General features: G+C 43.7%; 1 protein-coding gene and 2 pseudogenes across 8 annotated transcripts; 2 read left to right on the top strand and 1 right to left on the bottom strand.

Annotated features, from left to right (window-relative positions):
- The first annotated feature begins 110,951 nt into the window (after positions 1–110,951).
- Positions 110,952–237,429, top strand: LOC148036708 (molybdenum cofactor sulfurase-like). Of its 8 annotated transcripts, none has more exons than XM_087678771.1 (23): positions 110,960–111,369; positions 111,519–111,617; positions 112,089–112,147; positions 136,985–137,145; positions 137,233–137,363; positions 137,475–137,589; positions 137,936–138,038; positions 138,124–138,169; positions 138,270–138,308; positions 139,061–139,217; positions 145,871–145,973; positions 146,789–146,833; positions 146,920–147,045; positions 147,204–147,281; positions 147,365–147,466; positions 147,899–147,992; positions 168,017–168,106; positions 168,254–168,321; positions 168,468–168,613; positions 177,950–178,215; positions 236,144–236,256; positions 236,414–236,524; positions 236,796–237,429. In XM_087678771.1, exons 1-23 carry the CDS (start codon positions 111,108–111,110, stop codon positions 236,850–236,852), a joined length of 2,571 nt encoding a protein of 856 aa, XP_087534897.1. In that variant the 5' UTR covers positions 110,960–111,107; the 3' UTR covers positions 236,853–237,429. The 8 variants fall into 8 exon arrangements, 7 of the variants coding, with proteins under 7 accessions (XP_087534899.1, XP_087534900.1, XP_087534898.1 ...); XM_087678768.1 differs by having other exon boundaries at positions 110,963–111,369; positions 236,650–237,427; XM_087678769.1 differs by having other exon boundaries at positions 110,965–111,369; positions 168,257–168,321; positions 236,650–237,426.
- On the top strand, positions 141,859–144,280 carry LOC148036710 (alpha-L-fucosidase 3 pseudogene; annotated as a pseudogene).
- On the bottom strand, positions 213,770–218,174 carry LOC148036709 (uncharacterized; annotated as a pseudogene).
- Positions 237,430–288,358: the final 50,929 nt, after the last annotated feature.

Below are 288,358 nucleotides of genomic sequence, written 5' to 3'. Positions count from 1 at the left end.
TCGAGATATTCACCAAATTTTTTATATTCTTTTTACTTTTGTTTTTGGAGTTAGCATTTCTGCCTCCATGTTGGGGGCTTTCTTCCCTTTGGTTAGCGTTATGGCACTACTTGTTTTGAGCATGAGTTTGGTCTTGGCTCCTTTATTTTTCTTCTTTTAGTTCTTTTTATCTATGGATGATGCATCAAGATTACTAGGCGCAAGTAGTGGGCTGGTGGCCTCTATTTGTTAGGTACTAGCAATGCTAGTTGTTAACCCCAATACGAAGAAAGCAAAAGAAAGTGGAAAAGACGCAGGGCAAAAGCGGAAAAAAGGTAGCCCGACTGAAGAAAGAAGAGGAAAAAAGACCAAAAGCGCAAGGGCAACCTTAAAAGTCCAAGGCAAATGCAAAAGGGGAAAGGCGCATTTTAAAATAAAAAGGCGCATCCTGAAATCTTGTAAAAGAGCGTCGGGCTCTCACCCGTGCAATTTGTAAATGTAGACAGGTGGTGGAAAGGAAGCTAGGAGGATAGAAGGACAATGAGAAAAGGGGCCTGCGGCCATGTAAAAAAAAAAGGGGATGACCGCCCATGGAAATTAGGGCATGTATATAAAGTTGAAAAGTGAATGAGAGCTCATTCTCGTGTGTGGCAAAGAGCTTCTTCTTCTTCTTGTCTTGTTTCTTGCCTTCTTGCTTGTGCTTGAGAGAGGAATTGAGAGAGTGTGAGGGAGTGAGGGAGTGAGTGTGTGAGAGTGAGGGATCTTGGAGAAGAAGCTCTCCATCTTCTCTCTTCATCTTCTCCTCCTCTCTTCTCTTCTCTTGTCTCGCACGTGGCTATGGAGGATGAAGCTCATGGGAGAGGGATTGAGGTTGCTTGAGCTTGCCTCGAGGATCGTGGAGCTGCCAGTGTGCAAGAGAGAGGAGGGTACTCAATCGAGCATCAAGGTAAGCTCACTACACCCGTAAGGTAGGCATTGCGCGTCGGCTATGTGAGAGGTAGCCATGGCTGCTCGGTTCGAAACACTTGAGCAATAAGTGGTCCGTCGGTCTCGGGGTAGAGCTTGAAGAGCTCCCACATTTTGGTTCCATTGCCGGGACCGACGGAATCGAGCCTTAAGTGTAGCGTGCATCAGATCGAGCATGGAAGTAGGGTTTGCAGCCTGAACCAGTGCTCGAGATAACTAGGAGATTTAGGAGGTTTTAATTCGTGGAACAGGTAAGTATCTGGGTTTGTTGGAAGCATTAGATTAGGACTACTGTTCTGCATTTCTATTTTCATATTGCCTGCACTAAATTAAGGTTAGATTAGGGTAAGAAAAGAGAAAACAGGGGTTCTGGTCACTGCTGGAAACAGGAAAATAGGGGCCCAGATTCAAGTTTTTGGGTGAAACAAGGACAGGGAACTGGCTATAAGGTTCTGCAGTGCTGGGAAAGGACCTTAAGAGGATTAGGAAGCCAGGACAGACCTCATTTCTTTAGTTGGCCCTATGAGAGAGAGGGAGAGAGAGAGTTTCTGGTTCACAGGACGAGGAAATGCGACCCCGATTCTAGGTGCATTCGATTCATGCTGCTTCAGGTGAGTCTAGTGTGTTCCATTGGTGCTCTAATTGGTTATGGAAAGTTTGTGGTGATTGAGTGCAGCAGGCATTAGGAAGGATTCAAACGTGCCGGAATCGCACCCGCCGCCGACGTAGTCGAACCAACCCGCAGTGGTCCGATCCCCAGAATCGGACCACCCGAGTGCTGGAGTCGAACGTCCGATTCCCAGAATCAGACCGTCCGACCGAGAGAGAGTCGGACCAGATTGGTCCGATTACCAGAATCGGACCAACCCGATCGGACGTGCCACATGGCACTCGGACTGCCCTTAGAATCGGACCACTCAGACCACTCGGACTCAGACCAACCTGTCCGATCGGACACCTCGTCCGATCAAGGAAATCGGACCCACCCCTGTCAGAATCGGACCTGTCCAGGATCGCGGACTACTAGAATCAGACCACTTTTTTTATCGGACTCCTAGGATCAAGGTGATAGGTCTAACCATAGGCAAGACAAGCTCCCTAGGTATGTCCTGCCCTTGATGTGCCCTGAAAAATTGTGGGGGATGTGTAGAGGGCTAGGGGACTAGGGACGGAGCCAGCCAACCAAGGTCACTAGGTGTACCTAATTTGAGGGCCCCTAGGTGTCGCGTTGTGATTGTGATTGCCCTCTCTTTTTTTCTCATTTTTCTTTTTTTCTTTTTCTTTCCCTTTTTTAAAAAAAATAGAGAATAACATGAGTATAACCATTGCAATACATTGAGGCTATCAGTCTTTCAATTAGAGTGGGAAATGCTGAGATTCAAAGACTACGAAACTAGATATTACAGCGACGATTATGTCCTAGCCTCATTGCTAGAAGAACAGTTCCTGAGATGGGGAGATACACTGGAGATTTTGCAAAACCTCTTTGTCACGTGAGATGTTGGTACAATTGAGGTAACAACTGCCGTGAGTGCCAGGTGTAGAGTTTGACCTAGAAAGAGAGAGTGGCCACTGATCATGCTTTGGGCCATGCAATGTGGGCGATCGGCAAGGGTGATTTTTGCTTTTGGCGGTGAGGCTTCGTCATGGATCCTTGTGAGATTGTTGGTCTTGCGGTGACTTGGGCATTGAACACTTTCGTACAAAGACCTATGTCGTCCTACATCCACTTGACAATTTATGAGAGTATATGTAAGTCACATGCATCAATTATAATGATAGATACAACACAAAAAGATATTACTTTATCAAAATCCTATGGTGCTGACTATGACGCATATCACCGGTGCTTGTTAGAGACATGGCATGTATTAGTAGTAGGTAAGGGAGGTTTGTATAGTTAGGGAGTCTACCCCTTTAACCACTTAAGGACAAAAAGTTATGGCAAGATGCCATTTGATAAGTATATTATACACATAGGGTGTATTCTATTTGTATGAGGCATGGTGAATTTGGGTGATCAGACGACTAGGGCTGTGCCGATGGTGGGCTCCTGTCAGGTTGGGCGGGGAAGATATCGGCCGGGACCTGAATGTAGCCCCTGGCTGTAGCTATTTCAAGAATGCTTTTAAAAAATTCATCAAATTCCCGCTTGTCTCTAGCTGCCTTCTCCTCTTTCGAGCACCTGGTGCCCGAGCGTCTGGTGGGGTCCTTTCCGACTGGTGTTGCTACACCCCGGGTGCTCCCTTGAGCCTTCGTCCTCTTGGCTTGGGGATTTTTTGGCCTACATCTTGGGCAGTATATCTTGGGGCCTCTTTTCGGTGCGTACCTCTTTAGAGTAGGCACGTAGCGTTCTGGTGGAGGCACTTGTGCCTTATGCTCACTTCCACGAACAAGGAGAGCTTCCTTGCATGCCAACTGCATTGTGTGCTCCATGATGGCTACTATGGGAAAATTTGCAAAATGTGAACCAAGGTTAGGCTTTGAAACAGGATAGAGTTATTTGCATGAAAGGGATTAAATAGTGGATTATCAAGTACATATGACGAGGAGGGGTGAGGTGAGGCATGCAGTGTTTGTCATAGAGGGACGGCCCTCATGATGATATTTGTCATGCTTCGACTGTGGGCGTATTCCAGCCATTAGTAGATCTTAGCTTATGCTAAGTTGCGCGGACTGGTTGTGATGGAGTGGAGTAAGGCTCATCCTCGGAAGGATGGACTTGAGGAGCTCAACCTATCAAACCCAAACTCTCCTCCTTGTGTGCTTGACTATCATTGCTTGTGTGGGTTGGTATTATCTATACACAGTCACAAGACTCATTGTTTATTTATGTACATATTCACGAATCCATGTCACTTTGTGAGGATAAAAATCAATTGTAGAACTCATGATTGTACTAGATTGTGGCACATGCATCCAATACTCGTGGTAGCTTACTCAATAACAATAGATATTCTGCAACATCGAGTAACATGGTACCTTATTCAAGCCTACTCGCAACATGTAGCTTCTCCTCAATGAGAACCTTATCAATTAGAGAGTTTTCTTAGCTAGTTTTGACTAAGTCCATACCCTGAATGTCAGTCAGCACTCAAAAGGAAGTTGGTGCCTCTTTTTGAGACTGCCATTTGGCCAATCGCTCCTCTAAGACTGTCATAATCTGGGCTCCCATTTCGGCCATTGTAACGCAGTTTTCAAACCAACGCTTTTCAAATTGAATTTGACCCTCTGATTGTCACTTTGGTTGCTCTATCTCTAAGAGATTTGGTTGGTAGAGCACATCATTGAATGTCATAGTTAAGCGTAGTTCATCGGCTTCCTCATCAGAAATGAGTCGCATGCGTTCATGCAGGAGCCTGCCATAGTGCTCATCAAGATGTTCTTGCTCTTCCCAGGATAGGGGAAACGACAAGTATTCTTCAAGCTGCTCCTAGGAAATGCGCCCATGTCTACAAGGAAGTAGACACGTACAAACAACTAAAGTTGACAGAATGCCAAGCCAGCTTCTTCATTCCACTGGTATACAAATTTGGCCACATGTGCCAATTTTTTCAAGGGAATAGCCAAGTGTTCCAAAAGTCGCAGGTGGCAACCATGCTACCAAATTGGGCCCAAGAATCTGAGTAGCACGAATGATGAACTCGATCTACTGAAGTGATTAATCCAACTTGTAGTAGTTGATCTAACTCCTCTTTAACATGTTTGGCCATGTGAGGGTTCATTCTATAGTGTTGCATCTGAACTGGGACAACATCCAATTTCAAAGGAATGTGGTGTTGATAGAAGCGATGATCCAATCCTTTCATCTCAAAGTACTCCCAACTAAAAATATAAGTCAGCAAACTAATGAGTTGCTAATGAAAGCCTGCAATTTGACACTAATCTTGATTGGTTTGGTCATTTTAATGCCAAGATATACTATGTTGAATTCATCTTCCTTAGCCCTTGTGACTTTCTATATTAAACTCACACTGTTGATTTAGGATTTATGTGACGTCATAATCACCAATATGATCAACATTAGCGTTATCTTTTATGTAGTCTAGATTCTGAGTTTCGGAACTATTTGGTGGACTCTTGTCCAATTCCTACTCCTCTGAGACTTGATATTGCAAACTTTGTGGTTGCATGTGTTGCTCCACTAATCTATAGAACATTAATGAGACATCAAGGTTGTAAATTGTCATTAGTCTTCAAGAACTTCTCTTCTTCATCATCACTTAAGCCCTTGATTATATTGACCATTTAAGCTACAGTTGGTTGGCAATGCAGGGCAAGTGGGGTAACATTGGTCAAGAAAACAATTGCATTGTGTTGATTCTTGTGGATTGTAAGTTTTTCCTTATCTTAATTATGACTGACTCTTGCTAGCATAGCTCAAGGTCTTCCCAATAGTAGATGTTAATCTTTGCCAACATGCTCCATATTCAATACAACTAAGGAAACCAAAATTTGAATTGTGGCAATTTCTAGAAGTATAGAGTGGATGATACCTTAAGCTCTTACCCATTATTGATTGGCCATCCATACTAGGAATGGAGCTGGTTCCCAATCCATCAATCCCAATCCTTGGTAAATAGTCAATGTGATGATGTTGACATGTGATCCACTATCAAGAAGGACATTCTAGATTATCTGCTCCTTGCACCGAACAAGAATCACCAAAGTGGTCAGATCAGAACTTTTCTAGCATTGATATCTGGGGATTGGCTCTTTTGCTTGCCAAGATGAGCTTTTGGTTGTTTCCCCTTTTGAATGTCAAGGCAACTACTCAAATTCTTTACTCCACTTGGTTGTGGATCTTCTCGTGCAACTTGCTTGTTTTTCTCCTATTTCAAGTTTTTTTCTCCCCACTCACATTCCTCTTACAGTTTTCTGCTCTCCACTCACATTCCTCTTACGGTTTGGACTTCACAAACTCCAAGCTTATTACCAAGTTGGGGTTTAAGTAACTCCATGTTGGTGTGGTTATGTCCTCACACTATGTTGCATTCCTTGAGTGGGTAACCTATGCTAATTAAGCTGTCGGTTTATTTGAGTCATCCGTCTAATTTTTGGGTTTAATCTCTATATTAGAACTCAAGACTGAAGATTTCATTGCAGCAACCGCTCCATGCGATCCATCCTGCCACCTAGTAGTAGACCTTCTCCTACTTGGACCACAAAGTTATGAGGGGTTCAACACAACATCCTTGTAGGTTTTGCATGATCAAGTAATCACATGCACCTTGGATTTTGGCAATTCCTCCACTGTGTTAGCACCAGGCATATGTGTCGAGCCTAGTCTTCATCTTTTTTTAGCATCATAGGCTTGGGTATCTAGACATTTGGATCTCCAATGTCCTTCCTACATATAAAAGAAGCAATGTTTAGCAAAGGGCTAGAAATTTCCTTGGCCTCTTCCATCTCTAACATGCACACCATGGCCACCACCAGGTTGCTAATACTCCCCATTAGTATAAGCCACAATCAGGGTAGGAAGTGGATTGGCCTAGAGAGTTGTCCATTGGCCGAAAGTGTTTGCTCCAGTATCTTGCCATCCTCTAAGACGAGCCATCTAGTACATGTTGAGAATAGCAAATGATGCTTGCCCATAGAGGCTAGATGTATGCCCCAAAGAGGCTAGAAGATAGACAAATGATGTATGCTCTAGGAAGAGTGTCATGAATTCCATATGCACAATGAGGAGAGTGGTACTATTCAAAAGGTTATAAAGGCATGTACTTGACACGCATTGTATGGAACTATCAGTTTGAGTTACTCAAGACTGTCTTTATGAGTCCAAGCTAATCTATCTTGGAACCTAATGCACTTGAGTTACAATCTCTCATTCTGATAATGTATCGTGTGTTTGATTTGCATCCACCATAGTTAACTAGCTCTAGATCCATGTTTTCCAACATGGTATCAGAGCCAACTGAGCTAGTTGGTTGGTGTGTGCACTTTCTCAATCTTCTTCTTTATCATTTTCCTTATCCATCACAGCTATCCACTATAGCATAAGAGGAGAAGGAGCTTAAGAGGTTCAAGATTGTGGAGCTCAAGAGAAGAGATGACAGAGAAGAGAAGAGCTTGTAGCTGAGTGCATTTAACTTCTTTCAATTTAGCATTTAACTTTGCAAGGTTTCTGATTTTGTGGTAGAGGAGGTGTACTTTCTGAACAGATTTCTGGAGAGTGGGAGAGCTCGTAGTGATATCTTTACCCATAATTCATCTAAGAGGCCGGAGAGAGAACGATGGTGGGTATCTACTACTAAGGCTACTTACTACCTAAGGCTATGTAATTGTTGTCTTGCAATATAAGAAGAAGAAAGAGAAGATGGATGTTGTCAAAGGCTATGTAGTTATAGAAGAAGAAGAAGGAGAAGACGAGTGTCATCAAAGAAGAAAGAAGAGAAGACTGCATCTTCATTCAGCTTGCTTTCATCTCGCTGCGAAGAATCTCTAAGGCGGTGCCTCGCAATCACCAGATCTGACCAACTCCCACCGCATCCCAATCTCGCACCCAATCTTTGCACTTGACGGTACGCATGAGGCCTGCCTCTTCGTCGATGACCATAGGGTCCCCCCACCGTAAGGCCAAAGCCAAGCAGCAGCTCGATGTCGTGAACATCCCCATTGCCAAGGTCATTGGCCTATCTCGGCTCTGCATGGACTACAAGCCCTTCGAGGCCCAGCGCAAGTTCTATGGGTCATACAACATCTTCCTTGCTGACAAGAACATGCTCCCATCGACAAGCTCAATGCCATAGCTGTAAGCACTAGGGAGGAGAATGAAGATGCCTTGATTGACCTGAAAGCAAAACTTGGTCAAGGATTGCCCACTTGCAACATTCAGCATCGCAAAGACTCCATCATTGTAAGAGATCTGCAGGACCAGAATGATGGAAAGGAAGCTACCTAAGAGGCCGGCGCAGAAGCAAACGCCATACTCTCTGCGACACTTCTATGTCAGATGAGGGCTTGCTAAGTTGCTATCTTATGCAAGGTTCTAGGAGTTTCCCTAGGCTTTAGCATAGCTGGGAAAGATTGGTCAATGCTAGGATTGCTTATGCTCTCGAGGTTTCCATGTTTCTCCTTAGGCTTTGTTGTTATTGTGCCATGGTTCTCCTTGGATGTGACCGGTATAGTCTTGTCAACTTGTTGTGATAGTGTTGTATCCACTCTTGATTGCTCAATGTGAGTTCTATTGTCAGTGGATTGAGTGTTGCAAGCAACTGTTGATGGTAATGGTTGCTTTGATTTTTTAGAGCACACAGATGTGTCTGAGGTTTCACTGCTATTAGGAGAGATGGCAATGGGTTCATTCATGGGTGGACTCGATGCTTTATTCCTTAGCTCTTCGGCACTCTTGATCTCAATCTTCTTGAGGTCTACAACCACTAGCAACTGCCATTGTTTTCTCCTCTTTTTCTTGAGTAATTGTGGTGCATCCTTTAAGGACTCATGACCGTGAACCACGTCAACTGTTGATGTGTTTGGTTGGGCCTCAACATTCACTTTCTCTAGTGTGTCCTTATGGGGCATGGATGCGGCCTGCTGAAGAGCCTTGCTAGGTTGATTGGTTAGATGCGCCCTCTCTTTGGCCACCTCTTCGAGGAATCTCTCCTCAAGCCTAGGCTTCAGGTGCTTTGGCATTACCAAGGGTGTCAAAGATGTTAGTTGCGACACCTCTTTCACAGGTAATTAGCCAAGGACACCTTCCACCAAAGGTGTCTTCACAACCAAAGGCTATGACTACTCTGATTCCTGATTGGAAGTAGTAATGGCTAGTTTAGTGGACTGGCTACTATTAATAGATTGCAGTGTCAAGTCCTCAGGCATATTGGAAGTGTTTGTGTCTTTTTTTGCCCTTTGAGCATTCACTTGTGTAGATCGAGCCTCAGGTGATCTAGTCACAATAGATTGCACAAGCATATCCTTGGGCCGAGAGCTATAGGTGGTGTCATGTCCCACCTTTTGGACATTTGGATAGCAAGCATCATATGCACCTAAGGCAAGACTAGTGGCTTTGCATACCCTCAACGATTACATCTGATATCTGCTTGTCAAGCACACTAGACTGAGGATCTACATTTCGAATAGTCCCGTTTGGTTTCTTGATTTCAATCGTGAGGGGCTCGGCCACTCCAATGTTTTTTACTAGAGACTTGTTTTTTCGTTTAGACTTCCTCCTGCGCTTCTTCGCTCTTGATACGTCCTGGCCTTCAGCTGACAGAGGTGGTTTAGCAGGGGGTTTTGGCACCCAAATCCATCGGTTACTTGCATAATATCCTTGAGCACATAGCAATGCTTTGGATATCCATCTTAGCATTGTGATGGCTCTCCATCGATGCCTTCGTCTATAAGGCCTAGGCTTCTCTCTTGGTCTTCTACGATATTTGTAAGTCCAAAGCCTATCCTTGGCATTGCCTCTTGACGGTCTTGTTTCAAAGCCTGGCCTCGCTCACTAGTTCTTTATGTTCAACCTGTGCTTCTATCAACTCTTTCAACAAGTCCTTACTCTCATCACTAGACTTGCCTAGTGTGTCAGAATGTTCCTTGTCCTTCCTTCGAGGTTTGATGAGGTCACCTTTGCTTTAGGTTGTGATTATCCTCACACCTGGTAGTGTCAAGTGTATCCTCTGTGCTACATAGTTGGCCTCACACTTGGTCGCTCTTTTGACAACTAGCACTATTTGGAGGGACATGGAATAGAATAGGCAAGCTTTCTGTTTCAATGGTTATAAGGATTTTGCACTTTCCCATAAGTGCTTGGGAGTGTCCCCCGTAAGGACTAAGAGTTGCATTAGTCAGTGTGAGCTCTGGTTGGCCTAGTAGAGTCCATGCTTTATAGGTCAAGATATTAAAATTAGCTCCTTCGTCAATGAGAGTGTCGATACAGTGCTCCCTTTTTGTGATGAGTTTGACCCTAAGATAAGCAGGTGGTACTATGTCTTCGTCTTCTGGGTCTTGGCTTGTAAATTCAACCCTTTTGATACATGCCTTTGAGTCCCCAATTGCACGACTAGATGTGGATTCTCCATTGATGTCTTGGGTTGTTTGTGCAGTGCCATTCAAGGTGCATCTATCATCAAGATTGTCATGTCTAGTCATCCTCACAGTTGTAGCTTGATGTTGTTCCATTCCGCTTTGACTCGATACACTCCGAATGTAGCATATATATATTTTTGTGGTGTGGCCTTTTTGCCCTTATTGGCTAGATTGTCCATTTGAGGTTCTAGGGTCTCTGTTTGTCTTTGCTCGGGTATGGGCTTTTTGTTGTTGTTTTGCAAGTGAGAATTTATGCTTGTGTAGAGCCACTACCCCACTAGGATCTAATTTGGAAGACATGTCACGGTGCGCATTTTCTCTCCAACCTACTTGGGGGAGGTGCGGAGGGGGTAGAGTCCCCTCTGCGGGGGCCGAGGGGGCAGTCCCCCCCGGCCCGCAAGGCCGTTACGGTAAATGCCATGCGCGATTTGAAGGACCATTTATAGCCAAGTTTTGAACTACTTGCTCTAGATTTCAACCTTGTGATAGATCTATGATGTGGTTTTGGCTCTACACGGTCTCTCAGTTCTATGGTCTGCTACTAGAGGTTGACTCTAGGCTGTCCATGTGTGGTTTCTCCAATTTCTGGCTTCTGAGAGCCGGGTCAGGTACTCAGGGATGTTTGGGGATGTGTTCGGAGTGGCCTTGTGGGCCTTCAAATCGCGCATGGCATTTACCGTAACGGCCTTGCGGGCTCACTTACCAATTTAAAAAGTTATGCCCTAGTGGTCTGATTCCCAAGATCGGACCATCCAATTCTAAGTGGTCTGACTGTCCAAGTCAAATTGTCCGATCGGACCGGGTGGTCCAATCCTAGTCTTGGTCCTGGTCCGGATTAAACCGAGTGGTCTGACTCTAAGGTGATGCGTCTGATCCGACGAGTGGGTCTGACTGGTAGAGTCGGATGGTCCAAGTCTCCGATTCTGAGACTCGGATCGCCATCACTCGGACGGCAGACCGAACATGGTGTGATTTTGGCTAGCACAATGATAAATTGCTCGAATCACACGATTCAGGTCACGACCTATCGCAAGCACCTCTAGATCAAAGCTATGGATGGAGAGGAATTGTTGTATATACCTAGAATAGCCAATAAACTCCAAAATGCAAATAAGCAAATGAATCAAACGCTCATGCCCTGTTGTGACAGCAGAAACCATGATGCTTATTTTTCCTATTTTTCTTTGTTTTTTCCTACCCTAATGTATCCAAATCACAAAGCAAATACCTACACTACTCCAACATGCTTTTCCAATCGGATGATGATGAATCTGAAGAAGGAGACTTTGAAAGTGAGACAGAAGAAATCACTCCACCCACAGAAGGCATAGATGAGGAGGGAGTTCTAGAAGCTCCAGAAGCAGAAGACTCCATGCTATGGGACAGAATGGCAATGGTACCCTTTGGATTGGTAAATGGATCTTTCCATAGGCAAAGCCTATACAAGAAGTGGATCAAGCAAAATAAGCCGTCTTTTATCAGTGGTTCTTGTCGCACCCATCCACACTTGTCAAGAAAGGATGATGATGATGCTCCTTGTCAACAAGTACCAGTCCCAAGGCCACAACAGAATTCCGAGAGCCCCTGTTATGTAACATTCTTGGATGCATCCTCTGAAGAGGAGTCCTCAAGCTCTAAGGTAATTAACATTCAAACCAAAATCGAGACAACCCTGATCCCATTTCAGCATTTTAAGGAGCAACCTAAGCCCTTACTGAAAGAAGACGTTGGGTCTGGTGGGACATCAGAAGAGGACACCACCCCTTGAAGGAGTCGGATCTGTACCTAGAAGCAATCCGTGGGACCTTCATCTGTGAAGTAGAAGGTGAAAGGCAGTTAACCTTTGTGGATGCAGTTGGCACTGAACGCCACTTGAAGGTGGGTAGCAGCCTACTAGAAGAGGAGTTGTCAACCTTGTACAACTTGTTGAAAGAGAATTTGGATGTGTTTGCATGGTCCTACAAAGACCTAAAGGGGATTGATCCTACAATATGTCAGCATCATATTGACTTGGAGCCTGATGCCAAGCCAGTACGGCAACGATAGAGGCGAAAGAACCCGAATTATTCCATACTGGTGAAAGCAGAGCTGCTGAAGCTTTTGGAAGTGGAGTTCATCTATCCAGTGGCCAATAGTGAATGGGTCTCACCCATCGTGGTTGTACCCAAGAAGAATGGCAAGCTTCGTATATCTGTGGATTTCCGCAAGTTGAATTCCAAGACGAAGAAGGATCACTTCCCTATCCCTTTTACAAACCAGCTGTTAGACACAGTGGCAAGACATGAGCTTTACTCCTTGTTAGATGGCTTCAATGGATACAACCAAGTGCAAATAGCAGAAGAAGATCAGTCCAAAACAACCTTCACCACAGAATGGGGGACCTACGCTTACCGAGTGATGCCGTTTGGGCTCTGCAATGCCCCTGCTACCTTCTAGCGAGTCATGATGGCCGCATTCCAAAATCATCTGCACGACTTTATTGAGGTTTATTTGGATGACTTTTGTGTTTACATACTGATTCTTGAACACTGGGGACATTTGGAACAATGCTTTGACCGATGCCAAGAGTATGGGTCTCCCTCAACCCTGACAAATGCATCTTTGGAGTCTCTTCTGGAGTTCTGTTGGGCCACATTGTCTCTGCACAAGGGATATCAACAGACCCTGCAAAGATCGAGAAGATCGCAGCTCTGACAGCACCCACCAACCTCAAACAATTGAGGGGATTCCTAGGCCATGTGGGTTACTACAGAAGATTCATAGCCCATTTTGCAACAAAGGCAACCCCCTTGCACAAGCTTCTGAGGAAAGATGCAGAGTTTATTTGGACGGAAGAATGTGACAAAGCCTTCAACACTCTGAAGCAGTGCCTGATTGAGGCACCCATCTTGCAACCTCCTGATTGGACGAAGGAGTTTCATGTACACACCGATGCATCAGTTGAAGGGCTAGGTGCTGTCCTATGTCAAAAGGGCCCTTCTAAATTAGATCAACCGATATATTACACAAGCCGAAAAGTCACTGATAGAGAGCGGAACTATACAGTGACCGAGTTGGAGTGCTTGGTAATGGTGTTTGCCCTAGAGAAGTTTTGCCACTATCTACTGTCTACCCACTTTAAATTTTATGTAGATCATGAAGCCCTGTCCTTCCTGATGAACAAAGCAGACGTGAAAGGACGAATGATGAGATGGCTCCTTCTATTCCAGGAGTTCGACTTTGAGGTAATTACCAAACCTGGTCATTCCCATGTTCTGGCTGATCATCTGTCGCGTATCCCGTAGACTGCAGACAAGGAGCAGGATGATCCAGACCTCCCTGATGCTTCCCTATTCCTGGTAGAAACTGTAACCCCCTGGTATGCAAACATTGCCAATTTGTTGGCAACCCAACAGTACCCTCCTGTCATTTCTAGTCGGGAAAGGAAGAAGCTTATGTCAGAATCAGCCCCCTACACCCTGTTAGGCGGTGCACTATACAAGAAAGGCAAAGATGCTTAGAAGATGCAGGAGATAAGATTGGGACTGAAGGCTTGCCATGATGAGCCATGTGGAGGCCACTTTGCAGGAGAAGCTACAGCCAGGAAGGCTCTGCTAACAGGTTACTGGTGGCCGACCATTCATAAGGATGCCTATGACTACTGCAAGCGATGTGACACCTGTCAGAGGATGGGGAAACCCACCACGACCAGTGCTATGCCACTTCAACCCATTCTTCCCCTAAAGTCGTTCGAGAAGTGGGGGATTGATTTTGTGGGTCCCATTGATCCTCCCACCAGAAGAAAACAGAATAGATACATCCTAGTATGTATGGATTATGTTACTAAGTGGTGTGAAGCCAAAGCTCTGAAGCCAGATGATGGCAACAGCGTAGCCCTGTTCCTGTATGAGAATATCATCACCTATTTTGGTAGTCCCCTAGAGCTGGTAAGTGACAGAGGCACTCATTTCATTAATAAAGTCATGGAAGAGTTGGCAGAGTTGTATAAGATCCGCCATCGCAAGTCCACTCCTTACTACCCCAAAGCCAATGGCCAAGTCGAAGTCACCAATTGCATCCTCTGCTCGATCCTGACAAGGACGATTGCCGCACATCGTCGTGATTGGGATGATTGGCTTACAGAGGCCCTCTGGGCATACAGAACCTCCCATAAAGCAGCAACAAGACAGACACCCTTCCAGCTGGTGTATGGTACAGAAGCTGTTTTTCCTGTTGAACTGGAATTGCCCTCTTTGCGAGTGGCTATCAAAGAATGCTTGGGGGATGATGATTCACTGCAACGTCATCTCCTGCACCTGGAATGTTTGGACGAAACTCGCAGGATGGCTTTACAATGCATGGAAGCCACTCAAGCTCAACGCAAGGCCTACCATGACAGCTTCATCAAGCACAAGGAGTTCAAAGAAGGTGATTTGGTCCTAGCCTATGATTGGAGATTTGGCAAGTTTCCTGGCAAGCTTCAACAGTGGTGGATGGGCCCATATAAGGTACTAGCTGTCAACCCTAATGGCTCTGTCCAAGTGCAGACCATTGATGCCTCTGATGATCCCTTCCTGATCAATGGATATCGCCTGAAGAAGTACTTCCCTCCTTGGGGACCTTGACAATCACAGTCACCTGATCCTTTCCCCCATTGGCGTGGCACTATAACTCTTATGATGCTACTTCTGATAGCCGTTCTTCAGTCACTCCTAATGAGGTGGACGCAACCCTCTGTCCCCTCAACCCAACCTCCCACCCTGATCTCTTATCCTCTATTTTCCACCAGCGGCAATGGCGAGGATGGTCCTGACAAATGGTATTTCTACCATTCCCTTACTTAATTCGAAAAAAATATATATATACATATCGGTCATGGGAGAAAAGGACTTCGGTCCCTATCATGCCGACCTATTCTTCGAGAAAAGGTGGAGACACCCTCGAGAATAGGAGAGAAAAAGAAAAAAAAACAAGAAAGAGAAAGAAAAGTAAAAAAACAAGAAAAGCAAAAAAAAAACTGTTATGGGAGAAAAGGAAGCAATTCCCTGTCATAGCAGGCCTCGTTCTAAGAAAAGGTGGTCAACACCCTTAGGCGGGAAGCTGGCTGTGGAAAAGGTGGCAACACCCAGCAGTCCAGAAAGTGGATTCATCAGTTGGCATCCCCAGGATCCAGTTCCAAAGCTACCTCCCTTGGTACGTTGTGTCCTGTGCCTTTCTGCAGAGCGTTTGACAGTCCTCTAGCAGACGCCATGTTCCTATCTAACACAACGTTCGATCTGATGGCTACCTCCCTGGGTACGCCTCTTCAACAACTGACAACGCGATCTTCATCGACAAACAATCGAGTGACGCGAGCTTTCATCCTAACCGGATGGGGAAGTGAGTATGATTGCCCTCTGTAACTATCAAACGAGTGTGAGACAAAGGGTAGGGCAAGTGACTAGTTTTTTCCCTTCAAATCAAATGAGAGGTGAGATGTGGGAATGGAGTGTTGCACGCACGGGATGGGCCTCTCAATGCACAAAGCACGATCTGTTCTTGTACACTGCACTATAAGGCTCCCTGGCCTTCCTTCTTGCACTGTATGCCAGCACTGGGCGGGATGCACAGTTGCACCATCAAATGCGCACAAGGCATACAACCTTTGCACAAGTGACCGTGAGGATTACATCAATGGGTTTCAGGACATGGCTACCCTCTGTATCTTTCAACAGAGTGTGAGACAGAGGGTGGGCTGAGTGTGACTGGTGTTTCTTCAATCGATTTACCGAGAGGTGAGGATTGAGGGACATTACGACCTTTGGAGTAAGGTATGTTCTCTTTTCCCTATGCACCCACGGGGTGGGTCTCTGCCGTCATCACATGACACATCACCCTATTCTGTACACTGCACTGTAAGGCTCCCTTGCCTTCCTACTTGCACCTATGCAAGACGGGGTGGACGCACTAATTCACCATCAATTGTGCACCCTGGCATACTCCCTCTCCACCATTCCTTTGTCGATTCCTAAACCGGATGTGAGCTATGGATTTTCATCCTAGTTTCCTTAAGTGATATTAGTCATGGGATGAGTGACTGCTCTTTCATTCCATATGAGTGATTGTGAGTTGAGTGTAATATTCCTCGCCATCAACGAATTTATTGCGATTCCTTCAACCAGCTATCTCCCTGGGTGCTGCCGCGTGGTCCCTGCCACGAAGGATGTATGCTGTGAAGATACCTTGGTACCTCCTGCAGTAGCCGACAACGACAGTGGACGTGCCATCAACAGTCAACCTTGATTCTCGACAACATGGGCCAAGTTTTTCTAACCCTACACCTTGTGTTGTCAGTGGGGGTCATGTTTTAAGTGTGGGGACGTTAGCGGTTGGTCTATTGTGTGGTATTAGGTCCCTGTTGCTCGGTCAACCCTATCCGTTAAGGTTTTAAGTGTTGGGATGCATCCCTGCGCATCTACATTGCATAACCCCCTGTATATGCCTCACTTTGATTATGCATGTATGCCATGACTTTCTTTTACCCGCCTGGGGTCCCTTCCCCACCCACCCATCCACTGTCACCCCTCCCTTGGGGCTATTCCTCCTCCATTTCTCTTTCTCCCTTATTTTGATGTGTTTCCTTTGAACGCACCCTACGTTCACTAAACTTCCAATCCACCTTTATCGCCATGTTTGTCCCTTCAAACTGACCACTTCTCCTTTTTAACCACCCCTGTTCCGATGCACGATTTTTGAGTTATTAATTTTTGACGGATTTTACGTACGTTAGACAGTTTTCCATGTGAACGTGTCTTGCTTGCTTCAAAACGGTGATCTGATGTCATAACCCTATCCTCCCCTTCTTCCCTGACATTTTTCCTTTCTACTCCGTGTCATTCCGATGCACGGTTTGTCCAATATTAATTTTTGCGGTTTTTCAGGACCTTTTCGTGTGTCTTTTTGACATTTTTCCATGTGAACCTGCCTTGTTTGCATCGGAATTCTAGTTTGACTTGACAGCTGTGTCCATCGCAGCTTTCCCTAGATTTTTCCTTTTTTCTCCCCCCTATTCCGACTTCTAGATTTTTAATTATTAATTTTTAAAAGTGTTTTTGAGTGTCTTTTTGGTGTTTTTTGCATGTGAACACCTCCTAACCCTATCGGAATTGCATTTTAACGTGACATCCCTATGCAACCACTTCCCCCACACATTTTTTTTTTCTACCCCCTGTTTCGGTGAACCGATCTTTTGTTATTAATTTCCGACCATATGTGCGTGTGTCCTTTTTACGTTTTTTCCATGTGAATGCATCCTACCTCAGTCGAAACTATGTTTTGACATGATAGAGTTGTTGGGCGTGTTCTTCTGCACATTTTTCCTTCTTTCCGCCCTGCATTCCAACGAGCGCATTTCCCGAAATTAATCCCCGTATGTGTTTTTTGGGCCGTTTTTTATGTTTTTTGCATGTGCATGCCCTTTATTCCCCCCAGAACCCCCGTTGACCTTTTCCCCTATCTTCCCCCTGCCGTTTTGTGCATTTTTCATTTTTATGCCATTTCGTTTCGACGATCGGATTGTGAGATATTAATTTTTCTTTATTTTGACGTGTTTCGCGCTCGTGCGTGAACATACACGCATTTGCGGTTTTACGCGTCTTCCCACGCCCCGTCGCGTAAGCGCACCCCGTGCCAACGTCCTCGCGCCGTTCCGATCCCGCCACTGCAATTTTTTTTACCCCGTCCCGCACACGCGTGCGGGACGGGGGCACGCCTTTCCTTTCTTTTAATTTATTTATTCATTCCTTTTTTTAATTCCTTTTTTTAATTCCTTAATTAAAAAAATTTTCTTTCCCCACGGGCACCCTCCCCTCTCCCAACCACCCACCCTTTCTCTCTCCCTGACACTCTCCTCCCTAACCACCTTCTCCTCCCCTACTCCCCCCACCTATGCCTCCATCCCCTCCCCTGCAACCCTGCCTCCTCCCTCCACCTTCCTCTTCGCCCCTTCTCCACGGCTCTAACGCCCACCTCTCCCTTCTCCTCCTTGGCACCTCCCGCCGCCCACCTATCGACTCGCCCCCGTGGCGCCTTTTCCACAGCGGCCACCCTCTGCCACCCGCCTGCCTTCCTTCGCCCACTGCCTGGAGCCTCCCACCTGGCGCCCTGCCTCCCTTCCAGTGCCGCCCGCCGCCTGGAGCCTCCCCACCTGGCCCCCTACCTCCCTTCTAGTTGCTGCCCGCCGCCCTGCATTCCTCCTCGCCACCCTGGCCTGGCCGTGAGCTGCCTTCCTGGCGCTGTCCGCCCGCCTTGGCCTTGGAGTTGGCCGCGCCCGCCCATCTGGAACTGCCGCCTGGTCATCCGCCCACCTCTCACCTCCTTCCTCCCCCCACCTCCTTCCCCTCCATCCCATTGGCGGCCACCACCCACCCATCACCCCCCATTCACACGCATTCCCCAATCCCCCCAACACACACCCCAACACCCCCATTCACACCCTCATTACCCCCATTCCCACACCATTTACACACACACCCCTTCCCTACACACCATTCACACACTCCTACCCCCATACCTACCACAAACACACCCCCTGCCCCCATTGGCTTCACCCCACCCTCCCCCGACTGTTGTTCGCATGCATGGATTTGCATGTGCGTTGTTCATGCGGGAGTCTCTTACTGGCTGTTCACGTGCATGTACGCGGGAGTGTGTCTTTTTGCGCCTGTTCACGCGCGGGACGCGCGTTTCGATTTGTCCGTGAGGTGGTGCGTGTTGGTTCGTTCACGCGTAGCTGTTCACGTGTGTCCGGGTATTCCTTTTTGAAATCCCGAAAATCATTTTTTAATCACAAACTCCATTATATACATTTAAAATTTGAAAAAAATCATAAACAATTCAAATTAAATTCTGAAAAATTACCAAAAATTGCTGAAACCTTTTTGCACAATTTTATATTTTTTTTCCTGAAAAATTCTATTAAAAATTTCCTGAAAATTCCAAATTGGCTGAAAATCTTTTTAAATTGATGGAAATTGCTTTTAAAAATACATAAAAATACATAGAAATCATAAAATAATTTAGAAAAATAATTAAAACAATTTCAAAAAATCCCATTTACTCTTTTTCCTATTTTGAACATTTTCTTGGAATATAAAAATATTCACATCATGTTGGGATTTTTTTTTTTTTGAAACATCTCATGACAATGTATTTATTATAAATCGAATTTTTTTGAAACTCCCCAACATTAAATGGACATTTCCATCACATTTAAACAATATGGGTTTCTGTCCTCGTAGTGGGAAAATTTGGATTCTTGGTTAAATTTAAACTTTACAATTTTTTATTAAAAAATAAAAATTTAAAAAAAAACAAAATAAAAACACAAACCAACTACAAACACCACAAACTAAAACTATAAAAACCCTACAAATCAACCCATTCAAATAAACTCTAGACATACATTTTCTTCTTCTTTTCTTTTAATCATCCGTTTCATTGTTCTTTGTCGTGGTCATGGTGTTAGCTCGTTTTTGTTTTTCTATCCAACAAGACGACTCTTGGCAATCGACTGTTTGACAGTTTTCTGGATTTTTGTGGACTGGGCATTCCACTTTTGGAGGTTGTGATTTCAAACTTTGCAGACAGACCCACACATTACCAGGTTCTTTCCTTTTTCCCTCTCTCACTTGCACAATAACACACATTAATTGTAAATAAAATCAATTGAATGCTGCACACACATAATTAACAGACTGCACCTCATAAATTGTAAATAAAATGAACCGGACATTAATTGTAAAAAGAACCCCCGCCTTTGCACAAGCACCTTTGCACCCTAACCCACATAAGTTGTAAATTAAAATCAATTCACAAATGCACACGCACACGCGTTTCAGACAGATTAATTTGTAATTAAAATCAACCCCCAAAGTCACGCATGCATGCATGCAAGTGCCACACATCATCGAATTATAACAAGGAACTGCATTAGTAGAGACCCATTCAGTCAGTCAGTCATGTCAAAATCTGAGTGGGGCTGGGTTACGATGTCGACTCACCATGCATTAACGGGTTAATTTAATAATGAATGATGCTTAATTATTTATATAATAAAAAATGAGTCGTTAGTTTCACTCACACACTCCACCGCACTATAGGACGTGAACGCTACGTGGGAGTGGGAGTAGTAATGTGACATTGGTCAACATGGTATTTATGATTGTGTCATGATTTCTTTTTTGAGTCTTTGTCTGGGCTACGGAATGTACTTTTATTTTATTTTCTGCCTAATATGAGGTTACAGGGTGCATGTATGTGTGCATAGCATGAAGCTTTCGGTCGCACATGTGTAGAGGTCATGCTGTTTTTTTAAGGATGTGGTTTGCCTGGGGGTTGTTATGGTCCAGTCAATCGTGTCAATTAATTGGTTTCCTGTCGATGGTCTCAGTCTTGGTTTTGTTTTCGGGTTTTGCAGGTTTTCTTTTTGTTTTCCTGGCTATGTGTGTGGGTTTTTTTACCATAGTCTGAATGGCACCTCTTTCTACACCTCCAATTGTGGTCCAGCATGTTTCTCTTGCGGTCCATGATTATTCTCTTCTGTAAGAGGCAGATTGTATTCGATGAGCTGGCCTTCACTCATTTGTGGGTCTCACTTTACCACCTGTGGATGAGAAGCTGTGTTATTCTTTCCTTGCTTCTTACAAAAACCAGTCTGGCTTGGCTTACAACCAGACATTTTGTTTATCAGTAGCCAATATCAGTGAAGGATTATGTTTGCCCTTATCTGCTTCCTTTGTGCCCAGTGGTAACCAACTACTACTGACGACTGAGGAGATAGTCACACTAATGAAGAAGGAAACTTCCACCCCCTTGCTCCTTAACCAGCTCATTAATAGCTCAGGGGTGTCTGTTGCCCACATTTCTTCTCCAGTCTGGAAGCAGTTATGCCAGTTCCTACAGGACCGATTCATGTCAGGAAAGAACACATCCAAATACCTGTCAAAAGAATTATTCACAGCTTCTGTGAAGATTCTGGAGGGAGCTAAATTCAACTGGGCAAGTTTCCTGTTATCTCAAATGGATCAGCATTTCCAGCGTGTAAGGAAAGGTCAAAATAGTATCGTTTCTTATGGTGCCTTCCTACAAACGATCCTTACTTTTACACCTCCTCCCGGTGGTGTTCCAGTGCCAAATCCAGCTCCTTTACCAGTGCAGCCTACAGTATCAGTTTCTTCTCCTAGGCCCATGCAGCTTAATTCAGAAGATGAGGAGTCGCTTGTTATTTTTTCTAGGAAGAAACGCCTTCGCACAAAGGGACCGTCCAATCCTTCTATCCAAGATCCATTGGTGAAAACATCCATTCCTGTTGTGTCTGGCAGTGCTCTTCCTTAATTCCTTTCCTGTACCAATTTATTTGCCGCTCAAAAGGAAGGAAAATTAGATTCACAGATCCCTTCATCATTACAAACCATTTTAGCTGGACCCATGCTTCCACAGATGGTTTCCAATGTCCAGTCTACTCTGGAAACTTCCCTTACTTCCTGTCTTCAGACACTATACACCAGTGTTTACACTTCCATACAAGACAAAGTGGATTCCCTCACTAGTCAATTGAGTAAGGCACTGGAGGATCTGTCTTCAGAAACGGCTACCCTCAAATCTTATCATTTACGCCTTCAGGATTTCCTCACATTCTAGTGTTTACTACATGTCCTTTCATTGCTGATCCTACAGTATCTCCTACTCCTTCTGACATTCCACCTACTGTTCCTCCTATTCCTTCAATTTTTCAACAGAATCCCTTCATACATTTTTTATGTATTCTCCATCTTTTCCACCTTCTTTATCCCTTTAATTACCCTCTTTTTATGATCTGTCCTATCCTCCATTACAATGCTCTCCTTTCATTCCATTACCCTCTCCGACAGATTACATTAACCTTCCTCCCCAAACAGTGTTGGACAGCCCAGGGTATGATGGTGACATCCTTCGTAGAAGACAGTGGACATTACATGATTCAGTGACAGGTCCAGTGTTTAATTGGCCTCTCATTCCAAGGTCCTGGGATACTTCTGCAGCGTGTTCTAATTCTTACCTTCACTTTGCTAGAGTACATGGTACTTCTGGAGATACCACAATTCGTCTTACTGCTCATTTTTGCTGGTATCTTGCGTTCATGCATCATCAATCACATTTGAATACTCGCAAGGGTATCCCCCAGATGCTGATTAATCCAAATGAGGATGTAGCAGTTGCTCAAATGGATCTCTTATATTATTTTTCACATGTCTTCCCTACCAGATTCATCATTTTATTGGAAAGGATGTGTTGCCTACAATTCCTCCAAAATGTTCCTCAGTACTTTGTGGATGAAAACAAAGCCTTGGACCGTCTTAAAATTAGTCTACAGTTTAAGAAGAAATATCTTCATCCTACTTAGTAGGAGGGTTTTCTTGATTGTATCTACTCTCTTCTTTTTAATGAAAATTTCTTCTTTCTCTTCAGCATTTTTGAGGAGATGTGCCATTCAGATTATATTTGTGTATGGGTATTTTTTGTATTGGGTATTGTTGTTTTTCTTTGTGGCTGAGGAGCTGATCAAGATGGAGCTGTGAAGATTGATGATGTTGCTTATTAGCTGGATGAAGTTGTAGTTGAAGATTTGGAAGCTAAAACATATTATATAGGTTTTACGAAGCTAATGATGGGGTCGTGATTGTAGCTGGTACATTGTGCTGATTGAAGATTTTTTAGCAAAGAGATTAGAGCTTTTATTCATTTTTTCCTGAGGTCGCGAGGACGCTTCCTTTCTAAGTGTGGGGATATGTTGAGTGTGAAATATGTTGGTTTTTGGGCTGACTTTTTTGTTGTTTTTTTATGATAAATGGTTGTTTATTTTGAAGTGTTTGGAAAGGTTTGGATAAGTTTGAAGGGTTTTTTATGGTTTTTTATGAGGATGTTTGGTTTTGTAAAGTCTGATTTTCTTCTGTTTTCTTCTGTTTTGGTAGTAGAGATGGTTGAATGAATGTTTTGAGAGATGATTGAAGTTGTGTGAAGAGGTTTATGAAAGATTGAATTGGTTTTGTTTTGGTTTTTATGATTTTCATGGGTTCTGTTGATCTTCTATGAAGTTCTGTAAGCTTCTGTAGTTCTGTTGTTCTGTACTTCTGTTGCTCTGTCGTTCTGTTCTGTTGTTTCTGTTGAGTGTTATGATGGATGTGTGGATATTTTGGGAAGTGTTTTTGTCTTAGGAAAGGATGAATGGAAGCTCTATCTAAGCTAATTGAAGTGAAGAAGTAACTACTGAAGATTTACAGAAGGTTACAGAAGACAGTGCAGAAGACAGATCTCATAGGACACTATGAAGTCTCTGGTGACTCTTCGTACCAGACATACCTTTTGGAAGGTTTATCCACGACCTAAGAAGGAGTATTGAGAGTGATTATTGAGTATTCTAGTGAGGATATGATGTACTATTGATGGAGAGAGAGAGAGAGAGAGAGAGAGAGAGAGAGTCAGAGATAGTCAAATCTATCAAAACAGTGTAATTGTATATGAGAGATTGAGAAAGAGAACTATGAAGACATTGAAGATGAATAATATGTGATTGATTTTCATTCAAAGATGGTGTATTCTTTTGTGTTCTTTGTTCTTTTGATGGAGATTATGAAGATTATGAAGAATATGGTTGATTTTATCAAATCCGTGGGAGATCTATATGATGCTGCATGAAAATTTATTGTGCCTGGTGTTCTTTTCTTCATTGTGATCATATAAAACCTAATAAAAAAGCTTGTTGATGATGACAAGATAGATTTTCTTGCAGTAGAAACCCTATTTCCTTGGTGTTTCTCTTGGGGCTCCAATTGCAAATATACTTATATAGAAGGATATCAAGTTATGTTTGTAGAGAAGTCTCCATGCTTGTAACTTGCATGACTTTTGAGACTCAATATCATCATCTGGTTTGAAATTCTCTTTATCTCCTATGTGAATGAGAAGAACAAATCTTTGTCAAGTTGAATGTTGTAATAGTTTCCTCATTAAAAATGTGTGTGTGTGTGTGTGTGTGTGTGACAGAAACAAAGATAGAGACAGAGATTATGTGACTTTATCATCATCTCTCTAAGGGGATGTGACTTTTTTTTGCCGAACAGGGGTTGCCGACAACCCCTACTCAACAATAGAGAGACACACAGAGAGAGAGAGAGAGAGAGAGAGAGAGATAGACAGACACACAGAGAGAGAGAGAGAGAGCACACGGTTTGAATCACACCTCCCCTCCATCATCTCTAAGGGGACGTGAATTTTTTTGTTGCTAGATAGGGGTTGCCGAAAACCCCTTCTCAGCAAACAAAATTCACAAGTTGCCTCTATCTCTCTGTGAGGACTTATGGAATTTTTTTTGTTGGGAAGGGGTTGTTGATAGCTCTATGTTTAGTGATTTTTTTTTAGAAATGACTTGTTTAAAAAAAATCGTCGAGAAGGGATTGTCGGCAACCCCCTGTTCGAGAAGAAAAAATTTCACAAGTCCCCTAAAAGAAATGATGGATGAGACTTGTGAAAAAAAAAATCATCTCAAGAAGTTGTTAGCAACCCCCTTCTTGACCAAAAAAAAGTCAAAGTAACTCTCTCTCTCTCTCTCTCTCTCTCTCTCTCTCTCTCTCTCTCTCTCTCTCTCTCTCTCTCTCTCTCTCTCTCTCTCTCTCTCTCTCTCTCTCTCTCTCTCTCTCTCTCTCTCTCTCTCTCTCTCTCACATTTATCTCACTTTCTCATTCTCTTATTCGTCTCTATCTCTCTTTCCCTTATCTTTATATTTTTATTTAGTAATTAACTAAAAAATAATTAATAAATAAGTTATTAACTAAGTAATAAATTAAGTAGTGCATGTGTGTATGCATCTCTCACTCTATGTGTATGTGTGTGTATATATATGTGTTTGTACATGGCCCTTATCTTCATTTCTCACTATGTGTATCTCTTGCAACTCTCTCTCTCTCTCTCTCTCTCTCTCTCTCTCTCTCTCTCTCTCTCTCTCTCTCTCTCTCTCTCTCTCTCTCTCTCTCTCTCTCTCATCATTAGGACTCAATAGAGAAAGACAGAATATATATATATATATATATATGTATGTATGTATGTATGTATGTATGTATGTATGTATGTATGTATGTAGAATAGGATAGGAAAGTTTTACAATAATGTTTGATGAGAGAGAAGAGATAAAAACTAATTACTAGCTACGAAGATCAAATTATGTATATATTTATGATATGTTTTAATATGAGACATAGTAAATTGAGACTTTTTTAATGAACTATATTGAAATGTTTGAACTTTATGAATAAAAAATAGTCCTCTCTTTTGAGACATTTTTTAATCCTAACATAGAAAACTAATCATTAACATAATATATAATGGCTATTGTCTTTTGCATTGTGTGTTTAGAAAAATAAAGACCTTATCAAAGATTTTATAAAGTTTTATACTATTAAAATTATAATCAAAATGTGAATTTTTCGTCTAATTGTACTTAGACCAAAAGATTTTAAATAGAGCAAGTTGATCTCAAGTTGGAGAGAGAGAGAGAGAGAGAGATTGTGTGTGTGTTTTGATAAAAATTCAAAGCTATTAATGTGTAAGAAAGGCCCAAAATTAATATTATAGTATTGAGAGAGAGAGTGTGTGTGAGTGAGTATGTGTGTATATGTGTGTATAAAGATCCAATGCTATTAATGTAGGAGAGGGTCTAAGGTAATATTATAGAAGAGAGTGTTAGAAATTTTTGAAAAAGGTACCTACCTCTCTATCCAAACTACTTTTCACATTTCTTTTTTTTCTTTCTTATCAATGATTTTTAAAAAGGCACATCTTTCTTGTCTCTCATCAATAATTGTTTCTCTCTCTCTCTCTCTCTCTCTCTCTCTCTCTCTCTCTCTCTCTCTCTCTCTCTCTCTCTCTCTCTCTCTCTCTCTCTCTCTCTCTCTCTCTCTCTCTCTCTCTCTCTCTCATCCAAAAGTCATTTTTATCTCTTTCTCCTCCCTCTCTTCTCCATTGAGTCCTAATACCCTTCCAATTGAAATTCCTTACATTCAAAGTATCTAGAATGTATTTTTGATTTTAAAGATTAGGCAAACCATTGATGAATTACTTAGTCAAGGTGGATTAGAGTTTGTATGAGCAATAATCTTTAAAGCTATGTCTTTAGTTTTGACATATGTAAAAATTATACTCATAAATACTAGATAAAATATAACAAATGAATCGGCACGTTCTTTGAATTTATTAGCCTTTTTCAATCCTAGAGATTTAGTAATAGCTTCAAACCACTTCTGCATGAAGAAGTTCAAGTGCTCAACCGGAATTGGATCATTCTTCCAATGATAACCTGGAGATCTCCTATCCCGAGGGAGGGTCTCAGGATTCACAACAACGAAGCTCTCGATATTATTATCCATCGTATAGACAACTATATCATCATTTACATCCAATGTATAATACATATAGTATGGACACTGGGGTTTTATAAGGTTTTTGAATACAAAATCATTTATTAAACCTATTGGATTATCTAGCGATTTAAACAGCACATCTTTATAGATATCTGCCATTTAATGGACATTTCATAGTCTGACACAAAACAATCATGTACCGTATAGATTGTTTATGTCTGTATTTATCAATATAATTTCGAACTGTAATAATGGATGCTAATGAATCCTTCTTATGAATGTAGCACACTTCAATTTAAGCACATTCCTTTCCGTAGTGGGCACGCTCATTGAGACACACACACACACACACAAAGAGAACAAGCTACTTACATGCACAAAGAGAGAGAGAGAGAGAGAGAGAGAGAGAGAGTGTGTGTGTGTGTGTGTGTGTGAGAAAGAGAGTGAAGTTGGTGGTGAAGGCAATGATGGTTGTGGTGGTAGTAGAGCTAGCGGTGACGGCCGACGGCAGCCATGGCAACAGCGGTGGTGGCGGTGGTGGTGGTGGTGGTGGAAGTGGAAGTGGAGATGGGTACATCTAAGATTGGAATAAGTGAACTATGTGGAATAAGAATAGAGAGGTTGCCAAAAAAAACTTGCTCAAAAAATATCGCTTAAAAAACTTGCTTCTTGCCCTTCCCCTATCTAATACTTCAAGTATCTTAGAAGCATATAATAAAATATATAATGCTTCAAGTGGGTGAATGTCAAGATTAATTATAGCTCTCCATTTAGCACTTCATGCTTTTCTTCATGTCCTTGATCTAAATATTTCTCACCAACATAAAACACATTAATCTTCCTAATGTCCACCTTCCACAAAGCGATCAGTGATACATGTTCTCACATATAACAAGTCACAGTTATGTGGTAAATCAATAGAAAATAAAAATCCACATCATTTATGAAAATCCAATCACTTTAAATCAATAACCAATCAAATAAAAGAATATGAATATTTATAACACAAACATTGCCAAAAATAATTTGCACTTGACTCGTCATTTCATTGAAATTTAGATGTTATGCTTTCCAATCATAAGACAAATAAATTGGGTGATTGTCAAATCCTAATCTTGTCAAGACTAGTGCAAATGACCCATATCAATGACAAACATTTTCTTAGAGCTGACACAAAATCCTTCAACCTTGATAATTTGATAGTTTTTGAGGGAAGTGAGCCCTCAAGTGAAAGCATGGAACAAAAGCAAGAGCTCTAGTGAAAGAAGCGAGAGAGAGAGAGAGAGAGAGAGAGAGAGAAGATGTGAAAACTCCAATGGTCGAAATGTGTGGCCGGCCTTCCCTTTATTCAAATGTCAATGAAAGAATAAAGAATAAAGTGATAGTGATGAGCATCTGCCACTTGCAGTGAACAAGTGTGCAGATAACTGATACATTATGGGAGTTTCTCGCTCAACTGCCATCAACTGCCAAGACCCACGGACCGCTTACATTTCAAGAGTTTCAAGCCAAGTGCAATGGCTACCTCTCACATAGTCGTACGCACTCTCACACCTACGAGTGTAGTGAGCTTACCTCCATGCTCAATCAAGTTGCCTCCTCCCTCAAGCACTCCGATAGGTCCACGATCCAAGGTGAAAGTTCAAGCCAAGCTCGATCATTAAGCTCCAAGCTCCATGCTCCATTGCCGTGCATAAGAGAAGAGAAGAGAAGAGAAGAAGAAAAAAGGAGAAGATGGAGAGCTTCTCCACCACAATCCCTCACCCTCACACTCCCTCTCTCAAGCACAAACTCAAGCAAGCAAGCAAGAAGAAGAAGAAGAAGAAGAAGAGGAGGAGGAGGAGGAGGAGGAGGAGGAGAGCTAATCTTGGCCACACACAAGAATGAGCTTCTTCATTCACTTTTTTGCCTTTTATACAAAATCCTAATCCCCTTTGGGCACCCATCCCTTTTTTACATGCTCACCAATTTTAGCCTAGGTCATCTTTTCCTATTCCCTTTCTATTTGCATTGTGCCTTCACTCATGCTTGTCTACATTTACAAATTACACAGGAGGGAGCCTGGAGCTCTTTTACAAAGATTCAAAGTGTGCTTTTATATTTAAAATGTATCTTTTCTCTTTTGCACTTGACCTGAACTTTTAAGATTATCCTTGTGCTTTTGGCCTTTTTCCCTCCCATTTCTTCAGCTGAGCTGCCTTTTTCCACTTTGCCTTGCATCTTTTAGTTTTATTTTTACTTTCTTTACACTAGGATTAGCATTACCCCCTCCTAGCCAAGTGCCAATCCCATGGCACTTGTTGGCGCTTGTTGATGAGGGCTTGGGTGTGGTTGTGATGGGGGCTTCATGGAGATTGGCTATGGAGAAGAAGCATCACAAAATTGGATGAGAGATTGTGAAGGTCAAGGGTAGATTTGAATGGGTAATGGGAGCCTCCAATGTCGGTGGTTGATCATAGTTGTTGAGTATACCTGAAAAAAAACAAAAAAAGTGCACTACTTGGGGGTGTGTCTACCTTATCATTCAGTGTGTGGGGTGTCCATGCTAGTGAAACTAGGAGTTGGGTCGACCGAACCTCCAGGAAGCCTATAGTATTGTCCCACACTTGAGGACCTAGTTTGTGTACAGGAGAGGTGTTGTGGGTATGACTTAGGGAGACAGGTCTAACCATAGGTGAGAACAAACTCCTTAGGTGTGTCCATCCCCTTATGTGCCCTAAGTGTGAAGTGGGGGGACAAGAAGGGCTAGGGGGTTAGTCACAAAGCTGGCCAATCGAGGCCACCGGATGCATCTAACTTGAGAACCCCTACGTGCAATGTTTGTGGCACTTTGATATTACATGAGAATACCATTTTGTCCTTTTCTTGTGCTTCTTCTCTGTCTTTTCTTGTCCTTTTCTCTTTTCTTTTCTTTTTTCTCCTTTTATTTCTTTCTTTCTTTTTCTTTTTCTTTTTTAACACTTAATACATGGTGAGAAAGTACATTAGGCATCATCCCAATGATTTTCAGGGGCTAGACTAGGAGGGGGCCTAAGGGACTTGGTAAGGAAGGATCTACTCTACAAGTAGCCTTTTATGTTAGCGCGTACATTTAGAGGTGTTGTTGATAAGAAGGGGTGGTTGTATTGCTTGGTGAAGCAGATATCATTCATATATTCTAGGATGGCCATGCAAAAAGAAGGCAAGAGCACAACCCTCATCATTAGATTGACCATCGTGCAGCTATTAATACCTGCATTTAGATAAAAAAAGAGTGGCAAGTATTAAGCCTCTTCCGTCGTGGGCTTTTGTTTGAGCAAAATCCTAAGTATCCTAAGATAATTACATGTGGTAATAAAGGCGAGGTCAGGGCAAGATGAGAACTGGTCGAGAAAGTGCATGATGGATGGGCAGATGTCTCACTCAGTGAAGATTAGACACTCCTCTGGGCTTTCTACATTCACATTGTAGATCCTTGGAAAGTCATATACCTACCATGCATTTCCAGGTTATAATCTACCCCTATTCTCCATGGATATCGAATGTAGGTAGGGTCGTTGTTGCACTCATATGGTATGGTGCCATAGAAGGCCATCCGCTAACATTGTGGTTGGTACCATTGTGGTTGGTACCATCCGCTAACTACCATTGTGGTTGGGCTTTGTATTCGCTAACAGTCTTTCAAATCTCCCAAACCTTGTCTTGCCAATAATGTACGGGCTCTCTTTGCCACCATGTGGGCTGTTTTTCTCTCTCCTCTGTCCACCTGTTCCCCAGTCATTGCACGAGCCTGATCACTTACTCCACCACCCTTAGAGAAAGAACTCTGTCTAAAGAATGAGGATGGAAAGAGAACTCAAAGGGTCAGCTTCTTTGATTTTCTCATTGCTCCCAAATAGTCACTTCCTAGGCCCAATTTATAGGGTGGCATTCCTCTTTTTGTGGGACCTAGACCTCAAGAACTTGCTATACCCTTGCTTAGAGTCTCCTTCGTGCCAACTCTACCTACTTTATCTACTTGTGCTTCCTTTCCACTATCCTCTCAAGGGCAGCTTCCTCACCCTACTCTTGCATGTGTGCTTGCACCTACTGTGTTGGGCTTGGCACTTATAGTCATTCTTCTTCCTCTTGGCCTTGTTCACAGTCTGGCACTTCTATTAATGGTTCCATTGGAGCTGTAATAGGTGGTTGAGCTAGTTGTTCTGACTCTTTAAACTCTAACTCCTCTAGCTCCTTCGTCGAGAGCCCAACCTACCTCAATTATTGTCATTGTTGCTCTATGCTTAGGCTGGTACTCTTTTTTACTAATCCTTCATGAAGGCCATATCTCACGGCTCGTCTTTTAATTTCTAGCTTCCTCTGTAGCCCTTCCATGGTATCTTCAACCTCAGCTTGAGTCACATGCAAGTCTATGTTTAGAAAGGCCTGTTGTTGGACCTCAAGACCTGCCTCTATTGCTTGCACCCTAGCTAGTTTCATGATTCATTCACTTTCCACCAAGGTGAGACATTCAGAAAGATCTCTGAGTCTTCCAGCGGTCTGTTCCTCCCACACCCTGGCCTTTTCGCTCATCCTCTCTACGCCTTGATTTTGGTATTGAGACAGTATCATGACCATCCATTCTTGCTCCTTTTGGATTTTGAGCATTTCCTCCTTCCACTGTTTGAGGCATTTCAGTTGCTTTGCCAGTCGTTCTTGTTTGAGGAGGGCCATCTAAAGTTGGTTTTCTATCTATGTTTTTTTTAAAACTACCCCTTCATCTCTTTGTGCCTTGGCCTCACACAGTTCCTTGAGCAGCTTTTCCTTTTGTTGTTTCTCCTTTCTACACTCTGTGTAGGCTTGGGTTCTAACCCTTTCTAGCTCCTCAATGAGCTCATCTCCCATTCTCTTTAGCTGGTCGAGTACTCTTGCATCAGCTCATTCTACTACAAGAGAACCGAAAAGTCCTCCTGCAACATCACATGTTCTCCGCTTCCCTTGCTATGAGGCTCTTTTGTGACTTTATCCTGTGTTTTCCCTTCTATTGCCTATTTGGCTTCCAACTCTTCCCTCAAGTCACTTATCTGCCTTTGCTAGATGGCTATTTGGCACTTTTTTTTGAGTTCGTAGGCTGAGAATTTTTCATTTTTAGTTTCCAACTCCGTGATTGTTGCCTTCCTCTCCTCTTTTATTCTTTCTAGCTGGCCTAGCAGTTTTTAGACATAATCATCATACTATGCTAACTTTGGCATGGCCAAGGATATGGACATGGTCGAGACTTCCACCCTGGCCTTCTTTGAGTTCTTTTCTTCGACTTAGCATCCACAATGGCAGGCCTCTTTGTTCCTGGATTGGGGACTCATCCATTGGGTGCTGGTCCAAGACGCTACACCTTGTTGACTAGGTATTACACCCAAGCCATCATGTTGCTTTGTTCCACTATGGCATCCACCATGGTTGGTAGTAGCGATGGCAACCATGGCGGGGATGGTTCCAATGGGGCCTTTCCTTTGCCTTCCACCAAAGGTTCTCTAGCCACTTATGTTGCTGTAGAGCTAGTTCTAGGTGCATCATCTAGGCTCCTTCTAGCTAGTTCTTCAGCACAAAAGGGTTGCTTGACTGACAGCCTGATGGTGAGAGCCATTTGCTCATCCTCTTCTCTCCTTAGCCTTTCCTCATTTTCTACCTTCTTTCTTCTTCATTTCTCTTCCTCCCTACTTGACTCCTCTTCCACCTTTCTTACTCGTTCCTCTTCCTCTTCTTGCTTCTTTCTCTGTTCATCTTCTGATTCCCTCAATTCCTTTTGTGCTGCTTCTACTTCCTAGTCTTCTTTTGCCACAGTTTTCTTCCTCTTCCATGGGGTGCTCAGCTTGTTTTTTCTTTTTGCACCTTGGCTCAATGGGATTGAGCCCTCCTTCCCTTCCCCCCACTGATAGTTCTCTCACTCGAAGTCTCTTGTTACTGCTATTGGGGTGGAGCTTCCCTCTTTTCGAGTGACTGCATTGGGGTGATCTGTGGGTTGGTGAGTGCTCAGGGGTTTATTCTACCACTTTCTGTCTCTCCAAGTCCCCAATGGCCTCCTGGATGATGCTGGCAAGCACACCTCCAAAACCTATGTTGGAGGTCTTAGTACCTACTGGCTTTTTCCTTTCCATCTCCGCTATGGAAGCCGAAGACTCCCCACCTACTACTGCTCTGGCTCCTATGGCTAGCGCTTTCACTGAGGATTCTACAATCTTATTCATGATGTAGCTGTTCCAATTGATCTCATCTAGAGACTTGGATGCGAGGCTCTTGAGCAATGGTACTCCAATCCTGCTGATCGAGGCATTGTACCTTTGACTAGAGAATGGAGCGCGGAGTGTCTTTGCCTGCAGCTTGATGTTTGGGTTGTGGATGCCAACTAGGCTAACTCCATCATTCATGTACACTTGGGCATTGTCCAACCCTAGCATACTGTAAACATCTCTTTGGGCCGCCTCTTGGGCTTATTGACCAGCCCTATAGCTCTTTAAACAATTTCAAGGCTCAACTCCACTTCTATTGTGCAAGTCTATCCTCTATGTCTCACTGTCACAATGCCACGATTCCTATTTGTATCGAAAGTTTGCAAGAATTCTATACACTTGCTATAGTCAATGGCTTGGCCGGCCTTCTCCATATATTTACCAAGGTTGCCCTGATCAACCATCTATTTCACCACTTGCTCTTTCATCACTACACTTTCTAAGTTTTGAATGCTTCTCAATTTAAGCTAATTAAAGGCCCTTATTTCTGTTATTAGGCCGTATTTGTCCTGCTCTTCTTCCATGAATGGGAGCTTGCTACCTTTGTCATGCCCAGCCATCTCTCGAGTTCCTATCATGATGCAATAGCTCACTATTAGTTCACTTCAAGTGACTTTTTGCGAAAAGATGAGGGGGTTATAAATATATGCTATGGAAAGATGAAGTGCTCAAGTACGAAATGAAAATCTTTGCTTCAATTAGTCCACATAGTTCCGCCCAATATTTCATGAAATTTTTCCTTAAGTACAAATTGACTTTTATCAATCCTTTTTACTTTTTTAAATTTCATCTTAATGTTTAAGTCATATCTTCTTTTCTGCCTTACCCCCTCCCCCTTGGGAGTGATGAAAATCCTTCCTAGGATTGGAGGATGAAGGGTGAAGGGCATGAAGCACATGCATGTTGTGTTTTAGCTCATCATGATTTAATCGTAGAAGTTTGGGTTATACTCCAAGTGTTGAGATATCGAGCTCCACTCGTGATACGCCAGGGTGACCGTTGTGTATTTATGTCACTTTAGCTCTCGCCGACCCTGTTTTTTTTATTTGAGGCCATTTCGGGGCCTGTTTTGGAGGCGGAAGTTTTCTGCACGCACTTAGGAAAAAGCCCTGTTTTATGCTGTGCGACCACTGTTCTACAGGTCGGTGAAAAGTAACCACAGATATTGCATCGTATGCTCGTGTGCAGAGACATTGGGAGTTACAGAATCATCCTTGGTTCCTGTTTATGCAAAATCGTCACTAGGAAGTGACTGTGTAGTCAAATACCACTTTCGCCAGTTTTGCAGATTTGCCCTTGTAAGGGTGAAGCTGTGTTTTTTGCAGTGACAGAATTTTTTGCAGTATTTTGTAATGGCGTCCGATTCTCTTTCACAGATTGTAACTCAAAAGCTTGACAAGAACAACTTCCAAGCATGGAAGTTTAGAATGACGAATTTCCTTATGGGAAAAGGATATTGGGAATTTGTTGCAGGAAATGAAGAACCAGTTCTTCCTGATGTTCCCAATCAACAGCAAATGCAGGCATTCAAAGCATGGCATGAGAGAGCCAGGAAAGTTATGTACTGGCTGTCTATCAGTATTTCAGACTCTATGATTGTGCATATTCAGGATGCAAGTACGCCAAAGGAGGCATGGGATACTTTGTCAAAAATGTATAGCACAAATACTCAAGCCAGGAAAATGCAGCTCAAGCAAGAGTTGCATAATGTGCAAAGAGAAAATATGAGCATCAACGACTACCACATGAAGGTGAAGAAGATTGCAGATGCACTTGCTTCCATTGGGTCGCTAGTGGAAGATGATGATTTAGTTTCTGTGACCTTGAATGGTCTAGGAAAGGATTATGCACAGTTTCGGACATCCATTTCAGTTCGTGAAAGATTTCCTGATTTTGAGGAGTTGATTGCTCTTCTAATTTCTGAGGAGCAGAGAAATGGTGGTGCATCTTCTTCAGGAGGAACTTCAAAAGAAGCTGTCTTCTACTCAAATGCTAGAAGAGGTAGAGGCAGAGGTAGAGGAGGCCGATTTGGAGGCCGTGGCAGAAATCAGAATATGCAGCAAACTCAAGAAAACCAGTCCTATGGAGGAGGACGTGGTAACTCTAGAGGCAGGGGGAGCCAAAGAGGTCGTGGTGGATGGCAAAGAGGCCAAAATGCAAACAGTAATGTTGAATGCTATTACTGTGGTAAAATGGGTCATATGGCTAAAGACTGCTATAAAAAGCAGAATGACATCATGAATGGAAAACTGCAACAAGGGAACTATGCATCTTCTAGTAGACAGGGTGATGACAGAAATGAGCATTTGTTTATGGTGCAGCACATGAACAATTCTGTGACAAGTGCAGAAGAAAGCAATGATGTATGGTATGTTGACTCAAGTGCATCAAACCACATGACAGGTCATGCAGAATGGATGGAGGATGCAAGGAAAATGGAAAAACCAGGATTTGTGGAGACTGGTGATGACACTGCACATCCTATTGTGCAGATTGGAAAAATTCCTTTGTCTATGCAGGATGGGAAAAAGAAATACATGTCCGATGTATTTCATGTCCCGAATATCACCAAGAATCTAGTTTCTGTTGGTCAAATGGTTGAACAGGGCTTGCAGGTCAGATTTAATCCTCATGGATGCTTTGTTGAGGATATGAAAAATAACGGTCGCTTGATAGCAAAAGGAAAGAAGAAGGGCAGAATGTTTACATTGGATGCAGACATGTCTGAATTGAGTGCAGCAATGTTTGCACATGGGACCGGTGTAGTTGCAGATATTGATATCTGGCATAAACGCATTGGTCATGTTAATATACAGTGACTTAAATCAATGCAAGCCCAAAATATTGTTGCAGGATTGCCTAAATTCAAGGTTGCAGAAATGCATAAGGTATGTGGAGCCTGTCAGTTTGGAAAACAAGCAAGGAAACCATTTCCTAGACATGTTCAAGAGAGTGAGAAGCCATTGGAATTAATCCACTCTGATGTGTGGACTACTAAAGCTGCATCTCTTGGAGGCTGTCATTATTTTGTCACTTTTATTGATGACTATAGCAGAAAAGTTTGGGTGTATTTTATGAAAAAGAAAAGTGAAGTTTTTGGACACTTCAAAACTCTTAAAGCTATGGTTGAAAAAGAAACAAGCATGCAGATAAAATGCCTAAGGTCAGATGGAGGGGGAGAGTACCTCTCAAATGAGTTTGCAAGGTTCCTGCAGGAGCATGGCATAAAGCAGCAATATTCATGCAGTCATACCCCACAACAAAATGGAATTGCAGAAAGGAAAAACAAGCATATTGGGGAGGTATCTCGTGCCATGCTCAACGAAAAAGACTTGCCAGATTTTTATTGGGCTAAAGCAGTTGCTACAGCAGTCTACATAATGAACAGGACTCCCACTGCAGCAATACATGGGATGACTCCAGAGGAGAGGTATACTGGTAGGAAACCAGATATTTCTCATTCGAAAATTTTTGGTTGCATTGCCTATGTACATGTGCCAGATGAGTTGAGATCCAAGTTGGATCCAAAAGCTGAGAAGTGCATCTTTATTGGTTACTCTCTACAGCAAAAAGGGTATAGATGCTATAACCCTTCTACTCGTAAGTTTACAGTGAGCAGAGATGTTTTTTTTGATGAGATGAGTAGCTGGTATAAACCAGTAAATGTGATTGATAATGTAGATGCACAAAATGGTAATGCTGCACAGAATTCACAGCAGCAGTCACAAAATATTAGTGGACCTAGAGCGTCCTCTAGCAGTGGTTCACATTCTTCGCCATGGACAGGCAGATTGAGATCAGGAGAATCTTCTCAAAGCAATGCAGATAGTGGTATGCAGGTATCACGAAAAGGAAAAGAGAAGGTTGATCAGCCCATGTTTGATGTGAATGCAGGTCACTCTTATGTGGATGGTGAATCCAGTGGCTCAGAACAGAGCATTGATGATGAGTTGGGTATTCCTTCTATTGTTACACCTGGAGTAAGGAAGACCAGGGATGTGTTGAGAGCACCTGGGAGTGAACCTACTTTGCGCAAGTCTACCAGAGCTAGGTATCCTGTGGATAGGCTGAAATATGATGGATTTACAGCCATTCATTATGCATATATGGTTAAAGTGATACAGGAACCAGAACCCACTTCTTTTGAGGAAGCCATGGGAAAAGAAAAATGGGAGAAAGTCATGGATGAAGAAATGGATGCCTTGGAAGCAAATGCTACATGGAAATTGGTACCTTTGCCTAAAGGTAAAAATGCAATTGGCTGTAAGTGGATTTATAAGGTGAAGCACAATGCAGATGGTTCTGTGAATAGATACAAGGCAAGATTAGTAGTCAAGGGGTATGCACAAACATATGGCATTGACTATGAAGAAACATTCAGTCCGGTTGCAAGGATGGCAACCGTAAGAGCAGTCATTGCTATGGCTGCATCAAAGGGATGGTCTTTACATCAGATGGATGTAAAGAATGCCTTCTTGCATGGTGATTTGCAAGAAGAGGTCTATATGGAGCAGCCACCAGGTTATGTGCATGATGTTCATCCTGAGTTTGTTTGCAGGTTGAAGAAAGCCTTGTATGGCTTGAAGCAAGCACCTAGAGCACGGTCTGACAAGATAGGACAGTATCTTGTCACTATTGGCTTTCAGATTTCCAAGGCAGATTTCTCACTTTATGTGAGAAAAACAGAGAAAGGTATTATGCTACTTGTCATTTATGTTGATGATTTGATTATGACAGGTGACAGTGATGAAGATATCCTTCATGTGAAAATGCTATTGAAGCAGAAGTTTGAGATGAAGGATTTGGAAGAGCTGCGTTATTTCTTGGGCATTGAGGTGATTAGATCACCAAGTGGGATACAGCTCTTGCAGAGGCAGTATGGATTGGACATGCTGTCCAAATATGGGATGACAGGCTGTAAGCCTATTTCAGTTCCTTTGGAGCAGAATGTGAAGCTGAGCACAGATGCAGGTGAGCTTCTGGAAGACCCTACTATGTACAGACGCATAGTAGGAAGTTTGATTTATATGACTATTACCAGGCCAGATTTGAGCTATGCTGTTGGATTGGTAAGTCAGTTTATGCAGGCTCCAAGGAAACCGCATTTGGATGCGGCTAGACGCATACTCAGGTATGTGAAGTCCACATTGCAGTATGGACTATTTTATGAGACTGGGGTTCAGATACAGTTGCATGGATACACTGATGCTGATTGGGCTGGTAGCATTTCTGATAGACGATCTACCAGTGGATATGTGTTCTCTTTTGGGAGTGCTGCAGTCACTTGGAGCAGCAAGAAACAGCCTACAGTTGCCTTGTCGAGCACAGAGGCTGAGTACAGGGGTGCAGCAATGGCTGCATGTGAGGTAGCTTGGTTACATAAGCTACTTTATGATATGCATCAGTCTACAGATGGGCCAGTTGTCATTTATTGTGACAACATGAGTAGTATACACTTGGCAAATAACCCAGTCTATCATGCTAGAACAAAGCACATTGAGGTGCATTATCACTATGTGCGAGAGAGGGTTTTACTAGGTCTTATTGATCTAGTTTATGTCAGCACAGAGGATCAGGTAGCTGACCTATTCACGAAGGCATTGGGCGCAGAGAAGCTGCGCAAGTTCAGAGACCTGCTTGGTGTGCAGGAATTGGGATTGAGCTCGAGGGGGAGTGTTGAGATATCGAGCTCCACTCGTGATACGCCAGGGTGACCGTTGCGTATTTATGTCACCGACTTGTCAGTTGCAGACGCGGTTGGTACACCGCCCATGAATAATAGCTACATGATAGCTATCCTTATCTACTCTAGTTCGTGGCTCAGTTAGTATGCCACCTTAGTTAGTTGAGTTTGGTTTGAGACCCATATATAGGGTTCTTCTATTTCTTTGTATGAGAGTTCTTTTTGGCTTACACAACTAAGAAGAGGAAAAACTGTTTTCAGCCTCCACCTCTGTGTGTATTCCCCCATTGTGCAAGCAAGAAAGCTACAAGTGAGACTCCTTCCTTCTCTCCCACAATCTTGACACCAAGTGGGTGTGATGGTCCATGTCATGAGATCTAATTCCTCTGTGTGTGATGTAGGTCAGGACATTAGTGAGGAAGTCACTGAATTTCATCTTGCTTGCAATTTGAAGTTCTTCCTCCGTTAGGATTTGATCGAAATAGGGCTAGGCCATGACGTATTCCTCTAAAGATAGTTTGCGCATGATGGCTAAGACTTTGAACAAGGTAGGAGCCACATAGGTAGGGTCGTACTCAGCTATTTTGATTGCCCATCTCTGTTTGGCATTGGTCATGATTTGGCAGCCCTCTTGTTCCCATTGGATATGTAGAGCATACCATTTTCACAGAAAAAAGAAAGAGTCAGAGTTGGCTAGCTTTGTCAACTCTTCTAGCTCCTGGCCTATTGTTGCAGAGACTTTGTTCCTGCGATAGGATGTGATCAACTGTTGTGTGCAAGCTTGCTCTTGAGAGATCTCATTGTCAATCAAGACTTTAGCCATTTTGGGAATCTTGACGTACACGAACTCATATTCCTCTCCAAGTGCATGGCAAGGAGCGCACTTCCATTACTAGCGTACGACGAGGAGGCCTAAGTCTAGATGTTCATAGCTCCTGGCTAGTGTGGTGAATGTGGTGTCTAAGCATCCGATACCAGTGATGAGGTCATCCCTTGTATTCCTAGCTAGGTTTGAGGCCAACATAAGGATGGATCTCCATGTCTAAGGCCTACAGGAGGTTGGGTTTTGGTTGGGTGGGTTGGATAACTCCACTACTGATACATGCCTCCTTGGCTGTTCCATGGGGTGTTTATTAGCCATTTGTGTGATGGATTGGTCTTGCAGCTCAAATGATGCCCTGTCTTCTGCTCGTGGACAATTGGGACACTAGAAGTGTTAGATTGAGTCGACCTAGGGCCAGGTGGCTGCGGCTTTGGCTGATAGACTCATTGAGGTTCTATGGTTTAGTGCTTTTGGAGTCCATGGATTTCTCATTCCTAGCTAGCTCATCTCTTTGTGGAGATGGGCTGAAGGGCCTGGATTGAGGGGCACACATGCTGCTCATAGTCTTGGACAACTAAATCTAGTTGTTGCCTTCATAGTAGTCTTGGGAGCGCAATAGGTCTTCGGATACCAATCGCGACTTGACCATTCATCTACTTCAATATAATGCCAGCTTTGCCTCCCTTAGGCTTGGGGCATGATGTTCTATGGTCACGGTTCGTATAGTTTGGCTTCTAGGCAACTACGATTGGCATTTGGGCACCCATTTGAGTTGTTGCTCAATGGTCTTGGATGTGTCACATTTGGGTTGTGAGCGGTTTGTCTGGGACAAGTTACGACCCCTCTCCTTACACCTTGCACTCGGTTCCTCTACTGGTGGCACTACATGAGGCTGCGATGGAGCCGTGCTACCCTTGTTGAAAGGCATCACTATCCAAACATTGCCAATGGCAAGGTGAATCCACTACGATTCATAGTCGACATTGCAATGTGCTTGTTTCTTGAATGCACATCCAAGCATATATTTCTTACATGGCGGCCTTGGTGTTAGGCATCACACACGAAATCATAAGTAGGCTTTCAGTCTCGAGATAGAGACTACTATTTTGCATTTTCCCAATAGTGAGTAGGACTATCCCCCAAATGGGTTGAGTTTAGCATTGGTAGGCTGCAGTTGGGGCTGACCAATGAGGGTACAATGATCATGTGTAAGAATATTACAATCAACTCCCTAACTGTGTCCAAGACATGTGTATTTTGGGCAGTCACTGATATGCATAGGTAGGCACGTTCTACCATTTTCTCATCCTCTTCCTCAATCTCGGTGGTAGTGGCATCTCTCATGTTTACAAGGGGTTCTAGCATTGGAGACTCATGCAATGGATGTGTTGGGGGGTAGTACTCCTTAAGGCAACTGCCACTGGAGAAGACTACACCCTCTCCTTCTAGGGTCTCAAGCTCTATGTTGCTAGTTCGACTAATGTTGTGGCCCCTAAAAGGCCCCAATCCTCTGAACTTCATCTTCTGATTATGGCCCCTTACAGAGTATAGTAGCACTAGGTCGTTGTGCTCAAAATTACATTGTTTGACATGTTTGTCAAACCATCTCTTGCATCTTGCCTTTTTGCAGATTAGTGTATGGGTAGCTAGGAGTCAGGTCTCAAAAAGGCATTCTAACTCTGCCAGCCATTCCGTCCATGCCCCCTTGCCATCCCATCTCTCTTGCACTGCTACTCTCAAGCTTGGAATGAAAAACTCCTCTGGCAGGTAGTGTCTCTACTGAAGTGCCCTCCAACAAATCCACCATGTGCTTCAACAAGCACCTCATGCATTTCGTGTTCACACACGCATCTTTGCAATAACCCATCTTGTCCTAGTCTATAAAGCTAGCGGCAATTAACTGATAGGGCTAAATCTTAAGGATAAGGTGCTTTAGCCTAGCCTTCTCTATAGGTCTCTTAGGCAATCTATGCTCTAGGACTTTGATTATGTCATCTTCCCAATCATACAATGTTAGATCGGCCCTAAAAATGTCTCTTTCACTAGACATGCTAAACAGGTGCGCATCGGACAAGTTGTCTACGATGCCCCATCGCCAACCACTTCTCCTATGGGTATGTGGGACATATGGTCTACCATGTAATACTACTTATCATTGCATACAACCACAGAGAAGTCAAATTATAGAAGCAAAAGCAACCATCTAGCTATGCATCCTATAGTGCAAGGTTTGTTCACTAGGCAAAGCAAGGCTTGATGGTCAACGAAGAAGACAAAGGGTGTAGCCAAAAGATAATGATGAAACTTCTTTATAGTGAATACCATGGCTAGGCCTTCCCTTTATGGAGTAATTCATCTCCACATCTGTGAGTTGTCTGCTAGCAAAGCTCACAGGACAATCGATATTATCTTCACTAGGTTGACACAAAATAGCTCCCATAGAGAACTTCGATGCATCAATTTGCACGTGGAATATTATATTACAATCTAGGGCTCATAGAATCAGTGCAGTCGTGAGAGCATTTTTTAGTTCCTCATAGGAGCGTTAGCATTCCTTCGTCCACTCGAATACGATCAACAATTTGTAAATGGGTCTAGCAATCAATGCATAGTCTTAAATGAATCGTTTGATAGTACCCCATGTGTCCCAGGAAGCATTGAACTCCCTTATAGTTCATGGGTGGTGGTAGATTGACAATGACTCTGACTTTAGAGAAGTCAATGGTGGCAATGCCATTCTTATACACCATGTACCCTAGGATACATCCATAGTTCACCCAGAATTGGCACTTCAATGGGTTCAAGGAGACGCCGTACAACCTACACTGCTCAAGTAATGTGTGAAGTTTATCTAGATGTTCCCTCTAAACTAGAGTGAATGCATAGATCATCCACAAACACCTCCAGTTCTTGTCCAAGCATATCTTTGAAGATGGTACACATGAGGCACTGAAAGGTAGATGGGGCATTCATCAACCCAAATGGCATGACTATGTAGGAAAACACATCCCATTCTGTTGCAAATGTTGTCTTATGCCTATCATCGGGGTGTACCTACACCTGGTTATAATTTGAGAAGCCATCCAAGAAACTGTAGGCCTCTTTTTCTACTACTCTTTTGAGCATGTCCTCCGTGTAGGGCAATGGATAGTTATCTCTCTTCATTTGCAAAATTTACCTTTTAATAGTTTATGCACACTCAAATCTTTCCATTCTTCTTTCAAGACAATCACTATGGGCGATACCGGTCCATGTGCTCAATTTCGTAGATGAATCTGGCACCCAACAACCAATATGTCTCTTCCTTGATGGCATATGCATGCTTTGGATTCATTGGGTATGGCCATTATTTGATTGGTGTGCTGCATCCGGAGTCATCACGATGTTATGGGTCATGACCCTCTGATCGAATCCTTTGAGTTCATCTAAGGACCATCATCTAAGGACCAAGCAAATACATTTATGAACCCTTGTAAGAGAACAATGAGATTAGCCTCCTCTTGCTCAGTCACATCGTCAGCTATGAATACGGGTCAAGGCTTTTCCCCTTCCCCTACCAAGTTGGCTTCCTTGACCTTAGCTAGTCCTTCTGTTGGTTCATTTGCTTATCCTTGCCTCTTAGCTCCTAATAACATCACTACCATATCGCCCTTTTTGAACTTCGTGAAGCACTTAGGTAGTCTTGGGGCTTCCATTGCTTTTTGACTTCTAATCATGCTGGCTTCTTCCTCTTGTCCTCCTTCAACTGCCTATGCCTTAGGCAGATTGGAAGGTCCCCTTTGGTATGTTTGGTCCTAGTTGGTCGAGGCATTTTTGAGTTGCTTTCAAAGCTCACTTCTGACTCGAAGTCCAACTCACAACCCTCGCTAGAAGGACTTCCCCCTAGTGGTTGCAACTCTGAGGTGGTCGATTCTATTCTAAGAGTAGTGCGGTACTTGGTTGAACTAATCCGGCTTGATCCCTAGGTGGTCCAACCGCACATCCTGTTCTGAAGACTCCTCTTTTGATCCTAAGGACCTTGGCTTTCCATGGCTTGGAGCCTACTCGTATTTGTTCGATCACTTGGCCGTCCGTGTCATACTCTATTGTCTCAGCCTCTTCCTCGCTTTCCTCATTTATAGAGTGGCAATCTTCATACTCATCATCCAAATCATTATCTTTTGCCTGCTCATCATCTCCTAGGTTTCTATTCTCAACCCTCTTCTCATCCGTGATCATTGCCCAATTGTATATCAAGTTTAAGTTGTGCACTTAGGTCCACTGCCACTTCGGCTCATCCATGAGATCCTTGAGCAGTTTGAGATTGGCAATTGTAATAGGGAGCTCGAGCTCAACTGCCAAGACCCATGGTCCGCTTATTCATTCAAGCATTTCAAGCAAGCACATATGGCTATCTCTCACCTATCCGACGCGCCTTCGACCCTACCAGTGTTTAGTAAGCTTACCTCAATGCCCGAATGAGTTGCCTCCTCCCTCAAGCACACCGATAGCTCCATGATCTTTTATACAAGCTCAAGCATCCTCAATCCTCCACCTCCAAGCTCCATCCTCCATAGCCATGCGCAAGAGAAGAGAAGAGAAGATAAGAGAAGAAGAATAGAGGAGATGGTGGAGAGCTTCACCTCCTTGATCCCTCACACTCACACACTCACTCCCTCACACTCTCACACTCCCTCTCTCAAGCACACACAAGCAAGCAAGAGGAGAGAAGAAGAGAAGAAAAAGAGTCTCTTGTTGTCACACACCAAAAAATGAGCTTGCATTCACTTTTTGAACTTTATATACATGCCCTAAAATCCCATGGGCGCTCATCCCCTTTTTTACATGACCGGTCATTGTGGCATGGCCCTCTTTTCCATTCCCTTCTACTTGGCCTATTTCTTTAGCCTGTGCCTACCTACCCTTTTACAATTTTCACAGAAGCGAGCCTGGCACTCCTTTACAAAAATTTTGAGACGCCTTTCACTTAAAAATGTGCTTTTGCCTTTAACTTAATTTTAGAGGCCGTCCTTGTGCCTTTTCTTGTTCTCCAACCTACTTCTTCCATCTCGAGCTGGGGTTAACATTACCCCCCTCCTAGTTTAGTGCCAGTGCCACAACACTGATGTGGAGTGGTTGGTAGGAGGGATTGGTGTAGCCAGGTGGCCTTTTTGAGTTGGTATACAAGCCCTTACAGAGGTTGGAGCTAAGTGGACCGGCCCTTGAAATTGGAGATGAAGTTGGGGTGGGTCCCTATTTGGTGCTAGTATTGAGGGGATTTGTCCTTTGAAATTGAATATCCTGTCAAACAGATCCCTACGTGGAGAGAGGCTGATGGGCGAATCCATTTTTGAAATTGAAGATGGTTTTAGACAAATCCATCTTTTGGTCCTCTGTGGTTGCTTTCTCCTGCACTATTTCAAATGAGCTTCTTCATTCACTTTTTGATTAGGGCTACCTCGATCTATTTCTATTCTATTTCACTTGCATGGTGACATCATTGCATAAGATGGTCACGTTCTTAAGCGGGTGCTAGTTCCAAGACACTTGCATTTTTGAGCTGGCAAAGGTTCGATGAGAAAGTGCAAACGTGTGAGTTGATGTTGATGGGGTCTCAGGGGAATTGGGCTTGGGAAGTATGGATCACCCAGTTAAGGTGGTGGAGGCTAGGATTGTATTGCATGGATGATGGAGCCTCCAAACCTGGTGGTGGGGGCCTTTATTTGTACTTGAAAAGAAAAGAAGGTGCACTACCTAGGGGTGTCCGTTGTGCTGTGTGGTGCATTGTGCTTCTGCTAGTGAAACTGGGAATTGGGTCGAATCCAAAGCCTGGGTGTTGTCCCCCACTTGAGAAACTGGGAGTTGGGTCGAATCCAAAGCTTGGGTGTTGTCCCCCACTTGAGAACCCAATGTGTGCATAAGGGCGTGCATTGCAGGTAGCTTATGTTGAGATGACAAGCTCAACACACGCGGACATTGATGATGGACTGCCTGGTTAGATGGGTCCACACGTCTACACTTAGCACGTTGGTGGTCATTATGACTCTCACATGGCCACTAACTCATTACTTATTATATTCAGGTTGTTACACCTAATTATAGCTGGCATAGTTATAGCGCCAGTAGACTAGTGTAGTCGGTTATGCATTGTTTGACTTAGTAGGCCACCTTCCTTTATGTTGTATTTTATCTATACTTTGTGTACATTGTAAAGTGTGTGGAAGAAGAAGAAGAAACAAGCAAGAAAACGTTTTGGCCTCCATCTCTCTTCTTGTCTCTTGAGTGAGCTTCTCCTTGTGCATTCTGTGTGTGTTCGGCACATCATCTCAAGCAAGTCCCCCCACCACGCAAATTCTTGACAGCTTAGGGTGACAGGTCTAACCATAGGTGAGTGTTACCTCCCTAGGTATGTCCTGCCCTTGAGGTTCCCTAAGCGTGGTAGTGGGGGGTCAAAAAGGGGCTAAGGGGTTGGATACAAAGCCGACCAACCGAGGCCAATGGATGTGCTTAACTTGAGAACCCCTAGGTGCAGTGACTGTGATTGACGTGCAGCTCGCAATGTCTTATGTGATATCTCTTTCCATTTCCATTTTCTTTATACCTTTTTTTCGTGTATCGAGTTACATAGTTAAACTTCATGTGTATTGACAAAAGCTAGTCTTCGTCATCAGAGTGAGACGAAGAAGGAGACTTGTTAGATTTGTTAAGGAATTGATGGCTTTGGAGATACCCTTGAGGTGTAGGCGAACTTGAAGGGTGCTGGTGGAGAGGAATGGATGATTATAGCGAGTGAAGCAGCTATCATTCATGTCCTCTAGAAAAGCTAAGCAAAACGAGGGTAGTAGAGCATCTTGCATCATTAATCGAGCCATCGCGCAACTATCTATAGCATTAGGATCAAAATGGAGGACTGGGAGGCCATGCTCTTGGGGAGTGGGTCTTTCATAAGGAGTATCCTAAGCAATCTAAGGTAATTACAGGTGGTAATAAAGGCGGGGTTAGGGCATGAAGAGAATTCATTTTGATGAAGTGGATTAAGGTATCATACAAATTTTTTGATGTGAAAACGAGGGCATCTTCATATGTAGTACAATGCAGATTATAAATTATTGGGAAGTCATACCGGGCATGGACACTAGAGTCAAAATCCACTCCTACCCTTCAAGGGTATGGCATGAAAGTTAGGTCATTCCGCTCGAAGGGTTGAGTGTTGCAAAAGGCCATCCAAGTGTCCATGTTGGTGTCGTAGATCCTCCTTCTCCATGTAGGTTGGCATTCATAACCAGGCACAAACCATGGCACCTTAAAAACTTTGTTTTGCCAAAATTCCACGTCTTCAATGTCCCATAATGTAGGGTTCTGCTCTCTCTCCTTCAGCCACTTCTCCCTGAGCCGCCTCCGATATTAATCACCTCCTCCACCACCTTGATGGGAAAAACTCTATGCAGGGTGGTGGGGAATTGGAAATGAAAGTTGAAGGGCTTCCTGGCTATTTTTTGCCTTTCCCAAATTACAAGGTCGGCATGGAAGCTTGCTAGGGAATCATCCTCTCATGGTGGGATAGGTGCCGGGGGTGCCCTTACTCCTTTGGCATTCAATTTTCTTCTTGTTTCCTCCACCTTTTGTTTTCTTCTTTCTCTTCTTAACAGCTTCTATGGATACTCCCTCCTTTGCTTGTGTGATATCCAACAAGGTATCCAAGAAGGCACGTTGATGCATTTGGAAACTCAACTAGGCGGGCTCTGCTTTGCTTTCAGCAACTAACTTGTCTTTCTCCACCTAAGCTAGATAGGGCGCTAGGGTTCTCACTCTCCCTTCATTGCGGGTTGCCCACTCTTCTGCTCCCTTCGTCATCTCCCCAGAGCTCTCCCTTTGCCTCAAAGACAATACCATGAGCCTCTATTCCCGGTCTTCAATTTCTCTTTTGATTCTTTGTTGTTCCTCCTATTCCCAAGCTGCCTCTTGTTTCAATTTTTCTATTTTTTTGTGCAATCTGAGGGTCTGCTCTTGTCTATATACTTCCAATGTTGTAGTAGCATCCTTGAGATTTGCCATTTCTGCCTATAGTTCTTTATATAGCTCTCCTAGATCCACAGCATTTTGTTGCATCTTCATGAAGCTTTGCTCTTGTTCGGCCATCTTTGCCTTCCATCATCCGTCGTCTCCTTCCTTTGTTTTGAGTGCTTCTCTCGGCTCGTGTATTTCCTTTTGGTGCATGGGCACCTATCTGATCTTTTCCAGCAAGAAGGTTGTCACCAACTCCTTCTCAGCTTCCAACTCAGTCCTCGCTATTCTTTTTTCCTCCTTGGCTTTCTCCAGTTGGGAGATTAGCTCTGTGACATACTCGTCGTAGTTATTAGCGGGTGGCGTCACAGTTGTGGGGATGGGAGTTGTGGAGGCTCCCACCTTTTGCCGCTTAGGGTCCTGCCTTGACTTGGCATCTGCTTTGTTGCTGCTGGTCTTTTTTCCCCACAGTCGAGGTTTCCATGCTCTTCTGCCTAAGCTAGTTCCTTGTTAACAAAATATTGCACCCAAGCCATAAGGTTAGTGGCATCGATCGTGGTCGGGGTGCTTTGAGTGGGCATTACTACTGCAGTGGTGGATATCAAGAGGGTTGGGATGGGATTTCAATAGGGGCTTTGCCCTTGCCTTCAGTCACACTACCGGTGGCGTCATGTCTGGCACCTATGCACTCGAGCTTGGGCCTTCATCTCTTCATGGGCTCAAGGTACCTAGGTCGCCTAACCTGCCCTATTGTTCGATGGACAAGCACATGGCTAGCACGATCTTCTCCTCTTCCTTCCTCTTCAATTCCTCCTTTCTCTTCCTCTCTTCTTGGGCTCTTTTTGACTCTGCCGCCAGCCTCTCAAACTCTTCTCTCTCTTTCTTCTTCTTTTTCTTCACCTCTTAGTTCGACTCTTCCTTGGCTTTCTGTGAATCTGCTTTCTCCTTTTACTCCCTTTCTTCCTCCTGCTTTGTCTACATCGTTTTTTTCTTAGTCATCTTGTTGAGATGACAAGCTCAACACATGCGGACATTAATGATGGACCACCTAGTTAGATGGGTCCACACGTCTACACTTAGCACATTGGTGGTCATTATAACTCTCACATGGCCACTGACTCATTACTTATTATATTCAAGTTGTTACACCTATTTAAAGCTAGCATAGTTATAGCGCCAGTCGACTAGTGTAGTCGGTTATGCATTGTTTGACTTAATAGGCCACTTTCCTTTATGTTGTATCTTATCTATACTTTGTGTACATTGTAAAGTGTGTGGAAGAAGAAGAAGAAACCAGCAAGAAAACGTTTTTGCCTCCATCTCTCTTCTTGTCTCAAGTGAGCTTCTTCTTGTGCATTCTGTGTGTTTTCAACGCAACATCTTGAGCAAATCCCCCCATCACGCGATTCGTGACACATCTTTGCTTTCCTTTTGTTGGATTGAGCTTCTTGCTCTCCCTCCTCTTCACTAATCATCCTCTCACTTGATTGTTCTTTGTCATGACGAGGAGGCGACCTGTTAGGCATTTCATCCACTCCTTCTTCTGCATCCTGTGCCTCTTTTATCACCTCTTGGATAAGAGCAGTTAAGATTCCTCCATACCCAATGAATGCGGCTTTGGCTAAGGGCTTCTTCTTCTTGGCTCTATTTGACATTGGGGATTCTCCACCCACCACGGTCTGCTTCCAAGGGCTACTGCTCTAATGGATTGGTCAATAGTTTTCCACATGTAGCCATTCCAATCCACCTCATCCAGCGAGTGAGCCGCCACACTCTCCAGCACACGAGCACGCTGATCCTATGCATGAGCGAGTTGTACCTTTGACTGGAGAAGAGGGAGTGGATCACCTTGGCTTGCAAATTGACTTTCGCGTCGAGGATGTCCTGGATGCTTATGCCATCGTTCGTCAAGACGCTTTCCTTTCTCATCCTCAGCATGGCATAAATGTCTCTTTTTTTCCTCTTTTCCACTTTGGTTCCAATCCCAGCACCTTCTCCACCAAGGCCTTACTTAGTGGGACCTACACCTGCTTGATTCCTTCTATACTTCCCACGATTACTGTCCCACTCTCCTTATTAGAGTCATATGTCCTTAGGAATTCCACACACTTAGTGTGGTCATGCTCTTGTCCAAAATTTTCAATGTACTTGGCAAGGTTGCACTAGTCTACAATCCTCCTAACAGTCTCCTCACTGGTATCACCTCTTCGATGTTGTAAATGCTCCTGAATTTGAGCTGGTTGTAAGCCCAGTTTTCAAGGGAGAGGCCATACTTTTCTCCTTCCTCTTCTGTGAAGGGAAGGAGATGGGCTCGGTCTTGCTGCAACATCTTCAGCTCCTGTCATAAGCCATGGTTTGTCATTAGTGTTTTTCAAAACAGTCGCTTGCTAGAAGAAAAACTTCATGCTTTCCAAGTTGAAATGTTTTTAGTATAGAAATAGACTTCCCTTCCAAGCTTTATTTCAAAGTTTGTGACATTTTCCTCAATCGCTATTTAATGTTTTCCTTTCTTTTCTGTTCTTAGATGTGGATTGAGGCTTTTCAAATGTGTTTTTCCTTTTCTCGTTTCCTTAGGTGTTTGATTTGATTTTGATTCACCTTGCCTCCTCCCCCTTCTGAAATAAGAAGAATCCTTCCTAGGATTAAAGGGGTAGAGGATTAAGGGCCTTCAGCACATAGTCTTAGTGTTTTACTTTTGCATGAGCCAAGCATAGAAGTTTGGATTATATTCCATATGATGGTACTGGTCCATGTCGAAAGGTTGGATGCCTACATGGGTGATGTAAGTAAGGACATCGAGCAAGAAGTCACTGCAGTCTATGCGACTAGCAATGTGCAGTTCCTCTTCCGTGAGGATGCGATCTAAGTAGGGGTGTCCCTGAATATGTTCTTCCATGGGTTGGTCACACGAACGGTCATTTTTAATACCATATAAGAGGTTGGAGCGACATAAGTTGGGTCATACTCTGATGTTTTGATTGCATGTCATTGCTCAGCATTTGTCATGATCCGACATCCCTCGAGCTCCCATTGAAGGCAAAGTGTGTACCATTTTTTCAAGAAAAGGGAGTTGTTGGCATCAAGTTGTTTCAAGTTTTCTATCTCTTGATCACTGTCATAAGCTGTGTGCTTGCATATGAGGTGATGAGGTGTTGTTTCTGTGCTTGATCGTGGGAAACATCAATGGCAATCAGCTCCTCAGCTACCTCAGAAGCCTTGACAAACACATATTCTGATTCTTTCCAAGAACAAGGGAGTGTCCGTACTTCTATCATTATAGGCTCGTCCAAGAGTCTCAAGTCCAAGCGGTCATAACTTTTACCAAGCGACATGAAGGTAGAATCTAAGCGTCTAAGACAGGCAACCAAGTCATCCCCGATGTTCTCTGCTAAGTCCAAGGCCACAGTCAGAATCAATCGTTGCTTATAAGAGGATGTAAGGTCGGCAGGTGGTTGGAGTTGGACTCAACTACAGGATTCAGCAGCTGATGGTGGCCACTTTCGTTGTTCCCAAGCTTGCAGTTGGGCCTTTTGTACAGTAGGATGGGTCTAGGCATTATCCATATCCAGGCATTACTCTCGTAATAGCCTTGCACTCGTAATAGGGTCTTGGGGACCCATCGCGGTTGACCGTACATCGATGTCTATAGTTGCATCTTGGCCTCCTAGGGTGCGAGGTGGGGTTCTTAGCCTTGCAGGGTTATGGGTGGTTGTTGCCGTTTAGGCATCTATTGAAGCTTTAGCTCATGGGCTTCAGCTTTGACTTCGGTGATTTGCTGGTCTTAAAGCTTGGTGGGTTATGACAAAGCACCACCCCCCTTCTTAGACTTGGCGGCAAGTTTCTCCACCGGTGGCTTTGTGGACTTGGAAGCAACCATGCAACCCTTGCTGAAAGCTGTAACTATGTGGAAGTTGCCCATGGCTAGGTGGATATGCTGCAACTCGTAGTCGACATTACAATGAGCTTGCTTCTTAAAGGTTCATCCTAGCGACTCCATGCCTGCATCTTTAGTGTTGGGCAATACATAAAAGATTATCGGCATGCTTTCAAACTCGATAGAAATTGCAGCCTTGCACTTTTCCAAGAGTGTGAATAATCGGCCCCCATACGGGTTGAGTTTAGCGTTGGTGGGCTGTAACTGTGGTTTGCCAATTTGGGTCCAATGATCATGAGTTAAGACATTAAAGTTAGCTCCCTCATCGATCAATGCATTGAGGGTGCATATGTACTTAGTAGTCACCGTTATGCTTAGGTAGGCTGGTTCTACAGCGTTCTCATCCTCATCATCCATGTTAGTGATGGTGGCTACTTGTATATTGACAGGGGACTCTAGCATTGGGGGCTCATGCAATGGGTGCGTGGGAGGGTAGTACTTCTTTATGCAACTACCATTGAAGAAGCCTATGCTCTCACCTTCTAGGGTTTTGAATTCCACGTTGTTAGTTCGGCTGACGGCCCGAACTCTGAAAGGTCATAACCCCTTAAACTTCATTTTTTTTAATGTCCCTTGACTAAGTGTAGCAGTACTAAGTCACCATGTTCAAAGTCTCATTGCTTGACATGCTTGTCAAACCATCTTTTGCATTGGGCCTTCTCGCATATTAGCGCATGGGTGGCTAGAAGTTGAGTTTTTGATAAGCGCTCGAGCTCAACTAGACATTCTGTCCATGCCTCCTTCCCATCCCATCTCTCTTGAAGGGCTATCCACAGGCTAGGAATGAAGAATTCTAAGGGTAGAATTGCCTCAGTTTCATAGGTCAACCTAAAGGGAGTCTGACCTATAGCCATTTTGTAAGCCATGTGGTAGGCCCACAAAGCCGCCATCAACTTGTTATCCCAATCATTGTGTGAAGCAGAGACTACCTTAGTCAAGACATTCACCAAGATTTTATTTGTGGATTCAGCTTGGCCATTTTCTTGAGGGTAATAAGGCGAAGACTTCCAATGGATGATCAGGAAGGTGGATAGGAGATGAACTATCACTTCGTTGATGAAGTGTGTGCCTTGGTCACTAACAAGTTCGATGGGGCAACCAAACCATGAGATCACTTGCTCCCATAAGAACTTGGCAATGGTCCTAGTGTCATTTCTTCTCGTAGCGACGCTTCTGCCAGTTTTGTTAGATAATCGGTTGCGACAATTATATATTTATCTTGTGAATACCATGCCATGGGACTAATGGGTCGTCAATCCCCCATTTCTCAAAGGATTGTCATGCGATGATCGGGGTTAGCTCCATGTAATCCTTACGAATAGGAACCTTAGTCTGTTGGCACTCGTCTCACAATGCTTTACGAATCATGCTACATCTTGGAAAAGAGTAAGCCACCACAACTAGGATTGCAGCACCTTCTTACAGGATGTCATATCTCCACTAAAGTATCCTCCTACTATTCCACTGTGTGACTCTATAAGTACATCATGCATTGCATGCTCACACATGCATCTGCACAGCAAGCCGTCGTCTTGCCCCAACCTGTAGAGTTGCCCTGCTACAACTAATAGGGTTGGATCTTTAGGATGAGCCACCTAAGTCAGTCTTTTCTATTGGTCGTTCAAGTAATCCATGCTCCAGTACTTGAACTATGTCATCTGCCCAATACGGCGTTATGTTGGCTCTAAACAAATCCCTTTCGCTGGACAAGATGAATACCGGCAGTTCATCCACAATGCCTTACCCTGTGGATTCTCTTGTGGGGATGCAAGATATATGATCAGTCATGTAGTGTTGCTTCCCTTTACATACCACCACGGAGAAGTCAAATTCCAACAACAAAAGTAGGCCTCGAGCGATGCGTCCTGTAGCACAAGGTTTATTAACAAGATATAACAAGGCCTGATGGTCAACAAAGAAGGTAAAAGTTGTAGCCAAAAGATAATGTCAAAATTTCTTTACAAAAAATACCATGGCCAAGCCCTCTCTCTCTCTGTTGTTGAGTAATTTATTTCGGTCTCAATGAGTTGTCTGCTACTAGCAAAGCTCACTGATAGATAATCTAGGTTGTGTTCACCAGCTGGTACAACACAACTCCTACGATGAATTTCGAAGTGTCAATGTGCACATGGAACATGAGTGTCCAATCTAGGGCTCATAGAATTGGTGCCATGGTCAGAGCCTTTTTCAGTTCCTCATATGCACATTGGCGTTCCTCGCTCCATTTGAATATGATCCACAACTTGTATAGAGGTCTAGCAATCAATGCATAGTTCAACACGAACCGTAGATAATACCCTGTATGGCCTAAGAAGCATTGAATGCCCTTGTAATTAGTTGGGGGTGGAAGATCGACAATGACCCTGATCTTTGAGAAGTCTGTGTGGCAATGCCGTTCTTTGACACTACATGCCCTAAGATGCATCTGTGCTTTACCCAAAACTGGCACTTCAAGGAGTTCAATGAGAGACGATATAGTTGACACCATTCAAAGACCGCTCAGAGTTTGTCTATGTGTTCCCTCCAAGTAGTGCACTACATTAGAGGTCTTTGTGGATTACTTGTGTGCTCACTCTACTTGCACTATATTAGAGGTCTTTGTGGATGACTTATGTGTTCACTCTACTTGGAGGGAATACGTAGACAAAGTCCTAGCGGTCTTTGAACAGTGTCAACTATATCGTCTCTCTCATTGAACCCCTTAAAGTGCTAGTTTTGGGTAAAGCACGGATGCATCTTAGGGCATGTAGTGTCGAAGAATGGCATTGCCACAGACTTCTCGAAGGTCATGGTCATTGTCGATCTTCCATCCCCAACTGATTACAAGGGTGTTCAATGCTTCTTAGGTCATACAGGGTATTATCTCGGTTCGTGTTGAACTATGCATTGATTGCTAGACCTCTATACAAGTTGATGATCATATTCAAATGGATTGAGGAATGCCAACGAGCATATGAGAAACTGAAAAAGGCTCTGACCATGGCACCAATTCTACGAGCCCTAGATTGGACACTCATGTTCTAACAGGCATCATGGGTATGTTGTGAGTCACTACACTCAGGTCTACCCCTTTGAGCTCCTCTAGGGACCAAGAAAAGACGTCTATATACTCTCACAAGAGAGCAGTGAGACTTGCTTCCTCTTCTTCAGTCAAGTCATTGGCTATAAAGATAGATCGAGGTGTCTCCCCTTCGCTAGCAAAATTGATCTCCTTGACCTTGGCGGGTCCTTCAATTGGTTCACTTTTGCTGGCCCCTGCCGTTCAGCTCCTTCCCAGCAAGATCACTACCCTACTATCTCCTTTTTTGAATTTCTTGAATCGCTTTGGTAGGTCTTGTGGTTTTCGCTGCTCCTCTACCTGTGTTTTCTTAGGCAGCTTTCATCATTCCTCCCTTAGTCGTTCTTGGCACCTTAGGTGGACGAGTAGGTTCCCCTTGGTGCGCCTAGTCTTAGAAGGTTGAGGAAACTTAGGATCACTATTTGAGCTGACTTCCAATTTAGAATCAAACTCTCCATTTTTGCTAGAAGAGGGAGTCTCTCCTGGTGGTCGTAGCTCAGAAGGTGAGTCCGTTCTTAGTAGTGGCGTGTCACTTGGTTGGGAGCTAGGCCTGCCTGTTGGTAGTCAATTGCGCCCATGTGCTCCAACCAAGTTCGATCACAATACATGCACATGACTCATTTATCTATCATCCTAAAGGCATTCTACTTGCATGGTTTGGAGTCATGGTCTAGAGTCAACTCGTATTTGCTCGATTTTACACCCCCTAGTGTCATATTCTATAGTGTCCACTTCCCTTTCACTCTCATCACTAAAGGAATAGCAGTCTTCATATTCATCCATTAGAGTTATCCATGTCCGATTGCTCATCATTTTGCAAGTTTTGATATGTCTCTTCTTGTTGGTCGAGGACTAGGGCCCAATTGTATATCAAGTTTAAATCATGCACCTTGGACCACCTCCATTTAGGCTCATCCAAGAGATCTTGGAGTGGCTTGAGATTCATTGTTGGATTGCTAGCCAACTTGTCGGTCAGATATCCTAGGATCTCCAGGAGCTCTCGTCTATTGTTTGAGACTTGGAATGCGATAGGATTGGGTTTTTCACGTAAGCTTCTAGCTATGATGCAGGCTAGTACTAAGGGTGTGTCCTTGGGTTGTGTCCTTGGGCTTGCCAATCATCTTGATGGCTTGTTCGTACTCCTCATTATTAGAGAACAGCAAGTCGATGGTAGCAAAAACATGCTTCCAGTCTAGCTCATCCTCAGGACAAGGGATATACTTGGTTAAGGGCCCATAGGATTTTCTAATCTGGCCATTGTCGCCCTTTAGCATGGTGGAGATGGCATCTAGGTCAACCGGCATGGTCTCCCAGGTATCCATCTCTACCCTTACAGGCTCCGTTTGATTACCTAGGAAGATGAGACTGTTTCCCCAGTCTTCTATGACTCTCGCGTTGCGTATCCAGGGTTGGTCTAGCAGGATGTCATAGTCCACTCCCTTCATGACTATAAAGTCAACAGAGAATTAGACTCCTATGATCTTCACTGGCCAATTCTTTAATATGCCAAATGGTTTCACCTTCAATCTGTTAGCCAGTGTGACGTTGAATCTCGCAGTCTCCGGTGGGTTACCCCAAGTTTGGAGTACCACATGGCTTAGAGCACTCACTTCCACCCCCATGTCTATTATTCCCTTTCTTATGACATCTCCAAGAGCTAAGACTGGCATGTCTGTATGCATCTCTATGCCTTTCTAAAAAGCATTACATGCAAGGTTTAGGCATAGAGTGCAATGTTAGGCTCAATATTTGCATTTTTGTATCGTGCTCATGCAAGTCTGTGGCTACTTGCTCATTTGATTATTCGACCCACTGCTTCTCTTGCCATAGCATTGGATGCTGCCTAAGCAGGTGTTAACCCCAAGCCGAGAAGGCGGAAGAATGAATGAAAAATCAAAAAGAAGATGGAGAAGGAGCAAAGTCACGCAGGCAACTTCTAAAGCCAAGCCGGGGCCAAAGGCATAGTTTTAAATAAAAGGCGCCTCAAAAACTCCAAAAACCCGAGCAACCGGGTTCATGTCCTAGCAACGGACCGCTTATTGCTTCAAGTGTTCCAAGGGAGCTCTAATGGCTACCTCTCACATAGCTGATGCGCCATCGATCCTACAAGTGTAGTGAGCTTACCTTGATGCCGATATGAGTTGCCTTCTCTCTCTCACACACAGGTAGCTCCACGATCTTAGATGCTAGCTCAAGCATCCTCAAGCCTCCTCCATCTCCAAGCTCCATCAGCCATAGCCGCATGCGCAAGAGAAGAGAAGGGCAAAGAAGAGAAGAAGAGAAGAGGAGATGGTGAAGAGCTTCACCCTCTTGATCCCTCACTCTCACTCACTCACTCCCTCACACCCTCACACTCCCTCTCTCAAGAGTACACACAAGCAAGAAGAGGAGAAGAAGAGAAGAGCTCTTGTTAGCCACACACCAAAGAATAAGCTTACATTCACTTTTTGAACTTTATATATACAAACCCTAAAACCCCATGGGCACCCATCCCTTTTTACATGACAGGCCATTGTGGCAAGGTCCCTTTTTCTAATTCCCTCTTTTTGCTTCATGCCCTAGGTCTATATTCAACTATTCTTTTACAACTGGCACAGGAGGGATCCTGGCGCTCTCTTACAAGGGTTTTTGGAGTTTTTGAGGCACCTTTTATTTAAAACTACGCTTTTGGCCCCGGCTTAGATTTACAGGCCGCCTGCGTGTCTTTGCTCCTTCTCCATCTTCTTTCCGCTTTTTCATTCATTCTTCCGCCTTCTCAACTTGGGGTTAACAATAGGTCTCCTAAGCTTAGAGTCGTAGGGGTGGTCACCAACGTATTAAGGAGGTTTGCCTCTCTCTTAGCCCCACTATTCCTAGCCAATGGCCTTGACTAATCTACTAGCCCATTGCATTTAGACTTTGTCTAAGCAGCACTGCATGTGGTGTGGTCACATCCCTTGATTTTAGTCGTGGGGGTAGGGCTGGCATGCTGATGCTTGAGAGATCATCAATATGATCTTCTAGTATGGGCTTAGCATCTTTTAGGTGCTCTTGGGCTTCTTTCACCCACTTCTTCACCTTCTCGATGGCTTCTAGTTGGTGCTTCAGGTTGGGGTACTCCCTGACCTTAGCACTTCCCTTTTCAACTGTCTTTGGAGTCAACGTTTCTGCCTCTACGTCGGTGACTTTCTTTCTAACATGCAGTGTTGTGGCACTTTCGGTTTTGAGTGTGACCTTATTGTCTAGCCTTTTCTTCCTCTGTCTCTGACTCTTCTTTTCGACTGAGGTTGTGTCGAGGTTGCTAGGCCCTGGTAATGATATGCCAACCTGCTTTGTCTGTGCACGGGTCATGACATGCAATGGGATAGGTGTGGCCTCCCCATCAAGTGTCTTGACACCAAACAACCCCAATGGAACCAATGGCTCATTTGCCGAACTAGAGGATGGCTTCGGTCTAGGGCAATCAACAAAGAGATGAGTGATTCTGTACACAACGCATCTTAAGTCAGCCTTGTCTCTATTTGCTTGCTCCCTCTCGAGGCAGCATGAAGAAATGTGTCCTGGGTGATTGCAAGTCTAACACACGATTGCTCTTGTGTCATGCCCTCCTAGGCCTCTACCTCTCCCTCTACCTAACTCCATCACCGGCACTGATCGATAGTCCATAAGGATTGCATTGCCTTCTTCGTCATACAATACATAAGGGTGTACATAAGGCTCGTCATCATTCAGCTCCTCCACATAGTGGACTAGAGTGTCACTTGGTGAATGGGTTACATAGGGTCCAGGTGGTTTGGAGATACCTATAAGATTTATCTCCATCCTAGGGATGGTTGGCTTAGCATCATTAAGTGCTAGGAGGGCCAAGCCAATGAGGCTTCCCTTCCAAAGAAGTTCAGTGGCCTATTCGCAAGGTAGGGTTGATCGTAAGGCTGCGAGTATGAGAGTCTCTGAGGTAAATGATAATGCATAGTGTCATGGTTGAACCTACCGCTGTTAGCACAAGGTTGTGACCTGGGGTCCTGACACTCGGTTGGCAGGTAGTTCCCGCCCAATACATGCATTAGACATGTGGGCACATTGGTTGTCTCATCATCTCCTATAATTTGGTTATTTCCATCTTCATCTCTGTTAGCTCTTATCTTGAATCAGTGCCCTTCCCTTTATCTTAAGCGCTTGGGCCCGATCTCTCACTCGGTGTTGAAGCCCACTCAGAGTTCCTAACACTAGACTCTTCTTGATTTGAGCTTCTGGAGCTTCTCTCCTTGAGTTGATCATCCACTCTAATAACTTCCTCAAAGACCCTTGCCAATGCATCTTGCTACAGGATCGAGGTGCCGACTAAGGCTTTGTAGAGCCCTTCACTTCGTATTCCGTTAATGAATACTGTGAACACCACTCTTTTGGTTAGTCTCTCGCCCATAGGGATTCTCCTGAAGAGGCTCCTCACATGGGTTATGTAATCTTGGATGTCATCTTTCTCTCTCTGCTTGATGTTCATAAGTTGCACTAAAAGGTGATTGGAGTATCCAGGTTTGGAAAATCTCTTAATGAAGATCTAGACTCATGTACCAGGTCTGTCCCTTATCACCTAAGCACAGATCGAAAGCTTGTGAGAGTTGAGTGGGATCAGTGAGGCCGTTGGCCTCGCAGACCTGCTCGAACTCCTCCACAAAGCTGTACGGGTTGTCATTCGCTTGGTATTTTTCCATAGCTAATTCACTACCACGGGAATTTTCGATTGGCTCTTAGAGCCTTGGTTGACTCCCAACCTTGCAATGTTGTTAACGCTACAGCACTCTGCTCTGTTGTCGTGTTATCTAGCAGTCGTTTCATCAAAAGCTTGCTCAACGTGAGGTCGCCTTCTAGCGTTCTCTCACTCTCCGTCTAATTTCTACCTGCTAGGGTTAGCACTCTCTAGATCTCTCACATTTCCATGCTCTAGTGTAAGCTCCTAGTCTCCTGATCTTGGTTGTACACGACTATGCCTTGCAGAGCTTTGCATGCTAGCTTTCTCTCCTCCTCAAGATCCACGCTATGATATGGTTCGCAGGTTTACCGCAGTGTTCTAACCAGGTTTGAGCATCATATCTACTCATTCACTGCTGGATCACCTCAGGGAAGTCTCCTAGGTCAAGTTCTTCATACGGCCTAAGCTGCCCACTTCCATATCTAAGATTTCTTGTTCTGCCAAGTTTTCAATCAGGTTGATGAGGTCAGGTAGATCCACTTCACCAATAGTATTGGTCCTTGCTGCATTAGGCTTTTCAATCATGTTCTTCGCTTGGTCCTACCTTTGGGGATTCGATCGCTCATCTATGTCTTGGGATCTTCTCTTATTGGTGGGTTCCTTCAAGTTTTTATGTCTAAGTGAGCTTCTTGTTAATTACAAATAGTCCTTAACTTGCCCTCACTCTGTCTGTGTGTGCGTACTCTTTTCTGTGCACTGTGTGCAATCAGGCTTTTAGTTTTTCTTAAGTGTGTTTCAAGCGCTAGAAATCAAAATGGGTGAGAAAACAAAGTGTCTAAGCGGCTCGTACACTCTCATGTATGGGTTTGGCCTGATAGGCTTGTCCTCGACGGTGTATAGGTTTTTTCTCTGCGCCTCCCACTCACTCAAGATTCGTTTGGGGTTTGTGGCTTTGCTTGATTGGGTCGCTATGTAATCGACTAGCGTCATCTTTACATCTACGTCTCATCGATTCTTCTATTCCTTGCGCCAAAAAGGCGTTTCAAGTGTTTGTATGGCCTTCGGAACTTTGTATAGCCAGTGTCTAGGTGGGTCTGATCTAGAAGTTAAAAATTTTGGGAAAAATCAGATTCGGCCCAACAGGTCCGAATTGCAGGGGCTGAGAGTACGACTCGAGCAGGTCAAATGGCCAAGGACGAGAGAATTGGGCCAAACTGGGACGGGCCGAGTGGGTGCAATGTCCGAGTCTGAGGGTCGAGTGGCCAGACAGGACTAGGCCGGGCAGCGAGGCAATTGGAAGGGCTGAGTACCTAATCTGGTCAAGTGTACAACTTGGACAAGCCGAGTCTAGATGGCTCAAGTGGCTACGTGTTCTAACGTGCCAAGATGACTCGACAGGTCAAATGGTGGAAGACGAGTGGCAAAGGGCCGATTGTGGAACTCAGTCCAAGATCGAGCCACTCAAACGGCCAAATATGGTGCGTTTTTAACCAAAATGATGTAAAATTCATTGCGTCGAGTGATTCAAAGCTTCATATTTGTCTAGTACTTCTAGGTCCCATCTATGCATGAAGGAGAAGGTGTGGGTATACCTGTAGTGGGAAACAAACTTGTCAGCGGAAAGATCGAAGTGAATCCATATAATGAAGCTCTCTCTCTCTCTCTCTCTCTCTCTCTCTCTCTCTCTCTCTCTCTCTCTCTCTCTCTCTCTCTCTCTCTCTCTCTCTCTCTCTCTCTCTCTCTCTCTCTCTCTCTCTCTCTCTCTCTCTCTCTCTCTCTCTCTCTCTCTCTCTCTCTCTCTCTCTCTCTCTCTCACACAACCAGGGTTTCAAATGAGCTCTCCCTTGTCCTCTTGGCTCTTAAACCCCCTTGCTAGCAAACGTCTTGCTACTCCTAATCCCTCACTTGTCGACCTTAATCCCCTTGAACACTCTTTCTTCCTTGTTTTTCTTAATTTGTGCCCTGTTTGGTTTTGTTTTACTACAGCAAACTCTACTCTTTTCCAATCGGATTTCTTAGTCCTAACCTTTTCTAAATGCAACAAGAATCAAAAGCAAAGCATTGAACTGATTTCTCCTACTCTCCTAATCATCAAACCATCAAAATAATCAAAATACTTACTTGTTGTGAAGATTTAAAAAACCAAAACTTCCTACCTATCTCAAGCTCCGGTTCTGACCCAAATTACGCAAAAGCGGCAACTTCACAGAAGATGAAACCCTTACTTTGTTGCTCGATTTGAATCGCGCAAGTGCTCAAGCTTGAATCCGTCAGTCCCAGCAATAGAACCAAATGTAATGAGCTCATGCTCAACCGCCAAGACCCATAGACTGCCTATTCATTCAAGCATTTCAAGTGAGCACCTATGGTTATCTCTCACCTAGCTGATGCACCTTCCACTACTGCGGTGTAGTAAGCTTGCCACCTCGATGCCCGAATGAGTTGCCTCCTCCCTCAAGCATACCGGTAGCTCCACGATTCTTGATGCAGCATCCTCAATCCTCCACCTCCAACTAGTGGAGCTCCCCTTCTGTAATGTGGTGGTCTATTCCCTAGGTAGTAAGGCTGATTGTATGGCTATGGGTATGGCAACAGCCTCAATAATTGGTAATGCATTTCATCAAGGTCAAACCTACTGCAATTGGCACAGGGTCTTTATCTAGGATCCATGCACTCAATCAGAAGGTGGTTTCCTCTATAATGTAGGCATTGCACGTGAAGTCGTGTGGACCTTCTCATCATCTCTTGAGGCCTAGCCAACTCTAGCTTCACGTCTACCAACACTTGGCTCTTGGCTCTGGTTGACACTATTTCCCTTGTCTTGAGTGCTCTGGTTGGAACTTTTGCTAACGTCATAGCTCTTTTTGAGATTTTAGAGGCAGTGTTGTCTCAAGTTGTGGATCTTGAGCTCCTCTCCTTGAGTAGGTCATCCACTCGTATGACTTTTTCAAAGACCCTAGATGGAACATCCCCTTGTAGCGTTTAGTTGCTTGTTGAGACTTCAAGCTCATTATCATGTGTGTGACCGAAAATATCTTAGGTGTGTCCAGTTGTACATGTGTGGGACATTTAATAAGTCGGGTTAGTTAGTGTGACATAACCAGAGTTAGTCATGGTTAGAGTCATGGTTAGTGAAACCTAGTGTATGACTTACTCTTGAGTAAGTGTAGAATAACAATGGAATGATGGAAGAAGAATGTGAGCATGATTTAGCTCTCAGTTACTCTCCTCTATCTGTGTCTCATTCTTCGAACATGGTATCAGAGCCATGAACCATGGAATTGGAGCCCCGAGAGGAACACCAAGGAAAAAGGAATTCTCTTGCAAGAAAATCTATCTTGTAACATCAACAAGCTTGTTTATCATGTTTCATATGATCACAATGAAGAAAAGAACACCAGGCACAACAAATCTTCATGCAGCATCATGTAGATCTCCCACGGTTTTAATAGAATCAACCATATTCTTCAATATCTTCACAAAATCCATCAATAGAACAAAGAAAGCAAAGGAATACACCATCTTTGAATGGAAATACATCACATAGTATTCGTTTTCAATATCTTCATAGTCTTCTCTCTCAATCTCTCATATACAATCACTTTGTTTGAGTAGAATTGGCTATCTCTGACTCTCTCTCTCTCTCTCTCCATCAATAATACATCATGTCCTCACTACAATCTCTCAAAAATCACTCTCAATAGTCACTCTTAGGTCGTGGATACCCCTCCCAAGAGGTATGTCTGATATGAAGAGTCACCAGAGCCACTACAGTGTCTTTTCATAGCTCACTACTGTCACTTCACTCTAGTCTTCACTTGAGTCTTTAGCAGCTACTTCTTCCACTTCTTTTAGCTCTTTTGCACTTGTATTCACCTCTTTCCAAGGCTAGAAAACTTTCCCAAAGTCACACATACATTCCACAGAACACTCACAGAAGCATACAGAACAGTCTACAGAACAGTACCAGAACAGAACAGAAGCAGAACAGAAGCAGAACAGAAGCAGAAGCTCTACAGAAGATCTACAGAAGGTCATCAAAACTACATAACTCATTCTCAAACCATTTCAAACTCTCACAAACCATTCAATAAACTTTCACAATATCTCATTCTTCATCAATCAATACTCCATCCCTCCTTACAGAAGACAATCAGAACAAAACAGACCAAAACAGAGCAAAACAGAAGGTATACAGAACCAATCAGAACCTATCAGAACATCACAGAACCACCAACAAACATCATGACCTTCCAAAACACCATCATTATCATCCAAAACACTCTCAAACCACTTCCAAATCAATCAATCATCTCATAAAATCAACCATTCAGCTCTCAAAAACAACAAAAATCAGCCAAAAAACAAGTCATTTCAACACTCAACATATCCCCACACTTAATAAGGAAGCGTCCTCGCAACCCAGGAAAAAGGGAATACAAGTTCAGGGAAAAGCTCAACTTTGATCTTCCATATCTTCTCACAAAGAATCCATCCACCACGACCCCAACTTATAACCTGTTTCTGATAGAAAAATACAAAGAAAGGAAAACTCTTTATGCATTAACACTTCTTATCAAACTAAAAATCATAACAAATTTGTAAAGGATATAAGAGTTTGCTTCTTCTTCATCTGCATCTTCTTCAATTCTCCAACCACGACCCCATCACCACAAATCTCCAAAACGTAGCTCGTACACGAAATTCCATAGGAAACCACCACGTTCGTTTGACATAAATAAACTCACAACACAAACACTAATACACAACACAACCATCTGAATGACTCCTTCAAAAAGAGAGTTGTTCATTAAAAGCTTCAACCATACATTGGAAAGATATCAATGAAGATGATCCCTCTTAAAAGATTGATGTTGTCGGAATCGATCCATAGATAAGGATTCATCTACAAAGTTTTTGGGAGGATTTTGAAAAAATTGGAGACAGCACATCCTTTCCAACAGGACCAAGTATCTGCTAGGCAAACAGAGGGCATGAAAATACAATATCTCCAGCTGTTGGGAATCAATGCTCGCATTGACATTCATACACAACTTTGGAATAGGCTTTGAATCAGTATGAGAGTGCCTATGCATATACGCCAGGTACCAAGCAAAGTGAGCAGTTAATCTCACTGAGGGATCTGCAGACTGTGAATACTGCTGGGCAAAATGAACATAGTTCTGATAAGCTTGACTAGAAGCTGTCCATTCTCCTGGAATTACTGGCCAATTGATCTGCGGTCCTGTAAGGCAATCATCCGAACTCCATCCCCTTCTTCTAGAAATCTGATTATCAAACCCGTCACAGTCACTAACCAACTGAGGTGGTTGAGATATGGAAGTGTTAGGAGAGGGTAGTGGAATAAGGGAAAGTGGATGAAGGGAAGGATAGGAAAAATCATAAAAGGAAGAAAAGGTAAAAGAAGGAGTGGCAGAAATTTGTAGGGAATCACTAAGGAACGGTGTTAACTGATAAATAGGAAATGTGGAGGGTACATTAATGGAGGGAGAAGGACAGGGTGGAGAAGGGGAAAATACCCTATCCTCAATAAAGGAACAGTAAGTGAAAATAGGAATTTGAGGGAAAGATGAAGGTTGGAAAAGAAGGGGTAAAATTATTGTGGAATTAGACTGACAAAGGGAAAGATATATAGCATAGCGGTGAGCCATTTGTTGGTAATAAAGGAGGGTAGGAACAGAAGGTCCCAGAAGAGATCGTCTATGATAGGCATCAAAGAAGGTAGCATCAAACGGATTATGTTTGGAAAGAAAGGTTAAGAGATCCATCCTCAGTTGGTTAGTACTCTGGGCAAAGGTAGGAGCTGTGTTTTGTCTTTGATTGAGGACCACTGAATCAATCATGGGATGCCACGAATTATCATGACAATCAGTCACTTTGGAGGAATAACTCTGGAACATGTCAGCTATGCGCAACTCCAAATGATTGACATACAAAACAGCCTGTAAGACCACATCCCCCACATACCATGCCATATCTACCTCATCTGGAATTAACAAGTCTCCTCGTAGATACATGTATGACATCAACATGGTGTCTGGTGTGACAGAATCTTCAAAGACCATTCTGACTACCTCTGTCAACAACTTAGCAGACCAAGCCCCACTCCAGCCATCCTCTGGAAAAGGTAAATCCATCGTGGAAAGCTTCATGTAGAAGACCAACTTCTGTAAGTGGTAGTGGACAAAGAAAGAATGGTCGAGTAAGACATATTCCTGAAACTGCTCAAAGGTAGACCATAACAAGTCCATTCTAGACTGTAATCTTTCCACTTTATCTTGGAATAGAGGGCACAAAGTAGCCTGTCTCTGAAGAGCAGCCAAGTCCTGCTGTGAAAGAGAAGGAATCAATGGAACATTAGGGCTTGGAGGAACAGAGCGGGACTTTGCAAGCTGATCTTGCAACTGCTGGATTTGGGAGGCTTGGTTGGCCATTGTGTCATTAGCAGTCTGTAAAGCTGAAAGCTTGTCATCTAAGATAGCTTGGAATTCCTTCGCTTCTCTGGACATCCTCTCCTTCTCGTTTGAAAGGCTAGTAACTTGTGATTGAGCCTCTAATAACTGGGTCTTCAATGAAGAAATCTCATCGCTTTGGGTGGCAACCAGTTGGGTTTGTTGTTCCATTTGCTTAAATAAATCTGCTATGGTATCCTTAGCAGAAGCTAACTCAGATGTTGCCTTATGCAACTGGTCCTTAGACTGCATGAGTTCTTCATAAAAGGACGCGTACAGCTGTTGAACACAGGCTGTCACTGACAACTCAATGGAACTTTGAATATCCTTGCAGAGGAAAGGAATGGCATCTCCTGAGACGAGACTGTTCAAGGAGGGAACTGATATGTCCAATGATCCTTCTCGATGTGCTCTGAATAGGTTATTACAAGTGAGATACCCAGGGAGTTCACTGCCAGAGGTAGCAGGGATAGGCACCTAGGGAAGTACAAAAGGAGCTTTATCCGCTACCCTCTTCAAGCGTTTGCACTGTATGACCAGGGGAGGCAGAGAATCATCATCCTCTATGTCAATGGGTTCTGACTCTTCTGAAGGTGGAGGAGGAGATACTGGATCTAAGGGAGGAGGTGGAGGCACAGTCTTCTGTAAACCTGAATAGGTCAAGAAGGCAGACAAATATGATCCATACGTAACATTGGTAACATTACCCCTAGTGACTTTAACGAAATGCTGATCCATTTTAGTGAGGAGGTATGTGCTCCAATCAATAGCAACTCCTTTCAACACCATCCTGGAAGCTGTGAAAAGCTCTTTGGACAAATAATGGGATGGCGTTTTGGCAGGCATAAACCTGTCCTGAAGGAACTGACAGAGCGTCTTCCATACGGGATCAGTGATCATAGAAAAGGAAACTCCTGAAGAGTTTATCACCTTCTTAACATCGAGGATTTCCCTTGTCTGCTTTTGCAACAGCTTCAGAATCTCTTCATTAGAGAAAAGCTGACGAGTGGTCACAAAAGGTCCACCTTTGAAGGGAAGAGACAGAGCCTTCCCTAAGCCTCGAGGTGTCAAAGTCATAGACATTCCTTGGACTAATCCTGTCTTCTTGCTGTAAGAGGCCAGGAACTCATCACATAACGACGGATCCTCTAGAAGCAATGGAAAAGGAGTGGTCACAAAAGCAGCAAGTCCCGCCTTTATGAGAGGCTCAAAAGTAAGTAGGGAAGAGTAATCCCTACTAACTAATGGGACGTACTGGATAGGGGGAGGAGCATGAGAAGGCGCCATTCAGATGGTTACACACACATCACAAACACAGACAATCAAGGAGAATGCCTGCAAAGCAACAGACAAAAAACCAAGGATAAGAGAATAACCAAACAAGAAAACGTGACTCGACCAACTAACCCCAAGCAAACCACATCCTAGGAGAAATTTGACATGACCTTGAGACAAATGCGACCGAAAGCTTCATGTGATGCATCAGACAAACACCCAAAACCCCGTATCAGGCAACAAAAGAAAAAAAAAACTGCATACCGTACCCTTAACCGGAACTAAGACAGTAAACCAAAACAATACCACATCCGACACATATCAAGACTATATCTGTGATAAACCAAGACTGGACCATGGAAAATAACACTAATGACTGCGCATACCCATCCCACGAAACGGTTCATTAAAAAGGGGAATTAAGTGCAGTGAGGGGGAATTAATTTAATGAAGGGTTGATTTTAATCAATTATTAAAAATGGGTGAATTTTTATTTGGTGATAAACCTTAGCAAGAAAACGGCGGTTCCTTATTATAAATGAAATTACCAATTATTAGGTTAAACCGGTGCATTAATTCGATTCCTGAACTTCGATACCCGACTGGGTCTCTAAATGCAATTCATTGATTACAAATTAAGGTGATGTGGAGCACTTTTTTGCCAGCGCGTGCTCATGTGACAGCTGGTTTATTTTAATTAAAATTTTAAAGTGCCTCTGTAGCGTACGTAGCATGTGCTAAGTGAACGGCTGGTTTATTGTAATTAAAAAGAATGTGTATGTTGAGCGCGAATGCGCGTGGAAACTGTGGGTGAATTAAAGGGTTCATTTTAACAATTAATTTGTGATTAAGGGGGAAAATGAAAATAAATAAAACACATAAAATAAATACCTGGAAGGGGTGTGTATGTAATGCAGAAATGCGCACGGAAGAGTCCCCCAAAAGAAGTGAATCCAGTAAGGAAAAAGTAAAGATCACTGATGAAACAAGAAACACAACACCTTAGCGGATGTGTGGATTTGGTTTGTGTTGGTTTTTTATTTTTATTTTTTATTATTTTTATTTTTTTATTTTTTTTGTGTTAAGTTGTGATTATTTATGGTTGAATAAATGGAAAATGATCAAGGGAGGTGAGGGGAATTTTTTAGAATTTTTTGAGAATTTCGTACTATTTTTAAATGAATTTTCTACATTTATTGGCAATTTGGGGGATGAATTAGGAAATATTTAATTTTCAGAAATTGTAGGGTAGGTAATGGCCAGCGGACAAACTCCCACAAATTGGCAAAAAGCAAAAGGAATTTTTAGAAATTGTTTTGAATTTTTTATTCAAAAATTAATTTAGAAATTAATGAAATCACATAAATCATATTAATCAAATAAGTCAGGTAAGAATAAGTCAGTTAAGTCTGGTTAGTGTGGGTAAGTCATGGTAGTCTAACTAAATCAAGTCAGGTTAGGTTAGTCAGGGTAGGTTAGTCAACTAGGGTTAGGGTTAGTAAATAGGGTTAGGGTTAGTAACTAGGGTTAGTAAATTAGTGGTTAACTAGAGTTAAGTTAGAGGGAACTAATGTTAAGTTAAATGGAATTAACTAAGGTTAGTGATTAACTAACCAAGGTTAGTGACTAACCTTAGTAGGGTTAGTGGAGGAGGTGGTTAGAGGAAGTAGTGGTGGTGGTGGGGGAGGAGAAGAGAGGTGGTGGCGAGCGTTTCGGCGGGCGACAGGCTAGCGCCCAGGCGGCGACAGACTCGGCAGGGCGGCGGCGGTGACGCAGGGCGACCAGGCGGCGACGACGTCGTCCGGCGGCAGCGGGCAGCTTCAACGGCCAGCGACGGCGGACTCTACAGGCGGGGCGGCGGCGGTGACTCCACGCGACGGCGACGGGCGTCCAGGCGGCGACAGCGGGTGGCCCACGGGGGAGGGGACGGTGCTGCGGGAGGGCACGGCGGCCAGGGACAGGAGGCGGGGGAGGGAGGGGAAGAGGAGGGAGGAGGAGCAGATGGTGGAGAGGGAGGAGGTGACGATGGAGGGGAGGGAGAAGAAGAGAAGGTGGGGGAAAATGGAGGAGGAGGGGAAATGGAGGAGGAGGGAGAAGGTGACGATGGAGGGGAGGGAGAAGATGACGATGGAGGGGAGGGAGAAGAAGGAGATGGAGGAGTACGCAGGGAGAAGAGGGAGATGGAGGAGAAGGTGGTTGGGGGGAAGGGGTGGGCGGGCAGGGTGGGGTGGGCAGGGTGGGGTGGGCAGGTTGGGGTGGGCTGGGGGTGTTGGGCAGGTTGGGGTGGGCTGGGGGTGTTGGGCAGGGTCAAAAAGGGGGTGGGTAGGGGGTGGACAGGGGGTGGGCAGGGTTAAAAAGGGGGGTGGGTAGGGTCAAAAAGGGCGTATCCCCGTCCCGCGCACGTGCGCGGGGCGGGGTAAAAAAAATTTTTGCCGTGACGAGATTGAAATGGCACTGGGATGACGGTACGGGTTATGCGGACACGACCGGGGCGCGTGGAGACGCGTAAAATCGAAAAAGGGCGCGTTCACGCGCAAAACGGGCGCGCGAATACACGTAAAAATAAAGAAAAATTAATAACTCCCAATCCGGACGTCAAAACGAAATAGCGTAAAAACAAAAAGTGGGCAGGACGACATGGGAAAAACAAGGAAAATACGGGACGGAGGTTCCGGGGGGGAAAGGACGGTCACGTGCAAAAAACACAAAAAACAAACCAAAAAACGCGATTAAAAATTAATATCGAAAAATCCGTGCATCGGAATGAGGTGCAGAAAAAAGGAAAACTGTGCAGAAAGATGTGCCCGACAATTCTATCACATCAAAACATAATTCTGACGGAGATAAGACGCGTTCACATGGGAAAAACCCAAAAAACAAACCCGAAAATGGGATCGGAAATTAATATCGGACGAAGCGTTCACCAGAATGACATGCAGTATGAAGGAAAAATGTTTGCAAAAAGGAGTGGCACAGGGGTATCATGTTAAACCGCAGTTCCGGTGGAAGTAGGAGGGGTTCACATGTGAAAAACACCAAAAATACGCCCAAAAATATATTTAAAAATTAATAATAATAAATCTGGAAGTCGAAAGAGGGGGGAGGAAAAAGGAAAAAGGTAGGGGAAGGCACAGGGGACACGGTTGTCAAATCAAATTGGAATTCCGATGCAAATAGGGCAGGTTCACATAGAAAAATATCAAAAATACACACGAAAAAATCGTGAAAACCCGGAAAATTAATAACGGACAAACCGTGTAGCGGAATGATGCGGAATAAAAAGGAAAAATGTCAGGGGAAAAGTGGTGGTCAGGGCTATGACATCAAAGCATGGTTCCGAAGCAAGAAAAGTGCGTTCACATGGAAAACCGGCTAAATTACGTAAAATGCTTCAAAAATTAATAACTCAAAAACCGTGCACCGGAACAGGGGTAGGTAAAAAGGAAAAATGGTCTGTTCAAAGGGAGGAATAGGGCTATAAGGTTGGATGTGGACTTCGGTGAACGTAGGGTGCATTCACATGGAAAGACCTCAAAATTAGGGAATGAAGGAAAACGGCAAGGGAAGAGCCCCAAGGGTAGGTGAAACATAAACGGGTGGGTGGAAAGGGAGCCCCGTAGGGTAAAAGCAAGTCAAGGCATTCATGCATGAGCAGGGTAAGGCAGATGCAGAAAGGTATGCACGGTAGACGCGCAGGGACGCGTCCCCACACTTAAGACCTTAACGGATAGGGTTAACCGAGCAACAGGGACCTAGGACCATGCCACAGACCATCCACTAACGTCCCCACACTTAAAACATGACCAGCACTGAGAAACAAAAGTTGTAGGGTTAGAAAAACTTGGCCCATTTTGTTGAGGATCAAAGTAAGAGTGAGTGTTGATGGCACGTCCAGTGTTGTTGTCGGCGTCTGGAGGTACCAAGGCATCTTCTCGGCACACGTCCGTCATGGAAGGGACCACGCGGCAACACCCAGGGAGGTAGCTGATGGAAGGAATCACAGGAAATTCATCGATGATGAGGGATACTACACTCAACTCACAATCACTCAATTGAAATGAAAGAACAGTCACTCGCCCCATGACTAATATCACTCGAGGAAGAATGATTAAAACCCATATCTCATACCCGGTTTAGAAATCGACAAGGGGGAATGGTGCAGAAAGAGTATGCCAGGGTGCATAGTTGATGGTGCATTAGTGCGTCCAACCCGTCTGGCATAAGTGCAAGGAGGAAGGCAAGGGAGCCTTATGGTGCAGTGTACAGAACAGGGTGAAGTGTCTTGTGATGACGGCAAAAACCCATCCCGTGGGTGCATAGGGAAACGGGAACATACCTGACTCCAAGTGTCGTAACGTCCCTCAATCTCACCTCTCGGTAATTGATTGAAGAAACTCCAGTCACACTCATCCCACCCTCTGTCTCACTCTCTATTGATAGATATAGGAGGGCAGCCTTTTCCTAAAACCCATTGATGTAATCCTCACAGTCACTTGTGCAAAGGTTGTATGCCTTGTGCGCATTTGATGGTGCAACAGTGCATCCCGCCTTGTGCCGGCATACGGTGCAAGAAGGAAGGCCAGGGAGCCTTATGGTGCAGTGCACAGAAAGAGGCCCATCCCGTGCGTGCAACACTTCATTCACACTACTCACCTCTCATTTGATTTGAAGGGAAAAGACTGGTCTCTCGCCCCACCCTCTGTCTCACGCTCTGTTGATAATTATAGAGGGCAACCATACTCACTTCCCCATCCGGTTAGGATGAAAACTCACATCACTCGATTGTTTGTCGATGAAGACCGCTTCGTCAATTGTTGAAGAGGCGTACCCAGGGAGGTAGCCATCAAATCGAACGTTGTGTTGAATAGGACATGTCATCTGCTAGAGGACAGATAGTCACTTTGCAAAGAGACCCAGGACACAGCGTACCAAGGGAGGCAGCTTCGGAATTGGATCCTGGGAATATCAATTAATGAATCCCTTTCTGAACTGCTGGGTGTTGCCACCTTTTCCACAGCCAGCTTCCCGCCCAAGGGTGTTTATCACCTTTTCTTGGAACGAGGCCTGCTATGACAGGGAATTGCTTCCTTTTCTCTCATAACAGATTTGTTTGTTTGTTGTGTTTTTTTTTTTCTTCTTTGTGTGTGTGTTTTTTTTTTCCCCTATTCCCGAGGGTGTTTCCACCTTTTCCCGAAGAATAGGTCGGCATGACAAGGACCTAAGTCCTTTTCTCCCATGACCGATATGTTTTGTTTTTTTTTTCTTCTTCTCTTTTTTTTTTCAATATTGAGCAAGGGCATGGTAGAAAGACCATTTGTCAGAACCCACCTCGCCACTATCGCTGGTGGAAAATAGAGGATAAGAGATCAAGGCTGAAAAGGGGTTTTGAGGGGACAGAGGATTGCGTCCACTTCATCAGGAGTGATTGAAGAACGGCTATCAGAAGTAACATCATAAGAAGTATAATGCCGTGCCAACGAGGGAAAGGATCAAGTGTCCGTAATTGTCAAGATCCCCAAGGAGGAAAGTACTTCTTCAGGCGATATCCATTAATCAGAAAGGGATCATCAGAGGCATCCAGGGTCTGCACTTGTACAGAGCCATTAGGGTTGACGGCAAGTACCTTATAGGGGCCCATCCACCGCTGTTGAAGCTTGCCAGGAAACTTGCCAAAGCGTGAATCATAGGCTAGGACCAAATCACCCTCTTTGAACTCCTTGTGCTTGATGAAGCTATCATGGTAAGCCTTGCGTCGAGCTTGCATGGCTTCCATGCACTGGAGAGCCATCCTGCGAATTTCGTCCAAACATTCCAAGTGCAGGAGACGGCGTTGCAGTGAATCATCATCCCCCAAACGCTCTTTGATAGCCACTCTCAAAGAGGGTAATTCCAATTCAACAGGAAAAACAGCTTCTGTTCCATACACCAACTGGAAAGGTGTCTGTCCCATTGCTGCTTTATGGGAGGTTCTGTACGCCCAGAGGGCCTCTGTAAGTCGATCGTCCCAATCACGACGATGTGCGGCGATTGTTCTTGTCAGGATTGAGCAGAGGATGCGATTGGTGACTTCGACTTGGCCGTTGGCTCTGGGGTAATAAGGAGTGAACTTGCGATGGCGGATCTTATACAACTCTGTCAACTCTTCCATGACTTTGTTGAGGAAATGAGTGCCTCTATCACTTACCAGCTCTAAGGGACTACCAAAACGGGTGATGATATTCTCGTACATGAACAGGGCCACGCTGTTACCATTGTCCCGCTTGAGGGCTTTAGCTTCACACCACTTTGTGGCATAATCTGTACATACGAGGATGTATCTGTTCTGTTTCCTCCTAGTGGGAGGGTCGATCGAACCTACGAAGTCAATACCCCACTTCTCAAACGGCTTCAAAGGAAGGATAGGTTGCAGTGGCATGGCACTTGTCTTCGTGGGTTTCCCCATTCTTTGACAAGCATCACATCTTTTACAGTAATCATAGGCATCCTTATGAATGGTAGGCCACCAATAACCTGCTAGCAGAGCCTTCCTGGCTGTAGCTTCTCCTGCAAAGTGACCTCCACATGGCTCATCGTGGCAAGCCTTCAGAACAATCCCAATCTCTTCTCCTGCAACACATCTTCTGAGCACTTCATCTTTGCCTTTCTTGTACAGTGCACCGCCTAGCAGGGTGTAGGGGGCTGATTCTAGCATGAGCTTCTTCCTTTCCCGACTAGAAATACCATGAGGGTACTATTGGGTTGCCAGCAGATTTGCAATGTCTGCATACTAGGGAGTTACAGTTTCTACCAAGAATAGGGAAGAATCAGGGAGGTCTGGATCATCCTGCTCCTCGTCTGCAGTTTGTGGGATACGCAACAGATGATCAGCCAGAACATGGGAACGACCAGGCTTAGTAATCACCTCAAAGTCGAACTCTTGGAATAGAAGGAGCCATCTCATCATTCGTCCTTTCACATCTACTTTGTTCATCAGGAAGGATAGGGCCTCATGATCCACATAAAATTTAAAGTGGGTAGATAGGAGGTAATGGCGAAACTTCTCTAGGGCAAACACCATTGCCAAGCACTCCAGCTCGGTCACTGTATAGTTCCGTTCCCTATCAGTGACTTTTCGGCTTGCATAATAGATCGGTTGATCCAGCTTCGAGGAGCCCTTCTGGCAGAGGACAACACCTAAACCTTCAATTGATGCATCAGTGTGTACATGGAACTCTTTCGTCCAATCAGGAGGTTGCAGAATGGGTGCTTCTATCAAACACTGCTTCAGAGTGTGGAAGGCTTTGTCACATTCTTCCGTCCAAGTAAACTCTACATCTTTCCTCAGAAGCTTGTGCAAGGAAGTTGCCTTTGTCGCAAAATGGGCTATAAACCTTCTGTAGTAACCCACATGGCCTAGGAATCCCCTCAACTGTTTGAGGTTGGTGGGTGCTGTTAGAGCTGCAATCTTTTCGATCTTTGCAGGGTCTGTTGATATCCCTTGTGCAGAGACAATGTGGCCCAACAGGACTCCAGAAGAGACCCCAAAGATGCATTTGTCGGGGTTGAGGGAAATCCCATACTCCCGGCATCGGTCAAAGCATTGTTCCAGGTGTTCCCAGTGTTCACGGATCGAACTATAGACACATAAGTCATCTAGATATACCTCAATAAAGTCGTGTAGATGATTTTGAAATGCGGCCATCATGACTCGTTGGAAAGTAGCAGGGGCATTGCAGAGCCCAAATGGCATCACTCGGTAAGCGTAGGTTCCCCATTCTGTGGTGAAGGTTGTCTTGGACTGGTCCTCTTCTGCGATTTGGACTTGGTTGTATCCACTGAATCCATCCAGAAGGGAATAAAGCTCATGTCCTGCCACTGTGTCCAACAGTTGGTCTGTGAAAGGAATAGGAAAATGATCCTTCTTCGTCTTGGAATTAAGCTTTCGGAAATCCACACATATTCGCAATTTGCCATTCTTCTTGGGTACAACCACGATGGGTGAAACCCATTCACTATTTGCCACTGGATAGATGAACTCCGCTTCCAGAAGCTTCAGCAGCTCCGCTTTCACCAATGTGGAATAATTCGGATTCATTCGCCTTTGTCGTTGCCGTACTGGCTTGGCATCAGGCTCCAAGTCAATATGATGTTGACATATTGTGGGATCAATCCCCTTTAGGTCTTTGTAGGACCACGCAAACACGTCCAAATTCTCTTTCAACAAGTTGTACAAGGTTGACAACTCCTCTTCTGGGAGGCTGCTACCCACCTTCAAGTGGCGTTCAGTGCCTTCTGCATCCACAAAGGTTAACTGCCTTTCACCTTCTACTTCACGGATGAAGGTCCCACGGACTACTTCTGGGTAGAGATCCGACTCCTTCAAGGGAGTGGTGTCCTCTTCTGATGTCCCACTAGAACCAATTTCTTCTTTTGGTGGAGACTTAGGTTGCTCCTTAAGATATTGAAATGGGATTAAGGCTGTTTCGGGTTTGGTTTCAAGATTAATTACCTCTTGGCTTGAAGACTCATCTTCTGATGATACATCCAGGAACGTCACATAACAGGGACCCTCTGATGCCGGTTGGGTTTGTGGGACTGGTGCTTGTTGGCACGGTGCATCATCATCATCTTTCTTCGGCAAGGATGGGTGAGGACGGCATGAGCCACTGTTAAAAGACGGCTTGTTCTTCTTAATCCATGTCTTATAAAGGTTTTGCATATGAGAAGATCCATTTACTAGACCAAATGGTACCATTACCATTCTGTCCCATAGCATGAGCTCATCGGCTTCTGATGCTTCTGGAACTTCTTCCTCAAATGTATCCTCTTCAGGTGGGATAGATTCTTCTGGCTCACTTTCATCACCTTCTTCGTCCATATCATATTCATCCTCTTCTGTTTCTGTCTCTGTCTCTGCTTCTGCTTCTGCTTCTGCTTCTGTTTCTGTTGGAGCTCTGTAATAGAAGAACAGATTCTATGTTTCCTCTCCTGTCTCTGTCTCTGCTTCTGCTATGGCCATGTAACAGGGAGAGCAGTACATCCATGCTTCTATCTCACTATCAGAAGTGATTTCATAAGTCATTCCCGGTTCAGGCAGGAAGTATTCACCCATTGATAATGGCTTTGCATCTTTTGGAAGTCGACTTACAGTATCCACTGTTAAGGAATGTGCCACTATTTTCTTGGGAAGGATCTGTTTGACAGCATCTTCGTCTGCTGATGTTCCATCTGTAGCCTCATTAGGGGAATCAGAAGATAATTCCAAGGAGGTGGATCCATGTCCTTTTTGAGAACCATACAGTTTCAGCACCACTTTGTTGGGTCCTCTACCCAAGGTCAAAGTTCCTTTGAACCAATCCGTCCTTGCTCGGGCTTCAAAAAGCCATGGTCTGCCCAGTAACAGAGGATAGGATGTGCCATAAGAGTTTGGCTTCACCACCAGATAGGTTAGCCAATAATCTTTTCCAGCCACTGTAGTCTTCACATATGGGAGAATGCCCAAAGGCTTGATTCTACTCTGATCCGCCAGTCTGATGAGCCATTGGGTGGGTTGCACACCTTGTAGGCCTGGATCCTTCATTGTCACATCCGTCATAATGTTTACTGATGAACCACCATTAATCAGTGCATTTGCAATGAAGCAACCTTCTATCCACGTGCCAGTCTCTGGGGTACCCGGATCTAGGAAAGCATTAGTCACATCCACTTCTTTTACAAGCTCTGGAGCCTTGTCACGTCGTCTTGTCAGTATACTTTTGAATCTTTTCCGGCAACTGGGAGACAACATCAATAATTGTCGGAATGTAAGGTTTGGTTTAAAGGTATCTAGATCTCTGACTAGATCGTATTCCTTAATAGGATCCACTGGCTTCTCTAACCGAGTAGGGAATGGGGCAACACCCATTTTCATTTTTCCTCTTTCTTCCAATAGAGGAATTACAGGAACTTCTTCTGCCACCTGTGGCACTTCCTCCTCTTCTGTCTCCTGGACCTCTGGTCCTGTCTCTGTAACTCTCTGTGATACTGTAGTGCTCTGTACGGCACTGTTAGTCTCTGTTCGGTTCTGTTCTTCTAGTGGAAGATTGAACTTCACTGTTCTGGCAGGAGGGTTATTTTCTTTCTGGACAGGTGGTTCCTTCTGATTTGCACGCGTGATGGCAGCAACTTCCAATTCCACTAAATTGGAGGTAGGCTCTTGGGCCTTGGACGGACTATCAGTAGCACTGTTTTTCACTGGGGCTGCACTTGGACAGTCTTTTGTAGTGTGGCCTTCTCCTTTGCATCGACTGCATAAGGGCTTGTAATCCACTGACTTTCGAGGATTTGGACAATTTGGTGAAATGTGTCCCTTTTCTCCGCATCTGTAACATTCCACTTCTGATCTCTGACCACCGCCAGACTGTCTTCCTCTGTAACTTTGAGAGGGAAATCTTCTGGGTCCGAAATTAGGACCAAACTCTCTAGGCTTGGGTCCAATATCCTGTGTTGTCATTTTGGATTCCAACAGGTTGAATCTTGCGTCTTCTTCCTTCCTTCTCCTATCATGCATCTCCTTCAGAGAGCAAATGTCCTCTGTATGATTCTTCCGCAAACAGTAGGAACAGAAGGCTCCAGGGATGGTTGGTTTTCGTGTACATTCAGTGGCTAAATGGCCTGCTTGATGACACTTACCACACCAAGTGTTTGACCGCATCACATCTCTTCCTGCTCCTGCAACATTGGATATGCTAGCGGTATTCACCTTCAACGTTTGTAGCTGCTCTGTAATCACATCCATCAACTCCTTTTTGATGTTCGCAACTGAGTTGGATAAGTAGTCCTTCAGGCTTTCTCCTCCTGAGGCACTGGCAGGAGGGTTTTGAGGAGTCTCTGTAATCACTGCATAAACTGGTTGGGCTGGTACAGAGGGGTCTCTGTTCTGGTTCTGATTCAGTGCTCCTGTTTGAACTGTTGGCTGTTGGCTCCAGTTGGTAGGATTCCACTGTTGCTGTTGATTTGGCATTGAGGAAATTGGTTGGGACCATTGTTGTTGTGGCTGAACCATCATTTGAGGCATGGATTGTGGCCACTGTGGATTTGGTGCACTGTACTGTGATACCGGGGACATCTGTTGGTAGGGGTAGGGAACAGTCCCTGGAACTGCATTTGGTGGATACATCATTCCTGGCATCAGAGGAGGTAGGACTCCTCTTCCTGTATTCATCGCTAATCGAGCTTCCACTTCATCGTACAGTCTTGCACCTTCTGTTGCAGCTTGCAAGGTGGCTGGTCTTTGCAGCTCCACAAACTTACGGACTTCTGGTTGTAATCCTCTGAGAAACACTCCCTTCTGAATGCCATCATCTAAATTATGATTAGTCCATCTCTTCAGGATGGATTCCATTCGTGAGACATAAGCTTCCACTCTTTCTCCAGAGGACTGACTTAGGTTCATGAATTCCTCTCACATCCGCTCTTCAAAACCTTCACGCCTGAATTTAGTGAGGAAGGCCAACTTCAGGTCGTCCCATGTGCCAAAAGTTCCTGCTGCTTGTCTCTCATACCACTGAAACGCCGTGCCCTTGAAAGTGGCAGGGAATATTGCTAACCAATGCTCAGGGGTTCTGGCATTGTTAGCCACACACGCTACCATAAACTCTGCTACATGAAGATCGGGGTCTTCATTGTACTCTCCCTTAAAAACTGGCAATGGGACTACATTCGCTGGTCTGTCATCAATATTTCCAGGACGGATCTGGCTTGGAAGTGGACCTCCAGTAGGAGGAGGAAGGGCTTGATGTGCCATTGGGACTTCTGTAAAGAGTTCCGCAAGGGTGTCAAAGGCGGCTTCTGCTGCGAGCTTGCCCTCGGCTCTGATTCTTGCTTTCTCTCTTCTCACGTACCTCTGGACTCGTTCTAATGCTTGCCTCTTTATTGCGTCATTCATCAGGGGGTTGGCTCCACTATGTTGTTAGTGCTTCACAGAGGGTTAACAAAAGACTTCAGTCTTTGGAGGACTCTCTTGCCAACATTTCTTCTACTTCTTTCTTTTCAACGTCCCTGAATTCGGCTTTCATGCCACTGCACAGAGGAAGGTATTCGGTTCTGAAGGTGTCAAAAAGCATACGTCTGAGCATTGTGGTGGTGCCATCATCATAGTAATGCCAGCTTCTGATGGTTTCAACAGTGTATGTTGTGAAAAACACTCTGTCTACCAACTTCCAATGGGTTGCTAATTGAACAAACAGAAGATTATCAGTACACCAAGCATCCCATGTATCTTGCTGTTGAGCATCCACGAACAAATTCCAACTTTTTTCCTTCTTGTCTTTGTGAACCTCTACAGACCAAGACTCCTGAAGCTTCTTCACAATCTCCCACTTGATGTTGTCTGGAAACTTCTCAATGAATGCCAAATCTTCCATGGATGGTCATTCTCTCTGTTTCTGCTCTTCAGTTTGTTCCCAAACAGTTTGCCACCAAGATGCAAGTTTCTGCTGCTTCAATAGAAAGAGGAAACTGTCCACCACATAAAGCATGCATCATGATGGTGATGTGTTTCCGCCATTGTGGGATGAACTTCTTATGGAAAGTGGCTTTGATTATGAGGAATTCCAACTCTTTAGTGGAAGAAGGAACTTTACAAACATCCATTGAATTCTTCTCTTCTTGGCAATGCCATTTCCTTCATTTTCAGCCTCTTTTGGTGCTTGTTGATGGCAAGTTTCCCCGGCTGCGCACCAAAAACATGGAGCCCCGAGAGGAACACCAAGGAAAAAAGAATTCTCTTGCAAGAAAATCTATCTTGTAACATCAACAAGCTTGTTTATCATGTTTCATATGATCACAATGAAGAAAAGAACACCATGCACAACAAATCTTCATGCAGCATCATGTAGATCTCCCACGGTTTTAATAGAATCAACCATATTCTTCAATATCTTCACAAAATCCATCAATAGAACAAAGAAAGCAAAGGAATACACCATCTTTGAATGGAAATACATCACATAGTATTCGTTTTCAATATCTTCATAGTCTTCTCTCTCAATCTCTCATATACAATCACTTTGTTTGAGTAGAATTGGCTATCTCTGACTCTCTCTCTCTCTCTCCATCAATAATACATCATGTCCTCACTACAATCTCTCAAAAATCACTCTCAATAGTCACTCTTAGGTCGTGGATACCCCTCCCAAGAGGTATGTCTGATATGAAGAGTCACCAGAGCCACTACAGTGTCTTTTCATAGCTCACTACTGTCACTTCACTCTAGTCTTCACTTGAGTCTTTAGCAGCTACTTCTTCCACTTCTTTCAGCTCTTTTGCACTTGTATTCACCTCTTTCCAAGGCTAGAAAACTTTCCCAAAGTCACACATATATTCCATAGAACACTTACAGAAGCATACAGAACAGTCTACAGAACAGTACCAGAACAGAACAGAAGCAGAAGCTCTACAGAAGATCTACAAAAGGTCATCAAAACTACATAACTCATTCTCAAACCATTCCAAACTCTCACAAACCATTCAGTAAACTTTCACAATATCTCATTCTTCATCAATCAATACTCCATCCCTCCTTACAGAAGACAATCAGAACAAAACAGACCAAAACAGAGCAAAACAGAAGGTATACAGAACCAATCAGAACCTATCAGAACATCACAGAACCACCAACAAACATCATGAACTTCCAAAACACCATCATTATCATCCAAAACACTCCCAAACCACTTTCAAATCAATCAATCATCTCATAAAATCAACCATTCAGCTCTCAAAAACAACAAAAATCAGCCAAAAAACAAGTCATTTCAACACTCAACAGGAATTCATGTGAGCTTGGCTATTGTGAACTATAAAGGAAGAAGAAAGTGCTAGCAGCCATAGTACAAGAAAAAATGGGCATCAGAGAATGTTGAGTTCTATGCTTGGTGGAGCTTATTGAGGTTGCTTACCTGGGTGAAATGCCACATGGAAGAGCTCAGTTTGGATGAGCATTGACAAAAAGAAGACAACAAGAAGGAGTTGCTTATATCTCCTAGAGTTCAGCATGAACTGGTAAGAGGTTGTGCCTACACTCAACAGGCAAGAATGGACAGATTTGATACTGACTATATACAATTTATGTGCTGCATATCAAGTGCCAATTGAAAAGATTAATAAAATCACTGTGCTATAGTCAAAAAAATGAAATCAGTGGACAGCATGATGGCAAAAATTCTGCGCATGTTTTTTCTTGCAACTCTATGCCTGTTTTTTCCTTCAATTCTGCGCCTGTTCTTTCAACATACTATGCTTCACAAAGGTCATGCTTAATGCCATGGATGCTTATTGATGGACTTGAACTTCTAAGTCATACATTTGGGCATGACAATGATGCAATAGAGTGCAGATCTGAATGAATTTATATCAATCATTGCTGCCCTGGAAATAATGACAGCTCATATTTGAAACTGTGCAACTCATGGAAGCTTGCTAATATCCAAGAGATACTCTTGCCACATGAAGTGTGGATGTTAACATGTTATGAGCATTGGACCATCAAACCTGGAGCTCTAATGCTTGCCTAGGAGCTTAGTTATAAATTGTGGGATAGTTACACAGAACTAAAATAAGGTCTGATTTGGTAATACTGATAGGGCAGCATGTATTTGGACATGCTTGAAGCATTGAAGGTATATGACACGCATTCTTGGCTCCATTAAAGCATACATAAATCTTGGAAGACATATGCATTAATTTTTCATGCTTTGAGCTGAGATTTTGTACTCCAAATACTCAGATTTGGAAGTTCTTAATATGCAGTAGTAGATGTATGAAGTGGTTTGAGGATCTAAGAGCTGGAATAAACCTTGGTTGAGCTATGCATTGGCTTATTGCAGCCTGCAAGTAGTAGGACATTTGACACTTGTACTTGTTGTACATGAACTGAACTGTTCTCATATGATTATGTATGGACTCTTGCATGTAATAACAGATGTCTTGGATGTTTTGGAGCATGTATGACATGTATACATCTATGTTTTGGCTATGAAAGAATTGTTGGTCATTTACAGCTTGCAGATTTCAGATTGCATGTATATCTATTGGCAATGAGGTTGAATGTCATAGAGTTTACATCAACTACATGATCTATGTATTGACTGATGCACCTACATCCTCTGTCACTTGTTTGTGGATGTCTTTGACAAGTTTATGGATTGAAATACACTAATTTGAATAGAGGGTTGTTCCTGAAAATTGTCATTGAATTGGAAGGCTGAAACTAATCAGTTAAGAGACCTTGGTTTGCAAGAAGTCAAGCAGTGTTTGCAACATGGCAAATGTAGAGAGAACAAATAACATAACCCAAATACTGGGTGAGAAACTTGATAGCAACAACTATGCCATATGGAAGTTCCACATGGAGAACTTCTTAATAGGAAAAGGATATTGGGATTTGGTAACAGGTGTTAAAGCTGAACCCAAGCTCCCAAAGAGGAATCCTACAATTGATCAAAGACATGCACACCGAGCTTGGATGGAAAGAGCTCGAAGGGTGTTACACTAGCTATCTTTGTGTATCTCAGATACAATGGTGATGCAGATAATGAACTGCAAGTCACCATCAGATGCTTGGAACATTTTGGTGCGCTATTATGGTACGACAGTTAGTGCTTGTAAAATACAACTGAAGCAAAAATTCAATAATATGGACAGAAAGGGAGGTTTATTCAGGACTATGTCACTGAAATCAAGACCGTTGCAGACCAGTTAGTGTCCATTGGCACATAGGTGGAGGATGAAGACATGATTGCAGTTGCATTAAATGGCTTGGGGCCTGAATATAAATCCTTTGATACTTCCATATCTATGTGGGATGACATGCCCGATTTTAATGAGCTGTGGCATTGCTCATTCATGAGAAAATCAAACCGGTATTGGCTATACCGGTTCTAGCAGCTCTAAGAGCAAGGATGTTGTTTTTTATTCGAATCAACGTGGATGTGGCAGTCATGATAGAGGTTATGGCTCTAGCAGAGGATCTCTATAGAATGTGTTTTATGGCAATAATAACTAGCAGGGTTCAAATGCAAGAGAAGGTGGAAATTTCAGAGGTAGGGGGAGATCTAGCCCTAGAGGCAAAGACTCCTAGCGACCACAAAGGACCTCTAACAATCCTAACAAGGATAAGAATTGTCACTACTGTGGTAAGTACGGTCACATTGCCAAGGACTATTGGAAGAAGTAGGGCAATCAAAAGGGCAAGTAGCATGGACATTATGCATCATCCAATGAGACAAAAGATGTGTCTGGGGATAGACTGTTTGCCATGACATAAGTGAAAGACAGGGATGCTGAGAAGTCTACTGAGGATGCAGTTTGGTATATTGATTTGGGAGCATCGAATCATATGACACCTCATGGTGATGACTGGTTTATTGACATGGTGCTTAATAGGAATGGCTATGTATACACACGAGATAACATGCAGTATAGAATTGAGCATAAAGGCAGATAACCTTTAGTCATTCAGAATGGCAGAAATAAGAATCTACATGATGTATTACATGTCCCATCTATTACTAAAAATTTGCTTATATGTGGGTCAGATGACTGAGCAGAATCTACAGGTTTGGTTTAATAAGCATGGATTCTTCATTGAAGAGTTTGATAATAGCTGCAAATTGATTGCTCGTGGTCATAGACAAGGCAGGATGTTCACTTTGGATTCCCCTTTACCATAACTGAAATCAGCCATGTTTGCTCATGGCTCAAACATAGTTAGAGACTTAGAAATATGGCATAAGAGAGTGGGGCATGTTAATCTTCAACTGCTGCAAATGATGCAAAAGAAACAAGTTGTGATATGTCTACCCAAGTTTGCATACACTGATATTGGTCATTTTTGCAATGCTTGTCGATTTGGTAAACAGTCAAGGTTGCCTTTTGTCAAGCATGTACGGAATAGTATGTGACCATTGCAATTGATTCACTCTTATGTGTGGGAGCTAGCCCATAATGCATCTATGGGAGGTTCCAAATACTATGTGACATTCATTGATGACTTTAGTTGCTATACTTGGGTGTATATAATGAAAACAAAAGATGAAGTGATGCTTGTTTTTAAGCAGTTTAAGAAGCAAGTTGAGAAAGAATTTGATTACTACATCTCTTATTTGAGATCGGACAACGGTGGGGAGTATGTTTCACATGAGTTTGACAAATTTTTGGCTGAAAATGGCACACGTAGGCAGCTTACATGCAGCTACACTCTACAACAGAATGGATTAGCTGGATGGAAGAACAGGGTATTGATGGAAGCTGCTCGTGCAATTATGAATGAGAAGAATATGCCGCTCTATTATTAGACTGAGGCTGTTATGACAGCAATGTATATCTTGAATAGGACTCCCACTACACGCATTCATGATGTGACACCCTTTCAGAGGTTGTATGGTTACAAACTTGATGTCAATCACATGAAAGTATTTGGGTGTATTGCTTATGTGCATATTCCTAATAAGAAACGAAAGAAACTGGATCCGAAAGCACATAACTGTGTATTTATTGGTTATGCATAGGAAAAGAAGGCATATAAATGTTATGATCCCTTTACTGGAGAGACACTTGTGAGCAAGGATGTTATATTAAATGAGATGGCTTCTTGGTATGCATCACCTACAATAGTACCATCTGACATACCTTTTGCACATGCCTCTACAGGTGGTTCACAAAAGTAGAGTAGTTCATTGCTAGGTCCTAGTACTACGACTGTCTCATCCCCTGTATCTCCATGGGTAGGGAGGTTGCGGAGCTGTGGCTCACCGTCCCCCACTAACACCACTATGTTAGTGAGGGGGAGATATGGCATGATGGACAGCAAAGGGAAAGAAAAAGTTTCTAATGATACACCTGGCATGACACCTTGCATGATGACTTCAAGCCTGATAGTCTTGATAGTGAACTTGGTATTCCTACTATGTATATGCCTAGTACTTGGCAGAGCAGGTACATCCCGCCTCATAAGAGAGGGGAATCTAGTATTGCATCATAGCTCAAACTCTTGCAAAGGGCTAGATATCCTATGGATAGATTGACTTACAATGGTTACTCTGTGAAGCATTATGCTTATATGACGAAGGTTATGGAAGTTAAGGAACCTACCACTTATGCTAAAGCAGTGATGGATAAGAATTGGTGCACAACCATGGATGAGTAGATGGTTGCCTTGGCTAAAAATACTACTTGAAATCTTGTTCCACTACCAGATGGGAAAAAGACCATTGGCTACAAATGGGTTTATAAGATTAAATGCAAGTCAGATGGCAGTGTAGAGAGGTACAAAGGTAGGCTAGTTGCCAAAGGATATGCTTAGCAGTATGGTCTAGACTATTGTTAACCCTCAAACGAACGAAGGTGGAAAATCTGAAAAAGCTAAGGCAGAAGACAAAGAGAAAGGCCAAGGCAAAGAGAAACGGAAGACAAAGACGCACAAGGAGAAGAGTCCTAAATAAGGAAGAAAGGCGCACAAGGAAAAGCGCAAGTCAAAGATTTGGAAAAGAGTGCAAGCACATCATGGTTTATTTCAAGGAGCGCCGGGCTCTCACCCGTGCAGTTTGTAAATGTAGACGGGCTGTGGAAAGGAAGCTAGGAAGATAGTAGGACAATGGGAAAAAGAGCCTAGGCTATGACTGGCCATGTAAAAAAGGGGAAAAGGGGATGACCGCCAAAAGGGATTTAGGGTTTTGTATATAAAGTTGAAAAGTAAATGAGAAGCTCATTCTTGTGTGTGGCCAAAAGTGGCTCTCCTCTTCTTCTTCTTCTTCTTCTTGTTCTTGCTTACTTGAGCTTGTGCTTGAGAGAGAGTGTGAGAGTGTGAGGGAGTGAGTGTGTGAGGGTGAGGGACCGGGGAGGAGAAGCTCTCCACCTTCTCTTCTTCTCTTCTCTTCTCTTCTCTTCTCTTCTCTTCTCTTCTCTTCTCTTCTCTTCTCTTGCTCGCGGCAATGGAGCTTGGAGTGTGGAGCTTGAGGATGGAGCATGTTTGAAGCTTGCACTTGGATCGTGGAGCTACCGGAGTGCACGGGAGAGAAGGTAACTCGATCGGCATGGAGGTAAGCTCACTACACTCATAGGATTGACGGCGTGTCGGCTAGGTAAGAGATAGCCATTAGAGCTTGCTTGAAACGCTTGAAGCAACAAGCGGTCCGTGGGTCTTGGCGGTTGAGCATGAGCTCCCACTACATCTTGGTTCCGTTGTGCCGGGACCAACGAATTCAAGCTTGAGCACTTGCGCGCCTCATATCGAGCATCGAAGTAAGGGATTCATCCCCGAAACAGAGCTTGAGATAGGTAGGAAGTTTGGGTGTTTTTTATCTTCAAAACAAGTAAGTATTTTGGGATATTTTATTTGTTTATTGATTGGGAAACATGGAGAAATTATTTCAGTTTTTTGCTTTCGATTCTTGTTGCATTTAGCATAGGTTAGGAGTAGGAAATCGCACCGGAGAAGGGTGGGGTTTACTGTTGCAAAACAGCAAAACAGGGCAAAAATCGTGCAAAAAATGGTAAAAAGCTCACTTGTGATGCCTAAGATAGGCAAGTGAGTAATTGGGGGCATCAACACCATACCCGGGAAGGGGTATAAGAGCCAAGAGACCAAGGGAGAGCTCATTTGTGAGCATTTTAGTGAGAGAGAGAGAGAGAGAGAGAGAGAGAGCCATCGTACGATTCGATCCGATCTCACCATTGAGACGAGCCTACCGCTCTATTCAGGTATATGAATCCCCTCCCCTACCCCCTAGATAGGATCTAGAGGTTTATGCTTGCTATGATTGATTAAATCACAAGAATCGAGCAAAATCAACCTCTCGTTGTCGTTGTCGCGCCGCGTTCGGCCCGTCCGAGCGGTCGCTTCTGGGCCAAGTCCCAGAATCGGCCCTCGGCCCTCTTTTGTTCGGCCCACTCGGCCCGAAACCCTAATCGGCCCTCGGTCTAGACCTACTTGGCCCATCTGAGTTGACCATTCGGACCAGTGACTAATTCGGCCCTCGGCCCGAGCCATCCGAGCCAAACCATCTGAGCCAATCTGTTCGAGCCATAGGATTTGGCCCTCGGCCACGTGTCATATTCGGCCCTCGGCCCGGCCCTCGGCCCGTCCAAGTGACCTCGTCTGAATTGACCACTCGGTCCAAGTGCCTCGGCCTGTCCAAGCGACTTTGTCCGAGTCTGCGCCTCAGCCCGTCCGAGTCTACCCTGTCCGAGTCACGAATTCGGCCCTCGGCCCATGTACCTCGGCCCGTCCGAGTGACCCACTCGGACCCTGCAATTCGGACCAACTAATCCGAGTGTAAATTTTTATTAAATTCTCATAAATTTGACCTAACCCGACTAGAGCTCAACAGCGCAAATTGTCGAAAGTCCTTCTGACGCTCAGAACTTGATTCTGGCACACGGAATAGACGAAATCGTAGGGAGCAGCCGCTTAATAGCTTGAAGTAGATAGTAGCGAGACCCAGAGACCTAGACGCAAGCGCTTAGTTAAAACTTGATTGGCCAAAAACAAACGAGGAAACATATTAGAAAAACCCTGAACCCTGTCAAGGTGGCCAAAAAATTGGCCAACAAGCCTATCAGGCCCGAAACAAAGCGATAGTGCATGAGACGCTTCGAGATTGTTTGCTGCACTCACCTTGAATTTCCGCACTTGAATCCACTTAAGGAAATTGAAAGCTTAATTGAGCACAAGTGCATGAGAAGCGACATGCACACTGAGTGACCATAAATTGAGGATTATATTCAATAACTGAAGGAACTCACTCAGACAAACCACTACAAGAATCAGACATGACCAAAATTGGACCATTGTGCAGATCAGACCAACCCAAAATTGGACGTCCAATTTTGATAATCGAACTCCTGAAAATCGAACATCTGAGAATCAGGCAGAAAACTATCAAAATCAGACAGGTATCTAGAACACAAATTTTAACGCATCTGAATCCCGAAATTGACCCTAAAGGCTACATAGAGCTAAAGGCACATCACAGATCCATCACTAGGCTGAAACTTAGAGCAAGTAGTTCAAAATTTGACTAAACGGTCCTGCAAATTGCGCATGATGTTTATCGTAATGGCCCTGCAGGCCAGGGGGACTATCCCCCCCCAGACCCTCACAGAGGGTGCCCCCTCCGCACCTCCCCCGGTAGGTTGGAGAGAAAACGCGCGCCGCAACAGGTCCTCCGGATTAGGCCCTAATGTAGTAATGGCTCTACACAAGCATAGATCTTCACTTGCAAAGCAGCAAACTGAAGTCCATACCCAAACAAAGACAAACAGAGATCCTAGAACCGCAATGGGCCCATCTAGCCAACAAGGGCAAAAAGGCCACACTGCAAAAACACATACGTGTTGCATTCGGACTGCATCTAGTCAAAGCAGAAAGTAACAACATCAAGCTACAATAGCAAGAATGACTAGATCCGACAGTCCTAACGATAGATGCTCCTTGAATAGCACTACACTGACGATCCAAGGCACCAGTGGAGAATCCACATCTGGTCGTGCAGTTGGGGACTCAAGGGCATTTGTTAGAAGGCTTAAACTTACAAGCCAAGACCCGGAAGATGAAGACATAGTACCACCTGTTCATCTTAGGGTCAAACTCACCGTGAAAAGAGAGCATACTATCGATGCTCTGATTGATGAAGGAGCAAATTTTAATATCTTGACCTATGAATCATGGACCCTACTAGGCCAACCAGAGCTCACATCAACTAATGCAACTCTTAGCCCTTACGGGGGACACCCACAAGCACTTATAGGGAAGTGCAAAGTCCTTGCGACAATTGAAACTGAAAGCTTGCATATCATATTTCATGTTCCTCCAGATAGTGCTAATTGTGAGAAGGGAACCCTCCTTGGAAGACCCTTCAAAAGGGTGACCAAGTGTGAGGCTGACTATGTAGCACAGAGGATACACCTGACACTACTGGGTATAAGGATAGTCACGACCTTTAGCAAGGGTGACCTCATCAAACCTCGAGGAAAAGGCAAGCAAGGTGCTGACATAACAGTCAAGCCTGCTGATGACGAGAGCAAGGACTTGTTGGAAGAGTTAATACAAGCACAGGTCGAACAACGAGAACTAGTGAGTGAGGCCATGCCTGAAACAAGAAGGTCAAGAGATAATGCCAAGGATGGCCTTTGGACTTACAAATATCATAGAAGACCCCAAAAGAAGCCCAAGCCTTATAGACAAAGGCATCGATGGAGAGTCAATACAACATCGCGATGGATATCCAAAGCGTTGCTACGTGTTCAAGGGTATTATGTAGGTAACCGATGGATTTGGGTACCAAAACCCCCTATTAAACCTCCTTTGTCGACTGAAGGCCAGATCGTATCAAGAGCAAAGAAGCGTAGGAGGAGATCTAAACGAAAAACCAAGTCTCAAGTCAAAAACAGTGGAGTGACCGAGCCCCTCATGGTCGAAATCAAGAAGCCCAATGGGACCAATTGGAGGGTAGATCCTCAGCCTAGTGTGCTTGACAAGCAGACATCAGATGTAATCGTTGAGGATACGCAAAAGCCACTAGTGCCCAAGGAGCCTTTGATTCCCCAAGAGGATAGCAGGCATCATAGGCACAACATTGCTCATGGCAAGGTTAAATGCTCAACAACGCAAATAGCAAAATCATCTAACAGCCACGAGTAAATCTCCCAGCCAGTGTCAAAGCCACTTAGGAGTCCCAAGTCTCCTACACCCTCTTCCCCTAAATGGACACAGGAAGCACAACACTCATCAAGTGCGGCTACTCAATCCCAATCTCTACCTACATCAGAGCTTCCAAATGTCCAAGAGGTAGGACACGACACCACCCTTAGCTCTCAACCTAAGGATATGCTTGTGTAATCTATCGTGGCTAGCTCAACTGATACTCGATCTATGCAAGTGAATGCTCTAAGGGCAACAAAAGGCACGACCACTTCCAATTGCCCTAAGGACTTAACACCGCAATCCACCAATAGTAGCAAGTCCACTGAACTAGCTGCTACTACTTCAAATCAGGGATCACACCAGTCACAGCCCTTGGCCGTGACAATGCCCCTTGCGGAACATGTCCTTAGTAGTTTACCTGTGGAGGAGGTGTCGCAACCAACTTCATTAACAACTCCAACACTTCCAAAGTGCCTAAAGCCTAGATGGAAGAGTTAAACAGAAGGGAAGAGCTAGACTCTCCCAAAAGGGAGACAGTTCTACCCTCACAACCGGGTGAGGCTATTCAGCAGGCCACCGCTATGTCCCATGAGGACACACTAGAGAAAGGAAATGTTGAGGCCCAACCAAGCACATCAATGGTTGACCTAGTCCAGGGTCCTGAGTCGTTGAGAGATGCACCTTCACTGACCAAGAAAAAGAGGACAAAACAACGAAAACAACAACAGTTGCAGGTGGTTGTGGACCCCAAGAACATTGAGATGAAGAGCGCTGGAGAGCTGATGAATAAAGCATCGAGTCCATCCACAATGAACCCATTGATGCCTCTCCTAATAGCGGTAAAACCTCAAACACATCCGTGTGCTCTGAAAAATCAAAGGAGTCGTTACTATCAATGGTTGCTTGCAACACTCAATCCGCCGACAATAGAACTTGCATTGACCAATCAAGAGTGGATATAACGCTGTCACAACAGGGTGACAGACCTATACCAGTCACATCCAAGGAGAACCATGACGCAATAACTAAGCCTCAGGAGAAACATGGAAACCCCAAGAGCATAAGAAATCCTAGCATTGGCCAAACTTGCGCATCTAGGCCTGAGCCCCCAGCTACGCTAAAGCCCAGGCAAACTCCTAGAACCTTGCATGAGATAGCAACCAAGCAAGCCCTCGTTGAACATAGAACTGTCACAGAGTGCTTGACTGAGTTGGATGCTAAGCTCAAAGTGTTTGCACGTGTCTATGTCCTGGCAGACATGCGCGCATTCCCTAAAGAGCAGCTCGAAGAATACTTGCCATTTCCCTTATCTTGGGAAGAGTAAGAACATCTTGACAAGCACTATAACAGGCTCCTGTATGAACGCATGCGACTCATCTCTGGCGAGGAAGCCGACGAACTGCACTTAACTATCACATTCAATGATGCGCTCTGCCAACCAAATCTCTTAGAGATAGAGCAACTAAAGCGACTATCAGAGGGCCAAAGTCAATTTGAACAATGTTGGTGTGAAAACCGCGTTGCAATGGCCGAACTAGGAGCCTAGATCATGACAGTCTCAGAGGAGTGATTGGCCAAATGGCGGTCTCAAAGAGACCCAACCTATGTGGCACAAACTTTCCTTCGAGTTGCTGACTGCCATTCGGGGTATGGACTTAGCTGAACCTAGCCAAGAGAACTCTCTGCTTGATAAGATTCTCACTGAGGAGGAGTTACATATTGCCAATAGACTCGGACAAGGTTCCATGCTACTCGATGTTGCAAAATATCTATCGGTATTGAGTAAGCTGCCACAAGTTCTGGATGTGTGTGCCACGCTCCAGTACAATCCAGAGTTCTACAATTGGCTTTTATCCTCATGAAGTGACATGGATTCATGGATATGTATGTAAATAAACAATGACTTTTGTGACCCTGTATAGACACTATCAACACACACAAGCAATAATAGTCAAGCGCAGGGAGAAGAGTTGGGATCAACAGGCTAAGCTTGTCAAGTCCTCCTCTCACCACATATTTAGAAGTTGTGTGACCATTTCCACCTCCGGGCAGAGGGCATGCACCCCTCATTACCGCCATAGGAAGCCCTGACCAACATCTCCGATGGTGTAGATAGGGTGCAGTCCCTTTCTATATACCTTTTTCCCTTTCTGGTCTATCCTTCCAAGGATGAGCCCTGCCCCAATCCATGACCACCAGTCCACGTAACTTAGCATGAGCCAAGATCTGCTAATGGCTAGAGACTAAATGAACATCATCAAGGGGCCATCCCTCTACAACAAGCACTGCATGCCTCACCCCTCCCCTTCTCGTCATATACGCTTGATAGCCCACACTATTATCCCTTACATGCGAATGATTTTATCCTGTATCAAGGCCTAATCCTTGGTTCACATCTTGTAGGTCCCCCTACGAGGAAGACATGGTGCATCTAGGGCAGCTGGCTTGCAAAGACGCTCTCCGCTGTCGACAGGAACATGCAGCACACGCCCCTCCGCCGGTGCACTACGTGCCTACCCTGAAAAGGTATGCAAAGAAACGAGGTCCCAAGCGACACCGCCCCGGACGTAGGCCGAAGAATCCCCAAGTCAGGGGAGTAGAAGCTCAAAGAAGCACACAAGGTGTGGCAACAACGGTTGTGCAAGCCCCCAACAGACGCTCGGGCACCAGGTGCTCAAAGGCTGGAAGGGCAGCTCGAGACAAGGAAGAATTCGATGCATTGTTCAAAAGCATCTTGGAAACGATCGCGGCCAGAGACTACACCATTCAGGTCTTAGCTGACATCTTTCCTGCCCAACCTCACAGGAGCCCCTCACCAGTAGTCGGGCCTTGTGCAGGCCTTGTGCAAATCGAGTAGCCCCTATGATATACAAGCAGCTTAACAAGCCATCCTGCCATAACTTTTTGTCTTTTGATGATTAAAGGGGCAAGCTCCCCACTTGTACACACTTCCTTTACCTATCGTTAATATATGCCACATCTTTAACAAGCACTGGAATAGGCATTGCAATCAGCATCATAGCATTTTAAAAAGTTATATCTTGACATGATTGCATTTCTTCGTTGTACTTGATGCATGCGACTTGCATATACTCTCATGAAGTGACAAGTGCATGTAGAATGACATAGGTCTTCATGCAAACATGTTCAATGCCCAAGTCACCACAAGACCACCAACTGCACAAAGAAGAGCAACAAAGCCACACTCCCGAACGCGAAAAATCGCCCTTGCGAGTGCCCACATCGCACGAACCAAAGCATAGTCATGGGCTAGGCTCTCTTCTTGGGTCAAGCTTTATAGAGCTCACGACGGTTGTTACCTCAATCGTACCAACATCGCAACAACGGCTTCTCTAACAACGAGGCTAGGGCACAATCATCACTGTCATATCCATTTCCTGAGCCTTCGAAGCTTGACATTTCCCAACCCATTGAAAGGCTGATAGCCTCAACATATTGCAATGGTTGTACTCAGTCAAATCCAAAAAAAAAAGAGGTATAAAGAAAGAAAAAGGCATAAGAAAAAGAAACAAAAAAGAAAACAGAAAAAAAAAACAAAAGAAAACAAAAGAACGAAAAGATAAGAAGCACCCACGATCACAGCACCGCACCTAGGGGTCCTCAAATTAGGAACATCCATTGACCTTGGTCGGCTGGCTCCATCCCTAGTCCCCTAGCCCCCTAGCATCACCCACAATAGTCCAGGGCACATCAAGGGCAAGATAGACCTAGGGAGCTTGTCTCGCCTATGGTTAGATCTGTCACCCTGACCCATTCACACAATTCCCTCTTGCACTCTGCCTTAATACCATTTCAATCAATTGTGGTAAGCACTGCACGAATGGCCATGAAAAGTACACTGTCCTCATCGCACACGCCCAATGTCTACCAGCTACCGATAGTGCAGTATCCATGTGTTCTATTATGTTACATCGTGCAATCACAACGCACAGGATGTCGCATACACCTTCACGTGTACTTCTTCCCACCATGGACGACTTTGCTTCATCCACACGTCGTTATGAGAAACCAGCCGCAGTCTTCTATTTACGTAATATCTAAGTATGCATGAGCACTCACATAATATCTGCACCGAAGTATATACACAGTTTGGGTCCTCAAGTGAGGACAATACTCTCAGCTTGCTTAGAGTTCGACCTGTCTCCAAAATTAATTAAACTATGTCTTGTGCACGATAAAGAAGACTAGCACTACCCCTAGGGAGAAACCACCTATGAGAGGTTTTCAATTGCAGGTATTGAAGACTCCAATGAAGGTGTCGTTTTCTCTTCATCAACACTCAACTTTGAATTCCTATCCTTATCACCCTATAAGCCTACCAAGAATCATCATGTATAGAATCCCCAACAAACCATCACTTGTACTCCATCAGTGCAACCCCCCCAAAGAACAGCCCTACCACCAACTCCCATTGCCCTACCACCTACCACTTAACCCACCAACGTGCCCCAATGACCTTCCTCCCCACCATTACCAACACTCCGCCATGGCAACCACAGACGTCCTTGGTAATGTTAACCCTCAAACGAACAAAGGTGAAAAATCAAGAAAAGCTAAAGCAGAAGACAAAGACAAAGGCCAAGGCAAAGAGAAATGGAAGACAAAGACGCACAAGGAGAAGAGTCCTAAATAAGGGAGAAAGGTGCACAAGGAAAAGCGCAAGTCAAAACTTTTGTAAAAGAGTGCAAGCGCATCATGGTTTAATTCAAGGAGCGTCGGGCTCTCACCCGTGCAATTTGTAAATGTAGACGGGTGGTGGAAAGGAAGCTAGAAAGATAGTAGGACAATGGGAAAAAGGGCCTAGGCTACAGCCGGCCATGTAAAAAAGGGGAAAAGGGGATGACCGCCCAAAAAGGATTTAGGGTTTTGTATATAAAGTTGAAAAGTAAATGAGAAGCTCATTCTTGTGTGCGGCCAAAAGTGGCTCTACTCCTCTTCTTCTTCTTCTTCTTCTTGCTTGCTTGAGCTTGTGCTTGAGAGAGTGTGTGAGAGTGTGAGGGAGTCAGTGTGTGAGGGTGAGGGACCGGGGAGGAGAAGCTCTCCACCTTCTCTTCTCTTCTTATCTTCTCTTCTCTTCTCTTCTCTTGCTCGTGGCAATGGAGCTTGGAGTGTGGAGCGTGCTTGAAGCTTGCACTTGGATCGTGGAGCTACCGGAGTGCGCGGGAGAGGAGGTAACTCGATCGGCTTGGAGGTAAGCTCACTACACTCATAAGATTGACGGCGCGTCGGCTAGGTGAGAGATAGACATTAGAGCTTGCTTGAAACGCTTGAAGCAATAAGTGGTCTGTGGGTCTTGGCGGTTGAGCATGAGCTCCCACTACAACTATGAAGAAACTTTCAGCCATGTTACCAAGATGGCAACCATACAAACAGTGATTGAATTGGCTGTTGCAAAAGGCTGGAAATTGCAACAGATGGATGCTAAGAATGCTTTCCTCAATGGTGACTTGGAAGAGGATGTTTACACGGATCAACCTGAAGGGTATGCACACGCTGAGTTTCTGCACTATGTCTGTAAGCTGAAGAAAGTTTTGTATGGGCTGAAACAGGCTCCTAGAGCATGGCATGCAAGGATTGGTAGTTACTTGTTATAGAGTTTGGGTTTTATGGTTGGTAGGGCTGATCATAGTTTGTTCATGAAAAAGACAGTTGGTAGTGCTGGTTATTTATGTGGATGACTTGATAATCACAAGTGATGATGACTTTGGGATACAAAATGTTATGAGAATGTTGAAATTTGAATTTGATATGAAGGACTTAGCTAAGCTATACTTCTTCTTGGGTATTGAGGTAATCAAGGCTAAAAATGGTTTATGGCTAATGCAGAAACACTATGCCATGGAAATGCTAAAGCAATATGACTAAATGTAAACTGCTTGATACACCTCTTGATTAGAATGTCAAGTTGGACATTAGCATTGGAGCTGAAATTGATGATGTGACTATATACAGGCATGTGGTTGGAAGCTTGATCTACTTAACAATCACCAGGCCTGATTTGAGTTATGTTGTTGGGCTCATAAGTCAGTTCATGCAGAAGCCCAGAAAGCCACATTTGGATGCTATTAGATGGATTATGAGATATGTAAAGTCCACTGTAGATTATGGGTTGTTCTATGAGAAAGATAAGGCCCTAAAACTGGTTGGATACACGGATGCAGATTGGGCAGGATGCTCATATGATCACAGGTCTACGAGTGGTTATGCCTTCAAGTTTGGAAGTGGGATGATTAGTTGGAGTAGCAAGAAGCAACAAACTACTGCATTGTCTAGTACTTAGGCAAAGGACATGGGTGTTGCTTTGGCAGCATGTGAAATTGCATGGTTGCTTAAGTTGATGGCTGATTTAGATATGCAGGTGGATGCCCCAGTGACTTTATTCTATGACAACCTTAGTAGTGTACTTCTAGTAACAAACCCATTTTACCATGCTAGAACGAAGCATATTGAGGTACACTACCATTTCATCCGTGAGATGGTTCTTGCAAACAGAGTGGATCTTATGCATGTGAAGACAGATGAGCATGTAGCAAATATCTTTACCAAGTCTCTAGGTAAGTTCTGTCGATTCCAACAGCTACTTGGTGTCCATGTTTTATCTTGAGCTTGAGGGGGAGTGTTGACACTTCAAGCTCATCATCTTGTGTGTGACCGACAGTATCTTAGTTGTGTCCAGCTGTACATGTGTGGGACATTTAATAAGTTGGGTTCGTCAATGTGACCTAACCAGAGTTAGTTATGGTTAGTCAGTGTGACCTAACCAGAGTTAGTTATGGTTAGTCGGTGTGACCTAACCAGAGTTAGTCATGGTTAGTGAAACCTAGTGTATGACTTACTCTTGAGTAAGTGTAGAATAACAATGGAATGATGGAAGAAGAATGTGAGCATGACTTAGCTCTCAGTTGCTCTCCTCTATCTGTGTCTCATTTTTCGAGCATTGCTCACCAAGGCCTTGTAAATCTCTTCGCTCCAAATCCCGCTTATAAACACAATGGAGACAACTTGTTCTCTAGGTCGCTCTATGGCTGGGATTCTCTTAAAGAGACTTTGCATGTGGGTGACATAGTCTTGGATATCCTCCTTGTCCTTTTGACTCACATTCATCAATCTAACAATGAGGTTGTTAGAGTATCCTACCTCAAATAATCTCTTGATGAAGAGACTCTTGAGGTTATTGAAATCATTGGGTTCATCATTGTCTACACTAGTGTACCACGTCGTCCTTTGTCTCCTCGGTAAAGTCCAAAAGCTTGTGCTTGTTGAGCAAAGTCTATGAGGCCGCTAGCCTCGTATAGTTGCTCAAACTGCTGCACAAAGCAATGCGGGTCATTGTCGAGTTAATACTTGTCGAATTGCTTAGCAACCACATGTATCTTGGTCTGGCTCCTAGAATTCGGGGTTATTCCTAGTCTTGCTAGAGCAATGTAGTCGCTAGAGCTGCTCTACTCTACTCTGCAACTGTGTCATCTAAGAGTCATTTTATGAGAAGCTTGCTTATAGTGTAAGATCAGCCCCTATAAGGCTCCCTCCCTCTCAGCATTTGGTCCTCTCTTAGTTCTATTGGCGATAGCTAAGACATGTTGGACCTCATGCATTTTTGAGCTTGTTGCTCTTGGTTTTAGGCGGCCATGCTTTGTAGCACTTTCCTTGCTAACCTTCTCTCCTCCTCTAGATCAGCTATTTGATGTCCTCAATTGGTCTACCATGATGCTCCATTTTGGTTTGTAGATCATACCAGGTCATCACTTGCTAGATGTTGACTAGGAATTCTCCCAAGTCAAGCTCGTCATTTTGCAAGTTGTTGGTGCTAGCTCCTAACATGTTGTTGATTTCTTGAGCCACTAGGGTGTCGATTAGATTGATCAACTCGCGTAGAGTTGCATCCCTAATTGTGTGTGTCATTGTTGCTCCTCCCTAAGCAGCTTGATGATTCAAATCTCTCAATGTTTGATGATTAGGATCCTTGTCCACTATTCAGTGTTTGGGGGTCTCCTTCTACTGGTGGGTTTGTTCAGCTTACCTTGTCTTGGGTGAGTTTCTTGTTATTTAAAATAATCCTCAGTGTTACTATGGGCACTCAAATGCTAGTGGTGTGCTCCTCAAAGTACGTGTGCAAAATCAAGCTATGAGCTTTTTTGTGCACGTCAAGTGTTTAATTGATGTAGTGTACAAATCCAATGAAAATAATATAGTGCATCATACACTTTTTCTGATTCTTTCGTGTGATTAGCAAGTACTCTAGTTAGTTCGTTTCGGTCTCTATAATATCTTGGATGTGTGGTTTGAGGGGTAGCAGATTTGGTCAATTAGCTCGGGTCTCTATCGGGACAAGGGGCTAAGGGTCAGTGCTGTGGTCATTTTCTAGATTGTTAGATCGCAATTCATGAGTCCAGTGGCCCTATGAGCCATTCTACATGTTTGGAGGCCTATGGGGTGTCATCTAGTATTTGCATGTCCTGGGGTGGGTTCAATTTGCGAGAATCTAGATTCTACACAACTCATTCGAGTGACTGTGTGTGAGTTGGAGCACCCAAGTTTCAAACTTGGACGTCTAAGTTGGGTACCCATCCGAGTTTGAGTCTGAATGGACTGTCCAAGTTTGAGTGGACTATCTAAGTGCTTGTATCTGAGTTGCCTAACTCATACCATCCGAGTCCGAGTAGTCCTAAATGAATGATCACTCAATTGTCTAAGGCTGAATATGTGAGTGTCTGAGTTGGGCAGTTTTGGGGCTTTTGAATTTGGTTGTTTGAGATCAATTTAGGTCTAGGGTCTGAGTTTGAGTTTAGGACTTGAATAGTTTTTGGTTGTTTCAGTGGACTTGTGACTCGAACTATCCGAGTGACAGTGGGACTCGGACGACTGTGGAGTCCGTCTGCGTGCGGCAATCAGGGCAGAACGATGAAAATGTTGTCGAATCTCACACCTCCCTTAATCGATCTCTCAATTATGATCCTGGAAGCAATCATCCAACACAAAGGCACACTCAGAGCTTATTTGCGGGGCTCAAAGGCATGGTGGTGAAGATTGCCAAGCACAAAATGGTTTCCAACCCTGTCGCTCTCTCTCTCTATCAAGCTCTCTCTTAATTGAATACACCCAAATGAGCTCTCTCTTTGCCCTCTTGGCTTCTTAAACCCTTTCTCTCTTACTCTGTTACTTCCCTCTTCTCTCTCTTTGCTTTCCTAATGCCTTGAAGTGCTCTTTTTCTTCATGTTCTGCCCTATTTACATCAATAACCCTATTGTTTGTTTTTCTGTTTTTTTCTGATTTTTCCTTACCTAAACGCATCCAAACCACAACCAACCACTTACACTAATCCAACCTACTTACTTAAATCCAAAAAACCAGAAAATTTAACTTGCAAAGGAGATTGAATACCTCTTCAACTCCCTTGCTTCCTACCTATCTCAAGCATTGGTTCTAAGCAAACCCTACTTCAATGCTCGATTCGGGGCGCTTGAATCCGTTTGTCTTGGCAACGAAACTGAAATGTGGCAGCTTCTTACTCAACGCCAAGACCCACGGACTGCTTATTGTTTCAAGCGTTTCAAGCCAAGTGCAATGCTACCTCTCACATAGCCATACGCACTCTCACACCTACAAGTATAGTGAGCTTACCTCTATACTCGATCAAGTTGCCTCCTTCCTCAAGCACTCTGGGAGCTCCACGATCCAAGGTGCAAGCTTGATCCTCAAGCTCCAAGCTCCATGCTCCACTACTGCGCACGAGACAAGAGAAAAAGAAGAAAGGAGAAGATGGAGATGATTATGCCCAACAACCTCCCATGTAAAGATGATTATGCCCCTGGTGAGGAGAGAACAAGAAAAAAGTGACAAAGTACAAATGTACATAAGTACAACATGATGAGGAAAGATGTCATCTCATTCAATGCCCACTAACTTCTTAAGGAAGGTAAAACACTGTGTTGAGAGACTTTTAATAAGAATATCTATAGGATTTTGGTCAATTAAGATCTTGACAATGTTGAATGGACTTGTCATCACAACAATCTCTCAAATAAAGTGGTAAACACACCTCAATGGCTTTGTCTTTGTATGAAATATTAGATTCTTGGCCAACTGAAAAGGACTCATAGAATTCAAATGCAGTGTAGGGACCTCATCAGTAACGCCAAGGCCTGCCACCAGATAGCCTAACTGGAGAGCCTCCTTACAAGCCTCAGTGGTTGTAGTATACTCGACCTCTATAGTAGATAGTGTTGTGCATTTCTTCACCCTGGACATCCAAGAAACACCTCTAGCAAAGGTGGACATAGATAGTGGTGGAATTTCTACTATCTGCATGTTTTATATCATTAGAGTCAGTGTAATCCCACAACTCCTATATCTTGGTCACCATAACAGAGGCACATAGTTGTTGTGCCCTTTAAGTACCTCATGATACCTTTGATGGCATCCCAATGCCATCTACCATGTGTAGCCATATAGCATGCAATAACTCCCACTACGTGTTATATCAGGGTGAATGGCTATCATGGCATATATTAGATTGCCCACTGTTGCAGATGCATAATGGATCTTGGCCATCTCAGCATTCTGCTCATCATCACTAGACTGCAAACAATTAGCCTGACTAACATTTGCATGAGAAGGTAAAGGACATCCAACAGGCTTAACATCCTACAAATAAACCACTCAAGAACCTTTTGGATGTACTCCTTCCATGATAAGTAAAGGAACCCCTTAGAGCAATCACACGTAATGTGCATCCCAAGAATATGTGAGGCCTATCCGATGTCCTTCATCTCAAAGTTCTTATTGAGCTAACCTTTCAAGGCATCTTGCTCATCATGAGTACTTCCAACCATTAGCATATCATCCACATAAAGGATTAAAATCATAAGGCTGCCATCACAAGCCTTCTTCATCTATAAACATGGATCCATATCACTACGGGAATATCCCTGTGAATGCATAAAAGCATCAAACTTATGGTACCATTCCCTAGGTGCGTGCTTAAGGCCATAAAGGCTCTTTCTCAATTTGCACACTAGGTAGTCTCTGCAAGGTTTTGCAAAGCCCTTAGGTTGCTTCATGTAAATCGCATCATGTAAGTCCCCACGAAGAAAAGCCACCTTGACATCCATCTGATAAAGATCCAAGTCAAGTTGACCAACCAAAGCCAATATCAAACAAAGGGTAGTCATCTTCCCAATAGGTGAAAAGACTTTATCAAAGTCTGCACCATGCTCTTGTTTGAAACCTTTAGCAACCAATTTGGCCTTGTATGTCGGCCTCAAGCATCCAAGGGTACTTTTCAACTTGTACACCCACTTGCATGGTAAAGCACGCTTTCCACTAGGCAAAGGAACCAAATCCCACGTATGATTTTTTCTACAATGAGTCATACTTTGACTAAATGGCCATCTCCTAAGAGTGACTATCACCTTTGTGCATAGCCTTATCTCATAGGTAAGAGGCTCACAAGCATCTATCACCATAACATCCATAGAGGGTTCAAACTGCGTAGGCTGTTATCTATCACTAGTAGACTGTTAGATATGCTCAATGCCCCACCCTCGTAAGGTGCAACCAATGATCCATGGTGCTCAAAGTTGTAAGGCCCCCATTATGAGGAGAAGCCAAATGTGAGCCTGGATATTGGTTGAGTCTTGACTTGTATATCAGCTAAAGAAATTTTCTAATTCTCCTCTTATCTGTTGTGTACTCTCTATCTCTATCTCTTTCTCAGATTCTGTTCAATGTGCCGTGTAATTTTTACATGGTATTAGAGCCCAAGGGGCTCTAGGGATCAAAGAGTGCGGAAGAGGCAAAGGCTTCAATAACAAAGAGGAATAATATCATCTTTCGGAAGCAGTTCTGGCCCATTAGAAAGCAGTGCAGGAGGTGATGCTGCTATACCAACTATTCAAACACTGAGGATTCATCCACCAACCTTCAGCGAAGGAAAGTTAAATGGCACAAACTATACCTTGTGGAAGTTCAAAATTACAACTATCCTTGATTCTTATGAGCTTTTGGAAACTGTGTTGGGGACTAAAGTAGAACCACAGGCTACTCCCGACCCATCAAATCCTAGTGTGATGATTCCTCCGAATGCAGATCTTCTATGAGCTTGGAAACGAAGGAATGCAGATGCATTGTGTGCCTTAGTTACAAGTTGTTCTGACAGTGTTATGACTTTGATTCAACATACAACCAAAGCATCAGAGGCTTGGAATGTACTAAGGAGTCAGTATGAAACGTGAAACCAAACAAGGATTCAAAACTTAGAGAATCAACTAGCAGTGGAGAAGTTTGCTGAAGGAGAGACAACTTAAGCATTCATCACTCGGATTAAGAACCTGCGCGACCAGATGACTGGTGGTGCTGGGATGCAAAAGACTAGCGAGGAGCTAGCGCGGAGATGTCTTCAGATTTGTCCACAAAAGTATGATGGACTAGTAACTGCCCTTAATACTCAGCTGAGACCTCAAGCTTTGAGTTTTTATTTGTGCATTATTGCTGGAGGAGGAGTTGAGGCTGAAAGCTCGAGAAGGAAGCAACAATGGAGATGTTGCATTCTCTGCAAATGCAAAAGGCAAACATGGTTCCTCCACCAAAAATGATGGTGACAAAAAGAAGAAGGGCGGTAAGAAGAAGTTTCAAGGAGAGTTCTTCTACTACAAGAAGAAAGGACATGCAATCGCAAATTGCCGTGTCAAGAAGACAGATGAAAAGAATGGTATCCTTAAAAGTAAAGGGAAAGAGACAGCCAATATGGCTGAAGCAAAGTTGGAGCTATTCATGGAGACCATTGAGGAGGTGTGCTCCTTGGCGCAAGAAGAATGTACCAGTGACTCATGGGTGTTGGATAGTGGGGCCTCCCTGTCGTCACATGACCAACAAGGAAGGTCTTTATAGTCCTATGCAGCCTCTACAAGAATCCATCACTGTGACGGTTGAAAATGATGCAAAATGCCCTACTGCGGGCACATGTACTATTTCATTTGTTGCTGCAAATGGTGATGTCAAAAAGCTTTCAAATGTGTTGTATGTTCCTGAAATTAGGAGAAATCTGTTATCAGTTTACTGCCATCGCTGATCTTGGTCATGAAGTGAGGTTCAAGAAGACATGTGCAGAAATTATTGACAGTGATGGCAAAGTTGTTGGCAAAGGAGAAAGAAGGAACAATCTATATGAGCTAAGTGCTCTTACAGCCACCGTTGGAGTGGGCACAGGTAAGCTTTGGCATGAAAGGTTTGGACACATCGGATTTGCAGTGTGTGAAGGAGTTGCACAAGCAAGGTATGGTTGCTCACCTACCTGCAATGACTGAATTGAAGGAACCATGTGAAGCTTGTATGATGGGCAAGCAACAGAGAAAGGCATTTCCACAAGAAAACAAGAATAGAGCACAGGCTTCTCTAGAGTTGGTGCATGCCAACTTATGCAGAAAGATGCCTACACGGGCCTTGGGGGGATCTTCTTATTTTATGTTGATTGTCAACAACTACAGTAGGAAGATGTGGGTGTACTTCCTTCGTGATAAGGCTCAAGCTTTTGGTAAGTTTAAAAAATGGCTAAAACTTGTTGAGAATGAAACAGGGAAAAGTGTGAAGAAATTTAGAACAGATGGTGGTGGTGAGTTCAACTCAAAGGAGTTTGAAGCCTTTTGCAAGAGCAAAGGGATCGAGCGCACGCCTCACACACCTCAGCAGAACGGTGTTGTGGAATGCAGGAGTCGCACCATTGTGGAGATGGCAAGATGCATGCTAAAGGGCAAGGGATTGCCTAACCAATTTTGGGCTGAAGCTGTTAATACTGCAGTCTACATTTTAAATCGGAGCTACACAAAGGCTCTCTCAAGGGAAAAACAACTCATGAGGCTTACACCGGTAAGAAACCATCTATCTCACACTTCAGAAATTTTGGATGTGAATCTTATGCACATATTCCAGATGAGAAGAGAAACAAGTTACAACTAAAAAGCATAAAATGTATCTTCTTGGGTTATAGTGATGAGCAGAAGGCTTATAAATTATATGGCCAAGAGGCAAAGAAGATCATCATGAGCCGTGATGTGGTGTACATACAGTGGAGGAGGAGAAGGCAAGTTCTTCCACTTTATCAAGCAAAGAAGTAGTCCACTACGAACCTGTCCTGAGAGCTGTCCCTATCCTTAACGAGGAGGAAGCATCATCTTCAAATGATGAGTAAAAAGTTCATCAACTTGACATCATTCCATCAGAAAAGCCATTGTCGTGTTGGGTGAAGTAGCTCTATGACCATAATAATCCTATGCCCACATCTGTTGAGGAGAAGGCATACGGACCAAGGAAGTCTCAAAGAATAGAGGAGCAAAGGAGGGCTTCTGATCACATAGTCAATATGGCCTTGATGGCTGAGATTATGAGAGAAGTAAAGGAGCCAACTGACTTAGAAGAAGCACTTGCAGATCTAGCATGGAAGTCAGCTATGCAAGCCGAGTATGATAGCATAATGAAGAATGACACTTGCAAGCTAGTGGATCGGCCAACAAAATGGAAGGTTATTGGCACCAAGTGGATCTGGAAGGTAAAGTACAAGGCTGATGGTACCTTAGAAAAGTACAAAGCTAGACTGGTTGCACAGGGTTTTTCACAAGGGTTTGTTTTTCAAGAGTCATTTGCCCCAATTGCCAGAATGACCACTATTCGCACAGTACTTGCAGTGGCCACCCATAAGCAGTGGCGAGTTTACCAAATGGATGTTAAGTCACAGCGTTCTTAAATGGTAACCTCAAGGAGGAGGTGTACGTGGCTCAGCCACCAAGGTTTGAGGTCCCCCATTCTGAGAATAAAGTGTGTAAGCTGAAGAAGGCATTGTATGGGTTGAAACAAGCTCCCAGAGCATGGTACCAGTGGATAGATAAGTTTTTTTTAAGCTTAAACTTCAAAAGATGTGCCACAGATGCTAACTTGTATATTTACAGGGATGGTGAAAAGTCTGTAGTGATTGTCCTATATGTGGACGACCTTCTTATTACAGGTGACTATGAAGATATGATCAACCAAACTCGAAAGGCTTTGAGTTCAGATTTTGAAATGACAGACTTGGACTTGCTGCACTATTGTTTGGGAATTGAAGTCTAGCAAGAGCCAGGAAATATCTTCATCTCTCAGAAGAAGTATGCACGGGAGATCTTGAAGGCATTTGGCATGACCGAGTGCAAGGAGATAGCTACACCTATGGAGGTGAATGCAGAGTTATCCATTGAGGATACATCATCACTGGCAGACATTGGGAGGTACAAGAGGATGGTCGTCAATCTGATCTACTTGTGTAACACCAGACCAGATATCAGTTTTGTTGTTGGTGTTTTGAGTAGGTTCTCAAACAAACCTCATGAGAGTCATTGGAAGGTTGGGATACGGGTGCTCAAATACTTGAAGGAAACTCTTGACTATGGTATCACATACAATTTTGAAACTTCTCTTGTGGGGAATTGTGACTCAGATTGGGCAAGAGACAGTGATTCCAGGAAGTCAGTTTCTGGTTATTGTTTCTCTTTGGGTTCAGAAATTTTCTCTTGGATTAGTAAGAAGCAACCGATAGTGGCATTGTCTTCTACCGAAGTATGGTTGAGAAGGATCCTATGGCATATGGGAGTGCAGGATGAAGAACCAACTGTGCTGAGATGTGACAATCAGAGTTGCATCACCATTGCCAAAAATCCAGTGTTTCATGCGCACACCAAACATATAGAGATCCAATATCACTATGTGCGTGATTTGATGGAGGACGGGATAGTGGAACTAGTCTACTGTCCAACAGAGGAGAATGGAGCGGATATCTTCACCAAGGCACTTACGAAGGATCTGCTTCAAGTTCATCTTCAGAGACTTGGCATTGGGCCGAGGAGATAGTTCACCTATGGGTGGACATTGAGGGGGGGTGTTAGATATGCTCAATGCCCCACCCTCATAAGGTGCGACCAATGATCCATGGTGCTCAAAGTTGTAATGCCCCCATTATGAGGAGAAGCCAAATGTGAGCCCGGATATTGGTTGAGTCATGACTTGTATATCAGATGAGGTCTATGTGACTGGATGGCAAAAAGGTGACCATTGTGGGTCTAATCTTTGGGTTGGACTGAGTAGTTGAGCTGGTAGCAACTCGAGGCACATTGCATCGAGTTGCGGGATAAGGGAGTTAAAAGGGGCCCCTATTTTGGGGTCCGAGGGCCGCAGAAGCGGCCCTTGGCCCGACGGTAAAGGGAATATTTTTTGGAATATTCCCTGGCCGACTAATGGAGGCTCATATGGTAGATCGGTCACGCCGACCTAACCGCCTTCGCGGGCTATAAAAGCTAAACCCCTTCACAGCCATCGATCATCTATCTTTCACCCAGTCAGAGTTGTTCCAACTAGCCTTAAGCTCTTCACCTATCTTTTCTCTAGATCGCCATCTAAACTTCACTGTGGAAGCGTACGGGTGGACAAAGCTATCTCTGTATCAATTGTTTGGAGCTAAATAAATTTTCTAATTCTCCTCTTATCTGTTGTGTACTCTCTATCTCTATCTCTGAGACTCAGATTCTGTTCGCTGCACCGTGTAATTTTTACATAGACCACCTCAAAATAGGCTAGGAGGCCTGGACATCCTGTGGAGCATCAAGGGCCTAGGCCACTAGGGCATCAGCTTACTATTGCATACTATTGCATTCTGCTTAGCCAGCTTTATAATAGCAAAAGGCTCCTCCTAATATATCACCATGCATACCTCAATAACATGCTCAAGCTACTTATATATTTTCTCCTCATGGAAGACAACATCACGGAGGCTGTGGATGAGGCTTTGGATAACCTTTTGAGCCAATGGATCCCATAGATGATAGCCCATCCCCCTTGCATCTCCATAATCAAGAAAGATACATTTCTTAGGCTTAGGATCTAGCTTATTGTGCTTGTTCTTGGGAACATGGCTGAAAGCCTCAAAACCAAAGATACAAAAATGAGCATACGAGGAAGGTTTTTCAACCATCCCTCCTCTGCAACCTAATAGTCAAGAGCAGTACATGGGATCAATTTATCAAGTGTACAATAGTAGTAGCTGCCTTTGCCTAAAAATGTTGTGGTAAGCCTACTTGGCTAAGCATATGTGAACTCGCTTCTGAATTATCCTATTCATGCACTCAACCATACTATTCTAGGATGGGGTGTATGGGGCGGTCAATTGACACTTAATACACATCTATTGTCACACAAAACTGCTCAAAGGCTTTAGAGATATACTCACCCCCATTATTTGACCTCCTGCATTTCAGCCTATACCCAAACTAATTCTCAACCAAAGCTGAAATGTAGCCAAGACTTCGGATTTCTACTTAATAGGATATGCCCAGACCTTATGCGTGTTATCATCAATGAAGGTAATGAAATACTTTGCGCTATCTAATGACTTGTAGGGCATGGGACCAATACATCCGAATGAGCAAAAGTCAATGCCATGCATGTCATACCATACTTATTATGCATATTGCGTGTCTGCCTGCCATATAAACAATGATCACAAGACTCAAAGCACTTATAGTCAAGGGGGGATGGAAAATACTCCAAACGGACAAGCATTTTCATTCCTTTCAAAGACATATGCCCAAGGCAACAATGCCAAAGAGATACATGTGGAACTGCATCCATTGTCAAAACATAATCAACTAACCTAGAAACAAGCAAGAGGTAGAGAGTATTGGACTTAGCACTACATGTAATGACAAGATTCCCACTAGTAATCTTCCATGAGGAATCACCAAAAGCAACTACATAATGTACATCATCCAAAGTGCCGGTAGAGATAAGGCTCTTCATGAGAGCCGGCATATGACGTACAGCATGAAGAGTAAACATGTAAGTTGAACTAAATTGTAATTTGGATATCACCAATACCAACTATCTCTAGTGCTAGAGGTCATTACCCAGACGAACAAATCTAGTCAAACTGTGATAGGAGTGGAACCACTCTCTATGAGGGGTCACATGAAAAGAAGACCCTAAATCTATTAAAGCCAACACTAACTACACCTTGACAAAGCATCAGTTAGCTGTGAAGTTTCAAGGGAAGGAGCTACAAGTATGAAATCATCATTAAAGTCAATCTGAGAATATTAATCTCTTCAATCTTAATGCATGACTTGCTAGGGACAATGATGCGATTATCATTTTTGTCTTGTACTTTACCCTTGCACTTGTCCTCATGCATTTTATGGCCCTGCTTTCCCACAACAATGACAAGTCAATGAGGACTTATGGGCACAAGACTTACTGCGAGACTGTCCACGTGATTGAGAATGAGATTGTTGAGAGTCTCTCCCACGACAATCATTACTGCTCTTACCATTATTGCCTCTAACTATCAAAACATGAGAGGTGTTGGAAGCATTGACATTCTTTGTGTTAAATTATTCATTCAAGAGTGCACCCTCTACACCTTGTAAGTCTAGCCCATCACTAGGCATGTTTACACACATAATAGTACAAAAGATGTCCCATGATTCAAGCAATGTAACCAAGAGAAACAAAGGGAGGAGATGGCTCTTGAATTCAATCCACTGTGAAGACAAATGGTTGAGAATAGAATGAAACTCATTTAAGTGGGTTGACATGGAAGTGCCCTCCTCCATGTGAAGATCTATGAGTTGCTTCAACCAATACATTTGAGAAGCGGGGTTCTGCTTGTCATAGACATTGAGAACCTTTTCCCATAAGTCCCATGTAGACTCGTCCATCAAAGATAACATTATAGAACACTTGCTTAGGGAGGGACAAAACGATGGTGGACTTACATAGCTCATCTAATTCAATCCAATCCTTTGTATCAATACATTTGGGCTTGACACCCTCATGTTTCAAATCTTAATCTGCATTTTCTGTATTAAAACTTGCTTGATTTGGGCCTTCTAATAGTTGTAGTTGGTACCATCCAACTTGTCAATGCACTATCATTGTAACCACTAGCCATACTAAGACTAAGTAAATGCACAAAAGGGCAAAAAAAAAGCTATAATAACTTGCAAATTAGCCCCAAAATCACTGCTAGATTAAGTTGAAGATAAAAGGAACATTTGAACAACCAAGAAGCTGTCCACCAAGTATGAACAAATGACTGTCAAACAGGAGTGACTACCCTCATGAAAAATGCCAAAATCTGCAGTTATAGTTTGCTATAACTAAGGTATAACAGTAAGAAAACCAAGTTAAAACTAAGCTATCATTGGAGACATGACAAAGTAGTAATGCCAAGTGAGATCATGCATCATGTAGGGTATGTAAGAAAGTCTAGCGACTAGCATACATAAGACAAGCACCTAAAGCTGTCAACTACAATTTGTTAGTGTGGTATAAATCAACTAGCATAATGGTCATGCATGTGGTAGGGCTCAAAGTAATGGAAGAAGCCAACCAAAGGCACAACTATTTGAACAAAATCTCAATGAAGAGCTAAGACAAGTGTGTGCACAATTGACAAGGGCTTGACAGAGATCAATGCTAGTCCAAGACAAGTGTCAACTCAGATCAGCCCTTAAGGCATAAACAACAAACATATAGCATGTACATAAAGTGAATATCCCACTGTAAAGAGGACATATACATAAAGTGAAAATCCCATTGTGTCAATAATCACGCTCAACTGCATAACCATGAGCTCTATGCAACATCAAAGTCAATGAGGTGAATCCCACTGGAACAAAGTTAGATGTAGAATGAGTAAGCAAAGCTCAAATACATCATGTACATAACATTAGATATCCAAGATCCAAGTGTATACATCCGGAGCATCCAAGTGAAAGTAGTCAGCAAAGCATCCATTGTAACATTCGAGTAGGTAACTGACAACTAATGTCAATGTCCAAAGCTCCGTAGTAACTCAAATGCAAGTCAAAAGGCAAAGCCCAATGTCCATCAAGCATAGCCAATACATGTAGCATCCATATCAGACATAAACATTGAAGAGGGTTCCCCAAGTATTATCCAAGGATAATAGGCATAAATAGTCTCAAAGAATGCTAGTTATAGGCAAATGACAAACAATGACAATCAAAATGAGCTTCAATCACTGCTCAAAGGCATTCTAGAACCATGGCATAGCATGTTACATCAACCATAAGCATCGATATATCAAATGCAAGTAATTAGTAAGCATCCGAGAAGCAATAGACATGTAGTTCACTAGCAAAATAGTGCTCAAATTAGTTCCAAAATGAGCTCAAAGCATAGGCATATCGTCCTTGAATATGGTGATATCATACGTAGCCATTCAGGCATCAAACGAGCACACCATTGATCATGAGATATTAAAGACAGGGGGCTGCCCTATTATACAGCCTGTAAACTATAATGCACAGTCAATAGCTAAAGGATAACACTCCAATGGAGTGCTCAAGTAGCATGATATCAGTTGAAGGGAGTGAGCCCTGAAGTGGAAGCATGGAGCTGAAGCAAGAGCTATGGTGGAGAGAGAGAGAGAAGATGTGGAAACTCCAACAATCACAATGTATGACCGACCTTCCCTTTATTCAAATGTCACTAAAAGAATAAAGAATAAAGTGACAATGATGGGCGCCTGCCACTTATAGAATTAGGTGTGCAGGTAATCGATACATGGTGTGAGTAATTAATGCATGGTGTGGTATTGCCAGTGTAACTAATACATGGGTGGCGAGGCATAGACGTCTTTACCCCCAACAAATTTTCCTTAGATTTTGCATGGGTTTTTAATCGTATTAGATGAATGGGAGATCCTTTCTCCCAAAATTTCAAAGTTTTATTTTTCCAAATTTGACAATCCATAGAGATCAAGTACAAGAGTCAAAGGAAAAAAGGAGCTAGTATTTTGTTTCTACATTCTCTTTATGCTATGAAGGATATATGCCACTCTAACAATTGCTTCATCTTGGTTCATCTAGATTCTAGGGATTGTCTAGATCTTCTAGGGAAATGGGGCTTTTCTTCCCTAGTTTTATGGTTTGTTTGATAATGCCTTGCTTCAAAAATGTTAATGTGACAGACAAGAGGCCACTTTAGAGCAAGTGTAGAAAATTTACCTTGAAACATAGTGTCATTTCTTCAAAGCCAGATTTGCCAGTAAGCGTATCCCTTGAGAACCTTTCAGATTTTTGTAAGGATACCATTAGCTACCCCAATGAGGAACTCTCACTAATTTCTCCTTCGCGATACAAATTTAACACTTTCAATACTAAATTCCAATGTAATTCAATTGATATTAACCCTCGTGCATGGACACTAATTCCTTCATAATTTGAGGTTGGTGGTATATATAAGGGCCCCATCGCATCCGGGGTTGGAGGGGTGATTAGAGTGCTACTCCCCCCACTAACCCTATGGTCACACTCTTGTGGCTAGGGGAAATGGGATTATGTTAACCCCCACCTCCCCCTCCTAGCATCTCAAAATGAGGTTCTAACTCAGTGCTAGCAAGGTTAAGACTCTCATTGTGCTCCTATTGGTTGCTCCTTTGTAGCGGTTGTTAGCTTTTTTATTAGTCATAGATATCGAACCAATGAGATTTTAGTTTTTCTTTCTACAAAACTGTCATTGACGACTTGAACCTCTATCCTCATGGCGCGACTATTCTTTTTGGGGGGGGAAGATAAACCTGCCAGCCACTGGTGTTACTGCTCTTAGCGTTGGTGCAACTTGGGCCCTAAAGAGGATATCCATTCAACTTTGGAAGTTGGTGGCCAAGACCGACTTAAATAACACGGCACACGAGCACGTTCATCGTTGTGCTTTCAAGTTGGCTACGAAAACTTTTGTGACATCCGTGCCAAGTAAGTCTGTGACGTGGAGCAACACGGCTCCGAATTTCGGCTCTAATAAAATTTGCATTGCACCATCATGGCGACAAATCATACATCAGGCGAGCTATGGCGGCTCCTTCCTGCAGCTCTTCGTCTTCTTCGAGCCTGCATAAGCTTCTTCTACTGTTGAAATCCATCCTGATTGTGAGATTTCTCCTTCGCCTTTACACGAGGCGATCATCATCCCGTGCTCCTGCTAGTCGTCCTCCCCAGCAAGAGGACCCGCGCAAAGCTGAGTTCCTCTCCCAGTACAGGGAGCAATATGGCTATCCTAAGGGTCCAATCTCCATCGACGAGCTTCGTACCAAGGAATTCTCCAGGCTAAAAGGTAATGAAGCTTTCCTTTACAGGCGCTCAAGATTCATCATATACTGCTTTGCGTTCTTATAGAAGAGGGAAAATGTATTCTTTGCCATTGATCCTTGAAACTTTCCTGCAAGGTTCTGATTACGAATGCTTCATGCGTTTGTCTTGCAGGAGAGGTGTACCTGGACCATGCAGGCGCTACTCTCTATGCGGAATCTCAAATTGTTTCCTCCTTGGAAGATTTGCGTACAAATGTCTACGGCAATCCCCGTATCCATGATTGTGACCTTAATATAATTCAGAGAGTCAATTTGCTTCCAGCCGAACCTGTGCTGATTTTGCTGAGACCGTCTTTTTTCTTTTCTAACAGTTTTTTGAAAAATCAAGTTAACCGAGATTGTACAATGCTGTTCAATATTTGAATCCCATAATAGGTTCACACATTCTTAACTTGGGGAGAATTGATTACAAGATTTTATGAGATGATGTGCTTAGCTTGCATCTATTTTGGAATGTGAGACAGGTGCATTTGTTGCCCGAGACAATTAATCTGGGCTTAGTAAATGACTACCTGCTATCTATTTTCTTTTCCTGATAGAGGTTGTTCATTTTTGATCGTTTCATAACTTATTTATTTCAATTTACAGCTGACTATTATGGTAGACTTTGATTTTATGCTCAAAATCCGTCACAAAGATTAGTTTCGTGTGCTTCTTTTGCATCATTCTTGACTGTTACAAGATAGCCAAAGTGCTTGCAGCACCACTTCATCTGATGTTATAACACAAACTCGTCAAGAGGTACTTGGTTTTATGGCTTGTCACCTACATATATTGTTATGAGGCTGCTGTTTTTGGGTTCTGAATTTTGCAATTTCATTCTTAAGCTTTTGATGTTTGGTGACCATTACAAGGGTAACAATGTGGATGCTAGAGCACTATTAGGAGACAGATTGAGAGAATCCTCTTGGTGGGAAGCCATCTTTGTCTCTAGTGGCTCGGTAGGTGAGACCGAGGTGCTTGCCATGTGTAACTGAATTGTAAGCTCCTCTCGACTGAGCACTAACAAAGGGGGATCTAGACTCTAGGCTATACTTAGAGTTGGGAGGTGATCCACATGTAGCTCATGTAACTGCAGCCATGTGCTTGTTTGAGCATATTAGGTCTTTGTATCACCTTTCAATGCCAGCTGTCTGGTTGACTCTACACCAAGTCTAGGAATCTTTACCTTTAGACACTTCAAGCCTCTCTTTAAAAGTCACAGTCTTGAAAAGGACATGAGCCACGAAAGGTGATACTTCCATCTCCTCTTTTTGTCTTACCAATGATTTATTCATGACCATTTGTAGCTCATCATTAGGGGCCACTCCATATGCTGCCACCCAACCTCCCTTCTATTGTGTGGTTCCTTTAGTAGTAGAGTCTAGACCCCTAGATAGAGGTCCATATAAGAATGCTAGTGTGAGTGGTGTATTAACGAGTCCAGAGCTCATGGAATATGTGTAATCTTAGGCCTACAAAAGTGTGTCAGAAGTGGTGCAACAATGGAAGCGTAAACATAAGCTGTAATAAACTGCTGAAACACAAGACGAGAGAAAGGGAAAGAAAAAACACAATATAGATGAGAACTCAGATGTATGCTAAATTAACCAATTGAAGAGGAGGAGTCCAGAATAAATAGTCATGAATAATGCCATAAAATATGTCAGGTCGGCTAGCAATAAGTGCCCAATATGACCATAAAATGACACAATAAAAAATACATAAATAGTCTAAATAATATGCCCAAGCCTCTGCAGCTCAGACTTGCACATGAGCTAACATATTTGCTAACACCCTCTCTCAGATCATGGGTGCTGATACAATACAATGGTACAATGAGAATGAATCAGAAACCATACAACATAGAACCATCGAGTAGAACCATGGATACCCAAGCAGTGGGTGATCAAGCCACCACCAAGGTATCTCGGAGAGAACCTGATGTTGATGTCGATCGTACCAGCTCCTGAAAATAGAGAAGATCATAGTAGCTCTCAATATCTGTCAACAATGCCTTTGAAGTAGCACACGTGACCATTCTATCACCAATGCCACGGTGCATAAATGACCATGGATCCCCCTCCTTTGGCCAAACTGCCAAAGTGTCCCCTCATGTGAGCTTAAGACGAAAGCCACCCGCTCTGTCAAGTTGCCAGCCCATCATGAATCTAGATGTCAATCCTAGCTCTAGGATTCGTACCTGCTAGACTTTGGTTGATGCGTCAGGGATGTCCCTCTTTGGATCTTGTGCATCCGTATAGAGATAAAGATGAGGCACGACTGCCCTATCTCACCACCCTCTCACACTCCCTCTCTGGCACTGGAGAGTCGTGAGGGATGACCGCATCATCACCACTAGAAAGTAGCTGAGGAAGGGGCCACTAACACCTTTTCACGATTCGAAGAAGAGGATCCCTTTCGCACCTTGGACTTCACCTTGGTTGGAGGATCTAAGGAATCTGAGGTAGATGATGACTCGTTGGAGAAGTCTGCATTCCGCTTTGTCTTCTACTCCTTTTTCTTCCTGGGAGCCACTAACGCTTTGCAGTCCTTCCGCAAATGACCTTTCTTGCCACAGTGGTAACATTGGGTCTTCGACTTTTTCGTCTTCGAACCCCTCTCTGAAGCTGCAAAAGCCTCACGGGAATCTCCATGTAGCATATCATCAGTGGATGTGTATGGAGGAGCCATCTGTAGAGGATTGAGAAGAGAAGTAGAGAAAAGAAGGTATTTGGAGAGGGAACATAGCCAAAACAGGAGCATAGATTGCAAAAAACATGAGTTCACATATAGTAGAACCCAAAAATCTGGCAAAAAAAAGTTGAGCTACTGCAAAAAATCAACAAATCAATCAAAAACTGCCAAAAATGACTTGAAAGTACAGTCGCCCAGCCAAGAAGGAGTCAAGAACACCAAAAAGCAGGCTGAGTATTGCCACAAATAGGCTGAAAAACTGTTGCAGCAGCCTGAAAACTGAAAATGCAGGCAATAGAGGGGTTGTAGATAGTAGGCGATGGCAAATCTGCAGAAAACGCAGGTAAAACAAGTCGCCTGTATGGAGCAGCAGTCACTTGATCAGAAAGGGTGAAAACAGTCCTGAAATCAACAAGGAAACATAGCCAGAGCACAAATCGTGAAATCTGATACCATGTTAGAAGTGGTGCAGCAATGGAAGTGTAAATAAGCTGTAATAAACTGCTGAAACACAAGACGAGAGAAAGGGAAAGAAAAAACACAATACAGATGAGAACTCGGATGTATGCTCATATATCAGACACGAGATTGTCGCATACAACAGTGAGTCACTGGCTACATGGGCATTAGCACCGGCTCCTCTCTCCATAGGACCTCTAGGTGGTGAACTGACCAACTGAGGAGGAGGAGCCCAAAATAAATAGGCAGGAATAATGCCATAAAATATATTAGGTTGGCCAGCAATAAATCCAATATGACCATAAAATGACACAATAAAAAATACTTAAATAGCCTAAATAATACGTCCAAGCCTCTATAGCTCAGACTCACACATGAGCTGACATATCTGCTAACGAAGTGACCCTCTAATAGACATATTCTAGATTAGCTTGACTATCATATGGTAAAGTGAAATATTGATTGTCAAATCCATTGGTGGAGGTGTGAAACACCATAAGCTTGGTCTTTCCTAGGTTCACTGTGAGGTCTTTGTCTTGGGAGAAGACATGCAATGCATGTAGGGGTCAATGCGATCCTTTGGAGTATTGAAGATGAACATAATATCACCAACATGTAGTGGTGAAGCTCTTGATATTCACACACCACCATTGCCTCCCCCCCCCCCTAAAAAAAAAAAAAAAAAAGAAGCCGATCCCACCAACAAAAAAAAACAAAGAAAAGTCAACTCCATGTACTCCTAGTTTTTTCAATATAATCTAATATCTTATCAATGCATAGCTCAAGGAGAGCAAGTTGGGGGGGGGAGCTTAGCAAACAACCATACTCTCCCCCATGGTATTGATGATCTCTTAGACTTTCCTCATGGAGCATGGATACCTTATGTGATGATTGACTCGTATAACACAAACACACCGTACTGCATCTCAACAAGGCTCCTATGATTTTATAGTTTATGTCAATTTGGCTCTGTAATGTTAGATGCTTAAGTTCATCGAGTAACAAAAGATCCATTTTTCATATGCTTTGCTCTCCTCTATGATGACTTAGAGTAGAATACCCTCTCTTGAATCTCACATGTTGCCAAAACGACATTCCTATATTCAACCTCTATATTGGACAAATCAACTATAGATTGCTTCTTAGTAATTGTTGCACTGCCAAGTGAAAACATGAAGCCATTGGTAGACTTTCTATCTAGTATGTTGCCATCATAGTCTACCTTTGTATACCTAACTACTCATAGATCCTTACTTGCCTCAAAGTCCATCCTGCAAAATGGACTTTACAAACCTAAGTATGCGTCTAACTATTCCAAATGAGGCTTTTTAAGTACCTATATAAACCGACTCAATCCTAACAACATAACTTAAGTGTGGCCTTATGATAGTCATGTAAATCCTAAACATAGTAGGGTCTTCTATTTCACCTCCAATATTAGTACTCAACTTTACATTTACATACAATGGCATTGAAATAGGTTTACGTGCTGTCATATTGCACTTGGATAATATATCCAAGCCATACTATCTTTGGGATAACCAATATTATCAATACACGTGATCACCTTAATTCCAAGAAAGTAGTGTGGAGGAGAGAGAATGCCTGGCGATAGCTGTAGGAGGCAAACTCAAATATTCTTGTGTGGGCGATAGGGTGTACAGTGTAGGCAACAATGTGGATGACCTCGTGGAGGAGAGAGAGGATGAAACATAGGTAGTCTAGTGTAGATGATAGCACTTGGATGACGGTGACAGCTCTAGAAGGCCCAGATGACAGCAAAGGCTGTTAGCCTGCTCTATTATCATTCTTAGTCTGTCATCTCCTGGTTGTGAGCTCCTGTCAGAGTCTGACAGGAGACAGAGGAGCTCTGTCAGCTTAGTAGCTGCTAATTTTGTCTGCATTCAGCTTCCGGGAGTCACACAGCCCACACTGGGCCTTTTGGTGTGCAGTCGGCCCAGATTTCTGGGTAGGTCGGCCAGATCTGGCCAAGTCGGCCAGATTTGGCAGGTCGGCCAGTTGTCTGGCCTGGGGCTATATATAGCAGCCCCCCAGTCATTTCCAGTATTGTCTTCTGCAGGTTCAGCACAATCTCCGTCCTCTCCCGCTCTGGCATTGGTGCTGCCATTGCTTTCAGTCTATTCTGGTGCCCTCACCGACGCTCCGGGCTGCGTGCAGGGACTGATCAGTCCATTTCAGTGTATTCAGCATTCATCTCAGTCAGTGCAGACTTTCTTCCTTCATTCCCTGCTTTCTCTCTCCCCTCCTCTGTGTTCGTGTTCTTCTTCCGTTGTGCACTCTCACAAAGGCAACCTAGATGATGACGCTAGCAGCTGGGAGTGAACACTCCGCAACAAATGCAAATCTGGGAGTGACAGGATCAGTAACCGATAGTTGGATGTGGGTGATGGAGGTTGGAATCAGGTGCTAGATTGTAGCAAACAGCAATGGGAAGCTCTAACCATGATGCCCTCCACGGATGAGATGTGGGAAGCAGAGATACAACTCTTGAAGCCTGCAAAACCAAGAGTGAGGCTGAATGGAGGGCAACTGGCCTATTTATAGAAAGTTTCGGAATCTCGTACTGTGCAATCTATAAAAACTCTCTCGAATTGCACTCCATTTTAGGGATAATTAATTGAGCATTTTTGGGGTTGTTTAAATGGCTAATTTAGCATGTAATGCTTATGTTAGCTCAACAACTGCATGTACATCTCTTCTTGCAAATCATCATGCAAGAAGGCAAACTTTACGTCCATCTCATGTAAAGTACAAATGTTGGTTGTTGCCAAAAGCAATTACATGTTAGTCATGATTCTAGCAATTGGATTGTACATCTCATAGCCTATGCTAGATGTATGAGCATAGCCTTTAGCATTTAACCTTACCTTATACGTGTTAATAGAAGCATAATCATTATGCTTAATGTTATAGATCCTACTTACAATCAATAGTTTCTTGCCTTGACACTATCCCATGTATTTTTTGTTTGTCTCTAATGGAACCATCTCCTCATCCATAGGTGCATCCCAATGCATGATCAATCACCTTCCCAAAATATATGGATGTGCTCAAGTTCCTAGTGTTGAGATATCGAGCTCCACTCGTGATATGCCAGGGTGACCGTTGTGCATTTATGTCACCGACTTGTCAGTTGCAGATGCGGTTGGTACACCGCCCATGAACAATAGCTACATGACAGTTATCCTTATCTACTCTAGTTCGTGGCTCAGTTAGTATGCTACCTTAGTTAGTTGAGTTTGGTTTGAGACCCATATATAGGGTTCTTCTATTTCTTTGTACTTGACATCCTTTTGGCTTACACAACTAAGAAGAGGAAAACTGTTTTTCAGCCTCCACCTTTGTGTGTATTCCCCCATTGTGCAAGCAAGAAAGCTACAAGTGAGACTCCTTCCTTCTCTCCCACAATCTTGACATGGTATCAGAGCCTTGTTCGTGGTAAGGAGCTCAAGAAAGCAAGCCAAGTTCGCGGTGTTCTGGTAAGAGGAGCAGTGTTGTTTTCATTTTCTGTTTTGGGAGCAGATCTCTGCAGGTAGCACAACCGGAAATTGCAAGAGTGCATTGTCTCAGGTTGAGACGCCCTTCGCGGTGAAGCAACAGGGTAGTATATGCTGCGGGGGAAGGCTTTAGCCCTAGGTGACCCTGTTTTTTTGATTTGAGGCCATTTCGGGGCCTGTTTTGGAGGCGGAAGTTTTCTGCACACACTCAGGAAAAGGCCCTGTTTTATGCTGTGCGACCACTGTTCTACAGGTCGGTGAAAAGTTACCACAGAAATTGCATCGTATGCTTGTGTGCAGAGACATTGGGAGTTACAGAATCATCCTTATTTCCTGTTTATGCAAAATCGTTACTAGGAAGTGACTGTGTGGTCAAATACCACTTTCGCCAGTTTTGCAGATTTGCCCTTGTGAGGGTGAAGCTGTGTTTTTTGCAGTGACAGAATTTTTTTGCAGTATTCTGTAATGGCGTCTGATTCTCTTTCACAGATTGTAACTGAAAAGCTTGACAAGAACAACTTCCAAGCATGGAAGTTTAGAATGACGAATTTTCTTATGGGAAAAGGATATTGGGAATTTGTTGCAGGAAATGAAGAAGAGCCAGTTCTTCCTGATGTTCCCAATCAACAGCAAATGCAGGCATTCAAAGCATGGCATGAGAGAGCCATGAAAGTTATGTACTGGCTGTCTATCAATATTTCAGACTCTATGATTGTGCATATTCAGGATGCAAGTACGCCAAAGGAGGTATGGGATACTTTGTAAAAAATGTATAGCACAAATACGCAAGCTAGGAAAATGCAGCTCAAGCAAGAGTTGCATAATGTGCAAAGAGAAAATATGAGCATCAATGACTACCACATGAAGGTGAAGAAGATTGCAGATGCACTTGCTTCCATTGGGTCGCCAGTGGAAGATGATGATTTAGTTTCTGTGACCTTGAATGGTCTAGGAAAGGATTATGCACAGTTTCGGACATCCGTTTCAGTTCGTGAAAGATTTCCTGATTTTGAGGAGTTGATTGCTCTTCTAATTTCTGAGGAGCAAAGAAATGGTGGTGCATCTTCTTCAGGAGGAACTTCAAAAGAAACTGTCTTCTACTCAAATGTTGGAAGAGGTAGAGGCAGAGGCAGAGGTAGAGGATGCCAATTTGGAGGCCGTGGTAGAAATTAGAATATGCAACAAACTCAAGAAAACCAGTCCTATGGAGGAGGACGTGGTAACTCTAGAGGTAGGGGGAGTCAAAGAGGTCGTGGTGGATGTCAAAGAGGCCAAAATGCAAACAACAATGTTGAATGCTACTACTGTGGTAAAATGGGTCATATGGCTAAAGACTGCTATAAAAAGCAGAATGACATCATGAATGGGAAATTGCAACAAGGGAATTATGCATATTCTAGTAGACAGGGTGATGACAGAAATGAGCATTTGTTTATGGTGCATCACATGAACAATTCTATGACAAGTGTAGAAGAAAGCAACGATGTGTGGTATGTTGACTCAGGTGCATCAAACCACATGATAGGTCATGCAGAATGGATGGAGGATACAAGGAAAATGGAAAAACCAGGATTTGTGGAGACTGGTGATGATACTGCACATCCTATTGTGCAGATTGGAAAAATTCCTTTGTCTATGCAAGATGGGAAAAAGAAATACCTGTCCGATGTATTTCATGTCTCGAAAATCACTAAGAATCTGGTTTCTGTTGGTCAAATGGTTGAGCAGGGCTTGCAGGTCAGATTTAATCCTCATGGATTCTTTGTTGAGGATATGAAAAATAAAGGTCACTTGATAGCAAAAGGAAAGAAGAAGGGCAGAATGTTTACATTGGATGCAGACATGCCTGAATTGAGTGCAGCAATGTTTGCACATGGGACTGGTGTAGTTGCAGATATTGATATCTGGCATAAACGCATTGGTCATGTTAATGTACAGCGACTTAAATCAATGCAGGCCCAAAATATTGTTGCAGGATTGCCTAAATTCAAGGTTGCAAAAATGCATAAGGTATGTGAAGCCTACCAATTTGGAAAACAGGCAAGGAAACCATTTCCTAGACATGTTCAAGAGAGTGAGAAGCCATTGGAATTAATCCACTCTGATGTGTGGACTACTAAAGCTGCATCTCTTGGAGGCTGTCATTATTTTGTCACTTTTATTGATGACTATAGCAGAAAAGTTTGGGTGTATTTTATGAAAAAGAAAAGTGAAGTTTTTGGGCATTTCAAAACTCTTAAAGCTATGGTTGAAAAAGAAACAGGCCTGCAAATAAAATGCCTAAGGTCAGATGGAGAGGGAGAGTACCTCTCAAATGAGTTTGCAAGGTTCTTGCAGGAGCATGGCATAAAGCAGCAATATTCATGTAGTCATACCCCATAACAAAATGGAATTGCAGAAAGGAAAAACATGCATATTGGAGATGTATCTGTTAGCAGTCATGTTTGTCATGCCTTGTCATCTCCTGCCTGTGAGCCTCAGTCTGAGTCAGATGAGGACATTAGGAGCTTTGACATGTCTGTCATGTGTTATGATGGGGGAGGCTAGTCACTCTCGACTGGCTGTCTCAGGATGTGTATTTTTTTTTGGCCTATTTTAGTGGGCAGCCATTGGCTGCCCGGCCACTTTTTGGTCACTCTTGTGGGGCGCCCATTTTAGGGCATTTTTAGGATTTGCGCCCATTTTAGGGTTAGGGTTAGGGTTTGTCCGTTGCCTATTTATAGGCAGCCCCCCTCCCCACTTGGTCACTTGTCTTCTTGCAGATTCCGACACTCCTCCCCCGTGGTGGTGCTGCCATCATCATCAGCCTGATCTGGTGCCCTCACTGACGCTGTGGGCTGCGTGCAGGGACTGATCAGTCTCCTTCCGCCTTCCCGTTTGTATTCAGCATTCATTTTAGTCAGTGCAGATTTCTCTTCCTTATTTTCTGCTTTCTCTCTTTCTCTCTCCCTCCGTGTTCGTATTTCCTCTTCCGCAGCGCACTCTCACATGGTATCAGAGCCGAAGGAGAGTATACGGAGTTGAGGTTTACGCGGGAGAACACCCACAACTTTGCGTTTGCTGGTCAAGACGTCTCCAACAGCTGAGGCGTCACCTTTTGCACCATCTCCTTGATCAAGGCGGCCTGTTTTGGTGTCACATATTTGCGTTTGCTGCTGGCGCCTTCTCCAGTGGCTGCCACGTCATCACCAACCTCTTCCTGCTTGCGTTTTCAGCCTGGGCGGCCCTCCTCCAGCTGGGCGACACTCCTCCAGCCTGCGCCTTGCTGTTCTGGCTGTTGTTCCATCTTCAGGCGGCTCTTTTCCTACTGGCGACCTATTCCCAGGCTGCGTTTTGAGGCAGGAGGCTGTTTTTCTGTAGTGATTGCATCGTTAGCATTTGCATTTGACATCATCCTTGCGTTCTGTGCAAGGCGGCCAGCTCAGGAGCTTCTGGTGTTTGTGTTTCGGCACCGGCAACCTTCCCTTGTTGTGTTTTGGTGTTTGCAGATATCGAAGATGTCTTCTCATCAGTTTACGGGCTTTGATGACTCAGATGATGAGCTTTTGTCTCGACACTCATCTGAACGGAGGCGTGATTTCAATCACGAGGACCGTCGTCCGGAGTCTATTCCTCTTTCCCGTCCCCCTTCTATTCATGTATCTCGGCGAGCCTCTTCCAGTGGGCCGAAGATGCAGCCTTTGGTACCCCCTGTACAGGTACCCGTACTTCCTCAGCTGCCCAAAGAGGACCGGTTGGATGGCTCCAACTTTTCTTTATGGTCCTGCAAGGCGGAGTGTATCTTGGACTCCTTCGATCTTTGGGAGCTTGTTTCTGTTCCTATTCCCCGGCCTCAGGTGGATCCCGCAGATGGGACATCTATGGATCGTGCAGCCTTATGGGATCGGCTCAATTCTAGAGCCCGATCTTTCCTCTTTCTGAGTTTGCAGGATTCTGTCCTTGTTCATGTTTACAGGTTGAAGACTGCAGCGGACGTGTGGAGAAAGCTTGCGTCTCTCTATCAACAGAAGACGTTTGCCCACCGGATATCTCTCGAAAAGAAGTTGCAGATGCTCGCTATTGATGATAGTCCTTCCATGAAGGACCACATCAACAGATTACAGGATATGAGGGATGAGCTTGCATCCCTCGGTCGGACGATATCTTCTGAAGACATGGCTATGATTCTTTTGACTCAGCTGCCATCGCCTCGGTTTGATGTCTTCTATACCAGCCTTCTTACATCGAGGACCCGTGAGAAGCTTCTATGGGAGGAACTATCCCCGCTTGTCTTGGAGCATGACGAGCGCCTCAGAGAGGTCAGTGCTAGTGGATTCGACTCCACTAGAGCCTTTGTTGCAGGTTCGGGAGGACAGAAGAAGAAGAAGACGAAGTCAAAGGCTAAGAAGAAGGACAATTCTTTAGGCTCTGACACAGATTCAGAGAGCCCGAAGTGCCCACACTGTGGGAAAGGGACACATCCCGAGGAGAAATGCTGGAAGAAGTACCCTCACCTTCGTCCAGGCGCGACGGATGGATCTACATCGGAGCCTTCTTCTACCTCTACACCAGCTGTTACCCATGAGTCAGTGTTCCTTCATATCCATGCTTTGGAGGAGGATTCTTCTTCCGTGGCTGCAGTGTCTTCTGCGCAGCCTTGGTTAGTGGACAGTGGTGCTTCGAGTCATATGACTCCCCGAGGTGATTTGTTACAGGATCTCCGTCCATCAGAGGGTTCAGTCACTGTTGGTGACCTTTTATCGGTGCCTATTAGTGGTGGTGGCACATTGCCTTTGTTTACCGAGACCGACCTTCGAGTTCCTTTTCACAGGCTCTACATGTTCCGGATTTGGGCCTTCCCCTCCTCTCAGTTTATGGCCTTACGAGGCTTGGCACACGAGTGATCTTCACCGAGCATGCCGTTGTTATTGAGGATTCTCTTATAGGAGCTGTTTTATCTACAGGTTGGCAGGAGAGCGGGCTTTACAGGCTCCATTCCCCTTCTTTGATGCAGGGTCCTCCGCGGTAGTCTATTGCTATACCCGTTCCCGCTTGTGCACCTTCTATTCCACAGGTTCCTTCCCATCTCCCACCTTCTTCTCCAATGGTTCCCTCGTACCCCCCATCCCTTTCAGAGGGGGACGATCTCGGTGATGCGGCTGTGGATTCCCTGGCTCCTAGTGTTTTGCAGAGGGATTCCCAGGATCGTGAGGAGCTCCTTCAGCGGCAGTCTACATCGACGGACTTCATTGACATTGGCATTCCTCTTGCCACCCCAGGATCTATTTCTTCTTTGGCCTTCAGCCACATCCAGGATCTGAGAGGGGGTGTTAGCAGTCATGTTTGTCATGCCTTGTCATCTCCTGCCTGTGAGCCTCAGTCTGAGTCAGATGAGGACATTAGGAGCTCTGACATGTCTGTCATGTGTTATGATGGGGGAGGCTAGTCACTCTCGACTGGCTGTCTTAGGATGTGTATTTCTTTTTGGCCTCTTTTAGTGGGCAGTCATTGGCTGCCCGGCCACTTTTTGGTCACTCTTGTGGGGCGCCCATTTTAGGGCATTTTTAGGGTTTGCGCCCATTTTAGGGTTAGGGTTAGGGTTTGTCCGTCGCCTATTTATAGGCAGCCCCCCTCCCCACTTGGTCACTTGTCTTCTTGCAGATTCCGACACTCCTTCCCCGTGGTGGTACTGCCATCATCATCAGCCTGATCTGGTGCCCTCACTGACGCTGTGGGCTGCGTGCAGGGTTTGTATTCAGCATTCATTTTAGTCGGTGCAGATTTCTCTTCCTTATTTTCTGCTTTCTCTCTTTCTCTCTCCCTCCGTGTTCGTATTTCCTTTTCCGCAGCGCACTCTCACAGTATCTCGTGCCATGCTCAACGAAAAAGACTTGCTAGATTTTTACTGGGCTGAAGCAGTTGCTACATCAGTCTACATAATGAACAGGACTCCCACTGCAGCAATACATGGGATGACTCCAGAGGAGAGGTATACTGGTAGGAAACCAGATATTTCTCATTTGAAGATTTTTGGTTGCATTGTCTATGTTCATGTGCCAGATGAGTTGAGATCCAAGTTGGATCCAAAAGCTGAGAAGTGCATCTTTATTGGTTACTCTCTGCAGCAGAAAGGGTATAGATGCTATAATCCTTCTACTCGTAAGTTTACAGTGAGCAAAGATGTTGTTTTTGATGAGATGAGTAGCTGGTATAAACCAGTAAATGTGATTGATGATGTAGATGCACAAAATGGTAATGCTGCACAGAATTCACAGCAACAGTCACAAAATATTAGTGAACCTGGAGTGTTCTCTAGCAGTGGTTCATATTCTTCGCCATGGATAGGCAGATTGAGATCAGGAGAATCTTCTCAAAACAATGCAGATAGTGGTATGCAGGTTTCACGAAAAGGAAAAGAGAAGGTAGATCAGCCCATGTTTGATGTGAATGCAGGTCACTCTTATGTGGATAGTGAATCCAGTGGCTCAGAACAGAGCATTGGTGATGAGTTGGGTATTCCTTCTATTGTTACATCTGGAGTAAGGAAGACCAAAGATGTTTTGAGAGCACCTGGGAGTGAATCTACTTTGCGCAGGTCTACCAGAGCTAGGTATCCTGTGGATAGGCTGAAATTTAATGGATTTACAGCCATTCACTATGCATATATGGTCAAAGTGATACAGGAACCAGAACCCACTTCTTTTGAGCAAGCCATGGGAAAAGAAAAATGGGAGAAAGCCATGGATGAAGAAATGGATGCCTTGGAAGCAAATGCTACATGGGAGTTGGTGTCTTTGCCTAAAGGTAAAAATGCAATTGGTTGTAAGTGGGTTTATAAGGTGAAGCACAATGCAGATGGTTCTGTGAACAGATACAAGGCAAGATTAGTAGTCAAGGGGTATGCACAAACATATGGCATTGACTATGAAGAAACATTCAGTCCGGTTGCAAGGATGGCAACCGTAAGAGCAGTCATTGCTATGGCTACATCAAAGGGATGGTCTTTACATCAGATGGATGTAAAGAATGCCTTCTTGCATGGTGATTTGCAAGAAGAGATCTATATGGAGCAGCCACCAGGTTATGTGCATGCTGTTCATCCTGAGTTTGTTTGTAGGTTGAAGAAAGCCTTGTATGACTTGAAGCAAGCACCTAGAGCATGGTCTGACAAGATAGGACAGTATCTTGTTACTATTGGCTTTCAGATTTCCAAGGTAGATTTCTCACTTTATGTGAGAAAAACAGAGAAAGGTATTATGCTACTTGTCATTTATGTTGATGATTTGATTATGACAGGTGACAGTGATGAAGATTTCCTTCATGTGAAAATGCTATTGAAGCAAAAGTTTGAGATGAAGGATTTGGGAGAGCTCCGTTATTTCTTGGGCATTGAGGTGATTAGATCACCAAGTGGGATACAGCTCTTGCAGAGGCAGTATCGATTGGACATGTCCAAATATGGGATGACAGGCTGTAAGCCTATTTCAGTTCCTTTGGAGCAGAATGTGAAGTTGAGCGCAAATGCAGGTGAGCTTCTGGAAGACCCTACTATGTACAGACGCATAGTAGGAAGTTTGATTTATATGACTATTACCAGGCCAGATTTGAGCTATGCTGTTGGATTGGTAAGTCAGTTTATGCAGGCTCCAAGGAAATCGCATTTGGATGCGGCTAGACGCATACTCAGGTATGTGAAGTCCACATTGCAGTATGGACTATTTTATGAGACTGGGGTTCAGATACAGTTGCATGGATACACTAATGCTAATTGGGCTGGTAGTATTTCTGATAGACGATCTAACAGTGGGTATGTGTTCTCTTTTGGGAGTGCTGCAGTCACTTGGAGCAGTAAGAAACAGCCTACAGTTGCCTTGTCGAGCACAGAGGCTGAGTACAGGGGTGCAGCAATGGCTGCATGTGAGGTAGCTTGGTTGCATAAGCTACTTTATGATATGCATCAGTCTACAGATGGGCCAATTGTCATTTATTGTGACAACATGAGTAGTATACACTTGGCAAATAACCCAGTCTATCATGCTAGAACAAAGCACATTGAGGTGCATTATCACTATGTGCGGGAGAGGGTTTTACTAGGTCTTATTAATCTAGTTTATGTCAACACAGAGGATCAGGTAGCTGACGTATTCACGAAGGCATTGGGCGCAGAGAAGCTGCGCAAGTTCAGAGATCTGCTTGGTGTGCAGGAATTGGGATTGAGCTCGAGGGGGAGTGTTGAGATATCGAGCTCCACTCGTGATATGCCAGGGTGACCGTTGTGCATTTATGTCACCGACTTGTCAGTTGCAGATGCGGTTGGTACACCGCCCATGAATAATAGCTACATGAGAGTTATCCTTATCTACTCTAGTTCGTGGCTCAGTTAGTATGCCACCTTAGTTAGTTGAGTTTGGTTTGAGACCCATATATAGGGTTCTTCTATTTCTTTGTACTTGACTTCCTTTTGGCTTACACAACTAAGAAGAGGAAAACTGTTTTTCAGCCTTCACCTTTGCGTGTATTCCCCCATTGTGCAAGCAAGAAAGCTACAAGTGAGACTCCTTCCTTCTCTCCCACAATCTTGACACCTAGTTGGGGAAGAGGGTCTAGACTTAGGTGGACTGCCCTTGGCCTTTGAGCGACACTCATTGTCAAAAGGCCCAACCTTGTGGCAATGTTGATAATATACCCATTCTTTTTGGGGACATTTCGCCAACCCGTTTTTAATATTGGAGGGGAGATACTTTGCTCCTCACTACTTGACTTAGTTTTGGTGATGTTTTTTCTACCACCTTGCTTCACCTTCCGGGAAGTCAAGGCTCCTTCGGAGTATAAAAATTGGGGCTTCTGATGAAATTAATCAAACAACCAAGCCTAACGTAGTAGCTAACACTTCAAACTCATAGAAGGTGGGTAATTGGGGTTGTGACATAATTTGTTGGATAAAATTGAAGTATTGGTTTGGCAGCTTGTTCATGATCAAAGTGACTTGATTATCATCTCCTTTGGGTAAGCTAGTTGTGGCGAATTCGGCATGAGAAATCGCCGATACTTAGTCAACTTGGTAGTTAAATCATCCCTCTTAGTGATTTTGAACTCTTGGAGAGCATGGTTTGTGAGAGTGCGCAACTGAAGGATACGAACACGGAGAGAGAGAGAGAGAGAGAGAGAGAGAGAGAGAGAGAGAGAGAGAGAGAGAGAGGAGAGGAGAGTTCATCTGCATTTCATCCAGAAACTAATGGACAAACAGAAGCCACAAACAGCACCATTCTAGATATTTTACGTGCATATACTATTTCTAAACCTCAGACATGGGACACTCATTTGCATTTATTACAGTTTGCATATAACAATACACCGCATACATCTACAAAGAAAGCACCGTTTGAAGTCATTTATGGATATAGATTATCTACACCTGTTGCATCTTTGTCTAATAGAATTTAGAGTGCTGATGATATTGCTAGTATGCATAACAGTATATTTGATGAAGTTAAAGATATGATTGCTAAAGCCCAGCAATCATATACCAAACAAGCCAATAAGAAAAGACAAGCCATGAATTTCAAAGTTGATGATTATGTTTAGTTTATTATCGTCTGCGGAAGGCCAAATTATGACCCATGGGACCTTTCCAGATATACAATGATTCTCCTCCCCCATGGTAGGGAGAGAGAGAGATATATATATACACACACACATAAGGCCAATGTGGCCTATGAGACAAAATCCAGAGTACATCCATGTCTAATGTCATCTCATCAGCAAGGTAAAGATAACATTACAAATAAGTGGGTGGCCTATGAAACAAAATACTGAAAATAACTATACGATGGGACTATACTAGGGTTGAACCATGTGTAGTGTTGTTTCATCGATAGGAAAGAAAAGGAAAGGAAAGGAGAACCAGATTTGATAGAGCCATGTGCAAAAGTGTGGTGGAGACTATGGGCTGTAGCTGATCTCAAGATCTGCACATGATCTCAGCTATGATGCGGTCCCTAGCTGCTTCACTGATATGCTTGGTGGTGAGTCTTCGGTGTCTCGTGATAATGGCTCTAATCCGACTGCGGTGTGGCCTCCTCGAACGTGGTCCTGGTAGACGGGGTTGTCGTGCTCGACGAAGGGAAATGGCTCTATCCAATGTGACTCCACAGCGTGTCTTGTAAGGTGTCTGGCGGGGTGGCTCTGTCTCTGCTAGGCTGGTAGTGTTAGTAGGGTTGGCTCTGTAGAAGTTGTTTGTCACTGTTCTCTGTGTGTGTCCTTCTGGATGAGCTAGCTTCTTGTCTCGCAGTAGTGCAGTTCGGCGCCTCTCGAGCTCCAGGAGGAAAAAACCTAGGTATCTCTAGTCCTCATACTCTATGACGTGATGAAGAGGTCCAAATCCATCACGGAAGAGGCATGCTGTACATGCTGAAGTGTAAAGACAGAGCCATGCTGAAACTGTAACTGCACACTGCCAATACCTGCAAACATGCATAGTTGTCCCCAAGATGGACAACACCATGTCAACCCCCTATATAGGCAGAGAACCACTCTCGATGACGGGTGACATGAAAGGAAGCACCTGAATCGAGAATCTAGGTATGCATGTCCTCATCTGTATCTGCAAGTAAAGCATATGCACCAAAGTGTGAAGAGACCAAAAGTACGTCATTCCCACTGTCCTCATTGTCATGAGTGACTACATTCACCTCTTCAATTTTGACACTGCTCTTCTTGGGTGGACCCTCTTTCTTCTCTTCCTTGCTATCATCTGTCTTCTTGCCCTTTCCTTTCTCTTTTTTCTATTTGTAGCAATCATGTTTAAAGTGACCCTTCTTGCCTCAATGATGGCATTCAACATCTTTGCCACGTGATTTACTGCGTCCCTTGCTATCATATTTGCCTTTCCTTTCTCTTTCTTCTATTTGTAGCAATCATGTTTAAAGTGACCCTTCTTGCCTCAATGATGGCATTCAACATCTTTGCCACGTGTTTTACTGCGTCCCTTGCTATCATATTTGCCTTTCTGTTGTGATCTGCCCCTAGTATGCAAAGCACTGGAAGACTTACTGGATGCATTGTTTTGAGTGGAGCACTCTCTACGTTAGCATACAAAAGGATCGCATTCGAATTGCTCATAGCAGTCATGAATGTATCCCAACTCTTTGGAAGAGTGCAAAGCAAGAACGTAGCCTTAAATTCTTCATCAATCAAGAACTTCAAGGCAACCAGTAGGCTGAAAATGGAGTTAAACTCACTCAAGTGAGTAGACATTGCTGTACCCTCTTTCATACTCAAATCCATAAGCTTTTTCAGCCAATACACTTTGCTTACAGCACTCTTTTGGGCATATAGTTCTTCTAGTCGAGTCCAAATAGCATATGCAGAATCCAAACCTTCAATGTTAAATAGCAAGGCATCAAATATTGATAGCTCGATGGTTGAGCGTGCAAGCTCATTTAACTCATCCCAATCTTCATGTTCCATGTTCGCGGGCTTTGCCCCTTTGGTTTTAATCGGCTTTGCCTGCTTCTTTTGCAACAATATATTGTAGCACTGTTTTTGCCAAACTGCAAAGTTATGTGCTCCTTCAAGTTTCTTTATGTACATGAGATTATTGCTGTCACTGCTGCCAGCCATGATTTTCAGCCCAAATGTGACCAAAAAATCAGTAAATGCAAGCCCAAACTGTTACCCAAGTGACCAAGGTACAAACAAGTACCAACCAACAATAAATGACCACGTAGCACATATTTCAGATATGTAAATAAATTTTCAAAACCACTCACGATGAGGGATGACATGAAAGAAAGCACCTAAATCGAGAATCTAGGTATGCATGTCATCATCTATATCTGTAAGGAAAGCATGTGCACCAAAGTGTGAAGAGACAAAGAGTACGTCATTCCCACTGTCACTATCATGAGTGACTACATTCACCTCTTCAATTTGACATTGCTTTTCTTAGGCTGACTCTCTTTCTTCTCTTCCTTGCTATCATCTGTCTTCTTGCCCTTTTCTTTCTCTTTCTTCCATTTGTAGCAGTCATGTTTAAAGTGACCCTTCTTGCCACAATGATGGCATTCAACATCTTTGCCATGTGATTTACTGCGTCCCTTGCTATCATATTTGCCTTTCTGTTGTGATCTGCCCCTAGTATGCAAAGCACTGGAAGACCTATTGGATGCATTGTTCTGGCGATTCATTTCTTCCATGAGTAGAGCACTCTCTACATCAGCATATAAAAGAATCGCATTAGAAATTACTCATAGCAATCCTGAATGTATCCCAACTCTCTGCAGAGTGCAAAGCAAGAACGTAGCCATAAATTCTTCATCAATCAAGAACTTCAAGGCAACCAACAGGCTGAAAATGGAGTTAAACTCACTCAAGTGAGTAGACATTACTGTACCTAAAACCAGCCTTCCTTCTTGGAATTAGTGGTGATAACCTGATTTAAGAGTTAATTACAGCAATAAATAAATGCACATAAAACGAAATACACACTTTACCATAACATTCTTGGACAGTAGACTCCCTGTTGGCCCCAAAGCTGGCGCCCCTTGCAGTATTTCTTTAGCTTTCATTCAATTGGAAGGAGTACAACTTGAGATTCTTCAATCTCCTCCTGCTAACCAATTGTTTCTGCTGTCATAAATGACCAGCAAGCCTTTTGGGTCATTTGCCCCGTGATTTACCCATGACTTCTTCTCCAATTTGACCCTTGGTTGGCCAAATGCTGCCCTAAATCAATTCGGGATGGGCTGGCTCCTGAAATCCCTTGATAATCTTCAATTATCAGCTGTGCTGATCTCAGTCCCTTGAGCCTTCAATCTCTGGCATGAATCCCAAGGTGGCTGCTAAACCCTAATTTCTGTTGTAAATTAGGGTTTACTGCAGAAATTACAGATCAGCCCACCAAAAATGACTGAGATCTCCTCTGAATGGCTAAGAATTGTTGAGAATGGTTGAGCATAGGCTGAAGGAGATGAGAGAATGCTGTAAAGAGAGAAAATTCTGAGATTATTCGCGAAGAACTGATCAAAATCTGCTGCTGCCCTGCTGTACCAGCCCCAAACGGATGCATCAACAACAATAGGAGCATTAGAGACTGTGATCTTTAGGAGGAAGTGCATCAGCAACAATTACTAGCTTCCCAAGGTCAAGAATATGCATTCTCCATCACCAAAATGGTCTGCAATGGCTAGGAATTGGCCCCAAAAGTTGGCAGCAATAGTCCAACACCTCTTCCCAACAGCTCCAAAATGAAAAAATGAGATTTTCCTCTCCCTTCAGCCCTATTTAGCCTTTCCCCCACTTGCATGGGAAAGTTTTGCCAAGTGGTAGCTTTCTTAATCCATTTTCAGCAATTTCCAGCCATTTAATTAATTTTCAGAATTAATTAATTTTGAAAATTAATTTAACTCTTAATCCATGCTCAGAAAATTGACCTTGCCCATTCAAAAATTAATTGGCTAGGCCATTTGCAACCCAAAGTGGTCCCATGCATTAATTAACCCTTGGACAAGCATTAATTCATTAATTAATGCCTAGTCCCTAGTGTCACCACTGACACTTAATGCCAATTAATGGTCCTAGGGGCAAACTGACACCAAAATTCACCTAGAATCTAACAAATGTAACTTGTTACAACTTTTGCCTTTGACACTCATCTTTTTCACAGGGTCCTTTTGCCTTCAACTGTGAAAAAGTAGCTTGTACCTCACATGTACAATACATGTGCATCTTTTAATTGCACATTTGATTAATTCTTTAATCAAATGTCAATTAAACATAAGCAAAGCATCAAAATTTCACGTCCTCGTGACAGTACCCTCTTTCATACGCAAATCCATAAGCTTTTTCAGCCAATACACTTTGCTTGCAGCACTCTTTTGGGCATACAGTTCTTCTAGTCGAGTCCAAATAGCATATGCAGAATCCAAACCTTCAATGTTAAACAACAAGGCATCAGAAATCGATAGCTCAATGGTTGAGCATGCAAGCTCATATAACTCATCCCAATCGTCTTGTTCCATATCTGCGGGTTTTGCCCCTTTTGTCTTAATCGGCTTTGCCTGATTCTTTTGCAATAGGATATTGTAGCACTGTTTTTGCCAAACTGCAAAGTTATATGCTGCTTCAAGCTTGTTTATGTGCATGAGATTACTGCTGTCAGCCATGATTTTTAGACCAATGTGACAAAAAATTCAGCAAATGCAGGCCCAAACTGTCACACAAGTGACCAAGGTACAAACAAGTATCAACCAGCAATAAATGACCATGTAGAAGCAGAAATTTCAGATCTGTAAGTAAATTTTCAGAAGCACCAAACCATGTGCTACAACATTCCACAACTGATTACAGTTGTTGCAAGGGCAAATGCATCACATTACATGAGAAGTCCCAAATGTTAGCTGCGATTTCTGTTGTGCATGTACCCAAGGGCATAAAATTTGACACGCACAGTCAAAAGCCCCAAAATTTTTTGTGCTCAAAGCATTAACCACACATCTAAACTATCTGTGACATGCATAGAATATACCAATTTTGCCAAAATAGAGCAATTTCAGCAAAACCCCCAAATTTCATTGACCAATTGTTCCACTTGCATTAATACATGTTCCCCGAAAGCATAAAATGGGAAAATTTAGCAAAATTTCATAAAAATTTGCAAAAGCCCCAAATTTCTCAGGTCCAATTGTGCACCAATGTCAGCCAATCTGATTGAGCTGAACAAAATTTCACCAATACAGCAAAAGCCCCAAATTTTATGGGTACAATGTTGAGAAATTTCACTTGGATGAGTAAAATTTTAGTAAATTTGGTGAAATCCCCAATTCAAATGCGCACAAAGTCTGCAATTTCTAACATAGATACCTCAATTTTGCATGAGTAGCACTCAACCTGGAAAAGCCCCAATTTTCTTGGCCTAAATCTACACAAATTTGTACACTGTGCTTGTGTGTCTGAACACTTGGAAGAGAGTAGGCAAAAATAATCTCAAATATTTTTGAAAAAAAACGGTGGGTCAACGGCCGTTCAGGTCTGTGACCTGTCAGGCGACGTGGCGCTTGCCAAACTGCCGCTTGTGCTGGTTGCATTGCGCATAGGGATTGGCGAGTTGCTACTGGACGTGAAGTGCTCGTACCTTCCTGCAGTCACGCCCGCTGCTACCTAACTCCCGCCGTCACGCTCAGACCATTGAAGCCCGCCAGCGCGGCTCCTCGCTGGTCGTTGCACCTACTGCACGCCCGCTAGACCATGCTGATCACGCTAGTCAGCAGTTTGCGGAACTCAACTCAGTTTGGTCAGGAACTCCAATCGTTTCCTTGCTCGACATGAGCTCCAGTTGTCTGCACCTTGACGATCGTCTGCACCGTATGCTCTGATACCGGTTTGTAGTGTTTGGGAGCATGAAAATCGAGACAGTTAGTGGCTGTTAGCATGGGGAGAGAGACTGAGAGTAAGAGTGAGCACGATTTGTGGGTACAATGACGAGTGTACAACTTTAGGTTTTTAGATAGATATATATATGAAAGTATAAGTGCTAAGGGTGTATTCACACCCGAGCATTCATATGAAATTGATCGAACAACCGTGTGTAATGCAACAACTGACACTCAAATTCATAGAATGTAGGTATGGTAGGTTTTGAAACTATACCTTTCACAAAATTGAAATATTTCATGGGGAGTTTATTTAGGAACAATGTGATGTGATCGTCAAAGGACTTTGGGAGTCCCCGTAGTGGAGAATTCAATGAAAAGACGCCGATACTCAGCTAACTTGACTTTCAAGTCATCCCGGTCAGTGATTTTGAAAAGCTGAAGCTCATGGTCAAGATTGATATGATAGGCCCTATCCCGAGCTGCATAGCGGTCAGTCAAGTGTACCCATTGCTCAGATGCTAAGTCAAAATGTTGAAGCTGAGAATGAGACTCAGGCAATAAGCCCTGCATTAACTTGACAATAGCAGAGGCATTCCTAGCCTTCCATGAGTGGATAACCTCGTATGGGACAAGTGTGGGATTAGGTTGGGGTTTCAACCCCTATACAAGATCCCATAGGTTTTGGGAGTCAAGGATATGCTGTATCAAGTTTAACCAAGTGGTAAAGTTTGATCCGTTAAAACGAGTCTTGTCATTAAATGCATGCTTGGCAGAAGATGAGTTAGAACCATGAGATGTCGGGTAGGTGGGGTAAGATGGATGCGGAGGATAAGATGGTGGAGGTGGATATGTCTAATAGGTAGGAGGAGGGGGTAGAGGTGGGTAGGCAGAAGTAGACTGTGAGTGTCCAATGAGTGCTGATTGAGGCGGAGGCACTTGAACATGAATGCTTCCATAAGGTGCCAGTGGCACTAGGATATAGAAGCCCTGTCCAAAGTGAGACTGGGGCATTGCAGTATGACCAGAAGGTCCACTAGGTAAACCCATGGAGGCAAATTGTGGAGTCAACTTATCCACACTTGGGAGAGACTGGGGGGGATACCTAGGCTGCAATGATCGTGAAAATGTGTGTGAAGTAGTGGAACACCACCCAGCTAAGGGAAGGATGAGGTCCTAAAGGATGTGCTTATGTTTCCATAACCTCCTGGTGTGATGTGTGCTGCGACATGAGGTATTTGAAATGGAAATGTAAATGGTGTGAATGGAAGTGGAGAATCAGCGATAGAATGTGGTGGGATGGGTGGATTTTGAAAATGTGGTATGTGAGATGCAGATGCATTTTGTTCATTTTTATCATTTAATGATTGGAAATGAAAATGTGAAGATGATGATGCACCATGCAATGAAGAAAAAGGAACACCAAATTCATTCTGATTTTGTGAAGTAGATAGAAAAGAAGGAAGGTTAGAAGAAGAGGTACTTGGCTTTTTCTTATAATCTCCATGACGTGTGTTAACATACAAGAATTGGTCCTCAAGAGAACCTTTTTCATAGTCAACAGATTGGATCCACTCTTTCTTCCACATGAACTCTACTAGAATATTGCAAAGGAGAAGAGGTAAAAGAAGAAGGAACAAATCTAAAGTACCTTGCACTGGAGTGGACGGAAGAGGATGAAAGAAAGGAATATACTCTGGGTCTTGTTCTCCAAGAGGGGGCCCCATTCCTTTTGGAGGTCTCGACGGCCCTGCAACATCTTCAGATTTATGTGCAACATCTGAAGAGAAAAATTCATGCATACTTTCATTTAGAAGCTTTTCTTGAAGGGCAATCCTTCGATCGAGCTCCTCAATCTTCTTTCATCTATAAGCTATGATCAGTTTATATTCTTCAGAGGTCAGCTTGCCTAGCTTTTCTTCCATGTAATCAGAAGTGTCTTCCACCATGTTGGAACTTTGTGGAGCAAGCTGATCGGCCTACTCTTGCTAGGTTCTCAGCATAGTTGGTTTTAGAGACTGAATCGCTGTTGTTGTGTTCGAAGTCATTTGAACCTACTGTTGTTCTTGCTTCTTGTGTAGAGCTTTGAGATCAAAGGCCTAGGTTTCTCAGAGAGTACCAGGCTCTGATACCATGTAAAGAAATACCGTAACACAGAAACATTAACAGAAATCGTACGACAAAGCACAGACTGATAAAAGAACATAGTTAGGGTTAGGGTAACTCAGAGACAATGAACACAGTGAATGAATGAAGTGATATGACTATTGAATATACGATGCTCATGCAGCAAACACACTATGTAGTGAATGAATACTGTACCTCGAACTCCTGTATCTCGAGGATCAGGGCAAGGGTAATGAGTTGGAGAGTGTATCGTACTCTGAACGGATCCTTAATCGCAGCAAGGTAGCCTTCGGATGTCGAACACTAGCAAACGCAACAGTGAGAAGCTAGATCTAATGCAAATAGCAGTGAGGAGAGAGAGAGACTAAAAATGCAGGTAGGACAGCCTGTAGGAGAGAGAGAGAGACTTAAAACGCAGATTGCGGCAGAGAGAGAGGCTAAAAATGCAGGCAGGATAGCTTGCAGGAGAGAGAAAGACTGAAAATGCAGGCAGGAAGTGAAAGAAAGACTAGAAACGCAGATTGTGGGACTGTGATGATGTGGCGGGATGTATGGCAGCAGGTCTACACAGGAACAGCTGTCGCCTGGCTGGAATCAGCTCCAAACTGTGTGAAGAGGGCTGGAAATTAGGCGCCAACTGATGGAGATAGCAATGGACAGCTTTGGCTGAGATGTCCTCCGCAAACGGGGTGTGGGCAGCAAGCTGAAACACTTGAAATCTGCAAAAAACGAGATTGAGGACTGAATGGAGGGCAGCATACGTATTTATAGAAAGTTTGGGCCTCCCAAGTGGGTTTGTGCTTATGGGACATAGAAACTCTCTAGGATCTCGTTTCTTTTAAATAAACAATGTTTCTTCATTAATTAAGCATGTTTTGGGGGACTGTTTAAGTAAAGCTAATGCATTTTTAGCTCAACATCGCCATCAGCCGGACAGCCAGTGGATGGCATGAACTAATGACTAGAACCTATAGGAGAGGGATGAACCGAGTCGCCAGGCAGCCTCCTATTTAAAGATGTGGATCCTCCCAAAGTTTGGGTGTTTGGTTATGGGACACATAATTCGGGTAATATTTGAGTTTTGGGGCTGTTGTAGTGAGCTTATGAAGATTTAATGTGTAATGCATCTTTTTTAGCTTAACAAAGTGTGCAGAGTAGAGGTTGTCAAGTCATCAATGTAAATGAAGTAGAAATACCTAGAGCCCATACAAAAGCTAACACTTTTACTCATAACATGTAAGTGATATCAGATTGGTTGAATCCATGATTCTGTGTGCTGCAAGTGAGCTTGTCTTAGGTTTGTTGTGGGTGGTTGCAATTGGGTTCTGTCGAGGTGTGCAGACTTAAAACATCAAGAACTAAAGTCAACATTAGCAATTCAGAAAGCAGGTGGAGTTGCTTCGTTGCTATTGGCTTTGGATTGAAAATGTGATAGTGATGAATTGCAGGTATTGAATTTTTTCAATGCTTCTGCTGGAGAGTATAGTTGTGTGTTTACTTCAGGGGCAACTGCAGCACTCAAGCTAGTTGGAGAGTATTTTCCTTGGAATGCTGAGAGTGCTTACCTCTACAGTTTGGAGAACCATAACAGTGTGCTTGGAATTCGAGAGTATCCTTCGTAATATTGTAAGATAGTAATATTGTGTGGGTTCAGGCTTCTGCAGAAAATTCCCTTACTACAGTTTTTCAAACAAAGATATGCCCTTGCTGCTGGAAGTACAGTCCATGCAGCAGATTTCAAGGATTTTGAAAAACAGCATGTAACTGTTCATCTGAGGAGTCCTCAAAAGCGTGATGTTCATGTTTCCACCATTGGACAAAAGGAAGGTGAACATTCTCAAGTCATTTATTTGCAAAAGTCCTGGAGGATGCATTATTTTGTCTCCTGATTGCAGTATGGTCAATCGAGCTAATGATTTTAGGTGTTGTCTCTTACAGCAGGAGCAATCTGCCATTTGTTCTCGTTTCCTTCAGAATGCAACTTTTCTGGGGCTAAGTTTGACCTCAATTTAGTGAATGTCATCCAATCTGGCAGACATGTTGAGGGCTATAAGTGAGTCCAAATGCAGATACCATCTTCAAATTTCTTGTTTCTACCTTTGTTGTTCCAACCATCATACATCACTTCTACCATTTTTGTTCCAATATATTTTACTGATTTTTTCATGAGAATAATATGGATAGCAATTTGCAATCTTGTGATAGGTTCAGCCTTTGTTCCAAACTTTACCATCTTCAAATTTCTTGTTTCTACCTTTTTTGTTCCAATCAGCTGTATGATGCTAATATTTTACAGATTTTTTCACGAGAATAGTATGGATAGCAATTTGCAATCTTGTGATAGGTTCAGCCATTGTTCCAAGCTTTACTAAATTTTTCTTTTGCTTTATGTTGTGTAGGGGCCAGTGGATGGTTCTCATTGATGCAGCAAAGGGCTGTGGAACGTCACCAATTGATCTTTCAAAGTACCCAGCAGATTTTGTGGCCATTTCTTTTTATAAAGTAAACATTTTTCCAGATATTCTGTTTTCGGGGTGTGGTCAATGCTATCACAGTCTTCTGATATTTTTGGTCTTGATTTGGGCAGATTTTTGGATACCCAACAGGATTGGGGGCCCTGATTATGCGTAATGGTAATTATATGGTGGCTGCAATAATTTTTTGTAAAAATGTTTATTGAGGGCACCAAGTGTCTAGTTATGATTTAACACTTTTGCACTTGGTTGTGAACAGATTCAGCCAGGAAGTTGCAGAAAAGATACTTTGGAGGGGGTATGAGACTGAACTAAGTAGATCCACATAAGTTGAAGCAGACCCTCTTTTTTAATTGTTCAGTTTAGAGCAATCATTAATTGATAATCATATTTTGCTAGTTGGTAAGTTAAGGAGCTTATACTACTTTTTGATTTTTGACACGAGTCACGATGACTGCTAAGAATCTCTAAGAGTTAATAGTGTCCTAGTTGCTGTCATTCCTAACATGAGTGTACATGAAAGTGGAAAAATGGAAAAACTTGTGTGTTAGAGTTCCTGCCTTCTGCAGCTCTGCCTTCAAAGCAGGCTGTAAACCTCAATTTAACTCTACTTAACTGATGGATTATGGTCCATGGCTCAGTACCAAATGGAATAGTCTGCCTATAAAAGACTTTATGTTACTGCTGCACTCTGTATTTGATCTACTTATTATGTGTGGCTGTAGGAGGTTGACAGACTTTTGGTAATCAGTGTCTGAACTGGGCAATATAGTCCTCTCTTGCTTTTCTAAGCTCTTCATGGTTGATTCTTTTTCTTTGTTCTTGGGCGTCTGGCCAGCCAAGTTTGTGCAATGATAATGTTGTATTTTGTAAACTAAGCATTCTTCATATGAATAGTTTGTCATCAACAGAATGTGTGCTTGTTTGAAGTTAATATTCCGTCACTAGATCTTTCTGCTGTTGCCATGGTTTTTGCACATAAGCTATCATATCTGATTTGTCTTGGGTTTTTTACCTCCAGAAAATATATTATTTGCATTGATGTCCTAGGTACTGTAGAAACAACGATTGCAGACAGAGACTTTGTAAAGAGGAGAGAGAAGATTGAGCAGTGGTTTGAAGATGGGACAGTTGCATTTTTGAGCATCGCTGCTCTGCGTTCTGGATTTTCTGTTGTCAATAAGATTGGTCTCTCCAATATTGCTATGTAAGCCCTTCTAATCTTGTTCATTATTGACATCCATGTCAACTTGTTGTAATTATGTTGGAGATGATAATGATATATCCTTCTGCTTGTTGTGATAATTGTGCATAGCAACATTGCCAGCCAATGACATTTGAGCAGCAAATGGGAGGTCATGTTTATATATTCAGTCACAAACTTCTAAAGTTTGATGTCTCCTACACCAGCCTTCTTACATTGAGGACTGAGAGACTCTTCTATGGGAGGAGCTTGCCCCGCTTGTCTTGGAGCATGACGGGCATCTCAAAGAGGTAGCCAGAGGATCCAACTCCATGAAAGCATTTACTGCAGGTATGGGAGTAGGGAGGAAGAAGAAGGAGAAAACAAAGCCCAAGCCCAAGAAGGAGACATAAGAGCATGCTTCAGGCTCTGATATAGATTTAGAGAAGGCTAGATGTCCACACCATGGGAAGGGGACACATCTAGAGGCTAAATGTTGGAAGAAGTACCCGAAATGGAGCTAAATCATCCGAGTCTTCCTCTACTTCTACACTAGCTCTTAACCATGAGTTTGTGTTCCTCCACATCCCTGTGCTAGAGGAGCCTTCTTCAGTGGATGTTTTGTCTTTTGAGAGACATTGGCTTATTGATAGTGGTACTTCAAGTCTTATGACTCTAAGAGGAGATTTTTGAAGTCTTATGACTCCAAGAGCAGATTTGCTACATGATCTTTGTCCATTTGAGGGTCTTGTCACTATTGGTGACATTTGTTTGATGCCTATTAGTGGTGTTGGCACTTTGCCGTTATTGCCAAACTGTTCCTCAAGCTCCATTTTGAAAGTCCTACATGTTCTGGACTTGGGCTTTTCACTCCTCTTAGTTTATGGCCTTACTAGACTTGGTACCTAGGTTGTCTTCACCTAGCAGGCCGTGTTTATTGAGGATTCTTATTGTGGAGCTGTTTTAATAATAGGTTGATAGGAGAGCGAGCTCTACAATTTCCATTTCCCTTCTCTTATATAGGGTCCTCTAAGGTAGTTGTCTATTGTTGCACTTGTTCTTGCTCGTGCACCATCTACTCCACAAGTTCGTTTCCATCCCCCACCCTCTCCTCCAATGGTTCCCTTGTACCCCCCATCTCTATCAGAGGGGACGATCTTAGTGATATTGAAACCAGCCTTTCTTCCATGGAGGGGTGGTAATAACCTTATTATAACTTAATCACAGCAAGCAATAATTAATGAAATGCTGAAACACAAACATTTACCAATCAATCTTGGACATTGGACATTCTGTTGGCCCCAAAAGTGGCACTCCTTTCAGTATTTCTTTATCTTTAATTGCAATTGAATTTGAATAGAATGGTATTCCTTCAGTCCCCTTTGCAATCCAAAAGCCCCTTGCTGTCAAAAACGCCAGCAAGTCTTCAAATTGATTTGCCCCTTGTTTTGCTTGGTCAATTGGTCTTTACCAACTCTTTGGGAAATGAAATTTGCCCCAAATTTGAATGTTGCTTGGTCTTTCACTTATATCTTGTTGAGTATTAATTCTCAGCCGTGAGGATTCAAGTCTTCAAGCTTGAATCTCTTGGCACACTTTCAAAGGTTGCTGTCAATACCCTAATTTTTGCTATAATTTAGGGTTTGTTGTAGAGAAAAATACAATTTCTTAGTCTCCAAGGATTAGAATGCTAAGATCTTCAGAGCAAAGCTGGGAAATGGTTGGAGAATGAGAGAGAATGCTAATTAGAGACAAAATTCAGACTTCCATCGCAAGAAAATGGAAGAAATCAGTTGTTGCTCTGTCTAGACAGCCATGAAAGTTGTCTCCATTGATGGAACACACTGAATATGATGTTTTTTTAAAACTGAAGGAACACTCAAACTGTTGTCACTGTAGTCTCTTCAAGGCATGTCTTCAACACTTTGAGGGTCCCTTGTGTTTGAATATCAGAGTTGCAAAATGGAAAGATGTGCAAGAGAGGGAGAATGAGAGCTCACAAAGTATAAGATCTTACTTATTTAGTTGCTCATGAAACGACAATTGATACACTCTCTCTCATCTATTGAGAGTGACCCTTGGCCATGTTTATATAGCCTTACTGGAGGTTGGGTTGTGAAGAAATGCTCTAAACACAAAAACACAAAACCAATCGTATTACAAAGCATAGATTGATAAACACAACATAGTTCGGGTTAGGGTTAGGGTAACTCAAAGATAGTGAACACAATGAATAATAAAGTGAATGAATAATGGATATGTAGTGCTCATGCAGCAAACACACTATGTAGTGAATACTGAACCTTGAACTCTCGTATCTTTGGGACCAAGGAAGAGGTTATGAGCTGTAGAGTGTGTCGTACTCCAAATGGATCCCGAATTGTACCAAACGTAGCCTCCAAGTATCGAACACAAACAAACACAGCCAAGGTTGGATCTGATGTAGACAGTAGTGTAGGAGAGAGAAAGACTAAAAACGTAGGTACTTGAAAGGGAAAAACTGGCGACTGTGCAGAAGAGGTAAACACAAGTTGACTGTGCTGGGTAACAGGTGGAAACCGATGGTGATAGTGCAGGTGCTGATGACGACAGTTGGAGGAGAAAGATTGACTGCAAACTCAAGTAGGATGATGATGGTGACAGCTCCTACCGATGGCGACTGGCCATGGCAGCAGCAAACACAAATTTCTTGATGATGGCGATAGTTCTAGGAGGTAGACGATAGGTATAGAGGCTAGAAACAGGCGCTAGGTGATAGCAGATTGCGATTGAAGGCTCTGACTGCGATTTACTTAGCGAACGGGGTGTGGCAGTAGAGATGTAGCTCTTGAAACTTGCAAAAATGAGATTGAGGGAGAGTGGTGTGCTGCATACCTATTTGTAGAAAGTTTGGGACACCCAAGTGAGGATTTTGCATGTGGGACACAATAACTCTCTAGGACCGCATTTCTTTTTAAAATAAGAAGGTTTATTCATCAATCAAGTGTGTTTTGCGGCTGTTTAAGTCAGGCTAATGCATTTTTAGCTCAATATCCCTCTTAGGCCCAAAACTGAGGCATGAGAAATAAGCCTTGGATATGGATTTTTATTTTACCCCAAGGCGTTGTTGGGTGTAAAGGCCCTTTATGTGCTATCTTGTGTATATATTACTTCACACATGTGAACTCACCCTAGCGGGTGTAAGTGTACCGTACCCTGAGTATAAATATATTCTTTTATTCTTTGTGTGTACCACACTGGTACACACCTATCAGTCGACTCACTCTCACTCTATCTCACTGTTCAATACTGTTCAGTTCTGGGTCATTGAGGTCCTCGATTAATGCGCCTGCTCTCAGCTCTCTTTCTCTATTTGCTTCCGCTTCAACTCTACAAACTGGTATCAGAGCTACAATGGTTCTTGTAGGCCACAGGCAATAGTTGCCAGCTGAAAGCTCGACAGGGCAGTGACAGCTGTCAGATTCAGGTTACACGCAGACAGTGGAGACCAAGGTGACTCTTGCAGTCAACACGCAGGAGTGTTACATGCGACGGGTGTAACAGTTTGGGGACTGTTGAAGAGCGGGCAACCAGTCAACATCGCACGGGCGTCGGATGGGAGACGTAGGCAGTTGACGGACTGATGACAAGTCGACGGCCCGTGACGGATTGACGACCACAGGTTCATATGAAGACAATGTCCATTTTGAAGATTCCAAGGATGAGTACACCATGCAAGAGAAGAAGGATGGAGGAAATTCAAGATTGGGATAAAGGGACATTTGAAACATCAAAGTGCTTTGGTGCTAAGTGGAGGAGCCTGAAGTAATGATCATCAATTTTGGTGGCTATTGGCTAGTGACTATGGGAGTTTGTTCTCCAGGGTTGCTTGCCAAGCATAGACTTGTGTGGAGAAGAAATGATTTGTGGAAAGAAGCAGACAATCATGCATGATGCGGATGGAGCGTGCAAGATCAGAGTACAAAAATAAGAACAGACACACAGTCCCATCATCATCTATGTACGGGAGAGAGCTAGTGTCAGGGCCTCGTAGACTTGTAATTTATATGCAGGGAATTCGGCACGGTGCCATGGCAAGTTTCTTGCCTCGTTCAATTTTGGGGACTCCAACTCTAATACAGGTGGCCTTGTTGCGGCATTCGGACCCCATCCCCCTCCCAACAGCATCACCTTCTTCCACAAACCCTCGGGCCGCTACTGCGATGGCTGCCTTGTTATTGATTTCATAGCTCAGGAGTTGGGATTGCATTATTTAAATGCATATTTGCAATCTGTGGGATCAGATTTCAAGATGGGCCAACTTCGCCACGGCTGACTCGACTATTCTTGCAGAGAACACTACACCCCAGCAATTGGGTTTCAGCCCCTTCTATTTGGGTGTGCAGGTTAGGTAGTTCAAGGAGTTTAAACAGAGGAGCTTAGTGTATCAGTCCCAAAAGCAATTTGCCAGCTTGCTTCCTAGACCTGACTACTTCGAGAAGGCATTGTATGTTTTGGACATAGGTCAGAATGACCTTACATCTGGATACTTCCGAAATCTCCCAACCAAGCTAGTGAAAGCTTATATACCAGGAGAGCTCAAGGAGTTCAGCAGCAATATTCAAGCATTATATCAGGAAGGGGCTAGAAACTTTCTGATCATTTCAACAGGTCCACTGGGATGCTTGGCCTATGTTCTTACAAGGCTTCCCCACAAGCTCTCAGACCTTGATAGCCATGACTGTGCGATGCCATACAACAGGGTTGCTCAATATTACATAAGATGTTGGAAGTCACAGTAAGCAAACTGAAGTCAGAACTTACGAATGCATCATTTGTACTGGTGGATGGCTACCAACTAAAGTACAATCTGTTTGTGAATGCCCGTCTAGATGGATTTAGGTTCACATTAAGGGCTTGTTGTGGATTTGATGGTGGCCCTTACAACTTTAATTTGGCAGTTGGATGTGGGACCAAACCTGTTATTGGAGGCAAGCAGCTCTCCTACAACCTATGCAAGGATCCCTCAGTCTATGTATCATTATACTGAGGCTGCCAATCATCTCATTGCCAATGGGCTGGCTTGTGGCATGATACGGCCCTATTAATCACGGGCGCAGATGTGGCTTCGATGCTTTAAGGGCGGCCCGTGGTAATAGTTGACGAAGCAAAGTTGGCGGCGTTTTACGATTTGGATTGTTTTGATAACACAGATGATGGCAGCATACGCAAAGTGATGGGATATTGTTGATCCAAAAAGTAAGCAGTTCGGCTACTACTGAATTGCGCAGATGACGAAGAAATTCGTTTTTTTTAAACAAAGCAGTGGCGTTGGCATTAATTATGGCGGCCTGACAGACAGGATGACGACGAAGTTGACGAGCAAGATGGTGACTTTGATGACGTAGGCGAAAAGGGCGGCATATCAAGCGTTTTAACTTTTAAAGGTTATCCATTAAAGCTTAAGCTTTAGAAAGTTTAGCCTTAACGTTCTAAAAGCCGGACGTATTAAAAAAGCCTTACGTTTTTTTGAGAGGCCAAAAGCAAAAAACCCAACGTGAGAGTAGAAGAGAAAAACTATAAAAGGGAGGCACTAGAAGAGCATTGCTTTGCCCTCCTCGAAGATCTCTTCATCAAGTCCTCACATGGGGGTGGCTATTGAGTAAGAGCTTTGAGCTCCTTGCCCTCCTTGAAGATCTCTCCATCAAGTCCTCACATGGGGGTGGCTGTAAGAGCTTTGAGCTCCTCACTCTCCTCGAAGATCTCTCCATCAAGTTCTATGGGAGTGGCTATTGAGTATGAGCTTTGAGCTCTTTGCCCTCCTTGAAGATCTCTCCATCATGTCCTCACATTCCACCTTCATTTCTTCTCTCTCTCAGATCGAGATTACGACCTCGACGATCATTTGCTTGCTTTAAAGAGAGATGGCAAATTTCTCTACAATTGTCTCATTGTCTTTGCTACTTGTCTCTTGTTGACGACAGAAGTTGAGAGAGAATTCATAGGGAAGAGGAGGAAATCATTCCGGTGAGCGGCATCATATCAATGAACAATTTGTCATCACAAGATTCATCTCAAGCTCTTTATATGTCTTTTGATCCTATCCTTTAACTCCCCTTGATCAAGAGTCTTTTGAACATGTATCTTGACCATATCTTTAATCAACGAGTATGTTTTCACATACGCCTTTTATCTTAACTTCTTCTTCTGGGTAATTATCTTGCGTTGAGTACTCTTCAACATTCTTTGCTCCCATCTCACAAAGCGTCCCTGCAGCGAGCAACTTTCACGAACTCCCGTGCGTTTTCCGTGTGACCACGTGAGTGGTCTAGTGGCTGGAAGAGATGAACTGGCTTTGAATAAAGGTTACAAGAACTGGCTTAGAGGTATTGAGAAATTGAATTGGGGCAGTAAAGCACTTGTAGGGAAACAACACATGGGTCAACGGTTCTTAGCTTTGAAGGGATATGTAGCAACTCTTATTATTTTTGACATTTCTTACATTATTGACAAATATGAATGTATATATATAAGGATATAAACATCAAGCTTTCATGTTCTTTTTCCAACGTACATTATGCATGTTTGATATTTCAGCAGTTGTTTTATCCTCTTTATTTGTGTTCTATACTATCTGATGAGTCATGAGCAAATGCCATAATCCAATTGGATGATTCAATCTGCTCAATCTATGACAGGCATGTTGGATGCTTGGCCAAGTTTACAGCCTCAAAGTTAGCAGAACTAAGACATAAAAATGGGAAAAACGTTTGCATATTGTATGGAAGACATGATTCACAGGTAAATTGTTTGTTAAGTCTAACTTGGCAGGAGTTTGATTTAAAGAAGTCTATGCAAGTGGCTTATATAAGCATGTGTTAACCAAAAAAAAAAGACAGCATATGGTCTAGGTGATTCCATTTAATACAAAGAAGGAATGTGTGCTAGAATAGTTAAAGGTGTCTCATTGAGACTAAAATATCAACCATTGGCATTGTTAAAGCAAAAGGAGGAAACATTTGCTGCTGCTAAGTTTGATGGCTTCTAACCTGACATGCAGTGGCATATTCAGCTCTGAGACAGCCCCATAACTGACACAAATGCAAGCAACAAGAGTTAGCTCATGGAGGGAACTGAACTGTTGCTTCCTTTTTAGTAGTGGATGAGACATGACACACTACCTAGCAATGGTGTCGCACAAAATTAGGCTTCTGCTGGTTTCCACATTTTTTGCACAAAGGAATGTTTAGCTTTATGCAATGGCAAAGTTGGTGAGTTGTTGAATGCATGTATGTCGTGACTCATGCACCAAAGAAACCCTTAATGCATTTGTATTGTGTTCATCAATGAAACAAACCGCAATATGTTCTTATGGATATGTGTTGAGCCTTGTAAAGAACTGAATTAGGGGTATATAAAAGGGCAAAGGACACATGTACAGGTAATCAGTTTTTTTCACACAATAATACAACTTTGTCCTTCTCTCTCTATCTCATCCTGTCCTTTCATGGCTTCCAGCCATCTCTTTTCTTCTTTCCTGTCTTTCTGTCTTTTTTTTTTTTTCGTAATTCTTGTCTTTCTCACTTCTTGTCACTCTCTTTCTCTCTCTTCTGCAGTCTTCTCTCTCCTCTTTCTCTCCCTCCAGTTCACTTCTTGGCAAGGTTAGTTTGTTATCAACAGCGTCATTGATACAGATGATCTTTAGTGAATAGTTTGGCTTCTCTTAACAAAGATAACTCTTTTGCAGGATTATTGGGGACAAGATTGCAAGCAAGGTGCAGTTGTGACATTCAATTTGAAACGCTCTGATGGAACCTGGATTGGCTACAAAGAAGTAGAGAAACTAGCATCACTAAATGGAATTCATCTCAGGGTAAGTGATAAGATGCTAATGACAGTATGTTGACATGTCAACTTGGTTAGATTTTCTAGCTAGGAACTTTCATTGGCATCTTATGAATCTACTGAGTTCATAAACATCATTTAGTGACAACATTGGTGTTTCCATATTATTTCCTGCAACCACTGCAGACTGGCTGCTTCTGTAATCCTGGGGCTTGCTCAAAGTATGTAGGATTGTCAGAGACAGAGATACAAGCCAACCACGAGGTATGTGGCATGCTCTTACAATTAGTTCTTAAGCTTCATGGTACTTGCTTCTAGCTTCACCTGTTCTCAATACTGCCATCTAGGCTGGCCATGTGTGTTGGGATGACCATGACATTATTGGTGGCAAGCCAACTGGAGCAATCCGAGTTTCATTTGGCTACATGTCTGTCTTAGAGGAATCACTGGTATGTTCACTTATTCTTTTTGAACAGTCCAAAAGAGGATGAATGTTAACAAGGTTTTCATGCATACTTGTCCACACACGTGTGAAGGCTGTTCCTTCCATGCTGCAAAGAAATTCATGTGCCAAGGCTCATACACCTTACCTCTAGCAGAAAGATGCTCTCTTATGTGCATCTATGTAGTACACATGCTTGCACACAGATGTGCATATGCATGTGGTTGTGTACGTGCACACACACATACACATGCACATGCATGCGGTTGTGTATGTGTGCACACGTGCGTGCATTTGACAGTTTTCTGAACTTCAGATGTATCTACTTTTGTATCATAGGCTGATTTGGCCTTTTGTAGATGTTAATACAACTCTCTCGATCTCTCCCCCTAAAATTATGCTACGGCTAAACCTAACCTTCCCTTTATATGTTCATCAGGCTTTACTCGACTTTCTATTGAAGTATTTTGTGGATGATCCTATCTTGCATTCTTATTCTCACTCAAGGCAAGGAAGTAACAAAGGCCATGAAGGTGTGCTTTATGTTGTTCTTTCTCCTTTCCCATGGTAATCACTTTGTTGTATGGTGTGTAACTACTTCCTGAGGCAAATGAATAGAGCTTTTGTTTTGAAAGTAGGATAGTCTATGCTCGGGGCTTTTAGGAAAATTATTTCATAATAACTAATGCTGGAAATAGGCACGAGTCTTTTCTAAACAGCACAACTTAATTGTTTCAAACAGCAAACACAAAGTTCATTATGACAGTGCAGACTGATTTGGCTGCAAAGAATCATTGAATGAATCATTCCAAGCATCAAACACAGTTCAGTATGACTGCAGACAGATTTTAGCAAAAATGCAGACAAAGCATAAGCAAGAAATATAACCCTACAAGTAAATAAAATCTAAGTCATTGCACCTAGATTAGGCAGTGATGATAGCATCTTGAATTTGTCAGAAGCTATTATTTTTCTCCATCAATTATATCTTTAAGAGCTGTTTTGATCTGTCAAAGTTATATTCCTTAAATGAGTTCACTTAACCACCCTAAGCTGTGCACTCCTGGAGTCCTTATCAGTTGTACTATCTTGCATGTGTTATACACATAAGCACTACCTGTTAACTTCAGTTCTAGCACACTCTAGTGAATCAATTTATTTGCCAAGGCATTGCCATGTACATGTAGGGCTGTTAGCTTTCAGTTTTGCACAGGTCGGTAGTGTATCATTTCTACTGGATGGGTATCATTACCTACACTTGGATCAGAATGACAGATAGCTGTTTTGCCTTGCTGTCATTGCTTTGATATATTGAATTTTGCAAGTGAACAGGCAGGTAGCACATCAGTACTTACCCTAGAACAATACTTCTTTGTTACGGCAGTCAGCTGTTTGCGACAGCTGTTATCATCTGAGGGATCTTGAGGAGCCTGTGTTTATGTGCTATGAAGGGTGACATTGTACTACTGAGTTAACCAGGTTAATTGTGATGTATGTCTCGCTAGAAAGTCGAAAATTACTTTTATCTAGGTTGACAAATTATTTAGTCTGACCTTTTCATGTAATTGGAAAGAGCCTTATTGAGTGGCATTTCTAAGCTGAAGGGATCCATTGTGACCCTCATATGGGTATGACACCCATCTTGGGGACCTCAAGAAAGAGGATGGGGGTTGGGAGTACCCATCATTGCAAAAGAGGATGTAACAGCTATTTTAGTTAGCATGCCTAAATAAAACTTTTGCACACAGTATCAAAACTTTCAGATTTACAATAAGCATCACACACACACACACACACACACACACACACACACACACACACACGCACGCACAAGATTGTATGACCATGGAACAAAAAGCATGGTACCTTGAGCCTACTCAAATCCACCAAGGGCACTAGCTAATTTTATCAATTTATTCTATCCACTAGTTATGATGCATATCCCACTTAATGGAATATAGCCTACAAAAACGTTTCTGCCCAAGATGGATTCTCCCCCAACAGTTTTTGCTTCATCTGCTAGCACCTTGAAAGTTCTCCTGGAGCAATTATGGCTATAGGGTTCTTACACCAGAGATATGCCAGAAAATAAATGTTAACTTTGGGTTCATGTTCTACCAACGCAATCTCAGTACCAGATTTTGCAACTCTTCTTGCCATTACTAAATGCATTCTGCTTTTCTGTCAAATAGTGTGTACAGTCAGGCCTCAAGTGGACTATCACTATGATGTAATAATTGAGAGGCATAACAGACCTTTCACAGCAGAGTATGGAATATTATATCTCTGCAAGCACTAAATACAGTTTAGCCCCTTTAAGTGGATTGGAAAGCAGAAGCCTGCTATGTATAGCATAGAAAAAAATCACTCAAAATTTGTGTCTACATGAAAGTTGAAATGATGACAAAGCTAGAGGCTCGGATAGGCTCAATACCCTCACCCTGGAGCTTTTTACTGAATCTGCACAACTATGCTCCTTATCAACAGTATTGCGTAGGGTGGCATATTATGTCAAGGGCCTTGGGGTGAGGAAGCAATAGGGAAAATGCAATCTGGAGCTTTGTCTTTGCCACAGAGGATTCTGTTATGCTAAATACTGTACCATAGAGGTATTTTATTAGCTGGTCAATAAAGCTGGTTTTTGGGGCCATGGTTTCTTTACTCATCTAATGCCTTGGGATCTTTGCTTTTATCCAGCTACAGAATTCATGTGTGTTGTTTCAGTGCACTTCAAAGCATGTGCCAGTTCATTTCAATCTGCATGTGCACTCCTTGGTGACACTTCTATGCAGGGTAGTTGATTGTTCCAAAACAGGGACGTTACCCAGGGTAGGGATATCAGAGTTTGTCTGTCATGAGCACCCCAGTTCCTTCTTTCACTTATATTCAATTTAAACTTCCATGCCCCTTTCACATGAGTTCCTTTTGCACTGTTCTCCAGTGGATGCTACGAGTGCAAACGAAGTGGTCATTGCTCTTGGCAATGCGGAAGGAATTGGAAGCTGAAATGAAAGAAAGTTTGAAAGAGGAGCAGGAAGCCTTACCTCAAAACAACACTATCCTCACTTTGCTTGTAAGGCATCTGTATTTTATTCCTATAAATGTTTGGGGAACGTTTTTTAAGGAACTGGTTACATACAAGCACATAACCTGACAGTCTCAAATCCTTTTGTCGTTCTTATGACACATGATCTTATCTCAGCCAGTAGATGATTATGTTTGTAGTTTTGTGCTTGTACTTCATGGTGAGTTTTCATCCCATTGGGGGTTTCCCCCATACTAATGTGAAGTAGTAAAAAAACTAGTGTGTCAGGGGCTTTGTATAGTTTGCAATTCTATTGAGAGAGAATGTGAGTATTGTGCTGGTAGCAAAATTCTGATCAATTTGAGTTCTCCGCTTGAGCTAGCATGAAAATTTGTTTTCCCCAAATAAAGGAAGGAGTTCTAATGTTGGTATCCTTAGCTCTTGGCACAGTAACCATTGCACTAGAAGTGAAAGATTTGACACTAGGTCATGTGGTGGACAAGCATACAGACTATGGGTACAGGGATAGGGCAAAAGGAATAAGGTGCAATGTGAAACTTCCATGAAACTGAAAAGTTTGCACCTTAGCATTGGGTTACATTGAAAGTTTCACTTAGCAAGTATTTCACTTAGGGAACTTAACTTATTAAGGAAGCCCTAAGCTTAACTTTGGTCCAATGGTCCAGTTAGCAGCTTACTTATGATTAGTGATCAAGTCATTAATTGGCCCTTAGTTAAAAACATGATTTGATTAAGGGGCAGCTGATTCTTCATTTAAAAACTTGATTTTCGCTATTTTGTGAGCGCTCTCTCTCTCTCTTCTATTCTTGTATTTGAAGAGCTGTAGTAGCAAGAGGAGATGCATGCTTGTTGGTATTTCACAATAAACAACAAGAGGAGAGTGTTTTACAGTGATCCCAAGGTGCTAGACAACTTGGAATTAATCTCTTTCTTCTGCTTTCTTTCTCTTGGGCTGTGCAAGCTCCTCTCTCTCTCTCTCTCTCTCTCTCGGGCAGATTAGTATAAGGGTTTATTGTTTATAGTCAATTAATGGCTAGGGTTTGTAATAAATCAGTTATTTTGGGTGTGGAATCTCATATTGAAGACATTCCAAACGAAACCCCCAATTTTCCCTTGTTTTAGGTAGCCAAATTTTTGAAGATTCAGGGAAAACAATAAGCCCAATTTTTTTTCTACACATGCAGGTTTGATTTCCAATCATTGGAAGCATTAGATTAGATTCCATATCCAATCTTAGGGAAAAGGCATGTTATAGATTAGGGTTTATGGATGACATGTTTACTTGATAGTGGATTGAAGGTGCATTGGTTAGGGGCAAAGCTTAAGATTGGATTGATTTGGGACTACGATTTATGTGAATTCCTCATTGATTGCAATGTGACAACAATGAGAGACCATGGATGCATTTTTAAATGTGATGTTGGTCAATATTGGAGTGAGAGACTGTGGATGCATTTTTAAATATAATGTTGGCCAACATTGGATTGGTTTGGGACCAAGATTCATGCAAATTTCTCATCGATTGCAGTGTGTAGTAGTGAGAGACCATGAACGCATTTTTAAACATGATGTTGGTCAAAGTTTGAGTGATTTGCAGCCATGCATGCTTGAAGACATATTGGTTTGAGTATAATTGAGATAGATTCAAACCTTGTTGGTCAAGGTTGGTGAGAGCAATTGAGGACATATCAATTAGAGCGAATTTGGTCCATTGAAGAGCCATGCATGTGAGTTATCATTAGCAAAAAGAGTGCTGGTCTGTGATGGCTACATTAATCACACGGGCAGGTCACAAGTGGTTCATATAAAGACTCATCTTTAAATTATGTAAGGGGGTGCTCGCCTTGAGGGCTAATTTGGTGTCATCTACTATGCAAGAGCACTCTAGCTCTAATATTCTTTACGTCATTTATTCTGTTTGCGGAATAGAATAGTGTGTGCTATAACATCCAAGGTAAGTAAGGGAATGAGCAAAAAACTATGTATGAGTTCTAGTTGCCTAGGGATGCCTTGTGTTTCATTTGCATTCTCTCTAGATCACCATGGATTTTGTTTGTTCATCTCTCCAAAAGAGTCACTAAGTTCGAGTTAGCTTGATGATTTTTGGCCTGTTTGTGTGTGGCTTCCAAATACACCATTGAGTAATATTGACAGTGAGGTTCCATCTATGGTAGAGTCCTATAGACCATTTGTTTCGACAAAGTCTGAACTCTAAAATGACATAAGAGATGCTCCTCGTGGAGACAAATCAGTATAGTATCAGTGACCCAAGGAACTGTTCACCAAGTCACTATCTTTTGTACGTGGGTGCCTTTTGGACATTATGTGCCCCTTTTCTTGGTACAGTTGATTGTATTGATCTTAGTGAAACATGGAAGCACAAAACCTACCAAAAGGGTAGGCCTTGCAAGCAGTGGCCTAATTGATGAAGATTGTGGGTGCCATCCTTCGCTCGCCGACTGTTGAGAAAAGACCCGAGTAATGCTGCCTAGGATCGATTACAAGCCCCTTTCCAAACCAATTGAGTTGGCTTGCACTTCCTGTTGGGAATAAAGGCCTCGTGCCCTTTAAATGTGCTCGGGTGTGAACACACCCTTAGCACTTGTACTTACACATATATATTTATCTAAAACCTAAAGGTACACACTCGTCATTGTACCTACATACGTGCTCACTCTTTACTCTGCTCTCACTCACTCTCTCTATCTCTCATTGCGTGTAGTGACAGTCTGTCTCGATCTCTGTGCCTAATCGGTCCCTACAAACTGGTATCAGAGCGTAAGGTGTTGTAGATGGTCGTCAGGCTAAGACAGAAGACCAGCGTGGTGACAAGACAGCTCAAAGGCGAGCAAGAGAGTCACAGGCGTGAGCTGCAGGCATCGTGCTACTAGTCACAGGCGATAGGGCTAGGCTCTAGAGAGGAGAGTGTGGCGGATTGGTGACCAGCTGACGGGCGTCTCCACAGACGTGATGTGTGGGTAGCAGGAGTAGTAGTCGACTGGAGTAGGCGTGGATCAGGCACGCGACGGGCAGCAGCTGATCCGGTAGGATTCTGGCCAAATGTTCTGGTATTTAACTTCCTTTCGAAGCCATTGAAAGGATCAGATTAGCGATCTGAGCAGCATAGAGGAAGGTATTATTTTATATACGTTTTTGTCTATTAGAGTTATATTTTCTCATAATGCTGAAAGAAACTGACAGGCTTAATCTCTGTTGGTATTCTTCTATATTTTCTAATTCTTTTTTGAAGTATTATTCTACATCTTCAATCTCTTCGAACCCCTTCTCTTCTGTCTACTCCTCTCCTTGAATCTACCTTCACCCTCTTGTCACTTATCTTCAAGAACTTGGCTTGAAACCTTCAACCCTTCTCTTATCCCTACCATCTATGGAGTCTAAGCTCTTGAACGTCCATACATTATTCTATTGCCAAACCCCTGTGGTGACTTTCAACCCTACGCTCTACGACATTGGTGAACCGGACGTGAAGGTCGGTGTAAGAGAACTCCAAGATGGGGGATCCTTCAGGAGATACTCTACAACGATTGGTGCGCATACTGCAGCAGACTCAACAACAACAAATCGAAATGTTACAACAACAACAACAACAAAGGCAAGAAGAAGAGAAGATTGATTCCACAGGTATCAAGGCCCTAGAAGAAGTTGGGCATGAATTAAAACAATTTAATGGTCAAAATGTCTATGTTTTCATTCATTTGTATGTTGAGAAAATGCTCTTCTTTGGTGTACCGCAACATGCATGGAGTCGTTATTTTACTAGACTAGCCGAGCATGGTCTTCAAGAAAGAATCCATGGTCTTTTCCAACAAGATGCAGATTGGGCTGCATTCAAAAAAGCCGTACGCGAAGAATTCTTCTTAGAAGACTCTGGCCTTATGACAAAGAAAAGTTTCACTGAATGGATTGAAAAACCCAACAAAGGTTTACCTACAACAGCTCTATACCATGAATTTGAAAGTAAATTTGAACAACTTGATGCTAAAGACCAAAAAAGTATGGAAGGTCAGAAGATTGAATTATTCCTTAAGGTTGCAGATCCCATTCTGCAAGAAAAGCTTGCTAATCGCCTAAAAGATGCTACCTCTGAATTAGGAGTCAAGACTGCATGGACAGATGTTACTGATGCAGTTAACATGATTGCTCGAAGAGAGCAGATGCGACTAAGATTGGGCTCTACTCCAACTTCAACAACTCCATTGATGGAGCTTGTTCCACCTTCAAAATCCCCTATTCCTTTGTCTAATCAACCAAGTCTTTCTTCTTTTGTTCCTTCTAAAAATGATGTCGTGGATGAACTTATTAAAAGCATGCGTGATCTTCATTTGAATCTTACAGAAATTAGTTCCAAAGTAGAGAAGCTGGATATCAAAGTTGAAGAACAAGGATGATCATCAACTCAAAGACCCATGAGAGAAGGCTTTAAGAGGCACTATATTTGGTGCGACAGCCAACAACATGATAAGAGGGAGTGTTTTGCCTTCCGTGAGGCTAAAGCACAAAAGCTCGTCTTTTGGAAAGACAGAAAAAGGACTTGGAAAATTTGGGGATATGTCCAGATTTGGTGCGAGCAAGATGCAACAATGATATTTGTCTCAGAAATTGCAGGAATTTGTGACATTTTGTCCCTGACATTTGGGGCTTTTAATGTACATGCACAAATTGGGCTGAAATTTACCCAATTTCTTGACATTGATGCACATTGGACCCGTGAAATTTGGGGATTTTGCAGTTTGGGCCAAATCTGTGCAGCATTTGGGCATTTTATGTACATGCAGGTTGAATTCCGCGCAATTTGGACATCAACACTTGGTAAAATTTGGGGTTTTGGCTGAAATTGCTCTATTTTGGCAAAGTTGGCCTGTCCTATGCATGACAGATGAAATGCAGATGTGTGTTTGATGCTTTGAGCACAAAATTTTGGGGCTTTTGACCGTTCGTGTCAAATTTTATGCCCGTGGGTAATGTACAACAGAAATTGCAGCTGAAATTTCGGGATTCCTCATGTAATGTTATGCATATCCCCTTGGAATAGCTGTGATCAGTTGGATAATGTTGTAGCACATCGTATGGTGCTTCTGAAAATTTAATTACAGATCTGAAATCTGTGTTTTTGCGTGGTCATTTATTGCTGATTGGTACTTGTTTGTACCTTGGTCACTTGGGTGACAGTTTGGGCCTGCATTTGCTGGTTTTTTGGTCACATTTGGGCTGAAAATCATGGCTGGCAGCAATGACAGCAGTAATCTGATGCACATAAAGAGCTTGATGTTGGGGGTAAAGGCGCCTCTGCCTAGCCGCCCGTGTATTACTACATTGACAATCACCGCCACTGCACACTGCAGGTGGCGGGCGCTCGTCACCGTCACTTTATTCTTTATTCTTTTAGTGATAGTTTGAATAAAGGAAGGCCCGGTCACACATTGTGACTGTTGGAGTTCCCATTTCTAGTCTCTCCCTTTCTTGCTCTTGCTCTCTCGCCATAGCTCTCGAGTTTAACCTTCGATCCATCGCTCCCTTTCAACTGGTATCAGAGCTTTGCTTTCCGACTCTTGAGCTTCGTTCGTGGCATTCTCAGCATCCCATCGACTCCCTACTTGCATTGGGTCTCCTTCCCGGCAGCCATATCTGACTCCTTCGAGCTCCTGTCACTCCCCGGCTTCCCGAGCACCTTCGCGGCATTGTTGGGCACCTTTAGGACATTACATCAGAGGTATTTGATCATTTTCTTTAGGGTTTACTTCAGTTCTCAGGTCTCACAGGCTGTAAACAAGATTGGGGCAGCCACCATTGAAGCTCCCTTGCTTTATATTTCACTTGTTTTTGAACAAGACTTGATGGAGCTTGTTTGAGGCATTCCTTGGCTTTAACCGAACCCCTCCGAAGCTTGGCCACCATTTTTTGCAGCCCCAGGATCAGCATTTACAGTTGGCGGAATCACGCAGCCCTCCCATATGTGTCTTCAGCATTGACAGTCACAACAGTAGCTCTCCCCCTCCATTGGCACTTGGAAAGGCTCCATTTCGGGCATATGAACATGTTTTGATGCTTGTTTTTGATGGTTGATGTGTTGACATAGCATTTGGACTGATTTAATACTGTTTTGGGACTGTCATAACAGTCCATAGGCAGTTTATGACAGTGTTACACTGACATTTGATGCTACAGCTTGTTTGGGATTGTCATTTGATGCCCGGTTGGTCCCATTTGATGCCCGGATGTTAGGGAAATGTATGCCTATTGTTTGGCTACCATTTGGAGCTGATTTTGGTGCTGAAATTCTCAGTTTTGAACAGTAAATCACTGCTGTACACAGTTGGGTAAAGTCATTTTACTCATGTATACTTATGCCTATGCTTTTCGGGCTATGTTTCGGACATATATGGTGATGTATTGACACTTGGGGCTCGACATAGAGCTTGGTTTTGATTCGGGATCGTTGGTTGAGCTTGAGCTCGCTTTGCAAAGCATTTGGATGCTCCGTCTTGGATGTACTTATGGCATGTATGTTGCTTATGTCTGACCGGTCTTGACATGCTTAGCCTATGCCATTACTACATGCTAGTTATATTGTTTGGAGCCTATTGCTACTGGAGCTCGGTCTTGGCTTGATCTTAGATTCTTGGAGCTTACTTGAGCTATTTATTGGCTTGCCAAAGTTGTATCTTGGGATGTACTTGATGTCTTACATGCTTATGGATGCTACATACGGATGCTCTACCGCCTATATGTTCGGGATGTACTATTGATGTATTGTCTTGGACTTATGTCATTGGCACTATGTCTTGCCTTGGCTTGAGCTCTTGAGCTTGTACATACGGCTTTTGTGCTAGTGGGAGCATTCTTGAATGCTTATCAGACATTGAGCATGTGGTACTTTTATGCATTGAGCCGTTACATGCTATTGAGCAGTTACAGACACTTGAGACTTTGGAACTTCTTACCTTTTGGGATGATACATCATATGTCTTGGTTCACTATATGCTTATGAGCTAAGTCTCAGTTTTGGATCCGTATCTTTGTGAACTGACATCTACTTGTGTCAAGTTTTGGTAGTGGCAGGAACACTTTGCCCCGTTGCCTGGGGAGTGTGCCTACTCACTGGCAGATGTTTGTATGACATACTTGGGTGTTGGATTCATGCTTATCGACCGTCATATGCTTATGCTATGCCCGCATGATGCCGGCTTTGGTCTTGACAATATCTGATTGCCTTGGGATCCGATTTTGGCACTGTTAGCTCTCTTTTATTGAAATCTGAAATTTATTACAGCAAGCATATACGTATGGACTGACATGGATTTTTCATGCTGAAACACTCTGAAATGATGTACTTTCACTAGTACTTGGTGGGCAGCAGCTTTGGTTCTTCCACTTTCTTCGCAAATTTTCCTCGATTTTGGTGATTTTTGGTCATTTTCTGCAGTAAACAGCAAGCAGTTTTGAATTGTCTACAGTCTTCCAGCTTGCATTATGGCGAGTTCGTCCATTGACATGCTATTTTCAACATCACTAAGCTTGATGGTACGAATTACTCTTATTGGAAGAGCCAGATTTGGCAGGTGTTGGTGCAGAAATCGTAGATCAAACCTTTGAGGTTAAGCGGGCATCCGCCTGTAACTATGCCAAATGAGGAATGGCTTGAGCTTGATGAGTTATGCAAGTCCACTATTGTATTGTCTCTCACAGAACAGGTTCACTATAATGCCTTTGAGGAAGAATAGAGTGCATGGCAGTTGTGGGAAAAGATTAAAAATCTCTATGACAAGAAAAGTCCAGCGAGTCAGATGTATTGGCTGAAGCAACTTATGGATCTGTGCATGAAGGAGAATGTGACTATATCTGCTCACTTGAGCTAGTTCCATGCTATACTCAAGAACTTGACTTCGCAGGACATTACTTTTGCAGAGGATGTCACTCCTCTTTTCTTCCTTGGTAGTCTTAATGAGTCATGGGATGTATTCCGCACTGCATTATGTGCCTCTACTGCTACCTTGAAATTATCTGATGTTGAGAGTGCTCTTCTGCAAGAAGAGGTTAACTGTAAAAATTTGGATGCCTCTCGTGTGTCTCATGCTATGACAGTTAAAGGTAGGAATGATTGATATGGAAAGCATGGCAGTGGTAGTGGCGGTGGACGGGATTCTTAGAAATCTCAGTTTAAGTCTCGTGGGAAGTTATGCAGCAAATCCCGTGGTAGGAATGCAGATGTTACTTGTCACCATTGTGGGAAAAAGGGCCATATTAGGCCACAATGCCATGAATTGCGCAATGAAAGGCGCAAAGATAAGGGAAAAGACAAAGTGCAGGATAAGTCTTCTGATCACAGCATAGTACCTGCAAAGTCCAGTGTTAAAATTGAAGAGATCAATGTTATGCAGCCTGAGAATGTTGATGATGATGATTATATCCTAGCAGCTTCTTTTAGTGCTTCGCAGATGACAGAGATACACTCTATGTATGCACAGTGTTGGCTCTTAGACTCAAGTGCGTCCTTTCATGTGACACCTTGCCGAGAGTGGTTTCATTCATACCGTACTGTTTCGGGTTCTGTGCGCTTGGGTGATGACAACTCTCTTGATATTGTGGGCATTGGTGATGTTAGGCTGTAGTTTCCTTCTGACAGCAGTTTTGTTATGCAAGATGTACGTCATGTACCTGCTTTGACACGCAGTTTTATGTCAGCTGGACAGCTTGATGATGTAGGATATCATGTATATTTTGGAGACTCTGTATGGAAGATCACTTGTGGCAGACTTGTGATTGTGAGAGGTGCCAAGACTGGCAGTCTCTACCCCTTGATTGTATCAGCTTCTTTCCTTGATCATGTTTTGTCTGTGGGTTCTATCCCACATGTATCTCTTTGGTATGCCCGTTTGGGCCATATGTCTTTGAAGGGAATGAAAATGCTTTTTGGTTTGCAGTACTTACTGCCCCTTGATTATGCATGTTATGATTCATGTGAGCATTGTCTTTATGGTAGGCAGACTAGGTCTACACATAAGAAGTTTGCTAGGCCACGCATGAGTGAGCCCTTGGCATTAGTACATTCGGATGTCTGTGGGCCCATGCCTTGTCAGTCTATGGGTGATGCAAAGTATTTTGTTACGTTCATAGATGATTTTTCGCGAAAAGTTTGGGCTTATCCCATTAAGTTGAAATCCGATGTCTTGACTGTGTTTCAGAGATGGCTTGCATTGGTTGAGAACCAGTTAGGCTAAAATTCCTACAGACAGATAATGGGGGTGAGTATGTCTCACGTGCTTTTGAGCAGTTATGTGATGAGAGGGATACTAAGCGTCAGTTGACCGTCCCCTACACCCCTTCCAGAATGGTTTGGCTGAGCGGATGAATAGAACCATTCAGGAGCGTGTACGCAGTATGCTTAGCCATGCAGGCCTACCACAGAGCTTTTGGGCTGAGGGAGTTAGTACAGCTGTGCATGTCATAAACAGATCACTCTCTAGTGGTTTGGATTTCCAGGTTGCAGAGGAGGTATGGACTGGAAAACCTTTCTTTTATGTGCATCTCCGTGTCTTTGGATGTGAGGCATTTTGCCATGTGCCCAGGGACAAGAGAAGTAAGCTGGATCCTAAGAGTGTCAAATGCATTTTCCTTGGTTATGGGGATGCAGACGAGATGGGTTACTGTCTCTGGGATCCGCAGGTGCGGAAAGTCATCCGCAGTCATGATGTAGTCTTCCATGAAGACAAGATGCATAGGCAGCCTGAGAGAGTTGTTGAGATCCGCAGGGTCATATTTCAGGAGGAGCTGAGACCTCCCACGTACCCAATTGGACAGCCTACAGCTGCAGCAGATGCTCATGGTTAGGGTGTTGGATAGGCAGCAGAGCCTGCCGTGAGACGGTCTGCTAGAGACAGACGTTCACCTGATAGATTTCAGCCCTCGATGCATTATGTATTGGTTACCGATGTAGGTAAGCCTTTCACTTATGATGAGGCTATGCGCAGGGGTGACAGTGACTCTTGGGAGAGGGCTATGCAGTCTGAGATAGACTTCTTGCATAAGAATGAGACTTGGGATTTGGTTTTCTTGCCTATGGGCAAGAAGGCTTTGCCATGCAAGTGGGTGTACAAGCTGAAAAGTACCCCTGGACACCCCAAGCCGGCATACAAGGCTAGATTGGTAGCAAAGGGTTTTAAGCAGGAGCATGGTGTGGACTTTGATGAGGTCTTTTCTCCTGTGGTTAAAATGACCACCCTGCGCTTAGTCTTGGCTTTGGTTGCTCAGCTTGACTTGGGATTTATACCAGATAGATGTCAAGACGGATTTCTTACATGGGGACTTGCATGATGAGATTTATATGGAGCAGCCTAAGGGCTTTGCAGAACTTGGCAGGGAGCACCAAGTGTGCAAATTGAAGAAAAGTCTTTATGGTTTGAAATAGGCACCTAGGGAGTGGTATCATAAGTTTGATGCCTTTATGCAGTCATAGAGCTACAGCATGAGTGCTATGGATCCGTGTCTTTAAATGAAGAAAGCCCTTGATGGTTCTTTATTGATTTTGGTACTCTATGTGGATGATATGCTGATAGCAGGGAAAGCTCATGATGAGCTAGATGCTCTTAAGGCTCAACTCAAGAAAAGCTTTGAGATGAAAGATTTGGAACATGCCGCTTACATACTTGGTATGCGTATTAGACGCGACAGGCATCAGGGACTCCTCTACTTGTCACAGAGGGAGTACATTCATAAAGTCCTTGAGCGCTTCCATATGCAGGACGTAAAGCCTATTGGCTGACCATTGTCTTCTTATGTGAAGGTATCACAGACTGATTGTCCGCAGATAGATGAGTAGAGGGCCAAGATGGCCAAGATTCCCTATGCATCCGCAGTGGGTAGTCTTATGTATGCCATGATAGCCACTCGTCTAGATATTGCCTTCGCAGTTGGTGTTGTGGCACGCTATATGGCTACACCTAGCAAGAAGCATTGGGATGCCGTGAAGGGTATCATGAAGTACCTGAAGGGCACTACAGATATGTGCATATGCTATGGCAGCCAGGATACAGGAGTCGTGGGGTACACTGACTCTGATTATGCAAGACATGCAGATAGTAGAAAGTCCACTTCCGGCTATATATTCACCTATGCTAGAGGTGCTGTTTCTTGGATGTCCAGGGTGCAGAAATGCACGGCCCTTTCTACTACAGAAGCCGAGCATATTGCAACCACTGAGGCTTGCAAGGAATCCATTTGGTTGGGTCGTTTGGTTGCTGACCTTGGTATTGATGCTATCTCTACACTGCATTCGGATTCTATGAGTGCTATTCAGTTAGCCAAGAATCCGGTCTTCCATGCGAAGATGAAACACATTGAGGTGAGGTATCACTTCATACGTGGGGTTGTTGAGGACAAGTCTGTTGATCTTGTCAAGATCTCGATTGACCAGAATCCTGCAGATCTACTCACGAAAAGCCTCTCTACAGAGCGCTTTGCCTTTCTCAGGAGGTTGATAGGCGTGGGATGTGATGACGTCTTTCCTCATTCTGTTGTACATGTGTACATGTTTTACTGTCTTTTTCTTTTTCTTTTCACTCCTCACTAGGGCAGATTCGCCTTTAAGTGGGAGGTTGTTGGGAGTAAGGGTGCCTCTGCCTAGCCGCCTGTGTATTACTACACTGACAGTCACCGCCACTGCACACTGCAGGTGGTGGGCGCCCATCACCGTCACTTTATTCTTTATTCTTTTAGTGACAATTTGAATAAAGGAAGGCCTAGTCACACATTGTGACTGTTGGAGTTCCCATTTCTAGTCTCTCCCTTTCTTGCTCTTGCTTTCCCCCCATAGCTCTCGAGTCCAACCTTCGATCCGTCGCTCCCTTTCACTTGAAGGCGCACATAACTTTGCAGTTTGGCAAAAGCAATGCTACAATATCCTGTTACAAAAGAAGTAGGCAAAGCCGATCAAAACCAAAGGGGCAAAGCCCGCGGACATGGATTAGGACGATTGGGATGAGTTAAATGAGCTTGCACGCTCAACCATAGAGCTATTGATTTCTGATGCCTTGCTCTTCAACATTGAAGGTTTGGATTCTGCATATGCTATATGGACTAGATTGGAAGAACTGTATGCACAAAAGAGTGCTGCAAGCAAAGTGTATTGGTTGAAAAAGCTTATGGATTTGCGTATGAAAGAGGGTACAGAAATGTCTACTCACTTGAGTGAGTTTAACTCAATTTTCAGCCAGCTGGTTGCCTTGAAGTTCATGATTGATGAGGAATTTAAGGCTACTTTCTTGCTTTGCACTTTACCAGAGAGTTGGGATATATTCAGGATTGCTATTAACAATTTTAATGTAATCCTTTTGTATGCTGATGTAGAGAGTGCTCTACTTATGGAAGAGATGAATCGGCAGAACAATGCATCTAGTAAGTTCTTCTAGTGCTTTGCATACTAGGGGCAGATCACAACAAAAGGGAAAATATGATGGCAAGGGACACAGTAAATCACGTGGCAAAGATGTTGAATGCCATCATTGTGGCAAGAAGGGTCACTTTAAACGTGACTGCTACAAATGGAAGAAGGAGAAAGGAAAAGGCAAGAAGACAGATGATAGCAAGGAAGAGAAGAAGGACAGTCAGCCTAAGAAGAGCAGTGTAAAAATTGAAGAGGTAAATATAGTCACTCATGACAGTGATAGTGGGAGTGATGTACTCTTTGTCTCTTCACACCTTAGTGCACATGCTTTACTTGCAGATACAAATGATGACATGCATACCTGGATTCTTGATTCAGGTGCTTCCTTTAATGTCACCCCTCATCGTGAGTGGTTTGTTGGGTATTTGACTCACGACTCACTTACGCCTACGCTCGTATGGGAGTGTCGGTGATCAGTAGGACACTGGGGCACTTTTTACTCTCGGTAGGAGAGGTTTTTTCCCCCAGACTTACAGTCTTATTGTCGTATGTGCTTATGTGCTTAGGTTATATACTTATGGACACTTAGTGTGTGTCGGGTGTGAACACCCCCTACGACCCTAAGGTTTAAGGGTTGTACTTTGTACTTTCTAGTTACACTCTTTCAGTTTATTGCATTGGGTGTCGTGCTTCACTCTATCTCTCTTACTCTCACACTGTCTACTAAACTCTCAGCTGCACCTCGATCCTTTCATCTCACATGGTTTTACACCTATATAGGGGGTCGACATGGTGTTGTCCATCTTGGGAACAACTATGCATGTGAGATTGCAAGTATTGGCAATGTGCAATTACAATTTCAGCATGGCTCTGTCTTTACACTTCAACATGTATGGCATGTATCTCAGCTCGATAAAAGCTTTACTAGCACAGGGCAGCTAGATGATGATGGTTTTCATACCACCTTTGGTGATGGAAAATGGAAGATCTGTAAGGGATCTAGGGTTATTGCCAGAGGTTGCAAGAGTGATACTTTGTATCCACTTCATGTATCTAGTGTGCGTGACCATGTTGTTATTGTGGCCAAGCAGCCAAGCGTTTCTTTGTGGCACGGCCGGTTGGGACACATGAGTCAAACAGGAATGAAAGTGCTTTCTCGTTTGGGTTACCTGCCTTGTCTTCGTTATGCTGATTTTGAGCATTGTGATCATTGTATTTATGGCAAATATGCACAGACGTCTCACAAAAAGTCTCTTTCTTTGAAATCTTCTTCTCTAGAGTTAGTACATTCGGATGCATGTCAAATGCCAGGATTATCTTTAGGGGGAAAGAAATATTTTGTCACCTTTGTCAATGATGCTACACAGAAGGTATGGGTTTACCCTATTCGTAGCAAGGATGAAGTGCTCGACAAGTTTAAAAAATTCTTGGCATTGGCTGAAAATCAGATAGATAAGACACTTAAGTGTCTTTGCTCTGACAATGGTGGGAAATATGTGTCCAAGGCCTTTTAGGCATTTTGTGACAGCAAAGGGATAAAAAGGGAGCTCATTGCCCCTCATAATCCGTCCCAAAATGGAGTTGCAGAGCGTATGAATCGGACCATACAGGATAAGGTCCATACGATGCTGTCTCATACTGCATTACCCCATGGTTTTTGGACAGAGGTTGTTATGATAGCCGTTCACTTGATTATTCGGTCACCAAATAGGTCTTTGGGGGGGGAGGGGTGTTCCCCAAGAAGCATGGTCGGGCAAGCCACCTTCATATGCTCACCTGAAAGTGTTTGGTTGCGAGGCTTTTGTGCACATTCGTAAAGAAAAAAACAGCAAACTTGAGCCAAAGTCCTGTAAATGCATTTTCCGAGGATATAGTGACGAGGGTGAAATGGGGTATAGATTGTGGGATCCCGAGAAAAGGAAAGTAGTACGCAGCAATGACGTTATCTTCCGGGAAGATCGCATGCACAAACAGCCCCAAAAGACTGAGCAGGTCCGTAGGGTTGTATTCTGGGAAGAAATACCTTTTGGACAGCTAAATGTGCCCGCTGTACAGCAGCAAATACCTACTGTAAATGAATCTATAAATGCAGGAAATGATCAGCCAACTATTGCCCATGAAAATGAGCCATTGCATGTGTAGGAATAGCCAGAACAACAAGCTATTAACACCGATTTGCAGGGTGAAATGCCAAGATAGCATGCTGAAAATGGAAATTTGCAGGAACAACCAGCAAACAATGACCATTGGGTTAGGAGATCGTCTAGGGCTACTAGACAACCTGACAGGTTTGTTCTTGGTGCAATTAATGTGGCTAATTATGTCATGTTGACAGATTGTGGTGAACCGTCTTGCTTCCAGAAGCAATGGACAGACATGACAGCAAGAAATGGTATAAAGCCATGTTGTCAGAGATGGAATCTCTTGAAAAAAAATGGTACTTGGGACTTGGTGCAGTTACCTAAAGGGCAGAAAACCCTTCCATGCAAATGGGTTTACAAGATGAAGGTCACTTTTGGTTCCTCACCGAAGTACAAAGCAAGATTGGTTGCAAAGGGATACAAGCATGAGCATGAAATTGACTTTGATGAGATTTTCTCTCTTGTAGTCAAGATGACTATATTGAGAACCATCTTGGGCTTGGTTGCAGTTGAGGATATGGAGCTCATATAGATGGATGTAAAGACTGCGTTTTTACATGGTGATCTTCATGAAGACATATATATGCAGCAGTCTGAAGGGTTTGTTGAACAAGGGAAGGAAAAAATGGTATGTAAACTCAAAAGGAGTTTGTATGGGCTGAAACAAGCACCAAGAGAATGGTATCATAAGTTTGATACATTCATGCAGTCCCAAGGCTTTCATAGAAGTCAAGTGGATCACTGCTTGTACACCAAGAAGGCAGCAGATGGCAGTCTAATTATCTTAGTTTTATATGTTGATGACATGCTGATTGTTGGCAGGGATACTCATGCCTTGGATTCATTGAAGAAAAGTCTTCATGGCAGCTTTGACATGAAGGATCTTGGTGATGCAAATCACATTCTTGGCATGCGAATACTCAGAGATAGATCGAAAAGGCTTACTCTATCTATCTCAGCCGGAGTATGTCTCCAAGATTTTGCAACGTTTCAATATGGAGGGGGGAAAACAATCGGGGTTCCATTGCCTCCATATGTGAAACTCAGCGCAGAGGACAGCCCTACATCTGACGATGAGAAGGCTGAAATGGCCAAGATACCATATGCTTCAGCTGTTGGCAGTTTGATGCATGCTATGATTGCTACACGTCCTGACATTGCCTTTGTAGTGGGAGTGGTTAGCAGGTACATGGCAACCCCTGGCAAGAAGCATTGGGATGTAGTGAAAGGTATTATGAAATACCTCAAAGGCACAAAGGAGTTGTGCATTTGCTTTGGAAAGCAGAAGGCATTTGTCATTGGCTTTACGGATGCAAACTATGCTGGTAATGTGGATTGCAGAAAGTCCACTTCTGGGTATGTGTTTACTTTCATACGAGGAGTAGTCTCTTGGATCTCTAGGCTACAAAAGTGTGTTGCATTGTCTACTATAGAGGTAGAGTATGTGGTTGCCACTGAGGCATGCAAGGAGGCTTTATGGCTTTCACGTCTGGTGGGAGAGCTTGGCATCACAGAGTTACCTGTTCTCCATTGTGATAGTCAGAGTGCTATCATGCTAGCATGGAATCTTGTCTTTCATGCTAAGACAAAGCACATACAGGTGAAGTACCACTTCATTAGAGATGTATTTGACAGCAAGAGTATTGAGCTTGTCAAAGTGCATACAGATGATAACCCTGCAGACCTTCTTACGAAGGGTCTTCCAACAGAGCGGTTTGCTCATTGCCGATAGATGATGGGAGTTGGATAGATATATGTATTTCAGCTTTGTATATACCTAGACTTAGCTGAATCTTTTCTCCTCTTTAGGCACATTGCCTTTAGGTGGGAGGTTGTTGGGAATAAAGGGCTCGTGCCTTTTAAATGTGCCCGGGTGTGAACACACCCTTAGCACTTGTACTTACACATATATATCTATCTAAAACCTAAAGGTACACACTCGTCATTGTACCTACATACGTGCTCACTCTCTACTCTGCTCTTACTCTCTCTCTCTCTACCTACATACGTGCTCACTCTCTACTCTGCTCTTACTCACTCTCTCTGTCTCTCACTGTGTGCAGCGACAGTCTTTGTCTCGATCTCCGTGCCTAATCGGTCCCTACACTTCCAGAGACAGTGCTTCATTGTCCCCACTACTGACTGTGAGCCTGTCATGTGCAGTGACCTCAGGGAGGCCTTTCTCATTGCTAATTGCTCCATATGCAATTCTAGAAGGCACTCTTATAAGTAGTGAGGGGGGGCAAGCCACTCCTTTGGGATAGCACCATCAATCACTTGACTACAAGCCACCACCATTCTCATGCCTTCTATCACTTGCACAAGAACTGCCTCATATTTTAATTGGAAGGTGCCCCTTCAACCTCTCATAGAACAGGCAGGGCCAGATTCCTAAGCTGGTCTTTTGCTCACCTGGCTGCTGGACAAAGACCACAAGCTGCTGGCCATCTTTGTCCTTGACTTACCCACTCTGATAATTGGTTTTCTATCAGTCTCCTCCTAGCATTTCAGGGAGTCAGGACTCCTGTACAAGCACCTTGTACAATTGCTGTGGAGGAGAGCAATTTGCTCCTGATTGGACAACTCTTACTAATCTAAAGATACACTTGCAAGGGGCGTCTTACCTCAGCACAAACAGGTGTCATTGATCAATTATGGGAACTCTCTAGCTCCATGTCTATGAGTAAGCTGTGTACCGAGTCTTAGTTTTATTATTTATGTTTGCAATTTTAGGTGTCTACTGCCCATTGGTCGACTGAAGGCCAGTTCCACAGAAAAGGAAAAAGTGATAGCCCCACTTGAAATATTACTTGGCGTTATCGTTAATACTTGATGCTTTATGTAATTTTGATGGATAATACACACATTTTTGCTGCTTTTATTCTCTTTCCAGATGCAGTATTGCAATCAGTTAGTTGTGTTTTTCTTGAATGTTACTGTGTTCGGCTGACATACACGTGACAATTGCAGATCAAAGAATAATATTGGAGTCAATTACGGTCTATCCAATCAAGTCTTGTGGTGGATTCAATGTTGATTCTTGGCCTCTTGGTGATTGTGGTATGGTAAATAAGGCCCTCAGAATATTGTGTATCCTTACAGTTTTGAAGACACTGACTAGGTTACTTGAAAGTATTCCTTGTAGGGCTGTTCTTAGTTTATAATATATGACATAAGGTAAAGATTTATTGAGATAGTACATGATAGCAGGCCTTCTATATGACCGTGAATGGCTTCTAATAACACCAGCAGGCGATCCACTGACACAGAAAAAGGTGATGCTTCACTTTCTGCTTTCATATTGATCCTAACTATAATATACTTGCACATTAGTCATCATTTCCTATTGATGTTCTATTATTGCACTGTTTGTTGGTCAACTAATTTATCATACTTACACATATTCTCAATTCTTGGCCAGCATCCAGTGATGTGCATGATAGACACTTATATCGACCTCTCGGAAAATAAGCTTTTTGTAATCTCTGCCAACATGGAAAGGAAATTGATTATTCCTCTTGAGGAAAGATGTGTGATTGATGCAGGATTCGGATTGTGTGGGGGAAGGTAGGTTCCTTTGGTTCTCTCTCTCTCTCTCTCTCTCTCTCTCTCTCTCTCTCTCTTTGTGAATGCCACCTTGGAAGTTATGAATGCCACCTAGGAAGTTATAGATATGGCAAAAAGAACAAAAGAATGCACAGCAACCAAGTGGAAGTTATGAATGCCACCTTGGAAGAAGAGGCAAAAAGACGAGCATGCGCACTCCACATAAGAGTGATTAGACTAGATGAGAAAAGCTCACCAATTGAAAATGCTACAGCTCTTGCCACCAAAATTGGGGCTATAGATGTACCCATCATTGGGCTTGGCGAGTTGGGAAAGATGACACAAAAACAAAAGTTCTCATGCTAAAGTTTGGAGACTTTAAAAGAAGAGAGCCGTCCTCTCCAAGAGGATTGCTCTCAAAGGAGAAAAGATCCATCTAAACGAAAACCTTGCTCCATCCCAGATAGTCCATAGGAGGGAAAACATGCCACTTGTCTAAAGGCACGAAAAGCAAGTAAATGGGCTGTCTACAGAGATGGAAGAGTCATCATGACAGAGAAAAGGACAGCTTGACGGTGCACGGTGTTAAAATATGTGGGATCTAGAGCATGGCTATGGTGGTTTGTAAGCATAGACTAAACTCATGAAGGCATTGACTGAAGACCACAACTGTTACACAAGTGAATTAGGTTCCAAGATGGAAGCTTGGACTCATAAACATAATCTTGTGTAGGACTAACAAGTACAAGATTGACACTAACTGATAAAGAAAAGCATTATCATGTATTCATTTATCTATCAAAAGTGGTAGTCAAGTACAATGCTTTATAGTTGTTGGATGGATACAGTTTTTCCTTTCTGTGCATATGGGATTCCTGCAGCCTGCGTGTCTTCATCCCAAACTGTCTCATACAAAGAGACTACATTAGGTGTGATTGCTAATATCTCAACACCCCTTCTCAATCACAACTAGAAAGTACAGTGTGTAGAGGCTTTAGTGAAAGTAACACTTGCAAAGTGTGGGCACACCATAAACATGGCAAACCACCAGAGACTGTCGCTGAAAAGGCTAAGTGTGGGTACCACAAACATGATGGACATCCAGAGGCTGTAGCAAGGGCCTTACAGAGGCTGTAGTACAAGGCTACATGAGGAGTTTTACAAGCTTATGATAATGACATTTGAGCTAGACATTACAAGGCTAAAAAAGTCAGTAAAAAATAGGATCAAGGACCGTGAGGCCCTTGCGGTTTTTAGCATTTCTTTTGACATAGATCTTCGATTCATTGCAGTTCTTCTTTTCTAGCTTCCTGTACTTGTACTTCACTTTGTTTGCCACTTCAAAGTCTTCATGGTTTTTCTGCTTCTTCTTCTTATTCTTGTTCTTTTGGTCCTCTTGATCTACTTCTTCATTGACTTTGCTTGCAATAGTTGCATCAGTCTTTATATCCATGTCCCCCTCAAGCAAAGGTATCATTGTCTTTGAGGCAGCAGAAATGTCTTCAAATCTTCAAATAAATTCATCGATTGCTCTTCAAAACAAGTAAATCCATCCATCCCTACAAGCGGAATAAAGAAGTCTTCCATGTAGTTGAATTGAGCAACAAGAGTAATGTTATTCTTCATGAGAAGTATCTTCTTAAAAGACTTGGTTTTGGTTATTCCCATGATGGAAATCAGCTTCAAATGACTGAGAATAACCGGCAATGAGTTGATTTTAGTATGTGTCAAAAGACACAAGCAAGGGTAGTGAAGTATCAAAAGATACTAGTTTGAAATTTGATGTTTGTTGCTTGAGTTTGACTTGATGATCTTCAAAAACTCTTCATAGCTTCCCTTCATTGCTGATTTGATGGTTGAATACTTGCTGAAAACTTCAGATTAGAGTGACCTTGGCTTGGTTTTAGTGGCAGGAGAGAGAAAATGAAGGAAAAATGAGCTTGAAGGTAAGAAGGAAAAATGAGCTTGAAGGTAAGTGGCTATGGGTGTCCTGTCAAAACAGGGACCAGCGGTAAATGAGCTCCCACGAGCTCTATAGGTTGAATCTGCTCAAACCCTTTAAGATGGAGGACCCTCACTAATGGGTCTAACTCCCCCTAAGAGGGTTTGTACTCGTTTTGCCCGAGTTGAGAGATCTAAGCTTTCAAAATGGTCGTTGTTAAAACTGCGCCCAGATTTGGGAAAATGCAAATGCCGGGCATGGTGTGCATCAATCTTCTTGATTTTTGTGACAAGAAGTTGCGCCTTGACCTGAAGAACAACTTTCAAGAAGAAAGCTTGAAGAGATATGGTCTGGTTGATGAGATATGGCTGCTCCAATAGAGGTAGGTAGGTGCTGTTCACAGACACAGTTATGGCAGCGACTCTGAAAAGAGGCAATGCTGAAGCTATAGTTGCTCAATCTCAACGATTGAGGCGCAAAGGAGGAGCTCTGGAAGTAGAAAAACACTTTTCCAGAAGGAAGTTTAGAGAGATTTAGCCTGTGGAGAGAGATATGAAAGCTTCAAGCTAACAGGGTGTTGCTGGCTATGGCTGCCATGGAAGCTTCATTGAAGGTAGGAATGCAAATAAAGTTGGAGATAGGGTCTAGTACTCAAACTGAGCTGAGCAGAGATGGAAAGGAGTTGAGAGGAGTGAAAGGAGAGTTGGGCCATGCTTAGCTGAGCTCTGATACCATGTTAAAATACGCGGAATCTAGAGCATGGCTATGGTGGTTTGTAAGCATAGACTAAACTCATGATGACATTGACTGAAGACCACAACTGTTACATAAGTGAATTAGGTTCCAAGATGGAAGCTTGGACTTATAAACACAATCTTGTATAGGACTGACAAGTACAAGACTGACACCAACTGATAAAGAAAAGCATCATCATGTATTCATTCATCTATCCAAAGTGGTAGTCAAGTACAATGCTTTATAGTTGTTGGATGGGTACAGTTTTCCCTTTCTGTGCATATGGGATTTCTGCAGCCTGCATGTCTTCATCCCAAATTGCCTCACACAAAGAGGTTACATTAGGTGTGATTACTAATATCTCAACACACGGCCTATGAGACCTTTAAGTTCACACTATGGAATTGCAATGGCTCTTTTAAGACAAATGCAAGTTATTTTGAGGATACTTTTAAAGGGATAGACATTGCTATGTATACTGAGAGACACTAGTGTAAAGACAGTCGTCTACCTGATGTATGTGGATATACATGGGAAAGACTAAAGCACATATCGCCCTTAGCCTAGGAGGCCTTGAGGGACGAGGGGATCAAGAGGTATGGAAATTCTATTTAGAGAAGAGCTTCAAGATAAAATCCAAGTGATACATAGAGATATAGAGGCAAGACACGTGGATCTGGTTACGTACAAATAGAACTTGAGACATACATTACTATATGCTATTTTCCTCCTACATACTCTAAGCCCCTACAAAGGCATCCTTGTATACACCACTATATGAGTATATAATGAGATTTATGAGCATTGGGGATGTTTTACTAGCAGGAGACTTTAATGCACACACATGAAGCGACCAATCTGCTGTCTTTGACACTAGCAATGATATGTTCAGAGATATTGCAGTAGATAAAGTGGGATTAGCTAGATCAGCCTAAAATAGAGAGAGAATAGAATATGGAACACAACTACTGGTATTGGAAGGTGCACATGGTTTGGCCATCCTTAATGGGTTGCCACAGTGGCCAGGATCTAATGGTTCCACATGTTGGAATAACAAAAGCATAGTGGACTACTTGATTGGATTGCTCAACTTGCTACTTAACATAAAAGGCTTTAAAATATGAGACAACAGACCAATTGGATTAGCAGCAGACCATGCTATCCTAGCTTTCATAATGCAATATGGGCATATGTTGAGAAATAGACAAATGATGTATGCTCCAAGAGGAGCTGTCTTGAATCCCATATGCACAGTGAGGAGAGTGGAACAACTCAAAGCCTATAAAGCATTGTACTTGACTATGAAATGAACACAATGTCATGATGCTTTGTACTTTTAGTTAAGTGTCTGTCATTGTCGATTCTACACAAGATTGTGTTTATGAGTCCAAGCTAATCTATCTTGGAACCTAATTCACTTGTGTAATAGTTTGTCTCTACTAGATCCACATCATTTAACATGGTATCAGAGCCCAGTTGGGCATGGCACAGCTCACACTCTGAATCTCTAGTCTCCCTTCATCTCTGGTGATCTCTAACCAGCCCACATTCAGCTCATATCTTCAGTTTCAACTTAAAATCTCAGTTGGACCTTGTGGCAGCCATAGCCAGCAACACCCTGTCATCTTGAAGCTCCTGTATCTCACTCCACATACCAAATCTCTCTCTGAGCTTCCTTTTGGAAAGTTGTTTCCCACCTCACAAAGCTTCCCTGTATCACATCAATCCATGAGATTTGGCCATCTGGACCTCAGCATTGTCACTATTGTAGGTTGCTGCCATAGCCCCAGTTTGTGGCCTGCAGGACATACCTCACTTTGAGCTCTCATATCTCTCAAATCAGGCAATATTTCAGTGTGCTTTCTTTAGGAGGATTGTTCTTCTACTCAAGGAGCTTCTGCCTATCACATCTAAGCCTGACATTGGATACTTACAAGCCTGGCATTGCTGAAATTCGACGTCGCTGCCATAATTGCGCCTGGTTACGTTTCGCTGATCTGCGCGCATACTGCTCTACCCGATCTTGACGATTTTCATGGGCCTCTTGTAGAGCATGGAGTAAGCTACATTTCCATAAAAAAAGTTTTCAAAATGATCAACTCTAGCTCTAGATATCTGAAAAAAACTAGGCCTGGGTCAAAACCCTAATCTAGGAAGCCATACCATCAAGGTGCAAGCTCATTTTTTCTTCAATTTCTCATTTCCTTCAACTTAGGGCACACATTGCCACTCTTATCTGAGTTTGAACTCAGTTCCCAGCAAGATTAACACTTCAAATCAACAAGCAAGAAGAAGATCAAGCACCGAGATTCAATATTAAGCTCAAGAATAGTATCTATTGATACTCAACTAGTGTCAGTTGACACTAACCTCCTTGTGACACTTCACAAATCCCCCTTGCTGGTCTTTTCTCAGTTAATTGGAGCTGCTCAACATGGCAGAACTTGAGCAAATAGCAAAGTTCAATGGAGAAGGCTTCCACGCCTGGAAGGAAAAGACCATGTACCACCTGATGCGAAAGGACTTATGGGACTTGTTTGAAGATGATGCAGATAACAAGAAGGAAGATGAATGAAAATCTTGTGTCCACTTTGAGTAATGTTCCAAGCCTCACACTTAAAGATATTGAGCACTCACTACTCGATGAAGAAGGCAAAGTAAAAACCAAGAATGCAAAACACGATGTCTCATCATCTAGGGACAATCTTTTGTACACCAAAGGAGCTGCTGGACCTAAAGGAAGAGGTCGAGGATTCATCAACAACAATAACAAGGATCGGATTACATGTCACTATTGTTGTAAGACTGGCCATGTAGCCAGTGAATGTTTCCACAAGAAGAGAGCCCAACAATTGCAAAGCGATCATCACCAGAACCAATTCATGGAAGGAGAAGAAGAAGAATATGCTTCCACTACCATCAACAACTCTGACAGATTGTTTTGAAGAACTTTCATTGTATCTTTCATATGTTTTTCCCATAGTGGATCTTTCTTTTTCTTAGTGAATTTGATTTGTACAACCCTTGCCAAGATGTAAAGTCTCAAGCTTTAACTTGACTAGGCTGCCTATGAGCTAGTCTTCCGGGCCATGTTATCATGAAGGGGGGGCAAAAGCCAGCAAGTGTAGGGACTCATTATTTGAGGGGGGGTGTTGAGAAATAGACAAATGATGTATGCTCCAAGAGGAGCTGTCCTGAATCCCATATGCACAGTGAGGAGAGTGGAACAACTCAAAGCCTATAAAGCATTGTACTTGACTATGAAATGAACACAATATCATGATGCTTTGTACTTTCAGTTAAGTGTCTGTCATTGTCGATTCTACACAAGATTGTGTTTATGAGTCCAAGCTAATCTATCTTGGAACCTAATTCACTTGTGTAATAGTTTGTCTCTACTAGATCCACATCATTTAACAGCATATACATGAGGCGCAGTCACACATACCAATATTACCACACTATGATTTTGTGGAAGCGACTTCACACATATACATCATTGCTGTGCGAGATGCATTAAGGGAGCTAGACACACAGGCCTCTCTGGATGAGTTTACAGGATAACTGGTCGAGATAATACATACTTCAACAGCCTATGCTTTCCCGCAAACTACATCATTAGATAAGCCTCCACGAGGTAATGCCCCACAGAATGGTTGGTATGATGACGAATGTAGAGAGACACGAGCACGTTTTCAGCAAGAGATGGCACTTGGCATATGTACACACAAGCATGCTTGGACACTCTTTAGACGATTGGTACGTGTGGAATGCCATATGGAAATTAAAATGGAAAAGCCCAAGAGCATGATGGTTTAGTAGGAGAGCACTTCACACATGCTTGTGATATCTTGCCACCAGTGTTGACTCACATCTTTAATAGGGCAATCTTTGAGGGATTTCCAACCAATTGGTCAGACCATACTATTGTGCCACTCTTTAAGAGTGGAGACCCCGTGCTACGTAGTAACTATAAACCATCATGATTGGACACATGCTGGCCAAAATATATGGCTCTATTGTGGAACAAGCATTGAGTGGATGGTCCGAGATGCATGGCTTGAGATCAAAAGGCTAGGTTGGCTTTAGGAGGGAATATACAACTTTAGACCATATCTTTATATTGAGGGCAATCATCAAAGAAGGCAAGGCATTTAAGAAAAAGATCTATTGTTTTTTTGTGGACTTTCGCAAGGCCTTTGACACAATGCTACATGCTAGACTCATGAGAAGAATGCAAAACATTGATGTGCTTGTAGAAATACAGTGGCGTATCTATGGCTTGTATGCAAGAGTGTGATAGGTAGAGTTTGGACACCTGAGGATGAAATTTGAGAATATGTGGATAGAATTGGTGGGGCTAGAGCTAACAAAGTTGGAGTGTTGATACCATTGCTGCTTTATGCAAATGATATTATAATTATATCTGACTCACCTAAGGGACTAAATAGACACTTGGATGCATTATCAACTTTTTGCAAAGATATAGATCTTAAAGTGAACCTTGGGAAAACTAATGTTATGGTATTTAACACTTCAACTGCTTGGGTGGTGAGAGCTGAGCACCAATTTACTTTCAATGGAGAGCCAATGGAGATGGTCAGGCAATATGTTTATTTGGGGGTCACATTGAAGGGACCACAATTCTCTCGGAGAGAGACATTAGAGGCTCGTTTGGCAAAGCATATGCAGCCTTAGGTGCATCGGAGAGGCAATGTGCTCACATACAGTATCATGAATCTCACACCAAATTGCGCCTTTTTGACACCCTATATATACCCACACTCCTATGTGGGGCAGCTATTTGGGGTTTGAGTCTCTTTCACATGAGGAGATAGCCTTTGGGAGACCAGGATGGACCAGAGTAGGAATACTATGATGGGTGGGAGCATATGGAAAGACCATTGACCACGATGATCTCACGTATGATATGAGCGAGAGCTCGATCCCGCATGAGATTATCAGAGCCGAGTTGGGAGCATCACCTATGGTGGTTGAGGCCTTGGCTCAAGCAGTGACTTTCATACATAGACTATGTGAGTTTGCCCAAGATAGATACCCACAACTAGCCCTGGCCTCTTCTAGACGGTTAGGAGTAGATGGTGATAGACATTGTTGGTATGCTTCGATGAGTACATGGATGAGTTTACATGGGTTGCATATTGACAGACTACTCTCCTTTGACTATAGCGTGGTTGCCCTACACTTGACCTAAGCCGATCAAATTTGAACCATGCGATCATACATATTGAGGTTAGATACGGAGAAGACTTGGATCCCGACTCCCCTCCCCTCGTGGTGGCAGAAGGATGGCACACTACCAGACCCACTTCCTTTAGGTATTTGAGAATGGTTTCGTCACCCAACCCAGATACATGGATACACAGTTGCCTCATGGATTGTGCACAATTATTGGTCAGATCCGCACCTCATCCCACCACCTAAGGATTGAGACAGGTAGATGGGAGGGCATACAAACAGAGGGACGCATATGCCCACTATGTGACAGAGAGTCAGAGACAAAGGAACACTACATCTATTGATGCACGGTATACTATGATATATGAGGCAGATACCATTGTTTTTTTCAAGAGGGTTTTGGACCTTTGAGATGAATCATGCAGTTTGAGGATCATAGATGCTTTGGTTTCTTCCCCTTGGAGCTCTAGAGGTGCAGAGCAACTCTTCTATGGAGTAGGAGGCCCCCATAGCTCCGCTCACATAGACAGAGAGCGGACACTAACTTTTTCAGTGCTACATGACCAAGTATGGCACATACCACTACTACTTTCATAGCCTATAGGAGTACATCATCATTGGACCTCGTCTTCTATAAGTGTCCCTTTGGATAGAGCAGTGGCACTCAGCTGGTCTATGTGTCCACGTCCACCTGGACGAAGGCCTAGACATCCACACCATAGACAAATTAGAGCTATCATTGAGCACCACTGGAGACAGATGCCGAGACGGCTCAGCCATGCAAATATACATCTCCTTAGAGGAGAGACATCTCTGTTGAAATGCATGGATCTGAGCATGGCTATGGCGGCTTGAAGGTATTGAGTGAACTCATAAAGACAGAGAGTTGAAGGTAGAATTCCACACAAGTGAATTGGGTTCCAAGATTGAGACTTGGACTCATAAACATAATCTTGTGTGGTTGGACAATGACTCATCATGCACTTAAGTGAAAGGACAAAATTACCATCATATTGCATTGAAAATGAGAGGCAAGTACAATGCTTTATAGTTTGAGGATAGGTGGTATTTTCCTGCTTTGTGCATATGGGATTCTGGATAACTTGCATGTCCTTTACCCAGACTGCTCCTCAAAGAGGCTATACTAAGGTGTAATTGCCTAAATCTCAACAATCTCATTGATGGAGAGTTTCCTTTTTCCACTTTTGCTTTTAGATCATCGACATGTTTCTTTTTATAGGACACTGTTTCACTTTTCAGTCTTATAGGCATGTTTTTTATATTTTCTCATTCCAAGTGAGAGATGCACCTTCATTGTGTGTATTGCTCTGGTTTCATAGGCACCACATTGGCCTTTTAGAGATAGCAATATACTCTTTCTTTCTTTCTTTCTTTCTCATGTCTGGACTTCTTGCATATGCATTGTACTTCTGTACATTTCCTTTCTTTACATGTTAATGATCTGAATTTTTGTGTCACAGATCCACAGGTAAGAAGTATGGAAAGGATGTCGAAGACTGGTTTACGCAGGCTCTAGGTACATGCTGTACGTTGGTGAGAAGGGAGCCGAGAAGCAGAGAAATGAGCTTGAGAAACTCTTGTGACTCAAAAATTTGTAGCGTCTCGAGGGAATTGAGTTTCGCTAATGAAGGTCAATTTTTGTTGGTTTCCAAAGAAAGTATTGAGGATCTCAACAAGCGGGCATATTCATACAGTCAATTGAAATACAAAAGTACCCAATATCCATGTAAGCTTGGACTTGTGAGTGCTCATATGAGGAAATCAAGTGCATATTTTGAAATCAGTGTTTTGCTTTCCTAGAAAAGAAAATCTATTAAGTATATGGTAGCTGAATGATCAAAGTAAATAATGCAACATAGAAAGAGTAGGGTAGGCAAGGAAGCATCCCCCAGGCTGGATGCCCTTAAGGAGGGATGCCTTGTAGAAAGGGTCTGAAAAAGAAAGCCAACCAAGGGGGCTGTAGTGCCAAATCATATGATGCCTTCATTGTCTGCATCTTAGATAGGTAGGAAAGCATCTCTGCTCCTCTGTAAGCAATCTTTTTGTCTTCTCTACCATCTACCTCTCAGAGTATGTATATTTTCTGCTCACATGTGAGACAGCATCTCTGAGCCTCCAAGTGGTCTACTGATCTATGGCCCCGTCTGCATCTATCTTGAATCCCTGTCCATATGTGAGACAATATGTCCATGGCTGAAGTGGTCTGTTGGTCTATGCATGTCTGCATCTAGCTCACAGGATAAACCAATTTTTAATACTGGCACTCATCTCCCCTCTATCAAAATGTCCTGCTGTTCATCATGAAAAGCAGGCATCTCAATAGTTTCTATCTTTCAACTTGTAAGGCAATAGGAGATACTCCATTCTATATTCTTGTAGCCAAGCTGGACCTCTGTATGTGACCAGACTATGACGTCCCAATTCACAAGGTGCTCAACATCCCTACAAATATCAAGAGTTCTTTATATCAAAATGGTTAATCTCCTATATTTTTCCTCTTGTTTAAGTTGATGGGCATACGATCCTTGTAGAGGGATTGGGTAAAAGAATTATCTTTGTGGATGTTTGATTGCTCAAGATATGTGTTTTCTTCCCACTGGATTCATTGTTCACACAACCTTCGTATTTATGATGTATTCAGCTGCTCTTTACAGGTACTTCTTTGTACTTTGTTTTTGACTTAGGGAAATTGCTCTAATGTGTCGTTGATAGAATTTTCTTCTCTAGAAAAAGAAAAGAAAGTGTTTCCCTTTTATCCTTGTTGACCCAGTGTTTCGAAGTATTTGAGTCTCTTCAAATACATGAAACCACCTTATTTTAATGGAGTGAAAAGATAGAAACAAAGACACAATTCACATTTCCTTATGCATGATGTATAGATATGCATATACTACTATCAACCAATTCAGTTTATAGAAATGACCTACCCTAGATTGCAAATGTGGATCATTGGATGGACTACAACAAATAAGGATTTTACTCTCATGCAATACGAGACTGCAGGATACAGTATCTACTCCCTTAATATTCGTCCTTATAAAGATTACCTTATCTTCACCCCATGTACAAGAAACGGGTATGGTGTCATAAAGACACCAAAAGAATCAACATCCAACCACAAAACCACAACTAGTTCAAAGCTCAGGCCAAAACCAAAAAAGCGAGCATCAAAAATGCTTTTGGTACCCTCTACAACATAATTACATCCAATGCTGCCATGGCAAGGACTCAAATCTAGGAGATAGAAATGGCTAGGGAATGATTGGATAGCATCAAACATGTAAATTGCTTCACCACACAAAATGTGAAAGGGAGATCTTTGAGAAGCACGTTCCAAAAAAAGGTAGCTTAGAGGCTTAAACTAGAGCTCATAATTGTTGAGGGTGTTGGTTCAAGTCTTGCTAGGTGCATCATTTGGTTGAACACCTATTTTTACAAGGAGTGTTTTGTTGAGCTAAAAATGCATTAGCTTTACTTAAACAACCCCAAAACATGCTTAATTAACGAAGAAACCTTGTTTATTTAAAAGAAACGCGATTCTAGATAGTTTTTGTGTCCCATAAGCACAAACCCACTTGGGAGGGCCCGAACTTTCTGTAAATATGTATGTTGCCCTCCATTCAGCTCTTCATCTCATTTTTGCAGATTTTAGGTGTTTTAGCTTGCTGCCCACATCCCGTTCATGGAGGACATCTTAGCCGAAGCTGTCCATTGCTGTCTCCATCAGTTGGCGCTTGATTTCTAGTCCTCTTCACGCAGTTTGGAGCTGATTCCAGCTAGGCGACTGTTCTTCCTGTGCAGACCTGTTGCCATACGGTGTGTGTCAGATGGGAGAGGATCGAGGTGCAGCTGAAGTGCAGTAGACAGTGTGAGAGTGAGAGACAGAGTTGAGCACGATACCCAATGCAATAGTACTGAATAGAGTGTCAGCTGAAAGTACAAATGATAACCCTTATACCTTAGGGTTATAAGGGGTTGTTCACACCCGAACACAGTAAGTGCCCGTAAGTGTGCACCACAAGCACATACAAAATAGTACACATAATCTGGGGGAAAAAACCTCTCCTACCGAGAGTAAAAAGTGCCCCAGTGTCCTAGTGATCACCCGCACACTCCCATATGAGCGTAGGCGTAAGTAAGGCGTGTGAGATACCCAACAAACCCCCTTGGAGTGAAGAGTGATCAAGTGTACAAGGATCATCCGCCACCAAAGGGCGTCAAATTCAAAGCATCGCGAAATGCTTCAAATTTGTCTCGTGGAAGAGCTTTGGTGAAGATGTCTGCCACATTGCTGGTGGTAGGACAGTAGACAAGGCTGATATCACCTGCATGTAGCCTCTCTCTGACAAAGTGGTAGTGAATCTCTATGTGTTTCGTGCGAGCATGAAACACAGGGTTCCGTGCCACTGCAATGGCACTCTGACTGTCAGTATATAAAGGAGTAGGCTCCGTAACAGATACATCCAAATCAGCAAGTAAGCGTCTAAGCCATATGCACTCAACTGCAGTAGTGAAGGCTGCCTTGTACTCAGCTTCACATGACGACGTGGCAACAGTGGATTGTTTCTTGCTAACCCAAGAAATGCATGACGAGCCAAGAAAGAAACAATTGCCACTAGTGGAGTGACGAGTATCAAAATCACCAGCCCAATCAGAGTCACTGTAAGCATGTAACTGCAGTGGTCCCCCCTTGGCATAAAGCAATCCAAGAGCTCTAGTACCCTGCAAGTAACGAAACACACGCTTCACAGCTTGCCAATGCGACATACGAGGCTGATGCATGTACCTGCTCAAAACTGAAACGGCAAACTATATGTCTGGCCGAGTGTGGCATAGATAGATGAGACATCCCACTGCTGGAGCATAAGTATGGATATCAAACAAATCACTGTCATCATGTAATGACAGTTTGAGCCCAGGTTCCATGGGTGTACAAACTGGCTTGCAATCCTGTAAGCCAAACTTCTCAAGAAGTTGCCCAATGTACCTTGACTGACATAATCCAATGCCTCTAGCATCATGTACAAACTGGATGCCCAAGTAATAATGCAAAATACCCAAGTCAGACATGTCAAAAGTTTGCTGTAAATTATTTTTGAATGCTGAAATCTGATCAGCATGTGTTCCAGTGAGCAAAAGGTCATCTACATATAGACACAAAATCAGCATGGATCCCCCTTCTTTATGTACATAAAGGGTAGACTCAGATGGGCTGTTTACAAACCCCTGACTAAGCAAGAAAGCATCTATCTTTGCGTACCAAGCTCGTGGAGCTTGTTTCAAACCATATAGAGCTTTTTTCAACTTGCATACTAAATTTTCTGAGCCTTCAACTGCAAAACCAATGGGCTGCTGTACATACACTTCTTCCTGAAGTTCCCCATGTAAGAATGCAGTCTTTATATCCAGCTGATGCACTTTCCAACCAAAATGTGCAGCCAAGGCAATCATAGACCGAATGGTCGTCATACGGGAGGTAGGAGCAAAGGTCTCCTCATAGTCAATGCCCTTTTTCTGTGCGTAGCCTTTAGCTACCAGCCGTGCCTTGTACTTATCTATGGATCCATCTGCATTCCTTTTCAATTTGTAGACCCATTTCGTACCAATGGCACGCTTGCCAACTGGCAAAGACACCAAATCCCAAGTATGATTCTTATGAATAGAATCCAATTCAGCTTGCATGGCTGCCATCCAATGCACACTATGTCGTGCATCCTCAAAACATTCAGGCTCCTCATTATCATGAGTACATGCTGCCATAACAAACTCCATGGAATGTGCTGAATCATGCAGTCGAGTTTGCCTTCGAGTACGACCAGCCAAGGGTGTTTCCAAATGACTATCTCTCATAGTCTGCGTGTACCATCTAGGCACCTGTCTTGCTTCCTGACTGTGTACAAGTTCCTGCTGAATTTCAGTTTCAGCAATGTGCTGATTTACTGCATGTTCCATAGGAGCAGCTGGCTGAACATTAGGTTCATTTGCTGAAGTACCAGCTGAATCACCAAATGTGATGGGCAGCAGCCCTTCAAAGACATCACGGGCAGCCTGATATGTATCAAAACCAGCCAAGGATAATTCTGATTTTTCATCAAATACAACATCCCTGCTGACAAAAACCTTCTTGGTCACGGGATCATAGAGTCTGTAGCCTTTGCTTTTGCTGCTATATCCCATAAAGATGCATTTTACAGCCTTGTTGTCCAACTTCTTTCGAAGTACCTGTGGAATATGGGCATATGCAAGACACCCAAAAGTACGGAAGTGGCCAACAGAAGGTTTGCGGCTGTGCCAAGCCTCAAAAGGTGTGACGGTTTTCAAGGCCTTGGTAGGGCATCTGTTCAAAATGTGGCAAGCGCTCATGACGGCTTCCATCCAAAAACTATGAGGCAAACTCTTTGCCTTCAGCATACATCTGGCCATCTCCATGAGTGACCGATTTTTCCTCTCTGCTACCCCATTCTGCTGTGGAGTATATGCAGTAGTGTACTGATGGATAATGCCCTTCTGCTGCAAATAAGAATTCAGCATAGAGGACATGTATTCCCCCCCTCGGTCCGAACGGAGAGTCTTAATCTTGCAACCAGACTGAGTTTCCACAAGTGCACTGAAAGCCAAAAATGCATCATACACTTCTGACTTCTTTTTCAAGCAGTAGACCCAGCAAAAACGTGTAAAGTCATCAATAAATGTTACAAAATAGTAACAACCACCCAATGACTGTGTCTGCATGGGCCCACAAACATCCGAATGCACAAGCTGCAATCTGGCTGTTGCTCTAAAAGCAACATCACGGGGAAAAGAGAAACGATGCATTTTCCCCAAAATGCAACCCTCGCATAAATGCTCAGGAGGTCTCTCCAAGAGAGGTAATCCATCCAACATCTTAGTACGCTGTAATAGCATCAAGCTGCCATAGTTTACATGCCCCAAACGAGCATGCCATAACTCTGCCTCTAACATAGCAGGAGTAAGAGTGGATGTCAAATATGCAGACTGATCTACCGAAAGAGCATCCAACTCATATAACCCATGACACAGAGAACCTGTCAAGACCAATGTCATGTGTTCCTTGTCACGGACCATGCAACGGTCATCATCAAAGGTGACCTGCAAACCACAACGTGCCATAGAAGAAATGGAAAGCAGATTCTTCTTAATGCCAGGCAAATACAAAGCATCCTGTAGGCGGAGAATAGAGCCATCAATGGCTGTAAGCTGAATCTCCCCAATACCACGAACAGGGTATGATGCATTATTAGCACACTGAACAGACTTCCCAACGGGAGGTGCACCAAGAGAAGCAAACAAATCTCTACGAGATGTGATATGCCGTGAAGCACCACTGTCAAAGAACCAAGTGTCAGCATCTTCTGTAGAGCTAAATGCTCTATCAGCCCAAGAGACATCATAACTGCAAGTGTAAAAACAATAGTCCCTGTCTGCAACAAAGGACGCGGACTCACTAGCAGTGGAAGGAGCTGCAGAAACAGACATCCCTGACTCCTTCTTCTTCTCTTTGGCGATGCGCTTCCTGCACTCAGTGATATAGTGGCCAGGCTTCTTGCAATAATGGCATTTTCCTTTTTTGGCTTGCGTGCCCCCCTGTTTCTGACTTGTCTGTGAAGTGCTACTACTACCAGAACTCTGCGAAGCATTTTTCCCTTGGCTGTTTTTACCCTTCTGCCTTGACATAAAAGCCTGCTCAGAGGCTATACCATCCACACCACTGTTCCGTCTAGTTTGCTCCTCCTCTAGAAGCAAACTGACAAGCTGAATGAAAGTGATGGGCTCTTTCGAAATCCTCATAGTGAGGTTCAAGGCAGTATGAAAAGCCAAGTAAGAGGGAGGCAGTGAATTCAATGTCGTAGAAATCAGCTGCGCATCTGAGTAGTACTCATCCACATTCATGAGTTGCTCCCGCAAGTCCTGAATTTTGTTGAGATGATCCTGCATAGAATCACCCTCATTCATCTTTAGAGTCTCTAGCTCTTTCTTCAAGAAAGAGATGCGAGTCTCATTCTTTCCTGCAAACATCTGCTCCAATGTCAACCAAGCTTCTTGTGAAGAAGCTGCTGAACGAATATGAGGAATGATAGAACGCTGAACTGCCAATGCAATCAGCGACATAGCCTGTGCATCCCGTGTATCCCAAGCTTTCTGAGCTGCAGTTCTTGGGGGAAGTGGCTGAGCGGGCTGAGGTGGAGGGGGCTGAGGTTGCCCTCTTGCACGTCCTCCTGGAGGAGGAGTAGCGGGAGCCACAACTCCCGGTCGTGCTTCCTCTCCACTGACATAATCCCACAAATTTTTGGCCACTAATACATTCTTCATCATGAAAGACCAAAGGGAATAATTGTTCCCATCCAATCGGTCTTCCTTGGACACATAGGTGAATACATCTCCTCCCTGATTTGCCATTATTTCCCAAAAGGCAATAGAGCAATGTCAATGCAGTACGGGCTGGAAATCTGCAAATTTCCAGAAATTGCAGCAAACACAAGTCTGCAATTAATGTGCAAAGGGTACTCTGTCAAAAAACTGTCACTGATGCACGCTTCCCAAGGTGCAATTAGTGCTCAGCAGCACTAAAACATCAAAAGCCCCAAAATTTTCTGCCCAAAATTTCTGTCACAAATGTCTGTTACAAAAGCCCCAAAATGTGCATTCAATGTGTCACAGACAGACACAGCACGTTTCCCAATGCTGAACCTGAACCTGTTGCAGGAACTCCTGTGTAAAAGAAAAGTGCAGAATGTTACCTCTGCGTGTTGACGACGGGCACGATTCCCGAGGTAATGACTGCTGGGTACAGTCGGACTGACGCACAGGTACAGGCGTGCAGGTCCAGTGACACGCGCAGGCAGGACTGGGCGCGCGCTGGGCAGGGCGGTGCTGCGCGCTGATTGTTGGAGCTGCATGCTGGGCAGAGGAGTCGTCTGGTGCTGCGCGCTGACGGACTGACAGGCGCAGGCAGGACTGGGCAGGAACAGGCGGCTGGGGCAGAACTGGCGGGGGCTGCAGACTGCAGACTGAAGACTGCTCTGAGCTGAGCTCTGATACCAAATGTCAGATGGGAGAGGATCGAGGTGCAGCTGAAGTGCAGTAGACAGTGTGAGAGTGAGAGACAGAGTTGAGCACAATACCCAATGCAATAGTACTGAATAGAGTGTCAGCTGAAAGTACAAATGATAACCCTTATACCTTAGGGTTATAAGGGGTTGTTCACACCCGAACACAGTAAGTGCCCGTAAGTGTGTACCACAAGCACATACAAAATAGTACACATAATCTGGGGGAAAAAACCTCTCCTACCGAGAGTAAAAAGTGCCCCAGTGTCCTAGTGATCACCCGCACACTCCCATATGAGCGTAGGCGTAAGTAAGGCGTGTGAGATACCCAACAGTGTGCAATGTCATCACAGTCCTGCAGTCTGTGTTTTTAGTCTTTCTCTCACCTGCTGCTTGCATTTTTAGTCTTTTTTTCCTGCAAGCTATCCTGCTTGCGTTTTTAGCCTTTCTCTCTCTTGCAGTGTGCGTTTTTAGTCTTTCTTTCTCCTGCAGGCTATCTTGCCTGCGTTTTTAGTTTTTCTATCACTTGTTGTCTGCGTTTTTAGTCTTTCTCTCTCCTCACTACTGTCTGCATCAGATCCAGCTTTTTACTGCTGCGTTTGTTGGTGTTCGACATTCGGAGGTTGCCTTGCTGCAGTTTGGGATCTGTTTAGAGTACAACACACTCTCCAACTCATTACCCCTGCCCTGATCCTCAAGATACAGGAGTTCGAGGTATAATATTCATTCACTGCATAGTGTGTTTGTTGCATGAGTATCGTATATTCAATAGTCATATCACTTCATTCATTCACTATGTTCATTGTCTCTGAGTTACCCTAACCCTAACTGTGTTTTTTTATCAGTCTGCTTTGTCGTACAGTTTCTGTTTATGTTTCTGTATTAGGGTATTTCTTTACATGGTATCAGAGCCTAGTATTCTCTGAGAAACCTAGGCCTTTGATCTCAAAGCTCTACATAAGAAGCAAGATCAACAGTAGGTTCAAATGAATTCGAACACAACAACACCAATTCAGTCTCCAAAACCAACTATGCCGAGAACCTAGTGAGAGTCGGCCGATCAACTTGCTCCACAAAGTTCCGATATGGTGGAAGACACTTTTGATTATATGGAAGAAAAGCTAGGCAAGCTGATCTCTGAAGAATACAAATTGATCATAGCTTATAGACGAAAGAAAATCGAGGAGCTCGATCGAAGGATTGCCCTTCAAGAAAAGCTTCTAAATGAAGGTATGCATGAATTTCTCTCTTCAGATGTTACGCGTAAATTTGATGATGTTGCTGGGCCGTCGAGACCTCCAATAGGGATGGGTTTTTCTCTTAGAGAACAAGACGCAGAGTATGTTCCTTTCTTTCATCCTCTTCCGTCCACTCCGGTGCAAGGTACTTTAGATTCGCCTTTTGTTCCTTCTTCTTTTACCTCTTCTGCTTTGCAATATTCTGGTAGAGATCATGTGGAAGAAAGAGTCTAGTCTGTTGACTACGGAAAAGGTCCTCTTGAGGACCAATTCTTGTATGTTAACACACCTCGTGGAGATTATAAAAAAAGCTAGGTACCTCTTCTTCTAACCTTCATTCTTTTCTGTCTACTTCACAAAATCAGAATGAATTTGGTGTTCCTTTTTCTTCATTACATGGTGCATCATCATCTTCATATTTTCATTTCCAATCATTAAATGATAAAAATGAACAAAATGCATGTGCATCTTACACACCACATTTTGAAAACCCACCTATCCCACCACATTCTTCCATTGCTTCTTCACTTCCAATCATACCATTTCCATTTCCATTTCAGAGACCTCATGTCGCACCGCACATCACAGTGGGGGGTTATGGAACATAGGTACATCCTTCCCTTAGCTGGGTGGTGTTCCATCTACTTCACATACATTTTTGCAATCATTGCAGCCTAGGTATCCCCCACAGTCTCTCCCGAGTGTGGATTAGTTGACCCCATAGTTTGCCTCCATGGGTCTACCTAGTGGATCTTTTGGTTATAGTGCTGTGTCCCAGCCTCACTTTGGAGAGGGCTTCCGTGTCCCAGTGCCTCCACTTAGACCGGCACCTTATGGAAACATTCATATTCCAGTGTGTCTGCCTCAATTGGCACTCATTGGACACTCAACCTACTTCTGCATACCCACCTCCACCCCTTCTTTTACCTATCAGACATATTCACCTCCGCCATCTTATCCCCCACATCCATCTTACCCTACGTACCCGACATCTCATAGTTTTGGTTGATCTTCTTCCAAGCATGCATTTAATGACAAGACTCGTTTTAACGGGTCAAAATTTTCCACTTGGTCAAACTTGATGAGACATGTCCTTGACTCCCAGAACCTATGGAATCTTGTGCAGGGGTTGGAACCCCAATCCGATCCCACACTTGTCCCATACAAGTTGTCCGCTTATGGAAGCCTAGGAATGCCTCTGCTATTGTCGAGCTAATGCAGGGCTTATTGCCTGAGTTTCACTCTCAGCTTCAACATTTTGACTTAGCGTTTGAGCGATTGGCAAACTTAACTGACTGCTATGCGGCTAGGGATAGGACCCGTCGTATCAATCTTGACCATGAGCTCCAGCTTTTCAAAATCCCTGACCGGGATTATTTGAAAGTTAAGTTGGCTGAATATCGGCGTCTTCTCGCTGAATTCTCCACTATGGGGACTCCCAAGTCTTCTGACGATCAAGTCACATTGTTCCTAAATAAACTCCCTAGGAAATATTTCAGTTTTGTGGAAGGTATAGTTTCAAAGCCTACCATGCCTACATTCTATGAATTTAAGAGTCAACTGTTGCTTTACGGACGATGGTTCGATCAATTTGATATGCATTTCTCTTCAGAGAGGGCTCTTGTTACTCATTCTCAGAAAGGGCAACAAGGGAAGGGAAAACAAAACTAAACCTCGACTCAAAATCAAAATTAAAATCAAAATCAAAAGCAAAATCAATTCGGGGAATCACAAGAAACATCCCAATCTCTCAAACTTGGGTGGCAGAATGTACCTTAAAGGAATAGGTATTATCAACATTGTCAAAAGGTTGGCCATTTTGACGACGAGTATCGATAAAAGGCAAGAGGCACAACACCAAAATCTAAGTCACAGACCCCCACCCCTAGTCGGGCAACCCCCAGCAAGGGAGGAAGGGTGATGGCAAGGGGCAATTTAAAGGTCAGACTCATACTGCCACCGCTCCACCATCTCAGTCGACAACGTTCTCAACTCTAGAGGGCTTGTCTGACAGGTCTACAGAGGCCCACATGGTCTCCATAGAGACATCCGATGCGAGTCTCATCCACATCTGTGAGTTGCCTCCTGTTGAGGTTACCGCAGTGGTCCACTCATCACAACCGAGCATTTTAGCTCCTGTTTGGATTGTGGACAGTGGAGCTACACATTGTATGACTCCTATAGTAGACAATTTCCGTTTCTGAGTCCCTGCAGCTGGACGGGTCCGTGTAGGAAACAACTCCTTGGTCAAGATTCAGGCTCAAGGTTGCGTCAGTTTTGCCACTGACAAGGGTCCAGATCTTGCTTCGCTGGACAATGTATATCATGTTCCTCAGCTTGGGGTGAACTTGCTATATGTTCAACAGCTTTACTGGTTGGGGCGAGCAGTCTTCTTTATAGCGATCATAGTCGAGGTCGTTGACTTTCAGACTTGCTCGCGGTGAGGCACAACCTAATGGCCTATACCACATGACACATTTGTGATCGAGCCGACAGTTGAGAGCTCTGTGTTCCATAGCTTCCAGGCCTTAGCCACATCTTGGGAGCCTATGAACAATGAGCGCCTTTGGCATTTTCGCTTAGGTCATCTTGGTTATGACTCTCTTTATGAGTTGTCACGCCGTGAGCTAGTTAAGGGCCTTCCACGCCTGAAGCTAGCTCAAGATGTCTATAAAGCATGTGAGCTCGGAAAACAACACCGTACACCATTCCCTCAGCAAACCTCACATGTGTTGAGCAGCCTCTTAGATTGATTCGTGTTTATCTTTGTGGGCCGATATCCACTGCCGCCTTGAATGGCGTACTGTACTTATTTTTGATAGTGGATGATCATTCCAGGTACATGTGGATGCATTTTCTCAAGCATAAGTCAGATGCTTTCACATATTTTTCTGCTCGGATACTGTTGGTTCATAACCATACCGGTCGTCGTGTTGGTTGGATGAGGAGTGATAGCAGTGGTGAGTTTATCTCCCATGAGTTTTTCGAGTTTCTACAAAAGCATGGCATCTCCTGCCAGGTCACCTCTATGAACTCCCCTTCTCAAAATGGAGTCGTAGAGCATAGGAACCGGACAGTCATGGAAATAGCATGCTTTATGCTGTTCGCAGTAGAGCTACCTGAGCGCCTTTGGTTGAGGCTGTTAACACTTTGGTGTACATCCTCAATTGGTGTCGATTGCGGCTCTTTCTTAGAAGACTCTGTATGAGGCATTTTTTGGCTCTTTGCTTGTTATTTTCCACTTCAGAGTCTTCCGGTGTCGCGCGTACACACACGCCTGATGACAAGATGGGAAAGCTCACTCTCCGAGCTAATCTTCTTATTTTTGTGGGATATTCCTTTGAAGCGAAAGCATATTGTTTGTTTGGTCCTCGGACAAACAAGGTGATTGTTAGGTAGGATATCGTCTTTGACGAGAGGGATATCAGATTTTGCTCTGATTCTTTCTTCCACATCATCAGAGATCGTGCCTATTGAGCCTGGTCTACTTCTCACTCTTGACATTTCTACAGATTCTGTCGGTCCTAGACCCTCTCCACGAGACCCGTTACCTCGCTGGTACCAGCAGACCATGCGGGATTTGGAGATCCTAGCAGACTCGGGAGGGTTCTAGATGATCTGCCTGGCTTGCTTCTCAGGCATAATTTGCGTTGCTGTTTACAACTGATTATATAGCGCATTTTGAGACTGATACATGGTAGGATACTCTTTAGCACCCTCAATGGCAAGAGGCCATGGAGAAGCTAGAGAGTATTGACCGAAATGAGACTTGGAAATTGGTGGATCGTCTGAGCCACAAGAAAGTCACCAGGGGACAAAGTGGATTTTTAGGACTTTAGATAAGGACAAGGCTCGCCTTGTTGTGTAAGGGTTTCGGCAGAAGCATGGCATTGATTATGAAGAGACCTTCACCCCTATTGCATAGTTGATTTCCTTTCGGTTGCTACTCACGCTAGCCGCTCACTATGGTTGGCCGATACATCAGATGGATGCCAAGAGTGCCTCTTGAACGGTTTCTTAGAGGAGAAAGTCTATGTGGAGCAGCTACCGGGCTTTTCTTCAGGGAACCCTAGGGATAAGGTATTCCGCTTGCATAAAGCTCTTTATGGGCTGAGGCAAGCGCCGCGGTGTTAGTTCCATAGGATGGATGAGTTCTTGCAGACGCACTGATATCATTCTATCCCTTATAACCCCAACTTATATGTTGGATCTACTGTAGAGGGGGTTAGCTATATTCTGCTATACGTTGACGGCTTACTCATCACAAGCTCAGATTCTGTTGCCATAGCAGAAGTCAAGGCTTAGCTTAAAGCTACATTTGAGATTCTGTTGCCATAGCAGAAATCAAGGCTTAGCTTAAAGCTACATTTGAGATGATAGACCTTGGTTTGTTGTCCTATTTCTTAGGGATGGAGATAGTTCGTTTTGGGGGCTGTACTTCAACTCGTGGAATAGTACACTGCGGATTAGACACGGCCAGTGGCCACGCCTCTAGATCTTACTGTCCACTTGTCGAAGGATATCCTAGGACAGCCCTTCGATAAACATACCTATCATTCTGTTGTATGAAAACTTCTTTGGTTAATTTATACTAGGCCAGATTTAGCTTACTTAGTCAGCATACTCAGTAAGTATTTCACAGTATCTAGGATGTCACATTGGATTACATGTCTTCGTGTGTTGCGTTATTTGCGGTGTACTTATTCTTATGGCCTGACATATGGTTCTGGTTTATGTTTACTATTGGCCTAGAGTTTGTGCTATCATCAGATAATTTTTACAAATATCTTGACCAAAGCGGTCAACCGACTAGTTCTTCAGTACTTGCTATCCATAATCAGCTTGGGTACACTCTCCCCTACTTCTTCAGCTTGACGGGGAGAGGATGCTTCTCTCTTGCTTTCCCTTCTAGTTTGAGAGGGAGCAGCTTCTACTCTTGATAGTGACAATGATGATGCTTATAGTTTTTTTAGACAATATATTCATTTATTCTTTTGTATTGTATTATGGACATATGTAACTTCATCCGCACTGTCAGGATGACATGATTATAAAAGGGCACTTAGACAAGTGAACAATTCCGCTACGAGGGCACTGTCCCAGTGGCACCGTTGCACAGCATATTGCATGAGCATGATATCTTGCATCTTCCTTTGCATTACTCCATGCATTGACATTTTGTTTATGCAAACATGCGCCTGTGCGCATTTATCCCTTTTCAATCGTTTGGAGTGGTCGACTCTAGGATCCATCATATTCGTGGCATTGCATATGGCAGTCTTTCCTAGCTTGCTTGATATATTTGCTATATACACACCTTAGCCATTTTCTTCGTCATTGACACCCAGTAATAGTAGGGATAGTATGCTTGTCTTGTGAAGGTCTTGGGTATGACCATCCGTTATCACTCTCCCGTTTGGGGCATGGATACTCAATAGGACGAAACTGATGTGAAACCCTCACTTAATGTTTAATCTATCAAACCTAAAAAGCCCTTAAAAAAAAGAAAGTCCATAGCTGATTCCATCCGCCTTTGTAGGGCTTGGTATGTTGGGAGAGAGGGAGAGAGATAGAGTGGAGCAGAAGATGAGCCTTAGCTCATTGTTGTTCTTTTTCCATTATTCTTCCATTATACAAACTGAAAGAGACTTACACACATAGGTATGACTGACCAAGACTAATTGTGGTTAAGTCATTGACTACACTGACTTATTAAATGTTACACACATGTACAGTTGTATCCAGCTAATGTCGGTCACACACATAAAGATAGACTGACTGAAGAGTAACAGGAGCTTGATATTCTAATACTCTCCCTCAAGCTCAAACTATCTGATAAACTCCAAGTAGTTGTCTGAAGTATATGAACTTTTCTTTACCAAGAGACTTGATAAATATATCTGCTACCTGGTTTTCAATCTTCATATTAATCAAGTTAATCTGCCTTGTAAGAACCATTTCTCTGATGAAATGGTAGTGAACCTCATATGTTTGGACCTAGCATGGTAGACAGGATTGCTAGCCAACATAACACTGCTGAGGTTATCACAATGCAATCTCACTCTGCTTTCTAGTTGCATTTCCAAGTTTTTCAATGGTTTCATTAACCAAACTGCTTCGCAAGCCGCTAAGGCAACTCCTCTGTACTCAGTTTTTATACTAGACAATGCAACAATAGGCTGTTTCTTACTCTGCCAACTCATCATACTACTGTCCAATCCAAATGCATAACCACTGGTTGATCTCCTGTCATAGGCACAACCAGCCCAATTAGCATCAGTAAACCCTATCAAGTCAAGAGATTTTCCATATGCATAAGACAACCCATAATCTGTAGTACCCTTTTACATATCTCATGATCCTCCTGACTGCATCTAAATGTGGTTTGCGAGGCTTTTGCATGAACTGACTAATCAGTCCCATTGCATAACATAAGTCAGAACGGGTAATAGTCAAGTATATCAAGCTGCCCACCATCTGTTGATACATGGTCACATTCTCTATACCATTCCCAACATCAATCTGCAACTTGACATTCTGATCAAGAGGTGTCTCCATAGGCTTGCATTCAGCCATACCATACTTCTGTAACATGTCATGAGCATACTGCTTTTGTAGCAGCCATATACCTTGAGGTATAGAGACTATCTCAATCCCAAGAAAATTCTTTAGTTCACCAAGGTCTTTGACTTTGAATTCAGCCTGTAAACATGATTTAATTTCAACAATGCCCTCTTCATCATCTCCAGCAATGATAAGATCATCTACATAAACAACTAGAAACATATATCCATGATTTGTCTTCTTCGTGAACAAACTGTGATCTGCATCACCCAATCTAAATCCATGTTGCTGTAAATAACTGCTGATCCGAGCATTCCATGCTTTAGGTGCTTGTTTCAGTCCATATAAAGCCTTTTTCAGCTTACATACATGTGTAGGAAAGTTCGGGTGAACATAGCCTTCCGGCTGCTCCATATATACTTTCTCAACCAAATCACCGTTCAAGAAAGCATTCTTGACATCCATTTGCCATAGTTTCCAGCCTTTGTATGCTGCCAAAGCAATGATAGTTCTGACTGTTGCCATTTTAGCCACTGGATTGAAATTCTCCTCATAGTCAAGGCCATACTACTACACATACCCTTTTGCAACCAGTCTGGCCTTATAGCGTTCTAACGAACCATTTGACTTGCACTTAACCTTGTACACCCATTTGCAGCCAATGGGGACTTTGCCTTCAGGCAACTCAACCAATTTCCATGTCTCATTTTCAGCCAGAGCTACATACTCCTCATCCATGGCAGCACACTAGTTATCATCTGTAATTGCATCATCAAACTTTGTAGGTTCTTTGTAACTTGTCACACTAGCCATATATGCATAATGGTGGGTTGAATAACCAATGTATGTAAACCTGTCAACTAGTTTTCTGACTCTCTCAGATCTCTGTAACTGTGGCTCACTCTGAGCTTGCCTCTCATGAGGCGGTACATAATGGCTTTGCCTTGCTCGAGGCGTCATAATAGACGGAATGCCCAACTCACTATCCAAGCTATCACTGCTGGATGACTCATAACATGCTGTAAGTGGACCTATCATATCCTTAAGCATTTTTTTTTTCCCTTATCCAATCTCCCTCTCACTGACATATCCGTGCCGGTGGAAGTAGGAGTACGACTCCGCAAGCGTCCTGACTAAGGACTTACTGTAGGTGATCCATCACCTGTAGGACCACTCATAGATGTACTCACTGTAGGTGTATTTTCAGCATTACTAGTGTTGGCTGATCCATCAGTAGCCATTGCAACATGATTATCATACCACGATGCTAGCTCATTAAAAACATGTCTGCTAATCAATGTCTCATGTGTAGACGGTACATAATACTTGTAAGCTTTCCGGTCTTGTGCATAACCAAGGAACACACTCTTGACAGCTTTAGGATCCAATTTCTTCCTCTTTTCATTAGGAACATGCACATATGCAATGCTGCCAAACAAATTCAAGTGTGAAATGTCAGGCTTATGACCGGCTTATGACCATACAACTTTTCATATGGAGTTACATCGTGAATCCTTGCTGTAGGGGTTCTATTCAACACATAGACGGTAGTCACTACTGCTTCAGCCCAATAACCATTTGGCAAACTCTTCTCATTCAGCATAGCTCTTGCCGATTCCATCAGTACCCTATTTTTCCTTTCTGCTACACCATTTTGCTGGGGTGTATAGCTGCAAGTTAATTGTCTTTTGATCCCATGTTTATCAAGGTACCTGTCAAAGTAATTAGAGACATATTCTCCACCTCCATTTGATCTAAGACATGAAGTTTTATAGCTCGATTCATTTTCAGCATGCTTCTTGAAGTCCTTGAATGCATCAAACACATCATCCTTATGTTTCAATATGTAAAGCTAAGTATACTTGTTGAAATCATCAATGAAGGATACATAGTAATGAGCACCACCAAACGAACCATTATGAGACGGACCCCATATGTTTGAATGTACCAACTGTAAGGATCGTGAGCTATTTCATACATGTCTCATAAATGGAAACTGTGCTTGCTTTCCAAACAGACTTGCATCACATACATGTCCAAAGTCATGATACTTGAACTTAGGCAGTCCAAGCACAATTTCCTTGTGTTGCATAGATTTCAGCTTTTGTGCGTTCACATGGCCAATCCACTTATGCCATATCTCAACATCTTGTATAGCACCATCATCATGTGCAAACATGACTGCTTTCAATTCCGGAATTGACGCATCAAGGGTAAACATTTTGTCATCTCTTCGGCCTCTAGCAATCAATTTGCAGCCATTACCATATTCTTCAACAAAGCATCCATCTCTATTAAATCTCACATGTAGATTCTATTCAGCCATTTTTCCAACTGACAAAAGATTCTTGGTTATTGTAGGTACATGTAGTACATCATGCATGCTCTTTTTCTTGCCATCAAGCATCAACAAAGGTACAACTCCTTTATGCTGAATAGTATGTTGGGTGTCATTCCCAGTATAAACATGTCCATGTAAACCTGTAACCATCTCATCAAACCATTCTCCATGGGGTGTCATATGATTCGAAGCCCCTGAATCAATGTACCATCTCTCATCTTTGTTATTCCTAGATGCATTCTTAGACATATGCTGTATGGTAAACAACCTGTCACTGTGATTATTAGGAACTCCACTAGATGAAGCATAATTTCCATGCTGTCTACCCTTGGCTTTCATGTCAGCCTGCTTCTTATGAGAATCTTTGGCTATATGCCCATATCTACCGCAATAATGACAGTTCTTGTCCATGTTGGAATGATCATTTGATTGCCATGAACCAGATCCGCCATGTCTACCATGGGGTGATCTCCCCTTGCCTCTAAAGCCACCAGATCCATGTTGGCCTTGTGTATTTGTGCCATGTCACGCATTCTATTGATGCTGTCCATAAGTGTTTCGAGTGTCTCCTCGTCCTTGAAAAGAGCCACGGCCTCTGCCGCCTTTGCCACGTTGGCTAGAGTAAAGAACAGTATCTCTACTTTGAGACATACTAGAACCTGTATTCAGCCTAAGCTTAACTTCCTTATGCAGCAGCAAATCAATCAGCTTATCCGAATCAGGGGATTTAGCTCTCACAAAAATAGACGTATCAAATACTTTATACTCTTTGCCAAGTCCATTCAATGTCACTGCAATCATATCATCCTCAGACACTGAAGATCCAATGGTGGCAAGATGATCCGCTATGTTCTTGATCTCCGTAGTGTAGGACTGAATGCTTCTGTTATTTTTAGACATGTTAATGAACTGTTGCTTTAGCTGAATCTTTCTTACATGTGTTACATTTCCATAATTCTTCATGAGTATGTCCCATGCATCCTTTGGGAAACTGCATCCATTAATCTGTATAACCATAGCATCTGATATATATAAGGAAAACCAATGTAACACCTTCCATGCTCTCTTAGTCCATAGCTTAGGAGTCCTTTTTTGATCATTTGTCGGATTCCTTTCATGTATTTCAGGTTTAGTCTCATCACCTGTACATAAGTCCCAATAACCTCTGCCAACCAAAAAATTCTTCATACAAAACTTTCATAAAGCAAAATTTTTGTTGTTCAGCTTTTCTCCTACAATTTGAGTGATATTGTTAGTGCCTTAAGTATTTGCCATAGTTGTAGCTTAGGTATTCAGTGATGTATACAACTTGTAAGTATTTGACTCATTTTTTTACAGTTTAGGACCATTTTTTTGCTATTCAGGACAGTTTTCTGCAATTCAAGACAGTTTTTTTGACAACCAGTTTGTTATAAACTATATTCCAACAATGAGAAAACACAGTCAACTGAGTATAAACCAAGCTCAAATCAGTTCAAAACATTCTATGGTAGTGGCAAAACATCCCAGTAATAAACTATGTCCATACAAGTATCAATGTTTGTACTGTATGCAAGTAGCAGTACCAAATACAGTCAGCCCACTGATATAACCAGCAGTATTTTCTATGTTAAAACAAGAGTATTCAGACCTCAAAACAGCCCCAAAACATCTCATTCAATTTCCACTCTATGTAGGAGCTGATCCAAAAAGCATCTACCACTCAAGTGGTATGATCCAAGCATTTGTCAGTAGCAAATAAGCATCACAGATACTTCAACCCCGTAGGTATATTGTTTCCAAATTCAGGACAACAACCAGTTCACTGTTTCCAACCTGCAAATAAGCTCCAAAACTGAGCATTTAACACTCCAATATCATTCTTAAATGTATGATAATAAGGGCATATACATTGTTAGGATGAAAGCCACTAGTGCCTTGGAATCACCTGCTATTTACTACAGTAAACAACCAGTTTGCACAGGTTTGTGTTGAATATCTCAAAATCTGTGAGGAATTTGAAAAAACTTTCTTTTGCAAAGTTGTAGACCATGTCGAAATGGTTTGGAGTCGCGGGCCTTTTCTCCAAAAACCATTTCTATAGCAAGATATAGCTTCTGCAAAAAAACGGGTTGCAGGCACAATCTCCTTTGATGACGTTTTTTTCACATCTAATGTCTTGATGTCAAATGGCCATTGCCAAGCTCTCAAGCTTCAAGCGTTCAAGCTCTGATACCATGTTGGAAGAGAGGGAGAAAGACAAAGTGGAGCAGAAGATGAGCCTCATCTCATTGTTGTTTTTCTTCCATTATTCTTCCATCATAGAAAGTGAAAGACTTACACACATAGGTATAACTAACCAAGACTAAATGTGGTTAAGTCATTGACTACAACGACTTATTGAATGTCACATACATGTACAGTTGTATCTAGCTAATGTCGGTCACACACATAAAGATAGATTGACTGAAGAGTAACGAGAGCTTGATATTCTAACATGGTAGGCCAGGGCAGCCGACGTGCACCCCTTGTCCGATGCCCTGTCCTCTCTGAGGTGATCACTTGGGCTCCCTTGGTAAGATAATCATCGCCTTTGTAGTCTTAGTAGGCCATTAGGCAGCCGACACGCACCCTTTGTTTGATGCTCTGGTTGCTTTGGGGTGGGACGCCTTGGGGTAAAAGATAAACCAAGAAAGGGCTTGGTTGGCCTCTATTCTCGTGGCACCGTTGTTGGGCTTGAGAGGGGGTGTTGAGCTAAAAATGCATTAGCTTTACTTAAACAATCCCAAAACATGCTTAATTAATGAAGAAACCTTGTTTATTTAAAAGAAAAGCGATCCTAGAGAGTTTCTGTGTCCCATAAGCACAAACCCACTTGGGAGAGCCCAAACTTTCTATAAATACGTATGCTGCCTTCCATTTAGCCCTTAATGTGGTTTTTACAGATTTTAGGTGTTTTAGCTTGCTATCCACACCACATTCGTGGAGGACATCTCAGCCGAAGTTGTCCATTGCTATCTCCATCAATTGGCGCTTGATTTCTAGCCCTCTTCATGCAGCTTGGAGTTGATTTCAGCCAGGCGATTGTTTTTCCTGTGCAGACCTGCTACCGTACAGCTTGCCATGTCATCATAGTCCTGCAGTCTGCGTTTTTAGTCTCTCTCTCTGCTGCTGTCGTGCCTACTTTTTTAGTCTTTCTCTCTTGTGCTGCCTGTGTGTTTAGTCTTTCTCTCACTTGCTACTTGTGTTTTTAGTATTTCTCTCTCCTCATAGCTGTTTGCATCAAATCCAGCTTCTCACTACTGCATTTGCTAGTGTTCAACATCCGCCGGTTGCCTTGTTGCGATTTGGGATCTGTTTAGAGTATGACACACTCTCCAGCTCATTTCTCCTGCCCGCCCTGATCCTTGAGATACAAGAGTTCGAGGTACAGTATTTATTCAATGCATAGTGTGTGTGCTGCATGAGCATCGTATATTCAGTAGTCATATCACTTCATTCATTCACTGTGTTCATTGTCTCCGAGTTACCCCAACCCTAACTGTGTTCTTTTATTAGTCTGTGCTTTGTCGTACAGTTTCTATCTATGTTTCTGTGTTAGGGTATTTCTTTACATGTTTATGTGGGTTTGAGTTGTTACTCGAATACTTGATTGGGCCTCCTCTTTGTTGGGATCATTACAGAGGGTCCCAATGAAATCAAGCCCCACTATTCACCTTTCAAACTATAGTATCTAGACGTATGAACAATGCTAGTGATAAAATCAGCCAAGGAGCACAAGATGAAGTAAATGTTTAGGAGAGTTTGGGCCAAAAGTTTTAGAAAGTGATGAAACAACAGTGACAATAAAAGCTCTTAGGAAATGGAGCTTCCATGTGGTGGGGCTATGAATTGGTTACTTGCTATGACTATGCTCTACAAGGTCCTCAAGTCTTCCAATCTACCATAATTGACCCAAGAGACAATGTGTAGCAAATAAGAGTATATAATAAGTCAAAGAAGTGCTACCAACTATAAAGAAATGTTTGTCTATGGATAACAAACACAATCGTACGACAAACCATAGATTGATAAAGAACATAGTTAGGATTAGGGAAACTCAAAGACAATGAACATTGAAGAAGATAATGACTGGATGAATGCTAAATATAAACGATGCTCAATGTAGCAAACACACTATGCAAAGGTGAAATATTGATCTTGAACCTCTCTCTCTAGGATTGGGGCATAGAGTATAAGTTGGAGAGTGTGTCATACTTTGATGGATCCCGAAACATAGTAGATAGCCTTTGGAGATGTCTAGGAGCAGCAAACACAACTCTAAGAGGTTGGATGGGACAGGGCAAGTGGTAGTGAGAATCAGCAAACGCAGGCTGAAGTTATGATTGGCAGTGAGGCGATGTGTGTAGTTAGTAGAGCACAGGTTGAGAGGCCATGTTGCAGTGTAGTTTACAATAGGTATAGCAAAACATAGGCAAAAAAGCCATGTGGCAAGCTAGTGATAGTTGTTGGCGACTAAACAGAAGTAGCAACAAAAAATTTAGCAGTAAATGTGAGCAAAAAACAAGTCACTAGCTAATGTAGAGGATTGGATAGTAGGCAGTTGGTATTGCACAGTAGCTCAAACTGAGATATTCTCTGCAAACAAGGTGCAGACCACCGAGAAAGGCTCCAGTTATAGATGGATAGGTCCTCCCAAATTAGGGTTTGGCTTATGGGGGAGAGACACTTTTTTGTGTGCAAATAAAGTGTGGGTAATTATATTACTTTAGAAAAAACGTGAATACAAGGAAGTACTCATGCTCAATAGACTAGGTGGAGCTGATGCAGAGTCATAGATATATCAAGTATACAAGCCTCTCAAGGCAGTCTAGGAGGGTTGGGGGGCAATAAGCCATGGAGGGGGTATATCGCTATTTGGGGCAGCTTGCTTGCATCACAAAAAACAGGTCCTGGCCGCCCCAAGTGCGCATGAAATGGAAATGGAGCTCTTGACGAGCTCAAGACTTGCCCTGCACTTGGTCCCATCGGCCGCGGAGGGAGTGGATGATGGAGGTCTAGAGCTCTGCTACAGTCGCTTGTACTGAAAGTCTCCCCGCCAAAAACCTCCTAACACTGCGCCTTCCAGATATGCCATCCAATAAAACTCCCTATGATCTCCCATACCTCAGAGCCGTTTGCTATGGGCTCTAGTACTTGGCGGTCGGGTAGAGCCTCCAAACCAACCATTGCGTATGACTCTGCCTCAATAATGAATATCGTGTCCTGTATCCCAGCCTCATATAGAAGGTGACGGCCCTGGCTGATTGCCTGTCAGCAGAAAGCTCTCCATGAGATACATGCAAGGCTGGGTGCTATACGGCGGAGGATGTGGCATGCTCCTTTCCACACGAGCTGCCCTGCGTCACATGACCAAAGGCAATGCTTTGGAGTTTCCAGAGGTTGCTGTGTGCAGCGTTTACAACCTCCCTCCTTCTGCATCTTGGCTAAGCAACTTATGCTCCTCGGCCTCTAGCTATCCCATAGGCGGTGCTAGAAGGTCTGTCAGAAAGCCTCCGTGATGCTGTGCTCCGCCCAGTACTTGCTACGCGACGATGCCCAATCCATGTCCTCCTGTATCAGTACATGTCTGGCAATCCTGGCTGTGTACTCGAGGAACCTCGGTGGCTTCTTAGCGACCAGAGTAGTCAGCCATAGCCACTCTCCCAGATCCCACTCCAGCACATCAAGTGGCCTGTCCTCCTAAATTTAGAGGCGCCACTCCCTGAGCTCCTCTTAGAAGACATAAGGGTCTAGCCACCATGTCTTCCCTTGAAGGCCAACCACCCGAATCCTCCTCCACGAAAGGATAGCTATCCCCTCATCCTGTTTCCCTTTGTCAAGGGCCAGACGCCCCCCCCTCTTGTACGGTGAACAAGGTTCCATGTGGGGCATCGCCCACTCTACTTGCCACCTCTAGGCGGATATTTGTCGGTGAAAACTTAGCAATCCATACCTCCCTGGGCTCTACCAATGTTGCGTCAATCTCCCTTCTCCTCAACTTAACTCCTCTCTGGCAACTTGATGCCCGTTGCAACACCTCCTCGTTGACCATTCTATACACCTCCCGCCAAGTCCTGATGGTGTGAGCTGGGCTGGCCCGCTGGATGTGGGGGCACTCGCCAATCTCCACCACCTCCTGATCTCTAACCTGGGGATTCTAGCTCACAGACTGGTATCTATCTCCTCTTGGTAGCTTGGGGGGCTCTAAATTAGGGCCTTACGGAGGCCCTGGCATACACGAAGCAGGCTGCGTAGGAAGGGGGATCTTGGGGGGGGGGGGGAGGGGGTGATCTAGGCCATTGTAAAGATCCATCTCAGGAACGGCCTCCAATCACCGCCAAGCCTCGGTCTACACTCTTGGAGACCGTCCTGCAATAGTGTTGGGATTTAAAGGCCCGATAACCTCCGTGTATAGTACATGCACATTGTACATGTGAACACACCCTTTACTGCCCCAAGTATAAATACATTTTATTCTTTGTGTACCAACACATTGTTGGTACACTCTAATCGACTCGTACTTTCACTTTGCTCACACTCTCTTCAGCTGTCACACTCTCACGCTCACTCCAGCTCTCTCTCTCTCTCTCTCTCTCTCTCTCTCTCTCTCTCTCTCTCTCTGTGACGGGCTGATGGGTCTCTGACGGGTCTCTGACAGGCTGATGGGTCGCTGACGGGCTGACGGGTCACTGACTGGTATGCTTTGACGGGTCTCTCTGACGCCTGGTGGGTCGCTGACGGCGGGCTGATGGGTATGCTCTGATGGGTCTCTCTGACGCCTGGTGGGTCTCTTTGACGGGTCGGACGGGTATGCTCTGACGGGTATGCGCTGACAGGGAGCTGACGCGACGGGGAGCTGGTGCCTGGAGTGACGGGGAACTGGCGCGACAGGCGTGATGTGGCGGGCATGACGCTGGCGTATGTGACGGGCATGACGGGACCATGAGCTGCGTGACGCTGGTGTGAGGGGCACGACGGACGGATGCTGACACAACAGGTGTGACGAGCCGGATGCAGACAAGACAGACGTGACACCAGCACACGTATCTAGCAGAGCAGTGTACTCTGACGAATGTAGTTTGACGAATGCACTGTGACGAATAGACTGTGGCAGCAGCGACGAATGAATGCTGTGGCAGCAGTGACGGATGTACTGTGGCAGCAGTGACAAAATGCAAACACTCTCTCAGATTGCACTTACTCTCTCAGACTGACATAAATGCAGGCACTGTGAATGTACTGTGGCAGCAGTGACGAATGCAGACACTCTCTCAGATTGCAGACACTCTCTCAGACTGACATGAATGCAAATTGACATGAATGCAGACAATGTGAATGTAGTGTGGCAGCAGTGACGTATGCATACACTCTCTCAGATTGCAGACACTCTCAGACTGACATGAATGCAGACACTGTGAATGCACTGAGATTGCAGATGTACTCAGACTGATGTGAACCTTGCATGCTGTGTGGACTGGAAATCTGCGCGATTTCAGACTGATGCACATTAACATTTCATGCTACAGTCATATCTTATGATGCAGTCACATTGACAGTCTATGATATATTGTCTCTAGTTCATGCTAGAGTAATAGTTTATGTCACTGGTTTACTACTATACTCAAACTGTAAACAGTTTTATGCTATAGCACATACTATAATTACGATGGAAGAAACTGACAATGAAGGAATCACAAAACCAACCATGGAGACAATGTTTCATACACTGCCAAAGAACACAAGATACAAAACCTATGGGCGTAAAACCCGAGATTGGAATGTCTCTCCAGGGTCGAGTAGATATGGGAAGACATCCCGCAAAATTAATGAAACACTATATGAGGAGATGTTGACCATACTCCGTGCTGAAATACGTACCATGAGGAAGGAAATGGAAAAGGACATACAAGAGCGGGTTCGAGCTGAAATGATGGAAGAACTAAAAAAGGAGATGCAACAAACATTGGATGCACGCATGGCAGAGAAAGACTCATTGATCTCTAATCTACAAGAAGAACTAGAGGAATGCAAAAAGAAATTGGACGCACAAAAGGAACCACAAACCACACTAGAACTACAAAAAGAAATGAATGTTTTAAAAAAGGACATGCACACCTATGCAAGTGTGGTGGAAGGCACCCAAAAGAAAATGGAGAATGTTGAGAATACCGTCAAAGAAAATGCAAAATGGATAGATGTGGCAAAAAAGAACAAAGGAATGCATGGCAACAAAGTGGAAGTCATGAATGCCACCTTGGAAGAAGAGGCAAAAAGATGGGCACGCGCACTCCACGTAAGAGTGGTTGGACTAGATGAGAAAAGCTCCCCAATTGAAGATGCTACAGCTCTTGCCACCAAAATGGGAGCTACAAATATACCGATCATTGGGGCTTGGCGAGTCGGGAAGGCTGACACAAAAACAAAAGTCCTCATCTTGAAGTTTGGAGACCTGGAAAAGAAGAGAGTCTTCCTCTCCAAGAGGATCGCTCTCAAAGGAGAAAAGATCTACCTAGATGAAGACCTCACCCTAGCCCAATTAGCCCACAGGAGGGAAAATATGCCACGTGTTCTAGAGGCATGGAAAGCAGGTAAATGGGCTGTATACAGAGATGGAAGAGTCATCATCAGAGAGAAAAGGACGGCATGACGGTGCGCGGCCTATGAGACCCTGAAGTTCACACTGTGGAATTGCAATGGCTCCCTTAAGACAGATGTAGGTTATTTTGAGAATACTTTCAAAGGTATAGACATTGCTATGTATACTGAGACACATCAATGTAAAGATAGCCGTTTACCTGATGTATATGGATATAGATGGGAAAGTGTATATCGCCCTTAGCCTAGACGGCCTGGAGGGACGAGGGGATCAGGAGGTGTGGCAATTCTATTTAGAGAAGAGCTCCGAGATACAGTCCAAGTGGTACATAGAGATGTAGAGGCAAGATATATGTGGATCAGGTTACGTACAAGCAGAACTCGAGACATGTATATTGCCATATGCTATTTTCCCCCTGCATACTCTAAGTTTATCCCTAAAGAGGCATCCCCGTATACCCCACTATATGAGGACATAATGGAATACATGAGAATTGGGGATGTTCTACTAGCAAGAGACTTAAATGCACGCAAAGGAAACAACCAATCTGCTTTCTTTGACACTAGTGATGAGATGTTCAGAGATATTGCATTAGATGAAGTGGGATTAGTTAGATCAGCCCAAGATAGAGAGAGAACAGAATATGGAATACACCTACTGGCATTGGGAAGTGCACATGGTTTGGCCATCCTTAACGGGCTACCACAGTGGCCAAGATCTAATGGTTTCACATGTTGGAATAACAAGAAAGGGTCAAGCACAGTGGACTATTTGATTGGATCACCCAACTTGCTACTTGACATAAAAAGTTTTGAAATCTCAGACAGACCAATCGGATTAGTAGCAGACCATGCTATTCTAGCTTTCACAATGCAATATGGGCATATACACGAAGCACAATCACACATACCAAAATTATCACGCTATGATTTTGTGGAAGCGACCTCACACATATACAGCATTACTGTGCGAGATGCATTGAGGGAGCTAGACACACATGCCTCTCCGGATGAGTTTACAGGACAGTTGGGCGAGATAATACACACTTCAGTAGCATACGCTTTCCCACACACTACACCGTCAGATAAACCTCCACGAGGTAATGCTCCATAGAATGGCTGGTATGATGATGAGTGCAGAGAGACACGAGCACGTTTTCAGCGAGAGATGGCACTTGGCATATGTACACATAAGCATGCTCGAACACTCTTCAGACGGTTGGTACGCAGAAAGAAGCGGGAATACCTGAGCAGACTAGAAACAGAAATGTATTTCATGTTCTTGGGGCAGGACAGCAAGAGAGCATGGAAAAAGATGCACGAGAACCAGCCACCCCTACAAATTGCTAGACCGGATGATTGGCATGGATATGCTTGCACACTCTATGATATTCCTGGCCAAGAGCCTATGCCACTCCCCTCAACCTCAAGACTAGCAAATTGCAGATTTTTCACAGAAAAAAAGGTGAGGAATGCCATATGGAAACTGAAAAATGGAAGAGCCCAAGACCATGAGGGTTTAGTGGCTGAACACTTCACGCATGCCTGTGATATGGAGAGAGACATCAGAGGCTCGTTTGGCAAAAGCATATGCAACCTTAGGTGCATTGGAGAGGCAATGTGCTCACATACAATTTCATGAGCCGCGCACCAAACTGTGGCTTTTTGACACCCTGGTTACACCCACACTCCTATATGGGGCAGCTATTTGGGGTCCGAGTCTCTTTCACACGAGGAGACAGCCTTTGGGAGATCAAGATGGACCAGAGAAGGAATACTATGACGGATGGGAGCATATGGAAAGACCATTGGTCATGATGATCTCACACATGATACGAGCGAAGAGCTCGACCCCACATGAGATTATCAGAGCTGAGTTGGGAGCATCACCCATGGTGGCTAAGGCCTTGGTCCAGGCAGTGACTTTCATACATAGACTATGGGAGCTCCCCCAAGATAGATACCCACGGCTAGCCTTGGCCTCTTCTAGACAACTAGCAGCAGACGGTGACAAATACTGTTGGTATGCTCAGATGAGTACATGGATGAGTCTACATGGGCTGCAGATTGATAGACTACCCCCCTTTGACTATAGCCTGGATTGCCCTACACTTGACCTAAGCCGATTAGAGCTAAACCATGTGATCAGAGCAGACATACTGAAGTTAGATATGAAGAAGACCTGGATCCGACCCCCCTCCCCCCATGGCACGAGGATGGCACACTACCAGACCCACTTCCTTCAGGTATCTGAGGATGGTTTCATCACCCGACCCAATTACATGGACACACAGATTCCTCATGGACTACGCACAGTTATTGGTCAGATCCGCACCTCATCCCACCACCTGAGGATTGAGATTGGCAGATGCGAGGGTATACAGACAGAAGAACGCATAAGCCCACTATGCGACAGAGAGCCAGAGACAGAGGAACACTACATCTGCCGATGCACTGTATATTATGACATACGAGGTAGATACCACTGTCTGTTTCGAGAGGGTTTTGGACCCCTTAGACGGATCATGCAGTTTGAGGATCAGAGATGCTTGGGATTTTTCCTCTTGGAGCCCCAGAGGCGCAGAGCAACAATTCTATGGAGTAGGAGGCCCCCACAGTTCGGCTCACATAGACAGAGAGTAGTCACTGACTTTTTCACTGATACACGACAGAGTATGGCAGATACCACTACTACTGCCCCACAGCCTATAGGAGTACATCATCATTGGACCTTATCTTCTGTAGGTGTCCCTTTGGATAGAGCAGTGGCACTTAGCCGGTCTAGGCGCCCACGTCCACCCGGACGAAGGCCTAGACATCCACACCACAGACAAATTAAAGCCATCATTGAGCGCCACAAGAGACAGATGCCGAGACGCCTCAGCCATGTAGAGATACACCTCCCTAGAGAACAAACATATCATTGATGGAGAGTTTTCCTTTCTCTACTCTCACTTTCAGATCACTGACATGTTTCCCTTTTATAGGACACTATTTCATTTCTTTTTCAGTCTTATAGGCATGTTTTTCATCTTTTTTCTCATTCCAGATGAGAAACACACCATCATTGTATGTACTGCTTTGGTCTCATAGGCCACATTGGCCTTTTAGAGACGTCAATATACTCTCTCTCTCTCTCACTCTCTCCTGTGCCCCCTCTTGGTCCAACAACTGGTATCAGAGCTGACTTTTGTGCACACTTCCCGTGAAGAAGACCAACAGCTGAGCGGCTGTGCAAAAGATGAGCAGAATACTGCTCGAGGTGACCAGGCAGGCGTGTGGAGAGACCACACTGCAGACCAACGACGCTAAGGCAGTGGGCGCCAGTTGCAGGGCATGTAGGCGACAGTCAGGCGGCCTCTGTAGGTGGTGCGCAACGGGGAACTAGGTGATAGTCAGGTGACCTCTGCGGGTGGTGCGCGACTGGATAGACGGGCGACGTCTGCGGGCGATGGGACGTGATGGGGCAGGGTCAAAATTAGTCAAAATTTTGCCCCTTTGAGCAAAATTTCCTGACATTGGATCCCAGAAACTTGGGGCTTTTCATGTATTGGCAAAGGTTTGCTCAGTTGGGTCAGATTGGCTGACATTTATGCAAATTTGGACTTGAAATTTTGGGGATTTGCGCAGAATTTGGTAAATTTCTGATCTTTGTCTATTTGTTGGCTGGTTCATGTACAAACAGCAGAAATTTACTTTTGGTTGAGAAAGAACAGCAGTGCATTTTGCTGGTACAGCTTGTGATTTTGCAGATTAGTGCATTTACTCTTGTGTTCATGATAAAATGGCTGCAACTTCTTCCAGTTCAGACATCAAGAGTTTGATGGAGATCAAACGGTTTGATGGTCATGGCTTTGACATTTGGAAAGCCCGTATGCATGGAATTTTGTTTCTAAAGAATTGTGAGGATGCTTTGCAGGAAGATAAACCCACACTAATGTCTGATGCGATTGGGCTAGAGTGAATAAAAAGGCTGTGGCTTACATAAAGATGGGTGTCACTGATGACATTTTGACAGACATTAAGGGTTTAGATACAGGTTATGCAATATGGGAGAAGCTGAAAACTACTTATGAGATCACCACACCTGTTAATCACGTGCATTTAATGTGTAAGTTGGTGAATATGCAACTGGATGAGTCAAAGCCTGCAGCTGAGCACTGGAGTGCATTTATAGGGATTCTAAATCAGCTCAAAGATGCAAATTTGGACTTTGATGATAAGTTGAGGGCGATCTTTTTGATCATGACACTACATGACTCTTGGGAGACCTTGGTGGTTTCACTCAGCAATAACCCCAATCTCTTATATGATGGGGTGAGGGTTTCTATCTTGAATGAAGAAATTAGACGTATGTCTAGTGGAGAAGGCAGCAACTCAGCTTATAATGTAAGAGGCAGGGCTGAAAAGAAAAATGCAAATGCAAGACATGGAAACAAGAGCAGGAGCAAAGGTAAGGATAAGAGTGACATTACTTGCTATCATTGTGGTCCGAAGGGCCACAAGAAACCTGATTGCAGGTATTACAAGAAGGAACATGAGAGAAAGAAGAATGTAGGAGATAAAAAGAAGAAGGAAGAAAATACAGATGTATCGGAGACAACCAAAGGCAAAGAGAAGGCCAATGTGCCCTTTAGCGTAGTCATAGAAGAGCTTTCGGATACAGAGGCTGATGTATTATGTGCAGTTGATTATGATGCCCTTGTATGCCACATGCAGGATATGCAGATTACCAAGGCTAATGCGATTGATGTACTCTTGTCAGTTGATGATGGTGTCACTCAGACTTGGATTGTAGACTCTGGTGCCTCTTTCCATGTAACTCCTTGCTTGGAGTGTTTTGCTATGTTCAATGCAGGGAGTTATGGAAAGGTGTATCTTGGAAATAACCATGCTTGTAGCATTGATGGGATTGGCACAATACACTTGCAATGGTTAAGAGCTTGTGTTGAAAGATGTCAGACATGTGCTTGGCATTAAAAAGAGTTCATCATCCGGCATCGGTCAGAGGGAGGGCTTGGGATCATAGACCAAGAGGGGTCATAGCACAGAGAGAGAGAGAGAGAGAGAGAGAGAGAGAGAGAGAGAGAGAGAGAGAGAGCTGAAGTGAGCGTGAGAGTGTGACAGCTGAAGAGTGTGATGGCTGCTCGCGTGTGCACCTCTTGTGTGTGGAAGATGGGATCCCTTGGTACCTCCTGTAGTAATCTCTGCGTGGTTGCTACGTCTCACTGGAGTCACTCTCTCCTCCTCTCAGCTCTATTGCTTGGCCTGTAGGGCTGTCTCTTGGCAGATACTGCTCGACTCGGCTAGGACTTCTGCAACCTCCTTTGCGATTTGGTCCCTCCTGCCCCACTCCCTAGTCCAAATCTACTCAATCTGTCCCTTCACCTCCTCCCTGCTATAGATTGAGTCAGGGATCTGACAGGATCGTGTGTCTAGGGCAAAAGCTTGGGGATCAAGTGTCAGGAGCACCGAGCAGTGATCGGACAAAGTGGTGCCCGCCAACTGCCCTACCTGGCCTTCGCAAGAGCATCCCCACTCTCCCACATAGAACCTATCCAACCGCTCCACCGCCTAGTCGCCTGTATCCCCAAGAGAAATCCATTGACCTCTCCCTCTTGTGGAAAGCTGGGTCTCTCCAAGCATCACGTACTCCGGTTGCTAGTAATAGGAAGACCTCCCATGCCTCTTGCTCCTTCCCAGCCATGCCCTAGTAGTTTCTACCTCTGCCCTGGTGGTCCTCTAAGGCCTCTAGGTTGTTGAAGTCTCCTCCAACAATCTAGGAGTCCACCTCTGGGAGTCCTGTTGTGATCTCCACCCAGAACCTGCTGCGTGCCCTAACCTTAGTAGGGGCATAGACATTGAGGACTCCAGGGCATGAGTCCCCAATGTCTAATCTGATCCATAGAACCCTTCCTGCCACTATCGTCCCGTGGTCTCATACAAAGGTGGTGAGGCTCGGGCCAATAGAGGTGCATACACCTCCACTCCTACCGTCGGCACCGATGGCGTGCTCCCAGTGTGTGAACTGCCCAGGAGTACCTTCCCTACCCGCTGGGCCTGGGTGGGAGTGAGCTTGTGATCCTGTAGAAATAAGATGTCGATCTGTCCGGCAAGGGCAGGCTGTAGCTCCTACTGAACAATCAACTTCTTGGAACCACATGCTCCACTATAGTGGAGGCTATTCACATTCTAGGATGCAAGATGTAAACCCATAGGGAAACCTGTGACTAACCGAACAAGCATTTGTTCAGTGTGGAAGGTGCTGATGAAGAAGAGGAGCTATGAGGTATGTGGATACGCTTGGTTGCTATCCTAGACGGTGAACTCCATTCCCCTATGGACCATGGGGGTGATGGATGCGCTTGGTGGTACCACTAGGGCATTGATAGACCAGACTGAGAGCGCGACTCTGTACACTGGTAGAAACAAGCCGCCTGTGCCAGGGGCCACTTGACCACATCTATCGGAGCTCTCCACTGCGGAGGGGCTCGAAAGATAATGCTTAGATGTGGGACCTCGGCCCCAGCCCACTAGTTAATGTCCATCATGCAACTTGGCCACTGCTGGGAAAAAAGTGCCTGTCTATCTTCTCCCATCCATTGGGAAATGTGATCTACCACCTGGCTCTTCACCTCCTCCTCTATTTGCGTCGTCGTCCAATCTCTTGTGTGAGAAGTCTGAAGGAAGAAGGCGTAGTTTGGTTGTAACCGGCCTGTTCACTGGAAAGGGCGGTAGTGTACAACCAAAATTTATAAATGCTTTCACCCAATTCACAGTCGCCCACTTTACCTGAACTTAAAGACACAGAATCAAGAAGACATACAGGAAGCTAGAATGCTCCTGTTGCGACACAGACACCCTGTTGGCCCCTAAGTCATCAGGCGCCCCTTGCGGTATTTCTTTATTTGTAAAAAGAGAGAAAGTACAATGGGTTGTCTTTCACCTATTCTGGGTGAAATTTGGCAGCATAACAGTACAATTACTGACCCAAAAACAAGTTGACCAAGAGGGGAAACTTTGCCCAAGTCTTAAACTTCTGGTTGGAATGCAGAATTGACCATTTCAGCCCGCTGTAATTACTGGTTCAGACTTGTTTTGAAACCTGTTTTCAGCTCATATTGTTCCCTGTACTGTTCTCCATCATCTGTGCCAAGTGCCCCTTGATTCTGACATCAATTGGGCTCTGAAATAACCTCTGAACAGTCCAAAATCAGTACTGATTTAGTGCTGTTTCGGACACTTGCTTGGTGAGGTTACCACCCTCACCTGTTCTTGCTTGGGGGCAGCAAACAACTGCTCCTGTTTGTGGAGAGAGGAGGCTCTTGCCTCATGCAAAAACAGCATATTCCCACACAACTCTACATGAATCAGAAGAAAGGCCCTCGACTGGGGCATAGCCATAACTGTCAGGGAGAGAGAGAGAGAGAGAGAGAGTAGGGAGCAAGCTCAACCCTCTGTGCATCATAGACAAGGTAGGCAAGCTCTCAATAACTCTCCATCAGCAACTGTCCATCTTTTTCAAAGGAGCCCCCACTAAAAGCCCAAGAAACTGCACGCCAGCCCCTCTTTAAAGAGGAAAGTGCACAAATTTGTGCCAAATGGCAGCAATGGAAGGTGTTTCCCGTTCTAGCCTTCCGGTCTAAAATTCTCCATGATCGGTGCAAAATTTGACCTTGGCACAGACCAAAGGATTAATCCTCGTGCAAAAACGAAGATAATGACGCGAACAGATTCTGAGGTCCAAAAATAGTAACTCCCTAAATTTTAGGAGTTGCTTCCATTGCATCCCCACTAGTCTTCTGACCATCTTTGCAAACTATGGCTACATTCAAATTTGTAATGTAGCTCAACTGAAAGTGAATTTCCACTAATGACCCCACATGGACTAATCTCTTGGAGATTTGTCCATCTTCACTTTGAACTAATCTCTTCTAGGCTAGTTCTTTAGCACACTTGTCCATATATACTTTCACAAGTCTCTTCCAGGCTTGTCAATCTACAGTGCCATCAGTCTCTTCCAGACTTGTACTGGACCTTAACTGTCCAGTCTTGACTCACTAGACATTCCTGTCCGTTTCACATACTGGCCATGCAACTCAGGCGTTTAGATTTCAAGAGGGATCCTTCCAAAAAGAAAAACCAAATAAAGTAGTAATAAAGAAATCAACAAAAAAGGTAATAGTTGTCACAATCTTGTGACATACCTCCCTCTCGAAGTCGCAAACGTCCTCGTTTGCATGAATGTCATACATGCTTCCAGCTAACCCAGTGAACAGCACATGTACAACACATACATGCTATCAGTCAACAATGTGTACTGAACACACTGTTAGCACATGTATGTTCTAACTGTGAAACATGGAAGACTATCATCATGTGACTTCACATCACTGTTTCCAGATATAGTGGCCGGTACACCACAATGATATCCCCATAGTGGCAGATTCTCATTTGATGACTCCATATCACCCTGACTAGAGATCTAGTGGCCGGTACATCAAAATGATATCCCCACTGAGTCAATTCACAGAATATATGCCCGATCGAGTAACCATTGTTACAACATGTATTCAATTCAATAGAAGTAAAAATTGTATTCTTGCAAGCAATACTTACTTCTTTAGCACTGAGAAAACCATATGGACACAATAAGTGTTAACCTGTACAAAATCTGTTTCTGTACATAATTTCTTTCTAGAGCAATTGTCACTTTGACAATCTATTTCAGCTTAGAGATACAAGGGGTCAAGGTAGGTTGCAAGCGAATGCTTCAAGGTAAAGTTCCAACACATTAGGTGACTCTGCAAGTTCACCTTCGTCCATCCACTTAGCATCTATAGCTGGATAGTTCTTAAACTTAACCAAATACCTTCTAGCAACCTTGCCTTTCACTTTCCTTTCCTTGTGTGTCAGTACTTGTTCTGGAACAAGAATTTCATCAAGTTTCTCAACTTCGGACTGTTCCTCAGCTGGCATATCTTCTGGCACATCACCCACATAGGGTCTAAGAAGACTTACATGGAAAGCATTATGAATCTTCCAATTGTCAGGCAATTTCAGCCTATAGTTGACATCACTTATCTTCTTTGTTACTTGAAAAGGCCCATAGTATCGCATACTAAGCTTAGTGAAAAGACTCTCCTTGCCTTTCCACTTCTTTAAGTGTGACTTTTCAAACCGCAATAGTACCCAATCACCAAGTGAAAACAACAATTCACGACGGTGATGATCAACAACTTTCTTTTGCTTTGCCTGAGTCCTTTCAAGGGCATGCTTAACTTTCTGATACATTTCACCCATACTCTGCACATACTGATTAGCCCGAAAGATCTTATCCTTTGTATGCAAAATGGGAGGAATCTTTTTACCACCTTCAACAATTTCAAAAGGGGCTTTGCGTGTTGACGAATGCACAGTATTATTGTATGCATACTCGACCAAAGGCAAATACTACTCCCACTTTGACTTGTGTTCTGATACATAGCACTTAAGCAGATCCAAGACAGTAGAATTTGCCTCTTCTGACTGTCCATTAGTCTGTGGATGAAATGACGATGAGAACTTAAGCGTTGTGCCCATGTTCTCAAATATGCCTCTCCAGAATAGACTTGTCATCCGTGGATCACGGTCACTGACAATAGACTGTGGCATACCATGATACTTGAAAACATTGCACATAAACAAACGTGCCATCTGATTTGGTTTTATCTTATTCCTGAGAGGAATGAAATGAGCCTGTTTGCTAAACCTGCAAATAATAGTCCATATCCCATCATTTCTTGTCTGTGTCCTTGGAAGATCAAAGATAAAATCCATAGCTATGCTTTCCCATGGTTTATCTAGAATAGGCAATGGCTGTAAAAGCCTTGGTGCTTTTTGCCTGTCAAACTTGACCTTCTAGCAAATCAAACACTGCCGCACAAAAGCATCCACGTCTCTTCTCAAAGTAGGCCAATAAAAGAATGTCTCTGTTGCTTTGACTGTTGCATCAATACCACAATGCCCTGCATATGGTGGAGAGTGACTCTGTCATAACTTTCCGTCTCAATGGCATAGTCACACAGTCTACCGTGCAACAATATGAAACCATCCTTGAGAAGATAATGCTCATGATGTTGTCCATTGACAAGCTGATCAAAGATCCTTGCAAAATCTTCATCATCAGCATACTGTTCCTTCATATCATCAAGCTCATGATGATAAGAAATTGACACAGCTGAAATTTGTGGCTTCCTTGACAAAGCATCAGCCACAACATTCTTTTTGCCTTCCACATGCACAATCTGAAAATGGAACATTGACAAAAAGTTTGCCCAATGCATATGCCTTTCTGACAGCTTAGTCTGAGTTAAGAAATAACGCAATGTTTGATGATCTGTCTGGACAACAAAATCTGCCCCAAGTAGGTAGTGTTTCCAACAAGAAAGCGCATGAATCACAACCAACAATTCTTTCTCATAGACCTGCATAGTCTTCTCTGGCCCTCGCAAGATTCTGCTTTCATAAGCCACTACCCCCATCTTGCATTAGCACTGCACCAATGCTATTGCCACAGGCATCACACTGGACAACAAATGACTTCCTAAGATCTGACAGAATGATCACTAGACTAGAAGTCATCTTTTCTTTAAGAAGGTTAAAAGCTGAAATCTCTTTTTGTGTCCACTAGAAAGAGATTTCTTTCTTCTGTAAAGCATGTAAAGGTGAAGCAATCTCTCCATAATTGCGGATGAACCTCGTGTAGTAAGAACACAAACCCAAGAAGCTTCTAACATCATGGACAGTCTTCAAATCTGGCCATGTTCTAATTGCTTCAACCTTAGCAGGATCCATTCGGACACCATCCTTTGACACTATGTGCCCCAGGAACTGGATTTCTTCCAAGAAGAATTCACTCTTCTTGCCATTGATAAGCAACCTATTACTGCAAAGCTCATCAAAGACTGCTTTCAAGTGTTCTCTATGCTCCTGTTCATTCTTCGAAAAGACAATCATGTCATCAAAGAATGTACCAACAAATTGCTTGTATGGATGAAAAATCCTGTCCATCATTCGATTAAATGTAGCAGGAGCATTGGTAAGTCCAAATGGCATTACCAAGAACTCATAGAGACCAAACGTGGTCCTAAATGCAGTCTTATGCACATCCTCTCGCTTAATCCTGATCTGATGGTATCCACTCTTCAAATCTATCCTGCTGAAAATTGATGCTCCTTCCAAACGGTCAAGGATGTTGTCAATTCTTGGAATGGGGAACCTGTTCTTGATGGTACTCTTGTTCAACGCTCGATAATCTATGCACATGTGCCAAGAGCCATCCTTCTTCTGCACTAAGAGCACTGGTGAGCAAAAGGGAGATGAACTTGGCTGAATCAGCCCTTTTTCTAACAGCTCATTCACCTGGCTCAATATCTCTTTCTGTTGGGCTGCACTAACCCTATACGGAGGTCTATTTGGTGGGCTACTGCCTGGCACCAAATCTATCGCATGATCCTCAGACCTCTCTGGTGGCAACTGTGATGGTAATGAGTCGGAAAAACAATCACTGAACTGAGACAAGAAAGCAGACCTGTCTCTATTTAACATAGAGAAATTCGACTCATCATTATCCTTGACATCACGTGCAAAAATCAAGTACGCAGAAAGATGATTCTTTATTACAGATGTAATGGCAGAAGCCGATACGATAGGTACAAACTCTCCTTTAAGCTTCACATCAAGCACATGAGTCTTTCCCCTATGTTCCAAAGTCAGTGTCTTGTTAAAGGCATCCAACACACCATGCTTTTTGAACATCCATGGCATTCCCAACAAGACATCACAGCCTTCAAGTGGCATGATATAAAATTTTTCTGCATCAACATAAGAGTGTATATGAAGACGCAGCTTCCCAAGAATGGGTGTCACAGACTCTGAGTGGCCAGGACATGCCAACCCTGCCTCTGCTGTGTAGCCCATCTCATCTGCTCTGATGCCCAAAGTAAAAGCCAACTTTGGTGAGATAAAGTTTGCCTTAGCTCCAGGATCAAAGAAAATGAGTACATGTTGATCCCTAACTTTACCCCAAGCTCTGCAAAGCTCATTAGCATCCGAGTGTGGCTTGTCTCCTAGCATATTTGGCACTAAACCTATTGAAGGTTTGGGCTTCTTTCCTTTCCTGTCCTCTTTATCATCATCAGCTGGTCTCTTATTCTTGTCCGGACAATTAGACGCAATATGACCAGTCTGCTCACAGATAAAGCACTTCCTCTCAACCATTAAAGCCTTTCTCTCTTCAAGAGACTTGTGCACAAAAGGTTTCTTCTGGTCCTTTGACTGCTGTCCAAAGAACTTGGCTGGCTTCTTCTTGAACTGCCAAGGTTTACCTGTGCTTTGAGAAATTTGAGAAACCTGTTTACCAAATGGCTTCTTTGCTGAAAATTTCTCAGATTTGTCCTGTTTAATGCTGCCCCCAAAACCACTTGACTGTCCCAACAATAATGCATTTCCTGTGCTGGCATTCTCAATTAACTGCGTCAAAGTGGTGACCTGTCTTTGTACAATAATTCCGGAGTTCCTTAGGCAGCCCGCAGCAATATTTCTCTATCTGCTCGATCAATGGCAGAACCCTGTAAGAAGTGACTGGAAGCAAAGCCTCCCAAAACTTCTTGTTATAGTCTTCCAGATCCTTGCATTTAGATGCATCCAAATTGTGCCAAGCTGACATAACATCGATCTCAAATTCATTGGTCAACCAAGCAGAAGCAAATACTTGCTTAAAGTAAGTCCAAGTGGCAGGAGCTGTCCTTGCATCAACAGTGTAGTCCACCACTGACTAGCATTGTCTTTAAGAAAGGTGACAGCTTTCCGGACCTTAGAAGGATCTGTAAAGTTCCCTCCTGCAAATGTGGCATCAAACTGCTGTAAGAAAGAGAGAGCCTTAGTCCTATCTTCAAATCCTCGAAAGATGTCAAACTGTACGGCTGCACCACCTTCCTTGTATGGCTTTGGCTTCTCATGAGCCATCAAAGGGTCCGTAGGATATGCCTGTAACATAGGAACACTAACGGGTGGCATGAAAGTTGCCGGACCACTGACTACAGGGTCTTGTAGACACAATACTTGCTTGCTGATTTTGATAACCAGCCATACCAAAAGTGCCTTGTGGCATGCCAAAACTGCCCTGAACACCCTGAAATCCAGGCTGCATGCCTATATTGCCATACATGGGGTTTGTCATAAAATCCTGTGTACCCCCAAACACTATTCCTGGTACATAAATCTGGTTTCCAGGCGCATAACCAGCCATACTCTGAAATACAGATCCACCTCCAAAGTACCCAGGATGTACAGAGGTCGGTGGGAAAACCTGTGGTAAAGCCTGAAAACTGTTTCCCTGTCCATTTAAACCAACATTTGGCTGCTGTAGAGTGGTGAGCTGAACTGGCAATGCCTGTGTAACTAGTGTTTCCGCCACCTGTTCCTAGACAGTCGGAACCAATCTTGGAGTCTCCATTGACTCCGCAAGCTGCCTTGGTGTTTCCACTGAATCTGCAGCATGCTTACCCTTATCTTGGACCTCTACTGGATCCGAAATCTTTACAGATTGCCCAACTTGCTGTAAAGGAAGGGAGGGCTGCAAAAATGCCAAAAACCTTGGATTCTGCATCACTTGAGTAAACATACTCATAGTAGCAACTAATTGAGTCTTGAAAATGTCTTCATCCATAGAAGAAGCCGTAAGAACTTGTGGCTCAACCATAATAGGAGGAGTAACAAACTGTGGAGGTCTAGAAGACTCTCCCACCTCATGAACAACAGGGATCTCCTGTGATGAAGACACTTTCTCTCTGGTGTCTTCCTTTCTATCAGCCATAATACACAATTCTGTGTCTTACACCCAAACAAACCCTGGCTCACTCTTTAGGGAAAAAGTGATTCGGTCCCGGCAATGGAACCATGTAACCGGCCTGTTCACTGGAAAGGGCGGTAGTGTACAACCAAAATTCATAAATGCTTTCACCCAATTCACAGTCGCCCACTTTACCTGAACTTAAAGACACAGAATCAAGAAGACATACAGGAAGCTAGAATGCTCCTGTTGCGACACAGACACCCTGTTGGCCCCTAAGTCATCAGGCGCCCCTTGCGGTATTTCTTTATTTGTAAAAAGAGAGAAAGTACAATGGGCTGTCTTTCACCTATTCTGGGTGAAATTTGGCAGCATAACAGTACAATTACTGACCCAAAAACAAGTTGACCAAGAGGGGAAACTCTGCCCAAGTCTTAAACTTCTGGTTGGAATGCAGAATTGACCATTTCAGCCCGCTGTAATTACTGGTTCAGACCTGTTTTGAAACCTGTTTTCAGCTCATATTGTTCCCTGTACTGTTCTCCATCATTTGTGCCAAGTGCCCCTTGATTCTGACATCAATTGGGCTCTGAAATAACCTCTGAACAGTCCAAAATCAGTACTGATTTAGTGCTGTTTCGGACACTTGCTTGGTGAGGTTACCACCCTCACCTGTTCCTGCTTGGGGGCAGCAAACAACTGTTCCTGTTCCTGGAGAGAGGAGGCTCTTGCCTCATGCAAAAACAGCATATTCCCACACAACTCTACATGAATCAGAAGAAAGGCCCTCGACTGGGGCATAACCATAAGTGTCAGGGAGAGAGAGAGAGAGAGTAGGGAGCAAGCTCAACCCTCTGTGCATCATAGACAAGGTAGGCAAGCTCTCAATAACTCTCCATCAGCAACTATCCATCTTTTTCAAATGAGCCCCCCCTAAAAGCCCAAGAAACTGCACGCCAGCCCCTTTTTAAAGAGGAAAGTGCACAAATTTGTGCCAAATGGCAGCAATGGAAGGTGTTTCCCGTTCTAGCCTTCTGGTCTAAAATTCTCCATGATCGGTGCAAAATTTGACCTCGGTACAGACCAGAGGATTAATCCTTGTGCAAAAACGAAGATAATGATGCGAACAGATTTTGGGGTCCAAAAATAGTAACTCCCTAAATTTTAGGAGTTGCTTCCATTGCATCCCCACTAGTCTTCTGACCATCTTTGCAAACTATGGCTACATTCAAATTTGTAATGTAGCTCAACTGAAAGTGAATTTCCACTAATGACCCCACATGGACTAATCTCTTGGAGATTTGTTAATTTGCACTTTGAACTAGTCTCTTCCAGGCTAGTTCTTCAGCACACTTGTCTATATACACTTTCACAAGTCTCTTCCAGGCTTGTCAATCTACAGTGCCATCAGTCTCTTCCAGACTTGTACTGGACCTTAACTGTCCAGTCTTGACTCACTAGACATTCCTGTCTGTTTCACACACTGGCCATGCAACTCAGGCGTTTAGATTTCAAGAGGGATCCTTCCAAAAAGAAAAACCAAATAAAGTAGTAATAAAGAAATCAGCAAAAAAGGTAATAGTTGTCACAGTCTTGTGACATTGGTCCATCTGTTGGTGCTAGTAGATGGACCTTGCCGCTCCTTGAGTTGCGTACCACAAAGATTCCCACCTCCAAGGGTACCTGGAACTCTTCGCGCTGCGCAACTCTCAGGTAAGACCATGGCCCACTGCGAAAAAACTCCTGTGGTAGCAGCTGCGCCTATCTCGGGAAAGTGTGATATGCTACATAGACGGATGAGTTGGTGCTATGTGGGGAGGGGGAGGGGGGACTAGATTGCCGGTGAGTGGAGGATGTCCGTGTATGGGGCTCCTCACCTCCTGTGGGTGGAGGGGAGGGGTCACCTGTATTGGGTGGGGATCAGGGGGGTTGGTCGACGGGGGTGATGGTGGGGAGGGGAGGATGGAGGGATGGTGGCTTGGTCGGAAGTATACGGCGGGTGTTTGGGGGGGGGGGACTGATAGCTCTGGAGAGGGGGGGGGATAGGGGATGTGGGCCCTGGAGTGAGGTGGCCTATTATGCCTCTGTGGGGGGTGGATGTGTAGGCTTGTGGTCCTGCCAAGTGGGGCTGCATGGTGATTTGCCGGGGGGGCGACACTTGCCCTCTTGCCCCCTATTGCCGTGGCTGTGTATGAGGGGCTGACTGCGACCCCCCTGCAGTCTCCCTCTCTTTCGTCCTTGGACCCGTGTAAAGTTGTTCGAGTCCACCTGTGGGCCTGTTAGCGGAGCCGCCTTAGCTCCGAAGCGCGTGCACTCTGCTACCAGATGCCCAAAGTCATGGCAATGCAGGCATTGCCCTAGTTGCCCAGTCACAATGACCTGCTCCCTAAAGGAGTATCCGCCTGCCTTGATCTCTTGAAATTGTGGTATATTCTTTGTCTCTTTCATTGCCACCCATACTTTTCGGACTCCTGCGGCTGTCACTGCCTTCGCGAAACAGGCTAGAAGGACAATGCCGAAGAGCTGTCCAAAGTCTTCCACAAGCTGGCAATACTCTATCGCCAGTTTGGGGAAGAGTAGGGTGACCGGGTATCTAAGTAAACTGTTGTGGAGTGCGAATGCCTCCACTGTGAAGCCACTGTACCAAGGAACCATGTGGATGACCCCCTTTGTGGAGGTATAGGGTGAGCTAGCGAGTAGCTCACGTGCTGCGTCTGTTGAGGTGAGTTGTACCATGAAGATTCCTTGACCCATTAGAACCGCCTTCACTATCTGCATTGTGCCGATGCGCAGTGTGGAGTGAAGCCAATCTCGAAGCTGGGCCATGGATGGGGAGTGTCCTACTACATGACCAAAGATCGCTGTTTGTTTAAGCTCTAGCTTTGTGGCACGGACGGCAAAGAGCTATTCCTCAGAGAGGATGACGCGCAAGGTGTTTGATTGGGGGGCACTCGTAGAATGCATCGGTGTCTGACCAGAGGTTTCCATTGCGTGTCCCTGCTGAGAACCTACCATTCACCCTGTTGCGTTGCCGAAGTGGGGGGGGGTTTTGCTGCAAAGGGAGGGAGCAAGTGGAGAGGAGGAAGGTGGATGGCGAGGAGGGGGGGGAGAATGTTTTTCTGGACGGTGGGGGAGGTGTTGGACCCACTGTGTGCCGGCTCGCAATGGGCACGACGCGTGTGTTGGGCCTGTTGGACAGGGCTTGGGTCGTAGTGCAGAAAAGGTGGAAGAACATGGCGGAGGGGGCGTGGGGGTCAGGGCTGAGGGGCGGGGGAAGCAGGCCCTCAGATGGGAGGATAGGGCAGGTTTAGGTGGGGGGGAGTTGGCCACCGGGGGGGGGGGGGGGGGGGGGGTCAGCAGCAAGTGGCGTGGGTGAGGTGGAGACAGTGCTGGGGGGGTTGTGCTAGTGAGCAGGCGGGCAGAGGCGGAGGCAACATAAGGTGGGGGAGTAGGCGAGATAGACGGCGGGGGAGTTGGTGCGGTGGCAGGGGTGGAGCAGCAACGCGCACAACGACAGGAGCGTTTTTACTTGAAAATGAGATGTGAAAAAATCGGGGGGGAGACACTCTAGGATTGTGTTTCTTTTTAATGAAAGTTTGGTACTTTTGAGTTTCAAGGCTAAGAGCTAATTGGTTTAATTCATTTTTATCCCGACACCCTCTCTTAGGCCCAAAATTGGAGCCAAGAAGGGACAATCAAGATAGTTCAAGCCCAATTTTTCTTTCACTCCAAGGCATTCCATTCCAAAGCAAGAGGGCATCAGGCAAAGGGTGCATTGAACCCTTTTTTTTTGGACTATCAAGTAATCTGTGCCCTAGGGGGAAAATGAAAGGGATGTCCCTAGAGAGTTTTTGTGTCCTATAAGCCAAACCCTAATTTAGGAGGATCCACACTTCTATAAATAGACATGCTGCCCACCACTCACGCCTACTCCTATTTTGCAAATTGTCTCTTTGATTTCCCTCTTCTTTCACTGCTATGTTAAAGACAGGAGAATGTAAATTCATTCAAGTACTTCTTTTGAAGCTCTTCTTCCACTTCAAGGTCAAGAAGAAAAGCCATGTCAATGTGCTAAAGATCAGCCATGAGGACAGGCTAATTTCCCTTCTCTTCCTACTCTCAATTTGCATGGTAAGTATATGTATGTGATGCTGTGTTTTCAGCAAAAGTGTGTGAATTTTCTCAGTGCTGGAAACCTGTAAATAAAATCTCCTTCCTGTTCTTGGGCTGCTTTGTCCTAGAAATGCTGACTTGGCAACTGCTGTAGCATTTTCCAGCAGTCTTGAATGTGTGTGTGGCAAGAGACAGCTGTTTTGGACCAGGTTGATGCTGTAACCTGCACATTTTTATGTAGTTATGGCAGCCTGCTTCCTGACATGGCAGGCTGAGACCCAGTCAGCTTCTGCTCAAGGCCTTAAATGAAGTTATGCGACTTTGTTGGAGATGTGCTGCTCATCTGAGAGGTTTGGTTTGCTTTTTGAACAGTAATAGCTGCAACTTATGCAGTTATGGCAGAAAAAATTCTAGTCATGGCCTGTCAACTGATCATTCCCTCTGTCCTATATCAATTGCAGGCTTTAATACCAATGATAAGGTTATAGGTGACTGTTATGCTTGTTAGTCTTACTTGAGGGAGGAGACTATGAAAAACATGGACGATGAAAGACATATTATATATAATATTTAATTAAGCCTTAGTTAATTATATGCATGCTTGTTGCATCTATGAGAGTGCGAAATGGAAGACACACACACACACACACACACACACACACAGAGGAAGCAGAAGATGAGGGAAGAATATTGCATTGATTGAAGAAAAATGCTGATACAATGATGATGGACTGATTGGTCCTTACACACAGCCCACAGCCTTAGTGAGGGAACGAGACGAAGCTGATGATGATGGCAGCATCAGAGGAAGATGATGGAGTCGGAGTGGCAGTTGCCAGAGAGGAAGAAAACTGAATGAGATAATTTGCCAAGTGTGGGATGGGCATGCTATAAATAGCCATAAATGCCCTAAACTGGTGGACTCGCTTCAATAAATGTCATAAATTTTGGGTGACCAGCATTCAATGTTGTTCGCATTGGGAAAATGCTAGAAAAAAAGATAGGTGGCCATAGAAAAAGCTGACTGGCAAGGAAAATGTCTGCCAGGTGTGGATAGCCTGGGAAATGCCAAAACTGCCCATGGAAAACACAGTAGAACTCGACAAACAAAAGAAATGCACCCAGATAGCCACTCTAGAATGAGTAGCTTCCCCCATCAAAACACATGATAGACCCGTCGGAGCTCCAAAAGTTCTCGTCTAACTCAGATTGAGGCTCATAGGTAGCAGATGACAAGGCATGACAAACATGATTGCTAACCACCCCTCTCCAATATTGGATGTGGCGGAAGGCCAAGGGAGAAACAGATCTTGGGGTGGCAAGAGGAATGCCAATGTCGGCGAAGTTCGTCGATGAAGACTGTTGATGAAGAAGCTCCTCAGGATCTTGGGAAACCCCCTCTGAAACACTAGGGGCCAGGAAATCTACAACCGCATCACAGAGATTGTTTTTCTTGGAAAGGGATGGGGGGTATGAGGGCATCATTGGAGGAGAGGGTAGGGGGTAGGAAGGAACTTGTGGAAAATATGGTGCACAAGCGGGAACAAGGGTAGCAAGAGATAACTACCTCAGAGGACCCTACATAAGAGAAGGGGAATGGAGCCTTTAAAGCCTACTCTTCTACCAACTTGTCACGATAACAGTCCTTGTAGAAGAATCCTCAATACAAATAGCTTGCTCAGTGAAGACAACCTAGGTACCAAGTCTAGTAAGGCCATAAATTGAGAGGAGTGGAAAGCCCAAGTTCGGAACATAAAGGGTTGGGGAAAGGGAGCTCGACGCACGGTTAGGAAATAAAGGAAAAGTGTCAACACTGTTGGGTGTAAAGTCCCTTCGGATGTAAAGTCCCTTTAATCTTTGTGTGTATATACTTACAAGTGTGAACGCACCCTTATTTGTATCCTAACATATAAATACATTCTATTCTTTGTGTAATGGAACACTAACTGGTACTCATCTTGGGATTCTCTCACTCTCACTCTCAGCTTTGCTCTTGTTCAATTTTTGTCTTGTACTTCATTGCGCACTTATCTCAACAAACTAGTATTAGAGCCACGACAACAATGTGTGTGCTTCCCAATAGTGCGAGTCAGTTCTGAGCGTGAGGAGGAGCCGTTCACCTTTTTTGTTAGTCACTAAGAGTAGGCCAGCTATCATTTTGGTCAAATTGATCAGGAGCAGGTCATCGGCTGGCTGTTCGTCACGATTCCAGCAGGCATGTGGAGGTGGCAGACTGCGTTGACCAAGGCGCTGGCTGTTCATCATGACTCTAGCAGATTGGACCTGTGTGGCAGCTGTCGTGACCATTGTTCGTGACCTGACGGACAGCATGGACCAGGCATAGCAGGTCAGCAGGTGATGGAACAAGCCAAACGTGAGGTGACATGCCTGGCGGAGACCATGTGCTAACAGGCGTGGGCAGATGGCAGCATTGCACGGTAGAAAGCCACCAGGCAACAGCATGTGAAGTTTTTTTATGACATGGGACATCTTCTTAAGCCGTGGTTCGTGCATGCAAGCACGGTCCTTAGATTAGTGCATTTTTATGCTAAAAAATTTGGGGGTTTTCCCAAATTTGATACTGTTCATACATAATAGTTCATACATAATAGTGACAGTGGACCTGGAAATTGCAGAAATTGTGTACATTGGCCTTGAAAACTTTGGGGTTTTTTATGTTTTAGTGAAACTTTACTCGGCTGAGCGGAATTCACTGACATTGGTGCACATTTGGACCCGATAAATTTGGGGCTTTTGCAAAATTCTGTAGAATTTTGCTAAATTTTCCTATTTCATGCTCGCGGGAACACATATTAATGCAATTGAGGGAGATTGATCAATGAAATTTTGGGGCTTTTGCTGAAAGTTGTGAATTTTGGCAAAATTGATGTGTGAAATGTACATTGGGGACATTGCTGAAGCAATCTTGGTGCAATATGCAGTGATACTCGAGCGTATTATCTCTTACTTGTGAGATTTTGAAAAATTGCAGAGAATTCTGGTGTTTCTGTGTACCAGAAGTGCTTTTGGGCACATATGTATGTAGTACATATGTTTAACAGCTCCATAGAGTTGATATATTACTGAATATTCATGGTGCAGTAGTCTTAGTGATCACTTGCGGATCTGGGATTGTTGTAAATGCATTTTTGGTGATATTGCTGAAGTGGGAGTCACTTTGTAGTGGTGTATGCATGGATTATATGCTGAAATCTTCGTTATATTGTTGAAAGTCATTCCTTCTAATGCTGTACATGAACTTGGATCAAATCTTGCTCTTATCTCTTGAAATTATGGGCTGAAATTAGCTGAATATTCGGTTTAATGTTTACTGTCATAAAATCCCTTCTTGAAATCAAGAGGTTTGATGGCACTGGCTTTGGCTTGTGGAACGACAAGATGCAAGGCGTTTTGTTTCTCAAGGACTGTGATCATGCTCTCTTGGAAATCAAGCCTGCAGCTATGACGGGCTACACTCAACAAGAAGGCCATTGCATACATTAAAATGGTTGTATCTGATGATGTACTTACAGACATTAAGCATCTTGATACGGCTTATGCCATATGGAAAAAGTTGTGATAAGACATCTTCGAACCTACAATCTCCTAGAAAGCTACGTTTGGTAGAGAAACAACTATCACCAAGGCTCAGGGAGCTATCGCCTATAGAAAATGCTATTGCTTGGACCAAGACGGAAGCAGTTGCAAAAACACAAATTTGTGTTTTGAGCAAAACACAAAAGTTGGAGCTCGTTGATGCTAGAGAGCTGCTGCCTATAGACTATCATTTGCTTGCTTGGGGGAAGAAACAGACAATGGACCACCTGTTCGGGCTATAAGCGCAGTAAATGCAGATTGAAAATTTGTGTTTTGGAGATCTGGGCTGCTCCTGTGCGATGAAAATCTGCTCTTTTGCAAGAAATCTCCAGACTGTGTCCTCACTTAGGCTCTGATACCATGTGAGAGTGTGCAATGAAAGAGAAACACGCACGCGCGCGTGCGCGCACACACACACACACACACAGATACAGAGTAAGATAAGATCTATTAACGTCTCTAAAAGGCCAGAATGGCCTATGAGACCATAACCAATACAATTGGTATCATCATCTCTCATCAGAGAAGAAGAGAGAGAGAGAAATGTGTAGGTCTACACGGTGGATTGGGATGAGAAGTATGGAGAACTGAAAAATCTGAAAAAGCTAGAAAAACTAGGTTTAAAAAGATTAAAAAAGTGTAGAATATCTTGTCCTCAGTCTATGGAATCCACCAAGACTTTGCAAGCTACCTTCGACTGAGTTAGCATGCCAATCTGCATCTGTGACGAGCAATCGTGATGCGAATGTGACGGATATGAGCATGCCTATGTCGCCAAGTAGGTACTCTAAGGCGTCGTGCTTTGCATAATGTTGTAGCTCTGTCAACTCTGATGCTACCTGATGATGTCCCTCGATGACACCTATCAGTAGGAGATGTAGTGTTTGGGGTGGCAGCGGCTGGGGGTTTAGCTACACTGAAAAAGTCTATAACTGCTCTCTGGAGGGGTGGACGAGGCTGGGGTGGTCTCCTATCCCGTAACAATACTACTCTGTACCGTTGGAGCTCCAATAATAAAAGATCCAAAGATCTTTGGTCCTTAGAGTCCATCACCCATCTTAGTGGTCCAAAGCCCTCCTTAAAGAGGCAATGATAGCGGCCTTGGATATCATAGTATACAGTACATCTGCAGATGTAGTGCCCCTCCGTTTCTGGCTCCCATCCACAAAGCTGGCACATCCTCTCCTTGGCTGCAATATGGCTCCATCGACTTGTCTCAATCAACAATTGATGTGATGAGGTGTGAATCTGACCAATAGCAACTCGGAGTCCATGGGAGAGTTGAGTATCCATGTATCTTGGCCTCACTATGAAACCATCATGAGAGAGTTGCAAGAAGTGGCATTGGTATTGTGCCATTTTCATGCCTAATGGGAAAGGGGGACTTGGACCAAGTCCTTCCTGTCTCCACTTTAGTGATATTTGCTTTGATCACACTATTCAGCTCTGCACGATTGAGACTCAAAGTAGGGCAATCAAGGTTGTAATCGAACGGTGGCAGTTTGTCTGTACTCATGCCATGTAAGTTCAGCCACGTGCTCATATGTGCATACCAACACCGTCTATTTCCCTCTGCTACAAGCTGTCTTGAAGATTCCAGGGCTAGTCTAGGGTATCAATCTTTAGGAAGCTGCCATATCCTCTGGACGAAAGTAGTTGCTTGGAATAATGCCTCTAATACCATGGATGCAACGCCCAATTCTGCTCGGATGATCTCTTGTGGTACCGAGGCTTTTGCCCTTATCATACGTGCTATCATCATGACCAACAGTCTTTCCATATGTTCCCAACCATCATAATGTTGTGCTTCTGGTCCATCACAGTTCATAAGGGGCATCCATCTAGTATGATAAAGGCTTGGGCCCCAAATGGCTATCCCATAGAGTAGTGTGGGCATAACTAAAGTGTCAAAAAGCCACAATTTGGTACGAGGCTCTTGAAACTGTATGTGTGCACACTGTCGCTCTAGGGTACCCAAAGTTGCATACGCCTGTGCAAGCCTAGCCTCTGAAGTTTCCTTCCATGAAAATTGTGGCCCTTTGAAAGTGACCCCAAGGTATACATATTGTCTAACCATTTCCACATGCTAACCGTCATACATAAAGTGATGCTCTGAACGTGTCACCCAAGCTACCGAGGTGTTAAAGTCCATAATTTTAGTCTTTCAAAGATTAACCTTGAGACCTTTATCTTCACAGAACACATGCAATGCATCTAGATGTTGGAGAGAGCTCCTTGCCCATCGCATCGTGACTGCTGCCCCCGCCCCCGCCTCAGCTTGCACCCTCGTACCAACTGGCGCCCGCCCTGCCTGCTCCGCCTGTGCCTGACCTACTTGTTCTTGCCCGCCCCGTCCGCTTTCAATCCAGCCCCGCCTTGACTCCCCCACCTCCTCCGCCTTGAGGCCCAGCCCCGTTCGGGCAGACCCACCACCTGCACAGAAAACAACAATTCCCTCGCCCCTCCTCTCCAGTTGCTCCCTCCCTTTGCAGCAACTTTCCCCCCCTTCCTCCCCTCCGATAGCACAACAACGTGATTGGTAGGTTCTCAGCAAGGATGTGCAATGGAAACCTCTGGTCAGATGCCAATGCATTTGCGAGTGTCTTCCAATCAAACACCTTGCGCGTCATCCTCTCTGAGGAACAACTCTTAGCCGTTTGTGCCACAGAGCTGGAGCTCAAAGAAACAACGATCTTTGGTCAGATAGTTGGACACTCCCTATCCAGGGCCTAGCTTCGGGATTGGCTTCACTCCACGCTGCACATCGGCACAGTGCAGATCATGGAGGCGGTTCTAATGGGTTAAGGGATCTTCATGGTACAACCCACCTTGGTAGACACAGCCCTTGAGCTACTGGCCAGTTCACTCTATGCTTCCATGAAGGGGGTCATCTACATGATTCCCTGGTACAGTGGTTTCACAGTGGAGGCATTTGCGCTCCACAACAGGTTCCTTAGACACCCGGTCACCCTACTCTTCCCTAGACTGGCGATAGAGTATCGCCAGTTAGTGGAAGACTTTGGATGGCTTTTCGGCACTGTCCTTCCTCCCTCTTTCGTGGACACAGTGATAGCTGCAGGAGTCCCAAAGGTACGGGTGATAGTGAAAGAGACAGAATATACCATAGTTTCTAGAGATCGAGGCTGGTGGTCACTCTTTTATGCTGTAGGTTATTGTGACTGGGTAGCCAAGACAGTGCCTGCGTTGCCATGACTTTGGGCATTAGGCAACAGAGTGCACACGCTTTGGAGCCAAGGCGGCATCGCCAACTGGCCCACAGGTGGATGTGGATGGTTTTACACGGTTCTAGAGACAATAGAGAGGGAGACGGCAGAGGGGGCCGTAGTCACCAGCCCCTCAAACACAGCCATGGCAGCAGGGTGCAGGGGAGCGAGCGTCGCCCCCTTAGCAGAGTACCACACGTCCCCCCCTCCTTGCCACACTCGGCAGGACCACAGGCCCACACATCCACCCCCCACGGAGGCGTCACAGGCGACCTTACTTGTGGGTCCACACCCCCCACATCCACTCCATCCCCCGCGCCTTGTACATCTGACCACCCCTCCATTCTTCCCCTCCCCACCATCACCCTCGCCGACCCCCCCTCTCCCCATAGAAGGTAGGGAGCCCCACACGCTGATATTCTCCACTCACAGGTAGTCTAGCACCCACCACACCCCCCCCCCCCCCCCCCCGCTCCACACAGCTACCAATTTATCCGCCCATGCTGCCCGTGACACTTTTCTAAAACAGACGCAACTGTCACGACAAGAGTTCTTTCGCAGTGGGTTGTGGTCCTACCTGAGAGTTGCGGAGCGCGGAGAGTTCCCACTCCCCCTGGAAGTGGGAATCTTTGTGGTACACATGTCAAGGAGTGGCAAGGTCCATCTACTAGCACCACCGGATCGACCAAACTACGCTTTCTTCCTTCAAACCTCCCACATAGGAGAGTGGACGATGACTCAGATAGAGGACGAGGTGAAGAGCCAGGTAGTAGACCACATCTCCTAGTGGATGGGAGGAGGATAGACACTTTTCTCCCAGCAGTGGCCAAGTTGCATGATGGACATTAACTGGTGGGCTGGGACCGAGGTTCCACATTTGAGCATTATCTTTCGAGCCCCCTCTACAATGGAGAGCTCCGATGGATGTGATCGAGTGGCCCTTGGCAGAGGCGGCTTGTTTCTACTAGTGCACAGAGTTTCGCCTCTCAACTTGATTGATAAATGTCCTGGTTGTACCACCAGACGCATCCATCACCCCTATGGTCCACTCGAGAGCTACCATGGGGGAATGGAGCTCACCGTTCAAGCCGGCATCGAAGCGTATCCACATGCCTCACAGCTCCTCTTCTTCGTCAAAAACTTCCGCATAGAATAGATGCTTGTTTGGTCAGTAAGAGGTTTCCCTATGAGCTTACATCTCACATTCTGGAATGTGAACAGCCTCCGCTATAGTGGAGCACGTGGTTTGAGGAAGTTGATTGTTTGGTAGGAGCTGCAACTTGCCCTTGCCGGATGGATCGACATCTTATTGTTACAGGAGCACAAGCTATTTCCCACCCAGGCCCAGCAGGTAGGGAAAGTATTACTGGGAAGTTCACACACTTACTGGGAGGACTCCATCAATGCCCATGGCAGGAGTGGAGGTGTATGCACCTCGATTGGCCCGAGCCTCGTCGCCTGTGTACGGGACCATGGGACGATTGTGGCAAGGAGGGTTCTATGGATTAGATTGGATATTGGGGACTCGCGCCTTGGAGTTCTCAATGTTTATGCCTCTATTGAGGTCAGGGCACGCAACAGGTTTTGAGTGGAGATTGCAGCAGGAGTCTTAGAGGTGGACTCCTGGATTGTTGGAGGAGACTTCAACAACTTGGAGGCCTTAGAGGACCAGCAGGGCAGAGGAAGAAACTACTAAGGCATGGTTGGGGAGGAGTAGGAGGCATGGGAAGTCTTCCTATTGGCAGTAGGAGCATACGATGCTTGGAGAGACCCAGCTTTTCACAAGAGGGAGAGATTGTTGGACTTCTCGTGGGGATATAGACGGCTAGGTGGAGTCTTGCTGGAGCGGTTGGATAGGTTCTATGTGGGAGAGTGGGGATGCTCTCGTGGAGGCTAGATAGGGCAGTTGACTGGCACCACTTTGTCCGCTAAATAGGCGGCACATTACACCTTCATAGGATTAAAAGGTTTGAGAGGTCAAGGGCATTCAGTGCATGCTCGAGGTGTTTTACTTTTGCATGACCCAATCATAGAAGTTTGGATTGTATTCTAGATTAGTATAGCAGTCCATATCAAAAGAACGGATGCCTACTTGAGTGATATAGGTGAGAATATCTGTGAGGAAGTCATCGGAGTCTATTCAACTGGCAATGTGCAGCTCCTTCTCAGTCAATGTGATCTAAATACGGGTGGGTTAGGAGGTTCTCTTCCATGGGTCGGCTATGAATGGTGGTTAACACCCTATAGGAGATTGGAGCTACATAAGTGGGGTCATACTCCGAGGTTTTGATGGCATATCGTTGCTCAGCATTGGACATGATTTGGTAGCCCTTTTGCTCCCATTGAAGTCGGAGAGCATACCATTTCCAGGGGACCCCATCCTCCACACACAGGAGGTGTGCGCACAAGTAGCCATCGCCGGCCTAGAGGCAGGTGCTCGGAGTTCTCATTCCGTACCTCAGCAGCCTTCTGGGCGCGGAAGGGGGACACGATGTGCACGAAGTTTTTCTAGGTACATCAGCCCTGCACCTCAGGAGAGCAGATATGTAGCCTTTGGGATCAGTATGGGAGGATTCGCTCTAGCCCAGATGAGGTGATGGAGATTGCCACTGACTACTACAGACGCCTTTTTCAGTAGGAGACTTCCTCAGGCGTAGAGGATAGCGATGCAAACAGTAGATCTGGGATCACATCCTGTCCCTCCTCACAGGGGAGATGGGACGCGCTCTCCTAGACCCTTTCACAGAGAAGGAATTAGAGGAGGCTTTCCACACACAGGATGGGCAAAAATTCTCGGGAGAGGATGGCCTCTCTAAGGCCCTCTTCACCACCTATTGGGAGGTAGTGAAGGACCCCTTACTACTGGCTTTCTAGGAGATTTTCAGCTCAGGACGGATTCCAAGGAGTCTATCGGCAAGTCTTATTAGTCTCCTCCCCAAAGGGGGAGATGGATTAGAGCTATCCCAATGGAGACCAATCACCCTATTGTCAGTGGCCTATAAGGCACTGGCAAAGATGATTGGTAGGCGACTCCGACCCGTGCTTCCAGACATCATTCATGACACACAGATAGGCTTTGTCTAGGATAGGAGCATCCTAGACAATGTCTTTACCTTCTGTGAGGCGACAGAGTGGGCCAAGCACACTGGTTAGGGATTGGCTGTACTACTCGTGGACTTCGAGAAAGCCTATGACAGGGTGGATTGGGACTTCTTGGAGGGCACCATGGTGAGGTTGGGCTTCCCCTAGGCATGGATCCGTGGGGTCTCCGCACTTTACAGATCGGCTTCTAGTGGGATTCTCATAGGTGGCAGGCGAGGGGAGGAGTTTCGGCTGGAGAGATCGATATGGCAGGGCTGCCCAACCACTGGCCTCGTATCTGTTCCTACTCTTTGCAGAGGCGATGTTTCACTTCCTCAGATCACGTGTGAGCGGGTTATGCAGCCTCCAACTTTCGATGAGAGAGGAGACGGAGTTGTTAGACTCAGAGTATGTAGATGATATAACACTTTACATAGAGGACGATGAGTTGATGCTGGAGAGAGTGAGACTAGCTCTCGAGGTGTTCTGTACTGCAGCAGAAGCGAAAATCAATTGGTGAAAGTCGGTTGGTTTTCTTATAGACCCAGACTCTAGCACGGAGTGGGGCGTCCATTTGGGATTTAGATGGGTGTGCAGAGGATAGACTGTCCGTTACCTAGGGTTTCAGGTGGGACTCGACATCACTCTCGCCCAATACTTTCTTCCAGCCCTCGACTCTATTCGGAGGAAGCTGACCTATTGGAGTACTGCTCGCCTTTCCCTAGCGGGTCGAGCCCTAGTGGTTAACCAGGTCCTCCTAGCGACAGCCTGATACATCGCCACATGATGTTGCTTTTCCTCGTCCTGTGTAGTTCAGTTTCGCCACCGAGTGCGGAATTTCCTTTGGGCCGGATTAGACGGTTCGAGGGACTCTTGGGCCAAGGTGTCATGGGCGACCATCATCCGGCATCGGTCAGAGGGAGGACTTGGGATCATAGACCTAGAGTATCAGAGTTTGGCCCTTTTGGGCAAGCTAGTAGTCCGCGGTCTCACACCAGGAGGGCAGTCTGGAAGGTCCTATTGCAAGAGGGTCTCGAGGAGTGTAAATTGAGGCTTGGCGCTGTCCTTGAGATGGATCTTCACGACGGCCCAGATCACGTCTCCCAGATCCCCCTTTCTACGCAGCTTACTTCGCGTGTGGCTGGGTCTCCACAAGGCCCTAGTTCAGAGCCCTCTAGGCTGCCAGGAGGAGATAAACCATCAGCCAATGATTTGGAACCCCCAACTCAAAGATCAGGAGGCAGTAGAGATTGGCGAGCGCCCCCACATCCAATGGGCTGGTTAGGAGGTCGGCCCAGCTCGCATCATCAGGACCTGGCAGGAGGTGTACAAGATGGTGGATGAGGAGGTGTTGCAGCGGGCATTAGAGTGCCAGAGAGGAGTTGAGTTGAGGAGAAGGGAGATTGATGCAACAATACCTTAGGAGTGGCTTGGCCCCCCTATATGAGAGCTAGTAGAGCCCGGGAGGTATGGGCTGCTAAGTTTTCATTGACATGTATCTTCCTAGAGGTGGCAAGTAGAGTGGGTGGGCCCCAACATGGGACCTTCTTCACCGTACAGGAGGGGGGGACGTTTGGCCCTTGACAGAGGGCAGCAGGATGAGGGGATAGCTATCCTTTCGTGGAGGAGGATTCGTGTGGTTGGCCTTCAAGGGAAGACATGGCGGTTCGACCCCTATGTTTTCTCAGAGGAGCTCCGAGAGTGGCGCCTTTGGATGTGCGAGGGCAAGCCACTTGAAGAGCTGGAGTGGGATCTAGGAGAGTGGCTATGGCCGGCCACTGCGGTCGCCAAGAAGCCACTGAGGTTCCTGGAGTACACAGCCAAGATTGGCAGACATGTACTGATGCAAGAGGACATGGACTGAGTGCCATCACATAGCAGTTACTGGGCCAAAGCACAGCATCACGGATGCTTCTGACGGACTTTCTGGCGCCACCTATGGGACAACTGGAGGCCGAGGAGGGTATTGTAATTCTTATGGCTGGTGGCACATGGAGGCCTGGCGGTGGGGAGTTGGTTAGCCCAGATACAAAAGGATGGAGCGTGTAAACGTTGCACACAGTAGCTTCTGGAAACTCCAAAGCACTGCCTTTGGTCGTGTGAGGCGGCGCAACTTGTGTGGAGAAGATCATGCCGCATCCTTTACCGTATAGCACCTAGCCTTTGATGTATCTCATGGGGAGCTTTCTGCTGGCAGGCAGTCAGCCAGGGCTGTCACCTTCTGTATGAGGTTGGGATGTAAGACACAATATCCTATTTTGAGGTTGGGTTATGCGTAGTGGTCGGCTTAGAGGCCCTATCCATCTGTGAGGTAATGGAGCCCACATCAGGCCGCTCTGAGATATGGGAGATTGAAGGGAGCCTCACTGGATAGCATATCTTGAAGGGGCGGTGTCAGAAGGTTTTTGGTGGGGAGAGACAACATCGCGCATGAAATTCCGACAACATTGGAACGCGACAAACAAATTCCGACAACATGCGATGTTGTGACAAATTCTGACAAGTGTGGACAGCCTGGGAAATGCAGAAACTGCCCATGGAAAACACATTGGAACGCGACAAACAAAAGAAATGCACCAAAAACCTTCTGACAAAAAACAGGTCCCCACCAAAAACCTTCTGACAAATTCCGACAACATGCGATGTTGTGACAAATTCCGACAAGTGTGGACAGCCTGGGAAATGCAGAAACTGTCCATGGAAAACACATTGGAACGCGACAAACAAAAGAAATGCACCCACATAACCACTCTAGAATGAGTAGCCTCGCCCATCAAAACACATGATAGTAGACCGGTCAGAGCTCCAAAAGTCCTCGTCTTACTCAGACTGAGGCTCACAGGTAGGAGATGACAAGGCATGACAAACATGACTGCTAACAACATCACCCACTTGCTTGGCTTTAGGCCCCTTTCACATACATTAAATGGCTTGAACCCATGTTGTTTGGCATGAGGTTGTATTCACACTTGTGTCTCATATGTGCATAAATAGTTGTGCCCTTGAACCCTAAATGTGTATATTCTATAAAGCAGGATAGTCATGAATCTTAATAATGTTTCCTTGTATTGTCACATTAATCACATGACAATGTGGCAGATCTTCATGAAGAATCTGCAAAGGTGAAAAACTGATTTAGTTATGTCTTTGTTTCATTTCCTATTCGAAGAGACCATTCATGCATGCTTTTGTCCTTTCAGATGCCATTATCGTCCTCTTTAACGAACAAAAGTGTTTCTTTACCAAAGGATTTGAAGGGATTAGATTTCTATATAAACATTTACACAAAACACAACATTCCTCCAAGGTGTCACAATTAAGGTAGCAGCTGGAATCAGCCAAACAGGGGCTGGAGCAGTCGCAAAGAGGGCTGGTGTGATGGCAGCAGCAGGGGGAACCAAACACAGCAGTGGGGAACCTAAAGATGGAGCAGCTGGTAATGATAGGCAGACTGGATGACAAAGGGATGCAATTGCAATTCTATGACCTAATACACTATTTATAGAGATGGAACCAACCAAAATTTAGGGTTTTGCTTATGAAACATGAAAGGACACTTGTCCATTTGAGTTTTGGGGCTGTTTAATGATCTAATGAAGGTTTAATGTGCCACCTGTTTTATGGTTTTGGGGGGAAGGATCATTTCTTAGTGGGAAAGAGATATTGCACTTAGCATTAGAGATATGGCATGTGCTGGACTACTGGCTAATAGATTCATACTTCTTGGATAAATTAGATGCTTTCCTGCTTGCTTGTCTGAATAGTTTCACTATTGTACTTGAATATTCATCGTTAGGGAATATGGCAGATCTGATTGAAGACTTGGGATGCAAACTGCTTAAATACCCGCAAAGAGAATAATAACTTGTTTTTTCCATGTTTCATTTCTTGCTTGAGTACACTTGTGTGCAAGCTTTGGTCATCAAAAACTAGTAGAGGATTGTATAGAACTCGATTTAAGTGAATGTCTTGTTTCAGCAAAACCACACATAACTGCAATGCAATTTCGGCCCAATTTTGTGATTTCTGGTGGAGTTCCATTTGAAGAAGATGGGTGGCATTCCCTATACTTAGGGGGGGAGAAATTTCTGGTAAGTCTCTTTTATGTAGACATAAGCTTTCAAAGCAAAGATTAGGCTTTTGGGTGTGCACGTGTTCTTGTATGCATGCAAATACATTCATGCCCTTGCTGGTATCCAATAAGCTGATAGATCTATCAGTTCTTAGCTAAGATTTTGCATGAATCAGGTCTTGGGTGGATGCAATCGCTGTCAGATGATAAATATAGATCAAAATACTGGAAGGCTTCAAGAAGAGAGCAATCCTTTGCTGACACTTGCATCTTACAGAAGATTCCAGGTACACCATTATGCTACTGTGCAAATAAGGTTATGAGTGTCTTCTGTAAAGTAAAAATGATAGTGTGCTAGATACTCAAAAAGCTAGCCCTTAAATGTTTGAATTTTGTTTTGTGAAATTTGCAGGGAAAAATCATGTTTGGAGTACTATTAGCACATGTAGAACACCACACAAAAAGAGAAGATAGCTGTTTAACAGTTATAAAAGTGGGTTGCCCTGTCTTCTTGAAAAGAGCTCAAGAGTGCTAAAAATGGCCCATGTGCAACTGCAGAGCTCCTCTACACACACTTGTTGGTGGCACACAGCATCAGCAGATAGGCAAAGATGACTCTAGATGCTGACAAAGGCATCTTACTTGCAGAAGAGCGATAATCAAAGCTGGAGCTTATCTACAGTGCCTACAATGAGTTGGTTATAGACAAAGCAAAACCCTGGGTTATCAACAGTGTAATAACCCTACAGGGTGGCCATCTTGAAGGCAATCAGACTGAAACATATAGGAAGTTTTGAAGTGATATTGGCCGAGCTGAGAGACATTCTGGGCATGCTTTTATACATATAACATCTATGTGTATGCCATGAAAGCTTGTTCGGCTGGTTGGCTATAGCTTTGGTGACTTGTCAGTTGTAAAAAAGCTTCCCACCACATTGGAATGGGATACAGCAAAATATCATTAAAAAACTCTGTTCATACATCATGTCTAAGCTGGTCAGTAACATTCATGCCAAACACTGCCATTTGCAGAACTAGAAATATGATAGGATAGATTAGTCACAACATTACGGCCATTCTCTTTATAAGAAATTTCGATGGCATGACTACCTTAACAACTGCAAACAATTGAGCAGTGAGCTTTTGAATAGTACAATTAATGGAACTCAATTAATTGATTCTGCTCATATGATCTTGGCATATTAGGACTGTTGTTTTCTGACATCAGGGTTGCATTTTTGCCACCAGTTTGGACTGTTCTTTTCTGACATCAGGGTTGCATCTTTGCCACCAGTTTGGCTGTCTCATTGTACCTATGCCTTGATCTAGAAAGCTTGGCATTCAAGAGCATGCAAAAACACTTTTGAGATGTCTCAACCAATCCTCCAAGGCCTACTCCCACACATCCAGTTTTGCCCTCTTTAGAAGCTCCAAGGGAATGGTACCCTAACTCTTCAACCATGGTTCGAAGGGAATAGTTCACATAGAAGGATTACCATTTCATTTCTTTCTCATGAAGAATGACATGAGATCTTGAGATGGATAGTACATAGCTAATCAAAAGAAGCAAGCCATTCCTTTCCAACCACTAAATTCACCTCATAAAGCTCCTCAATTACTATCAGCTTATGAAAACATTGCTCCAGTCTAGAGCTTGGGGGGAGCTGCAAAGTGGTCAAGCCTAAACGTGGCATGAAGCCCTCAAGCATCTCGATTGGTGTCTCACCACAGAGAACGAACTTGAATGCATTACGAGAATGACTTAGACTTTGATGAATCATCCTTATGATAGGGATATCATAGGGACCAAATGAGTATCCCATACTAGCTCAAAGCAAATGGAACTTTTCAAGGCCTTATTAGTGCTGTAGGATTTTCAATAGCAACATGGTCTCGATTATGAAGAAAATTTGCTCCCATTGCTTACTGTAGGATTTTCAATAGCAACATGGTCTTGATTATGAAGAAAATCTGCTCCCATTGCTTACTTTCTAGGTTGTGAGAAAAAGTCTTTTGCTTGCATAAAGCCCTTTACAAGCTCAAGCAAGCTCTTCGGGGCTTTACAAGTTCAAGCAAGCTCCTCGTTTAAGGTACCACATGATGGATTTTTTCTTAAAGAACACTCTTTCTATCCCTCCCCTTATGATGTAAATATCTACATTCATCAGTGTAGAGGGGGTTTGCTATGTCCTTTTGTATGTTTGACGATCTCCTTATTACTAGCTCAAATTCTAACATTATTGCTTCCATTAAGGTACAATTAAGCTCCATATTTGAGATAACTAATCTTGTTCAGCGGACTTATTTCTTACGCATACGAGGCATTGCAACATTTCAATGGTATTTGTGCCACAACATAAATGTGCCCTTCAAATACTAGATGGAGTCTTCCCTAAAAGTGTTTGGATAGTGTCTCTCCATTGGATCCCATCATGAAACTAAGGAAGAATTTAGATGCACTATCTTTTAATAAGGAAAAAAACATGCACTTTGTTACGATTGTAGTTTTGAAAATTTATATCGATTCCACTTGTAAATGTTGTATCTATTTGGCTATACGTTTTATATGTTGAGTGGGGTGTTTAGCATTGCCCATAAGGTCACGACTTGACACTATTCAAAGAGCTTACAGAAGCTGTAGTATAGATCGAAACTGGAGTATATGACTTGAGCTTTGTGTGTAATTGTGCACTTGTATCAGCACAAGATCTTGAGTGACTAGCTAGTGTCAGATGATGAATCATTTAAAGAAGACATAGAAGATGATCCTGATGAAGAATTTGAGGAAGTTTCAAATGATGAATTAGTGTCTCTTGATGGACAACTAATAGAGAAGATGATAGTAGATTCCGCTTTGAAGAAAGCAATAGGTTTGTTAGGTTATAATTAAGTGGTCGAAAGGAGCTTAGAATGGGATTGGCTAGAAGATCCTTGGATTAGGGAAACTAGCTTGTTTTGGAGGAGAAATTTACATGTAGCTAACTAGCACCTTATGTGTTTCTTTTTTTCTCTTCTCTCTTTTTCGTTTTCTTATTTTAAGGGGTGGAATCTTTCCCTTATCGATGATCACAATTAGCACAAGAGGAAAAGGTTATCATACCTTTGTATGCTTTGTAGCTCCCTCACCCCACGGTGCCGAGTCGTGTTGATGTGTGTTGATAGCTCCACCCTCCACTCGTGACAAGGTACCTTCTTGTGCCTCCGACTATCATGTACATTCTTTCTTAATGTGCATATGACGTGTTGCCCTCAAGATGGGCCATTCTACAAATGAGTGAGCATGTTGTGATTCGTGTCGTGTTGGGGTGTCCCGTGACACGTTGAGTTGGTGATATGGATGGGATGGGGAATGGGTCTAGTGCTTCTAGACGAGGTCAAGAGAGGGCCCTACGCGGGTATCTGAGGGTCGGACCTTCACACTTGAGTAAACAAGGATGATCATTGACTCAAGTATTTGAGATGTGTTAAACCCTCACAAGAGAAAAACTACTGAAGGCAAGTTGAAGCGAAGCAAGGAAGATTAAAGAAGTTGAAGAGTATCCAAGTCCAAAATTTTAAGATCGTGATTAAATGAAGAGAGCTTGATGTGTTAATCTAGGCACCACTTATCTGAAGGTACTCTTGAAATATCTCTGAATTATTTCTTATGGGTGGATATTTTTTGTTGCAAATATTTAGTGTGAGTCACACTCTCAACTATGAAAATGATAATTGTTCTTCGAGGTACATTTAGAAAACCCAAAATTATTGAGAAGTTTGTAAACAAACTCTATTCATTTTGTCCTAAAACCATATCCACAACTCAAAGTGCATGTGCAAGGGTAAAGGACCAAGTACAAGACTAATTGAAAGGGGTGATGTTGTCCAACTTAAATGGGGAATTCTAAACCTAAGCCTAATGTATATAATGTGTAAAATTAACTAGATAGTTGATTCTTGTGTGCATAGACTTTGGAGCTTCCACTCTTCTTGAAAGGGAAGTGAAACCAAGGAGGAAGAAGCTTGGCGGTGAGAGCTATGGCGGATGGAGAGCAAGAGCCAAGAGAGAGAGAGACTCAAAAGTGGGAACTCCAACAACTACAATGTGTGGGCATTTTTTTATTCAAACTGTCACTCAAAGAATAAAGAATAAGTGACTGTGACGGGCGCCCGCCACATGCAGTGTGCAGTGGCAGGTATTGTCAGTGTAGTAATACACAGGCGGCTAGGCGGAGGTGCCTTTATCCCCAACAACCTCCCACTTAAAGGCGAATCTGCCACAGTGAGAGAAAAAAGAAAAGGCAATACAACATGTACACATGTACAATAGGATGAGAAAAGAGACGTCATCTCATCCAATGCCCATCAATCTCCTGAGAAAGGCAAAGCACTCGGTAGTGAGGCTCTTGGTGAGCAAGTCTGCAGGATTCTGCTTAGTTGGAATCTTGACAAGGTCAATAGACGTGTCCTCAACGACCTCGCGAATGAAGTGATGCCTCACCTCAATATGATTCGTCTTCGCATGGAAGACTGGATTCTTGGCCAACTGAATGGCACTCATAGAATCCGAATGTAGTGTAGGCATAGCATCTGTCATATCGAGTTCTACAATCAAACGGCCTAACTAGATAGCCTCCTTGCAAGTCTCTGTGGTTGCAATATACTCGGCCTCTATAGTAGAAAGGGCCATACACTTCTGCGCCTTGGACATCCAAGAGATAGCCTCTCCAGCATAAGTGAACACATAGCTAGAGGTGGACTTCCTACTATCTGCATGTGCTGCATAATCAAAGTCAGTGTACCCCACAACTCTTGTATCCTAACTGCCATAACAAAGACACATATCTGTTGTGCCCTTCAGGTACCTCACGATACCCTTCACAACATCCCAATGTTTCTTGCCAGTGTAGCCATATAATGTGCCACAACCCCAACTGCAAAAGCAATATTTGGACGGGTGTCTATCATGGCATACATAAGACTGTCCACGGCTGATGCATAGGGAATCTTGGCCATCTCGGCCCTCTGCTCATTTGTCTGTGGAAAATTAGCCTATGAAACCTTCACATGAGAAGGTAGTGGACATCCAATAGGCTTAACATCTTGCATGCGGAAGCGCTCAAGGACTTTATGAATGTACTCCCTCTATGACAGATAGAGGAGTCCCTTAGATCTATCGCGCATAATGTGCATACCAAGTATATGAGAGGCATGTCCCAAATCTTTCATCTCAAAGCTATTCTTAAGCTCAGCCTTAAGAGCATCTAGCTCCTCATGAGCTGTCCCTGCTAAAAGCATGTTATCCACATAGAGTACCAAAATCAGTAAAGAATCGTCACTGGCTTTCTTCGTGTACAAGCACTGATCCATAGCACTGCGGCTGTAGCCATGTGACTGCATGAATGCATCAAACTTATGGTACCATTCTCTAGATGCGTGCTTCAAGCCATATAGACTCTTCTTTAGCTTGCACACTAGGTGTTCCCTGCCAGGGTCTGCAAAGCCCTTAGGCTGCTCCATGTAAATCTCATCATGCAAGTTCCCATGTAAAAGGTCGTCTTGACATCCATCTGGTACAAGTTCAGGTCAAGCTTTGCAACCAAGGCCAAGACTAAGTGTAGGGTGGTCATCTTGACTACAGGAGAAAAGACTTCATCAAAGTCAACACCATGCTCCTGCTTAAAACCCTTAGCAACCAATCGAGCCTAGTATGTCGGCTTGGGATGTCCAGGGGTACTTTTTAGCTTGTACACCTACTTTCATGGCAAAGCCTTCTTACCCTGCGGTAAGGAAACCAAATCCCAAGTCTGATTCTTATATAATAAGTCAAACTCAGACTGCATAGCCCTGTCCCAAGAGTGACAATCACCCCTGCATAGCCTCATCATAAGTGAGAGGACCTCCTGCATGTGTAACCAGTACATAATCCATAGAGGGCGCAAAATGGTCAGGAGGTCCTCTAGCTCTAGTAGAACACCTTAACCCAGGCTTTGCTACTTGTCCAACATCTTGTCTAACATTAGCATGTCTAACATTTGGGCCATGAGCATTAGGTGATGCTGCACGTTGTCTAGCTGGCCGTGGAGTGGGCTAAACGGGAGCAGGTGGCTCCTCCTGAAAGATAACTCTACGTACCTCAACCACCTTTCTCTGTTTGTCCTTGGGCACATGACAGAATGTCTCACATCCAAAGACACACAAATGATCATAAGAGGGGGGACTTGCCTGTCCATACCTCCTCTGCAACCTGAAAGTCAATGCCATTGCTAGGTGACCTGTTAATGAGATGCACTGCAGTAGTCACTGCTTCAACCCAAAAGTGTTGCGGTAAGCCAACCTAGCTAAGCATGCTACGTACCCTTTTCTAAATGGTCCTATTCATGCGTTCAACCATACCATTTTGGGGAGGGATATAAGGGGTGGTCAACTGACGCTTAATACCCCACTCATCACAAAACTGCTCAAAATCACGTGATACATACTCACCCCCATTATCTGATCTCAAGCATTTTAGCCTTCTTCCAGATTGGTTCTTTGCTAATGCAAGCCAACGCTGAAATGTGTCTAAGATATCAGATTTTCTCTTTATGGGATAAGCCCAAACCTTACGTGAGTAATCATCTATGAAAGTAACAAAGTACTTTGCCCCACCAAGTGACTGATAAGGCATGGGCCCATATACATCTGAGTGCACAAGAGCCAAAGGCTCACCCATGCATTTCTTACCAGACTTTTTATGCGTATTTCTAGTCTGCCTGCCATACAAACAATGATCACAAGAATCAAAATGCAAAGAGTCAAAAGGCGGAAGATACTGCAAAGCACGGAGCATTTTCATTCCTTTAAGAGACATATGCCCCAAACGAACATGCCAAAGGGATACATGGAAAATAGAACCCACAGACAAAACATGATCCAATGTAGCTCCAGATACAAGTAAGGGATAGAGGCTATCAGTAGACTTGGTATCTCTTGCAAGCACAAGCCTGCCGCGAGTAATCTTCTATGCAGAGTCTCCAAAAGACACAAAATACCCTACATCATCAAGCTGTCCAGCTGACATAAGGCTGCGAGTCAACGCAAGTACATGGCGTACATCATGCAAAACAAAAGAACTGCCAGAAGGAAACTGCAGCCAAACATCTCCAATGCCCACAATGTCAAGAGACTTGTCATCACCAAGACGCACAGAACCAAAGATGGTACAATAGGTATGAAACCAATCTCTACAGGGTGTCACATGAAATGACACACCCGAATCCAAGAGCTAGCACTGTGCATACATAGAATGTATCTCAGAAGCTTGTAAGGCATTGCATGAAGAAGTTGCAAGTATGTAATCATCATCTAAATGAGTGGCCTGCATGACATTAACCTCTTCTATCTTCACACTAGACTTTGTAGGTACAATGCTGCACTCAGAAGACTTTTCATGCACTTTCTCTTTTCCCTTTTCCTTACGCTTATCATCACGCATTTTATGGCACTGTGGCCTAATATGTTATGCTTTCCCACAATAATGACAGGTAAGATCAGACTTCCGTCCACGGGACTTACTGCGACCACGTGACTTGGACCTGGACTTCTGAGAGTCGCGTCCCTTATGATCATTATCATGCCTGCCATGTCTACCACCTCTAAAAGTCAATGCATGTGAAGAATGTGAAGCATCATTCTTTCTCCTGTTGATTTCCTCAGTCAGTATAGCACTCTCAACATCTTTGATTTTCAACCTATCAAGCTTGTTCGTGCATATGGCAGTACGGAAGACATTCCATGATTCAGGCAAGGTGCCAAGCAGAAACAACAGGTGCAAGTTGTCTTTGAACTCAATACCCTGTGACAACAAACTCTTCATGATAGCATGAAACTGATTGAAAGGAGATGAAAGGGAGATCCCCTCCTTCATGCAAAGGTCCATTAATTGCTTTAGCCAATACATCTGTGAGGCAGGACTCTACTGTGTGCATAGAGCTCCTGAATCTTCTCCCATAAATCCCATGCACTTTGATTTTCATCTTCAACAACATTATGATGGACCTCTTCTGAGAGTGACAAAATAATGGTAGACTTGCATAGCTCATCAACTTCCATCCAAACACCATCATCCATATCTTCAAGTTTAACACCCTTGAAACACAAGGGTTTAATATGCAACTTTTGCACCAAAATCTGCCATATTTGGGACTTCCAATACCCATAGTTGGTACCATCCAACTTGGCAATGTTAAAGAGAGATATGTCTTTCAAATGACCAACCATACTATCTGAAATCAAAGCAAAAAGGTAAAATTGCAGGTTGCTGTAATTAGCAAAAAATGCATTAAAACCACTACTAAAACTGGCTGAAAGAGTGGATATCACCAAGAAAAGCACCTATCCACCAAATATGACCAAGATAACATCAAATAGTAAGTATTACCCTTATAGAAGTGCTCAAAATCTGCAGATTTCAGCTTGCTGTAATAAATGACAGAAGTATGTAAAATTGTCCCAAAATGAAGCAATCACTGATACATATGTCACTGCAACTGCCAGGTAGCAAGATACATCCAACAGTGAGTGTCCGGGGGCAAGAAGGTACCAAGAACTGTCAAATCAACAACTTGTTGGAGGCAAGAGACATCTCATAGGTCTAGAAGTCATGCATGTAATGGGTCTCATGGTAAGAGAAGAGACCAAGCACAAGCACAACTTATAGAGCAAGAAGCTCAATACATAACCATCCCAGATGCATACAAAACTAACAAACCTGTGAGAGAGATAGGTGCCGGCCCCAATAGGCGTATCAAATCAGCCCACTATAGACTAATTGCAGATATAAAGCTCTCAAGAGAGCAAATGCATGTAAATGTCCCACAAGTTCAAGCTCAAGTGTAAATAAGACTCCATGTATATATGAATATACCAAAAGGCTCCCACTGGAAGTAAAGTCAGATGCAAAGAGAGCAAGCAATGCTCTAATACATCGAATACATAGCACCAGACATGCCGAATCCTAGTAAGGTACATCCGGAGCATAAATCCCAAGCTATCTCAGATCCGTAAAGCATAATCCTGAAAGCATTTAAAGAGCACGTAACTGACAACCAAATGTAATGCCTAGTAGTTCCAAAATGCTCACATACATGTGAAGATGAAGCTCCAAGTAATTGTAAAGCATGCGCAAACCAAGTGGCATTCATATCTGACCAAAGCATAAATCCAATAAGCCTAAATGTTAAGGAGTGAGAATAGGCATAAATCAATCCTCCAAAGCATGCCAACTGAAGCCAAATGCTAGTGAAGGACGACCAAGTTGGAGCCTAATCTAAGCTCAAAAGCATTCCGGAACCAAAAAGAAGCATTTGACAATCTCCAAATACATCGGTATGATCATTCAAACCTCCAATAAGCACCTCGTATCCAAAAACCAATGCATACACCAAGTAAATGAGCTTCAGCCCACTATATTACAGCAAGCAATTTACTGTTAAATGAAGCTCAAACGGTGCTCAAATCTGCTCCAAATCAATCCCAAAGCATAGACATAGCATCCCATAACATCAGGGCATCATCGGGCATCAATAGGCATCAAATGGGCAATGCCAAGAAGCATCGAACTGTAAATGTCAAGTGCTGCTCTATTTTGACAGTTCTGGGACCGTGTATACAGCAAGGGTTGAAGGGGGAGGCACTCGAATCGATCATCGAGATCCAAGCACTAATGCCGGGGAGTTTAACAATGATCGGGAAGGTTGCCAAGAGTGCTGGAAAGCCGAGGAAGAGCACGAGCAGGTCAACCTAGCCCCCTAAAAATGCGCCAAAATTTGTGTTGACTGTTCCTGGGGGTTGGGGGGTCTTCAACAGTCCTCGGGGGCACTTGGTAATGTCGAGGGAGCTCCAATGCAGCCTAAGAAAAAACCGATGAAGGTTCGGAAGCTCGGGGAGGAGGCGGGAGATCAAAACATACGTGCAAATGAAGGTGCCATGGCTGCCATTGAAGCTCAGGTTGAATCTCTTCAAATTCAGGCTGAAGAGAATGTCGGGCAAGCTCCAATGCCTTTGCTCTAATACCAGTTGAAAGGGAAGTGGAAGCTAGGAGGAAGAAGCTTGGCAGTGAGAGCTATGGCGGATAGAGAGCAAGAGCCAAGAGAGAGAGAGACTCAAAAGTGGGAACTCCAAGAACCACAATGTGTGGCCGGGCCTTCCTTTATTCAAAGTGTCACTAAAAGAATAAAGAATAAGTGACTGTGACAGGCACCCGCCACCTGCAGTGTGCAATGGCGGGTACTGTCAGTGTAGTAATACATAGGCAGCTAGGTGGAGGCGCCTTTACCCCCAACACTTCTATACAAATTCCTAGAGCAGTTTGAGCAATGATCCATACAAATTCCTAGAGCAGTTTGAGCAAGTCTATGAGGCTAAGGGCCTCACGGATCTTGCCCAATGCTCGCAAGCCTTCGGCCTTTGCCTAGGTGATAAGGGTAGGACATGGTACACTAGCTTAGATGTGGTGGAGCATAACAACTTCAACAACATCAAGTGCTCCATCTCTTCTATAATGATGTTTGGATCCATGGCTCACCATCGGCTCTCTTGTACGAACCCATCACTTGTCAAAAACTCTAGCCATTGTTAGCTATATATAGTGTTAGCTATATATAGTCTGTGTATATATAGTGCCCCAAGTCCCCTCTATATATTCCTATCATGTGTGCTCGGTTTATACACTTCTGGGGTTCCACTTCTGGTGTCTCATGTCTCTCTTCTCTCCTCTCTTCTTTTCATCGTGCGTCATAATACAACACAAGCTGTCCTTTCTTGACGGTGTATTTCTTGGCTTTGAGGTCGTGTAGCTGCTTCATTAGGCGTTTTGTGCAGGTTGTAATGCCAGATTTTAATGAGCTAGTTGCATTGCTTATTCATGAGGAAGTTAAATTGGGTTTGGTCTCTGAAGAGCTACCAAGTCTGCAGGGGATAAAAGAGAAACTGGTTGCACAGGACTCTGTGTATTAGACCGAGACTGAGTCAACTGATCTTTGAGTTGTTGGATTTGAGCATTGCTCTGGTCTAAGATAGCTATGGTGGATTTAAACTTCTCTGCTTGGGCAGCTATCACCTCCTTCATCTCTTGACTCTCCTTCTGTAACTTATCCCTCTCCTCTGTTACAACAACCACTTGAGACCTAGCTTCTGCCAACGCAGTTTTCAACTTAGAGATTTCAGCTTTCTGAGTATCCACGAGCTTAGTCTGTTGCTCGATTTGCGTACAAAGGTCAAAGAATTTCTCCTGAGCAGAGGCTAACTCAATATTGGTCTTATTTAGTTCCTCCTTAGATTGCTGAACTTCATCATAAAATGAAGAATATAATTGCTGGATACAGGCAGTCATTGAAAGTTCAATAGAACTTTGGATATCCTTGCACAGGAATGGAATAGCATCTCTTGTTACCAGGCGGTGAACAGAAGGAATAGTAAGTTCTAGCATCCCATCTCTATGGGCGTCTGAAGGAATGCAGGCAAGCTGCTGCAAGACTGGGCAGGAATTGTCACTGGAACTGGAGGAATAGGCATTGACTCAGCCATCCTCTTAAGGTGTTTTCTCTGAATGACCAGGGGAGGAGGAGAACCATCATCCTCAATTATCACATCATCATCTTCATTATGAGGCGGAGGAGGAACTTCTGGAGGATCAACTGGAGGTAAAGGAACTTCCTTTGCAGGGGCAGCATGTAGCAAGAAGACATAGAGGAAGGACCCAAATGTAACATTAGTCACATTTCCTTGAGTAGCTCGGATAAAATGGTGATCCATCTTGGAGAGGAGGTAGGTACTCCAATCAATAGTTATGCCTTTCAAAATCATTCGTGAAGCTGTAAACAACTCCTTGGAAAGATAATGAGATGGGGATTTTGCAGGCATGAACCTGTCCTGAAGGAATTTGCATAGTTGTTTCCATAGGGGATTGGAAATCATGGAGACACCCACTCCTGACGTGGTAATGACCTTCTTTGGATCAAGAACATCTTGAGTTTGCTTCTGCAACAGCTTCAAAATATCATCATTGGTGAACAACTGTCTGGTAGCAGGAATAGACTCCCCACGATATGACAGACCAAGAGCCTTGCCTAGACTCTTCGGTGTCAGAAGAACAGCAGTGCCACGAACTGGACCATGCCTCTTATTGTAAGAGGTTAAAAACTCGTCACAAAGGGAAGGATCATCTGGAACCAGTGGGAAAGAAAGGCTCACGAACTTAGACAAGCCCGCTTTAGCGACAACGTCCGAATCCAGTAACAAAGAATAGTCATGGACAGCCAAAGGAACATACTGAATCGGGGGAGGAGTACGAGAGGGCGCCATTCAGATGGTTACACATACACACCACAAACACATACAAACAAAAAGAATGCCTGCAAAGCAACAGACAAAAAGAATGCCTGCAAAGCAACAGACAAAAACCAAGGATAAGATATCAACCAATATGGTAAAATGTGACTCAACCAACTATCCCCAAGCAAACCACAGCCTAGAAAAAATTCGACATGACCTCTACACATATGCGACCGAAAGCTTCATGCTATGCAATATGCAAACACCCAAATCCCCGTATTAGACAAAAAAGAAAAAAAACTACACACTGTATCCTTAACCGTATCAAAGAAACTGAACCAAAACATAACAACAATCCACACATATCAATACCACAACTTTGATAATCAGGTTTGACCATGGAGACAACTTCGAAGACTTCGCGTACCCATCCCACGAAACGAGTTCATTAAAAAGGGGAAATAAGTGCAGTGAGGGGGAATTAATTTAATGAAAGGTTCATTTTATGAATTATTATTATCAATGGATAAATTTTTAATTAAGTGATAAACCTTAAGAAGAAAACAACGATTCCTTTTAAAAAATTTTAATTACAAATTACTAGGTTGGAGCAGTGCATTAACGCAACCCGGACTTCGATACCCAGACTGGGTCTCTAAATGCAAATTCATTTATTAAAAATTAAGGTGATGTGGAGCGCTTTTTTGCCAGTGCGTGCTTTTGTGACGGTTGGTTCATTTTAATTAAAAATATTAAAGTGCCTCTTAAGCACACTTAGCGTGTGTTAAGTGAACGGCTGGTTGATTTTAATTAGAAAAAGGTGTGTTTAGCGCGAGCGCACATGCCATGGTGGTGTTTAGGATTCATGTTAAAAATTAAATATGTATTTTGGGGTAGCGAAAAAAATAAAAAATATAAAAAAAAAATACATGGAAGTGGGTGTATGTGTATGCAATGAATGCGCACTTCTCAATTCCCAAAATGTAGGTCAGCAATCCAAAAAGAACCAAGGTATCTGGATTTTTCTAAAAATTTCAGTTTGTGTTTGGAATTAAAGAGGATTTTTCATGAATTTAGGCATTTAATGAAGTATTTTACCATATAATAATAATGAAATAAAATGACACATCATTTTCAATTTAAAAAATATTCCAAAATAAGCAAAAAAGTTGATGGAATTTTTAGGAATTTTTTTTGCAATTAAATTACAATTTTTACCAATTTTAATGAATTGTTTTTCATTTTGTGTATATTTTTAAAAGAATTTTTAATTTTAAAATGTTTTTGAATTTTTTTCCTGAAATTTTCAGTTTAGAAAAATATTGCAATTTACTGCAGAAAGATTGGGAAATTTTCAATATTTTTTTATATTTTTTTTGAAATTAATTGATTTTTAATGATTTGTTTGTAAATTTTCAATGTATTTTGAGGGTTTTCGGGTTTTGGAATTAAAAATCCGGGACTATACCCAGGAATGGACTGCGTGTCAGCTGCGTGTGAACAGCCGGCTGGTACATACCACCTCACGGACCAGCTAACGCGCGTCCCCGCGCGGGAACAACCGCTAACACACTCCCGCACCCGAACACAAACAACCATGAACAACCACGCGCATAACTACGCACGTGTGGGACAGGGGGCTAGGGGCTGAAAAAGGGATGTGCAGGGTGCTGCGTGGTTCTGCGGTGGGTGGTTGGTTTCTGCGGGTGAAAAGGGGGGCTTAAGAAGGGGTTTCTGCGGGGTGGGAGTGTGGCTGGGAGGGGGAACAGGGGCTTGGAGGGGGGTGGTGAGGTTTGGTGTGATAGTGGGCTTGGGTGGGGGTGGTGGGGTTGTGCCTGGGGGGGAAGGGGGGCTTGGAAGGAGGTGGGATGTGGGATGGGCCTGGGGGGTAAACAGGGCGGACAACGGGCGTCACGGCGTGCCAGGGAGCCGAAGGCGGCGGGCGAGGACGGTGGACAGGGCAGCGGACAGGGGACTTGGCGGCCACATGGCGGCGCGTGGCGTCAGACGAGGGCGGGCGGATGGCGGACAGGGCGGCCACAGGGACGCCCAGGAGGAGGGGTGGCGGGGCGTGACTGGTCATAGCAAGGAATGAAAAACTTTATGGCCAGTCATACGCTGAGTGGCACCATTGTCAATGATCCCATTGTAAAAATCTCTTCAAAAGCAACCCACGATTCAAGCTCTACTTGAGGTGGTTGGGGGGCAAGGGGTCGGGGAGAGAGAAAGGTGGGGGTGGGGGGGATAGGGGAGGGTGCCCGGGGGGTGGGGGGGTGAAAGGGTGCCCGGGGGTGAATGGGTGGGGTGCCCATGGGTGTGGGGGTGCCCATGGGAGGGAATGGGTACCCGCCATAAAAGAAAGGCGTGCCCTCGTCCCGCGCGCGTTCGCGGGGCGGGTTAAAAAAATTTGCCATGACGGGATCAAAATAGCGCCGGAATGTCGGTATGGGGCACACGGACGCGACCGAGGCATGTTGAGACGCGTGAAATCAAAAACGGTCGCGTTCACGCGCGGGACGAGTCGCACGAAACATGTAAAAACAAGGAAAAAGTAATATCTCCCAATCCGGGCATCGAAATGAAATGACGTAAAAACAAAAATTGGGCAGGACGGCAGGGGAAAGACAGGAGAAACGTGCAACGAGGGTTCCGGGGGAAAGACAGGGCGTTCACATGCAAAAAACACAAAAAACGGGTCCAAAAACGCAAACGAAAATTAATATCGAAAGATCCGTGCATCGGAACGAGGTGGGAGAAAAAGAAAAAATGCGCAGAAAGACGTGCCCGACAATCCTATCGCATCAAAACATGGTTCCGACTGAAATAAGATGCGTTCACATGGGAAAAACCCAAAAAAAGACCAAAAAATGAAATCGAAAATTAATATTGGACGAACCGCTAGCCGGAATGACATGTAGTAAAAAGGAAAAATGTCCGCAAGAAGGGGTGGCATAGGGTTATCATGTTAGAACACAGTCCCAGCTGAAGTAGGAGGGGTTCACATGCGAAAAACACCAAAAATACACCCGAAAATACATTTAAAAATTAATAATTAAAAATCCAAAAGTTGAAAGAGGGTGGAGAAAAAAGGAAAAAGGTGGGGGAAGGCGCGATGGACACGGCTGGAAAATCAAATTGGAATTTTGATGCAAACAGGGCAGGTTCACATGGAAAAATGTCAAAAAGACGCACGAGAAAGCCTCAAGAAACTGCAAAAATTAATATTGGACAAATTGTGCATCAAAATGACACGGAGTAAAAAGGAAAAATGTCAGGGGGAAAGTGGTTGTCAAGGCTATGACGTCAGATCACCGGTCCGAGGCAAGCAAAATGCGTTCACATGGAAAACCGATTAATGTGCGCAAAATGCTTCAAAAATTAATAACTTGAAAACCGTGCACCGGAACAGGGGTGGGTAAAAAGAAAAAATGGTTAGTTGAAAGGGATGAACATGGCTATATGGTTGGATATGGATTTCGGTGAATGTAGAGTATGTGCACTTGGCAGGACAACAAAATCAGGGAATGAAGGAAAACTGCAAGGGAACAGCCTTGAGGGTGGGTGAAAAATGAATGGATGGGTGGGGAGGGACCCTAGCAGGGGTAAAAGTAAGTCATGGCATACATGCATGAGCAGGTTGAGGCATATGCAGAGGGGTATGCAATGTAGATGCGCAGGGACGCGTCCCCACACTTAAGACTTTAACGGACAGGGTTAACCGAGCAACAGGGACCTAGGACCATACAACAGACCAACCACGAATGTCCCCACACTTAAAACATGATCGTCACTGACCACAGAAGGTGTAGGGTTAGAAAAACTTGGCCCATGTTGCCAAGAATCAAGGTTGACTGTCGATGGCACGTCATGTGTTGTTATCGGCTGCAGGAGGTACCAAGGCAACTTCATAGCACACGTCCTTCGTGGAAAGGACCACGCGGAAGCACCCAGGGAGGTAGCTGGTTGAAGGAATCGCAGAAAAGTCGCCGATGATGAGGAATGTTGCACTCAACTCACAATCACTCATATGGAATGAAAGAGCAATCACTCACCCCATGACTAATATCACTCGAGGAATAATGATTAAAACTCATATCTCACACCCGGTTTAGAAATCGACAAGGGGGATGGTGCAGAGGGAGTATGCCAGGGTGCACAGTTGATGGTGCATTAGTGCGTCCAACCCGTCTGGCATAGGTGTAAGCAGGAAGGCAAGGGAGCCTTACAGTGCAGTGTATAGATCACGGTGACGTGTCTTGTGATGATGGTAGAGACCCACCCCGTGGATGCATAGGGAAACGAGAACATACCTTGCGCCAAAGGTCGTAACGTCCCTCAATCTCACCTCTCGGTAATTGATTGAAGAAACTCCAGTCACACTCAGCCCACCCTCTGTCTCACACTCTGTTGAAAGATACAGGAGGGCAACCATGTCCTGAAACCCATTGAGGTAATCCTCACTGTCACTTGTGCAGAGGTTGTATGCCTTGTGCGCATTTGATGGTGCAACTGTATATCCCGCCCCGTGCCAACATACGGTGCGAGAAGGAAGGCCAGGGAGCCTTATGGTGCAGTGCACAGAAACAAATCGTGCTTTGTGTATTGAGAGACCCATCCCGTGTGTGCAACACTTCATTCACACTGCTCACCTCTCATTTGATTTAAAGGGAAAAGACTGGTCTCTCGCCCCACCCTCTGTCTCGCTCTCTGTTGATAGTTATAGAGGGCAACCATACTCACTTCCCCATCCGGTTAGGATGAAAGCTCGCGTCACTCGATTGTTTGTCGATGAAGATCGCGTCGTCAGTTGTTGAAGAGGCATACCCAGGGAGGTAGCCATCAAATCGAACGTTGTGTTACATAGGACATAGCGTCTGCTAGAGGACAGTTAGACGCTCTGCAGAAAGACCCAGGACACAGCGTATCAAGGGAGGCAGCTTCGGAACTGGATCTTGGGGATGTCAATTGGTGAATCCACTTTCTGGACTGCTGGGTGTTGCCACCTTTTTCCACAGCCAGCTTCCCGCCCAAGGATGTTAACCACCTTTTCTTGGAACGAGACTTGCTATGACAGGGAATTTCTTCATTTTCTCCCATAATAGTTTTGTTTTTCTTGTTTTCTTTTTTCTTGTTTTTCTTTTTCTGGTTCTGTTGTTTTTTTTTTCTTTTTTCTCCTATTTCCAAGGGTGTCTCCACCTTTTCTCGAAGAATAGGTCGGCATGATAGGGACCTAAGTCCTTTTCTCCCATGACCGATATATCTTTTTTTTTTTCAAGTAACAAGGAGAATGGTAGAAATACCATGTGTCAGAACCATCCTTGCCACCGTCACTGGTGGAAAATAGAGGATAAGAGATCAGGGCTGGAAGGTGGGGCTGAGGGGACAGGGGGTTGTGTCCATCTCATTAGGAGTGGCTCAAGAACGGCTATCAGAAGGAGCATCATAAGAGTGACAGTGCCACGCCAACGGGGGAAAGGATCAGGTGACTGTGATTGTTAAGATCCCCAAGGAGGGAAGTACTTCTTCAGGCGATATCCATTGATCAGGAAGGGATCATCAGAGGCATCAACAGTCTGCACGTGGACAGAGCCATTAGGGTTGACAGCAAGTACCTTATATGGGCCCATCCACCACTGTTGAAGCTTTCCAGAAATTTTTCCAAATTGTGAATCATAGGCTAGGACCAAATCACATTCTTTGAACTCCTTGTGCTTGATGAAGCTGTGATGGTAAGCCTTACGGCGAGCTTGCGTGGCTTCCATACACTGTAGAGCCATCCTGCGAGTTTCATCCAAACATTCCAGGTGCAAGAGACGGTGTTGCAGTGAATCATCGTCCCCCAAACGCTCTTTGATAGCCATTCGCAAAGAGGGCAATTCCAGTTCAATAGGGAAAACAGCTTCTGTACCATACACTGACTGGAAGGGTGTTTGTCCTGTTGCTGCTTTATGGGAGGTTCTGTACGCCCAGAGGGCCTCTATAAGTCGATCATCCCAATCACGACGATGTGCGGAAATTGTTCTTGTTAGAATCAAGCAGAGGATGCGATTCGTGACTTCAACTTGGCCATTGGCTCTGGGGTAATAAGGAGTGGACTTGCGATGGCGGATCTTATACAGCTCTCTCAACTCTTCCATGACTTTATTAATGAAATGAGTGCCCTTGTCACTTACCAGCTCTAGGGGACTACCAAAACGGGTGATGATATTCTCGTACATGAACAGGGCCACGCTGTTACCATCATCCCGCTTTAGGGCTTTAGCTTCACACCACTTTGTGACACAATCCATACATACCAGGATGCATCTGTTCTATTTCCTTCTGGTGGGAGGATCGATTGGGCCTACGAAGTCGATGCCCCACTTCTCAAATGGCTTCAAAGGAAGAATAGGTTGCAGTGGCATAGCACTTGTCTTGGTAGGTTTCCCCATTCGCTGATAAGCATCACATCGCTTACAGTAATCATAAGCATCCTTGTGGAGGGTCGGCCACCAGTATCCTACTAGTAGAGCCTTCCTGGCTATGGCTTCTCCTACAAAGTGGCCCCCACATGGCTCATCATGGCAAGCCTTCAGAACAATTCCAATCTCATCTCCTGCAACACATCTTCTGAGCACTTCATCTTTGCCTTTCTTGTATAGTGCACCGCCTAACAGGGTGTAGGGGGCTGATTCTAACAAAAGCTTCTTCCTTTCCCGACTAGAAATACCAGGAGGGTACTGTTGGGTTGCCAGCAGATTGGCGATGTCTGCATACTAGGGGGTTACAGTTTCTACCAGGAATAGGGAAGCATCAGGGAGGTCTGGATCATCCTGCTCCTTGTCTGCAATTTGTGGGATACGGGACAGATGATCAGCCAGAACATGGGAATAACCAGGTTTGGTAATTACCTCAAAGTCGAAATCCTAAAATAGAAGGAGCCATCTCATCATTCATCCTTTCATATCTGCTTTGTTCATCAGGAAGGACAGGGCCTCATGATCCACATAAAATTTAAAGTGGGTAGACAGTAGGTAGTGGCGAAACTTCTCTAGGGAAAACACCATTGCCAAGCACTCTAGCTCTGTCACTGTATAGTTCCGTTCCCTATCAGTGACTTTTCGGCTTGCGTAATAGATGGGTTGATCCAGCTTCGAGGAGCCCTTCTGACATAGGACCGCACCTAGCCCTTCAACTGATGCATCAGTGTGTACATGAAACTCCTTCGTCCAATCAGGAGGTTGCAGAATGGGTGCCTCAATCAGACACTGCTTCAAAGTGTTGAAGGCTTTGTCACATTCTTCCATCCAAATAAACTCTGCATCTTTCCTCAGAAGCTTGTGCAAGGAGGTTGCCTTTGTTGCAAAATGAGCTATGAACCTTCTGTAGTAACCCACATAGCCTAGGGATCCCCTAAACTGTTTGAGGTTGGTGGGTGCTATCAGAGCTGCGATCTTTTCGATCTTTGCAGGGTCTGTTGATATCCCTTGTGCAGAGACAATGTGGCCCAACAAAACTCCAGAAGAGACCCCAAAGATGCATTTGTCGGGGTTGAGGGAAATCCCATACTCCCGGCATCGGTCAAAACATTGTTTCAAATGTCTTCAGTGTTCACGGATCAAACTATAGACACAGAAGTCATCCAAATGCACCTCAATAAAGTCGTGCAGATGATTTTGGAATGCGGCCATCATGACTCACTGGAAGGTAGCAGGGGCATTGCAGAGTCCAAACGGCATCACTCGATAAGAATAGGTCCCCTATTCTATGGTGAAGGTTGTTTTGGATTGGTCTTCTTCTGCTATCTGCACTTGGTTATATCCACTGAATCCATCTAGAAGGGAATAAAGCTCATGTCCTGCCACTGTGTCTAACAGTTGGTTTGTGAAAGGGATAGGAAAGTGATCCTTCTTTGTCTTGGAATTCAACTTGCAAAAATCCACACATATACGAAGCTTGCCATTCTTCTTGGGTACAACCACGATGGGTGAAACCCATTCACTATTTGCCACTGGATATATGAATCGGCTTCTAGAAGCTTCAGCAGCTCTGCTTTCACCAATGTGGAATAATTTGGATTCATTCACCTCTTTCGTTGCCATACTGGCTTGGCATTAGGCTCCAAATCAATATGATGCTGACATATTGTGGGATCAATCCCCTTTAGGTCTTTATAGGACCATGCAAACACGTCCAAATTCTCTTTCAACAAGTTGTACAAAGTTGACAACTCCTCTTCTGGTAGGCTGCTACCCACCTTAAATGGCATTCAGTGCCATCTGCATCCACAAAGGTTAACTGCCTTTCACCTTCTAGTTCACGGATGAAGGTCCCACGGACTGCTTCTGGATACAGATCCAACTCCTTCAAGGGGGTGGTGTCCTCATCTGATGTTCCACTAGAACCAACTTCTTCTTTTGGTGGAGACTTAGGTTGCTCCTTGAGATGTTGAAATGGGATTAGAGCCGTTTCGGGTTTGGTTTCATGATTAGTTACCTCTTGGCTTGAAGACTCATCTTCTGATGACGCGTCCAGGAATGTCACATAACAGGGACCCTCTGATGCCTGTTGGAATCGTGAGACTGGTGCTTTTTGGCACGGTGCATCATCATCATCTTTTCTTGGCAAAGGTGGGCGAGGGCGGCAAGAGCCACTGCTGAAAGACGGCTTATTTTTCTTAACCCATTTCTTATAAAGATTTTGCATATGAGAAGATCCATTTACCAGACCAAATGGTACCATCGCCATTCCATCCCACAGCATGAGCTCATCTGCTTCTGATGCTTCTGGAACTTCTTCTTCATATGTATCCTCTTCAGGTGGGATAGACTCTTCCATCTTGCTTTCATAACCTTCTTCTTCCATATCATCTCCATCCTCTTCAGTCTCTGGCTCTGGCTCTGTCTCTGTCTCTCGCTCTGGCTCTGTAGGAGCTCTGTAAGAGAAGAACAGGTTCTCTATTTCATCTTCTGCCTCTATCTCTGGTTCTACTATGGCCATGTAACATGGAGAGCAGTACATCCATGCTTCTATCTCACTGTCAGAAGTGATTTCGTAAATCGTTCCTGGTTCAGGCAGGAAGTATTCACCCATTGTCAGGGACTTTGCATCTTGAGGGAGTTGGCTTACAGTATCCACTGTTAAGGAACGTGCCACTGTTTTCTTGGGAAGGATCTGTTTGACAGTATCTTTGTCTGCTGATGTTCCATCTGTAGCCTCATTAGGGGGGTCAGAAGATAATTCCAAGGAGGTGGATCCGTGTCCTTTTTGAGCACCATACAGCTTCAACACCACTTTATTGGGTCCTCTACCCAAGGTCAAGGTTCCTTTGAACCAATCCGTCCTTGCTCTGGCTTCAAAAAGCCATGGTCTGCCCAGTAATAGGGGGTAGGATGTACAATAGGAGTTTGGCTTCACCACCAAATAGGTTAGCCAATAATCTTTTCCAGCCACTGTAGTCTTCACATATGGGAGAATGCCCAAAGGCTTGATTCTGCTCTGATCTGCCAGTCTGATGAGCCATTGGGTGGGTTGCACACCTTGTAGGCCTAGATTCTTCATTGTCACATCGGTCATAATGTTCACTGATGACCCACCATCAATCAGTGCGTTTGCAATGATGTAGCCTTCTATCCACACGCTAGTCTCTGGGGTACCCGAATCTAGGAAGGCGTTAGCCACGTCCACTTCTTTTACAGGCTCTGGAGCTTTGTTGGACTTTGTTGCTGTTGAGGGAGCAATCCTTAATCCACGTCTTCTTGTCAGTATACCTTTGAACCTTTTTTGGCAACTGGGAGACAACATCAACAATTATCGGAATGTGAGGTTTGGTTTAAAGGTATCTAGATCTCTGACCAGATCGTATTCCTTAATAGGATCCACTGGCTTCTCTAACCGGTTAGGGAATGGGGCAACACCCATTTTCATTTTCCTTTTTTCTTCCAATAGAGGCATCATGGGGACTTCTTCTGCCACTTGTGGCACTTCCTTCTCTTCTATCTCTTGGACCTCTGGTCCTATTTCTAGAACTGTCTCTGGGACTCCTTGTGGCACTGTAGTGCTCTGTACGTCACTGTAAGGCTCTGTTCTGTTCTGTTCTTCTAGTGGAAGATTGAAATTCATTGTTCTAGTAGGAAGATTATTTTCTTTCTAAATAGGTGGTTCCTTCTTCTTTGCACGCGTGATGGCAGCAACTTCCAATTCCACTAAATTGGAGGTAGGCTCTTGGGCCTTGGCCGGATTATTAGTAGCACTATTTTTTATTGGGGCTGGGCTTGGACAGTCTTTTGCAGTGTGGCCTTCTCCTTTGCATCGACTGCATAAGGGCTTATAATCCACTGACCTTCTGGGATTTGGACAATTTGGTGAAATGTGTCTTTTTTCTCTGCATCTGTAACACTCCACTTCTGATCTCTAAAGACTGTCTTCCTCTGTAACTTTGAGAGGGAAACCTCCTGGGTCCGAAATTAGGACCAAAATCTCTAGGCTTGGGTCCAATATCCTGTGTTGTCATTTTGGATTCCAGCAAGTTGAATCTTACGTCTTCTTCCTTCCTTCTCCTATCATGCATCTCCTTCAGAGAGCAAATATCCTCTGTATGGTTCTTCCGCAAACAGTAGGAACAGAAAGCTCCAGGGATGGTTGATTTTCGTGTACATTCAGTGGCTAAATGGCCTGCTTGATGACACTTACCACACTAAGTATTTGACCGCATCACATCTCTTCTTGCTCCTGCAACATTGGATATGCTAGCTGTATTCACTTTCAGTGTCTGTAGCTGCTCTGTAATCACATCCATCAACTCCTTTTTGATATTTGCAACTAGGTTGGATAAATAATCCTTCAAGCTTTCTCCTCCTGAGGCACTGGCAGTAGGGTTTTGAGGAGTCTCTGTAATCACTGCATAAATAGGTTGGGCTGGCGCAGAAGGGTTTATGTTCTGATTCTGATCCTGTTTGAACTGTTGGCTGTTGGCTCCAGTTGGTAGGGTTCCACTGTTGCTGCTGATTTGGCATGGGGGAAATTGGTTGGGACCATTGTTGTTGTGGTTGAACCATCATTTGAGGCATTGATTGTGGGCACTGTGGATTTGGTGCACTGAACTGTGATACTAGGGGCATCTGTTGGTAGGGGTAGGGAACAGTCCCCGGGATTGCATTTGGTGGGTACATCATTCCTGGCATCAGAGGAGGTAGGACTCCTCTTCCTGGATTCATCGCCAATCTAGCTTCCACTTCATCGTACAGTCTTGCACCTTCTGTTGCAGCTTGCAGTGTGGCTGGTCTTTGCAGCTCTGTAAACTTACGGACTTCTGGTTGTAATTCTCTGAGAAACACGCCCTTCTGAATGCCATCATCTAGATTATGGTTAGTCCATCTCTTCAGGATGGATTCCATTCGTGAGACATAAGCTTCTACTCTTTCTCCAGAGGACTGACTTAAATTCATAAATTCCTCTCGCATCCGCTCTTCAAAACCTTCACACCTGAATTTAGTGAGGAAGGCCAACTTTAGGTCGTTCCATTTGCCAAAAGTTCATGTTGCTTGTCTCTCATACCACTGAAACGCCGCGCCCTTGAAAGTAGCGGGGAATATTGCTAACCAATGCTCAGGGGTTCTGGCATTGTTAGCCACACATGCTACCATAAACTTTGCTATATGAGGATCGGGGTCTTCATTGTACTCTCCCTTAAAAACTGGCAATGGAACTACATTCGCTGGCCTGTCATCAATATTTCCAGGACAGATCTGGCTTGGAAGTGGACCTCTAGCAGGAGGAGGAAGGGCTTGATGTGCCATTGGGACTTCTATAAAGAGTTCCACAAGGGCGTCAAAGGCGGCTTCTCCTGCGAGCTCGTTCTCAGCTTTGATTTTTGCCTTCTCTCTTCTCACGTACCTCTGGACTCGTTCTAACGCTTGCCTCTTTATTGCGTCATTCATCAGGGGGTTGGCTCCACTATGTTGTTAGTGCTCCACAGAGGGATAACAGAAGGCTTCAGTCTCTGGAGGACTCTCTTGCCAACATTTCTTCTACTTCTTCCTTTTCAACGTCTCTCAATTCTACTTTCATGCCACTGCACAGAGGAAGGTATTCGATTCTGAAGGTGTCAAAATGCATACGTCTAAGCATTGTAGTAGTACCATCATCATAGTAATGCTAGCTTCTGATGGTTTCAACAGTGTATGTTGTGAAAAACACTCTGTCTACAAACTTCCAGTGGGTTGCTAATTGAACAAACAAAAGATTGTCAGTGCACCAAGCATCCCATGTATCTTGCTGTTGAGCATCCACGAACAAATTCCAACTCTTTTCCTTCTTGTCTTCGTGAACCTCTACAGAACAAGACTCCTGAAGCTTCTTCACAATCTCCCATTTGATGATGTCTGGAAACTTCTCAATGAATGCCAAATCTTCCATAGATGGTCATTCTCTCTGTTTCTACTCTTTAGTTTATTCCCAAACAGTTTGCCACTAAGATACAAGTTTTTGCTGCTTCATCAGGAAGAGGAAATTGTCCACCACATAGAGCATGCATCATGATGGTGATATGTTTCCGCCATTGTGGGATGAACTTCTTGTGGAAAGTGGCTTTAATTATGAGAAATTTCAACTCTTTAGTGGAAGAAGGAACTTTATAAACATCCATTGAATTCTTCTCTTCTTGGCAATGCCATTTCTTTCATTTTCAGCCTCTTCTGGTGCTTGTTGATGGCAAGATTCCCCAGCTGCGTACAAAAAACATAGAGCCCCAAGAGGAACACCAAGGAAAAAGGAATTCTCTTCCAAGAAAATCTATCTTGTAACATCAACAAGGTTTTTTATTAGGGTTTATATGATCACAATGAAGAAAAGAACACCAGGCACAACAAATCTTCATGCAGCATCATGTAGATCTCCCACGGATTTGATAGAATCAACCATATTCTTCAACATCTTCACAAAATCCATCAATAGAACAAAGAAAGCAAAGGAATATACCATCTTTGAATGGAAATACATCACATAGTATTCATCTTCAATATCTTCATAGTCTTCTCTCTCAATCTCTCATATACAATCACACTATTTTGATGGATTTGGCTATCTCTGACTCTCTCTCTCTCTCTCTCCATCAATAGTACATCATATCCTCACTACAATCACTCAATAATAACCCTCAATAATCCTTCTTTGGTCGTGGATACACCTCCCAAGAGGTATGTCTGATATGAAGAGGCACCAGAGCCACTACAATGACTCTTCATAGCTCACCACTGTCACTTCACTTCAGTCTTTACTTGAGTTTTCAGTAGCTACTTCTTTGACTTCTTTTAGCTCTTTTGCACTTGTATTCACCTCTTTCCAAGGCTAGAAAACTTTCCCAAGCTACACTCTCATCCAACAGAACACATACAGAAGCATACAGAAGGTTTAGAGAAGCTCATCAGAAGCTCATCAGAGAGTTACAGAAGGTCAACAGAAAGCATCAAAACCACATAACTCATACCAAAACCATTCCAAACCATCAAAAATCACTCAATAAGCTTTCAAACAATCTCAAACCCTATCAATCAATACTCCATCCTTCCTTATAGAGAGAAAACAGAACAAAACAGAAGCTCAACAGAAGCTATCAAGACCAAACAGAACCTATCAGAACATCAACATAACTTCACATCTCTACTAATAAACATCATGAGCTTAATAAAACCATTCCAACCTATCCAAAACACTCTCAAACCACTTCCAAACCAATCAATCATCTCATAAAATCAACCATTTAGCTCTCAAAAATAACAAAAATCAGCCAAAAAAATAGGTCATTTCAACACTCAACAAGGGGACAATATTTGATCATGTGGCTAAATATTAACCATATTGGGAATTCCCAAACTACACGAGAATTCCCAAATTCTCTAATATAGCATTGTTTAGGAGATTTGCATCTAAAAAGTATTTATATCACGTCATATAATTGTGACTTTTTATGCCAATTTAAACTTGTGTTTTTGTCTACAATTTTCATGTGCTTCCCATGCGACTCTAAATGTGTTGCTTGTGCAAGCAAAAGAACAGATACATATCCTCACATAATTTTCATTCCTTAGTAAGTGGGTAAGCTTCAAAAAGATACATGTCCTCATACTAGTTTGAAACTTAGACTAGCTTGGCTTAAGTGAGTGGATCATGGAAGCTTAGTAGTTGGCAAGGTTAATCCAAGTTGGCAAGCTTAGGGCAAGCAAACTTGATAGGCATTATTAGGGAGAAAGGGTCATGGGTAGGCACACTTAGGCTAGCTTAGGTAGGCAATCCTAGCTATGGGTTTTGAATACTAAATGACATTGAATCACTACAACGACTTGATGAAGGTGCTCTATTCATCAAGCTAATAGAGATCACGTCTAATTTTGTATACTTCAAAATCTCACTTTCATCAAGTTTAAATCACAAACCTCGCTACTCCTCGAGTCTCCTCTAGAGTCAAATCATAGAATTTTATCATTAAACGTTCTAGGGTGGAAAAGTCAAGAAAAATATTGTTACATTCATTGAATATAAATTATTTTTTATTGCCCTTAAAGCTATCATTGATGTGGAAAGGCTCACCCAAAACTTCAATCACTTTATTATTAACTCTTTGGTTGATAGTCTTCACCATAAAAAAACATCGGAAGTAAACAATTGTGTGATTAAGCTTATTTCATATTTGATTGCATTGACCAGAATATATATATATATATATATATATATATATATATATAAACTAATACCGATACCATTCAGAGTCTTTTGCATTAGCTTAATATCCAAAAAATCATGCTTTTACTGAAAGAATCAAAGCATTGTATCTTTGCTTTTTTGAATTTCTTTCTCTTTTGATTTACACGTATTTAAATCAAGTGCTACTCATTTGTCAATACAAATTGCACGGGAGGGAGTTAGGATCTCTTTACATCGTTCAAAGTAATGATACAACACATAATTTTTTTAAAAATATGGCACTTCCAAACTCTTTTCTTTCTTCATGTCTTCATATTGTCCCATGACACTCATGTCATATAAACATAGTGTAGATGGTAGGGATGGTTAGGTTACTCGATAAAGAGATATCCGTGGGGCTACTGAAGGCAAAAGATGATAAGAAAATTAAGATACCTTTTAAATATCTCTCTCACTTGCATTTGACTGAAGGAAAGACCTAAACAAGATCAATATCACAAATCAAATACAATTGTAAACAGAGTCATATTTAACATTTTTGAAGCAAAAAAAGTATATTATTTTATTGTAATCAAGTTTTTTTTTTGAGCAAACTTTTTTTAGCAAGATGAGGAAATCGAGCAACTTGTGGCAAAGTACATGAGGTATAGTAGGGACACACACACACACACACACACACTCTCTCTCTCTCTCTATATATATATATATATATATATATATATATATATATATATATATATATATATATATATATATATATATATCCTAATTTGTTTATACATCTCTACATATATTATTCTCAAATTAGATATGTGCAAGGCATAAGATTCACAAATTATGCAAGTCATAAGGTCCACATGTTGTCCAAGACATAAGGCACATATGGCACTCACTATTTGAATGTTCGACCAAGTTTTTTGTCACCTTCATTACCTCTAGTGAAAGACAAGTCCACTTTGTGCCAATGGATACATCATTCAAAACTTTCAAGTTCAAATTTTCAAGTATGGCATAACTATGAAGAGCCCACTTTAAGGAAAACACATGCTCGTGCCGCACATCTCCAAGTTTTGGATCTAAAATATCAAGGATCTATAAGAAGGAAGAAATCAGTCAAAAAATTCACTATCCCTTACGCCCATTTCTTGCACACAATATACGAAGGTTCATATACCTTTCAAACTCTATCACCATATTGTATGGCAAGATCTCCCAATTCTTTCTCTTCTAGTGCTCCTAACTTCTCTACAAACATGTTTACCCTTGATTGCCAAAGCTTGCAATTGAGAGCTTAAGTGATGTGGATTTGTAATTATATCACAGCCGCTTATGAATCATATTACATTGTTGACCACCACCGAACAATACTTTAAGTTCATAACTCAACCATTAGAACGTTAGGATACACAAACTTGAAAAATCAAGAAAACTGAGACATTTTAATCCAACCCCAAAACACCAATTGTACATTGTAGACAAGCTTTCCCAAGTAGCATGGAGTAAGCAAATATACTAAGGTTTAAAACCATTTTTAAACTTCTTTTTAATCTATCTAAAAATCTTTCTATCGTTATCTACCAACTCATTCATCTAATCTTCATGGTTGGAAGAACAAATATTGGCTATATTTTTATCAACTCATCATGAAGGGTGGTAGCCAACAAAGCATGTATTCAAGCTATATGAAACACTTTTGTTAACCCCAGTGCAGGACAAGAAAAAAGAAAAGAAAATAAATCTTTTTTTTTTGAAATGTGGACCCAATGAAGTCAACAAGAAGGAGAAAAGGCAAAAGGCACAAATGCAACCTCAGAAAAATGCAAAAGAGGGAAGCACATTTTTAAATGAAAGATGCCCCAAAAATTTTGTAAAAGAGTGCCAAGCTTCCTCCTATGCAAATTGTAAAATCTAGATGGGCATAGGTGAAGGGATAAGGTCAATAGAAGGGAATAGGAAAAGAGGACCTTTGCAAGACGCCCGATGATGTACAAAAGGTGATGGGTGCCCAAAGAATTTAGGGCTTGTATATAAATTCAAAAAGTGAATGAGAAGCTCATTTTCGGTGTGTGGCAAAAGTAGCTCTCTTCTTCTTTTCTTTTCTTCCTCTTGCTTGTGCTTGTGCTTGTGCTTGAGAGAGGGAGCGTGATAGTGTGAGGGAGTGAGTGTGTGAGGGTAAGGGATTGTGGTGGAGCTCTCCATCTTCTCCTCTTTTCTTCTCTTCTCTTCTCTTCTCTTGTCTCACGCACACGACTATGGTGGATGGAGCTTGAAGGTAGATGGTTGAGCTTGCTTGAGCTTGCATCATGGGTCGTGGAGCTATCAGAGTGCTTGAGGGACGAGGCTGCTCGTTTGGGCATCAAGGTAAGCTCAGTACACTCATGATTGAGAGATAGCCATTAGAGCTTCTTGAAACACTTGAAATAATAAGTGGTCCATGGGTCTTGGCAATGGAGCATGAGCTCCCACTTCATTTTTGTTCTGTTGCTAGGACCAACGGATTCAAGCTTGATCACTTGTGCGCTTCAAATCGAGCGTCGAAGTAGGGTTTCATCCTTGAATCAATGCTTGACATAGGTAGGAGATTTGGGAGTTTAATCTTCAAATCAAGTAAGTATTTTGAGTTTTTAATGATTAGATAAGTAGGATAAATCATTTTAGTACTTGAGCTTTGATTTTTGTAGCATTTAGAGTAAGATAGGTCCAAGAAATCGAAGCGAAATGCCTTAGGATTGTTGTTGTAAATAGGCCCAAAATAGGGCAAAAACAAGGGAAAAGAGGATTGAAATCCATTGAGAAGGCAAGAGCACAAACGGGGCAACACTCGGGCATTAGAACAGGGGTTTGAAACCCAATGAAGAGGGGTTGAAGGTTCAGTTTCAGTCTCAGCAGTGTGAGTGAGAGAGAGAGAGCTTGAGAGAGAAGAGAGAGCCCTAGGGCAAAGCATGGATCAATTGTCACATACGAGTGTCTTCCAGCCGTGTGAGGTATATATGAGCCTTGCCCCTTGTCTATTCTTGCATTGTAGAAGTTTGTGTAGCCTTGTATGCCCAAAATCATTGACATCCATTCAATTTTCATCTTGTCTAGAACCATGGCCATTGGAATCGGACGTGCCTTCTGATTCCTAGAAATCAAATGGTCCAATTTTGGAAATCAGACCACTCAGACACCACCTGACTCGTCCAATCGGACATGTGACTCATTCGATTCGGACATCGGATGATTGGGAATCAGGCAATCAAACCGACCCACATTCAAACACTCCAGGAATCAAATTCGGACCTTTATAATCAAACGCATTAGGATTGGACCACTTGGACTCGGATTGTTTGAGTAGGCCGATCGGACCAAACCAAAATTGGACAGTTCGATTCTAATAATCGGACACCTGCAAATTGAACCAGAAGTTGATATGAAATATTTGCCAGATCTAGCACATCACAGGCTAGGAAGAGCACCTCTCACAATAGGGAAACTTTCCAATAGCCTTTTAGATGCGTCAGACAGCTCGTAGAGCCTCTTAACTGCAGAAAGTGCGACTTAACAACCTAAAAGGCACAACTAGCAAACCCGTTAGCTATCCACCCATTTAGAGCCTCAAATTGACCCCACAGACTCTAGTTACACCCTAACCAAGCTAAGAGACGCAGTAGAGGCCCTAATGAACCCATAAAAGCGGCCAGAAATTGCGCTTAGAGCCATATTTGGCTGAAAATGGAACGAGGGGAGAGCGAGAACTGCATTCATCGTCCTGCATTCACACCCCACATTGTTTTTCACTTGAAGTGCACTTGAAAGTTGAAAGCCTGATTTCACACCATGCACAGAAAGATCACCACTCACACATTGAGTGAATGTAAGTTGAGGGCTATTTTGTAATAAGAAGGAACACACGTAGATATAAAAAGCATAACAAACCAACTAATAGGAGACAACTCTCAGACTTAGATGGATGATCGAGAATCCTAGCATGGAGGGTCAAGAGAGAGCCAACAAAGAACACTAGAGGCATCGAAGGACTGACACCATTAGAAGTGCAATACTGCTTGACCTAATCAGCCTCATTGATAGCCTAGTGGAGCAAGAAGCTACATACATGTCAGGATCTAGCTCCAACTATGAGAATGGCGAGCTCGACTTGGGAGATTTCCCAGTTGACATCCAACAGATGGTGAATAAATATGACTTACAAACCAGGATGGACCACCATGGTAGGCCATCTAAAGAAATCATAGTAGACCTCAAGGAGGAGAGAAGATTAGAACGGCAAGTGCTACGAAAGATAGCAACTCACAACCATGAGCAACAAACTAGGAAGTTGTAGCAAGACATTGAGATGCGGAAAGTCTAGTGCATTTTAGCTCTAGCCAATATGAATCGTATAGGACCTAACATGGAAAGAGAGAGAGTGCTAGAGGTGAACTTGATGCTGAGCAAGCTTCTCACAAAGTGGCTCAATGGAAATACATCTATAGAGAAAAGTACAGTAGCCCTAACAACCTCGTTGCTCGTAGGGTTAGTAGTCATCCAAGGCTCCAAGATCTAGTCAAAAATCCCATCAAGAGGTTCTCTGAGGTTGGGTATTTTGACGATCTCATAGTTAGGTTGATGAACGTCAACATGCAAAAGGACAAGGAGGACATTGGGGATTACATTACCCACATGCGAGGTCTCTTTAAGAGAATCTCGACTAACAAATGACCCATTGAGAGAGCGGGGGTCATAGTCTTTATAAATGGAATTTGTAGCAATGAGGAACTCTACAAGGCCTTGGCAGGAAACTTGAGCTTGCTGAGAGACATACTAGCTAGGGTCTTCGAAGAGACCATACGAGTGGACAACTAGCTCAAAGAGAGAAGCTCTAGGAACTCAAATTGAGACAATGCTAGCTCTAGATCCTCGGAAGAGAGCCAAGACATCTAGCAAATAGTTAGTCACGTGTATCCAAGATAAAGGAAAAAGTTTTGACCAAAGCCAAGAGCTAGCAAAGATGAAGATGGAGCTAGCAAGGCTGCAAGAGATAGTGAGGAGACCTACGTGCCCACATGTCTAGTGTATGCATTGTGGCAAAAATCACCTTCCACTAGAATGTAAGGACCCTAGGTCTCCCAATCTTGTGCCAAATTGCAGATTTGGCCATGACACCATGCATTGTAGTCTACTAAGGAGGCTTCCATAACCGTACAACTAGCCATACCTAGGGAATAGGACACCAAACTTATTTGGAAGGGGAGCCCCATTGGCTCTTCCAGTACCTAATAACGTAAAACTGGCCATCCCTAGAATGGAGATTAATCCCACAGGCATCCCTAGGCCACTTACACCTTTCATAACCCACCCACGGACCAATCCATTACGTGGAGGAACCAAATGATGAGGAGGCATACGTAAATCCCTAGGCCACTTACACCTTTCATAACCCACCCACCGATTAGTCCATTACATGGAGGAACCAAATGATGAGGAGGCATATGTAAATCCTTACATCTTGCAGGATGAAGAGGGCAATTCCATTCTCTTGGACTATTGACCAGTGCTAGGTGATGGCATCAGGCAAAGGTAGAGGTAGAGGCTTGGGAGGGCAAAACCAAGATCCAAATGTTGGACTTGCGGTCACCCAGGGCACATTTCTTCATGCTGCCCTAAGAGGGAGCAAATCGATAGAGAGAAGGCTGACCTTAGATGACTAGAGTGCGGAATCACCCATTTGTTTGCCGATTGCCCTAGAAGGAAACCATCCTCTAGTTTGGAAATCATGCCATTAGTGCCATTGGGGTTGTTCGAAGTTGAAACACTCGATGAAGAGGCTATGCCCATCCCATTGCATGTTATGACCCATCTGTATATCACTGGCTAGGGTTTAGTAACCTAGATGCAGCCTCAATAGGAAAAACGAGACGTAGGTGAAGGAAGAAGAGAACTAAGGCAAAGGTCATGCTTAAGACGGAGAGTGCCATGACGTGGATAGAAGCTCTTACAGCCGGCGCACCCCTATCATGTTCCAAGTCCCCAATAACAAGCAAGAGCTCCATGATATCTTAGAGTACTTAATGGACAAGCTAGAGGTAGTAACCCAGCCGCTAATCTTAAACCCCTCAAGGATCTTAGGGATGAATCCAAGTGGAAATGGAACGAGGTACATGATCTGAACTTGATGTACAATTGGGCCTTGGCCATAGATTCGAAGAAAGAGGAGTGTAGAAACCTAGAAGTTGACGAGTAGTTGATGGATGATAGTTTGGATGATGAGTATGAGGTCTATTGTTCCTTATTCAGAGAAGAGAGTGAAGAAGAGATTGACATGATAGAGTATGACACTAATGGACATGAGATTGAGCAAATACGAGTAGATTCCAAGCCGTGGAAAGAGAGTACCTTTAGAATCAAGGGAGGAATCATGTGCATGGAGTGTGATCACATATGGTTGGAGCATATAGGAGTGATTGACTACGAATGGGCAGGGCTCACCCAACCAAGTGGTGCACCGCTACTTAGGATGGAATCACCTTCTTCGGAGCTACGACCACACTAGGAGAGACTCCCTCTTCCAGCAAAGATGGAGAGTTCAACTCTGATTTGGAAGCAAGCTCAGATAGTGACCTTGAAATACCGTGTCCATCGACTAGACCAAACACACTAAGGGGGACCTGCTAATCCACCTAAGGTGTAGACGGTTGAAGGAGGAAATAAAGAGGCAATCTAGAGAGTCGAACAATGAGGAGTAGAAAAGACTGCAAGATCTACCAAAGTGATTCATGAAATTTAAGAAATGTGATAGAGTAGTGATCTTGCTAGGTGCCAAGTGACAAGGACAAGCAAACGAAGGACCTGCCAAGGTCAAGGAGGTCAACTTGGTTAGGAAAGGGGAGAAGCCATGACTTGTCTTCATAGTTGACAATCTGATGAAGTAGGAAGAAGTAGATCTCATTGCACTCCTATGAGAGTACATAGATGTATTCGCTAGATCCCTTGATGAGCTAAAAGGAGCAGATTTGAGTGAGAAGCAATGCCTGTCAAGCAATGACCATACCGTATGAATCCCAAGCATGCTCATGCAATCAATAGTCAAGCTGTTAAGAGTGGGATTCATCTATGAAATTGAGCACATCGACTAGATTTCACCCATTGTAATCTTCCTAAAGAAGAATGGAAAATCAGAGTGTGCATTAATTATAAGAAATTCAAAGCCAACAGTTTCCAAGATGTCTTCTCGGGTTTCAATCAGGTGCAAGTCCACCCTGATGATAGACATAAGATCGCATTCGCTATCGAATGGGGTGCCTTTGCCTACATAGTTCTGCCTTTTGGGCTATCAAACGGCGCAGCCACATTCCAATGGCTCATGTGTGTCATCTACAAGGACACGCTTAGATGAGAGTTAGAAGTGTTCTTTGACGATTCGTGTGTTCACTAGAGTTGGAGGGAGCACCTAGACAAACTCTGTGTAGTCCTTGAACGATGCAGATTGTATCATCTCTCATTGAACCCCCTTGAGTTCCAATTCTGGGTGAAACATGGATGCATCCTAGGGCATGTGGTGTCCAAGAATGGCATTTCCATCGACTTCTCAAAAGTCAAGGTTATTGTTCACCTTCCATTGCCAACCAACTACAAGGGAGTTCAATGCTTCTTCCTAGGACATACGGGATACTATCGACGATTCGTGTTGAACTATGCGTGAATCACTAGACTACTCTACAAATTGCTGATAATATTCGAATGGACTGAGGAATGTCAATGCGCATATGAAGAGTCAAGAAAGGCTCTGACATCTGTACCTATTCTACAAGTCAAAGACTAGAAAATCACCTTCCATGTACACATTTGAATGGATTGAGGAATGCCAATGCACATATGAAGAGTTGAAAAAGGCTCTAACATCTGCACCCATTCTATGAGTCCCAGACTAGACCATCACCTTCCACGTACAAATTGATGTCTCGAAGTTTGCTGTGGGAGCTACTTTGTGTTAGCTTGGAGAACACAACTTAGACTATCTTGTGAGTTTTGCTAGCAAAATGCTCATGGATACTGAGACGAACTATTCCATGACTGAGAGAGAGGGTTTGGTCATGGTGTTTGCCATAAAAAAATTTCGACATTATCTTCTAGCTATGCCTTTCACCTTCTTTGTTGACTATCAAGCCTTGATTTATCTTGTGAATAAACCTTGCACTACAGAACATATTACTCAATGGTTACTTTTACTTTTAGAATTTGACTTCTCCATGGTTGTACACGAAGGAAAGTAGCACTACATGGCTAATCACATGTCTTGCATACCCACGGGAGAAACTGTTGGATAGGGTATAGTAGACAACTTACGTTATGCACATCTTTTCAACTTGTCTAGCAAAAAGGACTTGTTTAGAGACAACTTGATGCCATACTAGGTGGATGACATAGTCCAAGTACTAGAGCATGGACTACCCAAAAGACCTATCAAGAAGGCCTGACTTAGGTGACTTATTCTCAAGATACAACCCTATCAATTGTTTGATATCAGTTAGCTCTATAGGTTAGGACAAGATGGCTTACTATGACAATGTGTGTGTGAACATGAGATGCATGTGACATACTTGCACAGGCACACATCGAAATCACAGGAGGATACTTCAACGAAGATACGATAGCATGCAAGGTGTTGCAGTCTCAACAGTGGTGGCCCACACTTTTTTGTGATGCAACACGATTTGTGAAGCACTATGATGAGTGCCAATAGACCAAGGTCCCTGTTTGCAAGGACAAGATGGAGCTCACCCCAATTATTGCAAGACAACCATTTGAAAAATGGAGGATTGACTTCATTGGGCCAATTAGTCCTATAGCACAATACTCACAAGCCAAGTACATCATAGTCACCACAGACTACCTCACAAAGTGGGTAGAAGCAGGAGACACTAGGAAAAACAATGGTAGGACCACGACCAAGTTCCTTTGGGAGCAAGTAATCTTATGATTCGGTTGCCCTATTGAACTAGTCAGTGATCAAGGCATGCACTTCATCAACGAAGTGATTGCCCACCTCCTATCTACCTTCCTGATCATCCATATGAGATCTTCACCCTAATATCCTTAAGCTAATGACCAGACTAAATCTACAAATAAGATCTTAGTGAATGTCATGACCAAGGTAGTCTTTGCTTCTCAGAACGAATGGGACAACAAGATGATGGCAGCTTTATGGGCATATCAAACAACCTATAAAACGACTGTGGGGAAAACTCCCTTTAAGCTGACCTACAAAATTGAAGCCATTCTACAAGTAGAATTCTTTGTCCCTAGCTTGAGAGTGGCCATCCAAGATGTGAGAGATACGGGATCTAGAGCATGGCAGTGAGTTATGGTGGATGGAATGAGAAGTGTGGACTCATGATGGAGAAGACAAAGACACTGTTTGTTACACAAGTGAATTAGGTTCCAAGATTGAAACTTGGACTCATAAACACAATCTTGTGTATGTGGACAATGACATTGACACTTCACTGAAAAGAAAAGAGTACAATCATTGCATTAAGAAAAGGAAGCAAGTACAATGCTTTATAGAAAAGTAGGAAACTGCAGTAGGCACCACTGTGCATATGGGATAGGTTAGCCTGCATGTCCTTCGCCCTAAAGCTCCATACAAAGAGGCTGTTTAGTGAGTGTGATTGCTGATTCTCAACAACCCTCCTCAATCACAACTAGAAAGGCACAAAGTGTGTAGAGGCTGTAATGAGAACCACCTGCAAAGTGTGGGCACACCACAAACATGGTAGACACCAGAGGCTGTCACAGAAAAGGCTAAGTGTGGGCACCAAAACATGATGGACATCTAGAGGCTGTAACAGGGGCCTCACAAAGTGTACATGGACTGTAATGCCAAGTTACATGAGGAGTTTACAAAGCTTATGGCATGAAGCATTAGGGCAAGGAATGGCAGGAAGCATTAGGGCAAGGAAGTACAAGGCTTTTAAACCAGTCTATCAGAGTAATGAGAGTAGAAGGACTGATGAGTCTTGTCCTTCCGATCCTGGTGGTCTTCATCTTCATCTTCTTCTTCATCTTTTGGTCCATGGTCTTCTTCTTCTTTCACAGCTGCAAAATAGGCCTTTTGGGACCTCTTCCTAGCATGACAGAACTTCTCAGTATATCTGGTTCTTTTGCAGAAGTCACAGAAGAGCGGTTCCTTTTTACCTTTGTATCTATTGTTTACATATAACATTTGTTCATCCTTTGAAGTGTTGGGCTCTTCTTTGCTTTTAAGTTTATTTTCTTCTTCTAACAGAGAGGCTTTAATATCAACAAGTTGAGGATCAGGCATGTTGGTTAGAGTGGTTGATACATTATCATAAGCAGGAGGCAAACTTTTTAGCAAGACACCAATACAAACATCTTCATCCATTTTTAGCTTTATTCCTGCAAGTTGAGTAAGCAGGCTTTCCATGTAGTTTAGATGGGATGCCAGAGATGTATGAGGCTTCATATCAAGTCAAAAAAATTCAATTAATAGACCATATTTAGACGACTTTGACTGTGCACCAAATAGGGTATCCAATTTATCCCAAGTGTCATGGGACGTGTCACAGGCATCCACATGATGAATGTAGCTGTCATCCAATTCCAGTTTGATGATGGCTTGTGCCTTGTTATCATTCTTTTGCCAAGTAATTGCAAGGTCCGCATCTCGAGGTTTCTTCTCTTTGCCATTTGTGATGGCCCAAAGTCCCTTTTTCATCAAGATGAGCTTGATGCGGGTTTGCTAGGTGTGAAACCCGACTCCTTTGAATCGAGCATTTGGAGAGTCTTTTCCCATGTTGAGGTTGCAAGATCAGCAGCAAATTAGTTTCCAAAATTCTCAGTTTGCAGCAAAGTTGGTTGTGTCACAAGACACAAGTGCTAAGAGCGCTAGATGAGTGTCACTGGACACTATGTTTGTATCTTCTTCCTTGAGTCTTCAAATCTTCAATGGTTCTTCAAAAATGCTTCACAGATCTCCCCTCCTTGATTTGATGCTTGTCTTGTTGAGAAATTTAGTAGCTTAGTGAGATCTCCCCTCCTGGATTTAAGTGGCAGGAGAGAGAAGGTGAAGTGAGAGAGGAGCTTGAGCTCAAATAGCTATGGTGGTCTTTTTTAGGGTTTCTGCACGACTGGTTTTTTGAGGATTCCAGCGCATAGCCTGAACCATATGCCTCAAGATTCAAGCTGAAGATAGCCTAAGTGATAGGCTTCAAAATCCCTAAAGACCTAGGATGGATTGCGCTGCGCAGATGGACATCGGGCTGTACGAACAGAAGGCACCATTTTCTGGACTGTGATTGACGAATCACGCAATGCTGGATCTGTAGGTCACCAATGTTGGTGTTTGAAATGACAGGATGTAGCGCTTGAGTCAAGGATCATTTCTCCAGAAGAAAGCAAGTGAAGATATGCCCTGTAAGTGGAGATCTAGCTCCTCCAACAGAGGTAGGTTGCAGGTTGGCTATGGCTGCCAAGGGGTAAAGAGTGAAAATGGAGTTGGAGATGAAGTCAAACACTTAAGCTGAGCTGGGTAGAGATTATGAGAGACTGAGAGAGTAGAGAGAGGACCTGAACCATGGTAAGCCATGCTCAGCTGCGCTCTGATACCATGTGAGAGATACGGGATCTAGAGCATGGCAGTGAGTTATGGTGGATGGAATGAGAAGTGTGGACTCATGATGGAGAAGACAAAGACACTGTTTGTTACACAAGTGAATTAGGTTCCAAGATTGAAACTTGGACTCATAAACACAATCTTGTGTATGTGGACAATGACATTGACACTTCACTGAAAAGAAAAGAGTACAATCATTGCATTAAGAAAAGGAAGCAAGTACAATGCTTTATAGGAAAGTAGGAAACTGCAGTAGGCACCACTGTGCATATGGGATAGGTTAGCCTGCATGTCCTTTGCCCTGAAGCTCCATACAAAGAGGCTGTTTAGTGAGTGTGATTGCTGATTCTCAACACAAGAGAGATGGGATGGAGAGGAGGCATGTACGAATGCCTAGTTAAGCTAGAACACCTATCAGAGACTCGACTTCTAGCCACCCATCCATTGATTTGTGAAAATGCATGATGTAAGAGCTAGTTTGACAAGCACATCAAGCAGCGAGACTTCGACTAGGGCGACTTAGTGTTGTTATACTCAGTGAAAGGCCATAAGAAAAAGATGAAGTTTAGGAGATTAGGGCCTTTTAGAGTCTGCACCATCATCCAAATTGGAAATGTAGAGCTCGAGACCCTAGACAGAGAGGGCATATGCTTCTTCAATGGTAGCTGCATAAAGAAGTACTACCCTCCCATGCATCCATCACATGATCCTCCGATGCTAGAGTCCCCTATGAACCTACGAGTTGCCACAATCATAGAGATTGAGGATGAAGATGAGCAAGTAGTAGCACCTACTTTCCTACACATAACGTTCACTGTGCAACATACACATACTTTTGATGCCTTGATTGATGAGTGAGCCAATTTTAATATCTTAACTCATGATCATTGGATTCTAATTGGTCAATCGCAACAACTACAACCCATGAATGCTAAACTCAGCCCATTTGGGGATCAATCATATGTGCTTTTGGGAACGTGCAAAGTCGTAGTCTCTATCGATCTAAGAGCATACCCATGGTTTGCTATGTGAGCATAGCCACACCAAAGCCCGCAAAGCCACTAATAGAGAAACTTACAACCAAGTCTAAGGAGGGGGGTCGTGACTTGTCACAACCTGCCAAGCCTCAATGCCAACATGTGACTGAGAGTGCAACCAAAGCCAATGAGCCCAAATTCAAATGGGTACCTAAATATCGAGGACCGCCACCTAGAAATAAGCAGACACGATCTCACAATGCTAGAAACTCATACTCAAGACCTAGAAGGCAAAAAATGCACTATAGGCATCAATGCATGGTCAAGCCACGATGGGTTCCCAAAACCCTATTGTAAGCACAAGGCTATTATGAGGCCAATAGTTGGATATGGGTGCCTAAAGCCAAGATTGCCAAGAGCACTACTCAAGCGAAACCCTTGAACTTTTCTAAACAGGACATCATAACAGTTAAGGAGCTGAAGCCACAAAAGACTCAAGCTGCGAATCCCATAGAGCCTAAACCCACTAAGTTTGTAGAGCCTCAACAAGTGTGCCAACCAAACATGTAGGTTGCTACCTCCAAGCTGCCTCAATCCAGTAGCATTGGTAGTGTTCTAAGAGCCTTACAAGCATCTAGTAGCACAACAAAAAAATCACAAACCATACATATCACACAAGAATCTAAACCAACCCCTCCAGATCCACAGAAGCCATAGACATCAGTTGCTACTGAGCTATCTAGTGCAGTCAAACCTCAACCTCCTCCAAGCCTTAAACCCTCTTACAAGTGGTGATCTATCCTTACATTGGCCTTAGACTTAGTTGAGAATATTGGGGATGACTTGGTCACTTGCATTCGACGCTTAGATGCTACATTCACCATGCTTGCTAAAAGCTATAACCAATTAGACTTTGGTCTTTTAGAAGAGCCTTTAGCAAATTGAAGTGTGTATGCTACCTTGCTCCTAGGAGGAATCTGAATTCATATTTGTTAAGGATTCCATGGTAGCTGAAGAGTTAATCAACAATGAAATCTCTCACAAGCAAGTGCGCAAATGACGACTCATCACATCTTATGACATGTGCATGATCTTTGCCATGACCCAAGAAATTGAAGTGTTAAAAGCTCTAACCAACACTAAGTCTATATTCTTGTGAAAATGGTATGCTTTCCGACTCTAATGGGAACAAAATGGTTGCCGCATTATGACCAATGCCGAGCAAAGACATGCAATCAAAACCTCAGAGTATGATCTAACTTATGCGGTTCCTACCTCATTCAGAGTCTCAGCCATCACTCATAGTCAGGACTTTAGACGATCATGAACTTGCCCATTCCTACCTAGACCGTGTCTTGATTGAGGAGAAACTACATATTGCTAGCCAGATCACCTCTGATGACTGTCTAATGGATGTCTTGACATACATAACGCATGTTGGCATTCGACCTTTTGACATGGACTCCCACACCTACTTGGAACACAACCCACAATTCTACACTTGGCTTATGTAGAAGTAAAGCACCATGAATGTGTGGTGATTGCCCTTAACCCTTCAACCTCTAATTCTAGGAAGGATTCTTCTCATTTCCAAGGGGGGAGGGGGTAAGGTGGAAAAACATAAGTAAAGGAAAAGTAGAAAAAATATTTTAAGAAAAATTTTCATGGATTTTTATTGGATTGTGTAGATTGCTTGAAGAAAAATTCTCTTTCTGTACTTAAGCATTTCATTTTTTTATAAGCACACGATCATTCTCTACTCATCTTCCTACAAGGAATTATCTTAAGAAAACTAATGGTGAGTGTGGGAGCTTTCACTCAACCGCCAAGACCCACGGACCGCTTATTGCTTCAAGCGTTCCAAGCCGAGCACTAATGGCTACCTCTCACATAGCCGACGCGCCATCCATATCTATGGGTGTAGTGAGCTTACCTTGATGCCGAAATGAGTTGCCTCCTCTCTCGCACATGCCGGTAGCTCCACGATCCAAGTGCGGGCTTCAAGAAAGCTCCATCCTCAAGCTCCACGCTCCAAGCTCCATAGCCATGAGCAAGATAAGAGAAGAGATGAGAAGAGAAGAAGAGAGGAGAAGATGGAGAGCTCCCGGTCCCTCACCCTCACACACTCACTCCCTCACACTCTCACACTCCCTTTCTCAAACACAAGCTCAAGCAAGCAAGAAGGAGAAGAAGAAGAAGAAGAGAACCACTTTTGGCCACACACAAGAATGAGCTTCTCATTCACTTTTCAACTTTATATACGAAACCCTAAATCCCTTTTGGGCAATCATCCCCTTATCCCCTTTTTTACATGGTCGGCCGTAGCCTAGGCCCTTTTTCCCATTGTCCTTCTATCTTCCTAGCTTCCTTTCCACCGCCCTTCTACATTTACAAATTGCACCCGGCGCTCCTTAAATTAAATCATGATGCATTTGTTCTCTTTTACAAAAGTATTGACTTGCGCTTTTCCTTGTACGCCTTTTTCCCTTATTTAGGACTTTTCTGCGCTTCTTGTGTTTTTAGATTTTTCTTGGCGTGCCTTTGTCTTTCATTTCACTTTGCTTTGGCCTTTGTCTTCTGCTTTAGCTTTTCCAGATTTTCCACCTTGTTCGTCTGACGGTTAACATTACCCCCTCCTAGACGAGTGCCAGTCCCATGGCAGTCACCGTCGTAGGTAGCAGGCTTTGGCATGCACTGAAGACGTGGGTGAAAGGGACATCTATGGTTGTCGTGGAGGAGTGTTGGTGGTGGTGTGGAGGAAGGTCATTGAGGGCACGTTGGTGGCCTAGGTGGTTGGTGGTAGGGTTGTTGGAGTTGGTGGTAGGATTGTTTTTTATTGGGGATTGCACTGATGGCTAGCACAAGTGTTGGTTTGTTGAGGATTCTACCCATGACAATTCTTGGCAATCTTGCAAGATGATAAAGGATAATAATTCAAAGTTGAGTGTCGATGAAGAGTGAATGAAACTTTCATTGGAGTCTTCAATACCTGCAATTGAAAACCTCTCATATGTGGTCTCTCCCTAGGGGTAGTGCTAGTCTTCTTTATCGTGCACAAGACATAGTTCAATTAGTTTGGAAGACAAGTCGAACTCTAAGTAAGATGAGAGTATTGTCCTGTACTTGAGGACCCTAACTGTGTATATATTTCGGTGCAGATTTTATGCAATGCTCGTGCATACTTAGATAGTACGTAGTTAGAAGACCGCGGGATGGTTTCTCATAACAACATGTGGGTGAAGCAAAGTTGTCCATGTATGAGACATTCTTTGCGTTGTGATGGCACTACATAGCATAATTGAACACATGGGCACCGCACTTTCGGTAGCTGGTAGCTATTGGACCTGTGTGATGAGGATAGTGTAATTTTCATGGCCATTCGTACGGTGCTTACCATGATTGATTGCAATGGTATTAAGGCAGAGTGCAAGAGGGAATCGTGTGAATGGGTCAAGGTGACAGGTCTACCCATAGGCGAGACAAGCTCCCTAGGTATGTCATGCCCTTCATGTGCCCTAAATAATTATGGGCGATGTTAAAGGGCTAGGGGACTAGGGACGGAGCCAGCCGATCAAGGTCACTAGACGTACCTAATTTGAGAACCCCTATGTGCTGTGCTGTGATCGTGGGTGCTTCTTATCTTTTCGTTGTTGTTGTTGTTTTTTCTTTCTTTCTTTCTTTCTTTCTTTTCTTTTCTTTTTTTCCTTTTTCATTTTCTTTTTGTTTCCTTTTTTTAAATTTGGACTTGTCTGAGTACAACCATTGCAATATGTTGAGGCTATCAGTCTTTCAATGGGTTGGGAAATGTTAAGCTTTGAAGACTCAAGAAATGGATATTATAGTGATGAGTGTGTCTTAGCCTCATTGTTGGAGAAGCAGTTGTTGAGATGGGGAGATATTCTTGAGATTTTGCAACTCTCTTTAGAACGTGAAATGTTGGTATACTTGAGGTAAAAGCTGCCGTGAGTGCTCAGTGTAGAGTGTAACCCAGAAAGAGAGTGGGTGATTGACAAGGGTGATTTTCACTTTCGGCAACGTGGCTTTGTCGTGGCTCCTTGTGGGGTTGGTGATCTTGCGGTGTCTTGGGTATTGAACACTTTCGCACAAAGACCTGCATCATCCTGCATCCACTTGTCACTTCATGAGAGTACATGCACGGCACATGCCGCAACTATAATAAACTAGTGCAACGCAGGGATACATCACTTATCTAATTCCCTGGTGTTGACTTAGATACTCATCACCTATTGCTTGATTATCTTTTTCTTTTGCTAAAGCTATGAAATATATTAAATGCATATATGAAAAGTTTGTACAATTGGAAAACCTGTTAGCACTTAACCATTTAGAGACAAAAAGGCATGGCCAGGTAGCATTTGATAAGCCTTTTATACAACATGGGGATACTCTATTTGTATGAGGCGGGGCGAGTTCGGGTGGTCGGGCGACTGAGGCTGTGTCGATGAGCGGTTCCTGTGAGGCTGGGTGGGGAAGATGTCGGCCGGGACCCGGATGGTGTAGTCCCTGGCCGCAACTGTTTCCAGAATGCTTTTAAACAATGCATCAAATTCTTGCTTGTCTCGAGCTACCCTCTCCTCTTTCGAGCACCTAGTGGCCGAGCGTCTGGTGGGAGCTTGCATGGCTGGTGTTGCCACACCCCATGTACTCCCTTGAGCCCTCGTCCTCTCAGCTTGGGGGATTTTTGGCCTGCATCCTAGGCGGTGCCGTTTGGGGCCTCTTTTCGGCACGTACCTCTTTAGAGTAGGCATGTAGCGTTCTGGTGGGGGCACTAGTGCCTTATGCTCTTTTCGACGGTGGAGAGCTTCCTTACATGCTAGCTGCACTATGTGGTCCATGACTGCTACCATAGGGGGACCAGCAAAATGTGAACCAAGGATTAGGCCCTGAGATAGGATAAAACTATTTGCATGGCAGGGATTATACAGTGGGTTATCAAGCACATATGACGAGGAGGGGAGAGGTGAAGCATGCAGTGTCTGTTGTAGAGGGATGCCCCCATGATGATGTTCGTCTGCACTTGATGACTGTTGTGCTTCCTGCGTTCGTTTAGGAAAAGAGGGTGTAGGAGATCTACGACTCTTAGGTGGACTTGGCACTGGCTGAATGATTTACTCGAGGTTTTTAGACGATTGTGCCATTTTCTTTGTTGAGCAATCAGCCTTCTTACAAGCAACATTGTGCCTCTGGTGCTCATTATCCTCTTGGGAAGTCAAAAGCTCCTTGAGCACTAGTGGTCTTTGTGCATGCTCAATGGCTACATCTGACATCTGCTTATTAAGCATGCTAGAATGAGGCTCTTTCTTTCAAACACTCATGTTTGGTTTCTTGCCCCAAGACCTGGAATTTCTCTTAGATTTCCTCCTGTGCTTCATTGCTTTTGATGCAATCTAGCCTTCAGTTGATAGAGGTGGTTTAGCAGGGGGTTTTGGTACCCAAATCCATCGGTTACCTGCATAATACCCTTGAGCACATAGCAACGCTTTGGATATCCATCTTAGTATTGTATTGGCTCTCCATTAATACCTTTGTCTATAAGGCTCGAGCTTCTTTTGAGGTCTTCTACAATATTTATAAGTCCAAAGCCTGTCCTTGGCATTGGCTCCCGACCTCCTTGTTTCAAGCATGGCCTCACTCATAGGTTCTCGTTGTTCAACCTGTGCTTGTATCAACTCTTTCAACAGGTCCTTGCTCTCATTACTGGGCTTACCTGTTATGTTAGCACCTTTCTTGTCTTTCCCTCGAGGCTCGATGAGGTCACCCTTGCTAAAGGTTGTGACTATCCTCACACTCAGTAGTGTCAAGTGTATCCTCTGTGCTATGTAATCAGCCTCACACTTGGTCGACCTTTTGAAGGGTCTTCCTAGGAGGGTTTCCTTTTCGCAATTAGCACTATTTAGATGAACATGAAATAGGATAGGAAAGCTTTCAGTTTCAATTGTCGTGAGGATTTTGCACTTTGCTATAAGTGCTTGTGGGTGTCCCCCATAAGGACTAAGAGTTGCATCAATCGGTGTGAACTCTGGTTGGCCTAGTAGGGTCCATGCTTCATAGATCAAGATATTAAAATCTGCTCCTTCATCAATTAGAGCATCGATAGTGTGCTCTCTTTTCACGCTCAGTTTGACCCTAAGATATGCAGGCGGTACTTTGCCTTCATCTTCCAGGTCTTGGCTTATAAATTTAAGCCTTTTGACAAATGCCCTTGAGTCTCCAACTGCAGGACCAAATGTGGATTCTCCATTGATGTCTTGGATTGCCTATGTAGTGCTATGCAAGGTGCATCTATCGTTAGGACTGTCATATCTAGTCATCCTCTCAGTTGTAGCTTGATGTTGTTGCTTTCCACTTTGACTAGATGCAGTCCGAATGCAACACATACATGTTTTTGTGGTGTGGCCTTTTTGCCCTTGTTGGCTAGATTGGCCCATCGAGGTTCTAGGGTCTTTGTTTGTCTTTGTTCGCGTACAGACTTTTGGTTGCTCTCTTGGAGGTGCGAGTCCATGCTTGTGTAGAGCTATGACTACACTAGGATCTAATTTGGAGGGCTTGTCACAGCGCACATTTTCTCTTCAACCTACTTGGGGGAGGTGCAGAGGGGGTAGAGTCCCCTCTGCGAGGGTCTGGGAGGGAGGGGGTAGTCCCCCCGGCCCGTAGGGCCGTTACGGTAAATGCCATGTGTGATTTGAAAGACCAAGTTTTGAATTACTTTCTCTAGATTTCAGCCTAGTGATAGATCTATGATATGGTTTCGGCTCTATATGGTCTCTCGATCACTCTCAAGGTCTATAGGTTAAAATTTGAACAAATCCAAATTTGGTTCAACAGGTCCGAATTGCAAGGGTCGAATGCCCGATTCAGCCCGAGGCCGAGTGGGCCGAGGACCGAGTCAAGTGGGCCGAGGGCCAAGTCATGAATTCGCCAGACGAATGCCAACTTGTCTAAGTGGGGTTGGGCTGAGTTGGCAGGGCCGAGGGCCAAATTTCAAAGTTTGTCTGAATGCTTCACTCAGACAGGCTGAGTGAAACGTGTCCGAGTGTAGTTGGCCGAGGGTCAAATGGCCGAGCGATTTGAGGGCCGATTCTGGGACTTGGCCCAGAATTGCCATCACTAGGATGGGCCGAGTGCGACACATTTTTTTGTCGGACTTCAAAAAATTCATCGCGCCGAGCGATGGAGGCCTTGCTACTAGCTGAGCACCTCTAGATCCAACCTACTCATATAGGGGAAGGCGTGGAATTACCTGGGTTTGACAAATAACTCCCGGATGGCCAGATCGAAGCGGATCCACGCGATGAAGCTTTCTCCTTCTCTCCTTCTCTCCTGAAACCCTGTAGCCTTTCTTGCCACTCCCGGTCCCTTATTGTTGAGATGGCAAGCTCAACATGTGTGGATATTGATGATGGACTGCCTAGCTAGATGGATCCGCACGTCTACACTTAGCACGTTGGTGGTCATTATGATACTCACATAGTCACTGACTTATCACTTATTATATTTAGTTTGTTACACCTACCTACACAACTGGCAAAGACATAGCGCTAGTCGATTAGTGTAGTCGGTTATGCACTGTTTGACTTAGTAGGCTACTTTCCTTTATATTGTATATTATATATACTTTGTGTACATTGTATAGTGTGTGGAAGAAGAAGAAGAAATGAGCAAGAAAACGTTTTGGCCTCCATCTCTCTTCTTGTGTTCTTGAGTGAGCTTCCTCTTGTGTATACAGTGTGTGTTTGGCGTAGCAGCTCAAGCAAGTCCTCCCACCACGCGATTCTTGACATGGTATCAGAGCTGTGCAATTGAGAGAGGCTGATTTTGAAGGCTGAAGTGAAGGAGGAGAAGCAAGGTTCGAGAAAGCAAGCAACATGTAAGAAGATCTCTCATTCTTCCACTCTCTCTCTTGGATAGTGCCTGTGGAGGCACTGGAAGCAGGGTCGAGCAAAAATCTCAGATTGCTGTGAGATTTGGTATGCAAGTAGATCATTGTATATTCTGTAGAGTAACCCTTTAGGACCTTCCCGTAGTTATTTTGGGCGTTTGAGGCCATTTCAAGCCCCATTTTAGAGCTGCAAGGTTGCTGACAATAGTTTCAGGGTACACTATGATTTCGGTTGTATTGACCGAAAGTGGGTGCACAGGTTACAAATTACGAATCTGTAAATTTTGAGGTGTTTTCAAGAAGAAAACATAAGGATTATCTACAAACACGTTGCAGATAACATATACTATTGAGCAATTAGTGAAAAAGGTTGCTTGGTGTAGTGTTGTACACGTGTTGTAAAAGATTGCAGAAGACTAGATTGCTGTGTTGTATCCTTGTTTGTGATAATGACACAGAACAGTGGAAATCCCATTATTGAGAAGCTCGACAAGAACAACTACCCTTCATGGAAGTTCCGTGTGAAGAACTTCCTCATTAGAAAGGGCCTTTATAAATTTGTTTCAGGTGAAGAAAAGGAGCTAGGGTGGGTATCCCTCCGACTGCAGATGATTTAAAAGCATGGAAAGAGTGGAATGTGAAAGACAAAAAGGTGATGTACTAGGTATCAACAGTTATTGATAATACTATGCTGGGACATATCAAGAATGCAAAAACTTCACATGCAGCTTGGACAATTTTTGAGAGCATGTTTTCAGTAAATACAAAGGCACGAAAGATTCAACCCAAGCAAGAGTTGAATGCCTTGAAGAAAGGAAAAATGTCTGTCAATGAGTATGCGTTGAAGGTGAGGAGTATTGCAAATGCTTTAGCAATGATTGATGCAATGCCGGATAATGATGATTTGGTTTCATCCACTTTGAGTGGCCTTAACAATGAGAAGGCATGGAAATCATTTGTTACTTCAGTATATGTATAAAAGCCATTTCCAGATTTTGATGAGCTGATCTCTCTCATGATTACTGAAGAGATCAATATGCAAGGTGATTCGTTTGAAAGAAATGGTGAACAGGTCCAAGCATTTTACTCGAGTTTAGAAAGGGGACGTGATAGATCCTCTTTGAGAGGCCGTGGTATGGGACGTGCTGGCAATAACCAGCAAAACAGGTTCAATCAACAGTTTGGTGAAATACAGGTTTCTGGAGGCAGAGGAAACTTTAGAGGTAGCGGGAACTCTAGAGGAAGAGGTGGATGAAAGAATAGAGGTTCTGGAAATTCTGCTATTGTTTGCCATTATTGTGGCAAAACAGGCCATATTACAGCCCATTGCTATGCAAAGAAGGATGATATTCGTAGTGGTAAATTATAGCAAGGAAATTATGCATCGTCTTCACGACAGAATGAAGACAAAAATGAGCGTCTGTTTGTTATGCAGCATATGATGAATGCAATTACAGGAAAGGGGACACATGATGATGTATGGTATGTCGATTCAGTCGCATCTAATCATATGACCAATCATGTTGAATGGTTTAGAGATGCGGGACTTACAAAACCCAGGTTATGTGCAGACGGGTGATGATTCATGCCACCCAATTTCACACATTGGAAAGGTTACCTTGTCCTTGTATGATATGATGGCCAGACAAAGAGTCTGATAGATGTAATAAATATGCCATCAATTATAAAGAATCTAGTGTCTGTTGGCCAAATGGTAGAGCAGGGGTTGTAGGTCCGATTCAATGCAAAAGGTTGTTTTGTAGAAGACTTTAATGATAAGTGCAGGTTGGTCGCAAAAGGAAGTAGATTTGGCCGAATGTTCACTTTAGATGCTGGAATTCCTGCAATGGATGCTGCTATGTATGCTAAAGGAAAAGGAGTAGTTGCAGATATTGAAATATGGCATAAACGTATTGGACATGCAAATGTGCAAAGGCTGAAATTGATGCAGTCCAGAGGATTGGTTACAGGGTTGTCTTCTTTTAGAGTTGCAGAATTGCATAAAGCTTGTGAAGAATGCCAATTTGGTAAGCAGGCAAGACAACCCTTCTTACATGATAGAGAAGTGAGCAGAAGTATACTTGATGTAGTACATACAGATGTTTGGGGGCCTACACAGAATGTATCTCTTGGTGGCAGCAAATACTTTGTCACATTTATTGATGACTGTTCAAGGAAGCTATGGGTATACTTCATGAAGGAAAAGATGTGTTTGAGCACTTCAAATCTTTTAAGGAAATTGTTGAAACAGAAACAGGCTTAAAAGTGAAGTGCTTGAGATCAGATGGAGGGGGAGAGTACCTCTCTAATGAGTTCAGTGGTTTCTTGAGGACTCATGGGATAAAGAGGAAATTTACTTGCAGGTATACCCCACAGCAAAATGGTGTTGCAGAAAGAAATAACAAGCATATTGCAAAAGTTGCACAGGCATTAATGGCTGAAAAGAATATGCCCAAACATTTTTGGTCTGAGGCTATCCATACTACTGTTTACATTATGAACAGAACTCCCATAGCTTTAGTTCATGGGATGACTCCTGAAGAATGCTTTACTGGTGTATCGCACTTGAAGGTATTTGGCTGTGTTGCATATGTTCATGTGCCAGATGAGCTACAGAAGAAGCTTGATCCAAAGGCAGAAAAATGCATTTTTATTGGATACTCTTTAGAGCCGAAAGGGTATCACTATTATAACCCTGTCACACATGAGTTCAGAGTGAGTAGGGATGTTATCTTTGATGAGATGGGAAGTTGGTATACACCTGGTGGCGATGTTTTGGATGATGATAATGATCATGACAGCTATGTGCAGAAATATAAAACAAGAATCACGGAGTCTTAGTGGACCAAAAACATCATCTGGTACTACACCTACAGTGAGCCCTTGGTCTGGGAGACTAAGGAGTAGCCCCACACCTTCAGGTGGATCTATAAGTATTGTAGGGAAGGACAAAGGAAAGAAGAAAGTGTTGGATGGTAATGATGCACCTACCAGTCATTTGGGATTTGATGGAGATTCTAGTGGTTTGGAGAGTTTGGATGATGAGCTTGGCATTCCTTCAGTCAGGATGCTAGGTGTACAGAGAGCTCATAGTAATGTAAAGGCTCCATTGAGTGATCCGGTGGTACGCAGATCTAGCAAGGTCAGATACCCTATTAAAAGATTTGGTTTTGAAGGTTATACAGCTCACCACTATGCTTATATGGTAAAACTAGTTGAGGATGTTGAGCCCACTTGTTTTGAGGATGTTGTTGGTCATGCTCATTGGGATGCAGTAATGGATGAGGAGATGGCTACATTAGAAGCTAATAAGACTTGGGATTTGGTACCCTTACCTAAGGGTAAGAAAGATATTGGATGTAAGTGGGTTTACAAAGTCAAGCATAATGCAGATGGTTCAGTTATTAGCAGGTATAAGGCTAGGCTGGTTGCAAAAGGCTATGCTCAAACATATAGCATAGATTATGAAGAGACATTTAGCCCAGTTGCTAGGATGGAAATTGTTAGATGTGTGATTGCCTTGGCAGCAGCCAAAGATTGGAGTTTGCAGTGAATGGATGTTAAGAATGCCTTCCTGCATGGTGAATTACAAGAAGAAGTGTATATGGAGCAGCCAGCAGGTTATGAGGATTTAGAGCATCCCGCATATGTGTGCAGGTTAAAGAAGGAACTCTATGGGCTCAAGCAATCACCTACAGCATGGTCTGACAAGATTGGAGAGTATCTTGTCAATATTGAATTTTGTATTTTTGATGCTGATCACTCACTTTATGTGAGAAAGGGAGATGCAGGTTTGGTCATCATAGTCATCTATGTGGATAACTTGATTATTACAGGTGATAGTGACAATGGGATTGCTGAAGTTAAGGACTTCTTGAAGAAGAAGTTTGAGATGAAAGATTTGGGTGAGCTGAGATACTTTCTTGGTATTGAGGTGATCAGATGTGATGATGGTACATGGCTATCCCAAAGGTAGTATGGCTTGGATATGTTATCCAAGTATGGTATGGCAGCACGTAAGCCTTTTTCAATACCATTGGAGCAAAATGTGAAGTTGAGTGTTGATGTTGGAGGTGAGATAGAAGACCCTACTATGTTCAGGAGGATAGTAGGGAGTTTGATTTACATGACTATCACAAACCCAGACTTGAGCTATGCTGTTGGCCTTGTCAATCAGTTTATGCAGATGCCTAGAAAGCCTCATTTGGATGCAGTTAGATGTATATTGAGGTATGTGAAGTCCACTTTACATTATGGACTTTTTTATGAGGCGGGTAAGGACATACATGTCTTTGGATACACAGATGCAGATTGGGCTGGTAGCATGTCAGACAGAAGATCTACAAGTGGATTCATGTTTTTCCTTGGTAGTGTAACAGTTACATGGAGCAGCAAAAAGCAACCTAAAGTTGTTTTATATAGTATAGAGGCTAAGTATAGAGGTGCTACTATGGTAGCATGTGAGGTGGTATGGCTGCAAAAGTTATTAGGTCATTTGGATGTGCAGGGAGATGGTCCAGTTGTCATTCATTGTGACAACATGAGTAGCATATAGCTAGCTAGGAATCCAATGTTCCATGCTAGGACAAAACACATTGAGGTGCACTACCACTTTGTGAGAGAGAAGGTACTTGCAAGAGAGATTGACTTGGTATAT

The sequence above is a fragment of the Lygodium microphyllum genome, chromosome 5 (assembly GCF_053477565.2).
Source record: "Lygodium microphyllum isolate KBCC chromosome 5, Lygodium_microphyllum_v1.1.10, whole genome shotgun sequence".
NCBI classification, from domain to species: Eukaryota; Viridiplantae; Streptophyta; class Polypodiopsida; order Schizaeales; family Lygodiaceae; genus Lygodium; species Lygodium microphyllum.
The sequence above is the reverse complement of the archived record's forward strand: the minus strand, read 5'-3'. Positions and strand labels throughout refer to the sequence as shown.

Bases quoted from the DNA above. Each gene is read 5' to 3' on its own strand.
- LOC148036708 (XM_087678768.1), top strand. From the start codon at position 111,108: ATGGCGGCTCCTTCCTGCAGCTCTTCGTCTTCTTCGAGCCTGCATAAG. The intron at 139,218-145,870 runs GTAAGCCCTTCT...AATCTATGACAG, and splicing joins GGTCTCTCCAATATTGCTAT to GCATGTTGGATGCTTGGCCA. The intron at 145,974-146,788 runs GTAAATTGTTTG...TCTCTTCTGCAG, and splicing joins ATGGAAGACATGATTCACAG to TCTTCTCTCTCCTCTTTCTC.